This window comes from Limanda limanda, chromosome 8 (assembly GCF_963576545.1).
Source record: "Limanda limanda chromosome 8, fLimLim1.1, whole genome shotgun sequence".
Lineage (NCBI taxonomy): Eukaryota > Metazoa > Chordata > Actinopteri > Pleuronectiformes > Pleuronectidae > Limanda > Limanda limanda.
Genome location: NC_083643.1, coordinates 6,653,690 through 6,902,582, shown reverse-complemented (window position 1 = coordinate 6,902,582; position 248,893 = coordinate 6,653,690). Strand labels below are relative to the sequence as shown.

Sequence of the window (248,893 nt, the reverse complement as noted above, 5' to 3'; positions counted from 1 at the left end):
TTTCCGGGTGCATGCAGCGGTTGATGGTGGTGACACTCCAGGTCGGACAAGCGGTGACCAGACCGTTTCCTGCCGGTGGAAGGACGGCCTTCTTGTCCTCGTAGAAGGCCTCCAGTGGAGAGTACTGGCCTGGACACTTCAACTGGAGTCTACGAGAAAAAAAGGGCATGAGGTCAAAGACAGTTTTCAACATTTTCAGGTTTTGGTAAATAGCCTCTTGAATCACGACTAGGGTTGCAAAATTCCAGGAATATTCAAAGTTGGAAACTTTCCATGGGAATTAACGGGAATTAACGGGAATATACGGGAATTAACGGGAATAAACTGGAAATTTTGTGGATAATTTATACTAACTGTTTTGTTATAGGCTGATTTTAGCCACATTGTTTGGGGTGAAATGCCTCCACACATGAGATAGTGCACGTGGCATTGTTCTGTAGAATAAGATGAGAAGAAAGTTTGTAAAAAAACACTAATGCAATGCCAGAGATATAAATAGTTAACCAAACAATTGGAATCGTCTGTGAAAATATTTTACAATTGATGGATAAATTAATGGAAATAGGCTAGATGAACATTTGAACAATCCTCAATCAGCATGCTAATATGTTTTCCCAGTAATATCATTGAAACTTACCTGACTAGTCCTGCACACTACAGCAGGCCTCAATAGCCCTGCTGTAGAGTGAAGGATGCTGGGAGTTATCTGTGCATGTGATGGAAGAATGCACAGTGGAGGGTTGAAACTCAATGTGCAGCGTGTGCTGCATTCCATACATCTTTAAAATAGAGTTTTGAATCATGTTTTTGTTGCTCAGCTTTTAATTTGCGTATTTTTTTTTTTTTTTCAAAATTCCCAAAATTCCCGAGCTTAACTTCCCATGGAAAGTTTCCGGGAAGTTTCCGGAAATTTACCGGAAACTTTCCACCCCTTTGCAACCCTAATCACGACTTTGAAGAGTTTGCCGATAGTGATTGACGACTGCCAATCGCATCAGTGGAAAGTGAAGCGTTTTCTGAACATCCAAATTAAAACCATGAAGCTGAATATGAGCATATGTTTTTGAGACTACTGTATATTGATGATTAGTCATCTGTTGCTGTGCTGCACAGTGTAAATATAAAGAATCCTGCATTTAATAGTAGATAAAGATATTTATTTCCTCCATGGTGCAAGATTACAGGTTGTGCTTGGTTAGTATCCATCACTAACGTCAGGCCTCTTTGTGTTTAACCTGAAATGGTGGCTGTGTTTTACTGCATTTTTATACAGAGTCAATGTGGAGTCGAGCTTTCGTGAGAGGACTGAAGCAGCAGCACAGAGTTACTGAGGAGAAGAGAGACGCTGTCAGGCTTTGTTCCACGTCCGTGCTCAGACTTCATACAAAAACTGCCTGTAAATGGGCTCCTGTGACGATAGCTGTGACTGGGACTCTGGCTTCATGTATAATAGATGAGAACATTTAAACAAAGGAGTGCAGACAGGAGGTAGGCACATACGGAGGAATGTGTAAACACAGTTGGGGATTGGAGAAGAAAAACAAGGTGAGGGGAGAAGTACTTGCACATGCAGTTAACTCACCGGACTTGGTTCTCCAGGAAGTGCATGTAGCGGTAGAGCAGCGTGTAGGACGGAGAGAGAATTCCCACAGACTTCATCCTCGCCCCCCTCTCCAGCTCACTCTCCACAGGCACGTTGGCAAAGCAGGCCAGGCCGAAGTAACAGCCTTTACGGAAATAACTGAAAACAAGAGCAGGAATAAACACGGTGAGATGGAGACTAGAGACTGAACCAGAGCCCAAGTGATTCATCTGCTGGTGTTTATCAGCCTCTCACAAGTAGATTGGTCTAAGTATGCAGATATGAGAACTTTTATTATTTAGGATAAACAATGCAGAAAAGATATGCATTTATAATAAAATCATGTTTGCACTGGATGATATGGTCAATAATAACGTAAATTTTCATATTAGTCAATATCAATAATTATCCAAAAAATTTATATATTTTATATATTTTTATTTTATATATTGTTTTTTTCTTATGTGTAGTACTTATTGTGTTTTTATGTTTTATGTTCATTGTATGCACCTTCAACCAAACAAATTCAAGGTAAGTTCAAACCTACTTGGCAATAAATACATTCTGATTCTGATTCTGATTTCTGTTAGGGTTTTGTCCCTGAGTGAAGGTTTTGGTTTTTAAACAGTTTTTAATAATTTAATTATTAATTATTTGTTCTACCTCGTCACTGTGCTTAGACAATGCAAAAGCACTATATAGAAATATTGGACTTTTATTCTATTGCAATTAATGAAGATTATGTTCGGATAATAACTGATATTGTTTAAATTGCCCCGCCCAACATTTTATGTAAGACGTTTATTTTCTTAATTCAAGTTCTTTATATTGGTTCATAATTGTGTTTTGCTTTTATTTTAAGTTGTTTATAATAAAGTTCAAGCCTCAGTTACATTTCTTTTTCAAAAGGGTTCAATATTGACATTTCAGATTTAGGACACATTGCCAAATTGTGGTATCAGAAATTTTTGACACCAAAAAATCTGGATCAGTCAGGCTCTAGATTCTAAAAACTGAAATTCCCTCTCACGTACATGAAGTCACTGGTGATCCGGTGAGAGCCGCTGGCCATCGACTTGAATTCCACTCCGTCAAGGTTGATGTCGTGAGGCAGGCACCACTCCACCATGTTCCCTGCCAGACACACACACACACACACACACATGCAGTTATTTTCTGTCAACTTTCATTCACACCACTTCCTCCCAGTCGCTCTGTGTTCCAGTGGCAAGAGGTCATGTGAGAAAACACTGACTCAGCTACTGTCACTATCCAAACACTGAACTCTCCCACATGTGAATCCACTGACATCCTGATCCTGATGATCTGGTGACCGACTGCTGACTTCTTCTGTTTTCAAACAATTCCATAGTTTAAAAAGTTCAAAACTGTACAAATATATAAAAATAAACTAAACTGAATCTACTGGGCTGGATTTCCAGTTTAGTTTATTTCTGCTCTTGCAGCTGCAGATTGCAAAAACTGGAAATCTTCATAAAAGGAAGTTCACTTCTTACTCCATCAAGTCTAAAACGGTTGTTTCACCACATTGGATTGATCATCTATTTTGTTAAATTGGGTTTAATGTTAGAATATTTTGATGACCCCAGACAACTGGATATATAAGAAGGGAATTAACATAAATCATATAATATTCTGGATAATATTAATCAGGGATTATTTGTGGTTATTCTAAATATGAATAATAAAAACCTGTGAGGCTCTGCTTGTTTACCTGATCTCGTATCGTATCGTTTTCAAACAATACCATAGTTTGAAAAGTGCAAAACTGTACAATTATATAAAAACACTAAACTGAATCTACTGGGCTGGATTTACAGCTTCATGTATTCTTGCTCTTGGATGAGAGCTGCAGATTGCAATAACTGGAAATCTTCATAAAAGGAAGTTCACTTCTTACTCCATCAAATACTAAAACGGTCATTTCACCATATTGAATTGATCATCTATTTTGTTAAATTAGGTTTAACGTTAGAATATTTTGATGACCCCAGACAACTGAATATATAAGAAGAGAATTAACATAAATCATATAATATTCTGGATAATATTCATCAGGGATTATTTGTGGTTATTCTAAATATGAATAATAAAAACCTCTGTTTACCTGATCTCGTATCGAACGTGACCACGAACACAGCCACGATCTGGTCCTTCTCCTCCCACTGATCCCTCACCGAGAGGCCGGGGAAGGGAGCACGACGATCCGCTCCCAGAGGCTGCGGACGAGCCCAGCCCGGCCCGCGGGGATCCGGCAGCGGGCGGCCCGGGCTCCGGTCCCCGCTGGCCACCACAGCTGTGACCGCCTTGGTCGGGCTGCAGACCCGGGTTTTTTTCGTTGTGGTGCCCCACCCAGGAGCGGGTGCCTGGGAACTTTTCCCCGGCGGAGGGTGCTCTGTGCCGGGCGGCGGCTGCAGCGGGCCCGGCAGGCTGGGGTCGGGCGGCGGGGGGATCTCCTCCCAGTCCAGCAGCGGGGCTCGGTCCGACTGCTTCACCATGGCCGCCTCGGGGGTGCTGGGACACGGGGAGAGATGACACAGAGAGGCCGGGGTCCGGAGCGATGGAGCGGGTTACACGGTGCTCTGCTGCCGGCGGTGGATCATGTTCTCCGGGTGTTTCTCTGTGGATCTGGATCTGGATCTGGATCTGAGTCACTTCCACGATCGAGCTGCTCCCTGTCTCACTGTTGTGATGACGTCGGCCACTTCCGCCCACGTGTCTGTATTACTATTTCATACAATGACCCAATTTGGGTTATAGGATATTTATCTTAACCATATACAGTATTAGAACATGTATAATGTTGTTCAGCTGCAGTGAATGTGTTTTAACAAATATTTTAAATAAAGCAACCTTTGTCTTAAATATATTATTGGCTATAAATATATATTAGTAATATATTTTATGTTTTATTGCAACTTTATTTAACATGTTTTTTTATTTAAATTTGTTTTGTTTTAATATACATTTGTAGTTAAAATGCTAAATATGAGTTCATATACATTTGTAGTTTAAGTGAATATATTAATGTGTGTCTATACACCACATTTCATTCAGTTATGTATTTATTTATATTTAACTATGGAATGTGTGCATGTCATTAACAGCTGCTTCAAAGTCAGGTGTGTGGCGCAGGTAAGATTCAGCCAATCAGAAAGCGCGCAGGGTCAAACAGGGCGGGGTAGTTTATTTAAACAGGAAGCAATTTACATACAGGGCGCGAAATTCGAGCGTGTTGTTACGCGGCTGCTGTTTGCGACTTGTTCGTGAGTAAACGGGATGAACACAACTTGTGACTCAATATCAGCACACACACGTACACACAGACACACACACACATTTCACACACACTCACACGCTGATGTTTATGAGTAGGAAGCATCTGTTGATCTTTCACTTTCAGTCTGGAAATCACAGTGTTAGTGGATTAACTTAAAAATATAAATCATTAAGTTATTTCAACTTGATGGAACTTGTTCTTTAAAGGTGAAAGTCAACAAAGAGTTAATAATGGTCTAGAATCACACTGGATATATGTGGGCCTACCTCCTTCAGAGGCTGAAGCTTTAATTGGCAACATGCATGTTAATTATCCCTATTATGTTCCTGAAGAGAATTAAACGTAGGACTATTAATGCTAATAAGTAGTTTTGCTCTCTAAGTGCAGTTTAATGCAGGATTAAGCTTTTTAACGGAATCCTTTGCCAAACTACAGGCCCCGAGAAAGATGGCGTTGTTTGAGGAGATCAGCCAGCAGCTGGACTTCTCCAGCTGTGGAGAGGAGGCCAACAGCAGCAGCGACAACAGCTCTGACGACTTCGCCCCCAGCATGCGCAGTCCTGGAATCTGCAGTCCAAGGATCCACAGTCCCAGTTTCCGCAGTCCCAGGAACCACAGTCCCAGGCACCACAGTCCAAGGATCCTCAGTCCCGGCTTCCGCAGTCCCAGAAACCACAGTCCCAGAAACCACAGTCCCAGCCCGGCATGCAGGACACCCAGGGTGCAACGCCACCGCGGCAGGAGCCACGACTTGTCTTCCCCTTTCCAGTGCACCAGCCCCATACCTTACGCCTCCTGGAGCAAACTTAGGCTCTGTGACTCCCCCAGCACGCCAAAGGTGGGGGAATACTTATCGTCCTTAGTGCACCCTTGTAGTCTTGGATGATTTTATCAGTTTGAGTTCAATATACGATGATCTGCGTTTTTCAGAGTCTGCTCTCAAAGTCGTCCCAGCCTTGCTCCAGCTCCAAGATAAGTTGCAAACCGAAGAGCTTCCATTTCCCCTCGGCTGCTGCAACCCTCCTCCAGGCGCCTTCCGTCAACGTGAATCCCTTCACCCCCGACACTGTACGCAGGAACAGCGAGCAGCAGTGGAGGAGCAGCTCCAGGAGCGATGAAGATGACGACTATGGACACAGGTTAACTTGTGGATTCGGTCAACACTCACATTACAGGGAAATTACTCAGGGAAATGCAGTTATTTTTTACCTCAAACACTTAAATGACCATTAGATTCCCACAATCCAGCAGGTGTGAAACTGTTTTTGACATGTGGTGGGAGATAGAACTACTTTGAGTCCATCTTCCTGTTTTTAGTGCCCTGACACTGCAGGCCTGACTGTTAAACCCATTGAAATGCACTCTTACAGTACAAAGGTCTAAAGGCCCTTCTCCATCTTCCAGGATGAAGCACAGCCTAACGTCATCTGAGGAGGACGATGAGGCCTTCCTCCCACGAAAGGTACAGCTATTTTCATCCTTGCTTTCTGGTGACTGTAACCCTCCCTCTCAGATGCCTCTGATGCGATTTCATCAGCAGGCTTTGTCATCTTCAGCTGCCTCCTCACGCACTGTTTTGTCCAAAAACTGACTCGAGGAATCTCCTACGTCACACCTCCACCGTGGAAGTGTTTCCTTATTTGGTGGCACAACAAAGAAACTCCCCGGTTCTCCTGGCCTGTGATCAATCTGGAGATAGGAGCTTCTGTGACGTGTTGTGTTCCTTTTTTGGAAATCTTTGTTTTTTCTTTTACCACAAGGCCTCTCCGTCTGTTTATCTGGCAGAGACGAGCCATCCAAACCCTCATGCTGTCACGCTACGAGGGCGAGTTCCTGGAGCTGGAGTGCATCGGCGTGGGCGAGTTCGGGGCCGTGTACAAGTGCGTGAAGAGGCTGGACGGTTGCTGGTACGCCATAAAACGCTCTCGGCGACCTCTCGCAGGCTCTGCCAACGAGTGAGTCAGCACCATGTCACACTGACACACAGACTTTTTTTTATTATTTGGTTACCGATTTTAATCAAATGAACCCATGACCTCCTTTTCTTGAACATCCTTCCAGGCAGCTGGCCCTAAAGGAGGTATATGCACACGCTGTTCTTGGACACCACCCACATGTTGTTCGTTATTATTCAGCTTGGGCAGAGGACGATCACATGATTATACAGAATGAATACTGTGATGGTAAGTTTCACATTAAGGTCCACAGCACATAATAAAACAAGTTAAATGATTAAATGTTTCCACCGTGTCTGTTTTAAAGGTTTATTTATTAGCTGGGTTACACAATTATGAGATTATTTATTCCACAACTGGATTGTTGTTAAGCTGTAACCTTTCCTGGTGATGTATTTCATGTTGATGTGATATGTCGAGTTTATCTCTCTCACATGTAGTTGAGAGTTAAATTTGTTGCATTGGTTTTCATGTTGACTCTTTTGGACCAGGTTTTTATGACTAATTAATAATTTAGATTATCAGAGCGCTTCCTTTTTCTGTTTTATCTCTCCTATGAGAACAATTCAATCATGTGTAGGATTGTTGGTGGAGGTTTGTGTTCAACTGAGATCCACACTAGTTGTAAATATGTTGAGTCAAGACATGGAGGTGTGTGTGTTGAGCCAGGTGGAAGCCTGGGTGATGCCATTGTGAAGAAGCGGGTGCAGTGTGAGCTGTTCTCTGAGGCCGAACTGAAAGATCTGCTCTTACAAGTGTCCATGGGTCTGAAATACATCCACAGCACAGGCCTGGTGCACTTGGACATCAAGCCAAGTGAGTCTTGTACAGTGGTTGTCACGTAGTGTTTCCTTGCACCTTCTGACAGTGTCTCACCTCTGCAGGTAATATATTTATTTGCCAGCGTCCCTGCCCGACCGCGGCGGGCGAGGGGGAGAGTGAGGAGGAAGACGACAGGAGCGCTCCCGCAGGAGTCGTTTTCAAAATTGGTATGCCATTCGATATTAAATATGTTTCTACCTTTTTTTTTTTCTTCTCTTTTTTAAATGTGTGTTGGCTGTTAGTTGTGATTCCTGTTGTTTTTTGTAGGGGATCTGGGTCACGTGACATCCACCAGCAATCCTCAAGTTGAGGAAGGGGATAGCCGCTTTCTGGCCAGTGAGGTCCTGCATGAGGTGAAACTGTTTTATCCTTGACTGAAATTAGTAATGGATTAAAAAATCATAGATCCAGTATATATTTCCTAACCTCTACGTAAACTGTTTCCTCCCAGGATTACAGCCACCTCCCCAAGGCGGACATCTTTGCTCTGGGCCTCACGGTGCTGCTCGCTGCTGGGGCTCCTCCTTTGCCTCAAAACGGAGCTGAGTGGCACAGCCTTCGAGAGGGGAAGCTGCCGGAGCTGGCGCAGGAGCTCTCACCTGCCTTCAGAGGCCTCATACAGGTACTCCAACAGAATGGAAGAGACTTGGAATTTCAGCTGCTTCCTGTGTCGAAGTCAGTCCTAACTGATGTACTCTGGTTCGTTTTATTATTATTTTCTTTCTCTTGTCAGGTGTTACTGGATCCAGACCAGAGCAAGCGGCCATCTGCCAGGGAGCTTTGCAAGCACCCAGTGTTGAGGGATGAGAGGACTGGGAGGCTGGCCACTCAGCTGCGTAGAGAGCTCAACGTGGAGAAGTTCAGGACGGCCATGCTCGAGAAGTAAGACGGGATAATGAAGGTTGATTAAAGCTGCAGCTCTGATTCTGGGCTCCAACTGCTGAAATGTAATGGTTGTCATTCACCAACTGTTCTTAAGAAGACATTTCTTTATTCCGACATTCATAAATGTGTGTATAAATTTGTTCTTGTGTAAGAACAGAATCTACGCACACTGAAGACAAATCTAACGCACACTTGACTACTAAAAATGCTTGTGTAAAATAATCAGTTATTTGATATTACTTTTAATTGTGCAGTTTGTGTAAATGTTCTAATTTAAGAAAATTCTTAAACATTATGATATTGGTGAATGAGGCCCAGTGTTCCTAGGCATCAGTTTCCAATCTTTAGGGTTTGACTCCCAGAACAAGCTTTAGGGTATTATACCATAAAATAAAGTGTGATAATCAAGACTATCTTTATTTTGCATATGAATAGTTTTTCCTGAGACTGTACCCCTGCATAGTCTATTACAGTAGTTCTGTAATACATCCTGACAAATCTTTCAGGATGTCTGATGTATGGCTACTTCATTTAAAATAAGGGGACAAGTATAAGTAAGTCTATTTTCGAAGCTCTGACTTAAACATAAAGTGACCAGTAGGTGGTGCAATTTCATATTTTATTGAAAACTTTCACATTATTGTTATGCACTTTGTTTTATTAAATTATCACATTGATCAAAGTATTTAAATTCCTTTCTCCACAGAGAGCTCCAGGAGGCTCGTCAGGCAGCACTGTCCCCCAAGCAGAGCCTCCCTCCTGGGCTGAAAGCTCCTGCCAAGATGGGCTCTCTACCCAAATCAGGGAGGAGACTTGTTGGTCGGAGCACGGCTCGATCCATAAGCTACGATTTCCCTGGATATAGAGTCTGATGGGGGGGAGTGAAGCCCATGAAGCCCATGTCCCACCTTCTGAAACAAGATGGTGGTATAAATGCAGAAAGTCAAAGTGAGGACCGTACAAGCTTATCTGTTCCAGACGGGCACTGGAAAGGACAATCATGGATGGACGACTGGTGTAACTGAAAGTCTGGAGGATGTTGGACAGCATCAGTTTGACACAGATTAATCCTTTCAAACGTCAAGTGATGAATGTCAACATGTATCTGCTGAAGACCAATGTTAAGGTCTTGTTTTCATTTTTTTTAAAACTGTAAATAAACATTGAAACCATTTTGATCAGATGAAGTTTTTTTTCTTTTCTTAAAACAGCTTTACAAGTCTCGTCTTTTTAACTTCTCTGGGGTTTAAGCACTTTAAAAAATAACCACAAGTTCGACAAAGCTGAAGCAGGGACTTTCCAGAGGAGTCGTTCTTATCTCCAGCTGCAGTAAACTGTGTGCCTGTGTGACTGTGACACTGCAACCACAACAAGACCTCACTGAACCATCACACCGAAAGGAAATGCATGTGATTCCACTGAAAACTACAATGGCACCACATATCCTGTGTGTTAGAATATTCTGGATTTTATTATTACAAATAATTTATGTTAAGTAAAATTTGACTGTTGTGGTTGATTAAGGGTGGAGTATATTTTAACAACTTCTTCTTCCATTGACTTAAAGAGGCTAACCTATAATGATGCACCATATTTTATATTTAAACATTTGTGTGTGTGCTCAACATCTTAATATTTAAAGTCACTCGAAAGAATAGAAAGTACAATATTTTCATCACACTTTAAAAGTTATGCTTATGTACAGAACTTTCACAAAGGTACATTCCTCCCACAATTAACACAACCCTTAACTAGAATGGTTCTGAGTGGAGTTCATAATGCCACCAAGGCCCAACAGTCCCCTCATGAAACCAAGTTTAAATACACATCTGGATTTGTATCTGGATCTGGACCAAGTTTCACACACTCAAATATCAGACCCTGTATGCCAGATTTGTTTTAATCAAGATAAACTATTCTAAATATAAAGGGCCCACTCTAGGGTAAAATAACTCTGACAATTTATATTGATCAAACACTATTGAAAACATCACTGTGATTATTGTACATTCAATTCCTGCCCATCGATCCCTTTCACAGTAAACCTTACACACTTGACCTTTTAAATATCACTTTAAAGTGTTGACTCTCAAATTTCCCGACGGCTCATGAATGCGTCATGGTGCGTTCACAAGCCCGGCCCCCTCACTGTAGATCAGTCGGGAAGCTGCAGTTGTTTGTCTCACTGGGATCCACCAACAGCGCATCACTGGTCTATACCTTTATATATACAGTCTATGGTCTAAACTGGTTATTTATAAGAGGCGAAGAGTTTGTCCCAGCAAGAGAAACGAATGTGAGTCAACGTATTTTATCTATTTTTGCGTTAAATTTGATTTTCGGTGATGCTAACGTGGCTAGCTAGTGCAAAACAACTTTAAACTTAGCTTTAGCTTAGCTTCCCCAGCTAGCTTAACTCAAATAAAAGTTGTTGTTTACGTGTTGGTTGTGAATAGCAACTTTTATGAAGGTTCAGGTGTTGTTTGTTTAATTCAGTGCGTAACTTAAGGTGTTATTTTTCCTCTCTTTACGTAACTTTAAGTGAGTTTCAGGCGGAGAGGGTTGACTCCTCCATGGACAACCGGGTAATGGATGTGCCCGGGGGTTCGAGCGCCGCCCTGGTCATGCTGGCCTTCCTCCAGGCGGACTGTCGGGGCGCAGAGATCCAGAAGGAGCTGCACTCCCTGGGCAACGAGCTCCATGTCACCCACCGGGACATCAACTGCAACGGTCCCCGGGTGGACCCCTCGGAGGACGGGGACCTGGAGACCGACGGACACCTGGAGTATGAAAGTGTCCACATGGATCTGCAGGGTATCCAGCCTGTGGTGGAGCTGCCGTGGCAATGTGAGCATCTTCAAACTGTCTCCACATCCAGATGTTTAGATTGATTGATAGATAGATAGATAGATAGATAGAAAGATAGACAGATAGGTTGTTAAATAGATAGATAGGTAGGTAGATAGATAGGTAGGTAGGTAGGTAGGTAGGTAGGTAGATAGATAGATAGATAGATAGATAGATAGATAGATAGATAGATAGATAGATAGATAGATAGATAGATAGATAGAAAGGTAGATAGATAGATAGATAGATAGATAGATAGATAGATAGATAGATAGATAGATAGATAGATAGATAGAAAGGTAGGTAGATATATAGATAGGTAGGTAGATAGGTAGGTAGGTAGGTAGGTAGGTAGGTAAGTAGGTAGGTAGATAGGTAGATAGATAGATAGATAGATAGATAGATAGATAGATAGATAGATAGATAGATAGATAGGTAGATAGAAAGGTAGATATATAGATAGGTAGATATATAGATAGATAGATAGATAGATAGATAGAAAGGTAGGTAGATAGATAGATAGATAGATAGATAGATAGATAGATAGATAGATAGATAGATAGATAGATACTTTATTAATCCCGAGGGAAATTTAGATCATCCAGTAGCTTATACAGTTAACACTTAAACACCTCACTGACATACATACATACATAAATCACATACGGAGAATATATATACAGATACAGGAATGGAATGCAATGATGTGATTGTGTCAGTGTCCAGTAGGGAAGTGTTCTTGTGCTGCTGGAGTGGAAAGTACAATAATATATATATATATATATATATATAAAACAACAAAAATGTATACATATATAAATATATAAGATATGTAGTGGTAGTAAAGGAATGGACAGTTGGTTGGTATATAATAATGAGATATGAAGAGTAGAGAAGAGTAGAGAAGGGGAGGGCAGACTGAGGTAGACTCATGCTAGTGTGTTTGTTTATCAAGAAGTTGAGTCATTTGAAGTTGAGGTGAACCCACAGAATCCGATCTGGTCACTAACACGCTTGTTTACCTGCAGAATGACTGTCTGTTATCTCCCTGTTATCTCGGTCCTGAGCTCAGAGCGACGCCATTCCTGTCTGAGAAGTAGTTTCCATTTACAGTAAGAGACAACCTGTTCTGTAAAGTGAAAGCAGGAAGTCACAGCTGTTTGTCAGACTTGACTCAAAAGAGATTTAACCCCCAAGGAAATGCGATTTGTTCACGTCCTCCTGGTTGAATCCAGACACACTGAACGTTGTTTATTATTATTATTATTATTCTGTTGTGATGTTTCCCTGCAGGGAACCAAGACCCTGCAGCCAACATTCAGCAGGTGGCCGGGGAGCTGAGAGAAATCGCAGACCAACTCGAGGAAAGTGTCATGACCCAGGCCACCAGAAACCTGATGAGGAACACATCAGACTCCCGAGCTGAGGTGAGCCGGCCCTCAGCCTTTATTCACGACGAGTCATTAGCTGTAGTAATTTTTTTTTTTTTTTTTTTTTTAGAATATTTTCACAACATGAGAACATGCAGAGCATACAGAAAACTCTACATTAAACATAACTGAAATTTACATAACAAATTTAAAAAAAATACACACATAGATGAAATAAAACTAATTAAATAATTCCCCCCACCCAAAGAGAAACAAAAAACAAAACAAAAAAGTTGGTGCATGGGATGACACATCAAAGAGAAATACCGCAATGACACAGTAAATAATGTAGTTCAGAGCTCCAAATAGTTACAGTCCTATGGTACTGTTGTATGTATCCATGTACTCCAAATAAGGCTGCCAGATTTTCAAAAATCACTTGTATTTCTTTCTGAGACTATATGTAATCTTTTCAAGAGGAATACAACTGTTCATTTCCCCAGACCATCTGTCTATGAGAGTCGGGGAATCAGACTTCCAAGTCATACATTTCCTGGCCACACATAAAGCACTTTCTGCAAATTTAATTTGGAGCTTCGTTAAAGACCGTTGAAAGTTGTGAAGTTTCCCAGTAAGCATAGCTCAGGATCCAATGGAAATGTAACTCCTGTGTTCTTAGATAATACATTACAAAAGTCATACCAAAAGGATCTCACCTTTGTGCAAAGCCAGGTACAGTGTAGGAAGGAGCCAACCTCTATACCACATCTAAAACACATTTCTGACAATTCAGGTTTGGATTTAGCTGTAGTAACTTAATCAAACACTGAATAGTTTCCTTTTTCAAATGGACACAAAGTACAAGAGCTTCCACTATTGTCTCAAAATGAATTAAGACTATTACTCTATTCTCAGGTTTCTCTGTTTAACAGTTCAGCGGATGTGGGAAACCACAGAGGTGGCGACACAAATTGTCTAAACCACACCAACAACTTAATTAAATGTGCCATTTGCTGTTTTAAATGATTTCCTGTGCTCTTTTAGATCAATTTGATTTCCAATGATTTTGAAACAGTGGATATACTTAAGGCCTTTTTCTTTAAGTTTATGTATTGAGGACTTTTGGAGCAAGTTCAAAATACGGGAAAACATTGTGATATAAATCATATTGTCAACATTTTTGTGAATTTGTTAAGAAATAAGGATAAGATTGAAAAAATCTGGCATATTTTGGGGATTGATATTTTTAGATTTTGTGCAGTTTTGCCCTTTGCAGAGTTATGCACTCAATCTTTCGGCATTCTAATCTTTCAATTAAGCACTTTGTATTTTAAAGAAAGTGCAATACAGTTTGTTTGAAGTATTTAAGGCCACAGTGGTATTATTTTTTATTTCCAGCAGTGGAGAACCCACCTGAACTCGGAGGTCCAGCGGATAATAAGGAACGGCACTGGTCTGGAGCATCTACCTCAGGAGCGGGTCTTCATGGCCCTCACGCTCACCCTGGTTAAAGGAGTGTGTGAACAGGCCCCACAGCTGCTGAGGAGCCTCTTCAACGCGGCTCTGCAGTTCATCGGCCCCGCGAGGGTCAGGTGACTTCAGAGCGGCCGCCTCACAGGAAGTGACACGTACATGTGGTGGAGCGACGCCTGAAATCTGCTCCTCATTAGCAGTCCAGTGAGAACGGAGCTGTGCAACCGGAAGTGTAGTCAACACTTTTCAAACTTATCATTTGATTTTTACCGTAAGCGTAAGGATGAGTTTGTAAAACTTTTTTTTGTTGCTTTCTTTGCTCTGCGTCTTTCTGCCTCCGTTTACTCTTTACTTAAAAGTGTAGCTTTTTGTTTATACTTGAAATACCTGAGTCTTTTTGTATTGTCATTCTGCTTTTGTTTTGCAACTTGAATTAATATACAGTATTTCTGAGATTTAATTTACTTTCAATCTTTAACTAAATAGTTGAGATTTTTCTGTTTTCCTTTAAATAAATGTGAAGTTTGTTAAAATGAAATTAAACACTTGAACATTTTAATAAAACCACTACAGAAAACTTCTCCAATGGTCTTTTTCACCTGAACTTTTTTTATTTTCACATTTCAATTTCAAACAGTGTATTTCAGGAAAGTCAGAGTACAAAGTGTCTTTAGAATCCATCTTGCTCTGTACATTCACACTTTCCCTTAGAGCAGGTTGAGTATTTTAATGTGGGAACATCCCTCCAGTATCTGAAAAACCCTTAACAAGAATTAATACTGTACACTGTTTTATGTGGGACTTCACATGACTGTACCTAGAGATGTTTAATGCAGCAGCAGTACAGTACTGAACTTTGGGAGACATTAAAATACTTGAACCCATCCCTGGGCAAAACCTTTGTTTCAAGTCACGAACAATCAAAACATGCTGCATTAGGGATTCAGATCCCTTGTGCAAGATGAAAAAATCAAATCCAAACTAAGATGTCTGTTGTGCAATCCAGATGTCTCGCAGTGAATTTCCGTATCATACATTTGGTTTGTTTACCAGAGGAAGTATCAGAATTACTCATCACAGTTAGAGGGAACAGTTATAGTCGTTAGAAAACCTGAACTCAGCAATAATAAATGTTAACCCTTTGTTTATTTGAAGTTTTTCTTTCGCTGAGGGTCATGGAATTTCCCATTTAGCCAACACTGAGTTAAATGGCCCAAAACAAACAAAAGCTGCAGACGACAGAGAAACTGAAAGTAACAGAACAGGGATAAAAGTCACACTTTGAATTTCAGAGGATTAAGCGCTGGATTTTCACAAATTTAAACTAAGGAACAAATTAGGGAACAAGTAGGAGTGCATCCTTCTCCCCTTTCTGTGTGTGTGCCTGGTGGAGTGAAGCAGCGAGGAGAGGTCATGACGAGGATGAGGTGGAACCTTCAAAAACCAAAGATAAAAAAAACAGATCGGCCTCGTTTGATAGATCCAACATAATTTGTAAGGAGAGTCCCACCATGTGTTTACTAATACATTAATTACTACTTCAACATCTTAGAATGTGCATTCCTCTCCCCGGAGAAAGACGCTTCTCCGTTCTACTTCCTCCTGTAGCTTATGAAGCTGTAGGTCACGATAGCAGCGAGTGCCACCAGCGCAGCGCCACCGTACAGCAGCGTGGAGATCTCTGACGGCTGCTCCAGCTCCACGGGAGGCTCCTCAGCCGGGGCTTCTACAGGGGCCACTGGGGCTTCTACAGGGGCCGCTGCCTCCTCCGTCACCAGAGGGGCCGCCACGGGGACCACAGCTGGTTCTGCCACAGTCTCTGGCTCCTCTAGCTGGGGAGGCACTGCAGCTGGTTCCGCCTCCTGCTCTGGTTCGGGTGCTGGCTCTGATGTGACCTCGGGGGTCTCGCTGGCTGCAGGTGGGGGTGTCACCTCAGCAGGCACTGGTGCAGCGGCTGGTTCTGGCTCAGGCTCTGGTTCAGCAGCAGGAACAGGTAAAGGTTCTGCAGGTTCTGGCTCTGCAGGAGGAGCAGCAGCTTCTACGACCGGGGGAGGCAGCTCTGGTTCTGAGGAGATGAGGGAAGGTTCTGCGGACAAGCTTGTAGGCGTCTCTATGACAACGGGCTCCTCTAGTGAAATCAAGGAGGCTGGGGCTGTGGAGTCCACCTCTGCAGAAAGTGAAACAGGTGGAGTTTGGTTGCTAAATTCCTCCCGGAGCTCGGCCAGCTCGCTTTCGGTGCCTATGACGCTTATCATGCTCTCATCTATTGCTCCGCCTTCCTCCAGCAGCTCCACCTCCTCGCGCTCCACGTGGACAATGTCAGAGTTTGACGAATTGTTTTCGCTGCGCTCCTCGGCCAGGGCCACGCCGTCGTTGCTGTCCAGGCTCTTCACGTCTTCGGGGTCCATCGCAACCTGCGCCCAGGACTCGTGGCCGGCGAGAGACACGGGTAAGCTTTCCGTCTGCCAGGAGCTCGGCCCGCTGCTGTTGTCTCCAGCGCAGAGCAGCGACGCAGGAGGGCTGAGCTGGTCGGGATGCTGCTCCCCCGACAGGATGTAGATGTCGTTGTTGTCTTCGGCGATGGTCACACCTCGCTCCTCCTCGGACCCGAGCCTGAATATTTCACCCTGTGGTAGACAGACGGGAACAGAGAGGGGATCAGTATTCTGTGTGATGTAAACCATGTGAGTAAAGAAGTCAATCAAATCAAAAGATTAATTTCTGTATGTTTACACTGAGTAACTTTTCCAGGAGAAACAGATACAGGAACTCGTTTGTCCCAGCTGCCATTGCCTCTTCCAAGAGGGTCATGTTTTCGTTTGTTTGTTTAACTGTTAGTTGGCAAGATTACTCAATAAGTAAAGGACAGATTATCACGAAACCTGGTGGAAGGATGGGGTAAGGGTCAGGGAAGAACCCTTTCAGTTTTGTTTTTGATCTGGAACAGGGGGCGGATCCAAGATTTATTTTTAACTTTCTTTAACATTGTGTGGGGACTGATAATTATGAGTTTGTGCAATTTGGTGCAGATCCAAATAAAAATCTAGAGAATTTTTATGTTTCCATGAGGTGACTATTTATTGCGATTTGAATTTGTTGAGACCCTGAAGATTCTTGTGTGTTCTTGCTTTTATAAAATATGTTATTTTATGTCATTTATATTATTTCCTGTCCATGTTTTGTGTTCAACTTGTGTTTATACTGCTGTTTGTATCACAAATGACCTCACAATATCCTCTCATTCACTGCACTGCTTCACATCATAAGTTCGCCCTTTGTGACACCTAGTGGTGTTCAGATGCAACACAACATTGGCTCCAGCGTCTCTAATGCCCTATTATGTAACATGCATATATCATATCATCATGTGACAGATAGAGGTTGGCTTGCTAATGCAAAATACACTTAAGTCAAATGAACCAAACAGTAGAGGCTGCAGAACTGTTCATGTTTGACCTCAACAGTATGAAAGAGGTCAAACTTATTTCCAGAGCCGGGTCATCAGGACACAACACGACTGGCTTATCTCTCAGTTTTGCTGAACGTGCAGTGATGTGATGCAGATTCTGAAATATGTGGCTTAAAAATAGGCCAATGACTCTACACAATGTGCACGAGAGCACGAGATACAGGCTCTTGCATCTTGAGGGACATGCTCGCTTATCTTGAACATAGAAGCTCACATATCTTTGGCATCTCTGGATGAATACAGAGGTTATGGGACAACGTAGTGTGTCCTCTCACTTTGTCAAACCCTCTCACGTGTTAACTGTGACTGTGCAGGTTTACACAGGCTTCAACTTAGAGTTTTCCATTTCATGTGTTGCAATAAGATGCAGTTATAGAGTCAGCAGTTTTTGATCAACGTAAGCAAGCTAATACTTGCTAAGCGGCCCAAAAAAATTCATACTACGGGGAACATGCACGTGCTAATGGTAAAATTTCAGCCAATGACAAGTGAGGTATTTCAGTCTGAACCCACCAAACAAACATAGACATACACAGAACCTCTCCATTGCCATAACAGTCATGTCTGCCTGAGCAGGTGACGCGGAAAAGATGCTGAGCAACGACCATGTGATGAATAATTGATCCATGTTTAAAAGAAACTGAGTTGACGAGGGTAGAGACAAATGTGCGTGTGTGTCACAAGGCTTCTGTGTTGTGTTGCTGTGTGAGTCACGTAGGTGTGACTCCAACAGATGAGATTCTAACAGACAGTTGGGTACAGAGGTGTGTTTGTGTGTCTGTGTGAGCAGAAACAGCAGCTGAGAGTCGACGCCCTCTCATTTGAAAAATATACTGAACACAGGTCATTATGTTTTTCAGTGTCTATAACTGGCAATTTGCATCTGATCAACACACTATTTACACCCTGAGGTAGCACAAATAAAACCTATGTAAATTAAATGTATTAAATTACAGCTGGGAAGGTTATTTTTCATTTACAAGGTTGCTCACAGTGATGTGCAAAACAGCTGCATCCTGGAAGGCGAGAGATTTAATCTATCAGCGTTCCGTCGTTATCCAATGTTCGGTTTTCTCCATAAGCTGATTTACATGTCGCAGAGCGAAAGAGTGTTTCACATAAACCTCGTCCCTCAGGAGGACACAGCCTCCCGATCAGCTGGAGCCAGGCTTGGAAATCCACAAGAAAAGCATGCGGAGCTAAACTGTAAATATAAGAAATCCTGCAGAATGTTCATCCTCAGGAAACGTGTTCTGAGGAATGAGGTATTTTGACATCTGCTTGTAAAAACACACTCACGTGGCCCAAAATACCAGAAAACAGATGTTGAATGAACGACACTGAAGTGTTTCAGTCGTACAGATTTTTGTTGGATTTACTTTCCAATCTTCTTTGAACATTCTTTGTGTTTTTGTCTACGCCCTTCACCACACCCCAACTTGTACAAAGTACTTTGTCCAAAAAAAAAGTTGTGCCAATTAACACAAACAATAGACCCTTTCTTACAAAATTTTTGATGCAGTTTTGTTGGTCGCTGTCATACAAAGCTTTGCGGATTAAAGTTGTACAAGAACAATCTGACTTTTTCCAATAGGAACAGTCCAAAGTTAAAAGCACGCTGACTAATAATAATCACACATGAACTATAAAGACATTTCAAAAAAACTTTCAGAAATAACTCATAAGAAAAAACACAGACCTGAGGAGACAATCCACTCTGAAATAGCTCTAAATTTCTTCTTGCTCAAATTCCATGTTGCTGCTTGTAGGAAACGTTCTGTTCTGCTCTCAGGCACGAGCCCTCAGTTCTCCACCTTCGCCCCGAGACAAACAAACTATGTCAAACAAGAACGGATTCCTGAGGCTGAGCCAAGAGAGTGCGATCTACATATCTCACTGTAACACAACTTTACACAGCTCACACATAAAACACTGCAGCTGAGAAAAGCCAGGCGACACAACCACTTCACCAAAGAGAGAAAAAGAGCAGAAAACATCTGCTACAGTTCTGTGACTGCTACACCTACTTGTGACACTGGCACATGGCTGCCACTCAGGCAACATGCACCAGATCTGGGTTTGTTGCCACAGCAACACCACTTCAAACTACCCTACAGTTAAACCAGTTTTGAACCAGTGTCATAAAAACTCAATGCAATGTTCACTGGCTCATATTTGTGCTTGACATTCATGAGGATTATGTCATCACTGTTTCTCACCAGCACACAAACACAGCAGGAGGTCACAGAGCAGCTGACTCAGTAAAACGCAGGAACAGGAGGGACAGTTAAGACTCAACTGTAACTGCACCTTTATTTTAAAAGACAGAACAGGGTATCAGCATATATAGATATATATCTATATATGCTGATGTACATGTATCGTAATTTGTATACTTCCTAATTTCTGTATCAGTACGGGAAAAAAACTGTTCAAATATTTTGATTTCACGCTCAAATAAAAAACTATAAAAACAGATAAAATGCTTTACTCAAACCACAAATGTTCAATTAATGATGTAAAGAGATATTCTTCATAATAATCTCTTACGTATTGTAACATACCATCATCTAAAGTACGAAGCAGTCAAACAGGTATTTAAACAACTCAAGAGGGTGTTTTTGAAACCTCACAGCTCTGGTGGATCCTTGCATGAAATCATTTAAAAACCTGATGCAATAGTTTTTGGTTGTGTCCAGATTTGCAGTTTACATCACTCAACAGTCCCTGGTCATCAACCATCAACAGTGTTGTGGCAGCAGTGAGGCTGATAGAGAGATGGAGGCCGAGGGAAACGGATGGACGCCCTGTGTAACCTCTGGCGGTCGGCCAGTCTGCTGCTGCTGCTGTAATAAGTTTTTCACTGAGCTACACGTGGGACAGTCAGGCCCCTGGTGATGATGATTTTAGAGGATTATTAAGAGTTATTTTTGGGGCTTTCTCAGGCTGCTCAGGGACTCTCCTCTTCTCTTCTCTTCTCTGGCCCGGGCTCACGTTGGTGCAGTGCCACAGCGATGCACATTATTTCACCCCCGGAGCTGCTGAGCGGGGGGGGGCTTATGTAATATGGGGGGGCACTGTTACACTGCACCGGGTGCTGCGTGATGTGCCCTGACTCAGCCCGGGCTGGAACCCTGACAGCACTTTGACCTTAAAACATCACAGCTGCAACCTCACTGTCTCTAAGCTGCAGCCACATGTGCAACCACAGGGCCTTCATCAACCACTTTGTTGCCTTTTGAGATAAGATACCCTTACGGCATCGTGTTTCTTAATAAATAGATTGTCAAATACTGTCTGTCTTTGTTAGTGGAGAGGTGAGTGTGCAGCTGTCAAACCTCTGGTGTCGTGTTCCATCTCACTCCCAAGGACTGTAATATGAAATGGCTGATGTGCAGACTCAGGGCTCACGAGGCAGTTTTCCCTGGGGGACGGACAGCTGTCTGAACCCTCGAAGGACGGAGACGCAGCATTAACTCACCCGTAGGTTGTTGTTTATATCGACAAAATATACACAAATACTGATATATCTGTGATATAACGTAAAATCGGCTAAAGGAAGTGTTGGTGAGGCTCTAGTCAGACGGACAGATGGACTAGAACCAAGACTACGTAGGCCATTTTTCTGCCCCTCCCTCCCCCAATCACATCCTCCCCCCTAGCCGCCCCTGGCTGTGCCCCATCTGAAGGCTGCTGGTTTTGTTCCTGCCCAATGAGGTGGACAGAATATTAGGGTCATAACAATGGTTTTTGTATGGTGGTGTAACCAACAAAAGGATTTGACGAGGGTCGCCCCAACCTTGCACGATGCGTTACTCACAGCAGTGTCCTGGAGGAACAGCACGAACAGAATGTCCACTTTTACACAATTCTACATGGAAAACCGTGCAGATCTTTGTTGTTACATTTAAACGCACAACGTAGTAAAGAATGAAGAGAAATATAATAAAGAAAAAACGTCTCTTGCCTCCATCTTAGGGAGCTTGATGTTTCTCGTGTTTTAGCCGATTAGCATTTTTACATATTCTGTTCTTCGCTCATCAAGTTCAGGTTTTATGGACTTAAGATAACCGTGCTGTATATTTACATGCTACCCCTAGGCGATGACAGAAGCTGGTGAGACTTTGTTACTTATGCACAGTCACTCTTTCCCCGGAGAACACACATCAACATCGATTATCTCTCTCTGCCGTTGCTTCTACATCCCAAATACAACATCCTACCTCAGTGCAAAGTGTAGAAGCGACCCGGTTCACAGTTGAACAGACGAAGCGCGAGAGAATCAAAAGGACAAGACAGTCGTAGAGATGGAGAGAAGGTAGGAAGCCAGTTGGAGAGAGAGAGAGAGAGGTGCACAGAGGCAGCTGTCAAACTAATGGGAGATTTCACTTTTCTCTCGCTCGCTCATTCGCCCGCTGCGTCCACCCCTCTTCTTCCTCATCTCTCCCCCCCTCCCTCGTGTTCCCTCCCTTCCGATGGCCAGTCTCTTCATGCACTCTCCCTCTCTCTCTCTCTCTCGCTCGCTCTCCCTCCTGATCCTGTCCCAGCCTATCATTCGTTCATCCCGTGACATAACGCGGAGCAAGAATGTGGCTTTGTTTTGGAGCCTGGGCTCGTTTGCACGTTACGTCGCAGGAAACAACGGGCAGAGCATCATGACAACGACGTAATGGCGACCAGGGCAGCGGTGAACATGTGAGGTCACGTGACTGTTCATGAGCGTGACCTGGTTCGTAGGACGCCATCTGTGACGCAGTGTTACACTGGATATAAGATGGGAGAACTGGAGCCTCACTAATATCATCACTGGTAGAAAATGCAAATCTTAAACACACGAAAGGTTGTAGCTGCAAATCGTCACATACGTAGAAAAAAAAAGTGGGAGGACCGACAGTGAGGAGACATATTCCTGCTATCGCTTAATTTGGTTGAGTACACACCACCTGCAGGCTTATAAGAATAAAGCATCAGAAATAAATAGAAGTACATTTTTGCTTAATCAATCTCCTAATTCAAGTCTGTTTGTATGTGGCTCACATATCTTGAGAACTGTTCATCTTATTGGCTTCATACTTGGCGTGTGTATTTCTGAGACCCAGAAGAAGTGCAGAGTCAAATTTGGTGAAATTTGGACTCATGACACATTCAATAAGGGAACTGGGACTGGGACTCATCACGTAAACGACAACAAATGCTTTTTCTCTATTTTTTCTTTACAGAGTCAGAAAGAATCTGCATCACCACAGGCCAAACAAACATCCTGTTCCAAACAGGCAGGTTTAGAACGAACACCGCACTAGAAATGTTCAGGTTGTAAATGATCACAAGGTTCATGAGATCACAGATACAGCAGTGGAGTCTCTGGTATATTTTGTGAAAGAGTGAATGAAAACTGAAATGCTGTCCGATTATGTTTAGGATTACTCCTGTTTAATGTGCATGTTAATCTCATGTGTATGTTGATGTGGATCAAGAAATAATGTGTATGAAACTGCGTAGGTGGCTCACCAACGCCCCCAGATGGCCACTTAGAGACCTGCACATCTAAGTTAAGCACGGTACAAGAACTACTCCTGTTCACTTTGCACTACACAACAACTTCCTGTTTCATCCTCAGCACAAAGTTGCAAACTATTTCGTTTTTAGTGGTTGTTTCTCATTGAAATGTAAACTTTAAAATAACCTTAAAATTACATCACTATTTTTGCAATTGACACATTTCTGAACATGTGGTAAAATTAAAATTCTTGCTCATCTTATTATTCTTCACACAAAGGCAGGAAGTGAATTTTGATTTCCAGGCGACAGAGAATAAAATGTACTTGTGTGTATTAATGGATTTCCTCTGTTGCGTGCGTGCCTGTAACTCACCCACCCCCCCTGCTGGAGGATGTAGTCACATTCATCCTCCTCTAGCAGGTGAATCCCCAGATGCAGCAGAGTTGTCACGGACTGGCCCTCGCTCTGTAAAGCCTGGAGCAGCACCAGAGGCACAAACACCTGGGACACAGACACGGAAAGATGAGTAGAGGCACGTGTTGTGGGAAGCGAAAGAAGTTAAGAGGCTCAAGTGGAGACATTAGCTATTCACAAGAATATGAGAAGGCAATAGAGGGCAGTTTAAATGTTGCACTTTGCATGTCTTGTGGAATATTTGAAGTTTGTATGATGGAAGGAAAGTTCTGGCTCACCTTGCTCCAGCCTCCCTGTATGTGTGTTGAAAGCGCCAGTGCTGTGTCTCTGAATCCCTGATATTCCACAGGCCTGAAACACACGCAGGGAGCATCACTGGTATTAAACTAAAGTTTGGCATATGTTTGTTTAGGAGGACATTTGAAAAACTACAAATTATTCCAGGTAGATAAACAGTGTTGCTGTCGTCCAGAGCTTATTCTCTGCCTTCATGGAGTCAAGTGAAAGTTGAGCTCCTGTATGAAATACAGATTCCCAATTCCCGTGAGTCGTGTGGGAGTGATGACTTCTGAGGCTTGTTCCTGCTTCAGATTCACTGCACTGGACTGGACTGCATCAGTGCTGAAGATCAAAAGTTCACCGAGGAGAAAATGAACTTCAGCAGCAGTTTATCAACATTGCCCTTGTCCATTCCTTTGAGATTGTGGCACACACAGGGTTCCCTCATTCTGTTTGTGTATTGTACTAGCAGCGTTTGGAGGATAGTGTGGCGGCTGCACCAACAACCACAATGATGCTTCTGTGTGAAATGAACGTTACATTAATAAAGAGCTAAAGGACAAGAGGCGCAGCAGCAGAGATAACTGACGCTGCTCTGGCCTCATCAGCGCTTCCCTGAGAACTAAAACCCATTAACTTCATATTTTTCTCAAACGTGGTCACAGCTCTGCACAACTGACCCTGTGAGGAGCGATTGCACGGCTGCCGCCAGGGATGCGCCGAGCTCTCGGACCACCCGGTTCCCCATCACAGCGAGGCAGTCCTCGATGAAGCTCTCCGGGTTGGTTGGACTGAACACTGGTGACGAGCCGCGGTTGAAGCCTGCGTTGGAAAAGGCTGCAGACACACAGACAACAGAGAAGAATGAGATCTCACACAGGTGGTGCAGTTCAATGAAAACAAATGATTTGCATTGCGGGAAAAGCCAAACAGAGAGAAATCAGTGGAAAAATAAAGCTTATTCATAAAATGTTTAATTTCATGAGTGTATAACCACCTGAAACTAAGGATTGTTGTGTTTTCATTTTGTTATCTGAAGGTTGCTGAAGGTTTTCCTACACATTTAGAAAGGGAGGGGTGAGGAAAGAGGTGTTCAATTGGCTACAAGCTGAAACATCACCACTTGATGTCACTAAATCCTACACACTGATCATTGAATACTTACTATACTACTATAAAATACTATAAAGTCTCTTCCTCGCTGCACGTGAGCTACGAGGGTCATGTGACGTAACGCTCCCTCATGTTACAGAACCAAAGTTATGTAAAGAAACCAAAGTTCTACTTCCACATACGTTTTGAGTTACACATTGACAAACACTAACTTCTGGAGTTCTTTGAACACTAAAAAACGTTTTTATAATTATATCCACTTGGTTGTTCTCTTATTAGAATTATTATTTTTTAAATATTTTGTAAATTGTATGTATTGTGAACGTGTTTGTATTAATACATTTGATGACTAAAATGTCCTAACTGTAAAAGACTTGAGAGCAGTATATTAGTTGCACTTTGGACTTTTGTAACATTTACCTGAGAACAAGCAGTGGAGTGTGTGTGTGTGTGTGTGTGTGTGTGTGTGCACGTGTCCACATACAGGCAGCCATTTCATCGTCCAGTTGCCTCAGCTCTTCCTCTATCCGTTCTTTTATCATTCTCGTCTTCTCCCTCTCATTCTGGGCGTCTTCTGGAAGAGAAAAGCATGTGACACATGAAATCTCTCTCTCTCTCTCTCTCTCTCACAAGCACACAACAGACTCCCACATGCTGACTCTTCACAAATACTTCACAGCACTCTACAAAATATTACACAAAACCCCTAAAGAAAAACAATATAATCAGTTTCTCCGTCATTACTAACTTTCCTGGAGGACATGTTTGCAGGCTCACACTGACACCCTTTACTCTTATGTCCTTCACCTCCTCCTCCTCCTCCTCCTCCTTCACCTCCTCCCTCACCTCCTCCCTCACCTCCTCCTCTTCACTATGATGTGGCTGAAGTCATAAGAAAAAGCTGAGCAAGTTGTTCTGTCATCGCTTGGATACAAGACAGCAATGCACAGTTTATGCTGAAGGACGTTCATGGGCGTTTGACCGTGAGCTTTCACATTCACGCAGAACACGTTGTGAATGATGCCTTTCATCACGGACAGACACAGCAGACATTGGATAAGGCGTCTGATAAACACATTAACGTAAAGACCTTTCCACTGAGTTGCATTATTATTACTACATCCATCAAGGAAGTCACGGTTCTTCAACCCTGTCTGTTGACTTGTTTGATTACAGAAGATCTACCGGGTTACCAAACAACGGACCTTTCACGTGACTGCACACACTGCATATTGATATTTTCCCCAATTTCCCAGGGAATAATTCATGAATCTTGATAGAGTGACACTCTATCTTCTGTTGGTTTGAGATGGGATGGCTTTACCTGGGATTTGTAAACTTACAAGTATCATTGAAAAATAACACTATTTAATTTCCCACTTGTTAAATCAAACAGGAAGGAAGCAACCCCTGCCCCACCCCCTCTCTCCCTCTCTGTCTGTATCGCTGCAGCTCCAACATGAACACCCTGAGGACCAGTGTTGGTTTTTCCTGGGCTTGCTGCTGTTTCAGCATTCAGCCAGACAACAAGCCGGAGCCAGATAGTTTGCTTTGGTCCATTGGCGAGAGTAATCCTGCGGTGATTGCACATGACAGGCTGTCAGAAATTGGACCGGGTCGAGCGGAAAGTGGGGATCAGCCACTTATCGGCCCTTCTCTGCCCATTCTGAGCACAACCAGAAAAAAGAGGCAGAAAATATAAAGAACTTCCCTGTCTCTCTCTCTTTTTTTAAACCATCTCTACCTCTGTTATTCTTCCAGAGAGATCTGCTCATATCCTGCGAAGGCGGGAATGACATCTCTCTCCCTGTTCTCAATCAGATTTCCTGCTTTGCATGGTTTCACTCTACAGCAGAAGTCATGACAGGCTGGCGGCAAGTGTGAGATTTAGTTTCACACATTGTTTCGCTGACAGCACATAACACGCTTATTCTGTAATGAATTACAAATGTGACAAAGTTATGTGACAAAAAAGGTCAGAAACTGCTCAAAAGACACTTTACTGTGTGTAGATTTCTTTGTATTCCAGTCACACACAGTGAACAAGATGAAAAGCCTGACGTGCTGCAGCCGGAGGTCATGACTCACAAGGCTGCTATGAAAGCCTCTGTGAAGACATGCCAGTCTTCTGTTAGTCTGGACACCATATTGGAACGATTGTAGCCGAAGCTCAATGGGAAGCTCACAACTATTTGTTCATGAGCACATCAGTCTCTGGGTGTGTTTCCAAGCCGATGTCAGAGAGGGTTAAAGGTAACGGGTGGAAACCTGACTACACACCCTGAATATTTGTTGTGCGTGTCCAATATGTGCTGTGTCAATGCACAAGAGCAATGGTTGCCCTTGTTACCTCTGGCAAGGAGGTAATGCTATTGTCTGTGTTTGATTGTCTCAATCAGGATTACACTAAACACTACTGGACAGATTATCATGAAGGAAGGATGCAGCACGGGTCAGAACTCAACTCAGTAAAATTAGGTGCAGATCTGGATCAAAGGGGTGAATCCAAGAATTATTGTTGCACGTTTTTCAACATTTTCCTTGTTTTCCCAGAGAATAATTTTGGAATATTGAAGAAATATTATTGACTGATATTTAAGAGTGTTTTAATTTTGTTCTTACAATAAAAATCTGGATTTAGTGAATCTAAATGTGGGTTCATAAGGAGACTGTTGGGTCCTGGTGGAGATATGTGCTCCTCTAGTAACGTATATAGGTAAAACTGCACAACATGAGGATAGGAAGGACTACTGCCCCTTCTATATCATTTCATTTCTTCACTTTGTTTTAAAATTGAAGCAAATCAGATTTAACCAAATTACAATAAGCCACAGATTCAAAGTCCCTCCTCTCACCTGGAGCTGGGGTTAGTGTGTGTGATCTACCGACGGGCAGCATGCCCAGGTAGGTGAGCACGATGTACTTGGTTTCATAGTGGAAACCCTCAGGCACATCGGAGGTGATGGAGGCATAAGAGGTGGAGCCCGAGGCAGCCATTGGACAGACGGGTGCGTGTCAGACTCTCAGGCACATGAACTCTCACAGTCGATATCGGACGAGTCACCTGCAGAGAATGACGGGGAGAATGGAAGGAGGAGAAATTAGTGATGAATAATGACGAAGCAGCAATGAACTAGAACAATAGAATCTGACAACTACATTACATTGCATTACAACTAAGCAGAAACAGCAAATAAATACAATGAAATATAAATTATAATACAACAGAATCTCAAATGCTCAGACACACTTCTTTCCTCTTGACTCTCCTGCAGGTTTTCTGGAGGTAAAACTTTAAAAAAAACTTTATACTCCTACGTAGGTGACCTCTAGCGACAGATGAGGTCACCGTGCAGGACCTGAAGTTACAGTAGTGACAAGTTTATCTAACGTAATTAAACTTCCGGCTTGAACCATCAAAATAAAACCCTCTTCTCCAAAGTCAAAGTCATTTTCTTACACCCAAAAAATATAAAGATGGGAATAGGAGTATATTGAGAATACACACTTAATGATCATATTTCGTTTCAACGTTGCATCACACCTCACACGTTGTATCACAGCTAATATTAACAATACGATTAATTTAATAAAACGCACATAGCTGGTTAGTTAACTACTTTTAATATATTTTATTAAATCTAAATAAAGGAATGGTACAGTGAGAGGTGTGTGCAGGTGGTGGAGGGAGGGGTCGCCCCCCCTCAGCTCACATGTAGGCTACAGCTAGCTTAACATGCTTGTTTCATTTCTAACTTCTTTCTCTTCCACCGGAGCTCGACCCCCGGTGGGTTCTACTCACCGTCCCCGTCTGAAGTGCACCCACGGCCGCTGGAGGGGAACCGTACAACACCGCTGGCTGTGGCGGACACACACAATCATACACTCACACACACACAGAGAGAGAGAAAGGGAGACACACACCGCTGGACAGGCTGCAGCAGCGAGACACGGTGTGCTTTACATGCTACACAAGCCAGAGAGGAGAACACACAACACACTTCCGGTGAAGCTTCAACATAAAAGCATGGGAAGGAAGTCAAGTCGTTACTATAGGGACACATCCACCACATTGGGCTTTGCACACCATGCACAAAATATGAAACAGATCTATGTGAAAAATTTGATATTTCTATTTTAAAGGGAGACAGTAAAATGTAACTTTGAAGGGAAAGTGTTTCAGTATCAGATGTTAAAGTTTCCACTTGCAAACCCCAAAATTGCCTTTCCACAAAATAGGATTTGGCAAACATGTTTCACTACAGCAGACGTATGATTGAAATAATTTGGGATTACGACTTTGTAAAACCCGAGTCTTTAAACAAAAGTGTATGTTCCCTCCCAGGTCAGTCAGCACAACAGAGAACTTCAATTTTTTACATGACGCGTAATTTAAGTAATTTGTGTTTACTACGCCTCTTACAAACTTAAATTACGTCCATGTTACCTCCCAAGTGTAACCTAAACTTTTTACTTGCAACTCCAAAAATGGCCTTTCCAGGAAGTAAAATTTGGCAGAGATATCAATATCTACAGAGCCCGGAAGGAAATACTTTTTCTGTAAAATGTGCAAGTGCTTTCAAGCTCATTTGCATGTTCTTCTAAGTCCCACAAACGCTTCACTAAATTGCACGTGCGCTTTAATTAATTTGTGTGTGCGACTTAGTAAAAGGTACTTCATTCCATGGATTTAATGGTAGCTATTATTTTGTTTTTATTATTTTTATTTTGGTATCTTTTTATGTTTGTGTTTGTCCTGACATCTTGGGTTCATGTTGTAAATGAGTGTTTTTTAACTTTAAGATGTTATCCTAGGGATTTATTATGTCTTATTGTCTGCTAATCGATAAATAAAAATCAATCGTACGATGACTATAAAGATGGATGACAGCTACAAAGAAAGTGAAGCCAAATCATCTGGATTGCCCCCTAGTGGCTGGCTGTGGTACAGGTCTCAGGAGTCTTCTCTTAGTTATCCCATATGTTAGAATAATTGAATCATAACAATGTCTCTGGTATTCTGCTTGTTGGTATATTTACCTCCTCTCTCACAGAAACAAAGAACCGGATGTGTTGAATTCGTGTTAACCGGAAGTTGCGTTTACCTCTGAAATACGTCACTCATGTGAACCCGCCAGGAGCTGTAGTGAGTTCCAGCTGTTTTCTGAAGTTCTGCTCGAGCGGTGAACAACTGTCAGTGTTTGTTTTTCTAACTTTACTCAAACACAGACTTGTGACATCATCATGGCGCTGACCGACGCTGACGTGCAGAAACAGGTGAAGTGGAAACAAACACTCGACTCGTTAAAGTGAAGTTAGAACCATCAGGATGCAAGTGAGAGGCTGTGAAAGTTAGTAAACATGTCGGCTGGTTAGCTACGAAGCTAAAAACCTCCCGAACCACCACGAGGTTTCTTCAGGATGTTTAATGTTCTAAAGACACAACTTTAACATCTTATAACTCACTTCGTTTACTGAACTGTTGTGTTACACTTCACTTTGGAAGTTAAATTAAGTTACAGCTGAAGGCTTCAGGTTTCAGGTGTCCTGAAAGACTTACTAAACCACGTGAAGAGCTAAATAAGATGTTATAAAATATATATGTATGTTATGAATAGTTTGTACTTGTATATAAAACACTGACTTGACGGGATAAGGACTGAACTGTGTCTCTTGTCGCAGATCAAACACATGATGGGCTTTATTGAACAGGAGGCCATTGAGTCAGTGGAGGAAATTCATGGCAAGGTAACAGAAGTCTGTCTGTCTGTCTGTCTGTCTGTCTGTCTGTCTGTCTGTCTGTCTGTCTGTCTGTCTGTCTGTCTGTCTGTCTGTCTGTCTGTCTGTCTGTCTGTCTGTCTGTCTGTCTGTCTGTCTGTCTGTCTGTCTGTCTGTCTGTCTGTCTGTCTGTCTGTCTGTCTGTCTGTCTGTCTGTCTGTCTGTCTGTCTGTCTGTCTGTCTGTCTGTCTGTCTGTCTGTCTGTCTGTCTGTCTGTCTGTCTGTCTGTCTGTCTGTCTGTCTGTCTGTCTGTCTGTCTGTCTGTCTGTCTGTCTGTCTGTCTGTCTGTCTGTCTGTCTGTCTGTCTGTCTGTCTGTCTGTCTGTCTGTCTGTCTGTCTGTCTGTCTGTCTGTCTGTCTGTCTGTCTGTCTGTCTGTCTGTCTGTCTGTCTGTCTGTCTGTCTGTCTGTCTGTCTGTCTGTCTGTCTGTCTGTCTGTCTGTCTGTCTGTCTGTCTGTCTGTCTGTCTGTCTGTCTGTCTGTCTGTCTGTCTGTCTGTCTGTCTGTCTGTCTGTCTGTCTGTGTCTATCTTTCTGTCTGTCTGTGTCTATCTTTCTGTCTGTCTGTGTCATTCTTTCTTTCTGCCTGTCTGTCTGCCTACCTGTCAATGTGTCTGTCTGTCGCTCTGTCCTCATGTCTGTCTGTGTCTCTCTTTCTGTCTCTGTCTATCTGTCAATGTTTCTGTCTGTCGGCTTGGATCCACCTTTGTTTTTGTCTGTCTTTCTGTGTCTCTGTGTCTATCTACCTGTCTGTCTATCTCTCTGTCTGTCTGTCTGTGTCTATTTTTATCTGTCTGTCTCTCTGTCGGTCTGTCTGTCTGTCTGTCTGTATGTCTGTGTCTCTGTCTGTCTGTCTGTCTTCCTGCATGTCTGTCTGCCTGTGTGTCTGCCTGTCTTTCTGCCTGTCTGTCTGCCTCCCTGTGTGTCTGTGCTGTTGGCTTCATTCCCTGCAGTGACTCCAGCTGATGTGTTAACAGGCGGAGGAGGAGTACAACATCGAGAAGGGTCGTCTGATTCAGACCCAGAGGGTGAAGATCATGGGTCACTACGAGAAGAAGGACAAGCAGATTGAACAGCAGAAGAAAATGTGAGTTCCTGAGTTGATTCAGGGGTCGAGGGACCTCCACGAGCACAGACACAGACACACACATTCCTCCACCGAGGCCCAACACTCCCAGTGAATTCAATCTAGCTGCACACACTCTGGTGGTTTTTCTGTCAAGATCCCTGAATGTTTCTCTGGGAAATTTGTGAACGTCACATGAAGTTCTATCTCGCAATGATAAAGAAAGAGGACAGAAGTTCCTGGATCTGCCTCTTTGCCCAGATCCACGCTAAATTGTCACTGTTTCCTTCTTGCCCCATGTTCCACCTGTTCACCAAGTTTGGTAGAAATCCATCTGGTTGTTTTTTGCGTAATCCTGCTAAAAAACAAGAGCACAATCCTCCACCAAGGCCAAACTATCCTATACATGATGGTCTGGAAATGCTCTGATAACCTAAATTCTTTATTTCTCATATAACATAGTAAAAGAAAGTGGAAAAAGGGTTATGAAATGAATCAAACCAGGTTTTTCCACTGTCCTGGTTGTCTTTTATATTGTGCTGTCTTACATGTTTATGTGTGTGCACCCAATTTACTCACTCCCTATTCTTCTCCCCCTCTCACAGCCAGATGTCCAACCTGCTGAACCAGGGGAGGCTGAAGGTGCTGAGGGCCCGAGACGACTTGATCGGGGTAAGAGATCAGCTCTTCATGTCGTATAACATTTACATTCATGACACGGTTGTATTTCCTGAGATAGGATTGTGTGTTTATTAACGCAGCCACTATTGTGTATCCGGTTTATGTTAAGTCCCATTGACTCCTGAATGAAATCTCTACATTTCAGTTGAGTCTCCTTCCCCGCTATGATGGAAGTAATGGAATTTAAATTATGGTCCTAAGATCCTAACGTTTACCTTTTAAACAACTGCCTTTATTTTTATTAGCTTAACTTACTTTCACTTGTACCTTACTTCATAAATGTGTCTTATCCCTCTCTAGAGTGTCAATCAGCAGCATGTTTATTGTTTAAAATGATCAAAATTAATCCTTAAACCTGCATACCCTTGTCTGACCCTTGACTCTCTGTGATGCCGTCTCAGGATTTGCTGAACGAGGCTCGTCAGAGACTTGCAGAGATCGCCAAGGACCCTGTGGCGTACTGCACCCTGCTGGAGGGCCTCATTCTTCAGGTAGCTTCTCCCGGCTGCTGTGGCACCCGCTCCTATCGAGCTGTTGCTTTCCTCAGTTTGTGCGTTTTCTCTTTCAGGGATTCTATCAGCTGCTCGAGCCAAAGGTCACGATTCGCTGTCGACAGCAGGATGTAGAAATCGTTAAGGTGAGGTCGATGTGTGATTTTGGGATTAGTGAAACAGGTTATTTTGGAGATCACAGAGCATCACCATAGCTATGCCGATGACAGTTGATAGTTTTGTGTTTTTCTGGTTTATTACATATAGGATGCCGTGATTAAGACCATACCCATCTATAAAGAGGCAGTGAAGAAAAACATTGCCGTCAGAATCGACCAGGAACGTTTTCTTTCATCAGGAATGTAAGATGATTTAATATTCTGTAACATCAACCATTACTGTTTAATTTTTTAAGTATATTTTCAGATTACTCTGTTTTTATATGGTGACTATGATTGAAATACGTGACGAAAACACGTACCCCATCTCTCATGTTTGTAATAAGTCCCTGCTCTTTGTTTTTTTTCAGCTGCGGAGGAGTAGAAGTGTATAATGATAACGGGAAGATCAAGGTTGCCAACACTTTGGAGAACAGGCTAGAGCTTATGGCTCATCAGGTAGAGTGACTTTGACTAAATATCAAAAATACAAATCATTGTTTCTGAGCTGAATGACACACTAAAAGCAATTCCTGCTGCTCACCTGTAGAGGGCAGCACAGCCCACCGGGTTACCCAGTGAAATGTATTATGGAAAGGAGGGAGAGCTGAAAGTTTCCAGTGGTGGAGGAAGTAGTGAAACCTTTAGTTTGAGTAGAAATAAATAATCAAAAATTTAGTCGTATTATAGTAAAAGCACCAAATTAAATGTTAAAAAATTACTTTAATATTGCAAGTATTTTCCTTTTAAATATACTTACATATTACATACTTAAAACTAAAAATACTTGCCAAGTCTCTCCCCTTATACTACCAGGTACTACACTATTAACTTTGCTGACTGTATTTGATGCTACTGAAAGCAGTTGCATTGTCATGTTAATCACTAAATGACTGAGTGGCCTCTTTTTAATCCATTAAACTAATGCATTTTTAAAATGTATCGGGAGTGTAAAGTACAGATATTTGCTGATAAATGTAGGGGAGTAAAAGAGAAAAGTACCTCAAGATAAATATACTTAAGTAAAATGCAGATACATGCATGTATGTGAAAGTACAGTAACAAAGTAAATGTACTTTTCTAGATCCCAGCACAGTTTGTAAATAAATATTAGTGAACCTTCGTATCTGTCTATAAAATAAATCAGAAATTAGTATTGAAACTTATATGACGTTGATTCACTAATTCACTTCAACACTTTACTCAGGTTTCTTCCTTCCACTTTGTTGAGTGAGTTGATTCTAACTTGTATCCCGACGTTACCTCTGACAGATGATGCCTGAAGTCAGAATGAACTTGTTCGGCGCCAACCCCAACCGCAAGTTCACAGATTAGTGTTGGATTTGAAGAGGGAGCGGTGCGGACACATATTTAAGGTGACCACAGCACAACCACCTGCCAGTTACCAGGGTCAAAGAAAAGCCAGATTTACTTAACAGGATGCTTCTATGTTACTTATGGGTCGTCTAACCGACTGGTTGCAATGGCTATATATATAGTCCCTTTGTTGATTGGGGTAGATATTTGCTCTTTCTAAGTTATTAAATTCATAAAATCTTCATGTTTATGTCAGAAGAGATACACATGTTCCTCACACAGACTTACACTGTACGTGTGTATCATAGGCCCCAATATAAAGCTGCGTGATTTGAAGCCAAACCATCTTGATCGCTGTTGGCTGGTGACACTATAGGTCATAAACTCCACCTCCTCCATGTTAGTGGATGGGACATGGAATTAACTGAAAGGTCACACGTTCATTTATATTCTATATTGTTTTCAAAGATAGTTTCTGTCAATTTAGGTAGTTTCACACTGATGTTTGTCCAAGTGTTCATTTTTGTGGTAAGTTCATATCAATTAGTTATTTGATGGTATAAAAACGGGTGGAACATGATTGCGCCTGTATTTGAGATATTTTGACCTTTTTGTTTTGCACAATGGTAGGAAGTGGAGACGCGTCATCCATCCTGGTATACAGTTTATGTCAGGGATTTGCAAGGGGGGGGATATTGGGGAATATATTGTCTTCATGTTTGTGTGAGTGGACACACGTCATCTGTTTTTTATACAATCTGTGGCGTGTGGACACAGACAGGATGTTTTCAAGTGTTGTGGAGCGCAAAAAAACACCAAAGAAATAAAGTCACGTGACACATAGAAACCAGCATGTATGAGATCTTTTATTTACAGCTTGTAAACAAACATTTTTCTGAGGCTATGTTCACTCTACAATGAGGGAAATGTAGTAGCCTAGGTGCACTAGCCACATTGAAATGTGTCCTTCATTAAAAATGTAAAAAAAAGCTTTTAGTGCCACCCAGTGGACTTAAGTAATGGCAAACAGTTGGCAAGACAAGCTGCCATACTCCCTCCATGGGTCTAACAAGTACGGTGTCCTCGCTAAACTGGACTCAAGTATGAAAACAATATTTCAACACCACCGATCCAACTGAAGTCATTTAAGACTTACAGTTTTGATGCTTTGAAATCTATCAGGAATGATAAGGCTTTAATTGCATTTTTTTTTTGTTAAGTTAATGTGCGCACGTCATTTGAAGCAATTTAAATGTTTTTATGTGTAACTAAGCAGTAAATACAGGCCTAGGCTTCTGACAGGTTGTATCTAAACCCCTCTAAGATGTGAGGAAGAGGAAGTCAAGGCTACGAGACAGTGGCCCGGCAGTCTGACCTGTGGCCTTTAGGCAGGAAGTGATCTGTGTGTTAGAGTATATTGTACACTAATACAGGGATTAAAGCATTACCGTCAGATTAACAAGTGACCTTAAAGACCCTGGCAGGCAGCACCTCCCAATCCAGTGAGGGAATCCGAGATTACAACTAGGACCTCACGGATGGAGTGGGAGTAATGCGTAACAGGCTTGGCCAAAAGAGATCAAGCTCCCTTTTTCAGAGAAACGCGTCAAAGTCGAAATCGAAGTCGACATCACCGGCGTTTGAGGTTGAAGCCAAATACCCGGCTCGAGTTTTGAGGTCAAACTTTAGGCAATCATTTTAAGATTAAAGGGGAATTTGTCACTTACATGAACCATGAACACTTTGTCATCACGACCACATGTGGTCAAATTGGTAGGCATTTTATTTAGCAGCCTCAAACAGGCAACATGCAGCAGCTCTTTCTTGACCTTTGTGCATCCCTTTAAAAAATTACAAATTAAAAAAAAAAAAATCATAAAAATGTATATTATTGTTTCCACTTTGAGTTAATCAGTCCTGATCTTTTTGATCCTTTTTAATAATTTGTATATATAGTTTGTATTCTTTTTAAATTAATACTGTCTATATGATAAATATATTTTGATCTAAAACTTGCACTCAGGCCCTTCGAGGACAAAAATATTTGTCAAATAAACTCCCAGTAAAATACATTAATATTATTTTCCACTTGTCATAAATACCAAATATTATTTCAATTTCATTTGTTTTGTTTACACATCACTTTATTTGTATCTTCCATATACTAAACCATTTGCCCTTGGTTTATATGGACGATATCATATTTACTTGCATGTAGGCACCAAAGTGCATCAAGTTCAAATCTCAATAGCTAATATCAGTTTTAATGATTTCACTGGAGTCATTTGTGTCCTTATGATCCTGAGTGTACACAAAGTGTTATAGATGTGTTATTGTATGTATAAAATCCTCCAAAATAAAAGCCTTGGCAACGTGTTTGCTGTATGTATTAACACAGCCATCATGATAAAACAAATTTTTAAATGACAAAAATCTCTGTAAGGATGCACAACTAGAGAATAATCTCTCCGAGGTAAAAGGAAGAGCCTCAGACATATTGCAGCGAGCACGCTGGTATAAACCCGTCGACTTGGGACACAGATCCTCAGATTAGTCACACATACCCAGAACCCTGTGTTTCCTACAGGATCCTGCTGACAGCATGACACACCCAGGGAAACGTGATTAGCGTGAACGAGCGGGTCCACATATTAGTAATTAGAGCATCTTCATATCTCAGACCAGCAGGTTTTTCCTCTCCGGCTCTCTGTTTGAACACCGGTCACTCGGTTGTGCCATCATGCATTCACTGCAGATTAAACCAGCGAATTAGCTGAACAGAGACGACACAATTGCCACCACAGATGCCAAAGCACCGCTATTCCATCCAAACCAGCACCGCCTCCCCTACCCCGAGAAAGTAGACCCCCTGTGCAATGCCGAAAAGAGGAGCGATGACCAGCGCCCGACACGCTGCGCCCTTCAGGAAAGCTCCCGGGCCCTCTCGTCTCAGGATGCGCCTGCAAACGTTCACAAAGACGTTGAGTTATTGTTACTCGGGCCTTTAAGCTTGAGAATTTTAGTGCAACAAATCTCAAACAATAGGATATAGTCGTACCTTGTGCAGTCAACAATTCCTTTGTATGTGTCCTCCCCTTCACCTTTTTGCAAGGTCTGCAGACGAGTCTTTATTACTGTGAGGGTAGTGAAGGATGAAAGATGAATGTAAGTTGGCCACAAATAACAATCATAGGATAATGATAAAAAGGCAAAACAACAGTAGATACATTTTGTGACTAAGTCCTGAGTGTCCAAATTCTGTTACAGAATTTATCCACAACATTTGACGCAATAATAATGATGAGTATATATCCAAACTCTTAATTTGCTTCTCACCATTTACCAAACCTTTTGATAACAACAAAGGAGACATGAATGCTGAATGTTGAGTCAACTGAGCAACAATGAGATACCAGTCATACTAGACCTAGGGAAGCTGTGAAGTTACCTGATTAAGCGCATGAGAGCATTTTATAATGTAAATTCAACTTTATATTTAACTTAATAATTTGAGAGAAGTTTGATTGAGTGATTTTTCTGGAGCACATCAAACTGAAATTGTAACATTGAGTACCTGCACACGCTGGCTGTTATTGTAAAGGAGAATATGCTTTATACACATTGGACTTTCGAGCCTTTTCCCCACTCACCATCCAGTGGCGTTACGGCCACAGCTGCCACTGAGCCCGCGGAGCAGCCAGCCAGGAAGGACTGCCAGAACGGTGCCTTGGCCTGCACATCAGCTCGGCCCAGCGCGTTAAGGTTGGCAAATAGAGGGAAGTAGATCATCGAGAAGGGGACATCCCTGAAGAGAAAGGTTTAGAACACTGGTTAGTTTAATTGAGACGGGATGGAGAAATACTGAGAGACTGAGGGACACTGAGAGACACTGAGAGACACAGCCCTGTTCAGCTGCAGCATAGTAACCAGACATAACTGCAGGAATCTATTGATTGGTGTTGACTGGCAGAGGAAATATAACCAACACAGAATGAGTTATGCAATTAGAATCAACAATCATCAAAGCAACGCCTTCCCTACGGGCAAGAGACCCTACAGGTGTATTGTCACCCTGCTGGAAACAAATGCAAACACAAACGAAGGCCCATTCAGTGAAGATAGTCTAATGATAAATAAACAGGCTTACATGTAGATGCGTGGACAAGCTGGCGGGCAGATAAACAGGCAGTTACGAAATACAGCTAATAGACACAAAAGGTTAGTGTTGAAGTGCCATCAAGCAAGACACTGATAATTTATAAACTTCAAAATAAAGTCACCAAAATACTGTAACCAAATTTGCACCTTAAGATATTCAATTGGATGTATTTTGGAGATGTAATTTAGCATTAAAAAAAAACAACATTGGTCTTCAATTATTTATTTCCTTGTTCAGTCTGAAATTTGGCAGCAAAACCAGACTGTGTCCAGTGTTTTTTCTTCTCTGTACTAGCACTGTCCAGGCTGTTAACAAAAGAGAAACTATTTTATTTTGTGTGCCTAGTTTCCCTTTGCTGAGTTATCATAAGAGGGGCATTGTGTACCACTCCTGCTACTGATGAAAGGTCCATGTTAAGTTATATTTACAAACTTTTTTTAGTGGATATACTTTGGTCTATTAGTGTTCTTAGGTAGACTCAAGAGGCACTTGTTTATTCTGTTGTGTTGATTCTTTGTTGTCTCTAGACGTTCAGATGCACTTGTCCAATACTATTTTAACCTCAGCATCTCTGGTTCAAAATTTGTAAAATTAATTATACATTATATATATAGTGTTGTTATAATTTTTCAGTCAGTTGAAATAAATCCTGAAGAGAACAATTTTGGTTTGTTTTGTGTATCTATAGGCCTACTATAAAAAGCACTTTGCATTTTTAATTTTGGTACTTTTACTTTTGATACTTAAGTACATTTCAACACCAGATACTTTTGATACTTAAGTACATTTAATATGAGCGACTCTAAGACTTTTACTCAAGTCATTTTCTGACGGGTGACTTTTACCGGAGTCACTTTCAAGTAAGATATCTGTACTTTTACTCAAGTATGGCTTTCAAGTACTTTATACACCACTGGTGTGTGAGTGTGTGTTTGTGTCCCGTGTGTCTGACCTCGTTAACGTGGCCCCTGCTCCTCTGTACAGTCCAGCCAGGCCACGGGTCTTCAGCAGCTCCACAGTGATGCTAGTGGCCGAGGGGCGGTGAGGAGGCGCCGGCCGGGCCTGCGTCGGGGGGGCCGCCAACGACGGAGCTGGGCCGGGGGCAGCAGCCGCCTGAGCTGCGGTTGGCACAGGCCTTTGTGCAGCTGATGAATAAATACAGTGTCCCAGGTTAGCAAACACATGCAGACCGATGCCACCCATGACTGTGCAGGCTTTATATTATTGGAGAAAGGAGAGCCAGCCAACTGTTTGGTATTCAAATTTTGTATTAAATATTTATATTGCATTTCACTCAAAAGTAAACATGAGCTGTGGCCTATTTGTTTGAAAAAACATATGTAATATGAATACATGATAACGCTAACGCTGCTCCTCGCCTGATGTCCTGGATCTGCCCATTTATCTGGACCAGTTCCTAATTCAATGGCTTCGTCCTTGTGTCACGACTCGTGACCCACCACTTTACAAAATGGAAATCACATGAATAGCTTTTGCATAATCCTGAGTTCTGAACGACCGAGGTGAGCCACTCACAGATTCGTCCTGCGTCCTGCAGCTGGATCTTCAGCATCTCCATCGGGGTGGTGACGACCACCTGACAGGTCCCGGCCCCACACCCGGCCAGCACCTCCCCCCACAGGGGCAGATGCCTGCAGACACAGAGTCATAGTCAGTGATAGAAACACAGAGTGAACAAGAGAGGGACACGACAACAGTGGTCTGTCATTGAAACACAGTTTGTTTATTCCTTTTTATTAATGTAGTTTAAAATTTACTTATTTTCTCTGAAGAAATATCACTAGAGTAATAGTGTTTCATATTTAGTAATGGTATTAGTGTAATACAGCAAAATATATAACAATAATACGTTTTTTGATTTATTAACGACTAGGTCAAGGAGTCAGCAAACTTGTGGTATATTGTGGCACAAATTTAATTCAGATGAAGCGGCAATACTAATTCATTAATTCAAATCATTAATTCCTAATTCATACAAGCTAAAATAATGAAAAACTGTCTAATTAGAGTTATTGCATCTTAGAGACATCTCAGGCTGATGGGGTTCAACGAAAGTAAAGAAAAAAGTCTTAATAACTAAACAAAAACTACTCTTTGTCAAACTTTTTACTTTAAAATGACCACTTTTTTCAAATCTAATCTTCTAATATCTCATTACTTGTTTCTATAACAATAGGCATTTTAAGCAGAGCAGGTAGATCTATTGATTCTGTAGTTTGTGGTTATTTCCATGGATATGGATCACGTGATGCATCAGTTGTATTGGTGATGGGACGTTACCCGTCCTTCGAGAGCTTCTGCCTGAAGATGTCATTGGCAGCCAGCTTGATGGCTTTCTCCGGCGTGACGAGCGTGAGGTTCACAGCCGCACCTGGAAGAGACACAACAGGCTGATGACAGCGACACACAACCGTTTCCGCTACAGGACACACAAATAGAACAAAACCCACACAGCAGCTTAGCCCACAGCTCGCCGCTGTGGGCTAATGGCAGCCCACACCGGTTATTATGATAGAGAGATTTAGGGCTCACATGGGAAACAACAGAGTAGGAGGCCAGATTAAGCTCAATAGTAAAGCGCGGTCGTGGTGTTGTTTGTGACGGGGATTAGAAACGTGAAGAATACCTCTGTAGCACCCGAAGTATCCCTCTGAGCGAACTGTCTTCGCCAGACAATCCAGCCTTTAGAGACAAAAGGGAAATACAACAGCTATCAGATCTTTCACCATTTAATCTACTGACATAAACTTCTGTCAAATCAGAAGTATTATCCTTCATTTGTCATCATCACCCTCATCTTTGCCTTTAAACAACTACACCATGACCCTGTATCCTGTCCCAACAACTAACTGGACCAGTGGTGTCAAATAACTTTTTCTTTGCAAAGGGGGAAAAAAGAATCAAGCCTCATGTTTATATAATCTGGCCTAGAGGAGAATGTTTTATCCTCCTTCTTTTCCATGTCTGACTCACAGTGGAAAACCGCAGTCTGCTGACAACAGGATGGCCACACCCATTCAGCCAGTCCTATTGATGCTGTCCAGATTTGTGCAGCTACAAACTCAGGGTCAGGGTCTTTTGAGGACACAGAATCTGCCTTTTCTCCTGCCATCTCTTACTTGTTTGTACTATGGTACAACAAATCACAACCTGGGCAAACAGAGCTCATTTCCCTGATGTGATCCTGTGGGTGAGCTCAGTACAATCCCCTCAAAACTCTGCACCAAATATGGGAAGAGTGTTCACATGCGTCAGCCTCTAGGATTCATTGGAAAACTATGTGAGATGTGGTGATCTGAGTAATTTGGTGTTGTGGGGAGCTCAAATTAGAGCGCTGTTAACCAGAGAGACCATGTGAAACCAATTACCAGCAGGAAGATGCAGATATTCTGAACTGGTTTTAGACTTTTACATTACCACTGCACATATTTGCATGTAGAAAAAATACCCATCAGCAGCCCTGCACAGACTCAAACTATTATTTTAGAGGCCTTTTTGAGACTTTTTGCAGTTATAACAATTTACAAATATAGGATTCAGTGATACTAAGAGAAAAAGAGCTGCCTCACCCTTTAAGATTCATTGCAAAAGTATGTGGGACGTGGTAATCTGAACCATATTGTGTTGTGGGAAACTCAAACTGGAGCAGTGTTTCAAAGAGAGCACAAACAAAAGCATTGACGACCTTGAAGATCGAAGGTTTTACAGTTTCAGATGTAGAAAAGAATACTCATCAGCAGCCCTGCATCAACTTTAAGGATATACATGATTATTTGAGGTGTTTTAGAGAAGTAAAAACTAATTTTAAAGTATCACTCATTGATAATTAGACAGAAATATTGCAGCAATGTGAAATTCTTATCTTTGTTTACACTTATCTCCAACATCAATTATAGTGGGTTAAACCGGGGCCGGGGGAGCCCTACTCACATTCCTTTGTAGACTTGGACGCCCTGCTGGTTCTGGAGGCGGGTCTTGGCCAGGTCAATAGGAAACACACATGTCACACCAACCAGGCCTGCCACGCCCCCATTAATCAGCTTAGCAGGGAGGCTGCTGCTAGGGGATCAACACAGACACACGCATGCACAAACCCATTCACACGTATGAGCACCGATACACAAGCCATGCAAATGACACATCCGTTCATGGACAAGCATGCAAATAGAGCAGACAGACAGACACACACACAGACACACACACACACACACACACACACACACACACACACACACATGCAAAGACTGTCAGACACCAACATTAAACAAAGATGCTGCTTCCATATCTAGAACATATCTTTATTTAGTAAAACTGGCAAGATAAAAATACTCACCTAACTTTCTTCTCCGCCATCCTGCTGGTGTTTGGGCTCCAGGCCCTGGTCCACTACTCCTTTCCTCCTCTTACTCCTCCTCCTTCTCCTCTTCCTCTTCTTCTTCCTCCTACTTTCCCTTGTCCCTCCCTCACAAAGTTGTCTCCGCAGCCTCTGGACCTCTCTCACATGCCCACCCGTGCCACAAATGCAGCTCTCTGCTTCTCATGTGACAGTGGTGGACTGCCTTCTCCTTCCTCCTCCCTGGTGCAGCAGGGGTGGACGCCCTCTTTCCTGTTGTGGCCAAACACCACTACTGTTGCATGTGTGTCTCCTGGCCGGCCTTCCTTCTCTGTTGTACCTGACACCAACATCCAATCTCTCTCCCCCACTGCCTGGGAGAACAAAACACTTAGGTTATTGTGGATTAAATACTTCTAATGAGTCTATTATTCATTATTAGTATTATGCTCTTATATTTGAATGTTTTGTTTGCTACTGGAGGCAAAAATCTGTCTGTCTATCTATTGAACTGATTTTCTGTTCACTACCACTCTATTTTCTCAGTCAACGCCCTGTTGAGTAGACATTTGTGATGGCTTTATAAGAGAGTAGCAGAGGGTGATTGTGATGGAGGAATGATTTATCTCACGTTGACCATCAGGAGCTTTAAAAACCCAGATTTAGTCATTCATAAATATGAATAGAGGCATATCCCAGGACTACCATACTGAGACAGAACATCTTGAGTCTCTCTAATCTGCCAGCTAAAAGGGATTTGATCTAGGTAGGAGGGCACCACTGAAAATGAGGCTTACTCGGTTTCTCTTGAATGCATTTGAACTCCAGGACTGAAAAGAGGATTTCAATGGAAGTTGGTAAATGTGTTTGACAAGTTTTTTTTTCCTGTCTTCTTTTCTTTCAGGGAGTACAATAGTTGGTTGTGCAGCCTGAGGAGAATGCATCACAGGTAATACAAGAGGCCTCATGTAGGGTCTGCGTTCCTGTACTGAGTTCTCTCTTTCTTTCATTTCTTTTTCTGCCTTTTCCCTTCCTGACTTCCCCCCCTTTTCCTCAGCTCCCTAATTAATCTCTCTCTTAATCCCTCCACCTCCATTCTGCCTCTATTTTTACCACTGTAAATCTTCCCTCTATCCTCACCCGTCTTCTCTGGTGGGGAGAGTACCGGACACAATCAGTTTTGTCTCTGCTCATCCTTTCTGGACGTCCGTTTCCATCACCAGTCCAACTTTGCATCTCCAAATATTATTTCTGTTCATGTCCCCCCTTTTTAAACTCGTCTTTTCGCTGCTCGAGCCCCGTCACATTCTACACATGCCTTTCACTGAGCCTCTTTCTGTGAAACTTTCTTTCAGGCTCGGCTCCATTCACGCACAGTGGTGACCCTGCCAAAAACACAGACAACGGTGCCCCGGCCCAAGCCAGCCTCCAGCTCCCAGACCTCTAATTCCCCTCAAACTGCACTGGTACGCCCGGCTCACACAGTTCACTCAGCACAGCTCCAAACGAGGGACCCAGCTTTCACAACCCCTCGTTCTCTTCCATCACACAGACATAGCAGTGGGGAGCGGGGGGTCTTACCTCTGTCGGTGCATCCCACAGGCAGGATCAGGCTGTCCACTTTCCTTTCACTTCAACAATGCGTGCAGCAGCGGTAGTCAAGCGAGAGCGAAATGAGAGAGCCGGCCGCCACTCAGGGGCCGTTGCACAAACACCAGCATTGTCCCACTGCCTAAGTCCCTCCCTCTCGTGGTGACTCCCCTGTGTGACACAGCCGCAGCAACACAGCTCTGCACTAACACAACTTGACATAAACTCATGCCTGTGGAGCTGCTGCAACAAGACATGCAAGAAAGAACACAGCAGAGGCGAACACACAATTATAAAGGATCGGTGTGTGTTGTTTCTGAGAAGATACAGATGAGAGGAACAGAAAGAAAAAATAGAGGGTGTCCATCTGTAATTAGCTTTCTGCTCAACAGCCCCTGATATTACATAATACCTCAGGATGCACTGAATGTCACACGGGTTCATAGATTTACAATTACTGAGTTAACCGTTGTATGATCATTGCCGTTTGGGAGATTTTTACAATTATAATGAATTTAATAGAAGACGTGTAAAGGAAGAGAGAGTTATGCAAGGACATCAACAATAAGAGCATGTGATCGCCACCACAGCAACCACTCGATGCCCCTTAACCATGTTTTCATGAGCATTGACTGATGTATTGATTCCCTGGTAATGGAAAATGAGTGATCGGTGATAATGTCACTCGTCAGCAGTGGAAATCTTTAATTGAAGATGATGTTTTTCTAATAGGCCACGTCATTCACTGTTGGGAAATGAGGTGAAAAAATAAAACTGCTTGTTGCAAACACGCTGCAACACTGTGTGGCAATCACATGGGTTGCAAAAGTGCAAACGTTCTTTAAGACGGGCAGCAGCTACAACCACAGTGTCAGGGCCTCTTTTGCAACAGTTAGAAATCTTAGATTAAAAAATTAGAATATGTTTGTATCTGAAGAGTTTCAAAATACGGAGGATGAAGCTTTGGCTCTAAAAGAATACACATTATTCTGAAGTTTATGGATACTTGTTAAATACCTTAGGACACTGAATGTTCCCATGTAAGGAGATGATTTTCAGTTTTATTGTTACAGGTGAAATGTGGCTCCAGAACTGAAAAGTAATTTAAAAACATAGGTAGACAGACCAAACATACACACTTACAGTAAATGTACACATGTTGATGAAGATTCCAATGTGTACTCATTCAATAAGGACACATTTGTGGACACAGTAAACATTTTCCACCGTAGATGTTCTGACTTTCCACAGCAGTAAATGTGCAGGTGTAATCAATTACATTAACAATGGCTCAATTGTAGTAAACTGGAACTGGCTCTCCTGGTGGAATACAGCCCCCATTACTGTATTCCATTACACCTGGGCTTTCTCCTACTATGACAAGTCTAAATACCTCCTGGGAGAAAACAGTCGAGAGGAAACTAAAACCTGGTTTTATTTCCTGAAGATGAGGAGTAAGTATTCAGATACGTTACCTATAAGTAAAAATAAAATATATATAATTTGCTGCAAATAAAAGTCATGCATTGAAAATATTGATTTAGTAAAACTACATGAATCTAATTACATTCATTGATTATTATTAATAAGTGAACACAAATGTGTACTTTTGACCAGTATTTGAGTACATATGAATATATGCATGTATTCTGCAACTTTCACAAAGATAGAAAACAAATTAAACTCAGAGGAAGAGTTGACCTTTGCTCCTTTTACCACCACATTTCAGACTATAGGTCCAACTGGGCAGCTGGTCTTTGGGGTTTGCAGTACAGTGTGCAGGACATGCCACCACTGTTGCCTTTGTTATAGTGACCGATGATAAATTCAGCTCCCTGACCTTTAATGAGAAGAAACGGATATTAGCAGTTGATAAATCAATGATGACATTTTACCATGGATTCTTCTCCCTGTGGCATATAAACACGGTTTAGAAAAGCTTGGATTTAAAAGATGCAGAACACTCCTAACCGCTTCCCCGAATCCCTGAATTCCCTCGCAGCTTACTTACTTCCTTTCAGTTTTAAATTGGACCAATAAGCTTGTCGTCACTCAGAGGCGATACTGGATTGCTCTGTCACCTAGCAACATCCCCACTCCCTGGCTGATGACCTACAGACGGAGCTGTCACGACACTGACAGCAGGGTGAGGCCTGTCCGCTGATGCCCAGCCCCACTGACAGTGGCTGTCAAGGAAAAGCTCCGCTCACCTTTGAAGGATATTGAGTTTTCCTATGAAATCTGAGACGTCTGGAAAGAGTCAGTCAACAAAGATGTGTGACATTTCTATAATCTGTTAGAGGAATAGGATTATATGCAACTATTTCATTTGCTTTGTCACCTTACTTTATATTGGTCTCAGAACCTTACCTATTTGTATGACAGGCAGTCACGTCTTTATTCATATGTATAATAAAACAAAGCTAGAAAGACCAAAACCAAAAAAACTAAAGGAGGAAAATCTCCAAAGCAGCACCGACAAGAAATTGTCTGACCAAAGAAGGACGAAATGCATTAATTTGCAATCAACTTCTTATATTGAGCTTTCTTGTATCCTTATCATTATATAAGTATCCAAATATGATAAGGACTGAAATTGTTTTTGCATTTATTCTTTTGCTTGTATTAAGATAATATCACAGTGCATAATCATGTGTTCTGTTTAGAAATCCTGGAATTGATGAAGTTTTCCATCCTTAAGTGAAGACATCAGTGGTATTAAACTCATAACAAGCAAGTGTTATGATGACAAGGATATTTTTATTGCTTATCTAGATTAGCTCATTTATTAATCGATCATTTAATCATGTTCTAAATCTATTTTTATTACATTTAATCACTTAATAATTTCAGATGTATTTAGAAAATGTCCTAAAATCGTCTTTATCATTATAATGGTTTTTATTGTCATTTATTCATTGTTCATTTTTTATTAACATATACTTGTTTTAATGTTTTAAGAAGGGAGTCAAGCTCCAGCACATTACCCAATTGTCCACTGAAACCAGTTTACACACTACGTAGCCCGATTAGCAACAGATGCTCTTTTCAAGAGTTTGGTCTACAGCAAAATATCTCACTTAACCACTTAACCTCTTGTGACCCCCGTGACCCTTCCTCTAGCACCACTCCTAATCTATCAAATCTTCTGAAGGTCACAGGTCACATGTCTCAATCCTGCAGGGGCAACAATTTACAAGGACACCTTATAAGTTTTCACCATTTGGTTTTACCTGGGAATCATAATTATGAAGAAAAGTAATTAAAAAAAGTGTCTGTTCACTGATATATTTTTTTTAAACCTTGGCCTTTTAAAACTCTATACAAAGCAGTTTGTCTGTGCTTTATTCAAATCTACTTTTACCCATGAGGCAATGATGTCTCATTGGAACTCTCATCATGGAAATAGCTTTGGTCCAAAATTGAATTGCTGCCAGTTTAGCACTCAGCAGATACGGTCTATTATATACAGTACACAGAATGCATGTATATGTGTGTATATTATTTACAATACAGCAAATATACTCCCTCATTAAGGAAACCTCTCCATAATTGAGAATTCATGAGCTTTTCTCTTGCACCACCTTTAGGCCACAATGTCAACTTTCATGTCCTATAAATCTGATAGTGTAATTTTGTAGGTATTAAAACCTTTTACCTGTAATGAGATCATTGCCAACCTTTAGGGCATACGTTGCAGTTTCACTTTTTAAATTATATTTTTCGAGTTAATGTGATAATTTAAATGCATACATCTAGTTACTGCGCTAATGCAAGCTATACGAGGCATGTTTCATAAAGAGAAAGGTAGTCAAACTTGTTCTGCTGCTGAAGGCTGATGAGGGCCTTGTGTTTATACTACAGGTGATAACTTTCCTTAGTCTCTGCACCAAATACAGGAGCCATAGTGAGAAAAATGTCTTGTTGGATATTTAATTATCTTAGAGAACAAAAATTATTTAATAGAACATACGTGACATTGATCATTTAACTGTGAAAACCACCTCAAAGGAGAAGTGGCCACTGGTCACAAGAACTGCAGTGCTGTCTGATTAGCTTGCGCTTGTCACATATTGCGATAGGGGGCGCTCCTGTGTAGTGTGTTGGCCAAAGCTTCCACCAGGGATGTTTACAAAACACAAACTGTTCCTGACATGTTGCTGGAGCCAACAAGGATCAGCTGAGTGAGCCTGTATGGGCATTTAGGATTGGTGGACAACAGCTGTTGCACATGCATGGAAAGGAGGGAATGTGTATCACTCAGTTGGATGGACTACATACGAAAAGAGACATTCATGTTATTAATTCATTCATCTTTATTTATTTTTTCGAACATGTAAAATAAAAAAAGAGAATTCATACAAACAAGTGAAAGAAAATAAACAGAAAAAAGTATTATTTACAAACAGTGATGACAGAAAAGAAAATCAAACACCATGATTCAAAACAACTATCTCTTCTCCCATTTATAACCAGTACATCTAGAGCACAAGATCCAATAACTACTTTATATATATAAATATCAGTCTTGTGTTCCCCTTGAAGATAGTTTAATCTTTAGGATGCGATGACTTTTATGAATCTTTTGTCTGTTTTTATTAATGTATCTTTGTTGTGTTGTTGCTCGTGTTTAATTCTGTGTGTCCTCAAACTTGAAACTTGTGTTGCTGATTGTGAATGTTTCCTGTTCCAAGGCCACTCCTGTTAAAAGACATCGTGTCCTAAATGTGACTGATTAAATAAAGATTACATTTGATTTAGAGTGGAGACATTTTATTTTATTTATAATTTGATGCCAAATGACATTTTTAAATAGTACTGGAAACACAATAAGTTACCTGACTTGTTTTGACCGTTAGTGGTAGTTAAGGCCCGAGCACTGACAGGCACTGACAGACAGTGAGGCCCTATTGAAATTGTAAGGATTATTATTATTTTTCAGGGAAATTAATTGGCTTTTTGAGGGATTTAACACGCTCAAATTCTTACAAAAATTTGCAGAAATTTTTTATTATCAATGGGTGTGGCAAAATGGCTCAACGGTGCCCCCGAGACCCCAGGAACATGTTCCCTTTGACCAATCTTCACAAAAATCGATACACATGTGTATCATGACCAGGCAAACAAAAAAGTCTTAGGTGCAATTTAAAAACCGCAACAGGAAGCCTGCTATTTTGCATTTAGTGGCCATTTTGGCCATATTCCACATTTTTACTTTGAGATTCTTGTACCAGGGCTTACATTAGATCAACTTCAAATTGAGATGAGTGTCATCACAACAAGATGGAGATACAAACTAACTCAAAGATCGATTTTTTTATCAAAGTTTGATGACACGCCATTAAAACACGAGGTTCTGTATCGTGGACATGAATGGACTATGAATCCTTTGATGTTGTGACATTGGTCATAGATCAGAGGAATCTTTACGTCTTGTTTCAGTAGTTCCCTTTAAACGGCGGCTACACTATGAACCCAGCGGGGGAACAACCAACTACACACTGTTGTTATTACACTAAACAGACGAGTCCAGTTGTATAATTTGTTTGGTAATTTGTGTTAATTCTCATAATAGATACACATGATTGGATTTTCACACACATTCACCCTCGTGTGTGGTTGTTTATGTATTAGTGGAGTAACCCGGCCACCCCCCTGGTCGCCGTGCAGTGGTACGCCCCGCCCCATCTGCTCGGCCCCGGTGGTTCACACAGAAACAGACTGACTCGCTCCCGGGTCGCGATGGTCGCCTTCGGCCGCAGCGAGTGTTGTTGTGTCTGTGATGTTCCGGAGCCGAGAGGACACTACTTTCCCATGTAAGGAGGAGGACACGTCCCGCCACGCCGCCGTCCTGTCCAACATGTCCCCGGGACGTCCCAGCGTGTCCACGGAGGAGGTCCAGTCCTGGTGGGAAGTGCCCGCCATCGCGCACTTCTGCTCGCTGTTCCGGACCGCGTTCAACCTCCCCGACTTCGAAATCGAGGTAAAGCTCGTTCGTGTTCCACTTCCACCGCCACCAGTGTGTTCCAGGGCGGAAATGAGAAGTTGTTTGTGTCAGGTTTTGTGTGTTTCCTAACGTCCTGTGTGGTTAACCAGCTTGTTTAGGAACTTGTCCCCGCGGTGGACGTCCCTCAGGCGAGCCTGTTAGCTAACGAGCTAGCTCACCCTTAGCATTAACGGGGGGCTAACTGCCCAGCGTCGAAGTTTTGCAAATGTGAATAAAACACAAACTTCATTGTGTAGTTGCGGTCCAAAGTGTGTGGGCTCACGCTACGTGCTGTGTTGTGTTGTAATGCGGTTCTGGTGTTGTGTAACTTTTTTTTTAGTCAGAGCTGTCCGTTGTATACAACCATGTGCCGTCGTTTGTTTTCATTCGAGCCCCATGTGTGTGTGTCGAGGGGCGAGTCCACAACTTCTGGTCCTTTTTTGTGTATTTGTTTTAAATAAGACATGATTGAGACAACGTGAGACTCGAGGAGGGGACAGGGACGTGAAGAAGCGAAACTTGATCGTCATCTTAAACACAACACAATCTTTGTACCTTGACTTGAATTTCCCTATTCCCACTGAATACACTACACTACTGCAGTTTTCTTATATATTTATATATGTGTGTCCTCTATTGGATGAAGTTAAGTTGATGGCGTGAGTCTGGAGTTTATTGTGTAGCAGCCATCTGGCTCGGGGGTAGCCATAGGGACGCAGATGCTGCTCGGGCATTGTTTGCTCGCCCAACTCCCGTTTCCCTTCTCGAAGTAACGCGTTACACCATAGATTCTCCTATCTGTTCTATACTTGAAGTGAAAGATGCACAACCACGCACCTGCACATCATTCCACCTTCTGAATAAACACAAATTACCACACCGCGATCTCACAATTCAACTTTATCTCGCCTACCCCCCCCTTCCCTCCTCCTCCCTCCCTCTTTTGCTCCTCGACTCTATTCTTAGTTTGCAGAGCTGTTAATTCCAATATACATCTACCCCCCGTGTTACAGCAGCGTTAATGGAGATTTGTTCAATCCTTCCGAAGAATGATTGCACTTTAAAGAAATTGGTGAGGTCAACAGCACCACGCATCAACAGCCTCCATCACTCATTCATCCCCACCCCCTTCCCTTCCACCGCTTTGTTATTGAACGAGGTGCAGGGCAGATGGGGGGGATCGCGTTGCGGTTATAGTTTACATGGAAGTTGTGTGTTGCTACTTCTCTCCTGGTTGTATTAACGTAAAACACGTAAATAGATCAGTGGAAATTCCTGGTTTTACTTTGAAAAAAAACGTTCCTTCTGTGTTGTTTGAGTCGTTTGGCTTTTTTTTATACGAGGCTCGATGATATATTCGTCTTTAACCGCATCACTAAGCACATCACATGTGTGGATACACCCCTTCAAATGGATTTTGGAGGAAATATTGAGATTGATATAGTTATTATCCTGAGCTTGGACATCCTAATCAGACGCACAAGTGTTCAAGGTCACACAGCTTCTCTGTCATTATCTGCAGCTGCAGGGATAATGATGGTTAGATAGCAAACACGACAAGAAACCCACGGCTTTAGCTCTTTGATTGATGTCGTTCCACTTTAATATGAAACTGTGGAAACTAAATATAGAGTTAATCTGGTCCTGCCGCATTTTTGTGGTGTTAGCACCCTGTTCAAATTACTGAATTATATTTATAAGTCCACTGGGACATGGGATGGTTGATGGTTTGTTATTCAATTTAGTAACATGTCATTCCTGTTTCCTATTTTGTGATATTAGACTCAAATGTATTTCTAGGTCCTGATTCTCACATCCCGAGGGATTTTAAAGGGACAATTTTTATGTTAGAGTCCATCATAACTGAAACAACTATTGTTAAGCCTTTACATTGTGTTTGATAACTCAAAACAGGAGCTGGCGTCATGTTAGACTTATTTTAAGCTCTGGGTTAAGTTATTATGGCTCATTTCACAAGGAAGTGACGATTAAGCAAACTAGTGTTTTGCTCACAAATGGGTTTGAATGTGTATGTTCCATTAACAAATTGTCATAAACTAAAGTGCTTGTTGTCAGCGTTACAAAACGTGTCTTGACCTTCGTGATGAGTGGCTCTCCAGTGTTTGAAACAAGAAAGTACTTTAGACCAGTTGGTAGATTTAGTTCAGAGAAAAAACCCCAGTATGCATCTAAAGAGGGAGTCTGACCTCTCTGTGGTTCAGAAGTCAATCCTGGTTTTGGTTATGCTCCTTCCATTCCATCTTTTCATGATCGAAGCCCATCTTTTTTCATCATCAAAACACATGTACAGTGCTCTGAGTTCTGCTTTCACACCTTTGTGCACATATCAGTTTATTGTTTGAAGCAGGCTTTTGGTCAGATGCCATTGTTATGAAGAATTAAAAAGTAAGGTGTCATGAGAATTTCTTGTTTCAGATACTAAGCGGAGGGTTTCCTCCCACTACCAGCTACACTTGGGACAAAACATGAGGCATGAGGGTTGATGGATCATTTCATGGCCAACGTTAGAAGGAGTCACTTTTAACCTTAGTCCAGCATTTGTGGAGCACGTGGGTCCTCTCTTTGTAGAAGTCTGCTTTGTAGTGGTCTCCTCTGTGTCTTGGACACTAACTTCACATGTAAAAGGAATCAGCTGACACTGTCCTGTCCAATTAGTCTCATTGTTGTTGTCGTGCTCTTTCAAACTGTTGATTCAGGTTTGTTTTGCTTGATGCCACATACCAGTAACAGGACCGACTGGCCTGGGCACTTCCCACGGGTGTTGCACTTTGGCTGACTCATAACTCTACCTTTTTATCTTGCCATCTCTAGGCTTGTCAGTATAATTGTGACGTCAGAATAAATCATACAAATTTGATTCCATTATTTTTCTTCCTCATACAAGAGGTTTAAGCGGTGTGAGAGTGTTCGGGTTGGGTTGGTCGGCTACAGTCATATTGTATCTGTGGATATTCAGGTTAAATTACTCACGAATCAGGGGTTTGGAACCGGGGGCAGGAAGAGGCCGTCAGTGCTCAAGACAGAGTGGGTGGCGTCGAGTGATTTCACTCTGGTCTGGGCTTTAGTGTCAACAGTCTTTGACATGTTATCAGTCCTACCTTGTAGACACGGTGTCTTATGTTGGTTACTGCTGACTTGTATCAGGCGGTTCCCAGGCGACTACGTTCTACCAGTTATGGCCTCTGAGCGCCTCAACCAACTCTGTAGTTCTGTGTGTTACCGTGACTAGTTTTCCCTCTGGTGTCAGGGAGATTCATAAGAAGGGTGTGGGACACATACCTGCTCAGCATTGTGGAACTCAGATCTTGTTGGTTAGGTAAGAGGGATTTCAGTGAAGATAACTCAGGATGCCTGCTGCTCCCGACTTACTGTCTGTAATCTGTTCACTGAAACGCCTTTTTCTTATCCCCATTATGGAGACTTTTGTAATTCAAAGCCGCATTTTCAAATCACAAATGTTTTACACCCTATGAAACCACAACCAAACTCACTGATCCGGTCCATCGATCCTGCTGTGGTACTGTTTTCGGGGGAACCTCTCTTCTTTCTACGGTGCTGGTCAGTGATAATGGCGTCTCCCCCCCCACACTCTCCTTGGCTGGTCTTACAAAACAGCCCCCTGCACATTGTTCCTGTGCTGATACACTTCACTGTCGCTTGTTTCCACTTTCCTCACACTGTAAGCAGGGAGCTGTGTGGGTGAGATGGAGAGGAAAGAAAGAATGAGTAGGGGGGAGGGAAGGAAAGGGGAAAGAGGGGAAGTGGAGAAAATGTCCTAGAGATGGAGAGTGAGGAAGTGAGAGAACATTAGTATGAAGGCGCAAAGTGTGATCTACAAGAAGAAGGCCCAAGGTCGACATAGTCTCCCCCCCCCCATGCTTAGCTTTTTGTCCCTGTGGCGTATGCTGGATTTCTTGGCGATGGATCTGTGAAATGATGCCTGAAGTCCCGCAGCTCACGGACACTGTGGACCTCTGATTCTGGATCCTCGATGATGTGCCCTCTATCAGCAGACATGGCTCCTCATGGCAGGGACCTTTTCCCCTGTCATCCTCCCACTCTGTGCTCCGCGGGCAGCCTGCTTGGCACATTGTCATGTCTTTTATTCCTTGTATCTTCATCATTGGCTTGTCGGCGTCTGCTTTGCCCCTCGATTACGTATATTATCAAAACAGCAAATAGAAGAGAAATTTCTAAGCGTTGAAACTTGACCGATCTTGTATATTTCATGTTTTTCTCTGTAGATTACAATCACGGTACTTTGAGTTTGTCATGGTGCAGATGTTTGTGTGAAAGCCCCATGATCCCGTGATCCGGCTCTAACACATTGATCCATTTATGCTTTGAAAGTCGTGGCCCATATGGGTTAGAGAAGCTGTTCTTTTACTGCAGATCTGGTTTAAGTCGCGTCCCAGAAGACTCTGTCACATTTGGCAGGGGGTGATTGCCGCCCTGGTGTGAAAGGAATGGCACCTGCTGCTCCCACGCGCCAGAGTTGATTCCATCCATATCTAACACACTTGATGCTTATAGTCATGGATCATATCCGATACAGAAGATCCATATACATACAACAAAGACCGGGTGTGCAGAGATGAATTTTAAACGTGCAAACTGGTTTCTGTTGCCAATTCTGCTGTTTCATTTATAGCTTTTTCTTTCCAACCATTGTCTCTATGGTACCAACTTTTGTATCTTTCTCTTTTTCTCTGTAACACCTGAACTTTTGACGACCTTCTTCCCGGCAAACTGTTAATCAACCCTCACCTATGTTTTCATTCATGTTACCTGAGTCGACCATGTCTTGACTGTGTGGGTGTGTTCAGGATGTACCGGATTGTCAGCGGATCCACTCCCGGTTTGTTTTGTTGAACCGGCTAGGGTGGGACAGCTCACATCATCAGCATTGTTGTTAGAGTTGGTGATATGCCATCATTACCCACAAAGGCCACGTACAACATTACCTGATGTGATGTATAAATAGATAGAGTAAATAAAAACTGTTCGGGTGTGAAGTGTTGCTGCCTTCAGTCTCGAACCAGAGTGTCAACATTCTCCTCGATTCCTGAAATGATCCTGAGGGGATGGATGTGAGAACGCAAATGTCCCGGTCACTTGCTCTGGACATTCTTCTGATTTTAAATCTTCTTTTTCTGCCAGCCCCCTAGTAAAGTGTCCAGAGAATGTACAAGTGAGCCAATTTGAGAATACAGCAGGCTAATGTCAGAAGAACTCACAGTGAACAAGGGCATGTTGATGACCTTTCTAACAAAGAGATGTATGCAAAACTGGGGGGGGGGGGGAACAAATATATTTGGATTTTAAAGAGTTGCCCTACACATTTCAGATGCCGATGAAGATGTCAATTGAGAAATATGATGAGCTCTGACAGCTTTTGGTGATATGAGCCAATGTCTCTATGCTGCATTCAAAATCACATGATTTCAACAGTAATACGTTATACTGTATAGGTTATTCCCTGCCCAAGTGCCATACCTCACCTGAATGATCCGGACAGGGAATGGAGAACGTCAGCACGTTTTCTGGAGTTCATGTCTGACAACAGCTTAAACTCTTTTTAGTTTTTTTTTGTTTTCTGCTGCTGTAAAATATTCTCTCACTCATTTTTACCTTTCAAACTCTTCTTCTACGTTACTTCCCTCTCCTTTCCAATCCACACAGTACCCCAGACCCATTTGCAGTCCCATCGCCCCATCCCCTTCTCGAGCCCCAGCAGTCCCCCCGTCTCTGAGCCTCAGCCCCTGGCATCACCATGACTAAACCCCAGATGGTGGTTCTTTCTTTCCCTTCCCCCTGGAGGGTGGAGGCTCTTCACTGTGACTGGGTGCTAGCTGCGGCTGCTGCTGCTCCAGCCCTTTCTGGGGTGGGGGCTCCTATTTTTTTTTTTGTTGAAGCCCCTAGTGTGATTATAAAAGAAGATTTAGTCCTATTAGATCTGGTAAATAAGTGAGAGCATGCTGCCTGCGAGCAAGTCCTTGTTTCTGTTGTCTACAAAGCAGATGGATTAATGGGGGAATAGGATCAAGGCTTTTGTGTTGCTTCATCAGGCCCAACTTCAGACAGACACACACACACATTCACTGATTCCCAGTTCTTGTGCATTATAAGTGCAGATAGCAGCCATTTAATATGTGTGGCCTCCATTAGTTAGCTTTGCTGCGAGGGCAATAGATGGTTGTCGTAAAGATGCGTCCCTCGCAAAAGCAAATCATTTGTATTTCTCTGTGACATCTGCGTGATCGTCAACATGGATCATTGGCTGGTGATTGAAACCACTGAAAATGTTTTTACCTTCGACCTTGGCCTGTTTTATCTTCTTTGTCATTTTCAGTGAAGAGATTGAAGGCCCCCTCTCGACAGATCTGTAGTGTTCACTCATCCCTTGCATCCCTTTCTCTCCCCCTGTCCCACCCACTGACACATCCCCAGCTCAGCCCTTCTTACCGCCCCACAGACACCAACCTCTGACACGTTCCTTTCCAGATCAGGCTCTACATAATGCCCCTCAAAACTTTTTCACACTCTGTGAATACCCCGAGAAGATCAAGAACCCTTTTTGCATGTCTCTCTTAATACCCTTCCTCACATGCACTGCGAGGGCAAGAGGCTGCTGCCCCTCCCCCCAATTGTGATTGACAAGTGAGAGCAGCAGTACATGCATCAGATGGTTTCACATGGGGAGTGTGTGCTCAGAGGGGGGGGCAAGAGGGGCAAATACACTGGGGTTTGTTTCAGCCAGGTCCATTGTTGCAGCTCCCCATGGTTCCCTCTCTCTGTCTCCAGTCTGTGGCGGCATCCCTCCGCTGTTGCCTTTTCACCCTGTGTGTTTGTGGCTGGTTATGAAACACAGATGAGAGGAGTCACACAACTCCAGTAATGAGAACTTCATCAAACCAGGTCTCATCTAGTGGGAGCAATGTAAAGCTCACTGGTTGCTTCATGTCTTTAGCCTGCTGAGAAACCGTGTTCTCTGCTGCCCTGATGTGTGTTGTGTCTGTGTGACTCAACATCACAGCAAGAAGAGGTAATAAAGAAAGATATTTATTCCAAGACATGGCGCTGTTAGTTCTTATAGAAAACAGAGCAGGCACACAAGGAACAATGCAAAGAAAGAGGGAGCACAGAGATGTAAAGTGGTACAAACATGTTTGAGATGGGCTAACTAGAGGTTGGACTGAGTCAGAGTGACTGGACGCAGAGTAGGGATGTGAAACCTGGATGTTTTAGACCGGTTCAAGCTGGAACACACTCTAATGTACAAGTACTAATGTTTTCTTGTTTAAACAGTGTTTTTAAACTGAAACTATCTCCATTCACACACGAGTATCAGCAATAATCCCTTTGCATCCCTACTTCAACACCTGAAAATGCATATAACTTCACTTCAATCACGAACACTGGACATGTGCGTGCCGGTGTAAACAGGAAACAGATCTTCAATTCAGAAGTTGTTTGCCTTGTTACGGAAAATACTACGAACAAGGAACAACAATGTTGAAAAGTAAGACGTGGAATTACTTTTATTTGATAGAATATGGGGTTAAAAGTGTTCAGGATGTTTCGCCTTCACTATGAGAAGATGAGTCCTGACTGATGAGTCCCAATCAGGAAGTGAATCTAGTGACTTGAGTCATCGTTTCAAAATCTCTGCCCATCAATATTACAACACAGCCCCTGAGAACTCCATAGCCATGTGGATGAGAGGCGATAATCTAGCAACAGAGATGTGTTTCAAAACTAAACACTACATAGGTGTGTGGATGTAGCCGCCGCCTTCAAGGATTTAAGGATTGCAACAGTCCTAAGGCTGAAATACATTAAATTCTGGTTGATTTACTCCTGAGTCTTCTCAACTCCAGAATATATTATTATACTGTTGGTTACCACATTTTCTGCTGCGCATCCAGAGTCAACTCATGGTGGCAGCAGCTCAAACAAGATAATATTAGCTAAAAATACGTAGGCTGCTCCTCACCTGTTGGTTCTGTGAGCACTGTTACTCCGTCATTTAGAACTATAGTAGTAGGCGTGAAAGAGACTTGGCATGTTGTTCCTTTTACACTGACACAATGACATGAAATCCAGAAAAGCTGGTTTAAATAATAGATCTGTTCGTCTGAAGGCTTAGCATCTGTCAAAACACAAATTGTCCAGGTGACAATCAATTTGGCTTTCATGCAGATGATTGCAAGGTGAGTGGAGGCGTTTTCACACATGACCTGCGGGTAAAAGTCTTCCTTTCACACATGGACAACGCGGCATCAGATTCTCTGCACAGATGCGTTCACAACAACAACAAATCCTCTGCATTATTCCGACGAGAGGTGGAGCAGCCTGTTGCAGCAGGAAGTGATGTAATAACTCTGCTGCCGAAATCACTTGATTTTCTTGACAACACCCAGACACAAGTGTTGGCAAACACACAAATTTCTTGTTTTTTGTCTTCTGCGTGATTAAAACTGGTTTTGGTTCCAGAGATAGGTTTTCTCTGTTTTTTTTTTCATTTTCCAGAAAAGGATGAGACTAGTCCCAACTTTTTCACTGGTGGATCCTGCTTTTTTGTTGGAGCCTTCTGCATTGGCACCTTGGTTACATCATAGAGAGTTAGGGGGCTGGGTTGTTATACAGAGGTCAGTCTGAATGTGGCCTAACCGACTTGGCAGCTATTGCACCGTTGTTTGTGAATGTAAGGATCCTGACACACTAGACTGACTTCAAAGAAATGGAGCCGACTGCTGTGTCACAACTGTGTCACCTCAGGGCTGCTGCACACTAGAGGATTCTCATCTCATGAGTGATTTTAAAAAGTGGCAGACCACAGACATTACGACAGATTTGGATGTTTTCACGGCTGAGAAGGCTTGTGCATTTACAGTTGTTTTTAGTCACAGCTGTACAAGTACGCAACATCTGGGTGGCGCTTCCTGTTCAGCTCGATCTCGCAATAGCAGGTTTCAGTCTGAGCCAATTATGTTTCATATTTACAATTCAAGATTGGGGAGGCTCTGACTCAATTTGTAGCATTAAGATTATTTGGTTAAACCCCCCCCCACACTTCAGGATTATTTTGGCAGATAATCGGCGCAGAGTGACCTTCACTCGGGAACGCACCCGTGATTGTCAGAAGGGGCCCAGTTATCCTCTAGTGGGCAGCAGCCTTGAAACCCCATTTGATTCCAGTTTCGGTCCTATCAGTCAATTACCAGTGATGAATGCAACATGGGTGACAATTGTGGTGTTATTATTTACTATCAATAACTCTGTGTTTGTGCACATGCACCGAATGTTTGTGTCGTTCGAGAATGGGACCACTCAGATGTCAGCTGAAGTAGGAAGCTGCATTTTATATGAGGAAGTTGATGATGTGACTTCCTCCGAGCCGGCAGTGGAAGTATGAGACATGCTGCTGCACCGGGTGGCCTCCATCTCCTGTGCTTAATGATCCTAACCCACACAGCCAGAGAGCCGTGCCGAGGCAAAGGGTCTCCGTCGGTGTGGAGGGAGCTCCACTCCGGAAGGATCTGTCCAACGTCCAATCTCTTCCTTTACAGCCCAGCCGCCTTCCCCACCTGGCCATGACATTGACACTGTAATAAAAGTCAACTGAAAGCCGACACTGACCGTACAGCTGTGTCGCGTATGAGCTATATTTACTGTTCCCACATGATAGTGCAGCTCATTCAGCACAACCTGTAGTCACTCCTCTTCTTCTGCTAATGGTGTCTTTGTCCGGACGTTCTGATGCATCAGGATACCAGTTAAGGCAGTTTTCTAGGACTCGACTCATCACTCGACCTCAAACATGTTGAAGATCAGGAATGGTTGCAAAGGCCAACCAGCCAACAAGCTCTTGTTCTGATGCAGTCAATCAAAAGTGTCTGGCAGTAACTCAAAGATGCTGATGCTTTCCACTCATCAGATCAACAATACATCCTGAGGATGCGAGGGCGTTTTCCTGTGGTGTTATGGCTGTGTGTGCATGTTTGTCATGTGGCAGGAGGTGGTTACGTGTGGGGGTGGAGGGTGTTGTCAGATGATGGCTCCTGGAGGAACCATGTGTGAGCTGAAAGTGGGAGGGGAGTGGGGGAGGAAGAAATAAAGAAAGAAGCAAAGGAGAGGAAGAGAGGAGCCTTTACACAACAAACAGGCCTCCCTTCCCCCTCCAGCTATCCGTGCATACATCCTCCAACTGTTGGTGATATAGACCCCGGAGGAGCTGTTAACAGCAGTGGCGTGGAAAGTGTTTGCTGTGAAGGTAGCCAGAGGCCACCCCCCTGATACTATAGGCTCTGTGGAGCTGCTGCACTGCTTATCACAGCCTTTTCTTTCCTCCCTCTCTCATGTCACATGCAGCTTGCATGGGTCAGACACAAATACATGCAATGTACTTCAGCCTTTCTCTCCTTATCTCCCTGCAGATATCATTTGACACACGAGGAGGGTCTTGAATGTCCACTGAGAAAGGCACATTTCACTTTTATCTGCAATTACAGAAGGTCTGCTCTGCCTGGAAGACAGGTGTTTTTTTCTTTACACCAGTTTAACCCTAGATATCTCATTGCTTTTACAAACTCCGGTGAGACCCCCCCCCCCCCCTTCTCCACTCAGTGGATTCTTGTCTCATTTACATTAGCCATGCTCACATCAAACAGAAATGTGGTCTTCGGTGTGAGACTCATCTTAGGTCTGCATGCAAGATGGTGATAATGATTTTTTTTTATCTATTCGTATTAATCAGCTGTCAGAGGATTTTCTTTGGCCATATATCTTTTTTATTATTATTTCGGCCTTGTGTTTTCCTCATGTCTGTTAAATGATGTCCAGGTGTCAATATCATTCAGTAATTCCCAGATCTAATAGCATCTGGTAACAAAGGCTGTGGGGAGGGTTGCATTTTAGGGTTGAGCGACACCAGCTCACCCTTTCAGATACAATGCATGTCACACTGTGGACCTGAGGCTACAGCCACTCCACTACATTTTGCTTTTAAAATGCATCCCTGTCGCTATGTGTAGGCCTGGCCTCCACACTATGTTTCTTAAGCACCTAAAATTGAGACGATTGGAAATGCTGTTGGCTATTTTTAGTTTCCAAACTGCAGGTTTACACTGTAATAGAAACTAGAGACTGAGGTATTCGAATCGAAACCGAGATATTCTCATCGATGTCACCCACATTCGTTCCCTTACTGGTTATTTTTAGTCACAACATAACAAGTGGTGACGGTAAAATTAAGCTTAAGCTTAAACCTTTACTAACAGTACCAAGAAAATAATTTCCTCGACTTACTTTTCACCAATTTTGTTTCTCGTTTATAATATTTTTTTGTAACTGAGTACAAGTATTGTCCAGTGTACATGAATGGTTAAGTGATATTCATTTTCTGTTGTATTAGTATATAGACGTGGATTACTTCTGAGATGGAGCTAAATGCTTGTGTGGATTGAATTTTTTGTAAACACAGTTTCATAAATGAAAATGTACTAGTATGGATGCAACTTAATTGAAATCTCACCTGCTAAAGGAGACGGAAAATTGAATGTGAGCGAGCGATGGCTGAGAAGCATTTTCATCCTGTGTATTTTGACAGCCAAATTCTGGTGGGAGGTACAAATGTCCCTTCTGACATTTCAATTGGATCGTAGCATGATGGAAAACATAAAGAAAGAGATTATAGAAACCCTTCTAACTTAATCGAGGTGAGACAACCTCTGCTTTGTTGGCCAGTCGGTTGTTTTTGATTTCATGTGCTGATTCTGACAATCCCTGAATCAAATTAAATCTCAAGTCTCTCCTCTGTATCATGAGATTTCATATTAGGTTAGAGGATATTAGAAGCAGACTGCCACTCACATTATGACGTTCATTTGAAATTCCAGTCTCTTTCGCTTAGACACACTGCACGTGTGTTCTTTGTTTCTTTAACACTTACCATGGGTTTAACCTTAGCCATAGTAAAACAAATAAAGGATTCCTCTGGATCTTGAGACACTTAAAAAAAAAACATGTGACAAGAATGCATTTATCTGTTATGCTTTTTTGAAAAGCTTTCTTTACATCTTAACTACTCATACGGCACGATGTGGAGCGCATACTTCTACCAAAGTCCACCAGTCCTCCAAAATTCAATAAAGCTGCACAAAACGTCATATCAGGTCCCTGCTTGATCTTTTTATCAAGTTACATTATTTTCTTTCCTGGGAAATGGTAAAATCCTGTTTCATGGAAATCTGTGTGGTTGTTTTTGTATCATCTTGCTTTCAAACAAACGGTAGTGAAAAAGTCCTCGGTGGAGGTAAATAGTCGAGACCGCCTTTTTGAGATCTGTTTTAGGGATTCTACAAAGCCAGGTCGTGATAATGGGAATGAAAAATGGCCGAACAGAAATGCCATTTTAAGTTTTCATCTTCATCAGCTTGGGCCAGGATGTTTTGACTCCAATAACAGAACTCACCCATTGCATATTTCATAATGATGATCCCAGGACTTAACAGTTGTGATCGCTCAGGACAGATGTTAAATACCAGGTCTGAACGAGGTCTTAGTGATCTGAGGGATCAAATCTCAACCGCATCTTTATTGTGTTATGGGTGAGCTACACCTGTAATTAAAGCTGTCCACTTGTGATCAGATTACTCCAGACGAATGTTAATACCAGGTCTGACTAAGGCCTATGCGTGACTCGAGCTGCTTTCAGACATGAACTGAGCGCCACACTTTCTCCGGAGGAGAAGCGTGGGTGAACAGAAATGTCCGAGTGAGAGCCTCCGGATTAATATGCAGACTCTCCCTGGCTCCCTGGAATAAAGTCAGCAGAAGGTCCGGAGAATTTGATGTCCAAAGACAGCAGAGGACCCTGATCTTGGGGTTTGATGGGGCTTCAAACAAGCGACAGACGCAGAAACTGAAAAAAACTGAAAACCGATATCTCCGGATGAAAAGCTGGTGTCGTACATGGAGAAGACACAGAGGAAGATGTTTAGAGAGTTTGAGGAGATAATAGTTGACGTCGGTGTCTTGTCAAGGAAATCACGTGAACTCCACAGCGGAGTTAATGCATTACTTCCTCCCTCTGCCTGCTGCACCCTGAATAATGCAGAGGATTTGTTGCTGTTGTTAACGTGTCCGTGCAGAAAACCTCCCACTGCGATGTGAATGTGTGAAAACTGCAGCTAAAGTCCGGATCCAGTTCTGGGGACTTTATCCGCAGGGCACGTCTGAAAACAGCATATGACAAGGACTTGTGTTAACACCACAGGTGTTACTTCTCACACCGTGTGACGTTTTATTGAATTGATACCTCAAAGAATTGTTGTGTTGTGTTGTTCTCAGCTGAGATTTCAAACAAGTCCAGGCGAGATGTTGCTACAGCATGGTGTTGAATCATTTTGGATGATTCAATGCTAATCCCATTCTCCTTTTTTATTATTTTGGATTCTGTGGTGTCCCCAGCTACAGTGGAGCCAACAACTGGCCGAAGCAAGGGCCCTGTGTGTAGGGTGAAGAGAGATAAGGAAGACGGAGGGAGGAAAAGAATGGGGTGGAGAGGGGAGTGAGGGTGTTGTCAGGGGAATAATAGAATGCCTCAGAGGCCCTCATAGACACTGGGCAGCAAGACAGGGGGAGGAAAATGGTGTGGAAGGGAGGAATAAGAGGTTAAGCCAGTGAGAGAAGCAGAGAGAGGAACAGCAGGGGAGTTGGGTGAGAGAAATGGAAAATACCTTAAGGGTGAACTGCTGATTTCAAGCCAGGCCCACAGAGGGTCTGTGGCAGTGACACACCTTTTTACTAAGCCTTTACTCACCCACCAACCTTTGCCTCAGTGTGTGTGTGTATATGAATAGCCAGTTTTGTTCAATGATAAATCTGACAGCTTGGATGTGCGATTTCTCCTCTTTGTGGCTTATCACTGATTCAGCTCGCTTATCTTTGACTCCCATTGATCATTAATGTTAAGCAGCCTAAGTAGTGAACTGTGTTCATTCTGCTGAGACACGTGCATGAGTCTGTTTTGGCATAGGTGTGTGTGTTTTTTTTGTCTGCTGCTGCCTGTTAGTCAAAGGTTGCGAGTTGTGTCCTTGTGGTGTATGTGGTTATTGAGGGGAAAGGTTTCCCACAGGACACATCCAGCTGCAGCGGATTGTCCCAGCAGCCCTTCATCAAGCTGAGTGTTTGTTAGCACCAGAAGAATTGACCGGCTGGACGGATGGCTGAAGAAAGGGCACGGACACCACATTAATTCCCCTTCCCTCTGCCATCTGAGATGCTGTGTTGCACATCAAAGGTGGAGCCGGGTGGTGTTAATCCAGGGGCTGAAGCGAGCTCTCCACTCGGCTGTGCTGTACTCGACCCTCCACTCTTTCCCCCAGCTGTGGCCCCCGGCTTTTTTCAAAGTGTGATCAAAGTGCAGTTTACCTCTGATCGATGGCGCACTCTGGCCCAGTAGCTGTCTGACATGGGACCAGGAAGTTGAAGAGAGTGTGACAAAGGTTCTCTCTGCATCCTGCGCACATGTATTTGTGTTTAGACAAACCATCTTTCTATATATATTTAGTAATCAGTGCTCACTGGCTATAACAGAGGTGGATAACATGTACACAAGTGAACAAGCCATTTTCACTCGTGTTTTCATTTTAGCAACTGTTTAAATGCAAGAGTAACACAAGTGGGGCTCCCGGTATCTCACCTGGTTGAGTGGTCACCCTGTATACTGAGGCATCAGTCCTCTGCAGAAGCCACAAGTTCTTACTCCGACTTTGGTCCCTTTGCTGTGTTTCTTCCCTTGGTTGATTAATCTGTCCTATCAATAAAGGAAAAATAGCCCAAAATGATCTTAAAAACTAAAGACACCTCTTGACATTAATAACTATAGGATCCTTAGAGTTGTCTTCATCACTGTCAACTTCTCCTGGTAAGGATTCTGTCTGTGTTTTTAACCAGAGGCCGAATTATCTGCAGAAGTCTCCTCCACTTCATAACAAACATGACCCAATTATCAAATCCAGCAAAACAGCATAAATTACCGAAGCAGCTTTAGGACAGGAGGTGCCTGCGTGAACGCAAAGGTCTGAGTGAGACGCTCCGGCGTTTCTCTGCCTGACCCCTTAGTATGATGTCCACAGAAATCCACGAGATGAGGGTTAGTTGATCTGTGGGCTTTTAAATTGGTTTTATAGAATGTGCTCATAAAAACAAAACAAAACAGTTCTTCCCTCGAGTCATGAGACGGCTGATTTTTATCTGCCACCATCAAACTCACTCTTCTGGTTCTATTGTAGCTTCTTTTTTTTTTAAGCAGGAGCAAGTTGCCCTGAGTGTCTCCTTCATGCTCTTTTTCATTCCTAATCTTAAGCATAAATGTTCATCTTATCCTGTTTTTCTCTTATCCACCTCCCTTCTGTCCGTCCCCTTCTGTTTTTCATTGCTCTGACTTGCTGGCTCGTAGCTTCCGCCCCTCTACATGGCCAGGAGGTGTGTATGCTGACCTTCAGTGACCCCTGAGCTCACCCAGGTTCCTCTGTTGAGAGGCAGAGAGAGGAGAGCGTGTGTGGACACCAATTAAAGACGCCTCCTCGTCCTTGAGATAATTTTAGACCAGTGTTGACACTATGAGGAGAGGAAACTATAGTCTATAGAAACCATACAGCTAGTTTGGATCTGTCGCTAGATAGAGAGTAGTCACAAGAGCCCTTTTCAGACACAGGCTGTGTGTAAAATCCGGAGAATTGGCTACGGATTTTTACCCAGAGTTTGTCTTTCACACATGCACGACACAGCGGGACGTTCTCTGCCCAGATCACATGATTTTCTTAGCAACACTCAGACATCATGGTCAGCTCCTATCAACACAAACTCTGTTGACATCTTCAGCGGTGTCTTCTACGTGTGGGTCTCTGTCTTTTCACCGGGAGATATTATTTTTTTCATTTTTGCGTCTGTAGCGCGTTACAAGTGTCATCACCCCTCCCATTCCCTCATGGTGAATCCAGTTGGGGATTCTCTGCTGTGTTCATATATCGGATTCTCCTGGATTTTTACGGACATTATCCTAGAAGGCCAGATGGAGAAAGTCCACAGAGGCTGCGGAGCGTCACACTCGGCCATTTGCGTTCCCACATGCACCTCCTCTAGAGAAAACACGGAGGAGCTGCAGAGTTCAGTCAATGTCTGAGCTCAAAAGGAGGTTTGAATCTAATCTCTAAATAGGGAGCAGGATGCAAAATGGAGCTACAAGTAAAATGGACACTTGCCTGATGAAGAACTTAGCAATTCTGCCCTCTCAGGCTCCTGTTCCCTTTCTTTTTGCCCTCTCGTTCTACTCCAGAGCCTTTCTGGTGGGTATCATTGGAGAGAGAAGTGCATGCTGGGAAAAGCCGTGTGGGGAGCTGCGTGGGGTTGGTCAGCAGAGGAGAGGAGGGGGCACGGCTGTGTTGCAGCTCCAGGCCCCTGCTGCCTGCCGTCTCTCCTTGGTGCTTTCAGGTCTTTTAGAGTTTGCTCGGCTGGTTACTGCCGCTTCATAAAACCTCAATGGCTGAAACACAAAGCCAGGCAGGAGAGGGGTCATGGCTGAACTTGAACCTCAGCTCCAGCCAAGCAGCCACTGGCAAACCAAGAAACCCCTCTCAGTCAAGTTGCGAATTCCAACCATCCCTCCTGCCGTCCACCTCTGCCAGCTTACCTCACACTGATAGCAACACTCTTTACTTTGGATGAATTAACTCACATCTGATTAAGTTCCTTTTCTTCTACACACACAGAGATACACCGAAGCAGCAAACGCATTAAAACCACTAACTCTTTTAATGTTGTGGCTGATAATTAATTACTATTACTGTCGGGATTCTGTCAGTCAAATCAATACAAATATTCACATACTCACCCTGGGTCTATGTCCTCAGCAGCCAGAGCCCAGCCCAGACCTCTTCACCGGGCAGATGGGACAAGCTGACATAGTTGAAGGATTTTTACCCCACAGAGCTGTGTGAAAGCAAGGAGTGTTCACTCTGCTGCTACTTCTTGTGACCAAAATGTTCCCTGAAGTCCACTGCACGCTGAGAGATCAAAATAGAAGACCTTGTGCCAGATAGTGTCAGTTGATTGACAGGTTTCCAACTGGTGTTTTGAATTGTTTGACTTTCAGGGGGGCGTCCTGATTATTGGTTTAATACATCAAATATCACCTGTGGCCATAATGGTCTTAACGTTTTCCCCTAATAAAAAGGACCTTTTGGACACAATTCTCAACTCTGTTAAATAGAAGTTAAGTCGTCCTTAGTCTTGACCCTTGTATTTCCTTTGTTTTGTGTAGGAGTTGGAGAAAGCCCTGTCAGAGCAGGACCTGGACTTCCTCGGGGACCTCATTGCCTGTCTGTTGCAGGGATGCTACCAGCGTACAGACATCATGTAAGTATCAGAACTAACGTCAATATATTCCCTGTTAGTGTTCTGTGTGATCTTTCCATCATTGGGAAATAAACATTTGAAATGTATGTATACAAAATCAATACTTCAACTATTAACTTACTTAAATATAAGCATGTTTTCCGAACTAAGAATGAGGAAGCTTACTGGCAGCCGATGCATCATGAGGTAGAAGGAGTGGAAAGACGACTCAGATCCCTCTGTCCCTAAATCAGTCCTAAACCTGCTCTGACTTGTATTGTTGAATTATTTGTGGCAGACTTGGGTCAAAGACTTAACTCTGTCGGGACTAGTACACTGCGTGAGAACATTATTTCATAATAAACTTAGATGCACAGTGGAAAACACTGAATGTCAATGTCTTTCCTAATTTGATTTATAGCTGCCAAGTTTAAACCAATATTTGACCTCAAAGTAGTCATAGCACCCAGGAACCTTCAGAGAAAGATTGAGTCAGTGGAAACGTGACTCGCTGAGGAGTCAGAGTTAACTCATACCATACTGTGAGTCAACGTCTGTGGTGAAATCATGCCTTACTTCTGCTGTGAAATAGGAACAGCACCGCCCCCTTGCACTGTATTTTTCTACGTGATCAAACAATGGGGGAAAGTGGGTATGTAGCAGAGGATGTTATTCAGATCTACAAATGTGCTTCATCTCACAAGGGGTTTCCCCGTGTATCCACCTCCTGCTCCAGACCCACATTAGAAAGCATACTGGTATTAGCTGGGTGATAAACAGAGAGGCTGGAATGATACCGTTTCCTTGTCCATGGAGCCGCTCACAGGACGACAACCTGCTTTATTGGACTGGACAGGCACTGGCATCCTGGGGGTGGCTGTTCAGCATTGGCCTTTCACAGGGCTGCCCTTTTCATCCACACATGTTAAACGCTCTGCCGGAGCAGCCGGGGGGGGCGAGGAGGGAGGGAGATGCAGGAGAGAGAATGAGGGATAGAAAGGAAGAGAGAATTGGGAAGTGAGAAGGGGAGGCTTTGTGAAAAGTGCACACTGCTCTTTCAAGATAAGCCATATGTTCTGTCCCATTTTCTCTTTGCTGCTGCGTAGATGCTCACCACTGCCCCGGGCACTTGTTCCGTTAATCAGGGCTTGAACCGAACGTTACAGGTTAATCTGTTAGACCTGAACCAGAACCGGCGTTTATTTACCAGCTCAATTCAAAGAAACTCCATCTCAATAGCCACTGTGGTTGTTTGAACTTTGCTTCGTTTGAACTTTGTTTCTAAACCTATCTATTATACAACGGTGCGTGAGCTGATAGTGAAACCTAGTGTTGGCTTTTCAATGTGCACACAGCATTTGCAATTGAATTGGTTGGATTTATCTGAACTGACAGATCCCAATGAACCAAACAACTCCTCTGTCTGTGTGGATTCTTTGTTATTGTTTAAGATGAACGTTATATGAGAGTTTTTAAACCTCCTTTTTTGTAGTTAGTACATTGTTATGTTAGTGAAGACTTTATGATAACAGCCCTTATTTATAGAGCTCCAAATCATAAGATAAGTCATCTCAGGGCTCTTAGTAGCTTTAGACAGTCCAGAGACTCTGCCTTTCTCTACGAGCTAGAAATTAGTGGCAGTGACGAGAATAAATCTGGAGCTGAATGGGGCTCTGTGCCTCATTGGTCTGGTCAAATAGTAATCACTAACCGTATTTTGGCTACTAAAATGCTGTAATCAATTTTCAAGTGATACTATCAAACGTATCATCAAGGTACTGCTTCAAAACAAAACACATTAAACTAAAAGAAACAAATTCTTCTCAGTCTTGCTCAAATCGTTACACCACGTCAAGTTGTCATTCAGCTCAAACCTGTGACCCTCAAAGAAAGTCGATCACAGCTTTACCTTGGGTTGAGACAATAAATGACAGATTCTACGCTACAATGGGTTACTGTCGATTCTGCAAAGACAAAAACATGTAGTATAGACACTGTCACACAATAGCAGGAAAACAACCTCAAACACAACAAGGATTGTGATAATATGAAGGAATATGAGCCTCAGGAAAATCAGTTGCTTCTTATAGTTTTACAGTTATTCATATGGGTGAGAGTATTATGTATTTTTGTTTGTTTTTAAAGTTTTTTCAATAAATGTGGTCTTGCACCTTCCTTTTCTCACCCTGTCAATCTCTCCTGCTGTTTTCCTCGGCTCCTCAGCCCCGAGGCGTTCAGCCGTTACCTGGACGACATCATCAGCTACCGGTGGGAGCTGGAAGAGGGGAAGCCCAACCCACTTAGAGAGGGGCCCTTCGAGAATCTGCCTCCGCGCACTCAGGTGGAGCTGCTGCACCGGCTCTGTGATTACCGCCTGGATGCTGCCGACGTCTTTGACCTGCTGAAGGTACGACACTCGCAAGGAGCAGCTAAACGAACCCGAGTCAATTGAAATCCAAGGCATTAAATTGTCTGCAATGATACTGGGTATTAGAGCGTTGCATCAGCTCTATCGGGGTTGCATTAGTATGTATGCAAATACAACAGAATGGATTTCCATTAAACTTGGTGGAGGGAAGTGCCCGTACGTTTTGGTACAGATCCAGGAATTTATTTTCCACTTTCTGTAATATTGCAAGATAAGCGTTTTAAATATCACTGTTTTCCCAAGGAATAATTCATGGATCTTGATCACACAGAATATAAGCATATGAAGGGCCTTGCTATCTATGAGTGTGTAAAAATTTGGTGTAGGTTCATGGAATTTAAGGGGACTGTTGAGCCCTTAAAGTTGTACTGCGTTACCTTCTAGTTTTATGTTCATTTAAATGAGCAGGCTTAACAAAGGTATGTGTGTCCTGACATAAACAAAGCTGTGATTAATCGTAACATGACAGTTTTATCCCTGTGTTGTCCGTCAGTTTGGTTTTCCTGTCATATATTTTGCCTTTTTGTCATGAGATAAGATTTTTTTAAAGCCAATTTATCACATTCAATTAATAAAGGCACTCAGTGAGATAATGTAAGCGCTTCATGTCTGTGTGATTCACAGCCACGTAGGCTAAAAGGACTAAATTACCTCACCCACTGATGATTTAAAAACACAGTCCTACACATGATTTATAAAAAATGTAAAGTCCCCACCCCCACTGTCCCTCAGGGCCTGGATGCAGACAGCCTCAGGGTGGAACCAATGGGGCAAGATGAAAATGGAGCCCTCTACTGGTACTTTTACGGCACTCGTATGTACAAAGAAGAGCCTGTCAAGAGGAAAATTGATAGGATCAGGTAAATACTTCTGAGTACTGTGTATCGCCTTCATCTGTCCTGTTCACCAGAAGGAAAAAGTTATGTCACTGCTTGTGTTTTCTGCAGTTGACAAGCACATTTGACACTTGTTTACAAGCCTGTTACAGGATTATTATAAATATTATGTCAAATGTAATTGCTAATCACCCCTGTTAAAAGCCCTTATTTCCTTTTTCAATAGTGAACCGTCTGAGCTTGCGATACCAGAGAAAAGGAAAAGGGGAAGACCACCAAAGAAAAGAAAGTCTGACGACTCTAATCTGAGGTGAGAAAACTTTTCTGTCTGTCATCACTACCAACAGCGGATTTCAGAGAAATGCTGACGTGCAGATGTGCATGTGTTACACAGATGTACGAGTCATGTCAAAAGAATACATGCGTTGAACTGTAGCTGCCATGGCAGGTTGTTTTGTTGTGTGGTCTTTGACTGATATTGTATATAACATGGCTTTATACAATCATATAAAACAAAAATGTGGTACTAGTGGAAAAGTTGTAGCAGATAATAGACTATTAGATTTTTGCTTGTGTGTGATCATTTTCTGTGGTCTTTGTCGGTCGTTGTACAGAATGACCTTTAACCGACAACTAGATCTGCAATGTCATTAATAATTAATTGTTTCTCGGGCACATTTTCTCTAACCAATCCGTGATGAGTCATGAACAAGTGCTGTTATTTAATTCACAAAGTACAGTACTGCTGCTCTTGCATCAGGACTTTTGCATTTTAATATTGTTTTAGTCATTTTGTCCTTTCTAGAGTCTTTTTGATTGATTTATCTCCCTGTTTTTCTTTTTTCAGTGAGACAGAAAGAGAAGAGCCAGAAGTCAAGACAGAAGATGTACCGGAGGATCCTCCCTTGAGGAAAAGTGAGATGATCTCATCATTATAAGCTTTTTATATTTTATGTTCCCAACATCATGGAATCATGGGAAAGTAATTTGGGATTTTAATTGATGAGCCAATGTGTGTCCCTCCACCAGGCATCAAGCGAGGCACTTGGTCCCTTGTGTGTGAGACAGAGGAACAGTGGGTCAGTCTGGCAGAAAGCATCAAGGACAAACCCTCCCCACAGGACCGCCACCTCTACCGGGTCATCAGCCAGAACTTTCTGCCCGAGATCAGCAGCATGATTGAGCACAAGGTCAGACACGTAGGAGACATAATCATTAGTCTCAATCACAGCTCCCCGTACTGTCGCCTTAATTTCCATTTTCACTTTTATCAGCCTGCCTTTGGCTTTATGTGTGACCACGTTATTCAAGCTTGACAGGTTTGAACCTTCATTTAGCTGCTTCTAGTTTGTTCTGCTGCAAATCACAATCTACCGTCTTGGTGTAGCTGTTTTGGATGATCCTGGATTCTTACCTGGGATGGCTGCAGGACGGGTGGAGTGAAAGCTGGTTTGAGCTTGCCCTTAATTCTGCGCTCAGGCTCAGTGATGATTTCGGCCTCAGGTCTTCAAAATGAGACATGACAGTGAAGAACTATGCCCTCCCGCTAGTTTGATAGAGTGAGGGTCCAAGTTTGACCACATCAGGGGTCACGCTCATTCGTCTTTATCATCCCTGGAATGTGTGTTCTTCAGGAGCAGATTGTTGCCGTGCCCTTTGTTTGTTGTTCATAACAAGCAGGAGTCCAAAGCCGACACAATTTACTCAGTTTCCCTTTCAGTCTAGAATATTTCAATGGTTTGCAATACATTTGCAATATTTCAGAGATTGAATGCTGCAATTATTCAAAGCCCCAGCAGGTCCTTGATTTGTATACCTCCCTTTGTATTAAGACGTGTGGGGTTCAATCCACTCCTGTGTGATGTATACCCAGCAGTGCCTGTTGCTATAGAAACCCCCTGATGGAGAAAGGCTTCTCCATCATCATCATCAACAGTGAAGTAAAGAATCCTGCTGGTCGTTTTCGGCGACAGAGGGGTCACTCACTCTTGACACAAATGGATGAATGTGCTCCTGTCCTTCACTGACTGTACAACTCAACATTCTATATGACATTCAGACGGCCCTCTGTCTGTAGCTTCCCTCAGTACTCTGTGTTATTGAAGCATCACAGAAGAATCGCAGACTTCTGTGTTTATGATCTGTTGTGATTCCACTAAAGACAGATTTATTTAAAACCAAACCAGGCAGCGCTTCCCACTCTACATGGTCTCTATCAAACATGATCACAGGGCGGAGGAAAAAGAACTCTGATTAATCTGACTTCGCTTAAAGACTCAATTAAAAGGGAAGAGCATTCCCCTAATGTTCTTTTTATATGCAAATAAATTCCACTGATGTCGCACAGCGGGAGATCACACTGAAATACCCTCTTTATTAATTATATATTCATTACACCAACACGTTTCATTGTAGCTCTGTAGAGAGTCTGTTATTGATTTAAGACTAAATTTGTCTTGTTCAAGCAGACAGTCGTCTTTTCATTCCGTTTGCTCTAATTAGAGACAACAGATGCTGTGATGTTTGAAGCACTTTACCAACTCTCGCCTTCTTCAAGAGAATGAAGAACAAATGTCTCAGAGTCCATTTCCCCTAAAACACACACTAACATCTGCCTCTTGTCTGCAATGGGAATGGATACAATCGGCATTCACTGCGATCGCCTGTGATGGAAACGGGACTCCCGGGTGAACGTTTTAATTTGTGTGTGATCGTGACGCACCAGGAAAAAAAGACATAGATGCAATTGCCTTTATTGGCAATGGGAAAAGGGGTTTACCCTCGTTTTCAATAACCTGTTTATACCTTCTAATTTCTGTTTTAAAATTAGTACGGTCTTCAGCCTGATAAGAAGGAAGCTGGAACCAAATCAAAGCAAATGTTCAGTATTTTGCCTGTTGAATGGTTTTAAATGTGGTTATAGCACAGTGTAGCATGTGTGTATACTTCACATAAATATATCCGTCTATGTGGGTGTGTGCCTACAACTGTGTCCAATTCACTGTGTGTGTTTAGTCTTGAATCCTTTCTTCCACACATCTCGGGCTGCTGTCACCAGCCATTTCACGGGGCACTGACAGCAGGCGGGCGCTCACCTTGAGGCAGAGCGGAGCCTCTTGAATGACAGCTCTGCTGTGCCGCAGGATTCGCTCTTCAACCTCTCTCAGTGGTGACACCAGGGGCCACTCCATCTCTTACGTGCTGGATGGTGTGGGGGATGTAGAGAGGAATTGTAGAACCCCGGGATACGCCCGTGCTTCAGAGGAAGACAAGGCAGAGATGGCGTCGGGGCAGAAGAGTTGTGGAGAGTAGCATAGATCAGATCCTGAACATCTGTCTTCTTTTTTCTTCTTCTCTCGTTTCTGACTTAATGTCTTTTCCTCTGTCTTTCACTTCCCCGACAACATCATTGTGTTGTCGCCTCACCTGCACCCCCCCACACTTCATACAGCTGCTAATGTATTTTTAGACCGCCCACAGTTATTTTATTGATGGCCAGAAGCCCGACTGTGACACCTCTCAGTGCTGTTAGCTGCTCTGGGCTGATGGTTATTTACAGTCCTGCTTCCCTGATGAACTCTGACATGAGCTGCAGAGGCCAGTCCCTGATATAGACAGGCTTTCAAGGGATTCGCTTATAGCTCTGTTGGCTGGTGTCTCCCTCCTCCACTGCTGGCTCTATCTGGATTACGGATATGTCTCAAATGAGGATTTATAGGCCTTATTATTTTCAGGATGCATCCTGAGGAATTCAACATGTTGTGATCAAAAGCTCCATGATTGGCTGTGTGTAGTGCAGTTGTCAGGCTGGACAGCATGCCCTTACATAGTGCCGTCAAATCATTACGAATGATTAGGAGAGTCACAGGAGACACACATGCTTTTATTTCTCCTTCCCCCCCCCCCCAGGGAAAGGTGGGGGAACGTAGGCAGCAGAGTGGAGAGGGTGACTGGGGGGAGGGGAGAGCCAGTGACCTCTCAATACTGAGTGCTTCTCCACAACTCCCCAGGGCCTGTCACTTTAGTGTGATGCTCGCCTGCTGATCCGTCTTGAAGGCTCAATCAGTGATTTGTTGACCATAATTTACAGGCATGTTCACGTACATTAGGTAATATAGAAATTTTAAAAGAAGTTGAAAATATAAGACGGATTTATTCGCATTTGCACAGTTCAGTAAAGCAAAATCACCTTTTTACAATCAAAGAAAAGTTGTACTAGTCTGCTGTTAGTGGGGCTTTCTATCAATTCAGAAGTGAGGTACCAATTTGCATTGCCCCTTTTAGCACTGAAGTCCCCCCTGTAAAATGTTACATGTGACAAAACCGCAGGGGAATTTCCGGAAAAATTCCCAGTGAGGAAGTGGTGGAGTTCTGACACATTTCCAACATGTGAGAGACATAAAACTGCAAGAGGTGTGAGACTAGGTGCAACCCTTTGACGAAGATGTCAACTTGCAGGTTTATTGTCACAACATCTGCGTCAGTAGCTTCTTCTTCTACCATCTTCAATGTGCTGTAAAGAAAAACAATGTGCAATGGAATTCATACTCGGAAATGTTTGTGTTGCTGTGAATGCGTCTGAGCCTTCACCTTTTGAAAGAATGTAGAACAGGTATAATTAACCGAGCTTAATCCTTTCTCTCTGTTTTGTTTTCAGGAACGAGAACAGAAACAGAAACTACTGGACCCCACCCCGGTTCGCACGTCACAGCGCTTCTCTGGAAAACACTTTCAGCCAGAGGACGAGGTGCGTGTGTTTGTCTGTGTACATGTTTTTGAACTACATCTGCAGTAGCATGAAGAAATCTATTTACAGACATAATGATATGTTTTTCCGGAAAATATAGTTTTTTGCTAGTGCAGTGCTTCCCCATGTAGTTAGGTTTTCAGACCCTAACAGTATTCTGGGTCTGGGTTTCTTCTGTCCATCATTCCTACTATTATAAAGATATTCAAGTTTCAGCTTAATCCTTACAAGCTTATCCCATGATGAGTCCAGTGTAGAGTAATGGGCTTGTCTTGTGTGTTTGTATTCAGGACTGTCTGAAGGCTGTGTCAGAGGACGACAAGAGGAAAGATGAGGAGCTGGACAGGCAGGTCCTGCTGGCTGAGCAGCGACGAGAAGAGGAGCGGATTCTGCAGGAAGAACGGCAGAGGGAGAAGATGGAGAAGATCAAAGCTGTGGAGGGTAAGATGGACGGACACGCAGATAGATGGGTCACAAATGGAAAGTTGTGCGAAAGATCCAAGAAAGGTTATTAAACAAAAAAATGAAGCTAATTGCCAGAAGTCAAAAAGTCAAGGAGCAGCAGTCATTTCATATTCTTTCATCAGCGACCTGTCAGCAGCAGGTAGGTGTCTTTCATGTTCCTCATCCAGCTCTGGGATGAAGGGCAGAATGGATCGTGAAGGACACCCCATGCTCAGGCTTTAACATTTCCACTGCTGCTGGTTTGGCTCTTAGCGGCTAAGAAATCTCCAGTAGCATAGCTGCACTGGAAGCCTTGTGATTTATGTATAGTACACAGAGACTGCGAGAGGGAATGTTCAGGGCCTTTAATCACAGGATCACTTCTCCTTTTCTCCCCCTCTCTGATGTCATCTGTCAAGGGTTAATGAACTGCTGATTGTGCTTCAGTGGAGGAGCCTCATTAATGTATTATAGATGAACAGCAGGACCTGGCCTGCTCTGTGTGTGCATTGCATATGTGGAATCCACCCTCAAACATCTTTAATGCACACGGCAGGGGGGCTGGCAGGGCCTCTCTGCCTTTCATGTTAAAAGATAAAGCGGTGATACATTTCTCTTCTGCTCTTTTGATCAGCTGTGCCCAAGAAAAGACGGCTCATGAATCGCTCTCTCTGCTTATCTGAATTGCTGACGCCTCTGATGGCGAACGCCTGGTTTTCATTGACTCCCCTGACATTGTCAATAGGCACAAAGTGCAATTTAAACTGTAACTCGCAAGCCTGAAAAAGCAATTAATTCATTGTTGGCCTGAAGCCTCCAGAGACTGGTGATTTTTATTGTTTGTGCGTCTAATTGCCCCCCCTGTGTTTATCCTTCTCTCTCAGAAAGAGCAAAAAGGCGTAAGATGCGAGAGGACAGGGCCTGGCTGCTGTCTGAAGGCAAGGACCTGCCACCTGAACTCCAGAATCTGGAGCCTTCGTCACCTGTCCGCAGAACACGCAGGAATAAAGAGTTGTAAGAGGCTTTGTACATTTCTGACATGAGATTTCACATCACTCTCTACTGGTTTTACTCAATGATTCTTATTTGTAACATGTCCTGTGTTTGACATTACAGCTATGAAATCGATGACGACTACACCGCCCTGTACAAAGGTATGCTTACAGGATCTCTACTAGAGACCTTTTCTTTGTCTCAATCCACATGTCTGAACTGATCTAATCTCTCGTCTTCAGTGCTTGAGGTGCTGAAATCCCATAAAGACGCTTGGCCTTTCTTGGAGCCTGTGGACGACTCCTACGCGCCCAATTACCATGAGCTCATCCAGGTACAAGTTACTGTCATTGTTTTCACTAATCGTGTTCGCGAGTTAATTAATTCATGTTTGGTCTACCGCCGATTGTGTATGTGGTTATTTGCATGAGGTTTTAATTGTTATTCTCTTATTCTTAACCCATCAGACGCCCATGGACCTGTCCACCATTGAGAAAAAGCTCAATGATGGCGATTACATTGTTAAGGAGGAGTTTGTTGCTGACGTGAAGCTCATGTTTGAAAACTGCATCGAGTACAACGGAGAAGACAGCGGTAAATGAAAACAAATCCAGTTCCTCCGATTAACAGGTTGTCTCAGCAGGAGACTACTGCATCTAAATCAATTCCAGTAGATGAATGTTGTGAGAAAGAAGTGTATATATATGCGTTCATGGGGGTGAGAAACGGGGGGTTTGAGTGGGAGAAAGAGCAAAAGAAAGGGGGCCGGACCTAGTGGTGGTTTGGGGCCGGGGCCAGGGCAGCCTTGACAGTGATTAATGGGGAGTGATTGAGCTGTGCTCCAGTGCTCAGGGGGATCTGAGCCTTGCAGTGCCAGAGAAACATTCCAGGCCCTAAGCCCCCTGTCTGGAGCCATCCATCCAACTGAATGCTCTCCCCAGGGACGGGGGGTAGGAGAGTGTGTAGGGGGGCCTGGATGGAGGAGGAAGGGGTTGGAGGGAGCAGGGGTCAGCCGACGCCCTCTGACCTGGTCAGTCAGCCGGTGTGAGCTGAGAACAGAGGAGCAAGTGTGTGTCTATGGGCACATACATGCATATCATTTTGCAGTGCTCGAGGGTAAGGGTTAAGAGAGACCAAGAGATGGAGTAATGTATGTTTGGAAAAGAGGAAGTGAATGAAACCTATTATTGTTTGAGTATACATGAGTGGATGTGCTACAGGTGTTTTGAGTGTGTGACTTTGTTTTTGTGGTTGTGTGAAAGAACTTTTGTTTGTTTTGTCATGATCCCACCTGACGTTGATCCTTTCTGCTTCCAGAGTACACTATCATGGCAGAGTCCCTTGACCGGTGTTTCAGTCGGGCCATTTTAAAACATATTCCAGCAGAGGACTGCGACACGGACGAGGAATTCCACATCAATCGAGAAGACAAGGAGCGCAAAGACAAAAAGCGCAACCGTGGCAATAAAGGTTTGGGGCCTGAGAGTCTGATCAAGGCAACGGAGCAAGTCCAACGGAAGAGAAACTCACAGGGGGGCAAAGGCACCACACCCTCAGAGGGAGAGGAGTACAAGCTGACACGACCACCACCTCCTCCTCACTGGGCTAATGGCCCCCCGCACCCCCACAACCTACCTCCAAGCCATCAACGCATCCACGAAGGAGACATGAGAGGCTTGTACCACCCAGGGCAACAGGTATTGACAGCACAACTGTTTTTTAAAGTTTGAATTAATGTCTCACTTCTTCTCACAATAGTTTAAGCACCTTAATCCTATTTCTGTCTGAAATCTACAAGGAAAGACTAAAGAATTCTCTCCATTTTACCAGCTCCGTCATCCACACGGGCCCCCTGCTCACCATGGTCCACCTATGTATGCCCAGAGGATGGGTATGGACCCCCGCTTCGCTTACTCAGCTCATCTTTCCAGGCACGGACACCCTAATATGAACCGCTTCGCCGGTGACTTCAACATGCAGGTATTGATAACTGTTACTTGGATTAGTTACTGTAATACCGCATGCAATTCTTGGTGTCTGAATATATGTAGCTAAGTTTCTTTATATGGATATCTTATACTGGGCTCAATAATGTTGAATTAATAGCATTCTTTGTGTTACTGAATCGTTTTATGTGTGTAGACTGATGTATAGATCAAAACACCCTTACTACATTTTCTTCTGTTTTTCTCAGCATCGCATGGTAGAGGGACATCACATGGGCCCGAGGTATCCAATGGGCCAGGATCCTAAACAGCAGCCGCATCCACACCAGCAGCAGCACCCGTACATGGGTCCGGCTCATGGCCCATCTCTGGGCCCGCGTCCCGTGGCCCAGCAGCCTGGACCTCCTCCTGAGGCCAGCATGTACCCATCCCACCACCATCCAGAGAGCCACACCATGCACCCCATGGGCAACAGATTCTCAGGACCAGGTGGACCAACTCAACACAACTACCCAGGCATGAGACCACCTGGCATGGCTCTCTCACACATGTGGCCTGGTATGAATCCCCAGGAGAGACCCAATGGGATGCACTTACAAGATCCCAACATGGTGAACCAGCGCAACTTCGGTTACGGTGGAGTCCCACCTCCAGTAGGGCATAAACCATGGCCAGAGGCTGCAGGATACCCTCACCCTCCTCCCAATGCCCAGTATCAAATGTCTGCAGGGGTCAGCTCCCAGGGGCCCATGTCCCCCCGTCACCCTGTTACCCACCCAGACTCCTCTGGCAGGACACGCTTGGCTTCCATGCTGGAAAGCCCAGAGATGCTGGCCCTGCAGCAGCTGTCAGCCTCCTCTGGACCCCCTGCTGGTGCCCCTCATCAGCACATGGGCAACTTTCAGCGGCCTGGGCCCCCATCAGGAATTGGCAGCATCCCAGCTCCACCCTCACAGCAGCCTCCCCCTGCCCCTGAGGTTCAGCTGCTGCATCCTGCTAAAGACAATGGGCCAGACAGCCAGCTCCCTCAACAGACAGACACACAGCCCAAAGGTAGACCTGACCTTCTCTCTTATTATTTAGCTTTTCACATTCTGCATGAAGGAACCCAAGTACACTCTAACCTTTTTCTGCACAAATGTTCTTCCTAGTCTTAGTGTCTCAATTTGTTAACCATCACAGAACACACCCTTGCCCTCCCTCTCCCTCAAATGTTTTTTGTGATTTTATTTTAATCATTTTTCACAGTAAGTGGCAGAATTAATATTCATTAATGTAGTGAAACCTCTTGCTGGTTGTTGTCAGTTAAGCATCTCCAGCAATCTTACAGATGTGTTTGCATCTTTTCTGTATGGGAATGGAACAGCAACAAATCATATAGGTGGCATTAAATGATACATCTGTTCTTTCCTTGTCTTTATATCTGTATTCTTTGATGCTACATTTTTCTTGTAATTATAGTTCATCAATCATCAATGCTAACCTCCCCTTGCTTTTCTTTTGTGCTAACTCATCTTTCATCCTTCTGTATGTGAACAGGCACAACGTCGGAGAACAAAATGGCTGTCAACAACATTTCTAAAGAATCTTCTTCACACAAAAACACTTTTACAATTAATCAAGAGCACCCGTCCAATCCGAGTTCTACAGGACACCACAGTGAGGCCGCGGAGGGAATGCAGAACCCCCCAGTCCCTAAATTGGTCCGATTACAAGAGAATCCCTCTGGACCAGGGCTCCGGCCAACATCAACAGAGAGTCAGTCCACCACCAACTGTCCTCCTCAACCGACCAATGCCACAACTGTTTCACCCCATCTCAACACAAGTAATCCTGCTCCACTCAACACCTCTCAGCAAACTCACAATAGTCCACAGCAATACCAAGCAAGCCCTGCACTTCTTGCCCAGAATGCACCACCACTGCAAGTACCAGCATCTCAGAACTCCACTCAGCAGCTGTCGGAGAACAATTCCCCACACGTGCAGAATGCACATCAGCAAATTGAGCATCAGCAGAACGTCCAAAAACCACAGCAGCAGCTGCCTCACGCCACCCAGGGTACCTCCCCTCAATGCCCCCCTTCCAACTCGCCCCAGCTGATGACCCAGAATTCACAGCAACACAATTCCCTGTTACCCCCACAACCAGTCCAGCAAAACATCCCTCCCACACAGAACAGCCCCATGCACGGGATGCCACAGAGTACTACTCAAGGAGCCCAGCCTGGACCCCCTCAGCCAGCTCCTCTCACATCTTTACCCCCCAGTCATCCTAGCCCACTGCTGCCCTCCCAGCCAAGCCCAGCAGACCATGGTAATCAGAGACCCAGTGAGCCGACAAGTAGAGCAGACACAGAAAGTAGTGCCGTTCCTCCGCAGCACAACGTGGTGAAGTCCGGGCCTCCGAATGTTATTTATAGACACCAGGATTTCAGCCCCGGTCACCATCAAGCGCAGCTGTTGAGCAGTAACACGGGTATGCAGAATCAGAGAGGGCTCACACCTGGTCACAATCCAGCCATGCCTCCTCACTCCCAAGGGAATGGAGCCATGGGTCAGTACAGCATGGGCAACCCTCAACATCCACACTACAGCCAGACGAACATGACCAGGTCCATGCCGTCATCTGCTCACCACCCGTACCACAACCAGACCATCAACCCCCACCACAACCCTGCTCAACACCCGGCCTACCACCAGCAGGGAGGAGCTGCCTACTCCTACCACATGCAAGGCCAACAGCACCCTCAGGCCCACCCCAACATGTACCCACCTCACCAGTACCAGCAGCAACACTTCTACCCCCAGCACCATCCGCAAGCTCAGACTCATAACCAGGCCTCCAGTAGAGGGGGCTATCCTCAAGATGAGTGGCATCGGTCTCCTTATCAGCCTCACCAACCAATGGCTCCCAACGCCTACCTACCTGTAGCCAGTGCCCGGAGCAACGCTCAGTCAAAGATGGAAAGCAGTGTATCACCGCAGGGCTCGGAAGCCTCCAACGGTACCAGTTTAGTTTCCCCTGGCTCTGTGTCTGAAGCCGGCCCGGAGGAGGGGAAGCGTGAAAGGAGGTCGCAGGCCAGCGGCAGTCCAGCTCGAACGGAGAGCTCAGAGCGTCCGGACAGCCCAAAGGAAATCCTGGATCTTGACAGCCATAATGCAGCCGCTTGCCACCGTAGCACCCAGCCACATCAACACCCGGCTGCACACATGGCGCCTGGCTTCATGTACAACCCTCGCGTCATGCACCCTGGGATGCAGCACGGTGGCGTTCCTCCTCCACATGTCATGTCTCAGGCCCGAGGAGTTGGAAATGGAAGCCTTTACCCTCGCCAGCCGTACCCAGATCTAGGGCGCTATGCTGGCCAAAGACCTCACCCTCACCTGATGGAGGCTCTACAGCTGCCCCAGCAGCTGCCCTACTCCCCGGGTCAGACACGCATGGCCATGTACCAACACCCCCGGCCCGGTGGGCACTTCCAGGGCATGATGATTCAGCAGAGAATGTTGTCACCAGAACACTTCCTACACCAAGGGTAAAAAAACCTTCTCCTGCAGCTCTCATAGCCATGTTGTTATAACTCTAACTATCGATATCACTTTTCTGCTTTTGTCCATTTGTTGAAGTGTATATTTATTGTTTGATAAAATCCATAATATTTGTCACTATGATTTGAAAAACTTAATACACAGTTATGTCCCATAATAAGCAGGTAATGGGAGTAAAAAGTATCGAACACGGACGTCCTGTTGTAATCTTTGGTGCTGCAGATATTCAGTCTCAGTCACGAAGAGATGGATTTTAGAAGTTGCCTTTTGCATTCAATTATGTTCTATTACATACTTACATATAGTTACTGGTCCTGATACTGATAAGGGGATGAAGTGGCGCTGTATGCATTGCCCCCTGACAGGCTTCCTGATGTCTGACCACCAATCAGTAGTGGGCTTAGGCCTATTTCAGTGCATCATTTAGAAGAATATAGAGCTGGAGATGAGTCAAATTGGTCCCATATGAATGAGTGTAACATTATTTTTTTTTCTGTGTTTACAGGCAACAAATGATGGCGGCTCCAAGCGGCCCCAACAGTAAACAGGGAGTGTGACATGTGATCAGAGTGAGTGGAACTAACATAAATATACAGAACTTTCCTACCTGCTGTCACGTATATTTCATACCTCAAGTTACTATTCCTTAGATCACGGTAATGCCGCCAAAAGGCCTTTAGCACATGTGCTCTATTTTGTTCTAAATTCTATTTGTTAAACTCGTTCTTCTTCTTTCAGACATGTCAATATCAAAGAACATCTGGACAAAGCGGCGAGCTGTAAAGAAAGAAGATAAATGCTGACTGGGCAGACAGAGGCCACAGATGAGAGGCTTCGCTTCAAACACATCTTTTAGTGATTCTCTCCCACTGAACAGATTTCTTCGAGCTCGGCTCTGCCCACCATTGGACCTGAGTATCTGACCAAGCAGCTGGTTTGACTAAGATGATAAAAAAAAAATGTGAAATGTTATTTAGCCCTGGAGAACGGTTCCCCTGCTCCCCTCCACACAGAGCTCTCTCACAGGGGTCCAGAACTGAACAGCTCTGTGGAACTGTTGGAAGATTCACTCGAGGACTCTCCTGTTCCAATCCGGAGCCTTTTGAACTCGAATCCTCCAGGAGAAGGGCAACCTCTTTTAACCACTAGTTCCACCTGCCAAACACAGGGGACGCTGCCTTCAAGAAGCCCTTTCCTCTTTGAGGAGTTGGAACACGGATGTACTAAAGGCCACTGAACTCAGCCTGCCCGTCCTGTTCACTGAATGAATCCCTCATACTGAGGAAAGGGACTTTTTGTTTTGTTTTTTTACTACTATTTTCTGTTCCGACTGTATCTTGAAACTCAGGTGTAGAAAAAAGGAGGTACTATGAGACTGTCACCCTGACCCGGTCGACTCGCAGGCCCCCCCCCGCCAGCTGCCTTGGTCCCCTTTTGTGAATGTATGAGTGAATGTGTAGGTTACGGCACAGTAGCTGCATGTGAAAGAGCACGAACACTGATCATCTGTCTGAAGCATGAAAACCGTCCTGAAAGGGCCCAGTCACTCACTGTCCATCCCCAACCCCCCCCAACCCTCAACAGTGTTTCTCTGCTCGCGGAGCAAACGCAGAATATGCATCTTACAGAGCTGCCTTCACTGAGGAGAATGTCTTTGACTTAGCAGACAGGGAAGCGACCGAGATGGCGATATCTGTATCCGACCACACCCGTCTCTGTTGTGCACTACATGGTTCCTGTTGGTCTAGAATTGAGAGGCCTTGGATAGTCTTGTTTTTAGTTAATGCCTGGTAACGTTTATATGTATGAAAATATATATTAATTCACTTTTACTGTAGAGTCCAACCTCTTATTACAGAGGAGGTAAATCTATCCCACTAGCTGGTGTAGGCACATACACACACAACCAACACAGACCCATCAAATCCCGCTGTTGTGTTTTTTGGACGTTTCTGACATTCCACCTACAAACACATGTAGCTTTAGTCCTTTTGTTTGTTCACTTCGCTTCGCATGGTTCCTTCCTCGTCACCGTTTCACGACTTAACATATCCTCAGGGTGTACAGTTTCTATATACGGGTATTTTTCTGAATTACTATATGTAAGAGGAGCAGCAAAAGGAAAATGGGGCTTACGACCGTGAAAACCACCTCACGTGATGAACTTGTTTTTTTTTTAAAGGTCTGTCTTCATCGTCCTGGACAATAATTGGCTCAGCAAGCTGCCAGTCTGTTTGTGTTTGTGTTATTGCGAGAGAAATTGATCTAATTTGTTTTTCTACATTCCTGTAAATTTGATTTGTCATCACAATTAATTTTGGCCTCGTCAACATGTGTCGTTTTCTCATAACTGGTGTATTATTATTGGGGATTCTTTTCACTCACCCTACCATATCAATGTTGCACCTGTGTGACCCCCCCTCCCCCCCCACAAGTGATGGCAGCAAATGAATCTACCTCATCCAGCCCGTCAGTGGCATTTACGGTCCCCTTTACTTCCTATCATGCTCTGCCAGACTCCTGTGGGTCCATGTTTTCTCACCAGCTTTAGCTTCACTCTGGTTTTTTAGACTCTGAGAACTGATGAGGAAACGGCCTTACAATACTTCCATCATGAGAGGAACTCTACGGTCGCCGTGCGCACAGATCCGACCTCAACGAGACGCTGTTGTGATCCTTCAGCTCTCGGTTGGTCACAGAGTGCAGGTGCCAGTGGAGACTGTCTACTGGGTCCTTTTCCCTCCCAGGTGTTAAATGTCATGGTTGGGACTTTGTTGTACAGATTGCATGCCTTCCCTGCCTACATGTTGTTGAAACTAGACAAAGTAGGCTGTATTCCAATCTAGGGGTCTGTGATAGAGTTTATTAGAGTTTGGCAGATGTATAATGGCCTTAGAAATATGTAAATAAGGATTTGTTTGAGGGGGAAAATGGCGGAACGTGAAAATGCTAGCAGCTGTGAGACGATTTTATAAACGTGTCCCACAAGACTTGTCATAGATAACTTGCTATTTCGTTGAAATAGGGAAGTGTCTCAATATTTGGTGAGCCTGATGTGGCCACTGTGGAGGTAGCGTGTTCACTCGTGCTGTCTAACGTGTGGAGGGCAGTGTTTGTTTTCTAAAGATCTGTGAGGTTGTGATACTGTCTTATGGTGTACAGATGTGGCGTGTGTGTGTGTGCGGGTGTGTGTGTGTTACTGGTGTGAAGAATCGACACCAGACGACTGGAAGTGTGCGTTCAACTCTTCATCTGTTACCCTGCTGTCATCCCTCTGCACTAGTGAAAACCATTTAGACGTGATTAAATGTGAATCATATTTATTTGCTCTTTTAAGAATTTTTGTACATTTTTGGACTCGTTTTAATATAAATGTGGTGTCTGTTCCTTTTTTTCCTTGTTGTTTTTTTTAAGCAGTTGTCTTTTACCTCAGTAGCATGGTGGTATTGGAAAAAAAGACCTGTGCGTTTTTAAGTGACGTTTACAAGTTCTTATCTGACTGACATAGATTATTTTGGAAATGGAACTGAGTATTTTCTATACTGTACATTTCTTAGAAATAAATAACTTTTCTTGAACAAGAGTTTGTTTTATCATTGAAATCATAATTGTTTTCCAACGTGTCACTTTTTTTCTTTTCCAATTTCATTTGACCTGAAACTTGCAACTGTCCATTAATTGTATCTGCTGTGAATAAATGGACATACAAAGAGGCCGTGCCAGCGCATAGTAATGGGACATGTATCAGTAATTTGTTAAGAGAAACTGAAAGGCCAAAAGTAATGAAATGCAAACAGCCAAACCAGAGGGCCAACGCAAGACAAAGCATTAATCTATCAGAGCGGCTCACACCATCGCCTCTCATTAGAGCCCGACCTCCTGACAAACACCCTCCACCGATCAGATGCTGCCTCCGCCGACCCCTCACGTCTGCAGCAGTCGGGGATGAGATGTGACGTCAGTGGTGGAGGAAGCTCTGCGGCTCCTCAGGCTCCTTCCACGGGCTCCCTGCGAGCCAACAACTAATATATTCTTTTGTCCGCGTCTAATGAGGACGCAATCTGCAGTTGAGGCGTGTAATTAAGGCACTTTAATTGAGCCTTATTAAGCTAAGTTGTAGAGCTAAATTATAAAAGAAGAAACCGGCACAGTATATAAAACTAAACAAATAGATTGAATGTCAAAAGAAAATTGGACTCTAGTTGTAAGATTCTTACATTTATGTAAAAAATGATAAAGATCTGTTTGGAATTTAATAAGAAATGTATAAATTGTTATTGAATAAAGGTATTAGAATGATTTGACTTAAGTGAGGTGAAACCTTAAAGCAAGTTTTCAGTTTCTATGTAAAGGGGATAATTGTGCAGAGTCGTCAATGCAACTTTGTTTGACACAGGTCATGTGAATATTTGAAGAAAGAAGAAACAGTAAATAAACATCTGTTCATTAACCTCTAAAATGTTTAATATATCTGATGATATTCATTTGTTCATCTACATATTAATAGTGTCTGTGCAATTGACTAAGGTTGCAAAATTCCGGGAATATTCAAAGTTGGAAACTTTCCATGGGAATTAACGTGAATTAACGGGAATAAACGGGAATATACGGGAATTAACAGGAATTAACAGGAATAAACTGAAAATGTTGTGGGTAATTTATACTAACTGTATTTACCTTGTCATATACAGACATTAGATATAAACATGACAAAACTGTCTTTGCACAGTATTTGCAAATGTACACAGCCTTTCCTTCTACATTGGATGGGGTGAAATGTCTCCACACGTGAGATAGTGCTCGTGGCATTGTTCTTTAGAATAAGATGAGAAAAAAGTTTCCGCCCCTTTGGAACCCTACGTATGACCCCCGAAAGAATCAATGAAGATGATAAATGTGTGGATAATAATATCAGTAACTATAACAATTTGACATAGTAAGGAAAATAAAATACAAATAAAACAAAGGAACAGTTAATAATGCAGCACCTTGTTCTCGTCTACATCTAATGGATGATGCTTTTATTTATTCTTCTACTTTAATATTTAAACATCTCAAAACGAGCTTAATGACAATTATTTTGTTGATCAATCAGAATCAGGTTTTATTGCCAAGCAGGTTTACACATATAAGGAATTTGCTGTGGTATATATGTGCAAGTATAAATATAGAACTAGGAAACATAGTTGAATATGACAAATACTGTAAGCAACAGGGGAGGGATTACATTATAAATATATATTATCTATAATATAATTACATACATATATTATTGCAGTATTAAATGTCACAACAACAGTTTATATCATTTGATAAATTTGTAAATGTAACACAGTTAAAAAGTAAAAAAAATATATGTCCATAATCCACCAATCAGCCGTCCGAGCGATATCTGTCTTGGCCAATCACAGAAGAGAAGGCGGGGCTTCGATGCAAAACACCGGAAGTAGATAAATCCCTGGGACCTCAAGAAACAAACATGTAAACACGAGCTGTGCGTAAACTGTAGTTTGTTTAGCGCTGCGAGCTTCGTTGTTTGCGTCATATTAACGCAGTAAAGTAACGGATTCGAGTTAAACACGCAGGTATTTCCCAGATGACTGCGTCGTGTTAGTGTCGCTTCTTGTTATTGTGCTTTTTTAAATACAGAGTTTAACATTCACCTGCAGCTGGAACTAAAGGTAACTAAATTTATATATTCACTGTTTGTCGTGTTCAAGTACTTTCTGTTTTGTTTATGGAGAAAAGAGTAAAACGCTTTTTTACTAAATTACTCTTTTGATCGTGTTTTTATTACACACCAGTGTTTTCTCTCTATAGAAAGATATATAAACTTCATATAAACAGAACAACAGTGAACAAAGAGCTTGAAAACCTTTATTTGATTTTATTTATTGTATTATTATGTATTATATATATTTTACATTTTCACACACATTTATCCTTTTTCTCTTTTTACCTCATTTGTTGTTCACTGTGATTTTAGATTTAGATTTTAGATTTGTAGCGCAGATCATTGATTCTAACTCTGTGTATGAAAAGTGCTTTATAAATAAAATTGCCTTCCCCCACAGATCACTATGAAAGTTAATTTTAAACAACAGCTGGTCTCACTTCTCCTTTTTTACATTCATCCTGTTTTTAGTGTCTTATCTTATATTCATTCTTCTTCCAGACCATGGCAGTCCAGCCACAGCGCCCCCACGTGGCGGCGGTGGCGTGTCTCCTGGTCATGCACTACCTGTCCGGGGTCCTCTCCATCCCGGACCCCCGACACAGGGAGGACCTCATCCGGCGGGAGGCCTCCATGCAGACGGGGGGGCAGGTGGTGCTGAGCAGAGCTGAGAAGCGTGTGGACGCGTTGCTGTTTAACATGAAGCAGAAGGAGGTCCTGAGAGAAGACTTCCCCCCCGCCATGCACTTCTTCAAGGCCAGAGCCCTCATCAGGTCCAGTCCCATCTTCAGCCTGCTGCAGAAGATGCCTAAAGGTACGTCCAGCGTCACAGGGTTCAATGTGTTTAGAGAAGGTTGGTGCACGTCTCGTTGTTTGTTCTGTAGTTTAATATCAGAATCTTTGAATTACATTTTGTAAAAGTCTCATTAGAGTCTGAGCAATTTATCAATTAGCCGATGAAAAACAGCTGGTTTGAGCCTTTCACAGATTTATCAGTATCAGCATTTATATCAGGTCCAGGTCTAGTCTTTTTCATAGCTGCATATCCTGGATGAAACGATGAGCTCTTAAGTTTATTGACAGGAAAACAACTATTTTAATCCACAATCAATTTAGTCTCTATAAAGAACGTTGGCAGGTTTTCTCGTCATGTAACTAAATATCTTTCAAGTTTGGATATTTGAAGATGTAACCTTTAAACTCAACATGTTTTGCTGCTACATGACATTTTAATAGATGAACCAGGTTATCAACATATTGAGACAATTATCAGTAGATTAAGCTCTTGTACGAAACCTCTTAATTGATAGAGTCAGGTTTGTTGTAGGTATTCCGGTTCTTTATGTTGATAACTATAATTTTCTGTCTCTAGGAGGCGCTCTACACGTCCATGACTTCTCCATGGCTGATCCAGAGTGGCTGGTGAAGAACGCAACCTATCGGCCCGACTGCTGGATGTGCTTCACCGACACCCACTCCGTCAGATTCATCTTCTCGTCTCAGTTGCCCAAACCTCTGCCGCGCTGCTCCCACTGGAACCTGCTGGAAAAACTCAGAGCCAAGACCAGCAACAGCACAGAGCTGGACGACAGGTGAACAACACTCTGCTGCCGCTAAGACTTCTGATAGAACAAAGATTTGATCAAATATCTTGATGGAATTTCTTCAACCTCTGATCAGTTGTCATTGGGACTCAAAGATTAAGTGATTTGGTTTCCCTGGCCAAAGGTCGAAGGTCACAGTGACCTTATATGAATCTGGAAAGAAAATACATTTTCGTTAAACCTCCTTGTGACGCATCAGTACCTTGAGGTCACCGCTGAGGTCACCGCTGCGTATGAACCATCTTACAAGACAGTTTGACTTGGAGCGGACGGCCAACTACACAGAAATGCCAAAGAAATAAATGTTGTGGACATTTTAATTCGTTAATCAGATCATAACTGTGTCTTCACGTCCACAGCATCCTGCGTAACCTGACGCTCTTCACGGATCAGGATCCAGAAAGTGTCTACCCCAGTCAGGATGTGGTATGGCACGTGTTTGAACAGTGCTTCTACGCCCTGTGGGGTCTGGTCACTTATGCTCCCGTCTTCAGAGACTATTACTACCAAGGCCTGACTGAGTTCTACCGGGACAACGTCATGTATTTAGAACTACGGGCTTTACTCCCACAGGTGAGCGTATGTCTTTGAGTATTCCGTGTATTCTCTGTGTCTATTAGTATAGTTGTTTTTAAGTAACTTTTTCTTGATACTCAGATATATGAACTGGACGGCAGCACTCACGACTCAGCCTGGACTCTGAAGACCTACCAGGACGTCACCAGACAGTTCACAGACGACCACCCAGACTTCTATGGAGCGAGAATCATCTACACAATCAGCAGGTGACTGCTCAGAATGCCTTTCTAATTAAATTGACATATTGAATGGCATTCTGCACGTTGCCCTCACTAGAAGATATCAAAGGACGTAGACATGGTCACAGATCACATTGACACAGAGTTTTCTTCAGGAGCGTGAATATATCCACGATGACCAGAGCTGTGGAGACGGCCATGAAGCTACAGAAAGACTTCCCAGACATCATGGCTGGTTTTGACCTGGTGGGTAGCAACAGAACTTATAGTATGAATAGTGTTGAGCAGCAGAGGTAACGATGGGCAAAGTTTGTACAGATTTTCTTTATCTAAAAAACAGAATGACACCAAGGCCCAAAAGTCCCCTTAAATTAAATAAAGTTGCACCGCATATCACCCTCATAGATATCAGCTTTCTAAATGTGCCTGTTTTTGTATCAAGATCCTTGAATTGTTTCCAGGGGAAAATGGTAAAAATGTCCAAAAAGGCCAAAGAAAGAGGTTAAAGAAAGTAAAGGGTTCACTTTGTTCTGGCATGTGCAGGTGGGCCGCGAGGACACAGGCCGACCGCTGTGGTTCTACAGAGAGGCCTTATCACTGCCGGCAGAGAGGGGGGTCACGCTTCCTTTCTTTTTCCACGCCGGAGAGACAGGTGAGTTCATCAGTGTTTGATATGAGAAGCAACTTCATTCTTTACAGTGTTGCACAGAACACTATTTTTGAGAAAACAGTTCTTCGTCCTCAGTTTTAAGATCCTTCTCTTAATGTTTCACTTCAGTCGGTGCTGCTGGAGAAAAGCAGAGACTCAAAATTTATTTTTTATAAGTCAAGAGTAGCTACAACACAAACCTCCAATCTGCTGTCATTGATTTGAGGTTTGTCTACTCCAGATGAAAAGGGGCTCACGTACTCTCTCAAAACTACACTGTGAGTTTTGGAATGATGTCAATATGGACGAGAACAATACAATCATTTGTGTCTTTAGTTCAAATATATAATACTTGTGTAAAATCTGAGCACATTACACCCTTCAGACATTTCTGAAGGGGTCACTGACTTTTCAGATCCGCTGTAGATCTTAGAGAAGGAAGTTTAAATGTTTAACTCAAGGATTTTGTGTTTGGATCACCGTGATTAGGAGATACTATTATGAGAACTCCAGTAAGAGTAAAACAAATTAAATGCGGGAACAGATCAGTCCGTGTATTTAAGGATTATTTGATTTTAATTTATCTTTATGACACACAGACCTGGAGGGCACGGAGGTCGACCAGAACCTATTGGATGCTCTTTTGTTCAACACGTCACGCATTGGCCACGGATTTGCTCTGCCACGCCATCCACTGGCCAAAGACATGTCCAAGAAGAGAGGAGTGGCTGTGGAAGTTTGCCCCATCTCCAACCAGGTGCCCTGTCATCTTTCAAACAGAACTCTACACTGAAATAATGTTTTCCATTTTTAATGCCATCTCATCATGTCCTCATTCAGGTGTTGATGTTGGTGAATGATTTGAGAAACCATCCGGCAGCTGCTCTGATGTCGGAGAACCACCCGATGGTCATCAGCTCGGACGACCCGGCCATGTTCGGTGCCTCCGGCCTCTCGTACGACTTCTACGAAGCGTTTGTGGGCTTCGGGGGGCTGAGCTCCCACCTGGGTACCCTCAAACAGCTGGCAGCTAACTCTATTAGGTGAGGATCGGCTCAGGGGTTATGAACACATTTACAGTTACTTCAATGAAGCCGCTCTCTGACGTGTTCCTGTCTGTTTCTCCAGGTACAGTTCTCTGGCTCCAAATCAACAGGAGAAAGCTTTGGCTCTGTGGCAGAGCAAATGGGAGAAGTTTGTCTCAGAAACTGACTTTGAGGCGAGAAGACCTTAATGTCCTTAAAGCGTTTTTTATTCAAATTACTTTATGCATCCTTTAAGAAAGGAATGCCTCTTACCTCAGGTGGATTACAAATGGAAATGATCAATGTGAACACAGCCGGTTTGTGCTCGGAGCAAAAATTAGACATTTAAGCACGTTAGTTGGAAAAGCACAAATAATATAAGATGGGAAATGATTTGGCCAGTGTGAAACAGGCTTAAGCTACGTCTATGTTTTGGGTTTAATTCAGACTTTGTTTTTGTATTTGCACTTTAAGATTCATGGTTCTGGTCGAGGTGCTAAATACTGTTTGATTTCTCTTTGTGGTTTGTGGCCGACATAGGCCCCCCCCCGATCGCAGCTACATCGCCGTTGGATCACCAGTTGTGTCGTGTGAACTTTGAATTAGAGTGAACTAGGTAGTTTGTTGAAATCGGTGTAAAGTCCCGTGGGGTTCTGAACTTTGTATTTAAAGACAGTGTTATTTTCGTATGGGCTTTTAATCAGCTTTATTTGATAGGACAGAGAGTTTAGTGGTGAAAGAGAGAGAGAGGGGTACAGAGAGAGAGGGGTACAGAGATAATGGGGGGGAAGACGTGCACCCACAGTATTTCTTTACTCGAGTAGTATGTGGTTTTTATTGATCATTTATATTTTTTTTAGCTGTCATGGGTATATGAAAGGGTCTTGGCTTATGTCAAATGCCTCAGTCCCTTCCTCCCAGGGTACAGTGAGCTCAATGAGGAGTACAGGGCGGAGGGATGTGGTGTTGTGTTCTCATTGGTAACTGGAGCTGCCGGCCGTGGTCGACTCATGTTCCACTCAGGGTCAGAGGAAAAGAGTCTCGGTCCTACTCTTGGCTCGGGGACTCCTCCACTTCGTCCGTCATCTCCTGCAGGTTTGGAACTTGAAGAAGCTCTCCAGGTCGCTTCCTCTTTCCATGTCCGGGTTCCTTAGGATGAGAGTTTAGAGACACAGTGAGACAAAGTGCTCCGTGTGGAGTTTAAAGAAGAAGTGTTTTCTAAGTGTTACTGACTTGTCTCTGTAGTTCGGCAAGTTCCATGTTGGAGCTCTCCACCTGTCGACTCATTTGCCTGCTCAGTTTCGCCTGCTTCCTCTCGAATAGCAGAGCCGAGCGAGCAGAGGCCACGCGAACACGATCGTGTTGCTCCTCCTCTCGCTTGTTCTCTAATTCGATCCTCTACAGACGCACAGAGAACAGACATGAGACAGGTTCTTACAGACTGGTTTTCCAAATAAATGATCAAAAACAGCATGTGTGTGTGTTTTGAGTGTCATTTGTTGCAGTTTTACCTTTTTCTCCTCTATTTGATTTCTCTGGAACTGGAGGACCTGCTCCTGTGTCTCTGGAGGGCCTCTCAGATCAGAGCCTGGACACAGACCAGGTACTCCCCACCTGCCCAGGGCGGGGGTGATATCCAGACCTCTGTTTTCCTCCTCATAACATTCCTGACGGCGATTCTCTTCAAACTTTTTGACAAAACACACAAAGTGAAAATGAGAAAGTGATCGACAATATCAGTTGAGTTAAACTTCAATTCTCAGCTTACTTCATGAAGTTTAACACAACATTACCACAGAAAGGCAGTTGGCATTAGTCATTAAATATCCATATTTACTCCTCATACAATGGAAGTGTGAAAAGCAACCACTTTCATTCCCATCCCCCACTCAACATCTGTTCTTGCTCTGTGTAACTTTGGTGAGTCTATCTGCATAGTAAAGACAAGACTGGCCAATGCTTTGAGGACAACACTGAGTTGTGTTTATAGCTTTAAGAGTTTGTTCATTTCTCAAATAATACGTTTGAAACTAAATCATTCCGTCGCCTGAGCCTGTCGCCTTTTAGTGTGCACAGCAAATGATTCCTGACAATCATGTGTCACTATTCCCAGATGGAAACAACACTTGAAAACTGACAGATTTTTCCATGATATGGTACAAATCTGTTGGCTGTGTGCATCTCAGGGAGCAAAAAAAAAAAACATCTTCTTAAAATATATATATCTTGTTCCCACAAGATATTAACTTGTGCTTGTTAGATCAAAAAAACATAATCTTTTTGGTGCTCCATTAAAAAACAGCGTTTATCTCTGATGTTCAGTGAGGAAACTTATGATATGAAGAATTCTTAAAGGAGTTTGGTGTTTCTGTTACAGGAGCAGCTCTTCTGGTTCAGGAAGCCGGGGACACTTAAACGCTCGGACATGGAACAGAATTAATCACATTTTAGTGAATCATTAATATTACCAGAAGATAAAACATGTGCATCTCAGAGTGTTTTCAAACATTAGCCCTCCTTTGTTGGTTAAAAGATTTTTTCAATGCAAGTTTTACCAACTTCATCAGACAGTCTAAGTGAGCTAGTGTTGACTTTAATGACTTACCTTGGCCAGATTGAACTCATCAGTGGCAACGGCTTCTGCCCTTCTCCTCTCCATGTTCAGGCTCTGAAGCTGCAGAGCTCTGTTGTCCATCGCTAATCTCTTTTGATCGCAAAGCATCTCTGGAGGCCAGAGGAGAAGGTGAAAGTGAGGCTATGTTTCCTGTGTATGAACCGAGGGTGTGTATCCTCTGGGATCAGACAAACTTACTTTCTAGCGTCTGCTGGTGCCTCTCTTCCGCCTGCTCGCTCTGCTGCTGGTTGCTCCACCGTCTCAACTGCTCCTGCTGCCTCTGCAATCTGTTCTTAATCTCTGGGTCTTCACCCATAAAACCAGGAGGCATCACTCCTGTTTCTCTACTGTGGTCTGTGTTGTTCAGGCCAAACTCCTGCTGGCTCCAACGCTGCTGGTGCTGCTGACGGTAGTTGACGAGGTCCATCTGCATGGCACGCTTATTCTTCTCCTCTTTCTGTTGGCGAATGCGAACTACTTTGCTATTATGGAGCGATTCAGCATCTACAGTGTAGAGATGGAAAAAGATCACACAAAGACATCGTCACATCATTAGACATGATAAATGTCTATAAATTAATTGGTAATATATGGGTACACGGGTGTTCAAAACACAAACGTCCTAATTAGGGCCTGAGCACCTATGGTGGGAGGCCTTATTGTATTACAAAGGATTTGTATTTCCCTTTTGGGGCTTTTTCAGGACCTAGACAGGCTCAAATTCCTACCCAAGTTTGCAGGAAATTCAAAACCACAAAAAGTAAAATATTCTGGAGTAATTTTAAATGGGCGTGGCAAAATGGCTCAACAGCGCCATCTACGGAAAAGCCCCTCAGTTAGCTTTCCCCGATCTACACAAAAATAGTAGCCCAGGTGTATCATGACCAGACATTTTGGCTTCTGTTGCCATTTTCGCCATTTTCTACAATTTAACTCTGATGAACTCGTCCTTGGGCTTTCATCAGATCAACTACCACTTCTGTGAATGTTTTCTCAACAACATGGATATATGAACCACCTCGGTTTATCTGATTTTATCACACGGTGTGGCGTGGCGTAGAATTTTAATGATTTGCCAAAAAAGAGGGATTTATTATAACACCTGTGCATTATTCTATCAATATTCGATCTATTCGATCATTGTCTTAGGTATCGCCCCCAAAATGTCCATATCGGTCTGGTTCTAATCCTCAACTGGATCGTTTCCTCTGTGTCAGATCCTCACATCGCACCAACTGATCAGAGCCAATGAAACCAGGTCACATGAACTCATTAACTCACCTTGAGCTTTTTGTTTCTCTTCCTCTGCCTCTTTTAGTTTCTTCTTCTCTTCCACCTGCATGTCCAGAGCTTCCTTGTCAATCTGACAAACGAACAGCAGAACAAATATCAACTGAAATGTTCATTTAAATACACGTCTTCATGTTAGCACTGCACGTTATAGCTTCACTAAGGACTTTTAGCCACTTACTCCAATGAGCCTGGTTTTGTCATTATAGAGCCGCCCATTTCTTTCGGCCTCTTCATTGCGACGTCTCTGAAGCTTCAGCCTCGCAATGCGTTCTTCTTCGGTTTCAACGACATACATTTTGAAGCACTAACTGTAGTTTCGATTTTCCTCAACTTTAACCGCCTGATCACAACACTACCGTGCATCGGAAACCCGAAATCACAAGTCCAGAAGTAACTCCATCATCAAAGGTGAAGGTCAGATTATAGGTGCTACTTAATAGGGGACTTCATTCCAATGGTGTCTGAGAAACCTAGAAAGAGCCTAAGAAGCTGCTATGATGCACTCCTTTTCTTCGGGAGGAGGAACTGCCGATGTAATTGGATTACAATGAGCACAATTCAAAACATGTTTTACACATTTAAATGTAGAAATTTCTTTGGGTTCAACTTAACTTTTCTTGTAGCTGTAGATCTTAGATAAGGACAAGCTCCATGTCAGGGTTTGAATGTCCATGACCAGAGTTAAATTAAACGCTTGAACTTGACTTGGAAATCATTGTGATAGAGTAACAGAGTAGTCCAATGTATTTTTTGCTTTATTACAACGTTATCGATTGAAATCTAAAACAAGGTATCATGCAAACTAACTCCTACACATTGTATCGGTCAGAGAATTCACACTAAGTAAAGTTTACAGAGAGGAAAGGCCAAATAAGACATTCCAGCAACATAAATCATTATTTATTATAACATTACATTACATTTCATTTAGCTGACGCTTTTATCCAAAGGGACTTACAATGAGTGCATTCAACCATGAGGGTACAAACCCAGAACAACAAGAATCAAGAAAGTACAATTTCTTCAAAAAAGCAAAACTACAAAGTGATATAAGTAAGTGCCATTTAAGTTCTACTAAATTGGTAGTTTTGAAATTGTATTCAAGGTATAGTCGAAAGAGGTATGTTTTTAGTTTGCGGCGGAAGATGTGTAAATTGTCTGATGTCCGGATGTCGATGGGGAGCTCATTCCACCGTTTAGGAGCCAGGACAGCAAACAATTGTGATTTTGATGAGTGTTTAGCTCGCAGTGAAGGAGCAACGAGCCGATTGGCCGAAGCAGAGCGAAGTGAACGGGCTGGGGTGAATCATTTGACCATGTCCTGGATGTAGACTGGACCTGATCCGTTCTCAGCACGGTACACAGGTACTAATGTTTTAAAAACGGATGCGCGGGCAGCCACTGGTAACCAGTGAAGGGATCGGAGTAGTGTGATTTTGGTTAAAGACCAGTCGAGCTGCTGCATTCTGAATGAGCTGCAGAGGTCGGATGGCACTAGCAGATAGCACAGTAGTCTAGATGTGAGATGACCAGAGCCTGGACCAGAACCTATGCCACCTTCTGAGTGAGAAGGGGGCGTATTCTCCTGATGTTGTACAGCATGAATCTACAGGAACGTGTTGTTACAGTAATGTTGCCATTAAGGGAGAGTTGGCTGTCGAGTGTCACACCCAGGTTCCTAGCAGTCTGAATGGGGGTTAACACGGAGTTGTCAAAGTTAATAGTCAGGTCGTGGGTGGGAGAGTATTTCCCTGGAAGGAAAAGTAGTTCAGTCTTGTCAAGGTTAATTTTCAGGTGGTGTTTGGTCATCCACTGAGAGATGTCAGTCAGACAGGCGGAGATCCGTGCTGCTACCTGTGTTTCAGTTTGGGGAAAAGAGAGGATTAGTCGGGTGTCATCAGCATAGCGATGGTAGGAAAAGCCATGCGAGTGAATGACAGAGCCGAGAGAGTTGGTGTAGAGGAGGGGAACCAGGACGGAACCTTGAGGGACCCCAGTAGTGAGAGGACAAGGTTCAGACACAGATCCTCAGATCCTCTCCAAGGTAAGTGCGGTCGTTGAGGTCGGATGAGAGCAGGGAGAATACAGAGCCTGAGACACCCAGGTCCTGAAGGGAGGAGATAAGGATCTCGTGGTTCACTGTGTCAAATGCAGCAGAGAGGTCTAGAAGGATGAGGACACAGGAGAGAGAGGCGGCTCTAGCAGTGTGAAGTTGCAAGGAGGGCAGTCTCAGTTGAGTGACCTTGAAACCAGACTGGTGAGGGTCAAGAAGGTTGTTATGGTGGAGATAGGAGGAGAGTTGATTAAAGATAGCGGGCACAGGAGTTTTGGAAAGAAAGGGAAGAAGAGAGAAAGGTCTGTAGTTATATACTTCAGACGGGTCGAGGGTGCGTTTCTCCAGGAGAGGATTTACTCTTGCCTCCTTCAGAGAGTTAGGGAAACAGCCAGTTGACAGGGTGGTGTTGATGAGATGGGTGATAACAGGCATTTTGTTTTTAACATCCCTCTACCACACTGGTGCACTGTCATCTTGTAAACAGTACGCTAAACTAAAATAATGTTTTCCATTTTAATGTAATTTTGTTATATCCTCATTCAAGTGATATTCAATTTTCACTTTAATGTGTTTATTTTTTTGATCTTTCGCTGTCATGGTATATAAAAAAGACTTTTGCCTATGTTCACACAATTTAAGAAATGTATATTGGTTTTTTTTAACTGCCTGATAAACATTAAAAGTGTTTCTGCAGGAATGCCAAGAGAATTATGAGCAAATGTTCAGCATCACTCAGACATATTAAAATGTTGTGAACTAAATTTTAAATAACTAAACAGCTGTTTATTGGCTGTGGGTCAATTTATTCTGTTGTGATCATGGAGCACCGTCGTCTGTACTTCTCCACTTCGTCCATTATCTGCTGCAGGTGTTGAAATTGAAGAAGCGTTCCAGGTTGCTTCCTCTTTCCAGGTCCAGTTTCCTTAGAATGAGAGTTTAGAGACACAGTGAGACGATGCAATCTTTGTGGAGTTTAAAGAAGAAGTCTTTTCCAAGTGTTACTGACTGTTGTCTCTGTAGTTCGGCCTGTTGGAAGTTGCTACTCTCCTGGTTTCGTCTTATCTCCTTGCTCAGTTTCACCTGCTTCCTCTCTATTAGCAGAGCCGAGCGAGCAGAGGCCAAGCGAACACGATCGTGTTGCATGTCCTCTCGCTTGTTGTCTAATTCGATCCTCTACAGACGCACACAGAACAGACATGAGACAGGTTCTTACAGATTGGTTTTCCAAATAAATGATCAAGAAGATCACTTGTGTGTGTTTTGAGTGTCATTCGTTGCAGTTTTACCTTTTTCTCCTCTATTTGGCTTCTCTGGAACTGGAGGACCTGCTGCAGCGTCTGTGGGGGTGCTTTCAGATCAAGGCTTGGATACAGACCAGGTACTCCCCACCTGCCCAGGGCAATATTGATATCCCGACCTTTGTTGGCGCCATCACAAATTTGCTGATAGCGCTTCTCTTCAATCTTCGACAAAACACATAAAATGAAAATGAGAGTGATCGACAATTTAATTTGTGCTAAAGCTCAATTCTCAGCTTACGTCATGAAGTTTGACACAACATTACCACAGAAAGGCAGTTGGCATAAGTCATTAAATATCTATATTTACTCCTCATACAATGGAAGTGTGAAAAGCAACCCTGCCACTTTCATTCCCACCCCCCACTCAACATCTGTTCTTGCTCTGTGTAACTTTGGTGAGTCTATCTGCATAGTAAAGACAAGACGGGCCTCCCTTGTTGGTTAAAAGATGTTTTCAAAGCAAGTTTTACCAACAAGTGAGTGAGCGGTGACTTTAATGACTTACCTTGGCCAGGTTGAACTCTGTAGTGGCAACGGCTTCTGCCCTACTCCTCTCCATGTCCAGGCTCTGAAGCTGCAGAGCTCTGTTGTCCATCTCTACTCTCTTCTGATCGTTAAGGAGCTCTGGAGGCCAGAGGAGAAGGTGAAAGTCAGGCTATGTTTCCTGTGTATGAACCAAGGGTGTGTTTCCTCTATGGGATCAGACAAACTTACTTTCTAGCGTCTGCTGGTGCCTCTCTGTCACCCGTTCGCTCTGCTGCTGTTTGCTCCACTCTCTGAACTGCTCCTTCTGCCTCTTCAATCTGTTCTTAATCTCTGTGTCTTCACCCAAAAGTACAGGAGGCATCAATCCTGGTTCTTTAATGTGGGCTGTGTCGAACAGGCTGAACTCCGGCGGGCTCCGAGGCTGATGGTGCTGCTGGAAGTTCACGAGTTCTATTTGCAGGGTGCGCCTATTCTTCTCCTCCTTGTGTTGGAGAATGCAAGCTACTTTGTTATTATGGAGCCTTTCAGCATCTACGGTGTAGAGAGATGGAAAAAGACCACACACAGACATCGTCACATCATTAGAAATTATGACTGTATCTAAATGTAAGTGGTAATATATGGGTACACAGATGTTCAAAACACAAACCTCCTAATGTTATTACTGGATTCAGTTTTGACTAAGTGATAGTGAAAGATTTAGACGTTAAGTTATTGAATTGATTTGTCAAAATTGTGTTGACCCAGTTGAATATTTACATGTTCCTGCATGTTATCCTTCAAACAGTTAAAAAGCAATCTGTTGAACCTTTAATTGTTTTAAGCAGAACTGATTCATCAGTTCAGACGAAACCAACCCGTATAAAACTGTCTGGACGGGTTTAGATTGAACATTTTATATTGTTTTAAGGATGTAAAGATTTTAAATATAAAAACATGTAAATATCTGTTAACATGAATATTAACTATGTAAGATCATACATTTATTTTTGTAAATCAACTATAATATATGAATAAGTTTAACCGCTAAATCTTAAAATAGGATTATATTTAAACTTTTAAGAGCACAACCAATACATCATTTGGCCAATAATTGGTAATTGGTATGCACCACTATCGAAATATTTATATTTTTAAATATTTAAATTTCACAGAATACAAAAAGCAGAGTTGAAATATCGAACCTCAATTACATTTCTATGTTTGGGGTTTGATAACCACATCTAAGCGATCATTGTCTTAGGTATCGGCCCCAAAATGTCCATATCGGTCGGCTTCTAAACCTCAACTGGATCGTTTCCTCTGTGTCAGATCCTCACATGTACTAATTAACTCACCATGAACCTTTTGTTTCTCTTGTTCTGCCTCTTTTAGTTTCTTCTTCTCTTCCACTTGCATGTCCAGAGCTTCCTTGTCAACCTGACGAACGCACAGCAGAACAAATATCAACTGGAATGTTCATTTAAATACACGTTCTTCACGTTAGCACTGCACGTTAGCATGCTTATAGCTTCACTAAGGACTTTTAGCCACTTACTCCAATGATCCTGTATTTGTCATTAAAGATCCGCTCCCTTCTTTCAGCCTCTTCATTGCGACGTCTCTGCACACACGCCCTCGCAATGCGTTCTTCTTCGGTTTCAATGATAAACATTTTGAAGAACAAACTAGTAATGATTTTCCTCAACTTTAACCCCCTGATCTCAATGCACCAGAAACCTGATGAACAAATCACAAGTCCAGAAGCACCTCCATCATCAAAGGTGAAGGTCAGATTATAGGTTCTAACTCAAAGGAGACTTCATTCCAATGGTGTCTGAGAAACCTATAAAGAGCCTAAGAAGGTGCTATGATGCAATACTTTTTTTTCAGGAGGAGGAACTGCCAATGTAATTGGATTGAAATGAGAATATTTCAAGACACGTTCTACACATTTAAATGCAGAAATTTCTTAGGGTTCTTGCTTTTTCTTGTAGCTGTAGATCAAAGAGAATGACAAGCTCCACGGCAGGGTTGAATGTTTTAATCACCATGACCAGAGTTAAATTAATTAAATGCTTAAACTTGACTTGGAAAATATTGTGATACAGTAACAGAGCAGTCCAGGGTATTTTCTGCTTTATTGTGATATTATTCTAAAAAGTAATCTAACATTAGATATCATGCAAACTAACTCTTACACATTAGATCGGTCAGAGAATTTACAGTAAGTAAAGTTTACAGAGAGGAAAGACCAAATAAAACATTCCAGCAACAAATCATTATTTACTTTAACATAACAGGCATTTTGATTTTAACCTCCCTCTACCACACTGGTGCACTTTCATCTTATCCTATCCTCATTCAGCTTATTTAAAATTTTTACTTGAATGTTTTTGTTTTTTTAATGTTTAGCTGTCATGGTTTATAAAATAGACTTTGGCCTGCGTTCGCACAGTTTAAGAAATGTATTTATATTCCTTTTTAACTGCCTGATAAACATTTAAAGTATTTTTGCAGGAAAACCAAGAGAATTATGAGCAAATGTTCAGCATCACTCAGACATATTAAAAGGTTGTGAACTAAATTGTGAATAATTAAACAGCTGTTTATTGGCTGTGGGTCAGTTTATTCTGTTGTGGTCATGGAGCACCGTCGTCGGTACCTCTCCACTTCGTCCATCATCTGCTGCAGGTGTTGAATTTGGAGAAGAAGCTTTCGTGGATGCTTCCTCTTTCAAGGTCCAGTTTCCTTAGAATGAGAGTTAAGAGACACAGTGAGACGATTCGCTCTGTTTCGGGTTAAAAAGAAGTGTTTGCTAAATGTAACTGACTGTTGTCTCTGTAGTTCGGCCAGTTGGAAGTTGGAGTTCTCCTCATGCTGTCTCATCTGCCTGCTCATTTTAGCCTGCTTCCTCTCTAGTAGCAGAGCCGAGCGAGCAGAGGCCAAGCGAACACGATCGTGTTGCTCCTCCTCTCGCTTGTTCTCTAATTCGATCCTCTACAGACGAACAGAGGACAGACATGAGACAGGTTCTTACAGACTGGTTTTCTAAATATATGATCAAAAACAGCATGTGTGTGTCACTTGTTGCAGTTTGACCTTTTTCTCCTCTATTTGATTTCTCTGGAACTGGAGGACCTGCTCCAGCGTCTGTGGGGGGGCTCTCAGATCAGAGCCTGGACACAGACCAGGTACTCCCAACCTACCCAGGGCGGGGGTGATATCCAGACCTCTGTTGTCCTCCTCATCACGTTCCTGGCGGCGCTTCTCTTCAATCTTTGACAAAAAGCACAAAGTGAAAATGAGAAAGTGATCGACAATATCAGTTGAGTTAAACTTCAATTCTCAGCTTAAGGATCAACATGAGTTTGATGGTTCACTGAATCAGAAAAGGGGGAATTGATCCTTTTCCATTTCTTCTCCTCACTCTGAACAATAGTTCATGCTCCAGGTAACTTTTGTGATTGGGTACGATCTCCTGTGAGAAGCGTGTTACTGACTGATAGTCGCAGCTTCGATTGCCGGAATCAGGTCCAGCCAGTTCACGAGTAATGCTGAACTCTAGGTCAGTTGAGACTTTTAGACGTTTATCTCCATTATTCAGCCAGGAAGCTTTTAAGATGTGAAGAATTCTAGACAGAGTTTGGTGTAATTGTTACAGTGGTAGCTTTTCCTGTTCAGGAAGCCGGGGATCATGGGTAATAATGGGAAAATGCTGTCAGAGCTCCAGTCAACACAGTGATAGCCCAACAGAATAAATCATGTTTGGCTGCAGAGGGCGCTGTTGCTCAGCTAAGAGTTACATGCTGTCTAATTACTGGTACATGCAGCTAAAATGTGTTTATCTCAGTGTGTTTCCGAGATTCCTCCTTTGTTGGTTTAAGGATTTAAAAATGTGACAACATGAATGACTTACCTTGGCCAAGTTGAACTCTTTAGTTGCAACGGCTTCTGCCCTTCTCCTCTCCATCTCCAGGCTCTGAAGCTGCAGAGCTCTGTTGTCCATCTCTACTCTCATTTGATCATCACGCTGCTCTGGAGGCCAGAGGAGAAGGTGAAAGTGAGGCTATGTTTCCTGTGTATGAATGAACCGAGGGTGTGTATCCTCTATGGGATCAGACAAACTTACTTTCTAGTGTTTGCTTGTGCCTCTCTGTCTCTCGCTCACTCTGCTGCTGGTTGCTCCATCGTCTCAACTGCTCCTTCTGCCTCTGCAATCTGTTCTCAATCTCTGGGTCTTCACCCATAAAACCAGGAGGCATCACTCCTGTTTCTCTACTGTGGTCTGTGTCGTTCAGGCCAAACTCCTGCTGGCTCCGAGGCTGCTGGTGCTGCTGCCGGTAGTTGACTAGTTCCATCTGCATGGCACGCTTATTCTTATCTTCTCTGTGTTGGAGAATGGAAGCTACTTTGCTATTATGAAGCACTTCAGCATCTACAATAGAGATTGAGATTTAAAAAAAAAAAAAAAAACACACAGACATGGCATCATTAGAAATCATAAATATTTATAATTAAAAGTACATCTGGTATACAGATGTTCAAAATAGAAACCTATAGATCGTATACTAGATGCTGTTTTCTATCAGTAAGTGATGGTGTCAGATATAGAGGTTAAGTTAATTCATATGTTTTAGTTAATCTACAAAAAGATTGTTTACCTTGTTGAATATTCACATTTATATTTACAGTTATAAGTTTAGTAAAATTTTCATTATAGCAAGCAATGAGTGGCTTAATGAAGTAGATGAATTTCCCCATAAATTTTCTGCATTCAAATCTACAGACATTGAGGTTCACCATGAACAAGTATAATGAAAATTCATCTTTTAAGGATGTATTTTATTAATATTGAATTAAATGCTGATGAATCCAGTTCCCATTAACTCACCATGAGCTTTTTGTTTCTCCTCGAGTTGCTCTTTTAGTTTATTCTTCTCTTCCACCTGAACGTGCAGAGCTTCTGTGTCAACCTGACAAACAAACAGGGACACAATCAAATACACACTTTCACATTTCAAGTGAGCATACTTAGCTTAGCTCACACAGAGTCACTCACTCCCATGGTTCTGAGTTTATCGTTAAAGATCCTCTCTCTTCTCTCTGTCTCTCTGTCTCGACGCCTCTGCAGATCCATCCTCTTCAAACGATCCGAAGCTAATTCTGTGTTAAACATGTTGTCGCACAGGTTCCAGTTTATTTAGTTAAACTTTGCGTTAACACGGAGCTCGAGTCTTCTCCAATAGAACAAACGTGTGTCTCTCTAACACTCCGGTTGCTAGGGAACCAGAGCCTCCGTTAGTGTGTGGAAGCCCAAGAGCGCCACCTATCGACCGAAAGAAGCTGTACAAACTATTTCTTAGTTTTAAGTCTGTTTGAAAAATCCTCCTGACTGTAAGCAAGTAAAGAAACAAGTAGACACACAAGCAAGTAAACAAACAAACGAACAAGTAAACAAACAAACCCAACAAGCTTCTTGTTGCTCCAACAGATAAAACAATCATTCTGACATTTCACACAACCGAGGGTTTGGTTATTACAATATAAATGCTGCATCAGATTAAATTCCAAATACGCGTAGTTTTTACAAAATGTTTACAGAGTCATATAGTAACTAGATTTATTCACTTACTTTTAGAAATGCATTTCTAAAATGACATTTATAGGTTCTTCCCTGATATTTGACCAACTTCTGCACTTTATGTTTCAGTAAAAAGTGCTTGTAAAAGTAGAATTTGTCACATTAGTTTTGTTTGTCACATTAAACTAAACTCTCATCAAAGCAACAGGTGTAGATGAGGCTGTGAGTTTTGACAGCTCATCACAGCCTCAGCTGCTTCAACGCAGGAGCCGCTGAGTTTTTAAAGATGAAAATAAATAAGATAACTGGTTGGTTTTGCTGTGGAATCATTTAGTGATGTAACAGTCTCTTGGACTTTGTTATTCCATGTGATCAAGCATTCATGCAACATTGAGTCTTTATACAATAACCTGATCAACAGAGCTGAACACATTTATCATGATTCATGAGTCATAATTTTGGATCCATGAAAGATCTAAACAATACGGGATTTGATCACTTATTCTTCTCAACTGAAATCCTAAGGTATTTTTCGTCAAGTCAGTTCATACCAAAGAGAATCACAACATCATTCTGACCTTTGCTAATTCAAATGTGAAAATGATTTGCGGGCGTACTGTGGAGACACAAGATGTCAAATGAATCTAAGTCAATTCAGAACTCAAGATTTACAAATTGGGGACACAATTTAGATCAGTCACATTTATTTTATATTTTACACATATCTTATTTTCTTCACCTCTTGTTGGCCACATACACACACTTTTTTAAAAGTCTTTGATTATATTTTGGACTGTCCATCTTTGACCAGAGCATTCCTGCATTAGAAGTTTGGCATCTTTAATCTCCAGGCATCTTCCTGTCAGTCTGCTCTTCAGCTCTTTGCCCTGGAAAACAAAACAGTGATGTAGTGATCAGTGTGTTGTGGTTTCACCCCCATCGGATTGTTTGTGAGCAGGACTACACAAAAACTACCAATCTGATGTCTATGAGGAAGAGACACGGGCCAAGACAGAAGCCATTACATTGTGACACAGATCGACATAAAAGACTGGATCCGATAGTGTTTTTTCTACTTTCTTCAAAACTGCACGATTTTCATTAATTTACCAGGAAATAATCTATGGATCTTGAAGAACTAGAGTTAGGGGATTGATATCTATGAGTTTGTGCAACGTGCTGCAGCTTGATTGGATTTAAGGGGCTGTTGGGCCTTTGCGGAGGTACAGGCTCGAGTGCCAGTCTATTCATTCTTTTTGCAACATCCTCCATGACGTCCATACACTTGCTTTGATGATGGTTTATGTTGTTGTACCTGAGTGAAGTCCCAGTATATCCCCATTTCTTTCTGAACGGCTTCCTTGCAGTTGTAAAGTCCAGGCTCAGTTTCTGGTTGGCCGGCATCGGTTATACACCGGTTGTCATTGTACTTGTGGGACTTGATGCCACCGATGTAGAGCTCACCAGACGCACGGTAATACGCGGTCTAAAAAAACCCAGAAAACTGGTCAGAAAGCAGGACGGCCGGTTAAATAGGACCAAGACAACAGAAGGTCTAGAGTTGGATTACTTGGGGTCCATAGTAGTGGCAGCCGTAGGCGACGGGTCGGTTACCCGGCACTCGGCCTTGGTCCAAGCACATGTTGGCGTCGAGATTCTTCATCTGTCAGCGAAGGAATTTGTGCAAACACACAGTTTAGTCATGAAAAGACACAGGATGATATCTGATACCGCGCTGCCACCTGCTGAGCAATGAATGAAATTATTTAATTATAATAATTATTTTCTGTATCATGGTCACTACTGTTGCAATATTACTTATAATATTTTTGTTTTCATTACAATAACACTTACATCATTCCACTTTCTCCCCAGTACCTGCTTTTGCACAGTGTCTGTTTTGCAGGTTGTTTGTTTCTGTACTCTCATTATGTGTAGTTTAGTAGTGTACATATTGTGATCTTTTTTATTGTGCTTCGGCACTGTTACTTAAATTCAGTTTTCTCTTATTTGCTGTAACAAGTGAATTTCCCCGTTGTGTGGATAAAATAAAGAAATCTAATCTAATCTAAGCTTACTCCTCCATAGGCCAGGATGTCATCCCAGGGATCCAACTCGGGATACACGTTGTCCAAGTACCATTTGAAAGGTTTGCAGTTCAACCTCTCTCGGAGTTCTTTCCTTTCAGACACGTCCCCGATGTCAATCCCGTGAGTCTGCAAAGGCAAAGAATTTGGCATCGTTTGCGATATTGTGATTATAGACATTTAAAATAATTTCCCCGTCATTTAAGCACTTGAAGACACTCAGTGGACAAATAACTACAAATATTTTCATTGCCACAAACAGGGCTTCACTTCTCGACTGTATGTTGATGCACCTCAAAAGGCAAGTTCCAGGCCAAGTTGACGTTGTGCTTGTAGTCGTCCATCCAGATCTCTGCTACCCTCAGTGCGTTTCTCTTCATGGCTTGACTCAGGTCGGGCATGTAGGGCTTGTGGTTCCTCTCGATGTGAGCGATCTTGGAGCAAGGGACCACTTCGACACTGCCTCCACACGTCCACACCTTTATGTGCAAAAAAACAACAAAAGTGCACTGAACTTCATTCAGGAAGCTCCATTCAATTGGTTTATCAGAAACAGTTGACAGCTTTTTTTTTACAACTTAAATCCCTTTATCAATAATATAACTGGGCATGTGTCCCGAGATGTAGGATTGAATATGAGATAGGGGAGGTTTTACTCACACGAATTCCCAGCTCAACGTTCTCCCCACCGTACACTTTCATTCCGTCGTCGAGGACTCCGATCTCCCCAAGAAACTCCCGATCAGCGACGAGGATTCCCATTACAGATGGACTCCTCCAGAGAAAGATCAAAACAGTAACTACTGGGTCCTTTAAAAACATCTTTCACACAAGATGCAATTAATAAGAACATTTTCATTTTCAAAACACTGATTGGTTTCACTTGAACTTACTTGCCGGGCAGTGAGCCGTCTTTGAGCTTGTGATACTCGGGGCTAAATCCTTCGTACATGCACCACAGAGCCCAGTCGAAGGCGTGCGCCGACGGTTGGTACAGAACGACCTTGAGGTCATCGAAGTTCACTTTGTCAAACACGGGCGACGCCACCACGGTGCGGTCGCCTTTGATCTGAGTGAGCAGGGGCTCGGCCCTGTGGAGGAGACACACACTTCCTTCATTTAAAGCTCCTCAAAGTAGGTACGCATCAGTTGGTCCTCGTCTTTTGATGAATACCTGAGTGTGATGACTGAATACTTTACACATTTTAACAAGGATCAGCAGACTTTTAGTGTTTTTATATTTCATTGCAGTTTCAAAGTGAGGACTCCCACTGTATGTCTTTGTTTTCTTGTCCTGTATCTTTAATTTTGATCAGTTTTATTATCCGTACTGTGTGCATTGGGGTCGTAACTATAGTATATTTAGCCAAGAGATCTTCTGAGCATGGTTTGAAAATACAATGACATTTTAACATCTTTAGGCGTGTTGATTCTCAAACTCTTTGAACACTATCCCAGATGTTATTCGTTAGCTGTCTCCCCCAGAGAATACTCGTTGAACTGTAAAATGAAGACACCTTACACTACAAGATGCTAAACATGTCCTTATATAGGCAGAAGGCCCGGTTGTGTGATGTCATGTTATCTCTAGTTTGGGGGTCCCACCTCCACAAATAAAACTCGTTGTCTTGCAAGAGGCAAATCAGATTTTCACTATTTGGCTGTGTGATGTCTCCGAGTCTCTAGAGCTCGTCCTGACCTGTGAAACTTCTTGTAATAAACATTAAACTTGTAAGTACTGGGTCCACGGTGTCCTTTCTGCAAACATCAACAAGACACTGCTGCTTGAAAGACGAGACATAACCCAAATTGTACCTCGCGATCATGAAGATGATCCATCCATACAGAACTACACTTTATATTATTGTCAGTGCTTGAACAAAAATAACATTTCAGCCCCTGTCTCACCACATCTCATGGACCTCGATGTGTGCGTCCAGGATGGCCACCACCTCAGCAGTGGCAGCTCTCCACCCGGACACCCGGGCCGAGGCGAGCCCTCGCTGCGTGCGGTGCCTCACTCGAGTGAAGAGAAGAGTCGGGTTCCCCCTTTTCAGTAACTCCACGTAGTCGTCCAGGTCGCCCTTCAGGTCCTCTGGATTGAGGAGGAGAACGTTGGCATGTGTTGAGATCATGGGAGAACAGGGCTCAACAGATTTAAAACACAACTGAGGCAACAGTTTCCACAATGTTTTTTAAGAATGCAAAGCAGCTACATGTTTTATACATGGAGGAGGAGTCACAGTTCTGATCACACACACAGTTCCTCACACCTTCACAAGCTATAGCAAACATTTCCCTACAATAAATACTACTTCTGTGAAATCCAATGTTGTGACTGTAGCTGAATAGAAGTTTTAGTTTGTGGTTGTGGTTGCATTAGACCGAAACAGGGTTCTAACGTTTTATTTGTGCATGTATATTAGGCGACTGCAATCCCCATCACCATTTACAGTCAGTCTTTAAATGCCATGTCAATGTGAAAGTCTTCAAAATCAAACATCTCTCAATCAGCTCATCTGTTCAGCCGATAAACCCCAGATGTTCTCTTGCTGATCACACGTTCATTCAACCAACCAACCATGAGAGCTGCCGTCGTCCACCAGTATCATCTCCTTCAGGATGTAGGCGGGGGTGCGGTCGATGATGCTGCGCAGCGCCCGTTGGAGAATAGACAGAGCTTCGTTCAGGAAGATCAGCACCACTCCCAGACTCGGCAGGTCTTTGGCATACGTCTTCGTCAGACACCTGATCAGAGACAGGGGACTTTAAACTCAAAACAACTCTAACTACTGTTTGCATTAGAAAACTGTGTAAATGCAAAAAGTCTGTTGTGGCACCGCACCACTAAACTTAAAATGTTGTTGAACAGTAGTTAGTGATCGGTGTATGGTTGGTCAGGCATGTGCTCAAAGAGATGATGCATGTGTGGAAAGAGCCAGAGAGGACAGTGGTACCTGGGATCCAGAGTATTTGGAAGAACTCGGTCCAGAGGAAGGCGATCGCTGAGGAAAGTGTTGTATCCGAACTTCTGAAACAGAGCCTCTGCCTCTCGTTGCTCCACCTCGGACAGATTCTGCCCCCAATGCTTGAACAGGGGAGAGTCAGGAAACACTTGGTTGGACGTTACCGCCCCGGGGGCATTTAGGATCTTTGGCTCAGGCTGCTCTGGCTGCTCAGGCTGCTCTGGCTGCTCCTTCTGCTCTGGCTGCTCCTTCTGCTCTGGCTGCTCCTTCTGCTCTGGCTGCTCCTTCTGCTCTGGCTGCTCCGGCTGCTCCTTCTGCTCCGGCTGCTCCTTCTGCTCCTTCTGCTCCTTCTGCTCCTTCTGCTCCTTCTGCTCCTTCTGCTCAGGCTGCTCCTTCTGCTCAGGCTGCTCCTTCTGCTCCTTCTGCTCAGGCTGCTCAGGCTGCTCAGGCTGTTTCTGGCGTTGCAGCAGCCGTTTGACCAACACAGCTTTTCTGGATCTGTCTCTGTCGTTTTCCAGCATTTTCTGCATGGCGTCCTGCTTTAGTCCTAAGGCATCCAGCATTATGTCTTGACAGATTGAGGATGAAAAGGCAGAATGAGCCAGAGACATTATCATTTTTTTAAAAATAATACTAGACATGGACATTTCACCATGTCAAAGACAACATGTAGAGCGTTATCTGCCAATTTTTTAAATCAAATATAGTATTCCCGGTGAGATTCACGTGTGCATCTTCCCTCGATTGATTCTCTATCACATTATAACATTTCATCTGTTGCCAGGGTTGAGTTAGCAGCAGCGCATTCTTCCTCTAGATTTGAATATGGCATTTTATTTATTGTCACTGTACTGCTGCAGACAACACAACCAAATAGCAATGGCACTCCGAACAGTATGAATATTTCAGATGTAGGTTTTAGATTAAAATACATAAAGAAATCAGAGCCCATCAAGTTTCTTGGCAGTCTCACTAAAAACATGATACAAGCTTTTCCCAGTGACTGTTTTTTTGACAACTTTTATTTTACCCAATAAACAAAGCAGACAAGACGAGCACTGATGTTTCTTTATTTAATGTATATGTAAAATATACATTTCTATATAATTGGTCATATTTATTATGCTACGTGTGTCTGGCACCAGATGGGTTAAAAGCAGAGGTTAAATTTCCCCTTGCAGGAGTGTGCCTGTGCATGTCTGTGCGACAAATAAATGCATCTTAATCTTAACTATTGTTTTCTTTTTTATACAGATTTATTTAAAGTTTATGGTTTAACTCTACAAATCGTCAACTCTCGATAACATTTTGTCACGATGCTTGATAACGACAATTATCTCTTTATTTATATTTTAAACTAATGTGTAACCCGCACTGAAGATTTTGTATGAATTATATTTTATTTCCTTGTTATATGGGAGTGGCTTTTTCTGGTTTCTACCATCACACACACTTATTTTTACATTTCAATTTAGAATTGATGTCGAGTGACAAACTAAACTTAGTTAGGGTTAGATGATGATTGCAGCAGGACTTCTTGACATATTGAAGTTATCCTTCAAAATGTTTACCCTCATCATTGCAGCTAAAACCTTTATCCTGATGTTTTCCTACACTTGACATCTATTGCACTTGTGTAAGTCCTGGGAGACGGATCCTCACATGTGTCTCTCTGAGGTTTCTATGTATTTTTACCTGTTAAAAGGGTTTTTAGTAGTTTTTCCTTACTCTTGCTGAGAGTTAAGGACAGAGGATGTCACACCATGTTAAAGCCCTATGAGACACATTGTGATTTGTGAATATGGGCTATACAAATACAATTTGATTGATTGATTTGTTTGTTTGTACTCACACATGTTTCCGAGTCTGGCCTCGAGCTCAGACAGACTTGTGGTCTCTCGGGTCGCGACCCGCTCGGGCCCGGTCCGCTCCTTCATGAACAGGCCTGCGTTGAAGACCAGTGCGATGCCCACCAGTAGGAGGACAGGTCGGGTGATCCAAGCGAACCTCATCCTGACTCACTGGACCCTGGAGAGCAGACAGACACACAACACCTCACTGAGCAGCTCACAGACACACACACACACACACACACACAGACACACTCCGGGTCTCTGATGAGGAACAGCTGCCTCTGATCAGCTGATGGGATATATATCACCTGTGGGGCTGGTTCCATAAACCACTGGATCCTACAACTCCCACCATGCAACCCGGCCTCTGAGTGGGACCAGTGAGACGGATGCATAGATTTCACAGGAGGAACATAAATCAATCGTGTCACAAGTGTGAACCGCAAATTTGTATATTTAAATCATAGTCAGGTATTAAATAATGTTGGATCCTGTATCATGGACTATGATCACAACAAGACTGCTTGATGTACAATATTTCCACTCTGATACAATAATCCATCAATTCATTTATATTCCATTATGCGACAAACTGTTTATTCTAATCAATGTTCCAAACACCCTTAGCTTATCTTTCTGATGTTCTCGTTACACGTGACATCTATTGCACTTATGTCCTCCCTGGGAGAGGAATCCTCACATGTGGCTCTCTCTGAGGTTTCTACCTTCTTTTTTACCGTTATGAGTTTTTTATTTTAGTAGTTTTTAAGAACAGAGGATGTCACACCTTGTTAAAGCCCTGAGACTAACTGTGATTTGTGAATATGGGCTATAATCAATCAAATAAAATGTGATTGATTGATAAAACTCAGAAATGTCATAGAATATGAAAACAGGTGAATTCTCTTCAGAGACTCTTTCATTGTAACATCACGTCTAATGGCAACAATCACGATGAACACATGAAAAACAGTCAAATCAAGGAAACCCTTAAAGAGTATTTTTTTATTTATGTACAGAATATATGTTACTGACAATAGCAGAGGCATCCTCTGACTGCCGGAGCGATAGGGATGTTCTCAACAGGTTTAATAGTTGACCGTCTTGGCCGGCTTGGCGTCTTCCAGGTCCGCCTCCAGGTAACGGAATCGGCGATGGCGACGCAGAATCTCGATCGCCTTTTGTTCTACAGTGGAAGGTGTGATCCCGAGATCCTCCAGACCAGGAAGTCCTGGGTACTTCATGTCTGTTATGTGAAACTGGACGAAAGAAAAAAATGCAGCAGAGAATTAGTCCCGGATTGTTTTTTTTAACTGGAATAAGCAGAAATATCAATAATGTAAGTAGAAGCTCGACAGTGCAAAGTCGTGGTTTTCTCACCCTGTCGATTTTGTCGGGGGTCGTCCAAGGCTCAAAAGGATTCATTGCAAAAAACCTAGCAGCGAGGCTGAAAAGAAACAACAGTAACAGTGACGTCAGTCTGCAGCAACAACTGGAGCTTATCTTCCAAAAACCCCACGTACATGGGTCATATTTATAGCTAAATTAAATATTTATTAGTTTTGCAATCTCTGTAAAAGGCTAAATGTATGAGCATAAATATACACAATGGCAGTTATTGAACTTTATCTTTTCAATGTACAATATTCACATTAATATCAATTCATATTTACAGCATCTGTTCAATACACAATATTCATTCATTCAACTTCCGCTCTTGCAATTATTTCACAATAAAAAACAACTTTTAAACAAAAGAATGGATTTGGTCAACAGAAACGCTGGAGTGCTTTTATTTTGAAAGCCTACAGAAAGTGTTGCAACCATTTATGTTTGAGACATACGTTCATCAGATACACATTCAAACTCAATGAGGCCACATGTTAAAATATTTCTGCACAACAGGGTGGCTGTGGGTCAGGAGGTAGAGCGGGTTAATAAACCCCGGTGGTTTGATCCCCAGTTCCCACAGTGTAATAGAAAAAGTGCTGCATTAATGTGTGTGTGAGTGGATGAATGTGGTTGATTAGACTGGAGAAACACAATATTAATGTATTACATTTACCAGGTTGAGGGAACTTACCGATAGAAAGGACGGGGGAGGGGGTAGGGCACAAAGGATCTGTGTGCCACAGCGTAGATGTATTCCACCAGGTCGTGAAGGAGGTAACGGTTCGGGCTGCATGACAACACAAGACAAAAACAATCTATTAAAGGAACTCACATTCAATCACTGAATTAGCTTTCCAAACACTTGTATTTGCTGAACCTGAAGACACAAGTTTTCAAACCTACCCAACGAGCTGGAAGGTCTTTCCATCAGCGTCAGGGTCTCTGACAGCGTTGATGATGGCCTTGGCAACATCCACCACCTGAGGAAGGAGATGGACGGTTTAGTTAGAGAGGAACGTCATGTCCTTCTGACTGGGTCAACATGTTACAAACAACATAAGTTAGGCAGTTTACTCCTTCGAATACTACTACTACGACTACTACCTACGAATTAATTCCTTTTTCAATAGTTAATGGGAGACTGCTCAGAACCAATAGGATTAAGATGATGCCACCAAACTCAACTGTGACTTAAATTGGGGAATAACGACATGTGACCAATAATGTCTCGTCACTGTGTCTGCTACATGTTGAAAACATTCTCGTCATCAAATGTCAACGGAAACTGAATCAGCCACGTGAAGCTACTGAGTCAGTTACTGTTCTACATGCAGATGTGGCTCGATTAGAATGGACTGTATATCACACAAGTCTCTTACATGAACCGGCTGCTTCACCGTCTTCTTCCCCATGCCCATGAGTGGAACAGCGTTACCAAACCAGCGCATATCTGAAACAGGATCAAAGCCAAACATGAGACTATGGCTAACTGTGAGACGTGGAGGGAGTTTATTTAAATTCTAGAACAGTAAAATAATCAAAAACGTTGAAATAGTCTCATTCACAAACAAACAAACAACTTCTTACTTGCGTAGTAGTTGAAGAATCGGTCCTCTCTCCCAAAGATCTCAGCAGGCTTCATGATGATGGCGTCTGGGAACTCGTCTCTCACTGCGTTCTCTCCGACAGCCTGTGGGAAAGGAACATGACGCACAATGATCACCTGGATTTAAAACACACAAACCTTCTTCACATGTTAATGTAGCCAGCTCATGGTTCAAGATTAATTTTGTCTTGGGCTTTGCACCAATATAAACACATTTTATATGTCAATGACTGACAAATAAGGTCAAGCACCTACACCACATTAAATATACAGAAAATAAACAAAGGTATTATTTGATAACAGTTCAAAGTTCTACAGCTTTATCAGACTCATAAATGTTTCCTTAACATAAGGTTTAGGAAAATGTTAGGAGAGGGACTGATGTAGAGAAACAGCCCACCTTGTTCCTCAGGTACTTGGACTGGCTGCGTATGTCAGCGTTGAGGTGAGACATGTGGACGAGTTTGGTGATGCCGGCCTCTCTGGCTGCCTTGGCAATCTGCTGAGGGATGGAAACGAAGACGTCCTCAAAGCAATAGTTCCTTCACACAAAAAGAGGGGAAATGCCATGAATGTTAATTTATAATTTTCAAGCAGAATCAACAAAGTCATCCAAGAACTGAACATGAATCACATGCTTTAATACCTGGTCTCCCACTCTCTGCCCACCAGGTTGATGACCACGTTAGAGTTCTCCAGAGCATGTTTGATGGAGTCTTTGTTCCTGGGATCCCACTCCTGCCACAAGACAGAACACAGACACCACATTTTACATTTTTATTCAAGGCTCCTAAATACTTGATTTCACCAGTAGAGGAGTATTTCTACAACAAATGTCTGTGAGGTCTGAGAAATGTGCAAAGTGCAAATCTCACCATGAAAAGGATTTGTCCAAGGTCACCCATGGGCCTGAAGTACATGAGGTCATACTGATCACAACGGTGAGGGATTATAACCTGAGAGCCCATCCGACCTGCAAATCATCAGCAGATACAATAGTAAGTAAATATAGATGTGTACATAGTTAAACATCAGTATAATGTTGTATTTTTAAGCTCACCCAGCCTGCTGACCACATATCGGCCCAGGAAACCTGTGGCACCGAACACTGTGGCTGCTATTCCGCTTGAAGAGGAGCGCCCTCCTTTCCCTTTGGGGATGACGGCATGGTGCAGCTTCCTCTGCTGACCCGTGGAGACACAGGCGGCTGACAACACAGCAGGGGAGGAGCTACCTGTCGAAAGGGAGGGGAACACAGGCAGCGATGGGTCAGGATCCAAAAGGAGGATTGCATTCAGGGAACTAAACTTACTGAGGTTCAAATAGATCCTGCTCTGATAACATAACAGTATATTGCACATCCCCATTTCTCTCCTGCTTTGCATTTTACTTTTTATTTAACTTTTCATATCTTGTATATATCTGTATATATTTATATGTATATATTTGTAACTGTTTTATAACTGATAAGTGGTTATAAGTTTTTGCATTTTACTTTTTATATCTTGTATATATTTTAGTTTTGTTTTATAAAGTTATTATTATTTTTTCTAATGTGAAGTACTTATTGTGTTTTTATGTTTTATGTTCATTGTATGCACTTATATACCAAAGAAAATTCCAGGTAGGTGTAAACCTACTTGGCAATAAATACTTTCTGATTCTGATTCTTACACATCTGTTGGTACGAATATTATCAAATAGAAACACGCCTCAGTTTGATGCATTCTATTCTCAATGAGCACTTTACTATCGGTTCACTCCTGCAAAAACCACAATAAATCATCCAAACAGGTGGCAGTATATAAAACCATGCAGGTCCTGGTCAAGAGCTTGAGTTGATGATCAGAATGGGGGAGGAAATATGCTGGAGGAAGATGGAGACTTTCATGGACAACCATCTCTAGAGTTTACTTCTGCAGGTCATAAAGGACGAGGTGAGGTCAGGAGAGGAGCCTGATTGATTCAAAGCTGAGAGAACAACTACAGGAAGTGAGGAAACCCCTCTTTTTGACTGAAGTAAGCAGAATCACACATGTACTGGAGGCTGATGGTGAAACTACCAGTTCATAGTTCATCAGATTGAAGGTACGAGGCAGCACCCAGTAAGAGAGGACGTCAGCAAATCAATATCAACAACACATCAGTCATATTTTATCTGAAGAGGCTGCCAGCTTGATATCAATCAATCAATCGAGTTAATTATCATCAAAACTAAGAAGCAACAACTGAGAGATTGAATCTTAGAACACAGTGTTGTGAGAGTCTCGAACCCACGTCACGTCACGGTGGCCAAGCGGAGAGGACACACTGTCCAACACTGGAACTGAACTTTAACTAAGCTTCACCCTTCAGTAATAGTTCCACAGATCGATGCCAGCCTTCACCTTTACACTGTTAATCACCATTAAAGTTCTGCACAGGTCTAACTGGGAGCTAGCAGCTAGCTGAGATGCTAGCAGGAGTTTAGCTGGTTAGCAAGGTCACTGGATCCGTGTGATCGGTGTGAACAAGCGGGCAGAGATGTGGTCACACAGAAGAACAGATTCACTAGTATCTTCTAACAAACACTTCAACACGAAGTCTGAAGACAGATCAGAGGTTACTCACTGCAAATCTTTGGAAGGACGTTAGCAGGACGGCTAACCAATGCTATGGCCGCCATCTTCCCCGACTACGGCGTCCCGTTCGGGTCAAAACAGGAGAAACGTCTACGAGGCGCTGGGGAGTGACGCAAAAAAAAAAACAAGGGTACAAAATATCAGCGTGTTTTGTTTTGTTTTTATGTTTTACATTTTTCTACACTTCTAAAAAATGTGCAACACAAAGTACAACACGAGTTATTTGTATTTGCACTGAAAGGGAAATCTGTGAAGTGACTGTTCTGCAAAGTCAGCAAATAATGTGATTTGAAATGTTTGGTTTTGTCTACACAGTTTGGATTGGTTGTTAAATAAGTGAATACATAATAAATAGATAAATAGTTGAATACAAAAATAATTAATGAATAAATGACAGTTCTTGGAAAATGATTAATATATTTTTTCTTCACACGATTTACGTGTAAACATTAATGTAATTTATGAACCTGTCATTTATACTTTATTTTAAATCTGAACAGTAGCTCTTCAGTATAGTGTCTGTGGTCTTATTCAGATTGTGTCACTGTGCCCAATAGGCCTCTGTTTCCTTTCAGCTAGAGTCACTGACACAAACACAACTTTGATGATACAATATAAAAGTAACAATGAAAACACATGTTCTTTGAAATAGTTTTTTATTTACTCATAAAAGACATAAAAATTACTTTTCTTTACTTTCTGTCCCAGCTACAGTCCTTCCTCTCTGGATCTCTTGGTTAGCGAATCGATAACGAGGGCACGGGTCTATGTTCAATTTAACTTTGAAGCTTGTTGGCGACTAAAGACATGAATAAAAAGACGGTAATTGTCCCGTAACATGAGCAGAGACATGATTTTGTCAAATAAGAGGGATCCTGGCAACTCTGTCTCCATGTCTGACAGGTAAGAATCCAGCTGTTTCTATCCAGGTGTTCTCACACAGAATATTAAGTGCAAGATTTCTAATACTGCAAGGCACAAACTATCAATAGAAGGATTGTCTTTTTTGTTTCTAATATAAAAAATATCCTGAATAACACGGACAAAATGTTTCCATAAAGTAACAACACAACAAGTAAAACCTTGTCTAAACCCTCCACAGATATCTTAAATATTTTTCTTAAATAAGTCCTGTATTACACATACATAAGAAAGAACAGAAATATGTACAACACATTCTATTACAAATACATACTTAATGACCGTCAATTAAATTGTTGCACAAATATTAAACAAAGGAGCGAACATATTTCATAATAAATAAAACAATAATTACTAGGTAATTAACTGCAATCTACAATTACGAAACACATAATCCTTCTTTGTCAACATGATTTTAAAAAAGAACAATTTTTTTTTGGCTCAGCCTTTATTGCACAAAAATCCTTCAAATCTTTTACCCTCACAAAAGTGTTAGTTAGTAAGTGAAGCGAAATTGTTTAAATGCAAAAAGCAAAAAGCAAAAACAGATTTGTTTGTTTGTCAGCAGGGTTCAAACCACCGGGTGGATTTCGATGTAAACTTGGAGGAAGGATGTGATCCAAGAATATTACTGTTGAATTGCATTTGATGTTTTTTTTAGCATTTTCACCCATTTCCCAGGGAATAATTCGGGGCTCTGGATAACTAAAATCCGGCATAATTAAGAGACTGATATCTGTTAGTGTGTGAGGTCTGGTGCAGCTTGATTGAATTGACTGTTGGAGGTACGAGCGCTAGAAAAATGAGATGTCAATGCACAGCAAAGATTGGGTTCAATAAATAACACAGGGACAGCGGAGACAACGATGAAGATATTGAACCATTCGACCTGAACTCAGCACGGACGACTCCACTGTCACACATTCCATCGACATCTTCCCTCCCTTATATAAAAAATAAAAATGGTAGATTGACATCACAGTCACACAAACTCAAAGTTTCACAGAATCGAAATAATCCACTAAGACTGCAATAAAAAGAAGATCTCTGCCACCACACGTCTGGGTTTTGTTCATGGCAGGAAACTTGGGTTCGAGCAGCTTTTTCCTCCTGAAACTCAGGAAATCTGATTTCTGTCACGCATTGCTTTTCGACTTCATGTAGATGCAGCAGCAACATGGAGGATCTTTAACATTCTCAGTGTGTGCAGGGTCAACCAAGCTCTCAGCTGTCCGTTCACTGCCACTGCCTCACTCAGGGGACATTTGCACTTCTCCCACTTCCCACTTGTCATGAACGCAGCACATTTCCCCTCAGACTGTTACATGATAGGTGGCAAACACTGAGATGGCTCCTGGCTGTCTTTCCTCTCGGTGCCCACTTCCTCCTGAGGTTTGATGAAGATGTGAACGGGCCTTTCACCACCTCCTTGCTGGTTGGCGTCCGTGGAGAGTTTCCCGTCGCCTTCGCACACCTCCTCCTCCGCCGAGGCCCCGATGGGCCGCAGCCGCTCGGCAGGCGCCGTCTTTGCTCCAGTTCCCGAGCCGTCTCTCTTCAGCTTGTCGTTAGTGCTGCTCTCTGAAACGACCCTCTCTGCTGCGCCATGGAAACAGAGGACATTAAACGTCAGTTGGATGTGAACACAAAGAACTGTAGTGTGGGTTTGGCTTCAGCTTTTTACCTTGTTGGCTTATTATCATTATTATTACTGGATATCATAATAACAATGACGTCACATTTCTAAATACCCATCCAGCTTAATCCCTGTCCATAATGACAGTGGAAATAATTTGTATTTCGTAGCAATTATTATTTTTAGCGATTAAATTGTTGATTGAAATTGTTTCACACAACATAGAAAGTATACAAATTTGCCTGACCACTTCTTTGACATCTGAAATCCTTGTTATAACTAATATTAGGAAAGACCAGTATACAAGTTAATCAGTGTTTAACTTAGACTTAATATTTTAATTAAGAGGCATAAAAGTATGTGCATTTTAAATGTATGTATGTCTATGTACAGTATATGTGTAGATATGCATGTTTCTATGTGGACATACAAACTTCTACACTGAATGAGTTTGGTTTCTGGTGATATTTAATTGAATCCACTTAAATGTGAAGTACTTTCAGTATCATGAAATGCTATAAGTGACAATATGCATGGTATGGCTGATGACTCTACTCTTACCAGGCCTGCTGTTAGTGAGTCTGTCGGTGCTGGTGGAACTGTCTGAGGTCTTCTTCACCACCGGCCTGGTTCTTGGCCGCACTCGGTTGAAGTTCCCCTCCAGGATCCACTCGTGCTGCAAACCCTCGTCAGGACTCAGTCGCTTGGTCGGATCCCAACTGAAGAAGAGGAGGAAGAAATTATTTAAACGAGAAAACACAGCTGGTTGGATCTCTAATGCAGCACCTCAGTTTTAATGCAGTCACTTCAGGATGAAATAAAAGGAGCGTATTATTTCAAAGGAGTGTGAATGTGACATACGTGAGGCAGCATTTGATGAAGTCCAGGAACAAAGCATCATTGGTTTTCAAAGTAGCTGACAGCTCCTTGGAGTTCGGCCTCCGCTTCTTCCCCTTGCTGTTGGTGATGTTCCTCGGGTTTCCTTTGGAATCTGCTCACAAAATACAGCAGAGGGTTTTAAACTCATTCACAGTTTCATCCTGCAATCCCACATTTGTTATCCGGCTCTATAATCTGCAAAATAATGAAATATAACTAATCAAAATCTACAGTAATAAAGTTGTGTCAGTGAAGAAGATTTCTCACCAAAGAACAACCTCCTCCTCGACGCCGACTGAACAAAATCATTTGGAGGCATCCCGAGAACCTGCGAGTAATAATATCTGGTTACCTTCATATACCGCAGCAACTCAACACATCTCATTAATGAGTATAAAAATAAATAGAGACACATCTATTTCTGTGTTCTACCTCCATTATGCAAGCTATCTGCTCCACTTCGCTCTCTCCAGGAAAGAGAGGATAGCCGGTGTAGAGCTCCGCGAGGATGCAGCCCAGACTCCACATGTCAATGGCCATGCTGTACGGGTGACCCAGGATCACCTCCGGGGAGCGGTAGAAGCGGCTCTGGATGTAGGTGTAGACTAACGGAGGAGAACGGAAGCAAGTTCATATATGACTTCTTTGAAATCACCTCTTAAAAACTGTGTTTTCATTCCTTATGCTCTCACCTCTCTGTTGCTCATAACAGCTTGAGCCAAAGTCCACGACCTTGATGTTCCCTGGTCCTCTCTGAGAAAGAAGAATGTTCTCCTGTGCAGAAGTAAAAAAAACCAAAACCATTCAGACACTGCTGCTTCTCAGGAGCGCTGCTGATGTTACAATGCTCCACAAGAGGGAGCAACATTCACACTATTGTCTCTGCAGGTCAAGTATCAGTTGCAGTCCAGTGGTTCGGTGCAGAGGTCTGAGTCACGCCAGGTTCTATTGACTCCAACATATTTGTATTTCACATAATGGTTCAGGTTTTACAGATATGATACAAATAAAACAACCGTATATAATATGTTACATGAGTCACAAATTTTTAAATCCCTTGAAATTAAAATTGTGTTGTTTTATGTAACAAGAAAACACAAGAAAAGTGAATATAAAATATACAATAATGATAATAATAAGAAATTATTATTATTATATCATATATTAAAGTATACTATATTATATACTATAAATACTCTATTCTATTATAACTCTTACACACTGTTTTTACAGCTACAGTGAATATTGCATTATATCTATAAGTTACATACTTCCATGCTCACTCTATCTGTACTGTGTTTGCATACAGCAACTTTATCACCAGTGGTCAACACCCTCCTTTGTTGTCACGTCTTATGTAAGTTTATAATATGTTGCATGTTTTGTGGAGCTACGTTTTTTTACTTCAGCCAAATTCTCTGTTTAATAACTTGATCTTTATTAGTCAGTACCGGTTTGAGGTCACAGTGGATGATCTTCTCCCTGTGCAGCATCTGCAGGCACCTGAGCAGCGCGTGGGCGAAGCGCCGGATGAGGGCGAGACTGAAGCCCTGGAAGTTGTTTTTTTTGATGAGCTCATACAAGTTCACCCTGTGGGGAAAAAACAAAACAATGCACAGAAAGTTGAATTCCTTTTCTTGTAGTTCCTCAAAAAGAATACGTTGTATTTTATCATAGAGTGAGTTCAGTGATGACGCTCTTTATAAAAAAGAGGCAGCAAATAAAGTAAACATCACACGCCCTCAAATAAATGAAAAGAAAGACGGCAGACAGAGTTATGTCACGTTACACTTTACATCGTGTAAACCTTCCACTGACTTGTCACTTAGACATTATCTATGATCGACAAGCAGTGTATCCTCGTGCTATTTCGTGCCACTTGTGATAAGCATAAACTTCTTTAGCCTGTGCAACACGAGCCTTCACACCATGAAGCAAGAAGAGGTAAGAGATAGCGACCTAATCAAGGCCTTAACTAAAGGATTGGGTGACGGTAACCTTAGACGAGGTGGCAGTCCAAGACGTCCTCTAAAGGTCACTCATCCACAGTGGTACACAAAACTATCTCCCCTCAAGTATAGATAGAGGAGTTCAATGTCCCAATGCAGATGTTGAGGGTGCACAGGTAAACACTTGACTTCTCACTGACTCAATGTGGAGGTAATGGCTATAGAGACAAGTGAGAAGGGCCTCTGATGACACGACCCCTGCTGGTGCACCTGGGGAAAGGTGGCTAACCATGACCGCGTTCGATTAACAGATGAATTATTCAGTCGTGTCTTCTCTGAACGTGCAGACCTGTGTGATGGATGAGTAAATGGACAAACCCGAGGAGCTCAAAGGAGATGCAGAGGTGGTTTCGGAAGTAAAAGTACTCCTTCATGTGGATGACGTTGTGGAGGTTGTCCTTGTCTTTCCGCTTGATCACATCCAGGATCTTCAGCTCCACCAGAGCCTGGTGGTGAAACCTACGGGGTAAATTTGCAGAGTTGTTAGATTCACCGGTACATCCTGTGATTTGAAGATGATACGTTCCAGATACAACCACGTCAGAATAAACCAATTAATATCAAAATATCAACACTAAGATCTCTTACATTTGGATTCTTTCAAAATGTTTGATATACTACATGAAGATGTTTGTCCGAGCCCAGAAACCCTAAAATCCCTCCTTCATGTCCACCAGTCAGAATCCTCCTCCAGGAGAAATAAGATCTGCCAAAGCTATCTGCCACAGGGAACGCTTCCCTTTCGGTCTGTGCTGTGGCAGTTTGCACCCATTTTGTTTTCTGCATTATTGAAGCGGTGGTAAGACCTGAGGGCTCCTGCGGCATCGGACCTACAGGCCCTCGAGCCTGTTGCTGCCCCTGCGCTCCTCAGCGAGCAGGGACAGGTAAGATTACACCGAGGTGCCGACTTGCGTCATGCTAAATCAGGATCTCAGCGATTTTGGCAGAGTCCTGAGATGGAAAACGATCACGGCGCAGGCATGTGGGAAAAAACCTCACAACGGGACTCACACGAATACCACACGTTGACTCCCTGAACGTGAAGATTTACTCAATCTACACAGTAACATAGCAACTAAGCACTGAACTTAATAAATGCAGGTTGTCTGGTTTTAACAAAGTGGATTAACAAGATTTAATTACACATGAATTGGTCAGAATTAGATTGAAGTAGTGCAGTGTCAGTTCTAAACTTGCTTTTTTTAAATTGGGCTGTAAACGTGGCCTGTTGCTGAGTCAGAATTATTCCTCGTCATCATCAACATTTTTGACTGAAGTAGCTCTATTTCTGTTTACATGTGGCTTATAAATAGTGGTTGGATAAATAAAATAAGCCAAATGTTACCGTTTCTTGTTGCGAATCATCTTGATGGCTACGAGTTCATTTGTTTTGTGGTCCAGACATTTCAGGACCTGCCCGAAGGAGCCTTTCCCAATCACCTCGAGAACCTCAAACCTGTAGGCGATGTGGTCGTGCAGCACCTGGAAGAGCAAGAGGACGAGCACAGAGAATATTAAAGCAGAATTCACTGATTCATTTAACTTTATTCATATTTATTATACTGTTTATTGGTATTTTGAATTAATTATTCTCTCAAGACATATCAGGCAACAGTAAACACATCAAAACCATGTAATTAACCAAATTCTATCTCTAATACTGACAGTTAATAATTATTACACTGCAAGCTACAGTGAGTTGATTACAGTATTGTGTGTATTATGAGTGTATGTAACTCTCAGATCCTCTAACAATGTTTATTCACTGAGGCTATAACAGCTCATTCAGTATAAAGAGGATTGAACTGTCTCCTCAGAGCAGGTTCTTGTAAAACACTGTTCAGGAATAATGACTGCAGCTGCTGGATTAAGGTCAAATGGAGGCAGCGCAGGCAGCTTGGAAGGATTGTGTGTTTGTGTGTTTGTGTGTTTGTGTGTGTGTGTGTGTGTGTGAAAGAGCGAGTGAAAAGATTCACAGCATGACGCCTCCATATTTTCACATTACCTTCTTACTTTAAAATGACCTCAATTCCATGTCTTTGCACAATCACATGCAGGATGAAGTGTTCTTTAAAGTGTCTGGTTTAAACTCAGCTCCATGAGTCCCTGATGATTTTTGATTTGACATTTTTTTGCCCACATGACCATGAACTAAAGAATCATCTTAATCCAGAGATATTTATATTCTTTATTAATTGTGTGTCTGTCTCGTTTTTGAAACTTTAACAACGTGCCCACTAGCTCGGGGTAAATCCTGCGGAAAGGGATCTCCTGCTGTGTTCTCACATCAACTCACTCTGACATTTGCGATCACACATACAGCCTCAATGGAGAATGTCTGGAGATACTCCGGATATCATCGCAAATGTTAAACCTGTTATAAAGACGTTACCCTGATGTAGCTTCCGTGCTCGTCATCGTATCCGGAGTTTTGCGGCGCTCCTTGTGAACCCTCGATCTTCTGAGAGGCCAGACCCAGGAACCAGAGCTCGCTGTAGTCTGCGATTTCCTCCTGCTCAAACGCCGTCAGCCGCTCCTGGAAGTTCTTCAGTGCCTCTGCAGCAGGAATAAGGAGTAAGAGAAGGAGGAGGAGGAGGAGGGCGGAATGAATCACTTGCATATTGATTACACTTCTGCCAAGTGAAGAGGATTGTGAAGAGACGCCTTGAATGCCAACATGCTATTTTTACTGCATCAGTATAAAAATGTGTTGTTTGCCCCAATAGATTGAAAATGTACGATAACGTCTCTGTGATGTTCTCACTCTCACAACACACCTGTGGGTGACATGGGTAGTCTCTGTCCCTCATATGACTTCTCCTTCTCCTGCTTGTTGCTGGACATCTTGCTGTTGCGAGAGACGGACACTTTATCCGTCACTCCACCGAACCGCATGCTGAACTGCTGGGCGGGCTTCGGCCTCTCGTCCTGTCCAGAAAACACACACAGGAAAGAAGAGAAGATTTAGAAAGTAACTACTTTGGTTACTTTGGAAAATTCTCTGTGTGAACTCTGTTCATTTCCCTTCAATCAGACACATTTAATAAACTCGTTACTGCACTCGAGGCTCACTGTGTGCGTCTGGAAGTTGTTCTGACCCCCCTTGTTGGCGATTTGGGGCAGGATGTTGTCTGACTGCTGGTGCTGGTTTTTGGCGTTGCTGACCACCACCTGGACCACGGGGGGCTCGAGCTGGGGCAACGTCCCTACACCCGGGCCAAACTTCTGCAAATCACAGGGAGGGTTTTTAAGAATTTTAAGAACTTCTCAATAGTGACAACAATGATGGATTGTGGAGAAAAATAGATATTTTAGTCATTGTTTTTGCTGAATATGTAATGATAGCATTTAATTCACAAAACCAGGGAGGATATTGGTGAAAATTAACTATTAATACTACTATTAAGAAATTGCCAGAACTTGCTTTGAAGATCTTTTCCGCAGGGAGTCTCCCAGAATAACAAATACTCAACAGCACATTTGAAAACAAAGCAGCCGCAGCAGAGCGAGGTCGGTTGTTCCTGTTTGAGCTGCAGCTACACGCTTTGTCACAGCCTCCTTTTCACTTCTTCGTGTCGGGCTGTGACCTCCTCAGTTTTGGTTTGGGATCTACATCCCCTCTCACATGCGTCTCGGATGTGCAGGCTCAGGTGACCCGGACAACCCAGCTCCCCCCCCCCTGCAGCGGGTATAGGCAGGCTGGAATTACTGATCAGGGGGGGGTGAGAGTGAGATGGGGACAGAGCTCCGTGAGGCCGGGTCCTGACAGGGCCTGTCTGCAGGGGCAGACCTGTAGGGGAGGTGAAGAGCTACAACCTGCTTTTCTCTGGCTGCCGTCCTGCTTGCTCCGGGAGCACGACTACATGTGTCACCGCCTCACAAGCCCCAGCCCGGGCAAAGGTGGGCAAAATTAGACCTCTGTCCTGTGCCAGGGGCTCAGAGGAAAAAATAAGACATCCTGCAGACGTTCATATCTGTCTAGAGGATGTCTATGTTTGGCGATTTTAAATATCGGCAAACATATTTAAAACGTGTTTCCACTTATCGATCAAATAATCCACAAATTTAAATTTCAAGTGGAGACATTCAAAGCAGATCTTCCCCTCCGTTTAAATAATTTCATATTTATTATCAACAGGAAATAAAAGCTCTCCCATCCATACAGTAGATGCTTCTGATATATTTCTCACGTGTCTAGAGCTGCTGCAGGATCTGCCAACTTGGTTATGACGCTTGGAGATAGGGCTAAATATAGTCGCAAAGCACCTGCCACAACAGTCAGAGGAAGTAAACACAGCTATGTGGCTGTACGGAGCTGGGGGGGGGGCATGCTCTCTAAATAAGATGCTCTTGTATCACTGGACATCTTTGATGCGTGACACCACATGGCCTCGTGTGTGCAGACGGACGGGTGCAGTCATGTCCATTTTGTTCTTATTTATATAGACGACCATGCAATTTTATAATAAGGCACTTTTCTTCTGATGAGCTGCTTCATCATCCTTGAAATGCATCATTCATTCAAAAGTTAAAAACCAATATAATACAATTATTGCCAAGGATAATCATTTATGACATTCTGGTGTAGTTTACTGCAGATGTTTGCAGTAGAATGCAAATATTAGGTCTCGAGAATAATTTAAGCACCAATTTACATAATTCAAAGTGTGGGTTCTGGGTCAGATGCTGCAGCGTGTTGCAGAAGTGAGGGTGGTGGTGGTGGTGATGGTGGTGGTGGTGGGAGGGGGGGTGTGCTGACCTGTGAGCAGGAACGGTTTGTTCCGAGCCGGTTTCCCTCTGCTGGGAGTCTGTGGGGGTGAGGGAAAGCCTCCGGTCGTGACGTCTGTGGGAGGAACGAGAGCGATACGTGAAACATGTGACAAGATTGAGGGGGAATAAAAGACGCTTCTTATTTAACACGAAATGCTGAAGTAATAATAGAAATGAGAAACCATATTTTTCTTCATCTCACAGTCACGTTAAATAACAATAATGAAAGTGCCTCTTGGGTCCGTGCAGCCTGTGGGCGGCCGAGCGAAGCTGCAGCCACACAAGCAAAAATTATGCTCTGCGATCCTAGAATAGATTCCTCCTGCAAAAAACCCAGCAACAACGATCCTGCCTCTCAGTGTCCGGCACTCTCCTGCAGGTGTGTAGCCACGTGCACATCCATGTGTTCAGCAGTGCACGTGCCTGGAGAGAAACTGAAGGACTGAGCTGAATGTGTTAAAAATGTGGGGCGGGGGGGTAAAATAAACGGCATAGTTGATCACAGGCACACTTCGACACCAAGGCAGCTTACACGTGCTTTATTAATCACTGGGTTGTGTTAGTGTTGAGGCCGACACCAGATGGGTGAAATAAAGCTCTAGGTCCATATGGGGATGTGAGCTAAACCCTGCCAGCCTGGCAGGATGGGACAGAGGGAGTGAGGAAGACAAACTGAGAGGATGAGAGACAACATCCTCAATCATGATCTTAGGGAAAAGAGACATTTTCTGCAGGGGAACGAGACAAATCGATCCACCACAGAGTGAAACACTGGGTTCTCATAGGCTACAAAAGGCAAGTTGGCCTGGTGTCAATTAGAAATGTGCAATTGAAATAAATTTGGATTCAATGGAGTCCCATCTTTTGGTGGATTCTGACCAACACTAACACTCCCTGCACCTGTCAATCCAATGAATGGAACCAAGCTGCTGCAGATATAACTTCTTATCACCGACTTATAAACCTCTGAGACTCCACCTGCTCAGCTGAGGCAAGTAAACACGTTCTGTTGTTGTGATAATGAAACCACACGTAGCCAAACGAGGGCACAATACCTCTGTGTATTCATGTTACAAATCTAAGGAGCCATGTAGGTCACTGTGGCAGGTCGGCGTCCAAAGCCTCACCTGCAGAGGTCTGCTGTAAGCCTGGCTAATGAGCACTGAGCCAGTGGAAACCCAGTGACATCATTACATGTGCCCAGTGCCAGTAGGAATGACCGTGACCTTTTATTCCACTGTGATAAATGAGATTAATCCTATATAGAAATAACAGGTTAGAGAGAGTGTCGGGTGGTGGGGAATTTCTCATTCTTCCCCTCCATCCATCTATTATCTTTAATGGTTTTCCTCTGAGGGTCACAGGTGAGCTGGAGCCAATCCCAGTCTATCACAGGGACAATATATATATACAGGCCAACAACCGTTCACACCTACAGGCAATGTAGAGTCTCAAATTAACCTACTGCATGAGAAAACCCACACATGCAGACACAGGGAGATCCTTCTAAACTCCACAGTGACGTATAGGGCCCAGCGGATCAACAGGTGCACCACTGCACCGCCCTCATTAAAATCAGCTGAAGATGAGGATTCAACATTCAGCTGATGTTTAAAATGTGCCTGAACTTCAGTGTGTAGAACAGGAAACACTCAAATTCAGATCCGATTTAATGAAGTGCTGATCATTGGACGTAAACACAAGGAAACGAAAGTCAAGAACCGAGCTGACTCTTGATCCGTGAGGTCGTAGCTGGAGGATCATCCCAGCACCTCTGGGCTCTCAAGGGTCATTTGGTCAATGGGTCAACGTAGCAACAAAACCAACTGAAGGTAAACATCAACAAGCTGTGCTCAGAGACACTGTCAGACACGTACAGTCATATTTCATATAAATAAACAGGGTTTTCTGTCACTTTCACTGCACAACAAGCTGTTTCCTGTTGGTCTCGACTGCCCCGATGGATTCATGACTATAATCAATCATTGTTCAGGCTGGTGGCAAAGCAAACATTCCTGCGCTTTTCACCTCTGACACCAAGAAAAATTGAAAGACACCGAATTCTTTTAAGATTTAAAAAACAGCAAGAGTTAAATTTACATCGGTTTCCATGTAGGGGGTCAAAAATACACCCAGAACGCATTTAGACTTACAGAAACTGTCAGCACAACAAACACTGAAATAAGTAGGCTAAACGTCCGACTGAAATAGAAATGGATCCGATTTTTCATCATAGCTTGGCGTGCTCCTGAGAGGAAAGGGCTGGACTATATAAAATCAGCATTAAATAGGGATAATGTGACAATGACTTCACGTTCTCGGTGTAAATCCGTGAAGATGAGAGAATTTTGATTAAATTATAGATTTTCAAGGATACCTGTAGAAGGTCTCCACCTGAAATGGAATTACCCTGGAGTGAAGCCATGAATCTGGTCCAAAGTGCCTCTTATAGCACGGAAAACCTATAAGGCAAATACACTGAGACTAGATAAGACTATGAAACACCCCACGCAGAGGAAATTCCCTTGTTACAGCAGTGGAGCGTCAGAATGAGGATAACGAGAGAATAGACGGAGGAACAAATATGAAAATAAAGAGAATATGCACTTAATAAAAACCTTTTCACTATACAAGCACATTGTTTGAAGATAAATAAAGAATGTATGTTAGTTTTGAAGCCACATGGGATCATAAATAGGAGGTGAAGTGTACGAATATATTAACTCTTGAATTGATTAGATAACCAGACTAATTTTATATTCATAATATTCATAATATATCTTATAAACAACAGTACCAGTCACACCTCAGGGAACCGCATTGTATTCCTGCCCCTGGTCATCCAACCACAGTACCTCACCTTGTTGTTTATTTCTGGCAACATGCTGTTATGAAGGAATCCAAACCCAGACGCGAGATTATTATAAAATCCAATAGAGACTCATTGTATATCCAACTCTGTGAATCCAGCCTCGAAACCAGGACTCTCTCCTCCGGTCCAGCTTCACCCGAGTGATGAGGAAACTCCCGTCGACGGATCAGATCAGATCCACGGATCCCGAAGCTACTGCTGCTGCGCTGCGGGGGGTCTTACGCACACATGGCGTCAGAGGACAGATCAGCGAGGGAGACAAGCTGCTGAGGGTCCCTGCGTCTTGGAGACACACCAGGAGACTCCTGTCCTCTTCAGGTTCCTATCGAGGACAGCTGGCACCGTCCAGATATAGATCTGTTTTTTTATTCCGTGCGCTCCAACGAACCGGGAAGGGGTTCGAACACCGACGCACGCTGTGGCCACACCGCTCCACCAGTGACACCCACAGACCGACCCCCCCTGTCACACCGACGCGTGCCCGTCGCAGGAAACCTCATCTTTGTGCAGCAGAACAAACCGGAGACTGTCGCTTTCATCCGGGTCAAGCGGGACTTGATCCAAGAGTTTCACCAACAACATCAGACAGTCACAGAATTTAAACCGGACATTTTTTAATTCTCTAAGAAAAATTAATATCAGTGAGCTACTTATTATTTATCACAAAACTACACAACCTTTGTCCAACAGCTTTAGCATTTATCCATTTTTATTCTCTACATTTTACGCTGAAAAGTCCTTCTGTGTAACTGGTGAATTTCCTCTGTATTTCTTTCCACTAATTTTCCTCCACAGAGGATCAGTAAAGTTTTATCTTATCTTAAACCTTCCAACATCAAATGATGGGGGAAATGCTTTTAAACCCATTTTACCAATTAAATTGTCTCCTATTAAATAACCTCATTTTGAGAGATATTTAGAACTTCTAAAGAAAGAATACAAATGAGGGGTGCTTCTTCTATATTTGTATAAAGTATGGGCTACAGGGTCCAACCAGGCTGTAAGCATAAACAAATTCTCAAATAAAAACCCCAAATTCAAAAAATCACAACCCCTGAAACCACAAAAGGTTTTTACTCAAGGATTTTCTGTTGATTTGTCATAAGTTCGAGGAGTCCTCGCCATAATAAAAGCTCTATCAATGTTACAGAATCAACTATTACTAATGGAAGAAAAATACAAATGATGGAAAAAAATAAACTTAAAAGATTATTAAACATATATCATCTCTGGCTGATGATACATTACACGTTAAGTTTTCAGAAACGATGAAGAAATCGATCTTATTGTTCGATTGATTTCGAGCCCACACTGTGCAGCCTTCATATTTTAATGAACCTCACTATAAGAGAAGAGAGACGTCAACATCCCAGATCTTCAGTTTGAGCAGGTTTTCACCTGATCACACAAACATGTGAAATCATATTTTATCCTTCAGGGATCGAAACAACCTTGTTGTTTTCATGGCTCAAGTTTGACTAATTCGACTGCAGAGGATAAAGCAACTCAGCTGCTCCATGTGATGAAGAGCCCGGAGCAAGGAGATGAATATGATTAGATGACAGCAGTTATGCAACAGCAGTGGCCACTTCAGTAATCAGCCTCCGCCTTGGGACTGGATTAGCAGCTATCCAGGAAGCTGCTTCTCATTATTACTCTGCAGCTAATCTTTCCCCATATTTGAGAAATCAAGCATTAAATATAAACAAGCTAGGAAACACAAGTGGGTCCGGATCCGTCCTGTGTTGAGTGCAGCTAACGAGCATGCAAGAGGCAATGCATGATTTGAGGATAGGAGTGGTTTTGGCCCCTGCTGGTGGAGAGGCCGGCTTCCAGGAGGACGAGGGAACAAGTGAGAGGGAGACAGGGAACACTTCTCAGAAGTGGGAGGCTCCTTTAAATCTGGCCTGATTAATAACAACAAGCTGCCGCAGACATTCATTTTATACAACCTGGATTACCGACCAGCATTATTTGTTTGCACGGCTTACACGACACAATCACACATTTTCTTAGGATCCAGGTTTATCTTCACACTGCTGCATGATGGAGAAAAACAGTGAATTTCGTAGACCATTGGAGAAGCACAGAAATGTGTAGTTTAAATGATGCATCTATTTGAATTGTTGCTGAAGGATAAATGGAATTGAAAAAGGACACAACTTCCGATCGAAATCTGATCACCAGAACCTCTGAGTATAGATGTGAAAATGTACATCTCGTTTGTTTAATCCTTACAGAAGCTTCCCCAAAAGTGAAGCCAAATCAGCTCATTCACCCCCTGGTGGCGGGCTGCAGTATAACTTATAACGCCTGCCTCCTCCGTGTTAGTGAGTGGGACATGAGCCAAACAAAAACATCAAATAATTTCTTCCCAGAAATGTTATCTCTCATTTGAGGCAGTTCTTATCTTAAGTCTTTTCAAGTGATCCCAATTTATAAAGTCTTTGGCTATGACAAGACCAGTCATCAGTCACCAGTCTCTAAAGTCTGTCTCCTAAACCAAATATTAAACTGTTCCCTTAACAATGAAGTGTGAAAACAGAAGCGATGCTCCGGCTCTTACATTTCTGAACTCACTGTAAACGTTTATTACAGTTTACCAGGGAGAGTCATTATACCGTGTGCATTGTCGCCCAGGTAACGCAGCGTTGGTGAGAGAAAGCAGGTGGAGCAGAGAAATGCACGTACAGTGTGACTCGCTATGACAACCAAAGGAAACAAAGCATCCCAGTTTGTGTACGCATGACACAACACGAAAAGAAAGACTGTGCAAACAATTCTCCAAATAGATATTTAAATACTCGGAACAGGAAATCAAAGTTTTTAAAACAGAGGGAGAGGTCCACGGAATGTGATTTGGACATTTTGATTTCCGCCTCCACACATACCTCAGGCTGGACCCTCCTGCTCCGGCCCCAGCAGCAGCCGTGGAGGAGGAGGCTAAAACCACAGCAGGCGGGTGAGGTCCCGTCTTCCCACATAGCACATCTCACCCATGCTGCTACAACCAGACCCCGAAGCCCAACTCAGCCTGCGGACACCATGTCAAGCCCCGGGGGGAGAGGGGTGGGGGAGGTAGTGTCTCAGCAGGTCAGAGATCAGACGGACGCCATCAGAAGCAAAACAAAGGATGAAAACGATGCCGGGCCTGCACGTCCCACTGCTTTACATCTGGAAACTGCGGGTGTCGCTCCTTGGCTCCATTCGACAAAATAAAAGCATAAAAGAATCTCCTTGAACTTCACAGAAATCCACTCGTCCTCACGTCGACTTTCCGCCGTCTTTCTCTTCAGTGCAAATCCTGGAAATATGTTGTATCACTTCTCACTCCCTGCAGAGCTACTTGTGTTTCTTCACAACTCTCCACTGTGCCCTGGACTTGGCTTGCATCATTAATTCATATAAGGTTACATTCCGGTTTGTGCGAGGCCCTCGGGTGCGCGTGTGATTCCTTCCCCGTCAGGTTCCTTTCAAACTATTCCCCTCTGCTCCGGGACACTGACAGAAGAGAGAGGCAGGCTGCAGGCAGACAATGGGAGGATGCTGCGTGTGAAACCGGTGAGGGAGTGCTCTCTGTCTCCGCTGCTGCCGGTGACGTATGGATGGGACTCCACGAGGGACCCATCCTGAGCCGGAGACAGGGCAGCAGGGGCCTGGCACTTAGCTTCCTCTGAAAGGGACCCCTGGGAGAGGGGTGGTGTTGGGCTGGGGTGGGGTTATGGGACGAGGGAGACATAAGCCCATCGTGATACAGATCCCATCCTCCTCCCAGGTGGGCTCTTCACGGGGCTGAGGAAGTCAGACGGGGAGGAGGTACAGTTCTAATGGGTGTCCCACGGGGTTAAACATACGCCTCCTCAGCCATCTCACTTGCCACTGTATCCTGGAGACAAAGCCGGTGGGGCTGTCTCCTTATCTCCTCCAGCGTCTCCGCTGCCATTCTCCACCTGCTTTGCTGCTGTCACAGACCCCTGCGGGATGCTACAGACTTGCTGACAAATAGTGCGTAGGTGAAAGCTTATCCCACCACGCCCTGGCCGCCTCTGGCTGCCTGCCGGCTGCACACGGCAGCAGGGAACTGCAGCGTCCACAGCATGACAAGAGGCCGGCTGTTAACTTTATACTGCCGGTCGTCAAGCAGGAACAATTATGTCGCAGTGTCTTTACTTGTTCTTAATGATTGAGCTTTTTAAAAAGGTCCAGTGTGTGAGATTTAGGTGAAAGGGATGTTTTCAATAGTGTGTTGCATCTGAATTGTCCGAATTGTTGTTTACTTTACCCTAGAATGAGGCTTTATATTTAATTACTTTATATTTACATCTGGAGCAGGTCCTCTGTACGGAAGCCGCCAACACCTTTTGAACTTCACCTCTAGATGTCACTAAATTCTACACACTGATCCTTTAACCTTAAATTAGCATTTTGAAAATGTGTCCCACCCTTAACATCTGTTCTTACTCTATGTAACTTTGTTAGTGGGTATATCTCCTGTGAGAGGTCCAGCCCAGGGAGGTCAAGAGTGATGCCGAGCTGTAGATCTGTTTCAAATATGAAGAATTCTTAATCTAAGGTTTGGTGTATTAGTTACACTGGCACTTGTTGGTTGGTTGGTTCCAGAAGCCAAGGATCATGGGTAATTTCCATTCATAGACTTTGTTATTTCTCTACTTGAAAGCCAGAGTTAATCACCCCAAGTGGCTGCAGAGGGCGCTGTTGCTCGGTAAAAGTTACAGGGTGTTGCTCTAACCTCCATTAATTAGTTTGGTTACGGTGCGACATTTTGTTTCAAATGTTGTCTTCATAAAGAAAGCACATGTTCCTTTCAGTGAGGACAAATATCTGTCTGCTCACACATGTTCTGCCCGGCTACCAAAAATAAAATCTGTAAATCACCTTGTTTTGGTGACAGGAAAAATGTTGCTATTTCTGTAGCATGAAGGGCCGGGGTACTGTATTTCATTACTGCCCTGTCAGCCAGTCTCAACCCGTACATGACACACAGGGGAAGCTGCCGTGTCCCGTCCCACTCGTCGTCTTCAGGCTTTTAATTTACAAGATTAATTCACGGCTCGACACAACTGCGTATATCAGCGGCATTTGGCAGGCGGGTGGCCACACCCTTCCCACGGCTCTGAACCAAGCCGACCACATCGGGGTAGAGTGAGCAACAGGTGGTTGGGACAGGCTTCACTGGGCCAGATGAGACCCAGTTGAAGCGAGGGCCAAATTCCCTCCTCTTCGACGACCCTTGGCCAATCGCTCTCAGGTGCCAGCCGAGGCAAACTGAAGCGAGAGGAGCCGCCGGCCAAAACAGACAGTATCAGTGTCTCCTGCCATCTGGCACGGAGCAGTGTGGGTAGTTTGACCTGACTGGCAGGCGCTCTGCCGCATCTGCAGTTTTAGTCCCACAGCATGTCACCATGTGAGATATGGGTCGGGTTCACAAGTTGACACAAGCGCACACACTTCGACAAACTCACAGAGGCACGGGCGATTACAGGCTTAAATGTGTCTTACATAGGACATGTTAATGGCGCTTGGCAGCACACATTGTTGGGCAAGGACGTGTGGATCAACACAGAGTCTGTGGTGACGCTGCCTCCGTCTTTAATCCAGCTGTTTACTGGTGGAAGGAGCAGGACTTCACTTTAAAAACACATGACACTGAGCCACAGTTTAGTCTGTTTGACTAAACTAGTAAGAACCACTGTATCTAGGATTTGTATTTGTATTTTTGTGATCACAATCAAGCCAAATCCTGAATGTTTCCCTGATTATCTCTAAACATTTATCATCAACATGCTCAATTGAAAAATACTGATTGTGTGTGTGTGTGTGTGTGTGTGTATTTGTTTGTTCACGTAAATCTGCTCATCTTGTGGACACAGCTGAAAATTAAGAAGGGCTCAAGTCAAGCCAGATCTCATTAGCCATGTGGAGAGCTCCGTCTCCATGGCGTTCAAGGAGGCGGATGGAAAAAAACAGACCTCGATTGCTCTCGGGCCCAAAGTTAGTAACACAAGCCAAGTGTTTGATTGTAGCGCAGCACCGTCAAAGGTCAAGGTTAAAATTTGTGAATGCATCTGTCAGAATTCGTCTTTTACTCTGTGTTAACAGCAACTCCTTCTTTTTCTGTATGTTTGACTGAGTAGCTATATATGTATGTGTATATATATGCATAGATAGAAATGAAAATGTAGATTCACACGTCTGTTTTTGTATGTATATGTTGTGCTCACATATTAAAATTGGCACCATTATATCTGAGGGTAACAGGCAAATATACCTCAGTGTTACATCCACAAGACTCAGAAAGAGAAAACAGAGTAGAAATAATGTATAGGTAACTGAAAGTAAACATATAGTAAAGAGTAATCAATTCTTTACAGGATATAGGCCTTATTGGCAGGTTAGTATTAATAATATCCATATTAGACAGATTCATAAATCATATTATAAGATATTGATTGAATCACTAATTTGGACATAACTAACTAATAAGCAATAATTCATAAATGTTATGACAAAGCACTTAATGATCACATCATCATATTATTCTGCTGAAAGTTAATGAGAATATTGATTCTTTTTCTCCACAGTTTATATCCACTCCTGTGTATTTGTGTGTGTGTGTGTGTTCTATCCCTCACTTGTGAGGCAAATCTAAAATACAGACAATAGGCAGTCTCCTTTTAAAAGAAAAAACAATCCCTGTGTCCCAGTACAGAAACAACTTGGTGTCAGACAACCAGCAGCTGATAAGAGAGAGTTCCTCAGCACACAATCTGCTGGAGCTCCGTGCTGAAATCAGACAATACTCAGGAAACACTACTCCTTCAGTTCTCTCTTTCCCATCTCCACCCGTCTCCTGTTCCTGGTTTCTGAGGTGCAGCCATTAAACAAGGGATCGATACAGGAGCCAACAATGACACTGCAGATCTGGTCTTGATTACTGTGAAGTCATCTTCTTTAAACATGGGTGGGACTGTTTCCTGTGTCTGGGACTCTGACATTAAAGTTAGAAAATGCAGGTATGGTGATGTCACGTAGAATAACTGTTCTTGAAAGTCCTAACTGTCTTATCGTATATTATTATTTTTTATCGCATCGTATCATATATATTTAATCTGATTTTATTTTTAGAATGACAATAATAAACACTAATATTAAGAATACAAAGTCAATGCAGCCATGTAACACCGTGAGAAGTTCACTAATGTCCTCATCAGGTTTAGTAACGTTACTATTGTTGCCATGCCAACTTTGTCTTCTTGCTCAGCTCGATGCCCAAAACAAAATATTCCGAAAATGCTTCATATACTTCACAGGTTGACAAGAAGCTTCTATAGCTGCTACAGACACAAGACGTGATAGAAACCAGATGTCGTTCTCTGCAAATTGCTGCAGCGGTGAAAGTCTTACCTCATTAATCATTCTCTCACTTGTGATCTGCTGCCTCCCGTCTCTGGAACAAACCCCAGTCCAGGACCCCGATGTCGGGCTCTGCCCTCCCCACAGAGCGCCGCTGTTGTTTCAATGAAGCTGATTGGATGAACAGACTAACCAAAATAACTGTCCCACTTGTGAGAAAGCCAAAGCAGGTGCGGCATAGAAAACTTGCTCAGGTACACATGTTTGTGTGTGTGTATGTGAGAGTTTATCTCCATCATCAAAATGGGTTCGTCGCAGGTTTCCATGTTAACTATGCTTACAACACCTTGGGCTCCGGCCCCTATCAAGTGATTGCGGGTGTTGACCCAGATGCCCCAGACTCTGCCCTGCCAGCTCTGAGAATGTGAGGATAGAGGCGACGCGCTCAGGCAGCCAGTCCTGAGTGAGTGATGATGGATGATGCATTGGAGGTCACACAAACCACTTGTCCTCAGATGCCTTGGGTGACGTCTCCAATGGACGGCAGAGAAAATCATCAGAAGCTCCCTCCTCTACAGGATCTGCACCAGACTCACTGCCTCAGCCGAGCTAACTAGATAGTAAGAGACACCACCCACCTTGCCTATGGGCTGTTTAGCCTTCTGCTCTCTGGCAAACACTGCCCAGTCTTACCAAGATATAAAATCAGCTCAGTTACTGACAATCCTTAACCAGGCTGCAACCCATTGGTTTGTGAAACTGCCTTCCGGAAGCCTCCAGTTTGGCATTTAGTCCAGCGCCATCTTGTTTTTTTGGTGGAGCCTGAACGAGAGAAGCGCCCACCTACACCTGTAACCTGCACCCATTGGGCGATACTAGCTGTCAGTCACGCAGTATGAACGCCCCCAATGCATACCGTCCTTTAACGTCTATTTTACTCTAAATGGGACAATAATTTACCGATATGAATATCATGCTGTATTGAAGAAGTTTGCTAACATAAATCAAGTGAGAAGTCGGGTCATTTTCTCATAGACTTCTTTTTGCAAGCTGAGGTGTCGCCCTCTACTGGTCGTTCGAGAGAATACAGGTTTGTCTCTGGTTTCTCTTTCCAAACCTGGAGTCTACGTCCATTTTTTACATACAGGCGATGTCTATAGCTGCCTGTATCTCACCACAGTGCCCTCTCAGACCTGGCTCCTGTCTCAGGGGTGATGGGCACGCAGCTTTGTCACCTCGGTAAGTCGAGCATTGTCAGCCCTCCTTCTGATCCCATAAGTACCAACTGGCATGTCACCTTCCACAACAAGCTTCGCAAGGTGATCCGCCTTTGTCGCCGCCTGCACACAAAAGACCCCACGTCCAAGCTCGACTGACACAGACAATACACGGCTTTGGAATCGTAGCAATTAGCACAAATTGCCGAATGAATCTGATGACGCGTGTGGCACATGAGGACAATGGGGACTGAAACACTTGTCTCGGGGTGCCAAATACAAGAGGCTATACTGTTCCACACAGTGTCACCAGTGGACAGACAGTAAAGAGGATCCTGTGTTGGACTCTAATGGCCGAGGCCTCATTCAGCAGATGCTTCAGGTTTATACTGACACACTCCGGCCAGTGAGGCCAACTCAGGTTAATCCGGATTACTGTGATCACAATTATGTAACATAAATATCAGACTTTTAAGTGCAAGGATTGGAGACATTAATAATGTACATGATAATACATATAATAATATATGTTATTGGTTTATACTATAACAAATATTTAGTTTAGTTTAGCTGTAAACAAAATGTAAAAGAAGTTTTTATGTTATTTAATTTCGATGTTTGATAAACCCCTAAACAAGAGAATGAAATTAAAAAAGAAATAAAAGTGAATAAACTCCTGGATCTTCCCCTTTGTCCAGATCCACAACAAAATCTGTTATCACGCATTTATTGGCAAATGGATTTTGTATTTTATTAATCGTGGTTGTGATTGATGATCTATAAATAGCAGTTGTGATTCTATACGTTGACGTCATGAATAACAAGGAGCTGTAACACACAGCTTCTGTTATTATAAACGAACCCGAGAACCTAACAAGCAGACAACAACCCTCCTCTTATATAACAACATCTTAAATAAGACCTCACACACCACACAACAATGCTCCTGAGCCTATGGGATGGAGAGAGAGGGTGTGAGGGAGGGGGAGGACGTTGGCGAACCCTGCGTGTACAGCTCGGTACTGCATGACTCACAGTTAAAAGAAAAACAGACACACGCAACCGAGCCAGGCACTCATTAACAAAACTCCCTGGGTGGCTGTTTACCCAGAATTCTTTGAGTAAAGCAATTAATGTGTATCGGACGTGGGGAGTGTCTCCGTCCAGCTGTCGTCTCTGGAGCAGCAGCAGCACCTGCTCGGCACCAGAATGCAGCTGGGACCTGAATGGACTCAGCCTTGTTCAGCGCCTGAGGCCGAATGCTGCCTGGGCTCCCACGGTGCTGCGTGGACCAGTGGGAGGATGAACAGTCATCCACAGCTCCGGGGAGGCTGCGATGTTTATTATGGAGCTTTACACAACCTGGAGATTCACATGTTGAGAAGCGTGGGCCACATGACGGACCTGACAACGAGCCAGAGGCCGCTCTCACGGTGCACATGAATGCTCTCGATGCAAGCTGCACACATGAAAGCACAATATCACAACAGCCGTATAGAAGAAGTGAGTGTAAGGGAGCTTCTATTGGCCGTAACGTACTTCACAGTGAGGCCACCTTGTTCCCGGGGACACTGATATCAGCCTGTAATTCAGCAGAGGTGCACGCTCTCCTCTAAATGACCGGCTCCACTCCAGAGGGTCCGGTGTCAACGAGGGACAAAGCTGTGATGAGAAACTCTATCAGGGGACAAGGTTCATCAGAATAATGGGGAGGCTTCCTGCGTGGGGGGGTAAAGGCTGGGCCAGGTGAACGGGTCTGCTCTGATAAACAATACTCTGGAGTAGGTGCAGAGAAAGAATCAAGGTCACGAATGGAAAAACTCATGTACAGACAATTATATTGTAATTGATTTGATGATAAATTCATGATTGATTTTAACAGTATTGTTGGGTTTTGAGCTGTTGAAGACATCACTGGACAAATGTGGTTATTTAGAGGCTGATATAAAATAATAAAATCATCTGTTTCTATCTGAATCACAGGTATTTCTGTGAAAACACAGACATAGCCTAATCAAAACTCAGGAATATGACAAAATAGTTAATCGAAGAAAACAATCACAACCCAAATTTGAAGTTAAAAGCTTTCATTAAGATGCAAACCTGCATAAAAAGGTACGATACAAACCAACCACAGCTTTGACTTTTACTGTTTTGTGGCACCAAACTTCAAAATAATCTTGTACAAGTGGACGAGGGCCCAAAAATGAGTCACGTCCATGAAACATACCACTTTCCCTGGAAGGAGCTCGCAGCACTTTCTTCTATAAAAAAAGACTGAAATGTCAAAGGTGGACTTCAGCAGTGAGTCATATCACATGAAAGCAACAAACATGAAAAACACATCTCCTGCTACAGCCTCACATCTTGAAGCCTGGCGCTGCTTCTGCTGGGAGCAGCTGCTTGCGTCTGTATTTTGCAATGACGCAAATGCCCTGTATCGATATCCCAACTTAGAGAAAGATGAATTCGTTTGAACTGACTCTGCGAGGGTGGAGTCTGCTCACAGCATGACCACCAACCGCTTCGAATGTAGCCTCAGACCTCGGCTCTGTCCACTTTCTCACTGATGCTCAAACATTTTCAGCTCTCTTATCTTGAGTCTTGGATTTAACAACCTGCTGGCACTGCCCTGGATGAATTAATGAGAAGGGAGGGAGGGGCTTTGTGTAAAGAGCGGAGATCAAAGTAAATCAAAGGAGTAATTGATGACCAACGCAGACTGCAGAACGCAATGTAGTAACACACACTCTTTAATTTTTTGACATTATATTTCAATGTTTGTTCTGCATTTTAACCTGTTTGCGGTGTTTTGTTATATATATTTTGTGTTATTTGTCTCTGCTGTTATACGTTTGAAACTTTTCATTTCATCGCTGCCCATGTTGACCATGCAGGACTTGCCTGGCAGAAGAGATGTTGCATCTCAGTAGGATCTTCCAGGTTAAATAGAGGATCAATAAATATAAAAAAGTCCTTAGTCCAGGTGACCAGCAGCTTTGTGTACAGTGTGTCACATCACAGGGATTCAATCGTTGCTGCTCCACTGGTTTTGTTCGCTCTGATGACAAAGAGCTTGAAACCGCACTAAAACTTTAATCAACGTTAAGTTCCCGAAGGATATCAGGCAGGACCAAGTGGGGTAATCCCTCCATGAGCGTGTGTGTGTGGTTGGTTTAACCCACTGCTTCGTGAGTGTGTCCTTGTAGGGCCGAGCTGAAGGTTGTGGTACTTTCCAGGAAGGCGGGATGACGGGGGGGGGGTTCAGGCCAGGTGGGGGTCCGGGTTGGGCAGTTTTGGCTCTCCCAGCATTTGCAAATGAGAACACGGCACCTCTCTCTCAGATGGTGGAGCCCGAGAACATCACAGGGCAGAGCGTGTTCCCTAATAAATCATTTCTGCTGAGCGCACACAATCTCCTAAATAACATTTCTTCAATGGCCTGCACATCAACACAAGGTGTAGAGTTGCTCAAGGGCCCACTGCCAGCCCACAAGAACGTGGCCTCGAGTATAACTTATATCCTGATGTGGTTGGACTGACGTGAATAGAGGAGACCATCAGAGACTGTTCAAACAGGAAGTCTTCTTACCTTGATCAGCAGCGGAAAGGTGCCTTTTCTCTCCTTTAAAAACTTATCCAGCTTGTTTTTGGAGCCATTCCTGCCCAATAAAAAAACAAGTAAGTTAGATATAATTTGCACAGGCACGGAAACTAATCTGCAATGAGGTTCAGAGTGTCCTCGTCGACCTTGACCTGAACTGAGATGACGTTAATAACACAATGTTTAGACGACATGAATATTATAACACAGCCCAGTCCACTTCTCCACTGGTGAAGAATAAACTACACTGACACCTCCTGGACACGTTTGTCTTGTATTAAAATCACAAGTTCTATAAAAAGGTCTGACAGACATGCGATAAATGTAAGATTATCAATTCTTTTGAGTTTGAAAACTGAGTTTTGAATGAGTGAAGGTTGAGGTTTTAAACTCTTTTATATGAGCAGAGAATAAACACTTGATAAACAGTTTACATTTCTAAGCAATATATCAATTTCTATCTTGTTGTTAAATTGCTATTGAGGAAATTTGTATTGTGATTAGTATTGAACTGCCTCAAGGGTAACATATAGTTTTCTTTTTTGTAAATGGTACCTCGGCAAAATAACATGTCCTCTTCTACATTGATGGTGAGCATCAGCTAAAAATGTACTTCTTCTGAAGGCATATTCCTGAATCTACTTGGGGTTATTAGTACTTTATGTCATTATATTTTCACATTTCCATTTATTATACATGTACACTACTCTCTTCTGTATTTTAATCATTAGTTTTCTGGTTGCACAGCCCTTCTTTTCACATACAATAGACAGATCCAGCTGCAGGAATCAACAAACTTTTCCAATAGGCCCCAATAGGTGTCAGACACATCGACTCAAAGAAAGAACATGTAATGTAACGACCTCCAACCAACAGGTGGTCATCTCTCTTACCTTTTCTCTGAAGACTTGTTGTGCGCGCTCATGGTGACATGAATCAACACGGTGGCTCAGAGGAGGATTCGGCCACGCGTGACATACTGAGTGTTTAGGTTCCAGGTGACAACACACGAGAGAAGTGACAGTGTTTCCACCAAACACGATGACAACACCGAGCACTCGCTGACTGTTTGACTCTCTGTTGGGTTTCTCCTCTGGTGCAGCTTCAATATGCAGGTGCATGTGAGCAGGAGAGAGGGAGGAGGGAGGAGGGGGAGACAGAGGGAGGCACAGACACCCACTGGGATATACATTTACATCCACCTCCATTCTGTGGGTCCCAGTCACACACCGTCACTGCATGAAAACTTCAACACAGACATTACTGAGGAGATGCATAATGTATTAAAATGTGGATTGGGAAAAACATGAATGAATGACATTTATTATTCACACTCAGGGTCTAGATACAATACAACATAACAGATTAAATTACAGACAAAAGCCCAAAAGATTATTTCTATTCATTTGTACCAGGAAAAGGAAGAGCTGGATATTAAAGGTTATTAGATGGCAGGGCTTGAATTTAATATATTAAAGAAAGTCTGATTAAATGTATTAATCATTTCAGTCAGTCTGTTCTTTGTGGTTAATAAATCTATAAATTTTACATGGGGAAGCTCCCAGTTAAACATAAGCATTGAATCTGTAATCAACGATTTGTGTCTGAACTCTGCTTTACCTTCCAATAACCCCAAAAAACACAGAGTCTTCTACTGCACTGGAAACACAAGCTTCACCTGAGACACTGTTGGTTTTATGATCTTCTCTTAACAGACCTGGACAGGAGCAGACTGCAGGGAACAGCATGTGCAGCAGGAAAAATCCTCCAACACCCTCAGAGATGTAATTTATTCAAATGGAATATTCATTTGTCGATTAATTATTTAAATACAAATAATTCCAATCAAAGAAGTGTGATTAATAAACAAAAAGCAGCAGCCAGGGGGAGTTTCAGAACAGAACCAGACTTAACTTTTGTAATTCAACTGGAACAGAATCCACTTCTTCAGGTTCCAGGGATCAGCTCATTTGCCTCTTGTTCCAGGAAGATTTTGAAAAACCAGCAGGTCAGGTTCTGGGATCAACTGCCACTGTTTACTTCCTCTTTTATCACATATGTCCAGAAACTGGTTTATCTCAACAATGATCTCCTTCCTTCATCTCTCACTCCTCACTTCTCTTCCTTGCTTCCTTGTTTGCTTTTCCCTCCTTTTTGTCTCACAGGTGTGTCCAATTTATAATCTCCTAGGCCCCTCCTCCTTTTCCTGTTCAGGTGTAAAGGGCCATTTTGTTGATTGACTTTCCTTTTTACTGCTACAAAACCACAGATGTTTAAATATTTGCTGGTGTTTATTTATTTATAAACCCGATCAATTTCCCCTTAGTGGGACGAAAAAATAATTATCTTATCTTATCTTGTATCATTGTTTCTTCAGTTGAAAACCTGCCTCACATCTATAAACAAAAATACTCATTAAATTATTGTTGTTTTCACCACTTTACCTTGTATCTTATGTAAATTACTTTTCTTTTATATACTCTGTTTATTGCTTATATATTGTGTGTTGTTTGTACGTATTATAAACATTGTCTTCATATTTTTTACATTGCCTGAGCATCACCAAGAAGCCCAAACCATATTCGTTGTGTAGAAGTGAATGAAATAAACACTAAACTCTCAGTCGAGTATCTTCCCTCACAAATAGCATGTTGTTATACCAGAGTATTCTAGTGTCATCATTCTGAGAGTAGAGCATCGTGCTGTTAAAGTTGTGTTACATTTTTGTGTTTTATTGTTCTTTATTGATATTTCTCTGCTGACATTCAACAGTGATGTCTGTCTTTGTCCAGTAGTGGGCAGCGTTGACACGGTCCTGAACCAACTGGATCACTGAACAAACACACACGTTCAACATGTGTCAGTCATGTGACACGTTTAAATACAGGAAAGCAGCAGCTCGTCAAACTAAAACAAGACGGACGTGCTTCTCTGTTCTGCTCAGGATCAGGTCCAGATGTGGAGCCAGCTGTGGGGCCCAACCTGTCTCTGCAGGTGGAACAGGAAAGAACATAGAACTGAGCTGAACTGAACTGCTTCAATCTGTCAAGTGTGAGGTTTATTTCTCATACTTAAAGCACAGATGTGATGGAAAATGTTCTGTAACTCTATGATTGAGGCTTTACACAGTTCTGATCTTTTATTCTCTCTCTCTCTCACCTAGATTTCTTTCAGCAGAAAAAAAAAAAGACGTGTCGACAATGTTGTTTCTGTTTATTTAGAATAAACAAGGCAGCATTGCAGCACCAGTTAGGCAGAAACATTCAGACATCACTTTAGAGAATTCATGGTTACAGCTTTTGTTTTAACCCCTTCAGCTTATTCTCCTGTTACAAGAGGCAAAAAATGAACGTGAGCACCATTTATATATCGATAACACGATGAAGTTGACTGAAGCAGGTTCAGCTCAACTCTGTGCAAGAGCACCTTCTGTTAAAATGCTTGTATCGAGCAACGTGGAGTTGTGATAATTTAACTCAGACTGAATCATCTCGTTTGTCAGATGAGCTCCATTTGTCACCAGATGACACATTCATGCAATAAACAAACATTAAAATTCATGAAAAGCTTGTGTAATCACAACAGTGATAGATATTCGATGCATGACTCATATTTCACTCTCTGTTTGTTTATTTATAGGTGGCGGTTAAAAGCTGTCCAAGGTTTCCTTCCTTGTTATGTGGAGAAATCTTTGCTCAAATGACTGAACTCAATTGAACTCATCATGCTGAGGGTTTCCAAACCCCTCACATCTGACACAACCCACACTCTCATATGGAATTTATTCTCATAATTAGACATTTTAATTCACATTTGGATTTTATTCAAAGAGGCAGCTGGGATGTATCCCCATTGTTTCGAAAGCCTTCCAGATTATGTAGAAATTTGGAGAATGATCACCAGAAACACATGGTCTTGATTTGCTGACCAGCGTTCAGGTTAGAGGGTTTGTCCAAGTGTGAGAATGAGAACGAGCGTTCGATGCCAAAACTGTAACGTTTCCAAACATCCTGTGAGATTTATGATAAAACAACTTTGGTGCACAGCCTGCTTTCTCTTCTTCTGCGTCACCACCAACACCCTCTGCTCCTTCCTTTTCAAAATATATATAAGACAGGGAGAGGATAGAGAAAATAAATGCAGATATTTCTTTGGCGCTGCACTTTGGGTGCATCGGTCTCCGGAGAGGCCCCCGAATAAAGCAGAAGAGGAGGTAGCCGCTGTGGGTGGAGTGAGAAGGTGAGATGTGGTCCTGCTTCAGGTGAGATGAGAGCAGATTCACTGGGTTGACTTCTGAGGTCGTGTTATGGTCGTCGCTGAGGCTGAGGTCATGGTTGATCTGAATGAAGATATATATAAAAAAAAGGACAAACATAAGGTTTCGGTCTCAAGGGAGATAAAGATTTCTTTTCTTCCCAACACCATGAAAAACGTACTTCATCCCAGGTGCTTGTGCTGAAGTTTGTCGAAGCCTACTGCATTGTTAGAGCTGGTTCCTGTCAGTCAATGAAACACATCATCACGTCAGGCAGCTCGACCCGGTGACTGTGTTTTTAAGCTAAGTGTCTTTTTAAGTGGTTTTTAAGTTGTCCTCATTACCTCACTTACCTAAGTAGTCCTTGTAGTCCTTGAAGTATTTGTGCCTCAGGCCCCGACCGTCTGTGGAGGAAAGGAAACAAAACAAAAAGATCGGACCTGTATATTCCACATTTTGAATTCCGGTAATAAAAAAATCATAAGGTTCATATTTCTGTCCCTTGGTGCTATTTTTATATATCTGGAGAGTGGTTCCATTAAATCCGATGGACTGGACTGAGGATAGGAGATGATGTTCCAACCACTCAGCTGTGACCGGGGGTGCCGGGGCCTTACCGGAGTTCCCACGCTGCTTGATGCACTGACCCCGGTTGGGGATACCGGCGGCCGGGTTTCCCTGGTTGATGATGTGGCACTCGTAGCCGGTGGGGCAGTGAAGGGGCTCGTCTCCATCCTCAGTCGTGCTGCAGGCCTCGGCTGGTGGGAACATTAAATACACAGACTGGGCATTAGAGGAAACCACGGACGTCAACCACAGCTTGTTGTTTACTTCCCTTCTTTAAACCTGCTGATGTTTTTACCTTTTAAATAGAATGCCATCATGCGGATTTGAGCATTTTGACACACGTTTTCTATTATCTAGCACTTATTTGTGAACAGGTATACACAACAACTACACAACAGATTTCCATTAAAGTCTGTGGAGGGGTGGGACATAACTCTCGGAGGAACCCATTAAACTTTAGGAGAGGATTAGCAATTCTTTTTTTCCTCTTTCTTTAACTTGGCTGTTATCCTCCCTCTAGCAGCTGATGTTTTTCATTTCTGAATGCTTAATTGGATTGGAATAAATATTGGGAGACTTAAAAACACCCCAAAGAACCAAGAAACAGACACACAACAGGAGTTTAGACAGAAAGAAAATGGTTTTGCTCATATTCATTGGAAGGGTGCTCTGAGATCTCATCCCTCTGCCAAGGCTAATGCCCCATCGCCATGTTAAAGACTTGTTAAAGGTTCTTCCCTGACCTGAATCACATCCCTCTACTAAGATACTAAGATGCATTTGAGGTTGGAGTTTTGAGATGTTCTCACCTTGCAGAACCTCTTCAGGGCCGTCAAGCAGCCAGCCGTTCCCCCCCAACCACCGAGGCTTGGGCTGCACCAGCCAGTCCAGCACTGTTCAGAACACACACACACACACACACACGCACGCACGCACGCACGCACGCACGCACACACACGCACACACACACACACACACGTGAAGATGTTAAAGATGGTCTCTTTTCTGACCTATTTAAATATTAAATAACAATATTTCCTGAGAGTTCTACTTCAGTCTATACTTCACTCAGTTTTCATGCAGCATCTACAAATTATAGATTTTTTTGAAATTTGAATAGTTTGACAGCTTGAAAGTTTGAAAGTCTCAAACTCTGTGTGTGCACAGAATTTGAACACAGAATTGGTTCAGACTTGTGACTATAATAATACAGAGCTACCAAAGGTCATTAGATTCCCTTTTCATGCAGGAAAATGAATATAGATCTTTCTCTCGTGTCCTTGATCTATCTTTTAAAGTCGTGGTTTACAACCGACTTTTCTTTATGGGTTATTTTCAGGGCTGTGCACAATAATGGGGACACCTGGCAAAAGGTCAAGGGCCCATTTTCTCCCCTATAGCTGCTCAGCTCGGATATAAAACCATTTTTTGTCTGTGGCTTCTGCCGACCTGGTGGAGGCTGAACGGACTCCAGGCAGGCGTAGATGCAGCCGTTGTAGCAGCAGCGCTTGTGGCGCTCGCACTCCGAGTCCGAGCGGCAGCCCGGCACCTCGCAGGCTCGCTCCGGCAGCATCTGGGGCGGAGGAGGACACCGGTCGTTCTTCTGGTGCTGCGTGGACTGGGGGTGGTTGGGGTACTCGTAATCCTGAGAGACAAAGAAGTGATTTAAGTCTATTAGTTGGATAACTCCTTGAGATTAATCATCTGGTTTTCAAGTGGGTCCTGTACACAAAGAAAAACACTGACATCACTCAAACAGAAGCTCTCCCATGAAAGATGTCTGTGGTATGAAGGAGTGTGTGAGGTGGTTTTACTCCGATTCTTTTTAATATCAACGATTAATCTGGGTCCATCAAAATCTGGGACTTGCTCCTGTGCGTCATGGATTGATTTTGATTTGAGAGATAGAAAGAGATTTGTGAAAAAGAGACATTAAACGTCTCATTTGATTCTGAACATTTAACCACTTCACCATTAAAAAAGGTGACTGGTTCAACTCTTAAGACGTTTTTAGACATGAAGAATTGTGTCCGGACTTTCTCCTCAGTTTGCCTTTCGCACATGCACAGGGAAGTTAGGAGATATTTTGAATTTGTGCATCTTGTTGTGTGTTAGAAACGTCATCAACTCCCTCAACTCGCTCGCTTTTAATCCTGGGGAAGACTCTCTGCAGACTTCAAACCAGAACACTTCCGGAGAAGGTCTGGGTTCAGTGCCTGTCTGAACCAGTCTATGGTCTGAAAGCAGCTTGTCTTTAGTGGCTGATAAGTATTTATCACACAGGAGTTTGAGATTGCACTTCTCACCCATCAGAGGGCAGCATCGGACTCTGGGCGATCCCTTTACATCCCAGCACAGCAGCAGAGAAACCAACAGTTATGCTTTACCATGCATTCTCACGTCTGGACCTGGATTGGGAAGGTGATTCACCGTGGGAACAAACACTTCCCCTGTGAGTGTGTGAGGGAAAAACCAGGCCACGGGACCCTGAGCTGAGAAAAGACACACTTCACACACTCAGAGCAGCAGTGTGTACACACATGCACACACACACACACACACACACACTTCTCCACTGCTGCTGGCACGTTCTGCTCTTGCACGCATCACAGCATTGGCATCTAGTTTTAACACAAAGCTGCAGCTCATTATCGATTCTCGCTCACTTGAGCCGGATTTGTGGGTTCATTCATTTTTCACACGACCGTGCATCAAATATCACGAGTTCTCGGCCCGTTCATTGTTTTCCAGGCTGTGCACACATGGGAGATATTACAGCGAGAAGCACATCTGACCTCCACTGAACATTAGCCCCGAATGCTTTCTCTTCCGCTGCGTTTGCTTTCCTGTGCGATCGAGTTCCCAATTTATTTCCCTTCTTTCTACCGACTGCTGTGAAACAAGCAGATACTATGCTGGTCTGTCAGTTCCACAGCAGAGAGACAATATGAGGATATTTCAATCACAGGCTGTGTCAGGATCAACTTTGAACTCCCAACTTTGAGCTGCACAGGGTGTCATCAAATCCTGTTCATTCCTCAACAACTACTATGTCCAAGCTCTACATCTTTTGTTTTCCAGCAGTAAAACAAATGCTAGTTTTGTTTGTCACGTTCCTGGTTTAATGATCACACTGCCTTTGTTATCCCATCATTAAACTGAAACTTTGTGGTTACGCTTGTTTGTCACTAACACAGCATGTGTTTTCTCAGCCGTTTGACAAACAGCTCTGGCGGGAACACAATCTCATTTTTCTTTCTGATTTCATGTCTTCATGTGAATTTCCCAGACTTCCCAGTTTCAGGGATTCATCCTGTGTCTGTATCAGGGTGTTCCAACAGAGAAATGGGTGTTTTTCCCTTTTCTCTACCCTAAATTAGTAATTAGATAATCAGCTTGTGGTTTGCACACGATCATTAAAACTGTGCTGTTTATTTGGCAGGCCGACTGAACGCTCTCACAAACCACCCGGAAAAATGAAAGCAAATGTTTGGCGGTGACGGTGGTGTCACACACACTGTATGTGTGTTCACTTTAAACACCCATTAATCCGTTCTGGCAGCTGCGAGCTCAGTGGGTGGAGGGTTATTTAGGGGGAGGGAGGGTGGAGGGGAACAATGTCTGGCTCTGGCAGTCGAAGCTTGTAAAAGTTACTGTGAGTTCTGCATTTTACTGCAAGTAATGGAGGTTTTGAGGATGAGGGTCAGTATTTGTGCTCAGACTAGTGAAGTTTTGGGTAATTTCTTAAATATGTCTGTAGCTCTGAGATTGTTTTAAGAGATTTGTTTGTATTTAAAGCTGCAGCATCCCTATTTATTAAGTAAAGTAAAAAGGTTTCACTTATATTGACAGTTCTCCTTTTGCTCTATGGAGCCTCTGAGCTCATTCATTTGGTTTAATAACCTGCAACTGTTTTGATTCAGCTGAAAAGTCACTGTAGGAGGAGTGGAGACCAAAATGGAGCTAAAAGGAGAATAAATATTGGACCTACGATCACCAGCTGGACAGAAACATGACTCCAGATGAACAGGAATGTCGCTCTGTGTCTGGTCGATGAAACAACCAATATTTCGATGTAATCTTCGCACAGTAATTCAATACTCTCACATACTCAGACTGTATATTTCCTCTCCTTTATTGGAGATGATCGAACTGATGCCAAAGAGCTGGAATGTCTGGAACATCAGACGCTCAGAGTGAAAAAGTGAAGCAGCCGTTCATGCGGAAATTATGCGGAAATAAATGTTTTTGTTGTTTTTGTCTGACGTCTGTGGGAACAGGAGCTAAATCCAAATGTTTCAGACAGAGGCTGAAAAGAGGAGCTGCAGCAATGCGAGCATATAAACATATTCAAGTAATATAACTTAAATATCAATTGTCCATGTGTGTATGTCCTCCCACACATTGTACACTTTCCTTCCCTTTGTTCATGTAATTCACGGTGTCTCCTGCTGCTCTGAAATCTATGAATGAATCCCACAAACTCTGCTGGGATTGGATAATGACATAATGACCACGGCTGTCTCCCCTTGTCTCACATCCGATCTGTTCCCAACGTCTACTGCAAATGTCTCCGACAAAAGGTCAAGTGTGCCCTTCCTGTTTACGTGAGCGTGAGTGTGCATGTGTTCACTCATGTGTACACATGACTTTGCAGAGGTGTGTGTCCTCTCCTCAGTGAAGCTGCTTCGCTCTCTGGGCTGCGTCACCAGCGCTATCACACCAACATCTCTCTGATGCTCCACATTGTTTATTTACGCTCCCGTCTGCCATGCTGCTCTTCCATCGAGACGCTGCCAGCGGGCCGGTGTGTGATGTTCATGTCTGTCTGAGGGCATGTCCCCCCCCCCTCTCTCTGTCTGTAACGCTGTCACCATCTCTCCTTGTTTATATATTCGCTCCTTGATTTTTTTCACCGTGCCTTTCTTCCGATCTTTTTGATCTGACATGGTACTGTCTACATAATGATTTATATCTGCTGCTCTGTTTCTCTGTCTGTTGATCTTTCCTTGTCTGTTGCTCTGTGGTATACGGGGACTTTGTGGGGAGAAGCCACATGAGAGACCCTATAACTGCTCTGAGATCAGGTCATTCATGGGTCCCAGAATGTCTCAGAAAGATACGGGGCTTCCTTTCTGCAAGGACACAAACACAAACCCACACAAAAACACACACACACACACACAAACACACCCATTCTCTGACATATGCCCCGACATTACTGCAAGGTCAAGGTTGTGCACACGTACATAAACAAGGCAGAGCTGTGTTCTTTCATACGAGTGTCAGCTCAAAGGCAACAGATTTCCCGCTAAATGAAGTAGCTCACAGGACACATCTGGTTAGCTTTCGAATTGTCAGGACTCATTTCCTGTCTCCGCACTCGGTTTTTGACAGAAAAATCGACAGACGAGTAGAAGCATCGAGACGCAGCGTGCTCGGCTGCGAGGGAAACAGACGTCCTGTAAATCAGCCGGAGATGAAAGTTTCCGTTGACTGACGGGTCGACATGCTGACAGACGAACAGGTATACACACGGCGGGGAAAAGCAATCGTTGGACTGAAGACATGCCGGGAGACAGGTGATGTCTCAGCTTGAGAATCAGACAAACAGATGGAGCTCGTATGACGTCTGGTTCTCACAACTGGAGAGAAACTGAGAAACATGACAGTAGCTCACGTTAGCTACATGTCCGTCATAGCGTCAGGTAACAGTGACAACCACGATAAACTCCTCTACTGTATCACACATATCTATGGCCTGCTTGTACTGATGCAGCGTAGAACGCATCTAAGAATACAGACGACATGAAAGCTCGACAAAGGTGAAGCCATAGTGTCTTGATCGCCCCCTGGTGGCTGGCCGAAATCTCTGGCTGTACAATGAACATTCATGTATCTACTTAATAACAGAGTGATGGATGTAAACATGAGGGTGGTCTCAAATTCTATTTGATAGATTTGCAATAAATCTCATGTTGTTAAAGATGATGTAACTTCACAGCTAAACGAACAACGGCAACATCAGAGGTTCTCTGGGTTTGTGTTTTTGGTTTATGAGTTTGTGTGTACTTGTTTTTATCCTAATGAAGTAAAACATGTCTTATGTTGTAGAAAGGTGAGGGTTATGCTTGTATTGGTGATGAGGGTTGGGGATAAGGTTTTGTTTAGTCTGTCCACAATGAGTGGAGGTAAATACAAAGTCCTTATAAGGACAGCGGCACAAACCTGTGTGTTTGTCTGTTTGTGTGTGTGTGTGTGCTTGTGTGTGTACTGCAGGTCAAACTTCTCCAGTGTGAGTCCAGTAATGTGCGGCTGACCACATCATCTGACTGGGATTAGTCCACTGGATTGCACCGGCTCACAAAACTATTACTTGCAGGAGGATGTTGTTCAACATGTTCTTAAATCAAAAATCATTTAAAAAAACAAATGTCTCTCGGCCGACTTTAGCTTCCTGCAGTTTTCCATCATCTTTAAAAGTCATCACTGTCAGTGTAGCTTCCTTCAGTGAGATCAATTCATGAATGAAGCAACAACTGTACAGTCTGCAGCAACAAGAATAAACTTACTCCATCGGGCTCCCAGTGGTTTTCATGAAAACTAAACTAATCCAGAGCTTCCACTGCATCGTCCCACTCACTGATTCTGTTTGGAGATCTTAAAACGCTTATTTCATGCATTTCTTATTGCATTACTCTGGAATCGGTCGGTTCTGATTCTGGCAGTTTTAAATTGCAGATTATTTTTCAAGTAGAAACGCCACAATTACATTGTGCAAGAACAGGCGCTTGGGGCACAGAGTGGAAATGAAAGAGGCAGTTCCCCCTGTTACAAGTCAGTGTACCATCAAAATGGTACTGAGGCAGTTTTACCTAAAGGTTAAAACTGTTATATAATGTTGCTTTAAAGTCACCAAAGTTCAGCTTGATCCACAAACATTGCATGGATTTACTTTGGCCTTGCGAGCCAATTCACTATTTTCTGTGATTCCCTTTGAATTAATCGGAATACCCGGGGTTTTATACGCTGGCATGAAGAGGCCTTTACACAGACAGCGCCTGCCAAGTCTGGATTTGTCACACATTCCCAGGATTTGTCAGCTCTTAGTCTTAAAGGCTGCAAACTTTTTGCTCACGCGTTAGAAAACAGTTCCTACATTAAGCAGTGAAAGCTGTGTAATTCACTTCCATTCAATATGTGCTTATTCCCAACTGCTACAATCCAATAGTCACGTCTAATCCCAGTCAATTTAATTAATGACACAAAACATTGCCTTATCTGTAATTTAAAACCACCGGGGGTCATAAAGTTCGGTAAACTAATTATTTCTATAAACTTACAAATTTCCCTCAGCCTCGAAGCAGCAGAAGAAACTCGTCCGTTTCATGTAGCAGCCGAGCAGAGGCAGAGCAGGAAGTGCGTGCGTCTGTGAGCATCTGCAGACAGGGGCCCGTCTTCAGACCAGGTGGTGTGAGAACAGCCCCCCCCCCCGTCACCTCAAATCAATGAAGCCCTAGAGATTCACACTGGTCGCCTCACAGACTCAGTGCACGCTGACACGCCCTGACAGGTCTGAGCTGGAGTGTGCTGCAGCCGCCGGAGACTAAATCATCCAATGTGTGTGTGTGTGGGGGGGGGGGGACGAATACAGTTTCACACACAGCAGCTTGGGGCATTGAAGAATGTTTCTTTTGATTGCAAACTTCCCTCTGACTCCTCCTTCATACAACTAAATCCCTGTATTACATGTTATGTGTTGTTTGACATTTTCTCAGTCTAACACAAGAAAGGAAATTAGGAAAGTGCTTCTGGTGACCTTTGAACCTTGAGGTCTGGATAAGGTGGACATGGCTCTGATCCCTAAACCACAAACCACCATCAACCAGAAACCTGCACTGCAAAGAACTTGACTCTAAAATCTGCTGAAAGAGTAAGAAATGGAGAAACTAGATTTCATTTCGCAAAAAACATCGTCTGTTTTGCAGAATAACAGTGAAGAGCAGATGTTGTTTCTCTTCATTTGTACTGTGCCAATGTGCTTTTCTAGCTTTCACATTATATTTTGACTTATATTTTGCTTTTCTACGAATGTTATCAAGCACAAGCAGAGCAAAAATATCAAATGAGTTCAAAATGAAAGTGGTTGAAAGAAGTCACTGATCTCTTTCATGTGTTCTTTTTAATTTTAAGCTCTTGGGGGATTTCCACATCTGCAGATTATTTAAGGTAACAGATCCACAAAGTCTCTAATCAAGCATTTTGGGGTATTTCCACATTGTCTTTATGTTGATGAGGAAACGTGAGCATCAGCCTCATCGAGAAGTTCAAAATAATTTGAATTCAATACGTGTTAATGTACATGAATCTCATGAAATCTTCCATATTCAAAGAAAAAATGAAAGCAGGTAGTGAGCATGTTGGTGGTCTGGGTTGGTTTCAAATTATTGACATTTACTCCATAGTGCAACTGCCTACGTGGAATATTCAGCGACTATAATTTATCCTTCTGCACATCTGCGGTGATATGAATGAGGCTGAGGGTGTGTGTTCGTGTGTCTGTGTGTGTCTGTGTCTGTGTGTGTTCATGTGTGGGAGCTGGATAAGAAAAAAATGAAAGATGGAAAGATGCAGAGATGAAAAGGTTCAGAGGGAAAGGGACAAGCTCCATACGCACGGCCGTGTCAGCATGTTCCAATTACAGCAGCTTTGAAGCAGAGTCCAGTGAGACGGTGCTTTTGGCTCATCCTGGGAGCACGAGGAGCGGAGAGAAGAGGGATTTGAAAGAGAGAAAACATGGGGTGATATACTGAGAGAGAGGGGGGGTGGGAAGAGAGAGGGTGAAAGGGTAACTCCATCGTACGAGAGAGAGAAGAGATAAAGGCTGAGAGCGAGGGAGAAGGGTGGAAAAGGGCAGAACTCATGAGAGAGAGCACAAGGGGGGGGGGGAGAGGGCAGGAGAAGGCAGCACGCTACATCAAGCCCTTGTTAGAAATGATCAATCAGCCACATTGAGCCGAGTTAACAAGCAGGGGCCCGGTCTGCAAGTTCAGTTCCTGCCCTAATTATCCACCAAACACACACAGGCCGGGGCCGAACGTCCAGTGTGCTGCTCAGCTACTCACATGGAAACCTGGAGAATCATGGATTTAATCCAACCTGTTGCACACTACAACTCTGGCTCCTCGTCAAATATAAAAAAAACAACAAAAACTTCTCCTGTCCATGGGGATTTTTCATGTTTGTCACCCAAACTGTTATCGACAGATACGGTCCTCTTCACGCAATAAAATAAGAGAGAGAAGATAATCAACCAATTAAAAGTGCAAACAGGAAACTGTACAAGTGCATCGAAATGATCCATCAGCTACATTTCAGCATTGTAGTTTTTTAACAAAGCTTTTAAAGTGATCTAAAGTTTTGTTTGTCGAATCTTAGTCTGCATATTTAAAAAAACAAAACATTTCTGATGTAGGAAAAAGTAGTAAAATTACAGATGTTTCGATATGATGCCAATATCTGGACTGAGTACAGAGGCAGAACCAAAAATACATCTTGACAAATTGTATGACATATCTAAACAGATGTATGCTGCTGGCCCTGTGATGAAAGCACGAATAACTCCTCGTATTCTTGATCAAATTCTTTCTGAGATTGCTATGTCATACTTGGCATCTTGGTGAAACTAATATACTTCAAAGATGTGGTACCGCATCAGTGCATAGATTCGTGTTTTCGGCCAAAGCTCGGCCGAGCGATCTCTGCAGTATCAGAAGCATTTCTGATTGCTATCGTAAAAACCTCAAGGCATAATACAAGTTCCTCAAAATCGCATTAAAACATAAATATCTATGCTAAATATGAGGCTACAGCTAGCTGCTGGCTAACTTATCTTAAAGGCTGGCGATAGGAAAACACACGGTCTGTTTGGATTTGGTTGATAACGCCAAAAAGCTGTAGGGTACAAAAGATCAGCGCAAATAGATATTTAGCTCAAAACTCCAATAAAAGAGCAACTTTTTCTTTTGTAAAGATTAAAGATTAAAGAAAAGGTAACATTGTATTTTGTAAGCGTTGTTAGGTTAAATATCTTGCAATTAAGCAGAGCCCTGGTTCCACTTCTTTCCAGTCTTTATGCTAAGCTAACTAGCAATCATAAATATAAGATTGAGCATCAATGCTCTCACCTAAAGTGCAGCACCTGATTGAATGCATTGAGTGATTTACGCCATTGTTCCTTTTCATCGCAGAACTTCCACACTTCGGACGTCAGCTCTACTCGACCACCTCTCACCTCGGCCACAGAACTGCTCCCACAGTGTGAAACCAGCTCTGTGTGAAACAGAGCCGCTGTTGTACTGAACCACATCCACTTGACAGCCCCAAGAAAAAGATGCAGGAGAAATCCACACAAAACACAAACACACACACACACACTCATCATAAAGTGCACATGTCTTTAAAGGTGAGGTTGCAGCTGCCCCACCTTTTGGTTGAGTCCTCTTTTATTCCTGATTCTTCTGGCATCACTTCCTGTGGACAGCACCAACAGGGACAGCAGCAGCAGCAGCAGCATGGACCCCGGCATGGTCTCCGTCCTGCACCCCCAACTTCAAGCTCTCTCCCTTCTCCTCCCTTCCTGTCTTCCAGAGGTATTCCTTCTTCTTACTCGCGAGTTAGTTTCTCCTTTCTCCAGTAACTCTCCCCGGTGCTCATGTGCAGCCAGAGATTACACAAGCCCTCTCTCTCTCTCTCTCTCTCTCTCTCTCTCTCTCACTTTCAACAGGACCTGCCTTTATATCTGCCTGAGGAGAAGTGCAGGGCCGAACGACAGAGTTAGAGGGACGGAAGGGGAAAAGTACAGAGAGGACGAATGCAGGGCAGTGTGGTGAAGGGCAGGGGGGCCGGGGGGGTGGGTGGGTGAAGAAATGAAGAGGAGAAAAGTTAATGGAGCGAAAGAAGGAGGGAAGAGGGGGAGAAACGGCAGCTGTTTGTGCATCAGTTCCCTCGGAGCTGGAACTGTCTGCTGGCATGGCGTGCGCACATGTCTCTCGGAAGAGGGAGGGGGGGATATAGGGGCGTGAAAGGAGGGAGGGGAGAGCATTAGAGAGGGAAGAGTCTCCCCCTTGTTGCATCCCACAACACATCTGCAGGGATCTCTGCAGAGATTTTGGACCATCGTGTGTTCGGCACCAGTTTCATATTCGAACGGCTTTGCTTCACGTGTTCTCTTGGTGTGTTACGGATAAAAAACACAAGTAACGGGGGTTTGGAAAATATTTGACCCCCTCCCTGTGGATTTAAAACAACACAACGTTACTGGGAAGACTGGGACGCACCTGAATGTGTGTGTCCATGTGTGTGAACTCCTCTGTCTGTATGTTTGCAGAGGATGCCGTGTGATTTCAGTGCCGCTGACCCTTGCATGTGGTGTGTTTCTCTCTCTCTCTCTCTCTCTCTCTCTCTCTCTCTCTCTCTCTCTCTCTCTCTCTCTCATTACATTACTAGGAGAAATAAGGTCGAGCAACAACCAGGGACTAATGTCATTGCTCTGTTTCCTGCCCTGGTAAAAGCCAGAGTTGTGGTTGATTTCAGGTTTTATGAGCTAATGCAAAATCTTGAAACATTTAAGGATGTATTGTGTGTCAAAGAAGCGATTCTGCACTGTAAAAGAAAATGAATTGCATTTTAGCCATATTTTATAATTGACTTTAATGTTGTTTGTTTATCATTTTTAATCTCTATTTCTTTGATGGAAAGGAATAATTGATTGCCCTACTCTTGTTCTGTAAAACTGAATAAAGTAGGTATTTAAAAATCTCTCTCTCTCTCTCTCTCTCTCTCTCTCTCTCTCTCTCTCTCTCTCTCTCTCTCTCTCTCTCTCTCTCTCACCCCCTGCCACCTTACCACCAAACCCTTCCCCTCCCCTCCTTCCCCTCCCTCCATTCCCCGGTGTCTTGCATTGAGAGAGGGAGAAAGAATGCCAAGCCCGCACAAATCTCAGTCATTATTAGTTTTACAGGAGCAGGGCTTATGTCACTGGGAGGCCCCGGCTTCACTTACACAAAAGGCAGAGCAAAGAGAGAGTGAGAGAAAAGGGAGAGAGGAAATAGAGTGGGGGGGGTTTAGAGGAATTGGGTAAAAAGAAAGACCGGGGTTATTCAGCAGTTTAGCAGATGCAGAGGTGCGTTAAATACTTTGGAAATGACCCATTTAGTAACTTCCCATTAATGGTGATTAGCCTGTCAAGCCTCTGCACATAATACATCAATAATGGTTGGAAATCTACCACTTGGTATTCTCTGTATTTTTGACCAAAGACGGACAAATGTTTCTAACTGGTGACTTTTTATCATCTGCAGTAAACAACACTGCATCATTCTGTGTTTGAAATGTCTCTACGGCTGATAAGATGAACCACCCTCCAGATATGTGAGCCACAAACAGACAAACAGACCAACAGACTGATATTTCTGGCATTTTTAGAAAGATAATTCGTACTTATTAGCATATAAGTCTATATTATAGACCATGTGATCATATTGATTAGGACCATCTTGCATAATCACAATCATGTGTTGGACATCTTGAAATGACAGAGCAAATCTATTAGAACGAGTACAGCTGCAAAGATTTGAAACAGGCGTGGTGCCGTGGAATATGGAATAATCAAATCGGTATTCAGCTCTGTCTCTTATCATAAACTACGCCACGCCCGGGAACTGTTTTAATTTTCATACAGATCAAATGCAGCTGCCCAGTTTCTCACAGAGGACACTGTGCTGATATTCCCACACATCGACCCTGTCCTGCATCAGGAATGTTCTGTGTACATGAAATAAAGTAAACAGTTGCATTTATGAGGAAAATAGGGTTTGAGACGTTCAGACACCCCACCCATTATAACACACACTGTATTGTAACTCCCTGCATGTGAAGTGATGCAAAAACCGAGAAACAGGATGTGAAATTCGGACTTGACACAGCATCTATTTGTGCAGTTATGAATGAGAGGAAAGTGTGAATCCAGAAATCCTATTTAAGACTCAATACACAGAAATTCCTCTCATTTGCGATACACTTTCGAGTGTAAGCGAGTCTCAGGGAGCAGCTCGGACCCGTTTCCACTCTCTGATGGTCAAGATTAATTTCTGCTTCATGGTGTAAAACTTGTTGGTTGTCCAGACACGTGTGTGCGGCTCAGTGGTCTCTCGGCAGCCCCTCTCAACATGTGATGATTACTCGAGCACATTAAGTATGATTTTATAAATCGAACATGGGAAACCCTCACAAGCATTTCATAATGAAGTTCAGCCCGTGCATCTGGATTGAATACGTGAGTTTAGAAGACAAACAGAAATGTAATCACATTTGTTTGTGTGGACAGGTTGTGGGTTATGTCTGTGTAACGTATCCAAAACATGTATTCGGTGTGTATGTATGTACTGTGTAAACTTACTGTGTGTGTATCTATGTGAGCTTCAATTGATGCAACTTTCCTGAAAAACATCAGCATGCGTAACAACGTGTGAACTCTCAGCTGTCAGGACATTTGTTTATGTTGGAGTTTCTTTTTAAACCCATATTCTTTGCCTCATTTGAAAAATAAACATTGACATGCGATAAAAAGTAGATTTTTATACTTTAACAGCCTCTTCTCTAAGCTTTCGTTAGGTAAAACCCAACAGGGGCGACATCCAAACATTTGCTAATCAACACTAAACCCAGCTGATGGGAACAGTTTAGTAGGAATTTGGTCATAAACCAAACTATCGGACAAATTAAAGTTTTTACCTAATTATGCTGCTTTTACGATTAGCCCTGAGGGGAACATGAACATCTGAACCAAATTTGTTGACAATTTTGACATATTTCACTCTAGACCAAAGCAATGGACAGACACAGCGCTAGTGGGGCTAAAAACGAGCTAACCAGGTGAACAGCTTTTATCACTTTGTCACGTTAATGTTTATTAGCACGACGCTCTAGTGGGCCGCTCTCGTGTCAATGTGCTGAGGCCTGAAACAGGAGTCTGTCAAAGGCATTCATTCCAAATCAGAACTGTCATCCGGGGTCAGAGGTCAGTATGCGGGGTCGGGGGTCAGGTGCTCTTTGTGCTTGATTTTCTTGTTGAAAACTCTCAACATGTTGACATACTGTAAATACCCACTATCCTAGATCCTGCCTGTATTGTAATTTGATTAAATAGCTCTGACCTTAAGTCTTTAAAGCACTTTGACTCACGCAATTAATTCAAAATGAATTTTCTCCTATTTAATGTTTGGTATTTCAACAGCAATAAAAATGGTCTTTGCTCTGTGTCACTGTCACATTTTAAAAGTTCAGCGAGCATCAGCTGCGTTCCAGTGTTTGGTTTTAATGTTGGTCTGATAGAATAAAAACCTCGAGCAGCTGAAGAGGGCAAATAAATCTCTGGTTTAATATCTGCTTCAGTCAGTTAGTGTGTTTGACGTGTCTGTACAGTTTGAAGGACACGTACAGTACTGACGCATATAACAAAATTGTGTTGTGGATTTATTTGACTATAAATGGACAGGAAGAGCAGGATTGGCCCCATCTGCTTGACTTTTCTGAACTATTAACAAGACAGAACAACCAGAAGATGGAAACTTTCCATCTGAAGCTGTGAATCTTCAACTACGTCTGAAACGAGAAGTATTCTTGTCTGTCCGAGCGTTCTTGAGACACGGCAACACAATGGTCGTGATGAGTTAAAGTGGGACAGCTGTTTAAAGATGCGGGCTGGCACCGGCTGATGGAAAAATAGGGGGGGAGACGAGGAAGGTGGTGAGGGCGAAAAAGAACTGAAGAGTACAGATGAAAAGGAGATGGGCCGATAAAAGGGCTGAATGACAAAAAGAAGGATTCGTGCGTAGACAAAACATCCGCCGGCTCTCTCTTCACCTTTCACCAAGTGTTTATATGAATAAAACAAATGAAATGATTTGTTGTAGGGAGGATTCATCATAGTCAGAGTTTTGGAGGCTGAAGCTGTGGATTCTGGGAAGCGAAAATCATCTACATTTACAGAATCAGCTCAGCTCACGTGGATCCTTCTGAGTTTAAAGTAATGACCTGTTTCATCCTGGAGTTGCTGTGTGGGTCTGTTATTTAAGTTAGTCATGCTCATTAAGCCAAACCCCCTGTAGCTACACTAATCATTCCTCACTCTCTGTTTTTCTCCTCAGCAGAGGTGGTTCAAGCCTCGACCCATCTCTGCTGCACGAAGGCTCCATTCCCTGTATCATTATCTTTCTCTCCTCTATCGGCTCTGACCTGAACGGTAACTGTACTCTCTGTGCTGTACCCAGTAATTACTTCATTTCTGCAAATGTCCCTATCTTCCTTCCTTCTCTTCTCAGCTCTTATCTTTTCCCTTTCCCCGACTCTTCCTCTCCCCTCTCGCGCTCCTCTTTAGTTTTATGTTTCCCCCTTTTTGTTTTTTTTTCTCCTCTCCAAGCTTTCCTCCACCACATGTAGCTGTAATTCACCCTCTCCTGTCTCTTCCCCTCCACATTTCCCCTTCTCACGTCCCCTCTTCTCTTTCTGGAGCTACCACCGAGCACTTTGAAGTCAGGTAGCTGTGCGACATTCCTCCACATGACCTCTCCAAGCAGGGTGGAAATTTAAAAGAAAAAACTGTGAAACTATTTCAGCGATTTCTATAGCGACTCTGTGCCCGACGGGATCCACCGTGGGGTCAGAGTGACTGGGAGGCGTTTCCCTGAGTCCCGTTCGACTTCAAAGCTCTTCCTCTGCTTCTTCTGCTTTATTGGAGTTGATGTTGACGGGGCCAAATGAAGACGGTCCCGTATCCCTGCTGCTCCACACTCACAAACACACCAGGGCGAAAGGTTGGGGGGGCCGGGTGAAAACTGAAGTCGTCCCACTGAGCTGCTGGAAGTTAAGTCAAAGCACATGGGGTCTGTTCATCAGCTCTTGTACAGGATAACATAGTGTGACAAAGAAATCCTCAGTCAGCATTTTATTTTTTAAAGCCAACACATCAACCTTTGAGATAAGAGTCTGTTGTTATGATGCTCCAGGGATTCAGAGCTAAGGGAACCATGTTAAGTAAGATTTAAATGTTGATTATTACGTTTTATTATGACAATATTCAGCTTGAGCATATAAACTGTCCATTGCTGCAGCTCCTCTCTTCAGCCTCTGTCTGAAACACCAGGTTTTAGCTCCTGTCTCTTTCAGGCCCTCCTCCTGACAGGAGGCTCTGATTCGCCAGCTGCTCCAAGCTTTTGTGTAGGAAATGACGGCCTCCATTCTTGCTTTACCTGGCTTTGTTAGGGGGCGTAATTATGCTAATATGGGGCATTGTGATGTCACATGACTTCCCAGAGTTCTCAACGAGTCAGATGATGGTGCATTTCAGGATCTTTTTCTCTGGGGAAGACTCATAACTTGCATAACTTTTACATACAGGAAAAAAACATAAAAGGAAAGAAACACTGAAAGAACATAATATTGTAGTGTTACCCCCCCCCCCCGCCCCCTTAATGATGAATCATTCATTTCCCATAATGCATTAGCATCTCATCTATTTCCTGCTTACTCCACACCTCCACTTTCTAACTTAGATGAAACATTGTGAACGTGAAAGCACAAATGACACAACCCTGATGAAATGTTCTTGGTTATTTATTTTCTCATACTTTGACAAATCTCCCTCCAGAGCTTAAGAACACATTATGTTACAGGCAAGTTATCCTCATGATACGTTTATTGAACTAAATACATCGACTTGGCGGAGTGTCCCTTTAAAACAGCTTCACGTGTACTTCAAGGTAGAGAAGAAAACAGTAGTCTCTCAATAATCTCAGTAAATAAAAGGTTGTGTATCCCCACGTGTGCTTGTTTTGTGTATTGCTCAGTCAGGCTTGTTTTTCCTCTTATGTACAGAGACTGGGTAAATATGGGTTAAGAGTTAAGTTATGGGTTATGGGTTTAGGGTTTCAGACAGACCGACGTGCAAGTAACAGATCAAACTTCCTCATGGATCAAATAACAGGAGACATTACTCTCACTGGATTGGAAATCCTCTGATAATTTTGAGGCTGGCAGTATTTCACAAATAATAGGAGGCTTCTTGTCTCTCCAGTCGACCACTGCATGCTGTGTGTGTGTGTGTGTGTGTGTGTGTGTGTGTGTGTGTGTCTGTTTCATGTAGAGTCTCTATGAAACATGGATTATGTCTTTGTTTTTCTCTGGCAGATAAAAGCATTGTGTTTTTGTTTTTTTGACCAGCTCTTGTTGTGGTAAGTTTTATATTCTGCAGTATCTTTCCTTTGGCATATGTGTGTGTGAGTATGTGTGTCTGTCTGTCTGTGCGGTGGAGATTTCAGTGTGGGCCACTGTTTGTAAACCTCGGTTTGCAGTTTGTTATTTCAGATTTATGGAGGATGACATGTTTATTTCTTCTTTTTCTATGTGCACTGCAGCAGGTTTAAGATGTGGATCTGGGGCCTCTCGCTGGTCCGGGGGTTTGAGCGCTCGCTCGCTCGCTGGTTGCACATACCAAACATTCTGCAGCAGCTTCTCACCCGGTTTCAGGCTTCACTACTGGGACACAACTCGGGGAGAAGCTCGTTCAACCACAACCTATTTTGTTGTTTAATTTAACACTTCAGTTCACTTTTGAGGCTGTTGAAAATTAGCCTGTAAATTAAAGGGAGCAGACTTCATACATTTTCTTCGGTTTTGAGTAATCGTACCAAAACAACTAATGCAACTTAATTCAGTTTAAATCTGTGAACCCTCAGATCTTTCCTGTGTTGTAATGTGTCTGTATTTATCTACATTTTGCAGCTCAGCCCTGCAGCTGTGCAAGCTGCAAATGCAACATCATCGTCTTCTCACTAGGGGGAGCCATAGTCACACTTTCACTTAGTAATACAGCATTCATCCATTCATAAAACATCTGTAATAAATGATACAAAAAGACGGAGGGGAAAAGTATTTAAGACTTAATAATCTAATATTATATAATTTAAACAGGAAAAGTGGCCTGGTTTAAACATTTCATCTCTTAAAAAAACAAATGAACCAATTCCATACATTATGAATTAAATAAGTAACTGGAAAACTGTGCAAAGCATTATATATACGAAAAAGACCACTTTTCAAGTATCATGGTTGCAGCCTGGTTATTAAACTGCCCATGGGCACGTGGGCAGTTTAAAGCTTCTCTATTCTGACCACAGTTTGACCACTGATAACAAACAGGGCAGATCTACCGCAGAGTGTTTTATCAGTCTCATCATTTCCTGCATGTACACACTGTCTGTGGTCTGTGTTATAAACAGAGATGCTCACAGCTGTCCATCACATCATCACCTACAGACACTTGATGATTCCAAAGACCTGGTCGATAATGCAGATGATTCTTCACGTGACACTTTCCTCCATCAGTATCAGAAACAATTTCTCCATCTTTGATTTCACGCCCTCAGATCTTTGACTTCGCCTCCGAGGCTTTGTCCCATTTTGTCCGTTTCCATACTGTGATTCTTCCTTGTTGACCTCTGACCCCTGCGGGTCATCTGATGCAGGATGAGCAGGAACAGGACGGAGACGAGGAGAGACACTCCGGCCATGATGAAGCCCATCCCGTAGTTCCCCATCTTATCAATGAAGTATCCTGAAATGAGAAGCACACATCGCAGCTTTGACACAGTTTCTGACCCATAGTGGCCAAAACACAGAAATAACACAAATCATCGGCTTCATTTAATATCACAAAGTTATACACACAGTTAAAGGCTGAGGCAGAGAAACGGAGAAGAGGGTTCTGTGTAAATTAATTTCCTCCTAAGACGGTAATGCCAGGACTTTCCTCCCGTGAAGGAGGAATAATTAAAAACGCTTTGATGCATCTTCAACATCGATCAAGTCCTCGCTCTTCAAAGTGCTCGAAGGACTGAACGGTACAGTAAACAAGTTAGAAATAGCCTCTGTGTCAGTGGGACCATCTTAAGTTATAAATAGGAAACCACAGGCTAGGTTTGGATCTACTCTACCTCAATTAGCACTTGACTTGATTTGAGGGCAGCGTCAACCTTCAGCATTGTGACGCTAATGGAGATTAGATTAAATAAATTAGGAATGAGAAATGAGGGTTTGAAAGACTGAGTGTGGAAAGGAAAGTATTTGTTTGTGTTTTCCAAGCTTTTCCTGACATAAACAGCCAGTTTCAACGGAACCTCACTTTATTCATAACAAAGTAGAAATACAACAGTTAGGTCGTATCCCTCCACCAACCACTGCAGTTTCAGTCTACACACATTTTTCCAGATGGTCTCCATGACTTTTGACCTTTGACCACTGAAATCGAATCAATTGATCTCTCAGTCCAAGTGCAAAGCGGTAGAATCTTTTAAAAATTCCCTAGGGAATTGAGATATCGTGTTCAAGGGGCAAAAACATGTTTTGTGAGGCCACGGTGTCTTTTTATTTTTGACCTTTGACCCCCCAACTCCAATCAATTGATCCCTGGGTCGACATGAACATTTGTGCCACGTTTGAAAGGATTCTCTCGAGACGATCTTATTCTTAATCACGAAGCAAAAAATATTGTTTTGTCAGGTTAAAGTGACCTTGACCTTTGACCTCCAAATCCTAAGCAGGTCACCCTTGAGTCCAAGTGAACATTTGTTCGAAGAATTTCCCTCAAGGCTGATGGACGACCCTAAATGACAGCGCCTCCGGTCCCTGGCTGTCGTCGACGCAGAGGCATGAAAATACAGACAAGTCTAAAAGTAAAGTCAGAGAGGGAAGGAACATCAGCCTGTCACACTTCAAAAACTCTAATTGCCCTGATTCCCTGTTTCTTGCTTCTCTTACAGCTTCTTATAAATCCATGATTTCCCACTCGGCCGGAGAGGTCGTCCCCAGCTGATTGGCTCCTGGCTCCGGCTCAGAGGAGCGGCGCTCTGTGGCCGAGTCCCGGTGCCAAAGTCAAGCTGAATATGTTTTCAGGCTGTATTTACCTCTAGTGTTGTGTGTCATTACTTCACTGGTTTGTGGAGCAGAGCTGCCGGCGGTCCGGCTGCAGTTTGCATCAACGAAGAACAAGAACAAATTGTGTTCCCTTGATTTCCGTGACCACCAGACTGTCATTTTTACTGAGTGGCTATTTCTGCTTTTCACAAGAGGACGGATAAATGAAGACGACTGCCAACACGCTGCTTAAGTAGATGAGACATTTGAGACGCTTTCGAAGCTGCTGCCAACACTTCTCCATTTAGTCCGAGACGCATTCAAACGTTTTATCGAAGCAGTTAAAAAAATATCACACCTACAAATATTACACCTACACTCTCCTCATTAATTTAACACCTTAACGAGCCACAAGGGTGACAAATTACTCATATTATAAAAAGCAGACATTTTTATCCTGTTATAGTAAGAGGCTGATATTATTTTATCCTGTATTAGTTCTGTATCTTACTCAGACTTAAAGCTGCTCTCATCAATATTCATTTCAAATGATTGTGTGTCAGTGAAAGTTGCTTCTCGTGAGGAATTATTGATTTTTTGTGGATTTTATTAAAGTACACAAACAGTTATTGATTTGATTTTCGGTTATCGCTGTTTTTGAATAACTGATTATCTGCAAAACTTACAACATTCCCATCAGCCAATGCTGTATTTAGTGTTTATCACTGACTCCACACTGATGCACAACATGATGACTCCACAAAAGTGAAGCCAAAGCATCTTGGTTGCCCCCTGGTGGCTGGTTGCAGTCTAGGTGTCATTTCAGGTAGTTCTGATCTCACTGATGTTTGCTCAGGTGGATTATTTTCCAAGAGTAAGTTTTAATTGAGCATTTGGACAGTGGGAGGAAGTGGAGACACGTCATCCATCTTTATATCAAGTTCATGTGATGAGCCCACAGAGAAATATCGCTTCACTTGCTAGATTCCTTCAGATCTACTGAGCAATCTCTCGTCTTTCAGCTGATTGTTTTGGTTTCCTTTAACTTAAATGTTTTGGTGCAATCCCTCAGGAGTTTCAGTATCAGCAGGCAGGTGTTGTTTTCAGTAAAAGTATATTGAAAACCCACTTTGCTCTTTTTGCCTGGCACCGTTCAGCCAGCAGGCAACTTCAGCGACCGTCTGTTGAACATCGAGGAGCATTTAGGAGCTAAAGAGTCAGATGGCTGCTCTCAGGAGCCGAGAGGAGAGTGAATAATGAGCTCACATTCGTCAGGCTGACACAAGCTCAATATCTGCTGGACGTGTAAATGTGTAGAAAGCATTTGTTTCCCTATCAGCTTTATATAATGTGATAGTAATTAGCCAGAAAAGCAGTGATTGTCGCTTTAAAGAGATCTCAGGGAAAATCCAATTTGGGATTTGTCAGTGTGTGACTTCAGTCGTTGCATAATAGTGTGTGAGTTAGTGACAAATGTCTCAAGCAGCAGAATGAGAAGTTGATTTAAAGGAAAAAAAATAGGAATCGGCGATCAGCCATGAAATTAACACTTTTTCTCATTTCTGCATAGTTGCTTTTTCAATATGAAACGACTGTATCCTATGGGATGGAGCATCGACAAAATCCATGATTAATTGAAGGGTGGCGCTGCATGTCAGGCAGGTATGAAAACCTCATTTCCAATGAATGGGCTCAGTGGGCCGGAGTTACAATGACGAGCGGTGTATGAGCACATCCATTGTGTGTGATTTAATGTGGCAGAAGAATGGCACAGAGAGAACGAGAGACACTGTAACCTTGAGGTAATGATTTGGGTTTTTTTCAAATCCTCCGCTGACAGAAATGTTAACATAATTAGATAATATTCTATTCTACTCTGTCTATTGCTCACTATCACAGCCAGTTAACATGAATCACAGGGAACTGTAAGTCAAAACGTCGGCGGGTGCTTGGCGAGGAATCTGTGTTACTCACCGGCGATTGGCGGTCCGAGCAGGCCTCCGCTGCTGCGTATGAGCATGAAGAACCCCAGTGCGCTGCCGAGCCTGCGGACGCCCACCACCTCGGCCAGCACGGTGATGTGGATGGAGACCGTGGCGCCGTAAACGAGGCCGTAAGCGGCGCTGAAGGCGGCCAGCTCTGAGAAGGAGGAGGCGAGCGGGCAGAGGAGCAGCACGGAGCCCAGGAGAATCACCGTGGCCGTCAGCTGTTGCACCTGGTGGCGAGAAAAACACAGCGTGCGTCAGCGGCTGCAGGGACGTGACCCCGACACCTTCCTCCACACATTGTTCGGGCAATATGCTTCAATAAGAGCTGTTTGACATTTTGTGAAATGTGGGTTTTCCGACTTTTTACAGGATCACACAGAAACAGCTAAACTGATTTTCGGATGGTGGGGGTCTGGGCCAGGAATGAACCCGTTAACTTTAGGAGCGGATTCGATTAAGGGTGTGAATTTAGGATTTTTCTACTTCAACCTTGTGAGAGAGGATGTTTTTTAGGGAGGTGAAAAGGATGGTGGTAAGAAAGAACCCATTGAATCTTGGGGTGGATCCAGGAATGGTTCTTATTACTTTCATTGACACTACCAGATCGTGTGCCCAGGGAGTAATTCATGGCTCTAGATGAAAACTATCAGGCAGATATATACCAGTGTGTGAAATTCGGTGCAGCTTGATTGAATTTAAGGGAACTATTGGGGCCTTGGAGGAGATTTATATCCCTTTCCACTCCTTTCACTGAACATACCGTCTCCACCAGTCTCAGGTTTGCCACCCAGCCAAAGATCAGCCGTCCACAAAGGTCCAGCGCTGCAGAGATGGACATGAGCGCAGCCGCCTGGTATTCCTCGATTCCTTTACTGCGAGCGTAAGGGACCAGGAACAACGCTGGGGCAAAGAATCCCAGAGCAGCAAACAACCCAAACATTGAGTAGACCATGAACTGGGCATTCGAGATGAGGGTGTAATCTACGTAGCGCAGGAGTTTGGTCCTGAATCCAGCCGTCGTTGAGTCTTTTGAATCCGTGATCTCCTCGGGGTCTTCCGGACACACCTTGACTGTTCCCAGATCAGACGCCTCAGGTATTCTCTGCTCCTCTGTGTCTTCTGCTTCAACCTCATCCACACGAGTCCCATCTGGGGCGGCCTTTAGCGGCCTCAGTAGCATCCCACACACACACAGGTTGAGCTGCAGAGCCCCCAGGATCAGCAGAGCCCCCCTCCAGGTGTAGGTGTCGATCAGCAGCTGGAACAGGGGTGTGAGGACGAAGGTAAGGAGGCACTCTCCAGTGCTGGCCAAGGCGTTCGCCAGCGGACGCCTCCTCTCAAAGTACAAGCCCAGCATGGTCACTGTGGGGGTCCAGGTCAAAGCATAGCCCAGACCTACAGCAAAGGACATATTACAGAATGTGTGCATGTTTTGGGGTGATTGTAACGTTTGTGTTGCATCAATCTGCATCAAACAACTCACCATTCAAGAACCCCACTGTTAAGTAGAGTTCAATCACGTTATTAGCATAAGCGCCAATCATGACTCCTAAGCTGCAAATCAGTCCCCCCGCTATCACCACAGAGCGATGGCTGCAGCGAGCAGTCAGAGCCGAGGCTACAGGAGCTGCAGAGGGACACATAGGAAACATAAGCCTGTTCAGCACATATATACATACATATCTATATATATATACATATGAAGGTAAAACTAATGCAGTGTACTGTACGTTAAGCACTCCACTAACAATATTTATTTTTAAGATAATGATGTCCTCTTCACATATAATCCCGTCTGCTCAATATCCTCTGTGAAGACTTTACGTTAAAACCACGTAAGACTTAGAGAGATTTAACATTAATCCGAGTGTCACTTACTGTCTTAGTGGCCCACGTCTGCTGCAGAGAGTAATTTATTTTACCAGCATCATGAAAATACTGGAGGTTAAAAAAGCGACCTGAGTATTTATCTTATAGTTTTGTGAGTGATTAGTGGAATTCATTCAAAAAAGAGAGGATCTGGGGTTTAACTTTGTATTAATCTGAATGTCAGAAAGAGCCCCCTGGTGGTCAGACCCTGAATAAACCTGTGTTCGTGCAGAGTCATCTGAAGGATCATGGGCATAAAGACGGGTGGGATTATGATTAAACAAGGGAATATTGTTGAAATTGAGTAATGTACTGCTGCCCTGTAAACGTATACACTTTGCTTTCTCTATACAAGTGTTTATTAAATTACATTTTAAAGTCATGAACTAAATAATTACCTGCAACGTGAATGGTGCCCACAGCAATAGAGGTGATCCATGATGTTGCTGTTGCCGTGGTTTCAAAGTATTGCTGTATCTCGACGTAGAAGACGCCGAAGGACTTAATGACCCCGAAGGTCAGTCCAAAGACCAGGAAGCAGGAGAGCAAGATGAACCAGGCGTAGCCACCGTCCGGGGCGGCTGCCGGAGCCACAGCCCTCCCCCCCCTCTGGAGCTTCTTCAGAGAGCCCATGTTAATCTGCACGGTTTTTAACACAAGGGAGAGATGCATCCACACTACTTATCTTTGTGCACTTTTCACTGGTTCATCAAACTCATACAAAGTAAATAATTTAGACAAAACTTTTCTTTGAGGAAGGCCTTTGCCCTATTAGCGTATTGATACTGCTTGTGCACAAAGTCAAGTTTATACAGTAAACACATGACTTTCCCAGTTAGTTCAAAAGGATTCCAGTGACCTGCCCAGAGCTCTGAACAACAACAACAGTCTGGATGAACTGAACAGGAGCAAATCTCTGTGTGTTGGTTCTAAACCCTCGGGGACATTAATGCCTATGAGTTCAGAGTGAGAAGTTAAACAAGTGGATGTAATGTTCATTCAGTGGAAGTGTGTAAGTCTCAGATTTTCTGTTTCAACTTCTTTCTTTTCTTTCCTCCTGTGATTAAAGTTCATTTTAGTCTACGTCATTGTATCTGTTCACAGTTCAGACACTCTAATAACCACAATATAACTTTATACTGACTATTTATTGCACTGCACATAATACAACTACACCTTGTTTATGTTTCTGACTGAGTGGTATTGTATTTGTAGCTTTATCATTAGAAATTCATCCACTTTAAAGTATCATCTGGGTTGTAGATGTATATGAACATTCAGATGTTCGAATCCTAATGTCAGGTGTGATATTTTCAGGCATTAAACTGTTAAAACTTACAACATCTTTACCAGACAGAATGATGCTGTTTGTCCAGTCAAATAAATTAAAAAGCATCATTTTACCATTGTAAGCAACTGTATTTGTCATCTCATTGGACCAGAGTCACTGCAAGCAGATTAGATTTACCATGCATGATAGGATTTAGCTCAATTCCTTTTTCCGCTGATGAAAAATACACAATACACATAACACACATGGATTTTTTTCAGAGACTGCATGAAAACCTGTTTTAAAAAGAAAGGGATTTTAAAGCTTTTTAATTATGGAGATTAACCACCTTCTGTCTGCCTGGACTGAAAATGCTCTGGACCCAGAATCTGGATCATGACCCGAAAAGGGTTGAAGTTCAAGTCAGGGAAAGAATCACAATATACCATAAAACACACATTATATAACATGTAAAATCAAATATCAACCGTACCTGTCGAGGTCACATTCTCCTCCTGGCCAAAGTCTGTGAAGCCATGTTAAACACACGAGAAGCTGGACCTTCTCGACCGCCTTTTCCCTGGATTCCTAAATGCGTGGACAGGGTGAAAAGGAAGAATCGTACAGTGCAAAGTCCAGAAGCTGTTTTGTAATGTGTGTGCATGTGTGTGCATGTGTGTGCATGTGTGTGCGTGTGATTCAAAGACCTGGAGAGTTGATTTGACGAGCAGGTTAATCATGTCTGGAATCTGACACCCTCAGTATATCAAGAAACTAAAAGAGATGAAGTGTAAATCAATGTTGAAAGATATCTCTGCAAGATATTAAAGTATTAAGACAGATGTCGCATTCAATATTTCTATTTCAAGTTATTAAAACCCTTGAATGCATGTATTCAGAAGAAGTTTGTGCTTCCACAACATTAGGTATTCGTCATATTTGTATTTAAAGTTCAGAAAAAATATTCATGTTAGTACACAAACTCAGCTAATCTGCTTGAAGCATAAGGACCATGTGGGAACTACAACTGTCCTGTACACATTTCTACACAGTCTGTCGTTCCACCATTTTTGTGAGGGTAAGAAAAGACGATAACAGGATGAACAGCCACATGGGGGGGGATCGAGCTGCAGAGTCAGACAAGCGAGACGCTGGTCTGCGTGGGGCAGGTCGACACCGTGAGAAGCTCAGAGAGTCCTTTCGTAAGTGATGAGCTGTAATGCTCACATCTCTCCCGCTGCCTCACAGACGGGAAAAACACAAAATCCCCTGATGATCAATGTGTCGGGATTAATGTCACAAACCAAAGTGAAACCAGCAAAGGTCTCAGAGGACGTCCACTGGGGACGGGGACGCTAAACGGAGACGTGATGCAGTTTGATCCGTTAACAAAATATGAATAATTATGTTTAGTTCTTAAATTCAAATATCAAGAGGGAGTTTGTTTTCTTCTCCAGCTATCTACCAATTCCAGGAATCTGTCTGTCTGTGGCTCGTGTATCTGTACAACCGTTCCTCATCAGCTTCACACTTCACCTGTGAATCGTGGAGGGCCCAAGGAAGTGCAGGGTTGAATCTGATGAAATTTGGACACACGATAAGTTAAATATTAATAAACCTTCAAAAAACAGGCAACGACAACTGATTCACCAATTCTGGGTTCAGCGAGTCAAGCTTCACCGGTCGGCTCTCTGAAAAAGCTCCAACCAGCATCACCACAGGCCAAAGTAACACACTGTTACAAACAATTCTCAAAATAATAGTAATGCAGTAAGGACAAGTTGTTAATCAGTGAGAAAAAAAGACAGGCTGAACTTAGCTTCTTTTCATGTTGTTCACCGTGTCACTTTGAAAGGACAAACGCTATTTGAAACGACTCCAACAACTTCATTACAGCCCTGACGGATAAACCACCTTTAACGGCCTCTCTGTGCTGCCGCCTGCCAATGAACTTTATGCAAACAATTTCTTTCAGCGTGTGAACGGCCTGTTTTATGAGCTCTACAGTCCAATGAAGAAGTACCAGTTTGTGGTCAGGTGGCGTGTTGCTACATGGGGAAGGTTTGACTCCTGACTCAGCAGCAAAGACAGATGTCTTGCATTGATGAGGCATCAAATCATTATTTATGGTATATTGACTTTGTTAGATCTTCCTTGATGTGTCAGCACAAGAATAAACCACTTTAACACTGGGGCGGAATCATTAGCCTGAATTTGCATACTTTTAATATGGGTTGAATTTATGTGTTCATATTTTAACCCCCTGAATGTTGTTCCTTTTCTAGATTTGATAGATTTTAAGTTGGGTTCTGTCATTCTGGTGAAGGTCACTGTGTCTCTACAGAGAGAGACAGACAGACAGACAGACAGACAGACAGACAGACAGACAGACAGACAGACAGACAGACAGACAGACAGACAGACAGACAGACAGACAGACAGACAGACAGACAGACAGACAGACAGACAGACAGACAGACAGACAGACAGACAGACAGACAGACAGACAGACAGACAGACAGACAGACAGACAGACAGACAGACAGACAGACAGACAGACAGACAGACAGGGAGAAAGACAGATGGACTGACAGACAGACAGACAGACAGAAAGAGAGACATACAGACAGATGGACTGACAGCCAGACAGACAGAGAGTCGTAATAAGAATAATAAATCTTCCCTCTCTGCCTCTGCCCAGCACACAGACAATAGTTCAGATGTCCCTTCCTCTCCAGGATAGTTTTTTTTCTTTCGGTTACATAACAACATGAAGAGAATTATTTTCAAAAGGATCTACGGTAAAAAAAAGAAGGATGCACGGGAAAAGCTTGCTTCTCGTGCTCAGAACATTGAATTATACATCCCCAATGGCTGTTCTCAAAACAATTAAAGATTCATAGGCATGGGTGATAAATTATAAATCTATGGTGGGGATGACTGGTGCGGGCAGGGCAGGGGTATTGATGGAGAGCAGCAGCTGAATAATGGATGTGAGATGGCGGGGTCGGACACAGCGGGCGCAGAGGGGAGCGTTATTAGTTGTGTTTCCAGAGGAAGCCGGACTCCTCTGCTGTTTGTTTTGTTTTCGGCTTCTTGTTTCTCGCTGCCTGGCTCCATGTTGGAGTCGTGGCTGCAGCAGGGACTTGTTTGTCTGTGCAGGTTTGCTCATAAACAATCTCCAAAAGTCGTCCTGACGACAGAGCCACACATTCGGTTAAAGTCTGAGATGCTTCACCATGTGAGGGCTGTTAAAATAAAGAAATAACCATCCCAAAGCTGGTCCTGATTAAGATCATTAGATTCCTATTCAGACTCATGTGTCACAACCAATACTTGCTTCCTGTGTTCATTTCAAACATCTATGCGATTAAACCGAGAGTAAAAAAAAACTGCAAACATCTGAGAATATTAGAATTCTTATTTGCTGACTTAACATGTTGTTGTTTAAACCTTGTTTTCTTATTTGCTAGTTTGAAACAGTTAGTGATGCAATAACTGTGCAATGCAGTTCAACTCCTTTTCTTTGAAGGAAACTTGTTAAATTGCATTCCTCCACTTGAAACAGCTTGTTTTTCAGTGGACTTACTCCTCACGCAGCCACAGAGATACTGGTTCATACTGGTGGGTGACTGTGGCTTCAACAGCAGGTTGTGGTAACGGAGGTTACAATTTCGGCATGAGAGCTTGCTAACATGCTATACAGCAATACTAATATCAAAGTGGTATCAATGTCGTTCAATCAATCAATCAATCAATCAAATTGGATTTGTAAAGCCCATATTCACAAATAACAATTTGTCTCATAGGGCTTATTGTGGGTATATCAGCACATTGCCATAATAAACAATCTGAAACCACCACTGAGCCTCACAGAGCTGCGAGCTTCGCTGTATCTTCTCAGTCATTAAGCGTTGATTGGGTTAACAGGGGCAGAGCCCTGGATGCCCAATGAAAGAAGATTAAAATAAATGACTTTCATTCACAACAAATAATCACCCAATTAAAGAAACTCTGGCCTCCGGGCATGAGAACACGAGCCGGAGCCGCTTCAGACTTGTTACGAGACAGAAATCTGCAGCAGCAGCACCACAGTGGTTATAACAGCCACCGAGCCAGTGTGCATGTGTGTGTGATGAGCCAAGGTCACTGCAGAAGAACATGTAAGTGGTAACACTACAGGGGGGGGGGGAGTCTGCGGACATTGAGTTGTGGCCGTACTCTAACCAAGTGGCAAATTTTCAAACCCCAATCTTCACCTTAGCATTTAAGGATTTATTTGGAAAGATAATCCCCCATAATGTGACTTGATACAGTATGAGTATATGTAGCCAGAATATGAGTGATATTCAGACGACAAACACACACACACACACACGCACAAAGTTGTGTCTAAGTGACATTACATTGATTTCCTAGAAACATATTACTTAAACCTAACCTAAACTTGACCTAAACCGAAACTTAAGCCAACCCTAAACTTAAAACAGGTATTTACCTCAAAGACCTACCTAAAATGTAATGATTCAGATAATGCAGACACAAACACACACACAAACACACACACACGCACACACAACTCATTACCGAATCTGAATGTCAGTGGTTTAAGTCAGTTTTGTGCTCTTGCTCCTCCAGCAGGTCGCAGTGGGACAAACAATGACTTGATTCTGTCGATCCAGAAACAATTTGAAGTGCAGCTCCGGGGCCGTGATACATATTTATATGTGCAGCCCGACACAGCTTGATTGGTCTCTGATGATTTAATTAAAAGAAGTGTGAAGTTGTAAAGTGTGCACAGCTGCTTCCTGGGCTGAGGAAGTTTTACACTGTCGAGGTGTTTTTTCTGAGCTCATTCTCAGGCGAGTCAGGTTCAGTTAAACTGGCCCTCGGCACCGTCCCCACTCCCATTTCCCCACCAAAAAAAATGGCTTAGTCAATGATCATTAAGGATCCAAGCCTGCTTCAAAACCAAATCATGTACTCACACTTTTTCACAGCAGCCCACACACACTGCAGCACGAGCTTCACAGCCGCACATGCCCCTATAGCTCGCAGATAAACCTCTTTCCATTATCTTTTCTCAGCCCTCCCGAAGAATGGTTAGTCAGCCTTGTTTTTAAGCTGAGGGCGAATAACTCCGGTGATTGAACAGGGGAGAGAAGAGCAGGGATGAGCGGATCGGGCTGACTGCCTTGTCAGAAATTCTGCGGACTCAGCAAACCCAGGGGGAAATAGATCGGAACTTTTTTGACGTGCACAACCATTAATCCAGGGATCAGGTCGTCCTCTGCCCCTTGTGAATGTGAGAACACGTGCATGACTAATGGCCTCTGCACTTCCCCCCCAAGTTACTTTTGTAGAAGTGATAGAAAGAAAAAAAAACACGTCAATGCCTCCTGTCACGAAACACTCTTATATCTAATTGCCCGCAAGAACAAGATGTTCAGCGTGGATGAATTTGACCCGTTTGGAGATGACAGGGGTCGGGTTGAGCGGCGTCGTGTTGGGAAAAGGTCGAACAGAGTCATACTTCCCATAATTCTCCATTTATTTCTATTTCCTCTCACCAAACGTCAGCTGGGATTGGCTCTAACCTGCCTAAAGTAGAATAAATCATGAATGAATAGATTTAAATTTCTTCATCCATATTTTTGCTCTTTGAAAATATGTGACTCACCTTCTAAATGGTTTCTGAAATGCCTTTTGTGTGATTTACTTCTTTTTAAACACTGTTGTGATGATTTTAATTATTCAAGGATAAAGTCCACCCTCTCCTTGCGTGACCTCCACCTCTGCCTCGGCGCCTCAGCCTTTCTCTGTGGCGTTCTCCCAGAAAGCACAGGTGTGTGTGGGCTGCCCAGATGGCGGCGGTGTTGCTGGCGCCGAGCGGAAGCCGGCGACAAGTCGATTGCACACGGGTCATCCGCTGGCCACGCCAAACCTTTCCTCACACTACAGCTGAAACTTTAATCAGAAGTGTTGCTGTGAACGTGTGGGCTGCAAAAATAAATATTTGATGGCGACGATGAAAAAGCAACGCCACTTAAAAAATCTCAAAGAGATCATAATAAATCAGGAGCAGAGTAATCGCCACAGATTTTGGTTTCATGTGTGAAATAGATTTCCTTTTTCTCAATCATCTGCAGCAGCAGTGATCAAACTGCTGGACAGCTGCTGGTTTTGCTGGATGACTGACGCCCTTCTTATCCAGTGACAGACACAATATTTGTTTCCAGATCAATGGCTGTCAAAGTGAGACACATCCCTGTTTCCAGTCACCATAACATCAGAGGAAACAAGTGCAGCCCTGCTCAAACCCGCCCCTAGGCTCTCCACTCCCAAATGCATTTGTTTGAATCAACAGAGGATTTAACGTCTAATTATGGAGACTTATGCAGAGACAAATAGTGTAAAACACAAGGTATTCACAGCTCAGACAGAATATCAATGTGCTCTCACCTGTGCTGATGTGATGCTCTGGTCTCCAGGTGAGAGGGGTTGTGAGTCTGGTAGTGCAACAAGGTGTTTACCTAAACAACCGGACGTGAAAAGTTCCCCGGGCACGTGCTCTATAGACGTGCGCATGTGCATGTGCATGCAGGGGAGGGGGATGCACTAGTGTCCTTTCATGTCACTGCATGAAAAGAAGAGTTTGTGTGAGTATGTTTCGCAGGAAAGTTAAAGACTGTTCACAGGAATCTGCAGGCAGCACATAAAACAGGAATTGACGAGGGGCTCCAGTTTCTAGCAGTGTTAGAATCCTTAGAATGTTAAAAGGTGACCCCCCTGCTCCCCCCCTCTCAGCCTAGGGGAGGCTGTAACATGCAAATAGCAATGCTCTTAGTTTACAGATAAACCAGTACGACATGTCATACTGGTTTAAAATTGTGTTCTATCAACACTAACATCAATAAACTGCATTAAACTGAATAAATACAAGCTATTGAAGTTCATGTGTCCTGCAACGCCAAGTCACTAAGAGAAAGAAAAACTGAACAGCTAGTAACTTCATCTAGGGTGAACATGTATTTCAGAAATCTATGATAGATACATGAATACACTGGTGGCAAAACAGTGAACAGCATTAAGCAGCACTTTGTATCTCCACTCAGAATTACATGGTTTTGTACCAAAATGAAGGTCAAACGCAAACTCTTCAAGATTATGTTTTCCTTTAAAAAATAACAGGAAGTAAGTGAAGTAAAAAAAAAATATATGCTCCTGATCAAAATCTAAGACCAGTTAAAAAATTGCATGAATTTGCATTTTGCACTGTTGGATCTTAGGAAGGTTCTAAGTATAGCTTCAAAATGCAAAAAGAAGAAATGGGAACAAGAGACCAAAAGTTGTGAGCAGGCAATTTATTGAAAACAACAATTTAACTCAAATAGGCTGTTCATCAGCTGATCAAAAGTTTAAGACCACAGTCATTTTGCAAAAAATCAAGTGGTAGACCCAAAAAAATCTCACCGGCGCTGAGCCGGAGGATCCGAATGGCTGTCCGTCAAGACACGGGACGATCCTCGTCCCAAATTAAGGCCATTACTGGTGCTGACTGCAGCCCAATAACCATCAGACGGCATCTGCGAAGGAAGGGCTTCAAAAACAAGAAACGTCTTCAAAGGCAACGTCTCCTTCAACGCCACAAAATTGCCCGTTTAGACTTTGCAAGGGAGCACCAAACATGGGACATTCAAAGGTGGAAGAAAGTTTTATTCTCTGATGAGAAAAAATTTAACCTTGATGGTCCTGATGGCTTCCAACGTTACTGGCATGACAAGGAGATGCCACCTGAGATGTTTTCTACGCAGCACAGTGGAGGGGGCGCCATCATGATCTGGGATGCTTTTTCCATCAATGGAACAATGGAGCTCCAGGTTGTGCAGGGGCGTCAAACAGCAGCTGGCTATGTGGAGATGTTGCAGCGGGCATCCCTCATGACTGAGGGCCCTCGTCTGTGTGGTAACGACTGGGTTTTTTCAACAGGACAACGCTCCAATTCACAATGCCCGTCTGTGCAAGACTTTTTTCCAGGAGAATAACATCACTCTTTTGGACCATCCTGCGTGTTCCCCTGATCTTAATCCAATTGAGAACATTTGGGGATGGATGGCAAGGGAAGTTTACAAAAATGGACTTCAGTCCCAGACAGTGGATGCCCTTCGTGAAGCCATCTTCACCACTTGGCGCAACATTCGCACTAGCCTTTTGGAAACACTTGCATCAAGCATGCCAAAACAAATTTTTGAAGTGATCAACAATAATGGTGGAGCTACTCATTACTGAGTCCGTTTTTGACACTTTAATTTCTGTTTTAGGAGGTTTTTTTTTTTTTTTTTTGAGCTGTGGTCTTAAAATTTTGATCAGCTGATGAACAGCCTACTTCAGTTAAATTGTTGTTTTCAATAAATTGCCTGCTCACAACTTTTGGTCTCTTGTTCCCAGTTCTTCTTTTTGCATTTTGAAGCTCTACTCAGAACCTTCCTAAGATCCAACAGTGCAAAATGCAAATTCATGCAATTTTTTAACTGGTCTTAAGATTTTGATCAGGAGTGTATATATATACATGTATATAGTGTTATATTACTGTAGGTGTGTGTGGAGATACAGCTGCTGGTGGAGGATTTTTTTTGTAAAATGAAGATTCCAGAGGGGAATAGCTCCCTCGTGTGCTGGTGGAAACCCCCTCAGCCTCCACAGCAACAGGTGGAACAAAGAAGAAGCTCAGGGGCAGTGGAAGAAAGGAACAGAGAGGAGCGATGGAGGAGGGCTAACAGAAATATGATAATAAGAGATATTTTACATTGACTATGTTTAACTATGTTTAAAAGATTATACGGCCCCTTATGTCATGGCAAACCATGAGCACAAAATACGACCTACTGTTGGCGCTAAAGGATAAATCAGGTAATCGCAATAATCTCAAGGGTTAATCTCCTGGAGCATTTTGAATATCTGCACCAAAACGCACAAACGGCCAAAACTGTCACTTTGTCAGAATTAGAGACGAACAAGCAGAGGAACATTGATCTGAATGTGAACATCTCAGATAAATGAGCATCGTAGGAGTTTTCATACAATTACATCATTTACGCAATGAAAGTTGCATCTCCCCTGTTTCGCACTGTTTCAAACTCTGTGGAGCACAGCTCTGGAATAGTGATGGAGTATGAAGAGTTTTCTCTGAGGACTTTTTGTTTTCATTATGGCCTTCGTAGCTGCTTCTGGTAGCTTCTCTCCCTCTCTATTTATCTGTGTGTGTGTGTGTGTGTGTGTCTGTCCCATCTTCTTTCAAGGGAGGTGAATCATGCGAGTGAAGTTGACAGCGCCCTTAGATCTAATTCAGAGTCCAAGCACATAGTCCAGCTCATTACAAAGCTGCATAATAAGCAGAAAAAGAGACTCTTCTTCTCCGTCCTCCCTGTTCCGTCTCTTTTATCTTTACCCCTCGCTGCTCCTCCATCTCTCCTCGTTCCTGTCGCCCAGAGAGACGTTCTGTCCTCCTGCAGTTTTACATCTTCATCAAGCCTACACACCTCCTCTGATTTCACCCCCTGCACCACAATAACCCAACTTTCTCGCGTCGGAGCAGAAAGCGAAACAACTTTTGTTGCTTTTATTGACGTACACATTTTATTTAATTCAGTGAATTGCTGTCCCTACAGTGAGGCAGAGTTGGCAGGGTACCCCTTCATAGATTTTCTTCACTTTTCTATTTCATTTCTTTAGATTAGGGGGAGAAGACACTCTGGGACTCTTTCAGCTGATTAAAATTCTACATCTACGATCTGTGCCACGATGTTCTGTCTACAGTGATGGTGGAATATGGGCTCTATAGTCCCTCCTGATAGCCTGTGTCTGTGTGGCTTAATTGGATCCACTTCTTGTCAGAAATCTCGTGGTGTGCATCCACCTGGACTCAAACACCAGGGAGCAAAGGCAGACTGATCATATCTCATGTCCTATACAAGAAGAAATTCAAAAAGACAAACTGGAAAATGCCACCAGAGGAGCAAAAAGCCTCTCGTGGCATTTCCCAGTTTGACCTTGAATGCAGCACATTATGAGACAAGAGCACGTTAAAAGCGTCGCCTCATGTTTTCATTGTATGATTGACAGCCACTGAAACTTGATTCTTTACCTCTTCATATTCTGCACATCAGTACAAAGTTGAAAACCAACGTTTTCATTTGTTTTTTGATCTATTTACTACATTTTCTCTGAAATAATATAATTTCAAATTGTCAAGAAATAGTTTAAATACTGTGACATGTTGTGATGAAGATACTCTTAAACTGTGTGCTGCAAGTGACTTAACATGATCATACAGAAGTTGAAAGACTATAAAGAAAGAAGATCAGTTTCTGTAAGGCAAATCATATCTCTCTCACTAATGACATTACCTCATTATCATTATTTAATTTCTAATCAAACAACTTCTAATAAAAACACTAAACAAAGGGGACCCACCTCAACTGGGTCGTCTTGAAAGCAGAAGACAAAGATTTCCATCCAATGTCGCACAATGAAAATGTAATATTTCAAACTCCTCTTTAATTCAGGAGAACATTCAGCAACGAGGGCAGAACAGAGGCCGGGAACAAGTCGACTTCATGTCCCTACAAACTCACTCTTTCACTTTTCCTTATTAAATCCCTTTCAAGGTTAAAGAACCCTGAAAGTCAGCCACTGTCTTCACTATTTAAATCACAGCGTTTCGTCCAAAACACTCAGCTCAGACGAGCCAGCGGCACTTAACTGTAGCTGCCGAGCCATCATCAGTATATAAATATAGGATGAAAGTAAAGCTGGCCATGAATTTTAAAAAGCTTCCTCCCCTCCTGCTGCTTCTCATGTCTTTCAGTGGTTTGGGTTGTCGGGAGACGTGTTGGGTCTCCGCAGTGTTAAAACCAGACAAAAACCAGACGTAGCTCCAGGAGATCACTGGGATCACTAACTGAGTTTGAATCATCTCCGGATGAAACGGTGTGCTGCCATATGCACGGAGAATTTTAAAGGAATTGTTTTACATTTCTTGCCTTGGGTGAGGAAAGACAGTTGAAACAGCTCTCAGGTCTCTGTGATGAATATTCAGATACACCTTGTTATATACAGTCTGGCTACACCCTGTAGGCTAGCTTGAAAGTAGGAAACGCATCCTTAAGGTTGTGATAGGAGCCTGATGAATGGGCTGTGACGTGACTGAAAAGACACAATCAGCGAGCTTGTGTTAATGTCTACGTCATTGTCCTCAAAAATCTCTGTCTCTGCCCGTCCAGACTAAAACACAGCCATGGAGTTTTCATAGGAAAACAAGGCATTTCCAAACTTCTCCATCCAGATGTTACACTAAGCTATGCCCACCGGCTGCTAGCTGCACCTCATTCATGTTTCCTAAAGCTTTAGACTGTGGATATGAGAAGATTAATACCATACATTGTCCGTTTATTAACTAGAGTCAATCAGCTTAGCTTTTGCGTAGCGTTGAAGCAGGGGATGCCAGATATAGCTAGTGTTTGCATGAAGAGATATAGATTTTGCAAACCGACAGTTGCTTTATGAAACCACATTTGAATGAACTACATCCCCATTTTTCAGAAATCTGTAAAACTTACTTGTAAATGAAATTTGTAAAATTTGTGGATCCGCCCCAGGCTTTAATGGGGTCTTTTCTGTCCAATGTCCCATCCTTCCACCAAGTTTCATGGAAATCCCTTTGGTAGTTTTTGCGTAGTCCTGCTGACAAACACACAAACCAGCAAACAGACTTTGATTTGATATTGCTGCTCATTGTTGTCAACACGTGTTCATCACTTTGTCTCTGACTCATCCTTCCAGTCTCTTTGTCGCCCTGAGGAACCCTCAGAGTTTGCTCATTAATAGTACAAATCTTTCCTAAACAGTGATACCTCAGGATTGACTTTCTGTGAGGCTCTTTCCCCCAAACTGGATCCTTTAGCCTGCAGCCATGAGTGAAAACAGAGAGGCGTGGGAGCACAGGAGACGACGAGAATTCTAAAGCAACATCAACTTACTTCTCCTCGTCTGTTCCTTCTCCCCCTTTTCCCATCGCAAAAAGGCAATCTCTAGGTGTGTCTTTATAAATGTCACGGTGATAAGGGGGAGGCAGGTGTTCGCCATCATCCTCATCACATTCCATTTCTACCACGCCAGGCCCGCAGCACCAGCATCCTCACTTCACCAGCTGCAAGAAAACACACATTTGCAAGTTAAGTTTATTTGCGCCGCCTTCTTAATCACAATCACAGTCTCACAGGGCTTTCCAACGCCCACAGAGCGGGAACAAGGAATGCATGCGGTGACCCCTTCCAACCTCAAGACTCTCAATGAGCAAGAAAAACTCCCACTAAAAAACCTCGGTCTCAGCTGTGAGTAGGTGTGTGAGCGAGAGAGCGTTTGTGTCTGTGTGCATCTGGAGGAGAGAGAGAGAGGGGGGAGAGAGAGAGAGGGAGAGAGAGAGAGATGGCTTTACAAACTTTTGATGAATCGGTTGAACTTTTCCAACAGATTCGATATGGCTGAATTCATTATGCGTGGCTCTGTTGCCTGTTGGTGTTTGACTTTCTGGATGACAGTAACACCGTTTCAGATGAGCAGTCATGTAAATCTAGTTAAGAGGCTGATTTTCAGAGAGATAAAGATGAATAGAAGCAGCGAGGCGTCAAAATCGGAGAGTGAAACGCAGAAAGGAAGACGGGCTGACACTCATGAGAGAGCCGTGCGTTTTGTTATTCTGAGGATCGCCGATGTCTCCAGGCTCATCAGGCGTCTGTATGTGCCTGCAGACAAGGTCCTAAGTGAAGGATGCAAGAGCCGCAGGAAACTAGATCCCCCCCCCCCCCCCCAACGTGATCCAGGAAACAACCTGCATGTTTGTGTGTGTGTGAGAGAGATAGGAATTGCTTGTTGTGGGGACCTAAGTCTGATTACGCAGTCACATTGGAGTTTATAATTAACTTATGGGGACAAAAAGCAGGTCCCCATTAGTTAAGTTAGGTTAAGGTTAGGTCAAGGTCTTATTGGAGACACTACTGTGTGTGTCTGTGTGTGTGTTATGTGTGTTTGTGTGTGTGTGTACCTGTCTTGTCCAAACATCTTTGTGAGGACCGGTTCTCACTTTCTGACCTGCGTCTCCTTTGGGTTGGGGTTAGAATAAGGTTGAAGCAAGGGTTAGGATAAAGATAAGGCATTTAGTTATGATGGTTAAGGTAAGGGGCTAAGAAATGCAGTATGATAAAAAGTGTCCACACTGAGATAGAAGTATGAGGTTGAGTGTGTGTTTGTAGAAGAAAGTGTTAGTCTTTGTGTATGTGTGTGCAAAAGCTTTATCTTAATATAAAAATAACATCTCCTACTTTTGGTTTGAATGGAAAAACAATAACCAACTCTTCCCGGTGGCATCTAAGTGTTTTTGTAATCCGGTTTGGAGTTATTGTCGGTTAGTGATGTGTCTTAATAGCCTCGTGATGTCAGCCTCATTTGTTCGGAGAGAGATATCAGACACTAGACAAATGTCTGGAAAAACACAGTTTGCAGTTTGGAGACAATCGTTTCAATTCCTCGTCCATTTCCCTCCAGGCTCTAGTTTCACATGTAGCTGCAGGCTTTAGAGTCGGTGTCAGTCCTCTCACGTAACTCTGCAGGAGACATTTAACAAAATGCCAAACAAGTAATAAAAACAAGAGTAATGAAAACACCCTGTTAGACGTTATCCTTTGTGCAGTATCAATGAATAAATGTGTTATTTTGACTGACACCAAACAACAGCTGAAATCACATTGGTATGCAGATGGATAAAAAGCCTTAGACTTTGAAATCCATCACATCTCTCAATGTAAACTTTGTTTGCTGCATTCAGACTAATACAATAAAGCTGAAGTACAAATTCCACAGTACCTATGAATCCATCTGGGGCCACAGCCGCTTCCTTATGGGCGATATATGCCCCAAGCGACGACGGCCCTAGAATTACAGCGGATTCTGAAGAGAAAGAAAAAACAGGGCAAGAAAATTTAAAGCAACTGGATGAAGTCGAGTTTCAGGCAGAAACCCGTTTGCCTGTGGGGCTTTTAAATCCAACTTTAATCTAGATTACATCCACATCTGGCACGTCCCTGCATGCCTCCACATCCTTCTTGGACCACTCTCCTGAGAAAAGGGAGCATGACCCCGGGCCGTTTTGGAGGCCACCCCAGGATTTGACAGCGGATGAGAGGATTGATTCGTACTGAAGATGTAACGTTGGACAGAGATTATAGCTGCACCGCATTAGAGGGAGATCCCTGTCTAAAAAAAAAAAAAAAAAAAAAGATGTGCAGAGCCGTGGCATCTTTCCACAGTGGTGTAATTGTTCAGATGAAAACCAGGAGGTGATGTAAGAAGGGGATTGTCACAGAAGTGTTGTTCACATCATGCTTTTCTGCGTGTGTCTGAGTGAGGCGGCTGTTTTAATTTCTTCTCCTCTCAGAAATGAAAATGTCTGGCGGTAGGACTCTGATTGAGCATCCTGGCCAAAGAGATTATACCTAAATCTGAAAAAACTTCAGCCAAGAAAATGGATTTCTCTCATATTACCAGGAGAGCTTTTATTTGAAGCATTGCAAAGTACATTTCATGGTTGTCAGCGCTCATTCTCTCTCTCACTCACACACCCTCAAATGCTCTCTATCTTTCTCTCTCTCTCGCCCTCTCTCTCGCTCGCTCCATCCCTTCATTTCCTCCTAAACTGATTTAAAAAACAAAAACAGTCTGGATCACAGCGTCTGCAGCATCCTCGCTCAGTTTACCTGGAGTTCACAGCAGAGAGTCCACGCACACAGGAGATACATAAAGGAGCGATGGATATACGTCTTTTAAGAGACAAAACTATTTGTTTGTTAACGTTTCTTCTCAGAACATGGCTTCAAGCTTCTCAGAAAATAAACTAAAAGAGGAGCACTTCTTTGTATTCATGGCAGAAAAGTAGAATAGACAGTAGAGACACATTTTCAGGTCATACTGCAGGCAACATATTAAAAAGTAATGTGAATAAAACTGAACTGTTGCAGTTGGGCTTTTAGGTATTTTCACAGTGGAAGGAAAAGCAACTTTGGACTGACTATTGCATGTTTATGGAAGCAACCAGTTAATAATATTGCTGCGGAGGCTTTCTGGTCAGACAGACTGAACCGTCCAATTTAAAGGGTTTCATGTCTTTCAGTTTCTGTGCAGTCAGCGGTGTGCACACTTGTGCTCCCTATCATCAGATGAAGAGCAAAGCAAATGCTGTATGTGTGTAATCTCCTCTTATCCAATGCAACACAGATGCTTCATAGCCACGCGGGGAGTGAGGCATTCGGAGCAGTAGTCATTTGCAGTAGTTTTACAGTGTATAAGATAGAGATTAAGGGACGCGTATGTTCTTCGAAGCTTTGGATTCAGTCAGTCAGTGCGAGCGCGGCTCAGAAAGCAGCTGCTGGAAGGCTGTGGTTGTTATTTCCTGCAGCTTCGGCACCTTTCCCCAGCAGAGCCAGCGACTCCAGTGAGTGCACAGTCTGCTTGTCTAGATGTGATCCCAGACCAGGTGGAGCTGAGGCCCCAACCCCGCCCTCGCCCGCCGCCTCCGGCAGATCCCCGGAGGCGGCGGCAGCAGCAGCTGCGGCAGCCGCGCACTCTTCCTTAAACAATCGGTCATGCTCCATCTTGAGCTCTTGGTAGGAGCGAGAGAACATGTGGAATATGGAGGTAGCAGGGAAGGCCATGATGAGGATCCCACTGAGGATGCTGCTCAGCGCTACCACCTGCCCTGGAATGGACCTCGGTACCATATCGCCGTAGCCCACGGTTGTCATGGAGATAATGGCCCACCAGTAGGAGGCGGGGATGCTGCTGAAGTCATGGGTGCCCGTGAGCTCGCTCTCGGCCAAGTGGACCAGCGGGGAAAAGAGGGTGACGGCCACGCAGAGGAAAAGCAGGAGGAGGCCGAACTCCCGGGTGCTGCGCCTGACCGTCAGCCCGAGCGTCTGCAGGCCGAGCGAGTGGCGGGCCAAGCGCATCACGTAGAGGATCCTCAGCGCCCGCAGGATCCTCAGCACCAGGCTAAGCTTGTCTAAGTAGCCCTTACCTCCTCCTGGCCGCTCATGCTCCAGGTCAGGGTCCTCCTCACTCACCACCAGCGACACGTAGTAGGGAAGGATGGCCATGGCGTCGATGATGTTGAGTGGCCCGCGGAGGAAGTCCAGCTTGCTGGGAGCCTGAATGAAGCGCAGGACAAACTCCAGGGAAAACCAGGCCACACACACCGTCTCTATGATGAACATGTTGTAGCACTTGGAGGAACACTCGCCCTGAGGAAGAGAGGGAAGACGGAGGGGGGGCGGGGGAGAGGTGGAGGAGTGGAGAGACAGCGAAAGTGAGGACATGGGCAGGAATGTGACAGGAAACAAGACAGATGGGGAGGAAGGCACGGAGAGATGGGGAGAAGACAAAAATCCTGAGGTCAGATAATCACCCTCGATAATCATCAATAAATCATGAGCTGCACTCGCTCAGTATGCTAAAGCTACTGCAGCAGCACTGATAGATAATACACTGACACGATCAATCAATTATTTCATTAGAGCGGGTCCCAAAGATTAATAGGACGCTCAGTGGGAGCGGTGACAGGAAGCAATCAGGCCTGCGTGCCCTCTAACTACAGTGTCAGGGAAGAGCAATGCAACAATAAAAAAGCCAACGTGATGATACACGGGAGCAGAGAACCCTGCTGCTAACTGACCCACTTCTTCAAAGCTCGGTCCCACGCCAGCATCAAGCTCCGACGCTCGCTTCTTCTTTTTTGGGCTTTTGTTCCAACCTCCTCACACTTTCAAATCCCACTCCAAAAGATTTACATATAAGCACTTATCTACATTACAAGAAAACTTTATGATTTAATTGGTGTATCGAGCAGCAGCAGCTATTGAACAAAGGGCACTGAATGCATTAACTTTGAAAGATGGGCTTCAAAAACTGTGTTTGGAATATAGTTTAGATTTTAAACTATAATAGAGTGAAATATTTTTGTATGACACATATTTACGTCCTTTTGCATCACCTATGTGGGCTGCGTCTACTTATTGATTGGTTTGTAAACAGAGGAGTATTCTGACATTGGCGTGTTGTCAATATGTCTATTGTGTTTGCTAATTATTTTGAATAAAGGGCAGATGAACTAATGAACATCCTTGTTGTTAGGTGAAGACCACAAGTAATCCGGTCTTCCATTGTTGAATGCTGCCACAACTTCCTGTATATGGTAAAGTCCGAACTATTCAAAAATATATATATTCACATTGCAAAAACCGAGACCACCTTTTTAGTTCGGATGGAATTTGGGTTTGTTGATCTGATGCGTGTCTGAAGAACCTTTCAAATCTTCTACTTAGGGTCGGACTAAACAGAAAAATCCGAAGAAGACAATGTAAAAGCATCCAAAGTTACAAAAACTAAATTGCTTTTTGTTTTGTTGACGTGAACATCCACTCCAACCTCCTCACTTTACTTCCTCCTCGGCTGCTGCTGGAAAAGAGTCATAAGAGCCACTAGAACTCTTTGTCACTTGAAGTCACATTTTTCATTATCGGACGTTTGCTGAAACAGCCGATGTTGTCGTTTTCTTTCTCGGGAGGAAAACATCCTCCGGCGTTGTCCATCTCTGGATCGTCTGGCTGCAGCAGCCACGGACGACAGGGCTGTTAACGTATGAACTCAGAATCTCCCTTCAGCTACTCTGAAGACAATCCATCAGTTTCTCTGTGCAGGACGAGGGTTTCTCGGGCAGATCGAGAAAGTTATTTTGCTCTTTTCATATTTATACGAGTAAAACAACCGAATTTCCCCCTTATTTTAGGTAAAATTACGATATAATGCTGGATATGCGACCATGTGATTTTATATTAAGTCGGACATACTTGTGTATTCCTTCAGCCTCTCGTATCATTAGCTCCTCTGCATTTTCTCCACTTTCCTCATTGTTCACGCTCCTCATTTATCTCCTGTCTTCACACCCCGTCTCATCTGTTCTCCTTCCCTCTCATCCCTCTTTTCCCTCTCTGCCACCCTCTCCTTTCTCCTCCTCCTCCTCCTCCTCCACCTTCTCATCACTCATTCTGTTTCCTCCTCCATCACCCTCTCCGGACTCCCTCCCTCTCATCCTTCATTCTCACATCGCTCTCTTTCTCCTGTTTAAATCCCTCATTCATTCAGTGTTCCTCGAAGAGAAACACAACCTTTACAGTTTTTTTTCTACGCATCATACATCTTTCATACTTGTGTCTTGTCCTGTCCCCTCAGCCCACTTTGACTCTGACCCTTTTCACTTCATTCCTGCAGTGATGCATAGGGCTGAGCATTAAGACGATGTGCATCATGTAACGACGGGAACGCATTCATCATTTCATATCATACGCTGACGTCCCTTAGAATCCATATTTTTTGTTATTCGGAGTATGCCTTGTGATCTTCCACACAGCGCGGATGCAGGCAGGGAATTTGTATGGCAGCAACACAAACAAACATGGAGGAGAGAGGACATGACTCAGAACAAGATAAATCCAGACAGGGGAAGGACCTCGACCAGCAAAGACAAATAGACGATCTCGCACCTAAAAGGCAATTTCTGTTTCCTGGACGCGGTTTGGATATTAAAAGTCTGACATGGAACAAAAAGATGCACTTTGCAAACTATGCTGCAGGCAGGTCCACGAAGCAGACCCCAGCTTTATTGTGTTATGGGATAATATCCAATTCTTTCAGAACGAGACAAAAATGTGTTTCTGACCTGAAAGAGGAATGCATTTATTTTAAATGTATTATCACAAGCAAGAGGCTGTGTGTTGCATACAACCATAAAACCCTAAATGGAGATCCACACTCTAAGTGCACATGTCCAAAGAATGCACGTCCCACATCTCTTAATCCAATAATGTTTTTGAATCAGGTCAGAGTCGGAATATCAAAACGAAATATGTTGTGTCAATGAGATTGAATTCAAAGTCCTTCTTGGAATATTAGTTTTCCTATATCAGCTTTATCTAACTTGTGATTAAAGATACATCATGTTTAGAATAAAACTCAAGGCCCCATGTTTGCTTTGAATTCAGGAATCCATCCAGTGGAAATTACCATGTTAGTTATTTAGTCAGTTAGTTTATTTACTGAAACAAATACAAATTCTAGTCCATACGATGTCAAAGTTATTCATAGACAAAACAAACCCATTAGTAGATAAAACAAAGATTTGTGGATTCTGGAGCATTTTATGCAAAACTCCTTAATATTCAGTCTGATTTACTCAGTATCAAAGGAAAAGCTATAGGACTTCTGTGAATTGCAGGAATAGAGATTGTAATAAAGGGCCCATCACTGTGGCAGCCACTTTGTACTTGTTTGATACAAAGTGGGTTATTTTCCACAGTGGCTACATTTTTATCAGAGGGTATTTTTGAGTGCTTTTTTTATGGCGTTCAGCAGTAAAAAGGCTTTCAGGTGATATACAAGATTTATTAAAGGGGATGCGTGTTGTGTTTTCCACCTTTAGCTGTGCTTCATATCAGGTTCTTAAACATTCACATTCGTATTCACATTACGCAGGAAAAAGCAATGAACAATCACGATCCATTACAAGTGACCAACACAAACAGTTGAAGGAAGAAAGTGTCAACTTCCACTATGGAACATATACTTTAACAATTGCATGTAGGTCCAGAGCAGCGGTGCAGCAGCAGCAGCCCACACAGTGAAAAGTGGAACCACAAAAGCTTAATCCAAATAATCCATGATTTCTCCAGAGGTCTGAAGGACTGACTGGAGGATGTTTTCCTCTCAAGCCGCGGACACACACACTACACACACAGAGAGACGACACATCCAATAGTTTGAATCTGTCTCCTCCTTGAGAAATCACCTCTTCAGCCTTTCACCCCGATATTAAATCTAACACCTCTCCTCCTCCGTAAGCTTGCGTGCCTTCCTTGTGTTTCTTCTTCTCCGATGTCCAGTCCTGCTGAGACTTTACGGCCGTTGTCTGTCCCGACACCTTCTCCCCACATTTCACATGTTATGTCTCTGGTGTGCAGCCTACCCCCCCTCTTATGTATTCTCCACCTCACCCTCTGCTTTCTCTCTCTCTCTCTCTCTCTGCCGTGCTGACTTTAGGTCCATCAGGGCTTTGCAACACCATTTTCAACCTCAGAGCGATAGGCCATTTGTTAAAGCTAGAAGCTTCTACTTCTGGCTCTCTCTCACACACACACACACACACACACACACACACACACACACACACACACACACACACACACACACACACACACACACACACACACACACACACACACACACACACACACACACACACACAATAAATACCCACTATATCCCTGACCTTATCTCCTCTGTACAACTCTCTCTGGAACTATTGCCAGTGACAGCTCATTTCACCAGCGACTCTCTTCACCCCAGCAGCTGTCACACACAGGGATTCACATTATCGTCCGTATTAACACATCTCAATGTCAAATTAAGACAAAGACTGCAGCGAGGGGACATTTAAAGTCGCCACATGGGAAACATCTATCATTATTGCGTTGTTGGATAAAGTGGTCACACGTCACAAAAGCTGTGCACAAATCAATCTGATGAACAAACCACAAGACAATTACACAGACTAATCTGAAAAATGAATCAATTAAGGACTCATACAGAAAAGGTCCTGCAGCAACTGTCTAAAGTGCTTTTAATTGCACATTGGACATTATAATCATTTGTTGTCAAAATCTGAATTGTAAGTCCAGAAGATCTCTGGCTGAAATGTCCATAAAGAAGGTCGTTGCTAAGTTGACTATACGACTATATAACTCAGGCTCTAAACTAACTAAAAGTGTAGTTACTTTGAAGCTGGAGAAATCTGACACAGTTTTAGCTAAACAACAGATGATCGTACCAGAAGCTTAAAATGATCATATTTAGAGGAAAATTATCAAACATGACCAGAGTAGGGGTGGGACGCTCATTACTGAGATTGTGTTGTGTCGGGATTCCGAGCTGCAGTTGTTTTGAAACATTGCTCGGAATGTGGTTCAAAAGCAGTCATGTCACGTGCCCATCATACATAAAAATATGATAATTATCGTACATCTGGCAACTCTGGTTACACTTGTCAATACTGAGGATTCATCCTGTTTTTCATAGCATCAAAATTGCAAATTATTAAAAAGCTAACTTATCTGTAGAGTTAAGACTTTGACGAGGATCAGTGTGATAAGACCTACCTACAATGACAAAAAAATTTAGAAAAATGTATAATCTACTATCACTTACTATGGCCCATGTCCCATGCAATAACATGGAGGAGGCAGGGTTTATGGTCTATACCGTGTTTGTAGGGACCCTATAGTCTGGGACTGACTCATGCTGCAGGTTAGTTTGTTAGCGGTCACTTCAGCAGCTAGAGAAGTTACCTGTTGTCCAACACATATTTCATAAGAACATGTAGATGAACTTTGTTAAACTACTCTAACCTACTGGAGATTTACATGATTTTCCAAGAACATTAGTGTGTCTTTGTTGTTTTTTACATTTCATAAGTTGTGACACATTGTGAAGCGTAAGTAAGAAGGTATGTTTGGGATCAAAAACATTTTCAACGAGGTGAAAGCATCTTTATATCTTGGACGAAAATCCAAAACATTTTCACTGCAGAGCTGAACTTCTTGACACTTTTGACATTTCAGCTCAATGAGTACAGTGAGAAATAATGGAACTGAGCCAAAGTCAGCTGGATATGACCCGACTGGAATTTAATATGTGACCTGTGACATTTTTATACCAGGAGGGAGAAAATAGACAAGAAGGAATACGAGCAATGGCAGAAACAAGAAAAGCCTGAAATTTGTGTTTGAGAAGAATAGTATTTTGGTCGATTTAACATTATCGTGTATTAAATGATACATATACTGACACACTTATGGTTGGCTATGCCTCTGCTGTAGCCTACATATACATGGTTTCCACTCTCTGCATAAACTGGTTATATGCATAAATATGTCCAGTGTGTTACATTATTTAATACTATTGGCTACGTACATTAAATCATAGTATGTCTCTGTCTTTCACTTATGTGGCACTTCAATATACATATTTCCTAACACAGAAAACACATTACACGCTCACACTGTGCATGTGTTTCGTTTTCATTCTTAATCTGGATTGAAGCAAAGCACATGGTTTGATTTAATTATTATCACTCAGGCGTGACTGCTGCTCGGCTGCTTCTCGCCGTGTTGCCAGCGCCGGTGGAGTTTTACCGTCTCGTTGACAGCTTCTCATCCACCGGCACCAGACAGGCTTCAACAGAGAGGTCACTCTGTTAGAAGTGTAAATGTTTCTCTTTATTGTTGGACAAGAGAAAGCTTCTAGAGCACTGAATTATAAATGTGTTTTTTTCTATACATGTGGTTTTGAATCAAGCTTCATATCTCACTGTCTCCGGCTGGTTATAACGACTCCTCCCACACGGTTCCACGAGTGACACGAGGTCGGGTGGTTTTCGAACCAGTGCAGTTTGGTAACCGTCCTTACAGGAGTGCTCCGGGGTGTTTGGTTTTTACTTTGCCTGTCATTCTATACCTCTATTCTCAGCTGCCTCTTCATCTCTCTCTTTTTTAATCTCTCTCTTGGGTGAAAGAGGTAAAAAAAATGATGATTCAGCAATCCCTCCGGATCCAGAGGTTTTGGATAAGGGGAACAAAAGTAAAGATTCAGCCCATCAATCCACTTCACCTTGCAGCGGACCATGAACATGCACTGCACCACTGAGGCGCTGACCTTCCGCTCACTTTTAAAAGCTTCTCAAGAAGAATTGAGGCAAGGGGAGAGACGTGACGGAGACAGACACGGGAAGACAAGGAAACAGGACGCGGTTGAACGCCACAGCACCGGACACTTCCTGAAACACTGCACATGGAGTGCCGTGTTCACTAGTCATGGGTTATTGAAGAGCTTGTATAACGTGACACCTCCATTCATCATCGGGCTGTTCTCCTGAAAGCTGATATCTGCATGTACGCACAAACACACACAGGATACAGCATGTAGTTCCGTGTGTTTCCAACCAGTCATTTTCAAGAATTCATATAGAGACCGACCGATAGATTTCTGCGGGTTAAGGCCGATTAAATGGGGAAGTTAAATAAGGGAGTGAAACATTGATGACAATATATTGGCTGATATATACATATTTTAAAAAGTGAAAATTATTCCAAAGATGTTGTTTATCAAACCTCTATGAAGAAGTTCAAGTTTGAACATTAACTTTAAATAAAAAGACAACACAAATACAACCAAGTGTATAGAACTTGAATAAAACAAATAAACTAATATTTTGTTAAATGTAGAGACGAATGCATTGTTTATTCTGTAAAATAAAAATGTTAAATTGGCAATCAGACGCAGCCATCGGTCGAGCTGTGATCTATAATAATAAAAGAGCTGCAGACAACCAGTCTGTTCTGTCCACTGACTCCATTCACCGAGCACCACAACACAGACATGAGTGGGAGAGCCGAGCCGACCAGTTTCATCTCCATGCGAGAAGCTGCCAAGCCCCCCCCATCACCAACACAGACCAACAGCTTGTTCACGCACAAACACCTTAATGGAGAGAAATGAAAGAGGGAAGGTGCGGTACGACAGGCCCGACGGACGAGAGGAGAGGACAAATGAAAAGAGAGTGGGTGGGTAAGTGGTGTGGAAGGATAGAGGAGCGGGGGGGGATTACAAGATCGGTTGATGAGGAAAAGATGAGGTGACATATGAGGCATGGGGATCCCTGCACACCCCATAAGTCTCTATTCTCCATCTGTCAGGATGCTGCACGTACACACACACACACACACACACACACACACACACACACACAAACACACACACATTGAAGGCTTCACTATCCAGTTTGTTCGGGTCTTTGTTTCAGGATTATTTAATCGGACATGGGATTAGAAATTGTCGTGCATCGTTATAAAACCTCAAAAATCATTTCGCAAAATAGATTTTGTGCAGGAACCCATCCATCCCCCCCCCCACACACACACACAAGACACACAAACTTACTTAACACTTTAAATGAAACCTTCAATTTGCTCTGACAAAAGCTACAAAAGCTGCTTAGTGTCGTTCTCCTAGTTTCTCATTCAATAATGTTAAGTGTGGTGTAAAATCAAGGTTGCTGTAGTGATGTAGTGCACACACATGGACACACACACACACAGACACACACAGACACACACATAGAGAGAAAGAGAGACAGAGAGAGAGAGGGCAACATCCGCTTTCACTCTCACAAGGTTATGCAAGCAATAAACAAACTTTGTTCGCATTGGATTGAAAGAGAAAGAATGCACACACACACACACACACACACACACATACACACACACACACACACACACACACACACACACACACACACACACACACACACACACATCTGCTGCAGGTTTTGCTGCTATGAGGAGGTATGGGGTGCGTTTGACCTCCGGGTGCAGCAGCAGTGTGAAGGGCGGCTGTTTGATTCCTCGACAGCTCGGAGGAGAATTGGATTCTGATGAACTGCAGTGACCGGGGGGGCGACCCTGCTGGGGCGGATATAATCCCAGGGGCCAGAGCGGATGGTGTGTTTGTTTTGTGTTTGCATGTGTGTATTTTGTGCACAGTGTGTGTTTTTTCTTTTCCCTGTGTCACCCTCACCTGTCCAGCTGTGTCCACTGTGGGGTCTCATGTCCCACTCACACACACTAGACTGTTTATAAAGATAGACAACATAACACAGCTCCTGATAAGTGAAGCCAAAGCGTATTTATCACCACTGTGGGCTTCAGTACAGACCATAATATCTGCCTCCTCCATGTTAGTCAATGAGACATGGATGGATGGTTTCTAATGTACTGTTTTGTAATAAGTTTAAAATCTGAGCACAAAGTTTATAGTAACGTACACAGCGACTTGTTCTGCGGCAGTAATGTTCTTGTTCAAATTGTGAGCTTCCAATTCAACAATCAGCACATTTTTGTTTGTGTCTGCGGGAAAATGTTCACTGAATGAATCACTATTTCCTTTCTTTTGGTTTCGCCGTCTCAGTCAAGTAAATTCTTTATATTAGAGATAACTCTTTGTCAGGGGACGCCACCATGAAACTCAACAGCACTATAGAATATTAAGTGTGATCAATAGGGCATTAAATTGAGTTTAAATACGTGTACACAACGGCTGTGTTGTTGTATTTGGGCAAAAATAAATGACAAATTAATTCAGCCTCAGGCGAGTTTTCATTGTTTGCTGATCTGCCCTTGAGAAGCAAGATGTAGCGACTCATTATATTAAACTAAGATTGCTTGTTATGTGCCTGCTTCTCGAACACTGTCTGTTTTCAGTGTCTGTATTTCAAGACCAGATCCTGTACAACCAAACTTTGTTGACCAGGTAAACAGGTTTTTACTTGGCAAATAAAGAATCCAGTTCAAACACAATATATAGAATATATAGAATTCACCACTGGTTTGTCTGTAGATGCAAGCTCCATAAGTTTTTTTTATCTTGGACATCTTGTGCACGTTCAACCCTCTGATCTTTAGTCCAATGAAATAAATTACCTTTGTTTACCTTCATAAACGTTTGACTCTGACTTTTTGGTTTGGTCCATGTCCCAAAGGCTGAGAGCAGAATAAACAAGGAGCTGTCGGTGCAAACAAGTAGAAACTAAAGTAGGAAACTGAGAGAAGGGAACCAGAGTGTTGGAAATAAATATCGATTTTTCATCATCTTCATAATGTGCAAACTATAAAAGTCCTCCCCTCTGTCTCCAGCTAACAGTACAGTACGCTCTCCGGTGTCACATGTTTAGATCTCACAAGCCAAACTCGACTTCGTTGGGCTTTGTGTGACTGTGCAGTTGAATCCTGTCCCGGCACGGACAGGATAAACATCTCATGCTCCGCTGTTCTCCTCCATAATCCCACTTGGCAGCCATGCAGCACATCACAGGAACGGGAACACAGCTCATGACCAGATAGGCTGTAATAGGCAGAGAATCTACTCGACACTGCTGCGGTTAAAAACAACTGTGCATGCAAGTCTGCAGACGTGAAAGTATAGGAAAGGCTTGTGTATGCTTATTTTAAGTGCATGCATAGTCACAGTCTGGTAATAAGCATATAGTTCAACCGTGAAAATAAATAATTGGGGGTGTGCAAGACTGAGAAATGCCTTGTCTCTTTAATACAGACGTAAATGGAGAGTTGCAATTTACAAATGTATAACTTTGATGTATACTGAAGATAAAAGTTATCTATGTCCCATTATCTCAGTTCTGATGAAGTTATCTACTGTAAATATCCCAGCGGCTTTACCACCACTCTATGGACTGAATTTATTATTGTTTCAGTCTCTCCATCCTCTCCCTCGTTCTCTTTCTCTACAGCAACCAGCCTGACTACACTCTTATTTACTTTCCTTGACTTATAGTCGCTCTGACTGTCTAGCAGCTACAGCGTCGCCCTGCTGAGCCAAACACACATCGCAAACCCCACATTTATGTTCCCTTCACGTTCATTTAATAGAGGCTGGAAATAACAAGGAGCTGGGAGATTAAATGAGGCACGTGAAGAATGCGTTCTTGATTCTGTAACACACACACACGCGCACACACACACAGGGCTTATGATTGATGATGGTGCTCTGTCTTCACGGCTCGGACCACGTTGTGAGTAGACTCAGTGAATAAAGAGGCAGAAACTGAGTCATTTAAAGCCTCACTGACAGCGCTTTGCATCTCCTGTTACAGTATCACATCTCAGGTGTGGGAGTGAATCCCATTATGCATTATAAAATCGTATGCTGGGAAGAGCCTGGATTGCATAATGCTCACTCAAATTGAAGCGACCCGCATATCTGAGGCCATGGTTCTCTCTCCGAGTTGAGGGTTAGTCGCTGCCTTAAGTGGAAAAAGTTTTAGTTTCTCTGGGTCTGGTTCACGAGTGAGAGGAGGATGGAGGTGGACAGGTGGATCGGTGCAGCATCAGCACTGTAAGGCAGGCATTATACCAGACTGTAGCTCTGAAGAGGCAGCTGAGCTGGAAGGCAAAGCGTTCGATTTTATTTTTCGATCTACGACTCGCACAGTCATGAGCTCCGAGAAGTGATCGAAAGATTGTGTATTCATTCTGGCCTGGAAACTTCACCAGATCCCAGAGGAGGAGATGAAAGTACGGGAAAACCCTGCTACACCTACTGGATGGATGAATGGATGGATGGAGAGATGGAGAGAGATGGATGGATGAATGGACGAATGGATGATTGGATGAATGGATGAAAGGATGGTTAGATGGATGGATACCAGTGGCATGAATTATTAAGTGACAGCACAACCGGGGTTTTGAAGCGATGATGAAGAAGAAGAGAATTGTATCGACGTGTTATTGGAGCGTGACATCGATTTGCAGAACTTGCAGATGTCGGAGTCGGCAGCATCATCAGTTTCTGAGGCACTTCCTTTACTGGCATCATCATCGGAATATCTATTTATATATTATTATTTCACTTAAACTGCATGTCCTGTTCTCTGCTACTGCAATTCCTATCTTACATACTGTACATTGCATTTTCATGTCTTGTGTTCTGCTGATTTGACGTGTGTCCCCTCTTCATCACGTGCCAAGGACTTGGTCTCACTGTTTAAAGTTTGAACAGCTCCACTGGGAGGGAGAGGAGAGAAAGGAAGATCCATGGCTGGTTTAGTGTTTACACCCTCCTCTTGTTATCTCCTGCTCCTTCACCTCAACCCAAGCACACTCCTCTTATTTCCTCCTCCTGATACGTAAACAATTACCTTATCGTCCCCTCAGACGTCACGAGAAAACATTATCTCCAACCGTCTCCCTCACCCTCCTTTCTTCTCTTTTTTTGTCTCTGAATAGAAAGATAAGTCACACACCCTAATAATCACTTACCCAGACAGGTTCTGTGGTTCAGTAAGATTATTGACAAGTCTCTGCTTGAGAACGAGTGGATAGTCGATCAGGAAACGTGTTAAAACTAACAATCCAGAGCTGAAGTCATGCTGTCTGCTACTGTCTCTCACTCTCTCTCTCTCAGTCACTTTCTCTGCTCCTCTCTCTCTTGTTCTTTACTTGGAATTGATGTCCAGGGACGTAATAATTGGACAGCATGTCCCACTCCAGTTCATGGCATTAGGGACATAAAATATTCACTTCCATTACTCCCCAGGCCAGAATACGACTGAATTAGGAAAAGAGGAGCAAATCTGAGGAGGCCGTCTGGAAATACACCATCGACCGGTGAGAATATTAAAAGAACTGGAACCAGAACTGTGATGCATGTGCAGCAAATGAAGGACAATAGCAGAAAGAAAATTATGCAAAGTTATACTCAGAAACACAGTTTGGAAAGTGACAATCTTTGGGTGATATTTACAACCTGACCAGCAATGAAATGTAAACTCAGACAGGTTAACAATGTGATTTCCAGAGAGAGTTTAAGAAAAACTGCACATGTCACATTCTCTCCAATCCAAGCACTGCTGTTGTGTGTCTTAAGCATAAAAGAAACAAAAACTTTGCCTGGACTCCCTCCAGTCAGAGTTTTACACAGAGAGCAGAAGAAACATGCAAAGCAGAGAAACACGCCCACAGCAGGAGATGGAGGAATGATGCAGCAGTTATCAGAGGGCTTCAAAAAACCGAGCCGTGAGATAAAGGCCGGCCCCGAAGCATTTAGCTCACAGCCATGTATTGCACATCCAGATGTACTGTACAGAAAGGAGGGATCAACTGAGGACAGAAGAGAAAAACATTGCATAGAGATAGACTGGAGGGAATCAGGAGGAGAGGAAGAAACAAAGCAGTGTTATTCAGAGTTGTGCAAAGTTCACCTGCACCCCCTGACAGGCAGGTGAACCTCACCACACACACACGCACACACACGCACACACACACACACACACACACACACACACACACACGGTTATTCCAGTCCCTGCTGTAACTCTCTGTTAGTTAGCCGCATTATGCAAAAACTTCTCCACGGATTTCCATAAAACTTATTGGAACGTTGCAGTATGAGTCCAGGAGGAGCCCGTTATATTTTGGTGCGGATCCGGATCAGGGGGCCGAGCCGGGGGACTGATATTTATTCGAGCAAATTGGTGCGGATCCAAAGCACAAATCTGTGTCTAGTGAATTTAAATGTGGTTTCACAAGAGGGACTGCTGTGCCTTTGCTCTGAGAGCCATTCTACATTCTTATTTAATATAAGTCATGTCCTGTACAAGTTTCTCTGGACCTAATCCAAGTCCTTAAATATTGGTGATCTGCCAATTCCAGGTTTGATCTCACACTTAATGTTGATTAAATAGCTCGTGTAACTGACACTGACATGAAACAGCTGTAGGCGATTAGCTTCTTGTTCTAAATACTAGCCATACAAAAATATAAAGTCTATAAGCTTCATTTGTGGATTGGACATCAATGAAATTTGATTTTGAACAATGCAATCTCTTTTAATTGCATCAAATGAAAAGCTAAGCCGTCTCAATCTGCACAATTTGTTGGAACTTCAAACATGTGTCACTACCCAGGACAGCTGTGTGCAGGGTGAACACAAACATCCAGGTTAAATTTAGCTCTTTCGTCAGGTTATTCACTTATAGCTGATTTGGCAGCAACACTCCCAGCAGATAAGAAGCTGCATTAGTAAACCCGTAGACCCCCATCAGGCTGTAGGAATGTGCACATGGTGTTTACCTCCATCAGAATGTCACTCTCATCTCTTGTTAATTCAGTCTGTTGATCTTTAGACCTTACCCTCTATTTGCCCTTCTCCGCCTCCGTCTCCCACTAACTTTATCTCTCCCTTCACACTCCGAACCCAAACCGAGGCCAGCAGAGAAGCCGTGTGAATGATGAGTGGACGAGGGAGTTTCGGCCCACTCCAGCACAAAAGGGGGACCGGAGACAAACAGCAGAGCCATGTAAATTAAAGATGACAGGAGTTCTGATGCTCCTGCCTCACCGAGCTCGCCGGACCCGGAGGATTCAGCTCAGTGGCCGAACATGGGAGGATGGTGAGGCTCAGGAGCAAACACTGGAAAAACATGGGAGCAGCAGATGGGTTTGTTTACCTTTGGAGAGGGCCACCGTCCTCCTTCCCAAGAAACAGGACGTGCAAGGAGAGATGGAAACAATCCCAACAAAGAATTCACCAACCACATGATGCAATGGCTCACAAACCACCGCAGAGGTAGATCGTCACAAGTTCCCCTAATGTTGAGGTCAGAAATGTTCCACTCTGCGTCGCCCTCTAGTGGATGCACTTGTTAACATTAAGGATGCACAGAGTTCGAAAGGGACGTTTGTCTTTAATTCCATAAAGGCATCTTAAATTAACCTTCAGTTGTCATCACAATATATAAAAAGTCCTCACAAGGCAGGGAGACTCTACTGTCCCACACATGCTCCTCAATGGCCGTCCATTGGAGACACATATTGTATACACACATTGCGATTGCCATTGTCCTGACAAGGCAGTACGATGTCAAACACAACCCAACACACAAATACACACCTACAATGCCATTACAAACCAGAATGTAGATAACCATATATATTGTTTTACAAAACTAAGCTTTTTTCTGATGGCACTTGTCGGCCACAAATCAATAAAGAATCATAAGTATGTGTGTGTGTGTGTGTGTGTGTGTGTGTGTGTGGCTAGCTGAGGTCCCCCCCTGAGGACAGCTTGATGTTTCCCTGCAGGGACTTCCCACTCCTTGTCACTGTTGCCGTGTTTACTCGAGAGAATCACAAGCAGGAAAAGCTCAATTTCCTACTTTCACTCAGAGATGCAACGATGATACTACACAACAGGAAATACACTGGAAATGCTGAGAGTGAGTGCAGAGAATATCAATCGCAATAGCAACCGTATCTGATTCCATTGCTTTGATCATGGCGAATGTGTTTCATGCAGCGTTTTTCTAGTCTTATCCACCACTCTAAGTCCTTTACAGTACAAGTCCCATTCACCCGTAAGTGCACACTTTCATACAGTGCTTTCATCTACGGCGCTTTTTTTTCCCATCACACCCTTTCTACAGCTGTCAGGGGCAATCTGGGGTTCAGGATCTTGCACAGGGGGCTCTTCAGAAAGCAGAGGAGCTGAACCACTGACCTTCATGTTAGCGGACGACCCCTCTCTACCCTTGTCTATCTCTTGAGCCGCAGCCGATCAGCTCTAAAAGGTCCAGTAGCAGCACCCGGTCCAACAGGGTCTCAAGCCTCCTCGAGACCCCGGCTGCACTCTCTCTCTTCCATCAGCGTTCCTCTGACTGTCCCTGACGACCGGACTCCTCCTGGCAGGGCTCTCTAAATCCTCTCTTAAGCCTTTTTTTCGACTCATCAAGCATTCTGCAGCTACTGCTCTCCTCCATCTCCCTGAATTCTATGGTCTGTGACTGTTCATATCAAAATCAATACAGGGGTTTGCTGTTGAACAAGTGTCTTGGGTTTTCTGCACATATATAGGACCTATGTAACCAGACGGGGGAAATATGGGCAACCTTTTTCTGACGCAAGTACATGGATTGATTTATTCTTTGCCTGCAGGAAAAACTGTATTTGTAATTTCATTTAATCAGCAGAAACCATTCATAACTGAGCAGAAGATATTCTGCAGTAGAGTTAGAGGGCAACGGAAAACTGGCGACTAAATAGAAAACAGAGAGACTGAAACACAGAGAGAGCTGCATCTGTTACAGTGAATGTGTGTGTAGGCTTGTGGCTGCCGGTGCACGTTTCTGTGTGTGTTCCTACGTGCGCGACCTTTTCCCAAACTGTAAGTGTGTCGACTTCCGTGCAAATCTGTGTGCGTGCATCTCTCTTCTGTGTAAGCTACAGTGAGACCGTTTCATTATTCCCCAGTGTTTACTGACAGAGAGTTCAGGCCTCAGCGAGCAGCTTGGGCTTCATTATCCCGCACAGCTATGGGTAGACACAGGGTAGACGTCCAGGGCCATCACTCACACACACACACACACACACACACACACACACACACACACACACACACACACACACACACACACACACACACACACACACACACACACACACACACACACACACACACACACACACACACACACACACACACACACACACACACACACACACACAAATACAAACAGCATCTCACAGGGATATTTAAGAGGGTGTGCAGCCAACAAGTTTTTAAATTTGAGAATTTTGACGTTTGTTTTTAGCAGAATTACAATATCTCCCTAAATCAGAAATGAATAAAACAAGAATAAGTGCTCTGGACAAACTGTACAAAAACATGTGGTCAAATTTGGCCTTAGTTTCCAATGGAAAGTGTTATGACGATAATCCAGTTTGTCAGGTTTAAGTTATGAGCATCTCTGTAACTTCATGATCACTTTGTCTTTTAGCAGAAACAGTACCGTGTGCACACTCCGGCTCACTCACCCTGTCTTCTTCCTCTCTGAGGTCGGGCATGGTGCTGATGCACAAGCTGACAACAGTCACCACCACCATGATCACCGACATGCAGGCGAAGATCTTCCCCGGTAAACCAGATTGTGGATTCTCCATCGTGTCTCGCAGCCAGTTCATCACCTTACGGTAGTTGGTCTCCACCACGGGAACTCGCTGCATGGCGTTTCTCTGTCGGCACTCCTCCTCGCGGCGCTCCTGCTCGTTCACCTCCTCGATGCGCGTGTACATCTTCCTCTTGCAGCAGCGCTCCATGTATGTCATCTCCACGCCCCAGTAGGTCAGCTCGTCGTGCAGGGACAGGACGCACATCTCACGCAGGATGCGCAGTTTCCCGGCGGCCAGGAAGTTGAGGATGACCCTGAAGGCGGACGGCGAGCGGTCGAAGAAGAACTCCTTGTACGTTTCGTCGTAGTCGTCGCAGACATTGGCGATTTCCTCGGGGGACCGGCAGCCGGAGAGTCGGCCCAGTCGGGTGAGGGGGAATTGCTCCAGGGTGCTCCAAGGGAAGGTGTAGCGATTCCCTCCGACGTTGATCACCGCCAGCAGGCCGTGGTCGACCGACACCAGGTCCTCTGGCCGCTTGATGAACTGAGCCCTCTGGTAGTACACACCCTGGAGAGGTCAAACAAAACAAAAGCTTCAATGAATGACCAACTGCATCTCAGATATCTTCTGGATACAATTTGTTTCCAGAACTTCATCACTAATATGATGTGATGAACGTTATTCGTACCTTGATGGTCTCGGTCTCAGGGATCTCGGTGAAGATGCGGTCGAGGCTGCTGTCATCGCTGACCGACAGGTTGCTGAAGTCATGGTTGGCGTTGCTGATGATGGGCATGGCGGCATCTGGAAAGCACGCTGCTCTGGACTGGGCAGCTTAAACCAGGTGATGATGGTAGAAGAAGGCTAAAAACCTTTCAGTCCCAGGACACAACAATCTATGCTGTGTAGAGACTCACATTAAAACGTGTCCATGAGAAGACTTTGCTGCCACAGCTCAGTTTGACTGAACAACAAAACAGCTGCAGTTTAGACTCCAGTGTCTTTGGTCTCACTGCTCCCTGATGGCAAAGGAGTTTTCCTCCCTCGGTGACAGATGAGCTATGGCTTTAGATTCCAACCAACAGAGCGAAAAACCCAAGAAGGGGAGTCAAGAAACCCGCTGTCACATCGGAGAGCGGGAGTGGGTTTGAAGTTGCTGTCAGAGTTCCGCAGTCGACTCAGCTGGTGCCTCGGGATTCAGCATCACATCAGCGGGTAATCCTGGGCTGAAGCCAGAGTCTGGAGAAGGAAAGCCCGGATAGAGAGAGTGCGTTAGGATTGATCATTGGCTGAAAGCTACACGAGATAAGTCAAGGAGCCGAAATGTGATGTGTCCAGGGACTGAGGCGGGATCGTCTCTGCTGCCGCGGCAGGATTAAGGAGGGCCTGTACACGTGGTGCCATCAAGCACCCGCTGAGACAGAGAGAGAGACATAGACAGAGAGAGAGAGGGACATGGCAGGATAGAGAGAGGACGGAGGCAGGTGTCACGAGACAAAGCGAGAATAAGACAGAAGACAAAGGTTGAGGAGGAGACGAGACTGCAAGCGCTCCACCCTCCGCGTTTCACCTCCTTTCAGCGGGAAACAAGACGGATCTGCTCTGCGGCTATAAAAGGTCGGTCGCTGTCGTTAGCCGAGGACTTCAACTGACAGCGAGGGAATTTACGGCCGAATCAGAACCCATTAACGACGGCGTCGGCTGCTCTGCTTGGCGCAGGTGTTGGAAAATGTGGGGGAATAACAGCAGAAAAGAACATTCAGGTCGTTCACACTTACACTGAGTTACTGGCTGTCAAAGATTCTTGCAACAGATAGAAGAAAAAAAGCACCAAAGTTTCTCTTCCTGGCACTGGCACTGCCGGCTGTGAGGGTTGCCCAGAATGGTTTGCTGTGTTTCGAAGCCCTTAATAGTTGTGGTTAATTTTTAAACTGGGCCCTATTATCACGTCGTTTATCATTCGCTGACTGTAGCTGACTCACAGTTCATCTGCTTGACTTCTGCTCACACGGAGCGTGAAGACCAGCTGCTTGTGAAGGGGAACAGGAAAAAGACCTTCTGCACTTTTCTGACATTTGTCTCATTAGGACGATCGATTGAGAAAACACATCTACTCGACCATCGTTTAATCTATACTTGTGACTTTCTTGCAATGGCTATGCAAAATATCTGCATCTGAGGAAGTGGTCTATTCAAACTATCAGTATATACCTTCTATCATTTGTTTTATTGCTTTTTCTCTGTCTGTTTGCAGGAGGGAGTGAAAATCTGTTGAGTGATCTTATTGAATCTTGGTGGTAGGGTGGTGGCCAAGAAGGAACCCATTAACTTTTGGATTGGATTTGATTAAAAGGGCAGATCCACTATTTATCGTTTTTCCACTTTCTTTAACGAGGTAAAAGAGGGAATTTTTTAGCCATTGTTGTGAATTTCTCAAGAAGTAGGAGTTCTTTAGAAAAGCAACCAGGCAAATGATGAGTGCTTATATCTATGAGCAGCTGACATTTGGGGATCTGGATTTTATGAATGAAAACAATCATTTTCAGGTTACTGAACGGTAACAAATATTAATTTCAACTATATCAGAGAACACATACTACACCTGTGTTTCCTTAAAGCAGTACGTGATCATGGTTTATATAACTGATCTCATGTATATGTTTATCTCATTATTACACAACAAAGGTTTCACAACATACAAATTCAAATATCTTTGTATTCATATTCAGGTCCCACTGGTGTCTTTGTGATGGTGGTGAACATTAATCCCATCTTTCATTCAATTTCAGAACCTGTAATGATTCCAAGTATTTGATGTATAGATCCTACACATCTGTTACAAAGGAGAAATCTGTGTGTTTTCCGTGTTGAATGGTTCGGTAGCAGATGATGAGAGAGTCCGGCCCCTGGGTAGAAACAGCTGGCGTTATCCTCCGAGACCCATTGTTCTGTAGCGTCCAGCTACTCCCAGTAAAGCAGACTTACATTTGGCCGACTGCCCTGCCCTCCCCTCTCTGCCAGCTCGTGTTCAGACTGTTCGGCTACAACAGATTTTCCTACACATGCACCAGTAATTTAGGTTAAGCCGGAAGCTCCGAAAGGCAATTCCCTACTATTCCACACATTTCTAAACACATATGTAAGAACCCATTTCCCTCCACTAATACAACACTCATCTGTCACTGGGACCAGGCCTGACTCACAGCTATTCACAATCAGTCCCAGCAACACTCTGCACAGTAAGAAGAACGTCAGCCCTCACATCCTCCTGCTCAGGATCTATCTACAGTAACGGCTCAGACAGTTTGAAGCATTGGACCGCACCAAACATGCGTCACTAATTTAGATCCAGAGGGATGGGATCCTGTACCGGAGGAACCAATATATCACTTCTGTCAACCTCGCTGGTGTTTCATTTCCACCTCGCGAGAGGGGGCCGAGTACGATCAACTATTTATTAATCGATTTGTATTCCCTGAGGACGTGGCTGCTTTTTTTTTCTGGTGGAGAGTTAATTGGAGGAGGTGTACTGAGCAGGACACATGGTGTTTCCAGGCTCTGCACTGGACAGACAGCTGGGGACGGATATCAGAGGAGGACGTGAACTCATTCCATTCTCCTGTAATCTGGAGTTTTGAGTTTGTAAGGGTCTTTGCAGGATGGATTGATTTTAAACAAATTAACAAACTTATAGCGAAGTTGTCTGACAAATTTGAACGCGAGCAGTAAACCAAATCACACATTTTGAATGTATTCCTGTTTATAGAGATGTGGAGGTTTTTTTTTTAATGACTTTTTTTTTATTCAATGGTTGGATTCTACTGTTCAGCTCTCAGTCAGTGAGCTTATATTATATTCATGGGCATGTCAACAGTGACTGCATTTGCCAGGAGCTATTGGAGAGACCCACGTCTTGTATGGATCGGGTTGCTTTAATGCACCACAGGAAAACTCTCTCTCTCTCTCTCTCTCTCTCTCTCTCTCTCTCTCTCTCTCTCTCTCTCTCTCTCTCCCTCTCTCTCTCTCTCTCCAACTTGCAAACACACACACCTACACATACTTGCACAAGCACATGCTCTTTTGCACCTTTACCAGCCACTTAATTACACACTTTTAATTAAGATTATATACCAATAATGTGTTGAGATAATTGTGTGGAAAAGGAGCTTACATGTTTAACATAAATATATAACGCCTATAGTTAAAGTCAGATGTTGTTGAAGGACATGTAACATCCGATTATAACCAGTGACTAATTCCAAATCTGGATGCATCCACTTCCAATCACACACTCCCAGTCCATTCCAACAGCGGGACTGGATGTTGCGGTGTGGGAAAGACCCCAGCATGCCTTATTTGACATGTTAACTTCAGACACATGCTCAGCTGCAGACATCAGTGCAACTTATGAAGTGCAGCTTACCATCCTGACTCCAAACGTCCGAAACCAGCCCGGTGGTGAGAAATCCCCCCGGTGGTCGCCTCTCTGTCCCTCCGATCCCTCAGCAGCAGATCAGGCTGTCAGAGACCAGTCCCGAGCGACACATGTTCAATAAAGAATCACCACAACAGCAGACACACACACACACACACACACCTCACACACACACACCTCTCCGGGATCCTGCAGCATCCGAGCCGGTGCAGGGAGTCCGGAGAAGGCAGCGGGGGTTTGGAGGCTCGGTGCGATGAAAGTGTCCCGTTACTGCTCGGTTAGTGGTGCTGCTGCAGGAAGAGGAGGAGGAGGAGGAGGAGGAGGAGGAGGAGGAGGAGGAGGAGGAGGAGGAGGAGGAGGAGGAGGAGGAGGAGGAGGAGCAGGGGAGGGAGGGAGTCGAAGGAGGAGAATCCACCGAGTGCCCAAGTTCAAGTTTGCGTAAAGGTGACGACGAGCGCAGCGGTGCAAGTGCGCATGGGAGCTGAGTGTGAGAGGAAAGAGGCATTTTAATGAAACTGCAAGAGAAGAATGAGTCTTTAGAGTTCGCACCAAATCTTTTTCTTCTGCCTTTAGATATTATAAATATGGAAGCACACTGAGGAGAAGCTCGGTGGCTCCTGTCCTGATCTCTTCTGTGCGCAACAGGGGGCGCGGTTCCCTCCAGAATTACCTTGAATTATGGTTTTGCTTAAAAATCTGCAGTGAAGTGAATGAAAACGAGCCAGATGTTAGTTCTTCATAATGGAGGTAAATGTGTGGTTGTTTTCAACATGAAGTCTGAATGGCTCGATCCCATTTTACCTCCGGACACATTTTGAGATTATATGAAACATTTGCTTCACTTGGAGTTGAGCACAAAACAACTTCATCAGCACTTTAACTTTGAGCTTTAGACCTGTTCAAGTTATTTTGATGTAGAGTTCATTAGTGGTTTCTCCACAAAAATATATTTTTTTAATTCTTATTATAATATGTTTTAATGCATAGGAGATTATTTATTTTATTTTAATCTCATGTGGATTTGACATGACACAGAAATAGAAACCAAAATAATGAATGTCACTAGATCATTATGGCAAAAATCTAGATAAAATCGTTCCAATCAAAGTTGAGACATCAACATTTCACAGCTGGTAGAAAAGTGGGAGAAACAGATATTATTCAGAACCCCCCAAAAAGTGACACAGACTATATGGATTATAATAAAAAAGGGGATGAAAACTGAAAGAATGGGTGAATTGAAGGAGAAGTAACACCCACAACAGTTGTCTTGTTTATGTCGTATTTATAAAAATTGTATAATAGTTGAAAGTAATGAAATAAACTTATATCAGTTGTTTGAGCGTTTTCAACTCTTATTGAATTACAGATTCTGGCTAGACAGAAAAAAACAGATCTGAGGTAGATCATCAAAACCAATATGCCCCTTGCTTGCACAATGCCTATAGCAATATATCAATGGAGCATTTGATGAAACTTACAAAGAGAAGATGTTTTCTGTTTTAAGAAGGACCGGAGGTTACTCACTGTTTATAAGTGCCACTGAACAGCTGGACAAACTCCCGGCTGTGTGATAAGTAAACACACCACAGTGTTCAGGCCTGACTTTGAAAACTCTGACCGCTCCAAATCAACGCATCACGCCAAACCTCTGCAAAACCAGCACCGAACTCGCACAAGGTCAAAGTTCGGAATGAAAACATCAATTACGCTTTACAGAGTTTTTTCCTGCGTTGTGGACCTGGCGAACACCCACCTTGTCCTTGAGAGGCAGCTCGTTAGGTTGCATGCGCCTGAGGGAACTGCTAAAACAAGCAAACACTTTGTCCAGGCCCTTATGGCTGCTACAGGAGCAGACAGCACATTAGTGGGTAGAGATGGAAAATGAGGAGGTAGGGAGGTGGGGGTTCGTGTGTGTTTGCCTGTGTGTGTGTGTTTGTGTGTGTGTGTGTGTGTGTGTGTGTGTTTGTGTGTTGCAGAGGACAAAGGTGTTCAGCTTATCCAATCCCTCCATTACTATTCATTAACCTACAGTGTTACATTATGCCCAGGGCTGGTTAGTGTATGCAACATGAGACTGATTACATACGCTGGGTTATTAGTTCTCAGACGGGTTGTTTTTCTTATTTCTCACAAAGGTGCCCTGCAATATGCCTTTTATTTTTATATTCCATCTGCCATTTTTCCTGATGTTTCACCGGCCGGAGGAGGAACTCCACCACAGAGAGGTGTGGATCTGTCCCAGGTGGCCGATAGGAGAACACCCTCAGTCCTCCAACATTACAGCAGCTAACTTGTTTACGTTGTTTCGCCGCCCTAAGCCCCCCCGGTGTTCCCCTGCCTCATTCTTATTTTTTTTATTAATCTCGAACCCACCTCTACCTGCAGCTGTCCACCATCCATCTCACACACACAGCGCTACACACCACATGCGCACATGCAGCAGGGGAAAAAACGCAAAGATAGCTGCAGCCCTGTCGGTACTAATAGCGGGCTTCAGTCTGGCGGATTAAGAGTTTAATCCCTCACAGGCGAGAGGGGGGCTGAGATACGGTCGCAGCCGCAGCCGGCGTGCTGGGGTCTGACGGGCGGGGGGGTGTGAGGTGCATGCAGCAGAGGAGCAATGAGTCACTGGGCTGTTTGGTGGCCATGCTTTCAAACCAGTGGGGACCCGATGGTCCTGTGCAAATGTTCCACCCTTTAAACTCGAAAAATCAACCTGTTTCTGCTTCTCCTCAGACTTTGCAGTGTCTCCCTTTCTGACCCTCCCCTCCCAAACTGATCTCTGCCCCCCCAGGTTTTGAGGTTTTGATCAGGTTAATTGCTCTCTCTCAGCAGACTGTGTGTATAGAGAACACTCAACGCCAGGACTGGAACAAAGAGAGAGGAAGGAGGCCAAGAGGGAAGACGAGGGCCGAAAAAGGGACCGAATCAGGATCATTCAGGAGGTAAAGAGGATGAGGGAAGACACTTGAGGGGGATGAGAGAGGGGAAGGTTGACATCTTTTAGGGGGCAGGGACAGAGATGATGAGAAGACGAGTGGGGACACAGGAGTGGAATTAAAAGGAGAAGACAGGTTGATGGAACACTGGGCTGAGAGGAGAAGACAGCATCTACATCAGCTTAGTGAGCTTAGTGTCTCTGACAACAGGGTTCATTTTCTCCTGAGATAATATTGTTATTGTCCCTTCACATCGACTGAGAATCCACACGGGCTGATGTGCTTTGCCAGGAATTGTCACCGCAGAGCATAAAATATCTGAAGGAATAAGCAAAATCCTTTGGGTTCGTCTCGTCTGTTGCCAGATAAAAAAAAACAAAAGCAAAGAATGTGCACACTCATATATATTTGATGCCGGACAGATGTTGATGCCCTGCAGCAGTGACACATTTTAACCTTGATGACCTTGAAAAAAAGCTCAGAAACACAGTGTGACAGGCAGGTCTGGGTATTTCTTTAAATAACAGATATTTTCCTCTATTTTTAGGAAAAGAACTCGATCCAGAAAACCTTCATTTTACCGAAATATCTCCGACCAGACGTGAAAACTAAAACAACTAAACTTGTTCAAATAAGCAAGCCGGGTACAGAAGGTGGCAATAAAGTCAATGATCTGTCAAATACCAGAAAAAGATATTGAGCAAGGCAGACAGTGAATGATGAAATGTGGGCCAGTGATTATGAATTTAGCTGCAAACTTGTAATTAGACAAAGCAGTGCGTACTAAATGTATAGGAACCTGAATAAAGCCACTGTTGTTGTTGTTTTTGGTGCATGCTCATCACACAAAGCAACAGTGGGTGTGATGTTGTGACTTTATCCTTTTCCAAATGTTTTTTGAAAAGCTTCACTTTGGATTTTAACATCGTTTGCTTGTGGACGAGACGTGGAAACACAGAGGTATAACTTCATCACTGTGCTACTGCGACTCACTGCAAAACAAAATGTAAATATTTTATGATTCTGCCAACTCAGCTCTTTTATACCAACTTTTTATTACATTTGTTATTCCAGCACTACATCTAATCAGGTCTGCTGGCACCCTGAGAAACATTGTATAGTCTGAAATATAGGCCGAACCTTGTTAATGGCTGTAAACTCATGCATGTTGCTCTGGGTGAAACCTATTTCAAACGAGCTTCTCCTAATGACACAAAGGTGTTTTTTTCTTTGAGGGTCAGTGAGTTTGTTGGTTTGGTTTTTCAGCAGGACGACGTAAAAAACAACCGGGCAGCTTTCCACAAAACTTGGTGAGAAGAACTAACTCATTAAACTGGACAAAAGACAATGGATCCAGCTTTTCTTTAACATTGCGACTTAGAACATTGACAGTTTCACCTATTTCAAAGGGATCAAAGCGCGAATTAAGGTGAAAATAATAAGGCACAGGGGACTGATATGAGTCTGTGGAATTTAATACAGTAAATATCAACTCTTAAATCTAGGAAATGTTAATTGATGTACACTTAATCAATATCAGTTTGACCATTGGGGTGGATATTCAATTAACTCCTGTCTGCATTCTCTTAGTGCTGCATTTCTCAAGGCGGTGCTTAATTAAACCACAGAGAAACTCAATCAACGTGTGCTAAGATTAGCATTCATTGGTTGTAGCAGTTAACTGGCTCTCGCGCTTGCATCTGTAAAACAACGCAAAACCAAAAGACTCAAAAAGTCGACGTATTGCTTGAAGCTACAAACGATATTTGGTTGAATATTATTTTAAACACTGCATCTCATATTTTAGCGTCATTTGGTGGATACTGGGGATAAACTGGATTAAACCGGACAGGGCTCTGCAGAGGTATCTAACAATGATTGATGGCTGACTTACAGAATCCTATAGTGGGTAATGTAAAATTATTCAGACCCGCGAACCCGCCCATTGGGTTAGTCCAGTCCAAAGCGAGTGTGGTATATGTGCAGCTCCGGGTGAAATAATTCATATTCAAAGCAGGTTCACAGCTTATCAACAAGGCTCCCTGCTGACTTCAAATTCCCTTTCAGCATAAAAGGGAATCCTTTACAGCAGCTGCCAGGTGGGCAACACTGGCTGCTGTCTCCTCGCTGCGTCCTTCTCTGCCACTAATTTCACAATCTTCCTTTCAACAGCATTCAGATTCATGCTGTACATCCTCTTGTCCCGCTTCTTCCCCGACACTTGTTTAATTATAGTGGTTAAAACTGTGTTCTCCATAGGAATCAGTTTTGAAACATCAGCTGGTTTTCTGCCCCGGTGGTGCAGGAGGGTTTATTTCAATCCACTTAAAGAAATAAATGGAAATAAAAAAATAGGCAACCCTTCAAAAGCCACAGCTCTTCGTATCTTCTGCTCCCAGGTATCTTTGAGGAAAATTGTTCCAAAACTATCAGGCAGCCGCAAGAAAAGAACAGTCAACATTCCATTTGATTCTCAGCTTCTGGCTGAAAAGCTCTGCGGCTGCATTTTATACGAGCCCAAAGAAGTGAGGAACCGTGCACGGTCGGGAATAAAGAGAGTGGCCGTCACCCACATAAGAGGAGATACAAAGAAGAGGAATTTTTTTGTACTTTGACCGAGCAAGATAAATGAGCTCATTCTGCAGAGATCTCCCAGATAAAGAAGGTAAAACTGAGAAAATACTCTTGACCCGCGCATCAAGACTTGGATCAGATTCAGAATTACTGTTAAATTCCAGGAGCGTTCCATCAAAGAAAATCACATGAAAAAGATGGAAAATACTTTTATTCACGAAAGTGGTTGAGCTGAAGTCAAAGCTCCTAGAATCTAAAGTTGTCCACCTGAAATATCTGAGACAAGGGACGTTTCTGTTTGTGTTTCCACTTGTGATGAGAAGAAACTGTCTCCTGTTAGTCTTCCCTGAGTTCACAAGAGTCAACTTAACATGTATTACCTCAGACAAGGAGGTTAGGTTCTCATCCCTGTCAGTTTGTTCGTTGGTTAGTTCGTATGTTTGTTGGTTTGTAAGCAACATTACGCAAAAACGTCTTAAATACTCAAAGGAAGCAGTACGGGTCAGGAGAGAACTCATTCATTTTGGTGCAGATCTGGATCATGGGGCCAGTCTTCCAGTTAGTGGACGACCACTCTACCCCCTAAGCCACAGCCGCTAGTGTTGTTGGGTTCTGGTAATCTGGGGGTCTCTCCTCTATGATCTGGTCTCACAAGTCCCCAGATGATGTTGGGCCTCAGTAGAGGTTTGGTGAGAGGTTAACCATCATCTTCCCTGCTGCCCCTGATCCGATCCTCGAAGGCAAAGAAAACTACGAGAAACTCAATCCATGCAGCCTCTGATTACCCTCTCAAGTTCTCACTCAGGTATATGCCTCTCTCTGTCTCTGTGTCATTACAGGTAACTGAATACACACTGGTGTGCGCTGGGATCAAAACAGAGCCCTTGATAAGAGTGATGCTATCACGGGTGAGAAGAAGAACCTTATCTCGCCCGGCCGATCTGATGTGGACAGCGTCTGTGTTAAGTTAATTGAATGGGTATTGATTCTGTTGAGTGACTTCCATTAAGTTGATTTCACAGCTCTGCAGGTCGGTGCAGTGTGGCTCTTCACTTTCACAGGCCTGGGATTGCCTCTGTCTGTCAAAGTGTGTGTTTGTGTATATGTGAATAATGTGTTATGATTGGATACATATGGATATACACAATGATGGAGATCCGAATCTATAACTTGAATCCCATTCGATATATAATATAGAGGGATAGATAGGGAAAAATGAGAATCAATACAATTGAAGTAACTCGTGACCATTTCTTCAAATGTAAAAAAAACTACAGAGAAATAAGATGCAATGTCTCCATACTGCTGCTGTGGTGTCATCCAAGTGTCTGTAAACCCCAATATTAAAATTCAACTCGAGACAGCGTCATTATCACTAAGTTTGAGCCTAAATGTCCTAATTGGGCAAAAGAAGCTTCAGATACATTTATATTAAACTTTCTAATATCTCCCTCTCGTTGGTTGCATCCAGGGGCATTTCACGGAACTTCAGGGGCAAAGATGTGAGCACATCACACACAGAACTTTGACAGAATGATTATAAGTTCCAGCTCAGTTGTAATGAACTCAAACAAATCGACGGTTATCAGTTAATTGCGTGTGGAGCTGTGCAAACTGAACTCAGGGCCCTTGTCCGTCTCAATTATACGACTCAGATAAAAGGACAGACTGATTTATAACTTTTGAATATGGAACAAATTAGCAAAAGGTAACAAAGGTTATTCTCACATTGAAATTTTAATCAGCCCTGTGGTTTGAATCTAAACCTTTACTCCAGTTAGTTTCCAGGAAGTGTCAATTTATTTGATCCCGTTTCTCTCCTTGCTGCGGGCTGGTGCTCTGACAGGCTCATACATAACCACTCCTCCATCTGCACATGTTGCATTATTCTAATGAGCGTGTTGGCCTGTGGCCGTGCAGCGTGCTGCTGTGTCCTGCCAGTGGTGTGTTTGCACTTTTTCCCTGTTTAATCTGAGCAGCCTGGTGTGAGAGAGTCAGCTGCCCTCATTGTTAATCAGAGCGTCCCTTCCAAACATGTCAGCGTGTTACAATGCGTGCCGAGTGGTCGGTTTTTTCCTTTTTTTTCGATCCTCGCTGCCCGTGGGGTTTTTGGAGGCCGAGCGAATGTAGCTGTGCTTTTCGCTGCCAGCCGCTCGCAGGCAATCAGTCTCTATGACAGAGGCAGAAACAGAGGAGAAGAAGTGAAGCTGCTGAGAATGTGCTAACAGGAGGTGGGGACACGGACAGTGTGGGGACAGAATCCCTCCATCACAGAGGAGAGGCCTGAAGAGGAGCATATGCCCACAGCGGGTTTGATTGACACTGATCGTTCACGCTGGATCGTTGTCGCTCGTTTGAAGCTTCAGTCAAAACTCCGATGGATCATCTGGCCTCAGTCCGGCTCCCTGTGGCAGCACTGACTCATTATATCTGACTGGTCTTTTTCATTCGTTCCTTCAACTGTTACGATTGTGTAATGCAGCGTGATTCACATTCTCCTCTGCACCACTATGATTGCTTAGCCCTGTGTGTAGCGTGGCTTCGACACAGAAGCATGAATTGGGCTTTAGGGGAGGGGCTTTCAGCATTGAAGACACCTAATTGGTTGAGTCTACTCTAGAATTTATTTTGAATATGCTTTTTTATCACTTTTCTAGTGTCAACTCAATAATCCTTTGCAAAGCCAAAAATCAGGAGCAACAGCGGCATAACAAAATTCCTCCTTTTAGTTTTTGAATTTGCGCCACCTGGTGAACTGGAGTGGAATAGCCTTCTGACACCATCGGTTGTTCGTACGTCAGCAGCTTAATTTTAAAAGTTCCAGGTCGAGACTGCAGCTTCAGACAAAGTGAAACTAACACTTCCTGGTTTTGTTCCTCAACAGATCGTCACATGGTTTCCTTCAAGTGTTTAGATCTCACACTAACCTGGATGTGACCACAAAACTTCATTCCCTTTATAGATGTCAGGGTGGTATCGTTCTTTTTTACTAAACTAAACTTCTTTACGGCAAATGTAGCGATAAAGAAGAATCAATTTAAACTGTGACTTTTCAGACCGATTAAAGGTGTGTGTGATGATGCCGGTGAACGTTTGACCCTGGGACGGGCTCAGACTTTCCATCACAAACACACATGGGCCTCTAGAGTCAACTAAATGGAAGTGTGTGTTTCCTTTTACTGGCAAACACACACAAACACACACACATGCATCCACATCCATACCCACTCCACAGATCCATCTCCATGTCCCCAGCTCCCTCTCCATCCTCGCTCCCATCCCAAGCTCAAACCACAGCACTAATTAATTCCCACCCTAGAACGGGACGTGAGGAATGGAGTGGAGCGAGCAGGGGGAGCCGTGTCAGCCGCAAGCAGAATAATAAGAGAAGCGAGAAGAAAGAGGCGGAAAAAGTGAAGGAGGAAAATACCATGAAGCCTCTTTTCGCTGGATCAGTTCTGCGCTTTTTTTCTTTGTGGCCCTGACGGCTTCTCGCACAAAACCCGGAGCACGAGTCAGATCGAGTGTTGCTTCCACTTGCGATGCGCACTGCAGCGCTGCCATGTATACTGCAGCGCCAGGCCCTACTTGTGAGAGAACTATATGAGGTCCCTCATGAATGGGCCATCAATAATGTATCATACCATGCATCTATAGTCCTGCTTCTCCATTGATTTAGATTAATGGGCCAAACTGAAAATCGGGAGAGGGAAACCGGAGAGCGGAAATATTTGATCCCAGTGTCGCCTATATATAGAATCCGCCTGAGTGAGCAGGTTACTCCTCCGTTATCCTCCTCGGATATTGTTCTGTACTCGTACGTTTACACGTGAGTAAATGAAAAAGATTCAGAAGTGTGCATTTGACCTGCAAGCAACAAACCACATGCAATCCCGATTTGTCCATTACGTAGTTTAGATTTAAATTGTATAGTTTGACCTTTTTCACCGATTCTTGATAACTTTTTTGCCCGAGAGCCAGATTGAAAGATCATTACCGCTCATTGTTTCCCTATTTCTGACCTTTGCTAAGGTAACTGGCCCCTGGGTCTACTGCAGCTACACATTGAGACATGGGAATGATATTCTTCTTCTCACCCGACTCGTAGCAAGACCGTGAATACATATATTTCCCAGAATGCTTAACAATTTCTTGAAAGCTTTGCAGTTTTGCTAGAAAGAGTTGTTTAGGGACCAATTGCGAGTCAGTCTCAGCTGTCAATCATGACGGCTCCTCCCATTTTCACAGTATCAAATAATTTAATTCATCATAAAACCAAAACCCAGACTAATCAAAACTACCTAAAATGATAAATAAATCATCTAAAAAAATTATTATTTTACTGAACTTTTACTTTTTAAACACATGTCCCATCTGCTAACACTGAGGAGGCGGAATTCATGACCTATACTGCATCCAGCCACCAGGGGTCGAGTGAGATGTTTTGGCTTCATCTTCATTAGTCTCGACCTGAGCATGAACTCAATTAACTATGTCAGCTCTCTACACACGTTACCCCATTCAAACGTGAGTATAAATTTAAAAAAAATGATGAATCTCTTTTCCTCTTGACTTGATATAACGTGATGTTTTTGTACGTCAGAGTAATGATATCTTGTTATTAAATGAAAGTATACGATCGTTAAAGCGCTACAAACGTGGTATTGATCCATTTTTCTCTTCCCGGCAAGTCACCTACATGCTTCAATACGTTTGACCTCAGGCACAGGAAACACAGAGGAGCCAGTGTTCAAAAGGTAGCCAGCGTGTGTGTGTGTGTGTGTGTGTGTGTGTGTGTGTGTGTGTGTGTGTGTGTGTGTGTGAGCGAGTGATGAAACATGACTTACAGGAAAACCCAAGGAAGAATATACAGCGGTGAGATCACATTCAAACCTTTCATCACTCTTTCTTCTCTCTCTTCATCCTCATCTCATCACACGTTCCATCTCCACCTTCCTTACCTTTCTCTCTCTCTCTATCTCTCTCTCTCTCTCTTTCAGGCTTCCTCCGTTTTCTTTTCTCTCTTTAACAACCGTCGATCACTGGCGCTCTCAATTTCTCAAATTACAGTGTGCACACAGTAATGAGGGGCCATATTAATATATAATTAACCTCACAATCATTGTTCACTGTTGAATGGTGCGGAGATGTTGTGCGGAGCCTTCGAACATATGGCCGGGCGGAGCTGCTCTGGCAGGCGGAAAAGGCCGACTGCTCTGTGATTGTCACGCACAGAGCTACAGGCAGGTTAGCTTGTTCACAAGAGAGAGAGAGAGAACATACAGTTCAAAACGCATTGGATTCATAAAGAAAGAAAGAAAGAAACAAGATAAAGTTTAATGAGTCATCTCCTTTCAGCAGCTTTCTCCTATTTATTCATCCTCTTTGCATAATTTCTAATCCCTTCATTCTTATTCGCAAAGCAACTCGTCCGAACACATGAAGTACACAACGTCCCAGAGTGAAACCCTAATTGGCTCGTTTGTAACTTTCTGGTTTACAACTCTGCTCTTTGAGTTTGTGTGGTTACCATCGCACGGCTAATTCAAAAGATGCAAGTGCAAATTAACACATTGCTCCAGTTTAATCTGCTCACTTCCTCTGTTTGTTTTCTCTCGACCTGCTATTTTCCAGCATGTTATATAAATGATAAACAAGCCGGCTGGAGGCTGCGTTCATGCGCCGGCGGAGTTCCCTTCAATGTGCGATTTGCCACTTTTCACTTTGAGGTATATTTAGTCCTGGCCTCCTCCCCCTCAGATGGCCGAGTGTCTGCCTCAGAGTTTGTCACTCACGGTGATGAGCTGTCTACCTTGAGCCCGAGGCGGCGGTAACCGACGTCCAGCAGGAATAAACCACGGAGGGAATGAGTCATAACGGCTAAACATCTTTAAATACCTCTGCGTCAAACAACAAGTTTAAAGAAAACTGGGGAAATTAATGGAGTCAAACCAATCGTTGGAGAGAAGACATTTTTCTGCGATTTGTTCTTAGGTTCTGACATGCCTGTGTAAAATAATCAGTTATTGTGTTTTTTCTTTAATTCTAAGGTTGAAAAATATAATTTAAATAGTTTATCATTCATCATATTTAACTGTAAACATGATACATTTCCCAAGCTTCATCTAACTCTATATATTCTATGTTCCACACAGTAATTACTGCACCAGGAAACAGAAGGCTGTAGAAACATGGCAATTATCCGGTTATAAAGTGAGAGAGAGAGAACAGACATTTGTTTTTCTTATAATGGCCGAGATAACGTCACGTAATTTAAGAGAAAAAGTGAAAATGCTTTGCAGAGATGTTTAAATATTAATCGTGATGATTAAATAATTTATATAGAATAAAATAATTGCAAAAATGGCCAATCTGTGCTTCCCTTGTGTGTTTGTCAGCCTCCTTCCCCACACAATGAACGTAATATTAATTGTATTCACAGCAACGGAAAATTTAAATTAAAAACCCTCATTAGCATCTATTTAATGAACCAACGGCGTCATTTCTCTGGATAATTCACAGAAAACACACTCAACAGTTTTCCTGGAGATTATATTCCCTTAAGAACGCAGTCAATTTACTCCCATTGTACTAGAAGATATAAATCTAAAAACCTCTGAACTTAAAGCTAAGTGACCATTCATGAGCACAACCAGCCAACCCTTTCTTGTCCGTTTCTATATCCAGCCCTTCTCCTTTGATTACCGGAGCCTATCAGTGAACAGGCGAAGAGTCACATATCACACGCTTGAAGTGATACGCTCAAAAGAACTGTGGGTCCATAATAATCAGATGATCAAATGATTTCCACTCGCTGAACCACAGGCTCGCTGTGATCTGCAGTAAATGCAGCGATTGCACTCGGCGGCCTCGGCTGTGGCTCGGGACACGGGTCAGCGTCCAGCTACATGCATGGTCTCCTCTCATGCCTGCTGCACACTGGAGGATCTTTAAATCTTAAATGATTTCAAAAACATGGGACACCACTGATTCAGATACATTTTTAGTCCTGAAAACGCACACAATTGATGCAGATTTGGGGAATACAGCGATTTGCGTGATCAAGCGTAAATTCAGAACTGCAGGCATCATTGGGTGGTTCTGCAGGAGGCATTAAACAAGCACTCATACTGTGGCATCAACTTTATCTGTTTGTCCTCTATCTTCCACCTGGTTTGGGAGACCAAAGTTGTAGGCAGCCATGTTCTGGTTGAACACTTCCCAGTCAGCTTGCTCTCATTGGCTCTTGCTGGTTTCTGAGCTCTCACCTAATCGCTGTTCCTTTCATGCAACACAAGACCCCTGGGTTTCGAATCTCAAATTGAATTTACGAGGCTCCGATTCAGTCAATGACGTGTAGATCCTATTTGTAAACACCTGACACTACTGGATAATTTGTCCTGTAAATCCGACGCCCATGTGATGGGTCAGGGGAGCTGGATTGGACCTGGAATCGGGCCGAGAACCCTGTCGTGGGCAGCAGGTAAAACACGTCCTCCCTTCCTACAGTCAGGACTCTGCATGATGTCGTTCAGTAGCTGCCCTGACAAACCTGGTGATGCATTTGAGGAATTCATTAAAACTAGAGTGCAAAAGGTGAACAGGGAGAGAAGAACCTGCATGTACCTGCATCCTCTCTCCCTCGGCCTGAAACCGACTTTTTGTCCGTGACGTTCCAGTGATTCTCGTTCACACACACACAGAAGCACTGATCTGGGGTTTCCTCCTATCAAGCTCTGGGAAGTCTGAGCTAAAACAGCATGACAGAGCCGTAAAGAAGATCACAAGCTCATTCAGCCTCTTCCTCCAGCAGCCTGAGACTCCGGGGCTGGAGACGCTTAATGAAATCAGAGCTGGATGCTTTAAAGCAGCGAAGGAGTAACAGGATTATCCCTACAACTGCACACACACACACACACAAACAAACACACACACACACACACACACACACACACACACACACACACACACACACACACACACACACACACACACACAACAATAACATACACGCCCACCTGGCATCTTTTATTGATTTCAGTGTCCTATGTCACCTGGCGTTAGGTTTCCTCGATTATTTAGTATTGAGTCTAGGAAACGCACATGAAACGCTGCTGCACGTGTAGAGCATGGAGTTGTGGAGGAGAGAAAGGAGGAGGAGGAGGAGGAGGAGGAGGAGGAAGACCCCCCCCAAAACTTCACCAGCATGACTCCACAGTGTTTTGCACGGTCAGGCTGGAAAAGTGACAGGGAGCCGCTGCAGCAGAAACAAAAGTGAAGTTCTCCTCTTTTAGGCAGAGTGTTTGAGAGTGTGTGTGCGCTCCTCTCCAGCAGCCTGTCTGGGCCTGTGGAGCGATGGTTAATAATTCACAGTGGGAACAAGAGGACCATAATGGCTCGCGATGATACGAGGAGGAGAGAGAGAGAGGAGACAGGCCTGTTATAGACGGGGCGAGGTGTGTGGGAGGAGGAAAAAGTCCACTCTCCCCTCAGCTCACTCGCCCGCCCTGACTCTCCCTGTGCCAGCAGTGTGCAGGAGACAGAGAGCGAGAGAGAGGGTGTGTGTATTAGTCAGTAAACTCTATTTATAAAGTGCCTTTCGAAACGAGAGTTACAAGGTGCTCTACAACAAAAATAGAGAAACAATGTGAAAGATTCAAAAATGTGTGTGTGTGTGTGTGTCTGTTTGTGTGTGTGTGTGTTTGTGTGTGTTTGTGCCAGTGCTCCATGTGGGAAGATCAGTCACACCAGGGATGTGAGAGTAGAGAAAGGTCAGGGAGTTGTTTACCAGCAGAGAACAGCCGCACTGGGCATCCCCTGTGTGTGTTTGTCTCTGTGTGTGTGTGTGTGTGTGTGTGTGTGTGTGTGTGTGTGTGTGTGTGTGTGTGTGTGACATTGTTTCCTGTCACAGCTCAGTACTGACCACCGTTTTGTGTGATGTGAATAATATAAAACGGGTGATGTGGCTGCAAAATGGATCAAAGTTTTGTTTGCCACCAAAATGCTGCCGTTTGTTAATATTTATTTTATAAAAACTGTTTACTCAGAGGGAAGCTGCTGCATAACGAGCTGCTCAATCACATTTTATCATTTAATTTTCTTTATCGTCTCCATATTTTATGATACAATTTTGTGAGCTGTTAGAGGACGTCTCTCTTTCTGTCAGCTACTGGGCATATGGTGCAAATCACTGGACATATACACACAGGTGGAAATCTGTATGAATCAACTATATCACCAGACAAGGAAATGTGATAAAGTCAAGGTGAGTAAAAGATTGTGGCTATGGTCAATAAAAAAGGTGTGTGTGAGTGTGTGTGTGTGTGTGTGTGTGTGTGTGTGTGTGTGTGTGTGTGTGTGTGTGTGTGTGTGTGTGTGTGTGTGTGTTAGAAGCTAACACCACCCACCAGCTCGATTCAGGTGCAGCTAGCTTTAACTACTTGACATAAAGTTTGGGTCCTTTACTTTAATCTTTCATATTTTTTTAATAAATATTGTAGAATTTTGACCTCATGTACAACAGGAGAGAGAGTGATGTGATATAATTGAGTGTTTTATCTATATTGTATGTAAAGCAGCCATTTGAGCTACCTTTTTTATAATTATTATTATATTTGGCTGGAAATCAATGAGCTGTAAAATAAGCCTCTCAGCTGTGTATATAATCGTATTCTTTCCATAAGGGATATATTGTTACATGGATGAATGATTGTTTATATACAGTGACTCTAATTTCCCCTTTAAAGCCAGCGATGCTAATGAGATTCTCCATCTTGTCCTATGTTCTAACATCTCCCGTATGAGACTCTTCTTGTTCCTCCACTATTCCACTCATTAGGAGCATCCTGTTAAGAAGCCTCTTTCCTGTATTCACCCTGTAAATCAACATAATGGTCCAGTCAATGGAGAGCAAGGCCTTGCTAATAGATACTCAATTTAGTCATGATTTTGCTTCCTGCTGTCTGTCACTGCTAAGTAAGAGAGTGTGTATATAAGAGCTGGACATAATGTTAAAGCTGACCGCCAAGGCCAAACAGTCCCTTTATGAAACCACGTTTAAATCTGCTAGATGTGGATTTTGCACGATATTGCAAGGACTCAATCGGTCCCCTACATATGTTTATAATGATGGTCCTTGAGCATTATTCCCAGGATAATCAATTGAACTTCCTGAATCCATCCCTTTGTTCAGGTCCACACAGAAATTGAATGGGGTCTTTCTAGGCCCACGTCCCATCCTATCACCAAGTCTAGTGGAAATCTAAATTGTTTTTGCATAATCCTGCTGACTAACCAACCTACCAACCCACCAAAAAACTCAACAACTGACCAACCAACCAACCAAGCAACCAACCAACCAAACAACTTGACAACCAACTAACCCACTCAACAACCAACCAACACACCAATCAACCAACCAACCAACCAAACAACTCAACAACCAACCAACTTACCAACCAACCCACTCAACAACTGACCAATCAACCAACCAACTAACAAACCAGCCAAAGAACCCATTCAACTAATAAGCTACCAACCAACCAACTTACCAACGGACCAACCAACCAACCAACCAACCAACCCACTCAACAACCAACCCACCCACCAAACATATAGGGGTTTTCTGTGTCTCTGCTCTGGGTCTCAGTTGCCTTTACAAACAGAAGGTTGTGAGATTACCTTCCCAGTCACTGTCATGTCTCAGCGAAGGAACCTAATGAGGTGGAAAAACACTATTAGACCATTTGAAGATTTGGTCCATTAGACTTCCTGAAATAGCAGCGAGGTAAGAGGCAGCTTGTTTCTCCACATTGCGAAATGTACAGTATTCTACATTTATGAGTTATAAAACATACTCAAAATGTAAACTTGACCTGTTTGTTTGATTTGGTTTAATTTATTCTGTTTGCATAAGGCTCAGTAAACCGCGTAATTATCAGTTAATTGGCCAGAAAGGTTCATTTTCCTCTCTTACCACCGGCTATTTAGGTTTAAAAGCACAAAGGCATTGATGCGGCACTAATTCTGCAGAGAAAGGCTTTATTCACATGAAAAACATCTGTGTTTGAGCTCATGAAGGTGTTCTGTTACTGAGGTATAAAAACTTTTTCAAGCTTATCTCAAACCTGTGGTATTTGGTTTGTTTTAGCCACAAGGGGAAATGCGCTAAGCTGCAAACACAACATCTGACATTGATTCACCTTATAAACCTTTTTACGTGAACTGACCAAAACAGCTCAGCACTCCATCGCTCATAGAAAGAAGCTGCTTGTTAAAGCTGTTTTTCAGGGCCTTTATAATCCTGCCCACTCAGACTCTTTCACACTCAGATCTTTTAACCATCCCCTCACCCAAGGTCGGGCGCTGAGCATCTGGATCGTCCTTGAATCACACAAAAAAAAAAAAACGTTCCTGGAAACCACATCCGAAGTCACAGAGCTCAGCTGCACTTGAGCCGTCGCTCATTGATCAGCATCATGAATATAGAAAGTGTCATTTGAGTAGCACTAATGAGGCATAATCTTATACATCAATTAGTATAAATTACATGAAATCATCACAGACTGACGTGTAATGATTTCCTGACAGCCAGGCGCCGTAATCTAAAATCAGCCACATGTACTTCTATGTAAACTACTGTGTGATCTGTGAGAAATTGCAGGATTAAAGGATTCCAAGCTGACATACGCACGGAATCTGATGAACAATCATGGGGTCAAGGGTTAAACATTCAAGCCATTATCACAGCTCAGGCCTGCCTAGTAAATATCCTCACTCTCCTGTTTGTGGCTTTTTCGTGGTTTCTAGTCTCGTTCGTCCTTTCATCCCTGTCGTGTCCTTGAAAGTTGTTTTCTTCACTGTCAGATTCACCTTTCCTCTCCTCCTCTTCACTTATCCTCCTCCTCCTCCCCTCCATCCCTTCTCATTCCCCTCCTCTGTCCTCTCACAGTCTCTGTCCATCAGTTATCTCCCGCAGGGTGAGGCTGGGGTTGACACCGCTGCCCTTGGCGCTCAAGAGCACTGTCAACATCTGTGCCTGCAAACACGACAAACCCACTGCACTGGGAAACATTTCCAAAGTTAGATTTTCCAGAAAGACATTTGGGGTCAACAGGGTGAGGACGCAATGTTGACACGAGCTTATTATAAGTCAGGGTCGGGGTGGAGGTTTGGTGAAATGATTCATTACCGCAGTGTTTAGAGTTTGTACTTGTGATCGTAATATGATACACACACACAGACACAGAGCATTTAGAATGAATCAATCTAACTGCAAGTCTACAGTCACTATAGCAACACGTCAGTTTTATACACGTTCAAACACTTTTACTGGTTATTGAAGTGAAATCACATGCGGTGTCAGTTTATGATGAGTCTGATCCATTTCCTGGTACGACACGTTAAAATGCTGATTGCTACCATTTCTAAAGTTGTCACTAACATAAATGTTCACAAAAAACACAAGATGATACAGATAAAAGACAGAGCTTTACTGTAAATAATAACTAACATGTTAATTGTTGTTGCTGCTGCACTAACTCGTGGTTAAACAGCAAGTCCTAAATTACTCAGTGAGTGATAGCGGCCAATAGCCATGGTTACACATTAAGGAAACCCTTGATAGACCAGACCATTGCAAAGTCCCCCAAATGGTACTAATAAGTAAATGATATCATTCACTGTTATATATTATCTCCACATTATTGTAGTTTGTCTAATGGCCCAAAACAGAGAGAACATCTAAGCCCATAAGATGGTGAATTAGCACCAATGATCGGTCTAAACTACAAGTCGTTAATTTGGTTTAGTTAATTTAGTCTTTAGAGGCTAAACGCCTTAGAGCTGACATTTAAAAGCACTTTGACAGACCACATTGACTTTAAAGGATTAGGCTTCGTCAATGTCACCAGCACACAGCTTGTTATAAGCTGCCCAATAACATGTTACAGCTGTATTGATGTGTGGGACCTCAGTGGGTTGACCACAAAGAACCTTTCAACTCCACCACAAGTTGTTATTTAGCAGTTGTCATGGATTTAATGCGGTGCAGAACTGAGGAAGTTGTTGTGATTTTGGCACAAACATCATACGGACGACCTTTGCTTGAATTCCCATCAGCCACATGTTCTGTGATGTGATATAAAGCCTGAAATACTCGACTTAATTCAGTACTAAACATGCAAATGAGCCTCGGTCCCAACAGCCGTCTGTGATAGTCAGTAATGGTGCATAAACGCTATGGACTGTGGAATACTGCATTCTGCTCACATTCGGCTCATATGACCTGTGTAATCATCATCTTCATCACGCTCATGTTTGTCATCCTCAGCCCCTTCTGCTAACGTCACCCAGTCCAATGCAGGACGGCTGAGGGTGTGTTCAGTGGGACGTGCAGCCCCCTTGTATCATAAACCTCTCTCCACATAAAAAGACGATATAATTACCTCACCTGGGAGCAGGAAATGGCTTCTGCGAGAAGGTTAACAGTGCGAGAAGCTACAATGGAGTCCAAGTGTTCGGTTTAGGAGGAAAATTAGAGGTGGCATCATTTGAATCTAAAGTGAATCGTAAAAACAGAGAAGACAGTGAGACAGAAAGTTGTTTTGAGAGGAGAAGGAATTGGAATTGATTAAATTGGGAGAGCAAAGGATTTGACCTCAATCTAATCCTGAGTTAATTGTTCGGGGAAGGGAGGAATTGAATGTGTGTGTGTGTGTGTGTGTGTGTGTATGTGTGTGTGAGAGTTTTCACCCTATAGCCATTAATTTGCAAGGGCAGAGGAATTTATGTTAAATATGCCACTGAGATTTTCACTGAAGCTTCCCTGTTGGCTGCATTTGCAGTGGCATTTTGTTTTAGTGCAGAGAAAACAGCTGGTGTTTGTGTGTGTGTGTCTGTGTGTGTGTGTGTGTGTGTGTGTGTGTGTGTGAGTAGATGTTTTTATATGCTGCATGCGTGACCTTACATGACAAGTAGTGAATTGAGGAGGTAGAGCAGCAAAGTGCCGCAGTATGAAGGAGTCATGAGGCAAAGGGGGCAGCGGATTGCTAACACACACACACACACACACACACACACACACACACACACTCACACACACACACACACACACACACACACACACACACACACACACACACACACACACACACACACACACTAACACACATAAACACACACACCCAGAGAACATATGGGCAAACGATATAAAATGCTGGCAATTCTTTTGAACGGGGTAGCAGCTGTGGTGCGGCGACAAGGTGGATATTAAACTCTCAGACCGCTCACCTCTCTGTTCCACTAACTCAGAGTCATCTGCAGCTGAGGAGACGGGATCTGAAGAGAGAGAGAAGAAGAGACGAGAAACAAGGAGCCTTTTTAGATGCCTGAACAATTAAGTCATTCATTGATACAGTTAAAGAATTGATGTTAATGTAATTCAATATATGATTTTAACATTTTATGTGTTTTAATTCATTGGTTTTTGATTTGGATTGATAACATTTCAGAAAACAGTAAAAACTGCTCCTTTAAAGTCTTTAAGTTGTCCTTGTTTGGTGAAGTGAAGCAGAGAATTTGCGAAAGTAGGAACAGCAAATGTTTGGTATTTGTGCTTGACAAATAATTTCAGTTATCAACAAAATTGTGTGTGTTCTGCATTTGATTATGGAGGTTATGTTTGCACCCTCGTCCATATGTTTGTTGGTTTATTTGTTAGTTTTTAAATTAGACTAATTTAAGGGGCTGATTTCTACGATTGTTGAAAATCTAGTGCAGCTTGTTCTATGCGATTTGAGGAGACTGGTGGACCTCGGTGGAGGTTTGCAGCCTACTGAGCGCCACTCTACCTTATTATTGTTATTGATTATTGATTGTTTCAAAGCAATTAAAACAGGATCTCTTCAAGCCCATGCATCACTAGACAAGAGAAAAGTGCATTATATTCAGTGAGGTCGTTTTTTTAAGGGTTTAAAAAAACTAAATAAATACTGGACTGGAGTAACCTGAAATATCCGAACCAATGGGAACTCTAACCCTGACCCTCTTACCCCTTTTGTTCTATCCTTCAAACATCCAATCTCTTGTATTCTGTTCTTCTTTCACCAGAACATCTCGTCCTTTACCTTTATTTGACTCCCTAAGTTATTTAGTTATTGTTCAGGAGCCTGAAATCACTGTTTTAAGGGATATGTGAAATCACCCAAACACTGAAAGAAACTCTTTCAAAGTCGAGGACAAACACATTTTGTCTGTTTGACCTTTATCTGTATTATCCTGCAGCACCTGCATTCTATATTCTGAGAAAGTTTAAGCACCAGCAGATGAAGACTTCTCCTGTCATCTTCCTCTTCCTCTGAGTTGAGTCTTCGTCGTTGCTCATCAGTTTACCGCTCAGCTTTCCCGTCGTCTGGCTCCAACGTAACTTCAACTAATGTCCTCGCTCCACGTAACACGACACTGGCTCGGCTGCGTCCTCCATCATTACAGAAGGCGTGCACACACCCACACGGACACAGAGACTGATGGGTGCCTTGCAGTCATACAAACTCCTAACAGGCAGAGAAAAGAATCAAGAGTCTGTCTCCTTCACCAAACTAATGAATCCAAAATGAAAACTGCAGAGCAAGAACAGGATGTTAAAAAAGAAAAGAGCGATCAGACCATCTGTGGACTTGATCTTCAGATGGAGAAATGTCAGCGTAAGCAGAGGAGGACGTGCGCTCCACAGGGGGGGAGGGGAGGCGGCTGGCGAGGAAAGGGCAGCTAAGCTTGTTTATCCTCCAGGAAAATTAGAAAATGTCCCCGTCTCCGCAGTTTCACAGACCAAAGAAAAAAGAGCCTCGGACAAACCTGAGAGTTTCTACATCAGTCACACAGCAGCAGTGTTTTAACTGTGGGATCACTCACATGTGTGTGTGTGTGAATCAGTGCAGATACAGGAGTTATATTTAGAGATCCACTCGGCTGCACATCCTTTACGTTTAGTCTGTGATGTCGTATGTGACCTGTGATGCTCCGCTGTGATCTGTGCTGCGGCTGTTTGATCTTCCTCTTGCTCCTCATCCTCTTCATGCTGTGAGCAGCCTCTGCACCATCTGCCTGTGTCAGGACTGGTTCAGGCCGTTCACACAGATGCAGCACTGAGAAAAAAGCAGATATCAGGAGAAAACTAAAATAGGGTCATGTTCTCATCTGCGTTGGTTTGTTAGTTAGCAGCATCACACAATAACTACTGGACGACTATGAGCCATGGTGGAAGGATGTAGTCTGGGTCAGGAATGAGTGTCTTTGGGGCATTTTTTGTAATTTTCCTAGGAAATAAAAACTGGCATATTTTCGACAACTGACGTCTTTGAGCGAATTCGAGGAGAAAGTCAGACCTTGATGAAAATATGTGTTTGTCTGAGGGACATTATAGTTTAAATTTAATTAAAATAAAGACAAAATCTAAAAGTTACAAAACTCCAACTTGTCAAACTTGCTTTTGGCGCCTGTCCAGAGCCCAAACAGATGGAAACAGAAAAAGTATAGTATATATTAGCTGAAAGTAAAATAAATCCATTAATCATCAACATGAAGTTGACAGTTTTGCTTTTTCCTCAGCGCATCACTCACTTGTTCCAGTGAGATATCTGCTCAACACATCATCTCTGTGATGGACGTGCAAGGTCTCGAAACAGAGAAGCTTTGTGACCTCTGCACCATCTGCCTGTGTCAGGACTGGTTCAGGCCGTTCAAACAGATGCAGCACTGAGAAAACAAAAATGAACATTGTTCTCTTCTGCGTTGGTTTGTTAGTTACCCGCATCACACAATAACTACTGGATGACCATGAACCATGGTGGAAGGATGTTGTCTGGGTCTGGAATTAGTGTTTTTCGGGCATTTTTTTTATTTTCCTAGGAAATAAAAACTGGCATATTTCGAGGACTAATGTCTTTGAGTGTGTTCAATTTGGTGCAGCTTGAGTGAATTCAAGTAGAAAGCCAGACCTTGATGAAAATATGTGTTTGTCTGAGGGACATTCTAGTTTTAATTAAATTAAAATAAAGACAAAATCAAAAAGTTACAAAACTCCATCTTGTCAAACTTGCTTTGGGCGCCTGTCCAGAACCCTAACAGATGGAAACAGAAAAATGATAGTTTAGATCCCTCTCTCTCTCTCTATATATATATATATATTTACGCTGAAAGTAAAACAAATCCATTAATCATCAATATGAAGTTGACAGAGTTTTGCTTTTTCCTCAGCGCATCACTCACTTGTTCCAGTGAGGAATCTGTTCCCCACATCATCTCTGTGATGGACGTGCAAGGTCTCGACTCAGAGAAGCTTTATGACCGAAGCACAAAGTAAAGTGTTGTAACTTCACAGTTGTGTTGTAACAAACTTTTAAGAGACAAAGTGAACGCTTCAAATTAGACATTTTGTACATTCTTACACATATTTTCTATATTTTATGGCGCAAAGAGACGATATTTCAAAGTGCAGAGTTTTTAAATCCACGACCTTCATATTCGGTTGGACCACAGCAGCGTTAGTCCTTTAAACACTGACTTGACTGAATGAGTGACCACGTTGCAGTTTCTTTTGTTGGACAGTCGCCAGCATTGCCCCATGGTCTTAAAGGGTCGTGTCTTGGTCACATTTAATTACTTGGTCTATTGCCAACAACGGAAACTGCAAAAGAAGAACAGCTGTAATGGGAATCAGGCTGAAATTAAAATACAGTCCATGTGAGGACAGACTGTAGGAGAGAGACAAAGGACTGAAACCAGCTGACACAAACCAATGATCCATATGCAAGACCTTGTTGGCAGATACCTGAGTCTCCTTTCCACCTTGTGACCTCTGACTTCTTCATCCTTCTCTTCCTCGCTGCTCTTCTCTGTTCTCTGTGACCCAGCAAAAAAACCCATCCATCTTGAGGGTTTGATCCTGTCCCGCAGTGCCAGGCCTGTCATGTCTGAGGTGAGGGTACAGGGGGGGGGGACTGCCTGTCCTGGACCGTGAGACCAAAGATGAGACTCTTCTACGCTCACAGCCATCTGGCTACGCTACATTTCCCAAAAGCATACAGTTTGACTTGCACTTTCCCTCCGGTGCCTTACATCTGTTCTTTGTGTCTTGTGCTTTCATTCTTAACCCTTTCACCCCGTCTGCGACTCCGACACATTCTGTCTGAGTGCATCAGAGTTCTGTTGTTTTTTCACTTTGCTGCGTCAGCCTGTCTCCTCTCCTGTTTTCTCCTTTCTCCAGCTCATGCCTGCGAGGCTGTGGAACGTCAGTGAGGTTTCAAAACCATCTGCCCGATGAATTCCTAAACAGGATGTTTTGTTTTTTCTTCTTTTACCAGAACTTTTTCTCTCCTTCTATCTGCCCTGTCACTTCTTGAGTACAGAGGAGGTCAAAGGTCAATTTCAGACGCTCTTCCCTTTCAAAATGAGCAGCGTCTTAGATACAGGAACAAGTTTCTCTCATGAGCTTAGATTCCCCAAAAGCTAAATGAGTTTGATCGCTCCCTCCTTCTTTCTTTCTGTCTTCCTGACTCTTTTGGCCTTTTATTTAATATTGCAGGATAATGAATCGCCGAGTGTCTGGTGTGAGGAATGAGGTGCTGAAAAAACAAAGAGCAGGAACGTAGCAGAGACGGATGTGGTCCATTCTCCACGTTGCCCTTAAAGGGATCTAGTTGCATTAATGAGAAAACACTCACATCTGGTGCTGATGTTATGGTTGATTGTGATTGACAAGGTTATGCAAATAGGGGGATAAAAGGGTTTGGGAAAGAAGCCAGAAGTTTGCTGAGCTAAGTCTTGGAGAAATGGTTCAAGCTGGATCCCCTGAGCACATCATTTTTACGTTTCTATGTATAAATTAAAGCTTCTTATCTTTTTTATTTCTTTGTCAGGTTAAATATTCAAAATTTAATTAGCAATAATCTAGATTACTGTCCTGCTGCTGGACGCCTACACCAACCAGTGCAGTTTCATGAGGTCACCTCGACCTTTGACAACTCAAATCTAATCAGTTAATCCTTGAGTCCAATTAAAAGTTTGTACCCAATTGAAGAACTTCAAGACTATCTTTCAAGAAATATCGTGTTCACAAGAAACGTGACAGGGGGACGGACAAGGGACTGATGGACAACCCGGCATTTAGAAGTTAGCAAAACATCCTCAGTTATAGTTTATACAGAGATGAACCTCAGCTTCAAGTATTTGTAAATCCAGGAAAAGTGTGACATCACCATTTAGGTCCCTTAAGATCTGAGAATCTGGTGTTCTTACATATATTGACTCTTCTATTGGTTCAGCAACTTAATCAAATGATGCAAAGAAGAGATTTCAAAGTGCAGAGCGGTGCAAAGTGAATTTTCAAACACCTTCCCTCTCACAGCCCTCCTGTGCTCGGCGATGCTGTTTGAAGTTTTTTGCTTCACCGATCTGCACAGAGTATCCCTGGACCGCACACCTGACTCAAACTGCTTTGCTCAGGAATTAAAGTTTGGCAAACTTGACTAAGAGATGAAAAGTGCACATTCCCGTCGTTCGCAGTGTGACGACACAGCATCATTAATAAATGGAGCAGGACGAGGGTTGAGTGCAGCAGACCTAGAGGACAGGTGGACTATTTTAGCCGCCTTCATCCATCATTAAAACACGCCACTGTATAGACGGACATGTCAGAGGATCTGCTGATGGATGGGTGCAGGACTGCTGATGGTGTCGGGGCCGTCAGACGAGCGATAAGGTTGAAACGTCTTAAATTCACCGTAGGCAAAGTCATGTGTCACTGTGAGCAGAACAGACGAGACAACAATCACACAGACTTTAGGACATAAGATATATTAGAGTCAGGCAGCTTCACAGTGAGGCTCCGGCCAACCTCCAACTAGAGCTTATTACTAATGGATGTGAAAGCCAGGTCAGGAGCTAAGTAGAGTGAAGGCGCCAACAGGTGCAGCACAGTCCGTCCTTGTCCGACTCATCTATTAACCATGGAGAGCCGCCCATTATCTACTGTACCCACTTTAATATTTTACTATCCACGCTGCAGTGATGCAACCTTGTCATGCTCGTGTGCACGTGTGTGTGTGTGTGATGCATTACCCAGAGAGGATTAAAGCTTTGAGGGAAAACACGTGTTAATTAACCTGCACTCATCAGTCTCCACGTCCGGCAGCAGACACAGTCCAAGCTCGGCCTTTGTGTTTTCCACGATTTATTTGATGCACGGGCACGTTCTGTTGATCCTCTGAATCAGGAGATTTTAAGTTTTTTTTCCTGGAAACACACACACACACACACACACACACACACACATACACACACACACACACACACACTTCAAGCCGCTGTGGGAGTTGCTGTATAGATGGGATTTATATGCAGGTGTTTTTCTCAGAATGTGATTTAGGGCTGATTCTCCTGGCTCACACTCTGAGCCAGTAGGTTCACGTGAGGTTTCAGAAGAGATTTTGTGTATAAATCCAGCAGCAGATTCATATCTGATGAGATTTTCTTTATGACTTTGAGTTCAGCTAAAGAACATATAAATAATAGAGTCAACCAAGAGGCATGACGGGGTAGAAACAGAGGGCAGGGTGAGGTCGGAGAGGGGACGTTGGGATTATTGGGCCGAGGGAAAGATCTGTCTGTTTGTTGGATTAAATATTATGTTGTTTGGGATAATACAGATTCTATCTTTAAGATAAATTAATTCTCTGTGTGATCTTTGATTGATATATGTACTCACTTCAAAAGGATTCAGTTATTGATAGCCATGAGTTTAGCTTTGGTGGATTTGGCTGTTTCCATGGCCTTATCACTGTTATATAGAACAAATAGAACAAGCAGCATATCCTAACCCACACATACACACACACACATGGACATACATATCCACACATAGATCCACACGTGACGTGACCATACAACACACACAAAAAACACTCTCAAGAACACACACACACACAGAGGAGGGAGGGAGGGACCCAGGCACCGACAGACTGACAGACAGATGCTTGTAACACAAGACCACATGCTGGAAATATAAATAGTTTATATCTGGGAAAATAACATGATAAATATTTCACATTCATTCATGTACAGTCTCTTGTGTGAACTGTCGTTTTTTTTTTTTACATTTTAATGGGACCATGATGCTGTTGAGTAACAGAACATACAACTGAGCAGTCTGATGTTGTTTTGACATTTTAAAGTAATGAAAAAAAAAAACAATTACTACATATACCACCTGAATAAACATCAGCACACATTGATACACTAACTGAAATACACATTAATTCCTAAAAGGCTTCTGTTTGTTGATGTTTACGAAAAAAATGATTTAAAGATATTCGTGAAATATGCAAATGTGTCTTGGATGAGTAGGAAGCAACAGTCTCCTCCCCTCTGCCTCCTCAGAGAAGACAAATCACCCACTTGCTCTCATGATGTAGCAGTGAGGCGAAAGGTATGTTTACCATAATGAGAATTTGGTTGAGGGATGATCACAATGTCCGTGTGTGTATATATGTGTGTGTGTGTGTGCTTGTATGTGTGTGTGTGTGTGTGTGTCTGTGTTAATTTCTCCTACTGCCCACGAGAGGAACAGGCCACAGGGAGAACAGATATTAAACTGCTGCTTCTATTCGGAGCCTCTGCCAGAGGGAAAACAATATAAAGATACACATCTGGATGTAGTGATAAGAGCATATAGAACAGAGGAGTAATACAGCTGCAGTACAGATGTGATGTGCACGCAGGGCAGAGGCGATACGATTCACACGGCTCACAACACGCTGAACAGATAATGAAACTGAAGAATGCATGAGTCTCAGCACATACACACACGCACACACATGAAGTGGGTTCATGAATATCATTTTGACTGATGCATAATATATTTGACATTACAGCACCTGTAGAGAGGATTGTAAAGACTTGTGCATAATTTGGCACATGACCTGAAGTCCACAAGCTTCCATTAAAGCATAATCCCAAGATTTTTCAACATTACCCGTGATTAAGTTTTCTGCAAATACAAGTGACAAAAACTGAGTCTTTTGTTCCGAGTTAGATTCTTCTTCTTTGGTTTGTGACGTTACAGAGATTGATAACCAAACTGCAAATGTAATGGAGGAAATCAATAACACTCTCGTGTCTGTATAGAAATGTATAGAAGTATAAAGCCTGGTAACATAATCCATCGGCTCTGAAGTTTACAAATTAACATGATATATCTTCTTTTTTTTTTTGATTCCAATGTGAAAAAATAAAACCATTGTGATTTTACCCTGATAAATAAACTGGCACATAAACACTTAACCATTGTTTTGGTGGTGAAGCGACTGTTGCCCAAAGCTTCATATTAACTGTATAGACATGAGTGGAATGCCTCATGTCAAACTATCCTTTTAATACAATCAGTGACAATTAAAAACCTAAATAAAGATCAGTGTATTGTCAATAATCCATTATTTGAAATTATGAAAAGTCAGATCAGATTAAGGATATTTCTAAATCACATCTACATCTATGGCTGAGGCACACTGGTATCTGAAGGTGAAATTTAAAGTCCTAATAATTAGTTTGTGAGAATAAGAATAAGTTTATATGCTTCAATGTTCAAAGTCCACATCATGTCTCATCCAGTACTTTTCCAGAAACCTGTCTCAGCTGCACACAAAGAGTTTCAGGCACTTCAAGAGCAGAGTTTTCTGTGGGAGAAAAGAGATTCCTCTGCACTTGACTTTGTCCTTGTTCTCTTAGCACATTTAACATGCAGGAAAAAACACAAAATAAAAGACACAAAAAAACCCCTGAAGGCATTATATGGGCACTTTGAACATGATGTGTAGTGAAGTGAAGTGGTATAGATTAACTGATGGACATGAGTCGGTGTGTTGCAAAGGTGACAGAGAGACTTTATAAGCAGGCAGCATTATTATTTAATTAAATCATGCTGAGAGGAGAGAAACCTGCACTGACTACAGATCAGCTGCTGCTGTGTTTTATCCTGCAGAGCGTTTCTCTTGTTAGAAGAAGCCGCTGAGAAACAGGTGAAGGAGACTCAACACTCCTCCAGGCTAAATGGTTAAATTAGTGTTTCAAACAGACCTTCTGAATAAAGCATTTTTTGATTTACGGGAGTTAATATGGATGATTGAAGAGTTTCAGGGCTCATTGGCTGTTGTGTGTTTCTTGAACTAATCAGGAAGAAAAGGCGGGAGGGCCAAGCAATAACATCATCTGACCTTGAGCTTAAGTCGTCAATACAGTTTACAATTTCGTTCCCTGCACAACTCAGCTGTTACGGACTCACAGGAGCTTTTAAAAGCAGGATGAGCACAATGTCCACGTGTCACACAAACTGTCCACTGTGTTAAGGGACGTTTCTGGGTTAATGACGATGCTTTTAATCTGATCAATACTTCAAATAGCACCAGAAGGAGGAGCTTCACGTGTCATGAAAGAGAAAGTTAATGGTCTGAGGGAGTACTGGGAATTCTGGTTGGAATCGGGCTTAGGCTCAAAATAATCAATAAATCAATCAGTAATCAGGTATTGACCTTTGTCCGTTATATATAGTCCTTAATTACTAAGTCTTTAAAATATTCACTTTTTTACATTTGCCAATCTCCAGTTTCACACTCTTCCATGTGTGTATTGGGAGCTCTGGTAGTTTTCCAAAAAGATAATAAGGTTAAGTAGATGATTATTGTTCAATGATACTGATAAAATACGGTTTAAAGTTATTTTTGAGATATTGGGACAAAGGGTACTCCAGACTTTTCTAGACAAAAATAAATATAAAAGAATTATGTAATTTTCATTCAGTACCTAAAAGTAAATGACTTTTTTCACTAAACACATTCTCACTTAGTTCTGATTCATAAAAAGGGGCAATTTCATTCACTGTTGTCAAAATATTACAATATATTCAGTAACATTGTCATATCTTAACAAAACTAAACACGTCTGACATGTTCTTTGGCGTCTGCAGAGGATTTTGTGAGGTAAAGTGAAAACATGGCGGCGTCCTCACGTGTTCTTTGGACACAGAGCTGCGGTGGTTTGTCAGTCAGACCACATGAGCCGAGTCGTAACACAGATGGACGACCCGTCTACAGAAGTCACTGTTGCCGGCTGTTCGTTCTGTGGCCTTGGCTTGGTGCTGGATGCCAACAGCAAAAATCAATCGTGGGTGTAGAAGCACAAAAAGCAAGCCAACACACCCTGGCACACAGACACACACAAACACACACACACACAATATATCATGAGGACCATCAGAGCAATGTGGAGTGGGAAGCTGGAGGCTCATCAGTCAGGCGGTAGATTCCAGTGCAGGAGAGTTTATTGCAGCTGCTGTTATAAAAGTGACTTAAAGAAATTTTAATTGATTTAATGGTTCTTTGGTTGGTTCTGCATGATACTAGAGAGGATATTTTACTAAAAGGCTGACTTCCAAAACTAATCTACACACCGACTTTGGTTTTTCCTCCATGTTGTGGCACTTAGCTTCTCTTCTTTCACTCCCGGTTGTTTTTAAAAAAGCCCAGAGAAACACGTGGGTTCAGCCGAGCTTGGCCCGTGGGTCGTGGTTGTAGAACGGCACCTGGAGGAGGATCACCGCATCGATCAGGATCTGGACCGAGCTGCACACCCAGAACTGAGAAGGGCTTCCGCTCAGCACAAAGTAGGCGGTCTTGAAGAGGTCGCCCGCCGTCCACAGCAGCACCATCTTCACACTGGAGACAGAAAACACAAAGGGGGGGAAAAGAGAGTGAATCAGGTTTCTCGTAAAGGAAGCGTTACCCTTCTGACCAAGGGTTAGATGAGAAGGTCCAAACGTGGAGAACATGGAGCAGAGAAAAATCAATTAAGAGGAATGAGTTTGATCTGAACTGCTGAGTGATGAAGGCTGAGAATAAAAGACCGTGACTCTGAAGAAAACAGAAGTCCTCTCCCACACTGCGGCTGAAACAAAGCCCTTGAGGAGTCGTTTGAAAAATTCACAGAAAGAAGGAGGTGGAGAAAAGAAGAGACACTTTTCACCTTGCGGCTCTGCTTATTGTTCTCCTCCAGTTATCACTCACTACATCGTCTGCACCATTCTTCACTTTCTGTCCATTGTCTCCTCTCCTTTTCTCTGCTGTCATCTCGTTTACTGCCGTGTTTCTTTATCTCTTCACAGTTTCTGCCCCTCACTCCCACTCCACCCACTCTTTTATTCTCTGGGAAGCGAGGTCCCACAGGTATGAATGTGATATGGGTTTATTCTTTTTTATTACAGCTGACCCGGCCTGGGGACGGAGGGCGACCATCCGTCAGCACTGAGGCGCTGTATGGGTCGGTCAGCGGGGGAGAGGAAAGAATGACGGAGACAAAGAGGGAGCAGAGGACGGCATTTATCCGGCGCTCTGTGGGAGCGACAGAGCTGAGAGGACGAAAACCACCAGAGAGAGAGAGCGAGAGACCTCTTCGGGATAGACACGGATGATGAGTGCATTCGGGGTTAGAGGCAGCCTAATGACTTCGGGGACAGCTGTCCTGCGCTCTCCTTCAGCTCTCCTTGCGGTGTCACGTCAAACTCCCAGCTCTCCCCTGGGTTCCCCCCGGGCCCCCGGACCCAAACATTAGTGGCAAACAATCCGGCCCTGGCATTGAAATGAGGACATCATTATTCATTATATTTGAAATCGTACCAAATCTTTGCAGAGCGTGTGGTATGGAATTGTAATGAACAGCCCCCCCGACTGCTGCAGAGTGCAAACTGTAACTGGGAAGGACGGCTTCAGTGTGTGTAAAAGTGAAAGAGGATTTGAACACTTTCAAATTCAGACATGTATGCACTCGTGAGTTCGCTCATTAAAGGAGACACCTCTTCAGTTTTTCACTTTCTGAGATGTGAGCTACAATTCAGGGACTCAAGCTGTGCTGCTCCAATCATGTGACATCGCGCTCCACTATCCTCCATCAAAGACACAATCACCTTCACCCTCATAATTTGCCGGTCTATATAACCTGCAAAGAATCCCAATCCCTGCTTTTTCTTGTAAATGCTTCGTTTGCCCTGCGTCAGTACTGCTGCTTGTTGATTCTGCCCCCCCGGCACCCCAGCATCAGACTGTAGGCTTTAACAGTGCATGGGTTAAAAATAATTACTCATCTCTCCACATAATATCTATGTAATAATATCTATATCAGGTAATCCTACTTTTTCAGGTAATCATGTATGGTGCAATTTCTATGAAATATGTTTTATCTTGTGTCTTGGTATACATTTGAATATGTTCCTATGCACCTTATGAAATGGAACTATAAATTGTGTTGCATCACCAAACAATGACAATAAAGGCTTTCAATATATTCTGTTATGCTGCTGCAGCAATAAACATTTTAAGTTTTAGAGTTGTCTGACTGGAATAGGTCCAGGGTAACGGGTGCAACTCTTTCCCAACAGCTCCTGAAACGTCCTGTTAGTCGTCCAGCAGAGACGTCCACGCCATCGTCCCATATTGGTACAAAGCACGCCTGACATGTCCTCTTTGAAATGGAAAATTACTCTTTCTTCCTCTTGTAAATGAAAAATGTTGCTCATAAACAACAAGAAGCTTGCCTGGATCTGCCTATTTACCCAGAACTAATTCATATATTTAATGAGTTTCTCCCTTGGGTCAGATCCCATATCCCTGCTAACTCACAAACAGAAATGCTGATAAAAACACAACGTCCTTGACGAAGGTAATAACGAGCGCCATTGATGGACTGAATGGAAATGGTGGAGCGACTCAAGGTTGATCCGTGGTGGACAAAACAGTTACGGTATCTCGGCATGAGAAAGTCACGATTCACAGGCTTTACATTGATGTAGTATTTCACTGCAAAGCTTGCAGTGAAATATGAGATAAAAAAAATTAACCACCTATTTACCCCCCCTCCGGCTCCCCCTCTAAACCTCCCCGAACAATTTAAACGTTCAGGGTAAACACTCCAAGGTTTTATTGAACTGCTCCAAAAATAAGTGCGCCTCCATCTCTCTCTAAGCTGCCAGTGATCCTCCGGGGAAATACTTGCTTTTTTGTTCCACTGAAGTTTTCACCCACCCTCAGATTTCTCATCATTACACTTGACATTTCTTGTTTTATCTCTCTCCTCATCTCCTTCCTCTCACACGCCACTTTCTTCTTTACTCAGTTTCCCGGCTCATCTGTCATCTTTACTCTTATTGCCTCTGTCACACAAAGTCATCGTGACTTCTTCTGCTGCTTTGAACCAAGGTGATGTCAAATAGTAAATCATTTTACAGCCTAGTGAGGAACAAATCCTTCAGTTCATAGATTTGAAATAATGGAATATAAAAAATACCAAATATCCCAAATTCAGGTTACTATTTCAAAATAGGAAAATGTAATATTCAACTAATCTAAAATTAAAGATATAATGCTTAAGTACAACTAAGTACAATTATGCTGAATGTAAAAATATAGTTTGGTGATTGAATAAACATGACACCAAGTAATAATGTGAAGACATATTTTGAATTCCTTACTATAGATGGAAATGGTAAGGCTAACCTAAGTATACTAATGCTATACTTTGTAAAAACTCAAAGATTAGCAATTGATGAACTACAAAGATACTTTATGTAAAGCCTCAACAAGGAGAATTTAACTGGTTATGAAACGTATTATTAAAATGTCGTATTTTAATATTTCTGCTTCTTTATGACCTACAATAGTAATGTACGACAGTCAGGCTTGAAAAGGTCATGTTTTAAGACAAAGCTAACGTCTAGGCTTAAGGATTGTAAAGGCACAGTATGAAATATGGATTTGTGTTACACCAATTACAACATGGTGTAGGGCAGTGACAGCACTCTGGAGATATTTCAGCTTTTTAAGAGGAGGACGTCTGAAGTCTGGTCATATTTTAGTTTAATACGAGGATCACTTAATTGAAGATGGTCGACTTGTCTGCTTAAACATGCACAGAGAATAACACTATATGGAAAAAGGAACAGGAGTAGCCTGGAGCGGTGACAGACCTTTTTACACCTCACACCTTTAGTATCACACTGAACAATGCCTCCTCTGTCCTTCTGCAGCCCTTTAACCTTCAACAACCCCCCCACCCTCTGCCTCTGTCTTTCTCTGGTACCCTCAATGCCTATTTCCCCCCCTCCCATCACTCGCCCTCCCTCAACCCTCCCAAAACCCTCCGCTCCCCCCCTTTGGCTAATTTCTTTTCTCAAGAGACTGCAAACACCATTAATGCGGATGAGTCATTTTCATTGTAATTAAGGAGGGCAGGTCATCTGTGCAGAAGCAGAGGAATGGACACGGACTCTCACACACTCCTACACACACACGCACACACACACAAACACAAAAACAAACACGCCCTTTCTGCATTTTACCGTCTGTTGTTTGTCATTCTAGTCTCATGAAGCTCCGGCTGTCAGAGACGTCATTACTCGGATGACAGCTGATGAAAGACACAGAACAAACAACTGAACTTAGGCCCGAGCGAAGCCTTGAGTGTCCACAGGGGGAAGGAGTGATTACGGTATTGATTGAGGATCCTGACTGACCGACTGGCTCACACACACACACACACACATTGATGCGCACACACGTATCCATCAACCAGCACGTGTGACCTTTGCTTTAAATTGCACGAAAACACACAGAGAGAGAGAGAGAGAGAGAAAATGCAAACCGTGAAATTGTGCTTTTGCTTCTCGTTAAAACCAGAACAAACACACACTCACACACAAATAAGCAAACACACCCATGCACACACATGCACTCACGCTGACTCACTTTCAGCTCAGCCCGGACACACCTCTCATTGATCACTACTGACCTGACACCTTCATCCGAGCTAAGTGGAAAGAGACGAGAGAGGAAAGGGTGAAATAGTGAACTGGGCCCTTTAGGGCTGGAGAGGGAGATGTGGGAGCTCGGAGAGATGGAGATGGATGAGAAGAGGACGGAAGTTGGAGGAAAAATGACGAGAGATGGATGACGACGTTAGCCTGGCAAGGTGGACGGGGATAAATGTGGAGAGGGGTGAGAAACGAAGCCGACCATATAGCTGGAGAGTGAAAGGACACGGAGAGAGCGATGGAGAATGTGAGATAGGGGGGGGGTTTGATTGCACGGTGGGATGACTGTGCCGTATGTGGGCCACTTGGTAATTGTGCTGTGGATTGAGCGAGTGCTGTCAGGCCGGCTATTAGCTGCTCTGAGCGGCTGGAGAGGACAAGTGGAACAGAACTAAGAGAAAACAGGGCTGAGTGACATTTGGAAAGAGGGACAGAGATAAAGAAAAAGAGAGGACACAGCTTAGATCTCTGCAATTTACTGGTTTCAGGTCTCAAATAAAGAAGAATCTTTGAAGGTCACTTTGTAAAACTGAAAGTTCTACAACAAGTTAATCCATTGAATCCATTTAGAAGGAATTAAAAGTTCATTTTTGTTATAGAAGAGCTTATTATAGCACGTGAGCTTTAATCTACTAATGCCATCAGCAGATAATATCATGTTGCTTTAGTCAGGCATAATATGAGAGTTGGACAATTTCACAAAATCACACAGAAACATGGATGAATGGTTGGAATTGTGAAACCAGAAACTTATATATGCAACGGAAACATTCAACTTCCGGAGACTAACGGACGACCAACAGGTAGATCCAATCCAATCCAATCTTAGCAATGATGGAGCAATAAGACAGACAGAAAATGAATACACGACAAACTAATAAATCAATTCTAGTAGTGAAATGATCCGTAGTGACAGCAGACAACACAGCCACACAGCAAGAGATTCTCATTGTTAAATTGTAGTCCAGATCCACAGGTTTCTGAAGCAGAACAGTAGCTCAGCTGGGTTCCAGGGATCAGAAGGCCAGCAGGATTCCTATTAGAGCTGCTGGCTGATGTTCTTCATTAGGAGCAGAACCAAGGTTTCCTCCAGTCTGTCTTTCTTACATCTTTTGATCTCTCAGCAAATTGTCCATTGCTGCAGGTTTATCTGTTCTCATTCCTCACATCCTTAGCTTCTCTGTTTTTTATTCCTCCATTACTTCTCTTCGCCTTTTCAACATACTTCTAAAGCCTCATCCTCAGCTGTTTTTTCCTTCTTTTACCGCTGCCTCCTTATGTTGTGGTACCAGGTTCCTCTGTTGCCTAGGATGGATGAATGGATGGATGAATGGATGGACGGATAGACCAGCTACCTAAGGGTTGAAAGTTTCTGGCAGGCTGTCACGTCTCCACTACATTTGCATATAAAGATGGACAACGTGCCTCTCCTTCCTCCTATTGTGCAACAATGAAGCCAAAATATAGCGCCTACTGGTACAATCATTTTTCAATCTTGCGACCAGTATCTGGTGTTGGCATCTGCACAGCAGTGATCGTGGTGTGGAGCAGCGGTAGGGATGCTCCGATGACAAACACACTCAATTGGAAACACAAATGTTAAAGAGAAGAAAACAGAAACACTGTGAAGTGAAGTGTACAACACTGAACTCACTGGAATAAACTACTTCTCCATGTAGGACTGAGACACACAGATGCACTGGTTTGTCGCATGAACACCAAATTTTCCACAACCAAAAGTTTTCCATTGTATCTCTACAGACACTGAACGATTTCCACCAGTGGAGGTAAATATGGAGCCGAACACAAATTAAACCCAGTGCAGGCTTTTAGCTTAAAGTGGAGAATCACACATTGCGTTTGAGACTTAAAGAGTCTCCAGAGGCGGTTTGAGAGTCTTCATAATTGCTTGATAATTCTGATGCAAAGCTCTACGGAAAGAGACGCACTCAAGCAGCCGCGGCTCATGTTTAAAGCTTCAAAGAGCTTCAATCACCTCTTACATCTAGTCTTCAGCAGGCACATATGCGGCTTTATGCATGTGTGTACAAGTGTGCGCCCACACAGAAGGGAGTGTGTGTGTGTGTGTGTGTGTGTAAGGTGATTTAGCGGCAGGGCTGCAGCGCTCCCTGAGAACGGGCCGATAGAGAGACGGAAATCAAAGGGCCCAGCGAGAGCGAAGTCGAGCTGCTCTTAACCCACTAACTATGAATTATGCATGTTGATCGATCGCACACAGGCAAACACCGAAAAGTTCCCAACCTGCCAGAAAAGAAAAGGATGGATTACACTTCACAAAATGAAGCAGAGGGTGAGGAGAAGAAGGAGTATCGCACAGTTTGCCTCAGGATATCACCGAAACTTTTTCCTTATAAAATGTAAACAAGCCAGAATAGATGAAATGGCCTGTTGTGATGACATTTTCCAGTATATTCATTACGTCTATAAACTTATGTAATCTAAAGCCATTTGTCACAGCTGTGTTGCTGAGCAAAAACTACACCTCAAACTGCTCAAAGGAAACAAAATCAAACATAGTCAACAAAGTCTACCTCCAGAAGATATGTTATTATGTATATATTATATTATTATAAGTAATTTAGCACATACTGAATCAGATAAATGGCAAAAGCAAGTAAAGCATGATTCACACACATTCAAGGTGGAACTTTGAGGGATGAGCTACAGCAGCCGAAGACCATCAGGTTCTTCACTCCTGACAGAAACCTGACGCTGCAGATAAACACTGTAAAAAAGCAGCCTGGTCTGATGAATCTGGATTTCTCCTGAGCAGATGTTGGGGTCAACAGTGCAACATCTGGATGTGTTCCTGCTGCTCTGTTAGCACCTCTGTCCCTGTCCTCTCTGTAGCTCCGCCCTAGCTTCCTGATCAGTTACCAATCAGGTGCATCCAGAATAAGAATGAAACACTTCTGCTCCATTTTAGGCAACTCAAGATTTCTGACCACCAACTAGAAAAAAACAATGCAACACAACTCAAATTCAACAGTTCTGACGTGTGAACTTGGGGCAGATCAATCGACCTCAACTTCATTGAGAGAAGCTGTTGTCTGACGTCACATAAGACCAACAATCGTCTAAAAGACAATATAAAGTATATTTGCCTGTATTTAATTTAATGTCAAAGAATTACACTTATTTCATTAGGAAGCTGGTTGTGAAAGTATAAAGAAAGTATCATTTGTCAGCTGAATTTGCAGCTGACAAATGATGCAAAAATGGTATAAAGAAAACATGTCAACATCGAGCAGGAACGTTTCCAACACGAAGAACTGAAGGCACTTTGAAGCAGGGAGGCCCTCGTTCCTAATAAAGTGCTCGGCGGTCGGGTTTGTGTCGGCATCGTGATGTAGATCTGAATGAAAACACTCAAACTTTGAGAATTGTAGGAAACAAGTGTGAGTTTCATATCCCGCGAGCAGGATTTCATCAGAAAAGAGTGAAATCACTCAAAAATACATCTTACAATGTGAAGGAAATCTCTCCTTGAACATGGGGCTCATGTTTCTTTCACTTGATCTTCTTCAGCTGGAAACATCACTCGCCCTGCTCGCAGCAAACTCCCCGGCACATTACTTCCTGTCAAAAAGTATGAACACCACCACTGTGATGGTGCTTTGTGATATTTTTCTCTCTTGTTTTTAA

The 248,893-nt window shown here is 43.1% G+C and overlaps 18 protein-coding genes across 23 annotated transcripts in view; 5 read left to right on the top strand and 13 right to left on the bottom strand.

Annotated features, from left to right (window-relative positions):
- The window catches only part of dennd11 (DENN domain containing 11), a 9,086-nt gene extending 4,785 nt beyond the window's left edge, over positions 1-4,301 (bottom strand). Inside the window, exons 1-4 of the mRNA XM_061076704.1 lie at positions 3,711-4,301; positions 2,617-2,716; positions 1,583-1,741; positions 1-149 (exon numbers count right to left, since the gene is read on the bottom strand). The exon at positions 1-149 is cut by the window's left edge and continues 5 nt beyond it. Of these exons, the coding sequence (XP_060932687.1) occupies positions 1-149; positions 1,583-1,741; positions 2,617-2,716; positions 3,711-4,101 (799 nt within the window). The 5' untranslated portion in view covers positions 4,102-4,301. The remainder of the gene's footprint in view (positions 150-1,582; positions 1,742-2,616; positions 2,717-3,710) is intronic.
- Positions 4,302-5,330: 1,029 nt separating this feature from the next.
- wee2 (WEE2 oocyte meiosis inhibiting kinase) lies at positions 5,331-9,680 on the top strand. Its single transcript, XM_061076486.1, has 12 exons — positions 5,331-5,421; positions 5,542-5,720; positions 5,813-6,021; positions 6,287-6,344; positions 6,668-6,837; positions 6,944-7,065; positions 7,507-7,653; positions 7,722-7,826; positions 7,927-8,012; positions 8,111-8,281; positions 8,393-8,541; positions 9,251-9,680. Exons 1-12 carry the CDS (start codon positions 5,331-5,333, stop codon positions 9,414-9,416), a joined length of 1,653 nt encoding a protein of 550 aa, XP_060932469.1. The 3' UTR covers positions 9,417-9,680.
- A 1,035-nt stretch (positions 9,681-10,715) lies between these two features.
- On the top strand, positions 10,716-14,815 carry bida (BH3 interacting domain death agonist). Of its 2 annotated transcripts, none has more exons than XM_061076675.1 (4): positions 10,716-10,840; positions 11,087-11,391; positions 12,685-12,818; positions 14,163-14,815. In XM_061076675.1, exons 2-4 carry the CDS (start codon positions 11,118-11,120, stop codon positions 14,355-14,357), a joined length of 603 nt encoding a protein of 200 aa, XP_060932658.1. In that variant the 5' UTR covers positions 10,716-10,840; positions 11,087-11,117; the 3' UTR covers positions 14,358-14,815. The 2 variants fall into 2 exon arrangements, with proteins under 2 accessions (XP_060932658.1, XP_060932657.1); XM_061076674.1 differs by having other exon boundaries at positions 14,160-14,815.
- A 7-nt stretch (positions 14,816-14,822) lies between these two features.
- On the bottom strand, positions 14,823-28,948 carry bcl2l13 (BCL2 like 13). The gene is made up of 7 exons (XM_061076673.1): positions 28,811-28,948; positions 27,864-28,072; positions 25,493-25,582; positions 24,576-24,732; positions 23,895-23,967; positions 23,575-23,703; positions 14,823-16,861 (listed from the first exon to the last, which is right to left on the bottom strand). The coding sequence occupies exons 2-7, from the start codon at positions 28,003-28,005 to the stop codon at positions 15,827-15,829; spliced, it is 1,626 nt and encodes a 541-aa protein (XP_060932656.1). The 5' UTR covers positions 28,006-28,072; positions 28,811-28,948; the 3' UTR covers positions 14,823-15,826.
- A 1,196-nt stretch (positions 28,949-30,144) lies between these two features.
- Positions 30,145-45,415, top strand: atp6v1e1a (ATPase H+ transporting V1 subunit E1a). 4 transcript variants are annotated; one of them, XM_061076815.1, is made up of 10 exons: positions 30,145-30,285; positions 30,691-30,756; positions 31,761-31,870; positions 32,455-32,521; positions 32,932-33,021; positions 33,099-33,167; positions 33,289-33,383; positions 33,551-33,638; positions 43,914-43,958; positions 44,365-45,415. In XM_061076815.1, the coding sequence occupies exons 1-9, from the start codon at positions 30,253-30,255 to the stop codon at positions 43,923-43,925; spliced, it is 630 nt and encodes a 209-aa protein (XP_060932798.1). In that variant the 5' UTR covers positions 30,145-30,252; the 3' UTR covers positions 43,926-43,958; positions 44,365-45,415. The 4 variants fall into 4 exon arrangements, with proteins under 4 accessions (XP_060932798.1, XP_060932797.1, XP_060932796.1 ...); XM_061076814.1 differs by lacking the exon at positions 44,365-45,415 and adding an exon at positions 34,452-34,555; XM_061076813.1 differs by lacking the exons at positions 43,914-43,958; positions 44,365-45,415 and adding exons at positions 34,452-34,555; positions 39,640-39,704.
- On the bottom strand, positions 35,350-44,662 carry slc25a18 (solute carrier family 25 member 18). Of its 2 annotated transcripts, none has more exons than XM_061076809.1 (10): positions 44,591-44,662; positions 43,010-43,383; positions 42,607-42,735; positions 41,303-41,358; positions 40,957-41,047; positions 40,192-40,307; positions 39,608-39,800; positions 38,147-38,301; positions 37,555-37,630; positions 35,350-37,456 (listed from the first exon to the last, which is right to left on the bottom strand). In XM_061076809.1, the coding sequence occupies exons 2-10, from the start codon at positions 43,027-43,029 to the stop codon at positions 37,315-37,317; spliced, it is 978 nt and encodes a 325-aa protein (XP_060932792.1). In that variant the 5' UTR covers positions 43,030-43,383; positions 44,591-44,662; the 3' UTR covers positions 35,350-37,314. The 2 variants fall into 2 exon arrangements, with proteins under 2 accessions (XP_060932792.1, XP_060932793.1); XM_061076810.1 differs by having other exon boundaries at positions 42,607-42,732.
- Positions 45,416-50,338: 4,923 nt separating the features above from the next.
- On the top strand, positions 50,339-86,562 carry LOC133009332 (chromatin remodeling regulator CECR2). Its single transcript, XM_061076807.1, has 19 exons — positions 50,339-50,582; positions 67,936-68,030; positions 70,233-70,416; positions 71,170-71,297; positions 71,500-71,583; positions 72,121-72,188; positions 72,303-72,463; positions 75,931-76,020; positions 76,311-76,461; positions 77,349-77,478; positions 77,581-77,618; positions 77,700-77,791; positions 77,925-78,051; positions 78,775-79,154; positions 79,288-79,437; positions 79,652-80,456; positions 80,943-82,941; positions 83,460-83,523; positions 83,693-86,562. The coding sequence occupies exons 1-18, from the start codon at positions 50,382-50,384 to the stop codon at positions 83,509-83,511; spliced, it is 4,935 nt and encodes a 1,644-aa protein (XP_060932790.1). The 5' UTR covers positions 50,339-50,381; the 3' UTR covers positions 83,512-83,523; positions 83,693-86,562.
- Positions 86,563-88,424: 1,862 nt separating this feature from the next.
- Positions 88,425-94,135, top strand: ada2a (adenosine deaminase 2a). The gene is made up of 10 exons (XM_061076808.1): positions 88,425-88,635; positions 89,130-89,442; positions 90,001-90,220; positions 90,592-90,805; positions 90,890-91,017; positions 91,146-91,236; positions 91,534-91,642; positions 92,239-92,396; positions 92,480-92,682; positions 92,768-94,135. Exons 2-10 carry the CDS (start codon positions 89,133-89,135, stop codon positions 92,871-92,873), a joined length of 1,539 nt encoding a protein of 512 aa, XP_060932791.1. The 5' UTR covers positions 88,425-88,635; positions 89,130-89,132; the 3' UTR covers positions 92,874-94,135.
- On the bottom strand, positions 93,712-96,866 carry LOC133009081 (RIB43A-like with coiled-coils protein 2). Its single transcript, XM_061076484.1, has 7 exons — positions 96,750-96,866; positions 96,560-96,641; positions 95,477-95,782; positions 95,270-95,388; positions 94,176-94,352; positions 93,898-94,062; positions 93,712-93,813 (listed from the first exon to the last, which is right to left on the bottom strand). Exons 1-7 carry the CDS (start codon positions 96,864-96,866, stop codon positions 93,712-93,714), a joined length of 1,068 nt encoding a protein of 355 aa, XP_060932467.1.
- Positions 96,867-99,482: 2,616 nt separating this feature from the next.
- Positions 99,483-102,068, bottom strand: LOC133009078 (RIB43A-like with coiled-coils protein 2). Its single transcript, XM_061076481.1, has 7 exons — positions 101,952-102,068; positions 101,752-101,833; positions 100,643-100,945; positions 100,434-100,552; positions 99,914-100,090; positions 99,634-99,800; positions 99,483-99,549 (listed from the first exon to the last, which is right to left on the bottom strand). Exons 1-7 carry the CDS (start codon positions 102,066-102,068, stop codon positions 99,483-99,485), a joined length of 1,032 nt encoding a protein of 343 aa, XP_060932464.1.
- Positions 102,069-103,074: 1,006 nt separating this feature from the next.
- On the bottom strand, positions 103,075-105,572 carry ribc2 (RIB43A domain with coiled-coils 2). Its single transcript, XM_061076480.1, has 7 exons — positions 105,456-105,572; positions 105,288-105,369; positions 104,526-104,831; positions 104,313-104,431; positions 103,496-103,672; positions 103,227-103,393; positions 103,075-103,144 (listed from the first exon to the last, which is right to left on the bottom strand). The coding sequence occupies exons 1-7, from the start codon at positions 105,570-105,572 to the stop codon at positions 103,075-103,077; spliced, it is 1,038 nt and encodes a 345-aa protein (XP_060932463.1).
- Positions 105,573-106,744: 1,172 nt separating this feature from the next.
- On the bottom strand, positions 106,745-113,042 carry LOC133009076 (probable polypeptide N-acetylgalactosaminyltransferase 8). The gene is made up of 13 exons (XM_061076479.1): positions 112,883-113,042; positions 111,510-111,598; positions 111,365-111,407; positions 111,022-111,178; positions 110,646-110,812; positions 109,973-110,159; positions 108,958-109,155; positions 108,725-108,839; positions 108,358-108,543; positions 108,056-108,193; positions 107,548-107,640; positions 107,293-107,463; positions 106,745-106,864 (listed from the first exon to the last, which is right to left on the bottom strand). Exons 1-13 carry the CDS (start codon positions 113,040-113,042, stop codon positions 106,745-106,747), a joined length of 1,824 nt encoding a protein of 607 aa, XP_060932462.1.
- An 819-nt stretch (positions 113,043-113,861) lies between these two features.
- On the bottom strand, positions 113,862-118,561 carry ndufa9a (NADH:ubiquinone oxidoreductase subunit A9a). The gene is made up of 11 exons (XM_061076220.1): positions 118,492-118,561; positions 116,942-117,115; positions 116,757-116,854; positions 116,528-116,619; positions 116,282-116,423; positions 115,863-115,965; positions 115,655-115,725; positions 115,179-115,255; positions 114,967-115,062; positions 114,264-114,330; positions 113,862-114,142 (listed from the first exon to the last, which is right to left on the bottom strand). The coding sequence occupies exons 1-11, from the start codon at positions 118,544-118,546 to the stop codon at positions 113,972-113,974; spliced, it is 1,146 nt and encodes a 381-aa protein (XP_060932203.1). The 5' UTR covers positions 118,547-118,561; the 3' UTR covers positions 113,862-113,971.
- Positions 118,562-119,832: 1,271 nt separating this feature from the next.
- dyrk4 (dual-specificity tyrosine-(Y)-phosphorylation regulated kinase 4) lies at positions 119,833-131,598 on the bottom strand. Its single transcript, XM_061076476.1, has 14 exons — positions 131,575-131,598; positions 128,704-128,787; positions 127,017-127,169; positions 126,722-126,872; positions 126,337-126,500; positions 125,290-125,426; positions 124,263-124,403; positions 123,387-123,525; positions 122,628-122,709; positions 122,368-122,540; positions 122,203-122,263; positions 121,918-122,047; positions 121,618-121,775; positions 119,833-121,019 (listed from the first exon to the last, which is right to left on the bottom strand). The coding sequence occupies exons 1-14, from the start codon at positions 131,596-131,598 to the stop codon at positions 120,745-120,747; spliced, it is 1,872 nt and encodes a 623-aa protein (XP_060932459.1). The 3' UTR covers positions 119,833-120,744.
- A 16,620-nt stretch (positions 131,599-148,218) lies between these two features.
- On the bottom strand, positions 148,219-159,191 carry wfdc1 (WAP four-disulfide core domain 1). The gene is given in 6 exon segments (XM_061076475.1): positions 148,219-148,277; positions 148,381-148,440; positions 148,654-148,794; positions 149,413-149,496; positions 150,053-150,248; positions 159,090-159,191. Coding segments are annotated over 6 exon segments (642 nt in total).
- A 6,070-nt stretch (positions 159,192-165,261) lies between these two features.
- Positions 165,262-174,309, bottom strand: si:dkey-246g23.4 (uncharacterized protein LOC559426 homolog). Its single transcript, XM_061076840.1, has 6 exons — positions 174,195-174,309; positions 172,830-173,070; positions 172,046-172,189; positions 171,323-171,957; positions 170,549-170,789; positions 165,262-167,276 (listed from the first exon to the last, which is right to left on the bottom strand). The coding sequence occupies exons 2-6, from the start codon at positions 173,062-173,064 to the stop codon at positions 167,077-167,079; spliced, it is 1,455 nt and encodes a 484-aa protein (XP_060932823.1). The 5' UTR covers positions 173,065-173,070; positions 174,195-174,309; the 3' UTR covers positions 165,262-167,076.
- Positions 174,310-188,280: 13,971 nt separating this feature from the next.
- kcng4a (potassium voltage-gated channel, subfamily G, member 4a) lies at positions 188,281-207,411 on the bottom strand. Its single transcript, XM_061076878.1, has 3 exons — positions 207,062-207,411; positions 206,299-206,940; positions 188,281-190,050 (listed from the first exon to the last, which is right to left on the bottom strand). The coding sequence occupies exons 1-3, from the start codon at positions 207,167-207,169 to the stop codon at positions 189,166-189,168; spliced, it is 1,635 nt and encodes a 544-aa protein (XP_060932861.1). The 5' UTR covers positions 207,170-207,411; the 3' UTR covers positions 188,281-189,165.
- Positions 207,412-240,583: 33,172 nt separating this feature from the next.
- The window catches only part of si:dkey-246g23.2 (solute carrier family 66 member 2), a 42,868-nt gene continuing 34,558 nt past the window's right edge, over positions 240,584-248,893 (bottom strand). Inside the window, exon 4 of the mRNA XM_061077054.1 lies at positions 240,584-241,085. Within this exon, the coding sequence (XP_060933037.1) occupies positions 240,911-241,085 (175 nt within the window). The 3' untranslated portion in view covers positions 240,584-240,910. The remainder of the gene's footprint in view (positions 241,086-248,893) is intronic.

Bases quoted from the DNA above. Each gene is read 5' to 3' on its own strand.
- LOC133009078 (XM_061076481.1), bottom strand. From the start codon at position 102,068: ATGTTTATCATTGAAACCGAAGAAGAACGCATTGCGAGGGCGTGTGTG. The intron at 100,946-101,751 runs GTGAGTTAATTA...TCTACACCGTAG, and splicing joins AGAGAAACAAAAGGTTCATG to ATGCTGAAAGGCTCCATAAT. The intron at 100,553-100,642 runs GTAAGTTTGTCT...TCTGGCCTCCAG, and splicing joins GCACCAGCAGACGCTAGAAA to AGCTCCTTAACGATCAGAAG.
- dyrk4 (XM_061076476.1), bottom strand. From the start codon at position 131,598: ATGTTGCCAGAAATAAACAACAAG. The intron at 127,170-128,703 runs GTCAGCACACCC...TGTGATTTGCAG, and splicing joins CAAACCGTTCCTGCTCACAG to AAGTTTGGCCCGGGTGTAGG. The intron at 121,776-121,917 runs GTATGTCACATT...CCTCTTCTTCAG, and splicing joins TTCATCAAATGCTGCCTCAC to TTGGGATCCGACCAAGCGAC.
- ribc2 (XM_061076480.1), bottom strand. From the start codon at position 105,572: ATGTTTAACACAGAATTAGCTTCGGATCGTTTGAAGAGGATGGATCTG. The intron at 105,370-105,455 runs GTGAGTGACTCT...TTTGTTTGTCAG, and splicing joins ATAAACTCAGAACCATGGGA to GTTGACACAGAAGCTCTGCA. The intron at 104,432-104,525 runs GTAAGTTTGTCT...TCTGGCCTCCAG, and splicing joins GCACAAGCAAACACTAGAAA to AGCAGCGTGATGATCAAATG.
- bida (XM_061076674.1), top strand. From the start codon at position 11,118: ATGGACAACCGGGTAATGGATGTGCCCGGGGGTTCGAGCGCCGCCCTG. The intron at 11,392-12,684 runs GTGAGCATCTTC...GTTTCCCTGCAG, and splicing joins GGTGGAGCTGCCGTGGCAAT to GGAACCAAGACCCTGCAGCC. The intron at 12,819-14,159 runs GTGAGCCGGCCC...TTTTATTTCCAG, and splicing joins CATCAGACTCCCGAGCTGAG to CAGTGGAGAACCCACCTGAA.
- kcng4a (XM_061076878.1), bottom strand. From the start codon at position 207,169: ATGCCCATCATCAGCAACGCCAACCATGACTTCAGCAACCTGTCGGTC. The intron at 206,941-207,061 runs GTACGAATAACG...TGACCTCTCCAG, and splicing joins CTGAGACCGAGACCATCAAG to GGTGTGTACTACCAGAGGGC. The intron at 190,051-206,298 runs GTGAGTGAGCCG...TCTCTTCCTCAG, and splicing joins TCAGAGAGGAAGAAGACAGG to GGCGAGTGTTCCTCCAAGTG.
- LOC133009332 (XM_061076807.1), top strand. From the start codon at position 50,382: ATGTTCCGGAGCCGAGAGGACACTACTTTCCCATGTAAGGAGGAGGAC. The intron at 68,031-70,232 runs GTAAGTATCAGA...TCGGCTCCTCAG, and splicing joins TACCAGCGTACAGACATCAT to CCCCGAGGCGTTCAGCCGTT. The intron at 77,479-77,580 runs GTAAGAGGCTTT...TTGACATTACAG, and splicing joins ACACGCAGGAATAAAGAGTT to CTATGAAATCGATGACGACT.
- LOC133009076 (XM_061076479.1), bottom strand. From the start codon at position 113,042: ATGAGGTTCGCTTGGATCACCCGACCTGTCCTCCTACTGGTGGGCATC. The intron at 111,179-111,364 runs AGAAGGAGCAGC...CGTCCAACCAAG, and splicing joins GCAGAAGGAGCAGAAGGAGC to TGTTTCCTGACTCTCCCCTG. The intron at 110,813-111,021 runs GTACCACTGTCC...GTCTCTGATCAG, and splicing joins CCAAATACTCTGGATCCCAG to GTGTCTGACGAAGACGTATG.
- atp6v1e1a (XM_061076814.1), top strand. From the start codon at position 30,253: ATGGCGCTGACCGACGCTGACGTGCAGAAACAG. The intron at 31,871-32,454 runs GTGAGTTCCTGA...CCCCTCTCACAG, and splicing joins ATTGAACAGCAGAAGAAAAT to CCAGATGTCCAACCTGCTGA. The intron at 33,168-33,288 runs GTGAGGTCGATG...TATTACATATAG, and splicing joins AGGATGTAGAAATCGTTAAG to GATGCCGTGATTAAGACCAT.
- LOC133009081 (XM_061076484.1), bottom strand. From the start codon at position 96,866: ATGTATGTCGTTGAAACCGAAGAAGAACGCATTGCGAGGCTGAAGCTT. The intron at 95,389-95,476 runs GTAAGTTTGTCT...TCTGGCCTCCAG, and splicing joins GCACCAGCAGACGCTAGAAA to AGATGCTTTGCGATCAAAAG. The intron at 93,814-93,897 runs GTCAGTAACACT...TCTCATCCTAAG, and splicing joins TTGCCGAACTACAGAGACAA to GAACCCGGACATGGAAAGAG.
- wee2 (XM_061076486.1), top strand. From the start codon at position 5,331: ATGGCGTTGTTTGAGGAGATCAGCCAGCAGCTGGACTTCTCCAGCTGT. The intron at 5,422-5,541 runs TCGCCCCCAGCA...GTCCCGGCTTCC, and splicing joins CGACAACAGCTCTGACGACT to GCAGTCCCAGAAACCACAGT. The intron at 8,013-8,110 runs GTGAAACTGTTT...GTTTCCTCCCAG, and splicing joins CCAGTGAGGTCCTGCATGAG to GATTACAGCCACCTCCCCAA.
- si:dkey-246g23.4 (XM_061076840.1), bottom strand. From the start codon at position 173,064: ATGGGCTCTCTGAAGAAGCTCCAGAGGGGGGGGAGGGCTGTGGCTCCG. The intron at 170,790-171,322 runs GTATGTTCAGTG...TCTCGCCACCAG, and splicing joins ACCTGAGACTGGTGGAGACG to GTGCAACAGCTGACGGCCAC. The intron at 167,277-170,548 runs GTGAGTAACACA...TTCTCATTTCAG, and splicing joins GCTCGGACCGCCAATCGCCG to GATACTTCATTGATAAGATG.
- bcl2l13 (XM_061076673.1), bottom strand. From the start codon at position 28,005: ATGGCTGCCTCGGGCTCCACCTCTTATGCCTCCATCACCTCCGATGTG. The intron at 23,968-24,575 runs GTCAGTTGTGCA...CGTGTGTTTCAG, and splicing joins GTGCAATCGCTCCTCACAGG to GCCTGTGGAATATCAGGGAT. The intron at 23,704-23,894 runs GTGAGCCAGAAC...TCTGTGTCCCAG, and splicing joins TACAGGGAGGCTGGAGCAAG to GTGTTTGTGCCTCTGGTGCT.
- slc25a18 (XM_061076809.1), bottom strand. From the start codon at position 43,029: ATGGCGGAGAAGAAAGTTAG. The intron at 40,308-40,956 runs GTAACGTCCCAT...CTGTGTCTGCAG, and splicing joins CAGAAGCTCTCGAAGGACGG to GCATCTGCCCCTGTGGGGGG. The intron at 37,631-38,146 runs GTGAGTGGGGAA...CTACCCTCACAG, and splicing joins GGCCGTAACGCCACTGGATG to TAATAAAGACTCGTCTGCAG.
- ndufa9a (XM_061076220.1), bottom strand. From the start codon at position 118,546: ATGGCGGCCATAGCATTGGTTAGCCGTCCTGCTAACGTCCTTCCAAAG. The intron at 116,620-116,756 runs GTGAGATTTGCA...GTCTTGTGGCAG, and splicing joins TTGGACAAATCCTTTTCATG to GAGTGGGATCCCAGGAACAA. The intron at 115,063-115,178 runs GTAGGTTTGAAA...GTTGTCATGCAG, and splicing joins AAGACCTTCCAGCTCGTTGG to CCCGAACCGTTACCTCCTTC.
- ada2a (XM_061076808.1), top strand. From the start codon at position 89,133: ATGGCAGTCCAGCCACAGCGCCCCCACGTGGCGGCGGTGGCGTGTCTC. The intron at 90,221-90,591 runs GTGAACAACACT...TCACGTCCACAG, and splicing joins AGCACAGAGCTGGACGACAG to CATCCTGCGTAACCTGACGC. The intron at 92,683-92,767 runs GTGAGGATCGGC...CTGTTTCTCCAG, and splicing joins CTGGCAGCTAACTCTATTAG to GTACAGTTCTCTGGCTCCAA.